Source organism: Idiotropiscis lumnitzeri, chromosome 2 (assembly GCF_059441095.1).
Source record: "Idiotropiscis lumnitzeri isolate Australia: NSW breed Sydney's pygmy pipehorse chromosome 2, RoL_Ilum_1.0, whole genome shotgun sequence".
NCBI lineage: Eukaryota > Metazoa > Chordata > Actinopteri > Syngnathiformes > Syngnathidae > Idiotropiscis > Idiotropiscis lumnitzeri.
In genome coordinates this window covers 19,904,909-20,128,191 of record NC_142392.1, presented here as the reverse complement: position 1 = coordinate 20,128,191, position 223,283 = coordinate 19,904,909, and the positions used below count along the sequence as shown (strand labels likewise).

Genomic DNA, 223,283 nt, shown 5'->3' with positions numbered 1-223,283 from the left:
AAACTGCACTCGGGCGAGCACAGTCGAAAAATGCGCGCCATCTTTCATCCCAGCTTCAGTTTTTATAGGAGTTTTTTATGTCAAGCGTAATGTAGGTTGAATCAGTCGTCCTCGCTCCCTCCCACGGCACGGGTCCACGTCCAAGGGAAGGTCCTCCCCAGGTTAGTCATCGTCTGGATAAGTTGATTCCCGTCTGGTTCCTAAGACTGGCACGCCAAGGCTGGCCTTCCCTGGCGGGCAGTCTCTCCGTCGCTCGCCTCGCTGGAATTCCTCTGGAATCTTGTCGGAGTGCATGTGTGTGCAGGTATACGTGTATGTGCAAGTGTGTATGTGCGTGTGCTCCGATCTCCAATTGTTCTGTCTTTCGGAATGTGTTTTTTTTATAGCGTCTGTGTGAGTCCTCCAGTGCCCAATTTGGTATGTTTGCATTTCTACAGCCAATGTAGAGAATGTGCTTCATCGTATTTGTCCATGAAGTGCTGTGAATGTGAGGGCAGCTCATGGAAATGCAATGTGCGCAAATCGCAAAATTCCGAACGAACTGGCGAGGCTGCCCGGCTCACCGTGGCTGGTCATCGGGGCCGGGAGGCGGCGCAGGCGACGCAGAGAGAGGAAGCAGAAGCGAAGCTGCAGGTCCGGTGTCTTGCAACGACTGCGACGGCAGCCCCATAGGCAGCCACTACCGAGTCTGCACCTCACCAACGCCAGATCCGTGGTCCACAAAATCGACGACCTGGGATTACAAATCCTGGGAAACCGCTATGTGCGCGATAGCAGTGTGATCGTCGTCACGGAAACCTGGCTGCACGCAGACGTCCCCGACGCTAGCACCAGCTGGCCGGGCGCTCGCTACATCGCGCGGATCGGACGAGGGACACCGGTAAGAGGAGGGGCGGGGGGCTCTGTGTTTACGTGCATGAGAACTGGTGCGGCGATAGCACGATCGTCGAGAAGCACTCTTCCCCCGACATCGAGTTCATGTCCGTTAAATACCGGCCTTATTTTCTCCCGAGGGAGCTAACGGTAGTGATTGTCACAGCTGTTTACATCCCTCCCGACGCTAGCACTAGCACGGCGCTCTCGCTACTCGCGTGCGTCATCAATAAACATCAGCGGGCCCACCCTGGTGGCGTTCACGTAGTAGCGGGAGACTTTAATAAGGCCAATTTAAAGACTGTACTTCCAGAGTTTCACCAGCATGTCAAGTGCCCAACGAGGGGAGACAACACTCTCGACCATGTGTACTCGAACATCAAGCACGCATACAGGGCCCTCCCACTCGCCCCTCTCGGCCAGTCAGACCACCTGTCCTTGCAGCTCGCACCTGCGTACACCCCTCTCAGGCGCAGATTCAGGCCTACCACAAAGACTGTGAAAACCTGGCGTGACGACGCCATGAGTGAATTACAGGACTGCTTTCATGACACCAACTGGGACCTCTTTGATCATCAGGACCTTGATGTCTACACGCATTGTGTACTGGACTACATCAAGTTCTGCATGGAAACTGTGTCCCAACATAAGACTATACGGACCTTCCCAAATGCGAAGCCCTGGATGTCCAGCAGGGTTCGCTCTCTCCTCAAGGCCCGTGACGCTGCCTTCAGGTCAGGCGACAAAGCCCAGTACAGGGTGGCTCGTGCTGACCTGAGCAAAGGCATCAAGCTAGCCAAGGCAACCTACAAGGGGAGGCTGGAGGCCCACCTTGCCAGTAACAGACCACGGGAGGTGGGGCAGGGTCTACGGAGCATCACCAACTTCCGTGGCAGCAGCACGACCTCTGTAGACCCGAGTGCATCGCTGGCAGAGGAGCTTAACTGCTTCTTCGCTCGCTTTGACTCGCCCCAACTGTCACACCCCCACACTTCAAGCTCCAACTCCCCCCCACTCATCGTAGAGGAACACGATGTGAGGCGCGCGCTCCTGGCGGTCAACCCCAGGAAAGCTACTGGACCCGACGGAATACCAGGCAAGGTCCTCAGAGCATGTGCCCACCAACTGTCACATGTTTTCTGCAGGATCTTCAACCGCTCCCTGGCTCAGGCAGTCATCCCCTCCTGCTTGAAAACTTCCACCATTATTCCTGTCCCCAAAAAGTCACCAGCCGTCCACCTGAATGACTACCGTCCTGTTGCTCCCACACCAGTCATCATGAAGTGCTTCGAGAGGCTGGTTCTCCAGCACATCAGGGACTGCCTTCCTCCCACTCTGGACCCCTACCAGTTTGCATACCGGGCTAACAGATCCACTGAAGACGCCATCGACACTGCTCTGCATGTTGTACTGGGCCACCTGGAACAACAGCAGAGCTATTCAAGGATGCTCTTTGTGGACTACAGCTCGGCATTCAACACGATCATCCCAGACATCCTCGTCGCCAAACTGGACACTCTCGGCCTCCCTGCCCTCACACGCATCTGGATTAAGGACTTTCTGACCAACAGACCCCAGACTGTGTTGCTCGGCCCCTACACGTCCTCCACCCTCATGCTGAGCACCGGTTCCCCCCAAGGATGCGTGCTGAGCCCTCTCCTGTACGCCCTCTACACCTACGACTGCAGCCCGGCCCACGGCAACAACACCATCGTCAAGTTTGCTGACGACACGACAGTGGTCGGTCTGATCTCGGAAGGTGACGAGACAGCCTACAGAGAGGAGGTAAAGAGACTGACAACTTGGTGCAAGGACAACAGACTGCACCTTAACTCTGCTAAAACAAAGGAGATTGTCGTCGACTTCAGGAGGAACAAGACGCTGCCGCCCCCCCTCTGCATCGAAGGCGTGTGTGTGGAGAGGGTCCACACGTTCAAGTTCCTGGGAGTACAGATCTCCGATGACCTTTCTTGGAGTCACAACACCACAGCAGTGGTAAAGAAGGTCCGCCAACGTCTGCACTTCCTGAGAGTCCTCAGGAAATTCAACCTGGACAGGAAGCTGCTGCTGGCCTTCTACCACTCGTCCATCGAGAGCCTGCTGACGTACTGTGTCTCCACCTGGTACAGCGACTGCACTGAGGCGGACAGAGTGAGGCTCCAGAGGACAGTCAAAACAGCGCAAAGGATTATTGGCTGCCCTCTCCCCTCGCTGTCGGACATCTACACCGCCCGGTGCCTCAGAAGGGCTCTCAACATCGTCAAAGACAATACCCATCCAAACTCACACCTGTTCGACCTGTTGCCCTCTGGCAGGCGCTACAGATGCATCAAATCAAGGACCAATAGACTGAGAAACAGTTTCTTTCCGAGAGCCATCTCCATACTGAACTCTCACACACACACGAGACCACCCTAACCTTGCAAAACAGCCTGAATTCCATTGCACTGTCTTATTTATTTATCTAATTTATATATTTGTCTGTATTATTGTTGTATTGCACTGGAGAGGGGAGCCCTCTAATCTCGTTGCACACTTGAGTACAATGACAATAAAGGGATTTCTATTCTATTCACACATCAGAAGACGGCGCGACAGGACGTCACTTTCGGTGCGACATCTTTTCCTCCGCTTTTATCCACCGGGCGAGTAAACGCAACTATGGTTTCGTGCACCACCACATGCAACACTTGCACCATTCTCATGGAAAGACTCTCCCTGCTAGAGGGACGTGTCTGCCAGCTAGAGCAGAGTAATGTGGTAAGCGTAAACGTGGCGGACACGACTGTTAGCACGGGTTGTAGCCAACCTGCTAGTCTGGTTAGCATTGGCCGTAAACGGCTTGCTAATCGCGGTGAGCCTGTTAAGACACATAGCAGTTCCATTCCACCTCGGTCTCATGGCTCCCGCACCTTAGTGACAGGTGACTCCATTACCCGCAACATTAAGCTTGAAAATCCAGCCACAGTAATGTGTATTCCTGGGGCCAGAGCACCCGACATAGAAGCTAATCTTATGGAGCTAGCGCGCAAGACACCTATACACCAGCGCAGTGCAAACAACGCTAGCTATTCAGATATAGTGATACACGTTGGCTCCAATGACACTAGGATGAAGCAATCAGAGATCACAAAGAAAAACATAGCAAGGACTTGTGATCTCGCCAGAAAGATGAGTCGGCATCGAGTAATTGTCTCTGGCCCCTTGCCTGCGAGAGGCAATGATGAGAGGTTTAGTAGATTATTCTCGCTAAATAAGTGGCTGGCTAGTTTTTGTAGTGAGCAGGGACTGCAGTTTATAGATAACTGGCCTTCTTTCTGGGGCCGACCCGACCTGCTGAGGATGGACGGCCTTCACCCTAACTGGGAAGGCGCCATCACTCTTTCTAGAAACATAGATTATTGTTTGAGCCTTCCATGACTATTCATATTAGAGCAGGTCGGGTTGCAGGCGAATAGTGAGCCTGTAAGGGAGGGTATGGAGTCTGTAAGGCTAGAGCTAACTAGCGCTATGCTAGACTTAGACAACACACATAGCTTTTCTTCTAGATTTGAGCGCTACACACCATACACTGTTACATCTCATACTGATATAATTTCTACTGAGGTGTCAATACATGATGGGTTTAAGCATTCCTCCTCGGTCAGTTTTATCGACAACGAGCCGCTCTCTCAAAATAATACCACTCGAAAGCTGGTAAATAACTACAGTGGAACCTTGGTTCTCGAACGACTCTGAGGTCGAACAAATCGCAGTTCGAACAAAAAAAAAGAGAAATTCTTGCTTCGCAGTTCGAACAAACATCGGAGTTCGAACGCCGGTATGACGCGTGAGTGCGCACGCGAGGGTGGGATGCTGAGCGGCCAATTGACCAGTTGTTGTCGCGTGCGGACGTGCTACGTGCTGCAAAGTGTTTTAGCCCCTAATCATGCCTCCAAAGAAGGTCAGAGCAAGCAACAAAGCTGCTACTAGCAAAAAAGAAAAGTAGTGCGTACAACTATTGCATTTAATTCGGTGTTCGAACAAATCGCTTTTCAAACAGGGTTCTGGAACGGATTATGGTCGAGAACCGAGGTTCCACTGTAGTTCAAAATGCAACAGCTAGACTCTTGACTAGGACGAGAAAGTTTGATCATATTACCCCGATATGAGCCATTTTGCATTGGCTTCCGGTCCACTTGAGATGTGATTTTAAAGTTCTGCTACTTACTTTTAAAATTTTGCACGGCTTAGCACCTTCCTATCTCGTTGACCTCACGGTACCATATATTCCGTCCCGAAACCTTCGCTCACAAAATGCTTGTCTTTTAGTGATCCCGCGAGCCAAAAAGAAGTCCGCAGGTTCTAGAGCGTTCTCTATTCGGGCACCAATGCTTTGGAATGCACTTCCCTCAGATATTAGAGGCGCCACCTCAGTAGAAATGTTCAAAACACTATTAAAGACGCATTTATACTCTTGTGCATTTAGCTGAAATATTTGTTGGCCTGTTTACTGCCGCTTTTTTTTCTTTTGTTTTCTTTTCTGCCCCCTTTTCCCCCGGCTGGGAGATTAGGTGACGGTGACCCACTAGGAAGTTTAAGGCATTGACCAACTGGGCATGCACCTGTTCCAGTGATGTCGTCTTCCTGCAGTGCGACATTTGATCAATTTATTTATATACTTTAGCATCTAATTTAATTATTTGTTGGCCTGTTTACTGCCGCTTCTTTTCTTTTCTGCCCCCTCTTCGCCTGCTTGGGAATGAGGTGATGGGGACAGGCTTTGAAGATTACGGCACTGACGAACCGGGAAGGGACCTGCTCTGCCGAAGTCGTTTTCATGCAGCGCCTTTTCTGATTTCCTTATATTTCAGCACTTCATTGAACTACTTGTTGGCCTGTTTGCTATTTCTGTTCTTTCTTTTCTGTTCCCAATTCCCCGAATTAGGTGATGGCGATTCACTTGGAAGTGGCTGTACTGAATTTACACCAACTGACTGGTACAAGATCGAAGGCTCATCTTCGGATATGCTGCCATGGATATTACGGCCCTGGATGAGGACCCAGTCCACTGAAGTAATCTTCCTGCAGCACTTTATTTGATTGACTCTCACATTATCTCATCTATTATTGCATAGCATCATTTTATGTGTCAAATGTTGCCCAGTTGGCATCCATTGCAGCCTGGTCATCCTGGAAGGGGGATTCCCCCATCTGTGGTCCCTTCTCAAGGTTTCTCACTTTTCCCCTGTTGGAATTTATCTTTAAATCAATGTTAGAATTTAATTTTAAACCAATGTAAACTCAAATTAATAATCTGACTCCAATTTGTGACTTTACCCAACTCTCATTCATCCAACAATATGCGCGCTCGTTCTGCAATAGAAAGGTATCAGGAAGCCGGCATTTTCACACACGAGTGGATTTATTCCTAACACACAAATCTACAACTTGAGTTTGGGTCCCTCTCAATACAGCTCTCTTTGTCTTCGCTGTTCAGCATTAATTTATAGACACAATATGCAAATGACACAGAGACAAAGGCATCCTGGCATGATTCTATTGGCTATGTGTATGCTGCAGTTAACTTTAGCTTGCTTCTCTTGGTCTTTCTTCAAGTGGTGGCCCCTCCTGCTTGTGGCTGAAGGGTCCAGTTTCTTGTGCATCCCTTCCCCCTCGAGGTATCTGTCTGCGCCAGGCACCGACCTAAAACCTCCCAAACCTCACATTCTTTCACTTTCTTTTTCCAACTTCACCAGCCACACACTCAGCATTCCACAGAATAACAGTGACACAAGATGCAGGACATCGAATAAAACTAGCCAGGTTTAAACTCTTCCACTCCTTTATTCCCTCTCATGACCTCAGACAACTGAGGTCATCACTCGAACCCCTTATTTTATTGTTAAACACGAGCTAAAAATCAAACAACGAAAAATTAGTAACAACTATAAATCCATAGAAGGTGAGGTAAAGCTCAATAGAAAATTAGTAAAAATTAAAAATCAATAGAAAATTAGTAAAAATTAAAAATCAATAGAAAATTAGTAAAACTTAAAAATCAATAGAAAATGTCATTCTAGTAGAAAATCCGTAGAAAATTTCATTTCCTCCTCATGGCCTCAGGTCGCTGAGGCCATCTACACATACTCACATCCCGGACTCCCGTAGGGCCACAGCTGTCCCCCCCCCCCCCTCCTGGGGGTCCTTCTGAGGGATCATCATGTACTGGCCACCAGGAGAGAGTGGCCCCAACGTGCGTTCAATTGTCTTAACAGTTAATGATCTGATACATGGAATACAACAACATCCACATAACACCATAATAGCGGCAAACACAGCGATAGAAATCAGTACTTATGCAATCAAGCTTTTATATTTGCCAAAGATGTTTAACCAGTCAGAGTACCAACTGGTGTCCACACCTGAGTGCTCCTTCATTTTGTCACTTAACGTGCGCAGACCCTCCAATGCCTTGGTAAGGCGACCGTCAGGAGATGTATTGTTGGGAATCAGAGTACAACACTGATCCCCAAAAATACTACACACCCCTCCTCTTTCGGCTAACAACATATCTAAGCTTATTCTGTTCTGGAATGCCATACGAGACGTGGCAGCCAATTGCTCATGCACTGCCTGGAGTGCTGAGGTGGTAAAATTCGCCAATCGTTGGACATTATAGTGGACATAATTAATCCGGTCCACATTTTTGTTTACTGTAACGAACAGGAAAAGGCTCTCCCATCCTGCCGCAATTTGATCCACCAATTTATACTCGTCAGGGATCCCTCTTGGAACTCCAATTGCATCTATATACGTGGGATCTCCTGCATTCAACCATTCTTGCATGTCCCTTCTCTTCCTGTTAAGGAAGGGGATTCTTCCCCATTGTCCAACACCTTCCCACTCCATTTTGGCCAGATCTAAGGCTGTCACACTAACTGGCATGATCAGCGTTACCAGGGCGCACTTACCTGAGGCATTGGTGGGAAGCCTATCGTACAGCACTTTCTCTCCACACCACAGCCAAACATCATCACGAGCGAGAGGGATTCCTACTGGCAAAGACACATTTTCATTACACCATGACTCCTGGATATTTCCAATCCCAGGACCCGTCCCATTTAACTTTTAGGCAGGTGAACTTTTGTTTTGCAACTTGGGTGTCAAAAATAGGCTTTCTTTTTTATTCCCACATCATTCCATGGGTGTGTCCAATTAAAATTGTCACCCAAGTGTTCACCTGTGTCGGTTGTTTACATTTCAGATTTAGCAGTAGTTGGTGTGTCTGTGTCAGCGTCTTACCATCATCTCGCTCTGCTCCATACCATACCATTCCATTACATGCTCCTTTCGCTCCATCACTTCTGTCATCCCGCATCCTATGTTCAAACGCCAACATCGTCCACACAAAGCACACGCCAGCAGGTAAAATAGTCAATAAGTTAAACATTTGCATCGTCATTGTCTTTGTTCAGACTCGAAAGTGTCTGACTTTGATCCAATTCATGCCATCTACACATTCCCTCTCTTGACCTGCCCGTCCGGGCGGTCAACCTCTAAGCTCAACCATGGCGGGCACAAATACTGGGGCTGGGCGCAACTGTGAGTTATGGTACCACTTTTGTCCTGTAGTTCCCAATTGGATGGCGTGTCAGGTTCTAGCCAGAACTCTAAACTGTCCTTATCAGCGAGATTGAGTCCACCTCCGGGAAAGCACCCGGAGGTTGATGTACGGAGCGATGTCCGACTCCAGTGATGCTGAGTTCACTGAGTTCAAATATCTAACTGTGTTCCGAGATTACAAATTAAGCCTCGAGCTAACGCTCCAATTTTGACTGTTAATTGACAAATTTTAAAGCAACACAAATGAAATGCTTAAAATAAAAAAAAATCCCAAAACTATAATAACGCAGATACCGAATTAAACCTCTATTTTTCTTTTTTTTTTTTTTTATGGGAAGAAAAGGTGCTCTACAAGACATAGACAGCTCCAAGACCGCTGCAGTCTTCACCTCCTATTGTCTCATGATTGGCTCAATCCACCTACCGGCTGTGCCCACACTGATTCTGTCAACTGGGGGAGGGGGTAGAGACAGTAAAAACAATCGCGGAGCTGTGGAGCCGAGCCCCAAATCAGTCGGGCCCTGGGTCCACAACACCTCTAGCAGAGACACACACAGAACTACCATTTCCGAGCGACCCTTCCCTGGAAATTTTGAAATTTAGTAATGTCCCCAATACCAAAGAATTTGTAGTCGGTGCTGAAATATGATCTCCCGATTGTGCAACAACTATGGGGTCTAGATCTCTAGTATGATGACGCTCATCAATATTCAATGCGATTTGTGGCTCGGCAAAAGTAAACAATTCATACCATTTCCGCTGCTCAGGGACAAGGCACGCGTGCGAGGCAACGCAGGTAGACATAACAAATATATAATTCTAACGCAAGATGCACTCATGACTAAATTTGGATGAGTGCATTTTTGATAAACCAAATCATGTTTGTGATCACATGTACAATGTGATATGTCAATCGGTGAATTGAAAGGGTGGCGGTTGCTAAACCACTCAGACCAGAGCAAGAACAGGGCATACCCACCGCGGGAGGATGGGAACCAGGTTTCAGAGCTGCCCTCAAATGTTTCAGTTCAGTTTAGCCACTGGGAAGGAAGAGAGCACGACATATGCTCCCTCCGACGGATGTGCAGAGTCAAGTTCAGTCCCATCCGGGAATGCCACTCGAATTCCAGTGTTGTTCAGTCAATGGCAGTGACTCAGGCAATCTTGAGAGTCCACATGGCTCAGTGGGGGTTGCGGAAGGAGCTCATAGCTCGCCCCAATATCCAGCACCATCGAAAACTTGTCCATCCACCGTCCCCGGAATGCTAGGACCTGCTAGTCCTCGAACGCTGAAGCTCCGCGGCCCCCTGTCATGGAATGGGGTACGAGCGGGTTTGTGTCAAGTGCGTTGGGAGTGGGTAACGGTGGCGCCCCCTGCGCTGGTGGAGCTCTTTGTGACAGATATGGCACCGGAGGATGGCACATTCCAGAAAGTGGCTCGGCATGGACAGCTCATCACCCAGTGACCCCACACCCCGCAGCCAGAGCACACCCCACTCACAATCCCTGTCCATAACCACCCGTACCTCTGTTACTGCAATCCCAACCTCGTTGACCGGCCTGCTATGGACAGCAGCCAGTCTGCTGTGGCGCTGCGTCACCCGAACCTTGCCCAGAAGCAGCAGAAGTGGAAGGAGCAGCTGCCTCCTTTTTTCTTATCTCTCTTGGCCTTCTAAACCTGCAAGTACAACAATTTTAGTCACGCTCCTTAATCCAATCCCATATTTTCCTTTTCTGATGTCGTGCAAAATTATGTACAAAATGTGTTCTACTTAGCCCGAGTAGCATTTCTCATTGATGGACTATTTCGCCTGATTTCTGCCACTGGGAGGGGCACGCCCTTGTGGACGGCCAACTGGAACAGCTGTGTAATGTCGACATTATTGGATGGGTCACTGCCGGAAGTCTCACTCCATTCACGTCTCGCCCTGGCCACATAGACCAGGCCTGTCTCCCTTTTCCCCACCTGAAAGACACAGCAACATCGACCCCAACGGGCCAGAAATATCTGATGCACGGCACAGCCAATCTCACCTGAGGTGTCCCCATTTAGCTGGTGACCATCATGCTGGTCAGCAGATCTGGCCTCGGCCTCAAGTGAGGATAGTTCCTCTGAAATAAATTTTGTCCCGCTTGTAACTCTGTATAAACCTCTTAGTCTGGTGTCTCCTTTGTAGGAGATTTCAACCAACGTGACCTCTTTACAACGTGTCAAATAAACCAATGTTGACCTTTCTGCTATCTTTACAGCTGTGAGAGCTGTTACTAACCCCTCCTTCCCCCTTGGGTAATTACAAATGTCTTATCTTCAAACTTCTTACAAGCACCCAGTATCCTGGCTTTACTAGATTACTGCCCCTGCTGGGAGACGGAAAGAGCTTTGTCACTCTAAATTTGCGCCTGTCTTTTGTTTTCCTAACATTTTTCACATATGGTCAACTAAAGTTGCTTCAACATCTATTTCCCATTTGTTCTTAAATTTGAGGTATTCTATAAGTTCTTCCAAACAGTGTTTTACAATGTCTTAGTCCTAAATACAATGAACTACGATACAATGGAAAATATCAGAATAACATTCATACATCCAACATGAGACACGTGCTTGAGACCACTTCAGGGTCATTTTTGTCTGAAATATCTCCTCTACAACAACTTACCCTTGCGTTAAGTGAGTAATTTTCCATAAAAACAGTGCCACTAATTCGACATTAACTTCAAGTATCACTGCTGTGGTGCTGTATTATATGGAAAAGTCTGAACAATCCAAGAAAATTTTGCCCTATCCTGGACTGGGTGTGTGTTATCTAGTCGCGCATCCAATGTGAATATATCTTATATCTCCCTCCTTGTTGAGGAGAACCTCTGGGATGGTAGTGGTGAGGCGCTATTTGAAGCATTCTCTGGCCTTCTGGTCACACTGGTCACATGTCACCTCAAACCTGTGGACAGAACTGGACGAGTGGCACTTGCCAATGAGAATGAGAAGGGGTAAATTATCTTCCTTCCAAAACTTTCAGTTTTGCATAAATTTTGTGTAATAACGTCAATCAATCATTCACTTGATGCTTGAATTTAATTACTCCAATCTTTCTCCAAAAACAATTTCAAAATCAATACTCGGGAGTGCAATAGGGATTCAGGTTGATCAGGCCTGTCCACCCATCGCCTCCTAAGTACTGTAAGGGCTTGCCGGTGACCTCAAACAATTTTCTGTCCTGAGGCCCGTCCCTACAACATTCACTCAAACCACATATGCATACAAACACTTTTCTTTCACACTGTCATTCACCAAACGATACTTTCCAATTCCACACAGAGACCCCTCCCTTGGCGCGTCCGCCTTGATTTCACTGAGATTTGTGCTGGCAGATCCATAATTTTGCCTTAATTTAGCCAGCGTATGCCAAAATTTACAACTGTGGGTCTCTGGATTTTCCCATTCACTCCCCGTGAAGTTGTTTCTCCTCTCAAGGACGTAGCTGACGAAACTGCACCTGTGACATCAAACAGCTCATAGATGCGAATGTAAGCAGTCTGGTATTTATGGAATGATGTCATATCCTCTAAAATTGTCATGTCAGCGTTCGCGTCGTACAGTCAAAAAAAACATCTGTCTTCCACCTTTGTCACATTTAATACACATCAGTTAATAAATCATCTACAAAACTATTTAGTCCAACTTTAAATTTGGTAAACCAATCTCCAATGGCTAGATATTCCCCTTTCCAAAGATTTTCTTTCAACATGTTCATAGAATACTTCACTTAAAACTTATCCCAAAACCATAATCCCTTTGCTTAAAATTTAAATTTTAATAAGATTGTCGCCGCCCTGCTGTTCCTCAGGCATCCCCTGCATGTTTCAGTGTTTAACTTGTGTTCTAATTCCCTGCTAATTTGTATTTATTGTTAGGTTGAATACATATATTTTATCCCGTACCTTACTACACTAGCACTGTAAAAAAACTGCTCCACACCTCAATGAGAGGCAGATGCCTGAAGATTAGATCAACGTCTGCAACATTGAGGGGGGTGCCGCGACACACCTCTGAAACAAAAGGACTGTGACCTTCTTACGAGAGCACCAAAAGGCATATCTTCCTTTTCAATCAGTTAACGACTGCCATTGATGCCTGTTTTTCCTCTTGTGTCTGAAATGTTTACATGTTCCTGCTGGTGCTCCCCCCCCCCATTAATGGCGCCGTCGGATCGGGCGGCGGCTCAAACGCATACTGTTGCGAGTCTGGCAACTGTGGATAAATGCCTCTCAGACATTCCGTCTTTTCTTCCACTTTTTCAATCACTTCATCCTCTTTCTCTGACTTCCTCCCCCTACTTTGGAACGAGCATCTAACTTCAAAGAGCTGTTAACTCTTTGTTAGAGCACACTCATGATTTTACGATTACACCTATACTCATTGCCTTCTGTAAAATCTTTCTCACTCTTATTTTTTCCTTCAATTTTCCAAATTCACTGTAGCCTTACCAAAGCCACTCAACCAATCAAGGTATCAAATCACAAACTACAAAGTCAGGAACCACCTATGCTCTTGCAAAGGTTTCTCATGCTCTCAAAAGCTTCATTCAATTATGATTTCATAACACCAATCTTTTTTCTTTGTGTCATTTCCATCTGTGCATTTCATTCCAGTTACTAATTACAGTTACCTTAATAGAAAGACCATCAACTAAAGTATGAAACATAAAATGTTTATTTCTTCAATTCCTCCTTACAGCAGACCCTAATTCTTATCCTTTTCATTTGTTCAAGTCACACCTTCTTCAATACTGCCTGTTTCATCATCCTCCTTTCAATGGAACATTAATTGTTCCTTTCTCTTTTCTACACATTCTGCATCTTTTTCACATTCCTTTTCTTTTCTTATTGAACTTCCAATCGCTACACTGACACAATTTCTTCTCTTTTCTCTAGCTTTCTTTCTTTCTCTTTTCTTATTTCATCCCTACTTCATGTTTTTCTTCTCTTTTTTGTGTTTCATTTTTATGAATTTATCCTCAATCTCCGTGCCACACCCAGGACCCGAGACCACTATAACACTTCCTCTCCTTCAACATCCCGAAATCCACTCGTGCGTGTCCCAACCACTTTTATGCAGAACAATTTTAGCCTTCACATTCACACAGCTTCCACACAGACACGTAAATCCCAGATTTTAAACCGTGTCCCGATACGTAAATCCCAGATTTTATACCGTATCTTAACCACGAATAGTTCCAAACTATTCTAGTAGGTAAATCCCAGATTTTACACTACTATCGTCCACACTTTTACACTTATTTATTTATACATTTTAACGCCGTTCCACTCCGCCTTCCTCTTATAATTTAGCGTTGCCAATATGCAGAATTTGAAAAGGATCTGCTTACCTTATGTCACTGTGGGCCCAAGAGGAAGGCCGGTCGGATGTGCGGCTCCTTCATTCATTATCAGGTCGTCACCTGGTGTGGACGTGGGCCCCAGGCCCGAGTCTCAGACTCTTGTGGTTTTTCCTGAAGCCCCAGGCTTCCTTTGAGCCCCAGGCTCTTGAAGCCCCAGGCTTCTTTTCTTTTCTTAGAGTCCCAGACTCTCTTTGAAGTCCCAGACTTCTATTACCTCTCATGCATCCCGTCGGCGTCACCATAAATTGTTGGAATTTATCTTTATATCAATGTTAGAATTTAACTTTAACCCAATGTAAACTCAAATTAGTAATCTGACTCCAATTTGCGACCTTCCCCAACACTCACTCATCCAACAATATGCGCGCTCGTTCTGCAATAGAAAGGTATCAGGAAGCCGGCATTTTCACACACGAAGTGGATTTATTCCCAATACAGATTTCCTACATGGCACCTAGATCTCGGATCCCTCTCAATACAAGTCTACACCTCTCTTGCCACCAGCGAATGTGTTCCACCTCCGAGTTGCCCAGCACTGATTCATACTATACAACATGCAAATGGCACAGACAAAGGCATCCTGGCATGATTCTATTGGCTATGTGTATTGCAGTTAACTTTAGCTCGCTCTCATTGGTCTTTCTCCTCCCGCCGAATCCCGTGGCGACTCCTCCTGCTTGTGCTATCCCCCGATGGCCTCTCCTTCGTCCACTGGTCCCGGAGTCATCTCGTCTCGCTCAGCACCATCTGCTTCTAAAACATTCCATTCATGCACAACCCCCGCAACCAGTTTCGCGCCACCAGTCACACTCTCAGCATTTTACAATATCACATTTTCATACATTGGATGCACCAACATCTAATGAACTATGTTAAGCTCAAACTCTTATATTCCTTTAATAGTCAAAAGTATGAAATCCTTTAAGTGTAACTGCAGTTTAGACCATGCTAATGACCAGACATTCAGGAGAGGAATGCAGGAAGATTAGATCACAGCTGCACCACAGGAGGTGTGAACGAGACCCCTCTGAAACAATGGACTTCCATGCCAGGATCACAAAAGTGGCTCCGAGCAGTCCAACCTTTGTTCAGTTTTAAATTGACTTCCATTTACATTATCCTTTAATATGCAACAAGGGAAAATTAGATATTCATGTCCTATTTGGGCATTCCCTATAAGAAGGGAATGTCTGAGAGGGGGCTCGCACGTTTATGGGGAGACTTCTTTTGACATCAGCATGTGACGAGAATAAAATCTTTCTCGAACCAGTTCTTTTCCATCACCAATCCAGCCTTGCTCGGCTGCCTCTCCGGAAGGCAGCAAGGACCCACACTTCAAAGACAAAATATACGACATATTGAAAGAAAAACAATACTCAAATATTGAAATAAGTATAGAATTGAATGAATAAACAACAAAGAAATAAATACCACCTGGAAAATATTATTTTCAACATTTGTCAACATTTTTCTTTCTTGCACATTCTTAAACAATCGTAATTTTTTTTTACTTTTTCTTAAGTTACTTCAGTGCATTTCACACCTGTGCCTTCAGGGAATTCCGACTTCGTCCTACTTGAATGAATCCCCATCAAAATACCATGACACCACGACTGGACAAATAATATCCAGAAACACACTTATGCACCACTGAGTGAGTGTTGGATGATATAGCTTGTTGGAATTTAGTTTTATAACAATGTTAGAATTTAATTTTAAACCAATGTAAACTCAAATTAGTAATCTGACTCCAATTTGCGACTTTACCCAACTCTCACTCATCCAACAATATGCGCGCTCGTTCTGCAATAGAAAGGTATCAGGAAGCCGGCATTTTCACACACAAGTGGATTTATTCCTAATATAGATTTACTACATGGCACCTGGGTCTCGGGTCCCTCTCAATACAACTCTACACCTCTCTTGCCACCAGCGAATGTGTTCTCCGAGTTGCCCAGTAATGATTCATACTATACAACATGCAAAATGGCACAGACAAAGGCATCCTGGCATGATTCTATTGGCTATGTGTATCCTGCAGTTAACTTTAGCTTGCTCTCATTGGTCTTTCTCCCCCACCGAATCCCGTGGCTCCTCCTGCGTGTGATCTTTTGATGGCTGCTCCTTCATCCACTGCCCCCCGAGTCATCTTGTCTCTCTCCCTCCTTGCGGCTATCACCATCTGTCCTGAAACATTCCATTCTCGCACCCCACACACCGTTCCGCTCCACCAGTCACACGCTCAGCACTTTACAGTCTCACACTTTCATACACTGGATGCAGCAACATCTGATGAACTATGTTAAGCTCAAACTCTTATATTCCTTTAATAGTCAAATGTATGAAATCCTTTAAGTGTAACCGAAGTTTGGACCATGCTAATGACAAGACCCTCAGGAGATGAATGCAGGAAGATTGGATCAAGGCTGCAACAAAGGAGGTGTAAACAAGACACCTCTGAAACAATGGACTTTCATGCCGGGACAACAAAAGTCATGCTGGTGAGAGATAATAGAATTACGCTTTTTCAAATTTTGATGACGTCATAGCCCCGCCTACAGAATTACGCTTTTGTCTCCTTGTCCCCGCCTACAGAATTACGCTTTTGTCAAAAATGGCCGCTATCCCCGCCCCCTGTGTTCAAACTATCCAATCTCCAGCCACCTATTTAAAAATATTTACATATTCCCTGCCCTTGAAGCGTTAATACCACGCCTACAGAATTACGCTTTTGTCGAAGTGGACCCCGCCTACAGAATTACGTTTCTTTCAAAATCAATGTGTTCCCCACGGGCGTGGGTCTGTGTGTGTGTGTGGGCCAAGCCCCCCTCCCCTGATTGCCCTCAGTAGTAAAAACAATGTGTCCCCTACGTGCGTGTGGGCCAAGCCCCCCTCCCAAACTGTATGCTTCTTATGTTAAAAACAATGTGTTCCCTGCGTGCGTGTGTCCCCAACCCAAACTGTACTTATGTCATTCATATTTTAATACCAGAAGTATATAAAGCATCCAATGAAATGTTCTATTTAAATAAATATAACCAAATGAAATAAGTGAAATAACATGGGTTGAAAAGAGCAGGCGATGTTTTTACCTTTGAATAAGATGTTTATTCGGTGGATATAGGTCATCCATATTTTAATATCTGAAGTATAGAAAGCATCCAATGAAATGAGCTATATCTAATTAAATAATGTAGATGTATAAAATTAAATTAAACGAGTGAAATAATATGAGTTGAGAAGAGCAGGCGTTGTTATTACCTTTGAATAATATGTTTATTCGGTTGATATTTGCCCTTTTTGCAAACATGTCTGGACATATTCCCAGCGACATAAGTTTAAACATGGTATTGTGCAGGCTTGGGGGGTTGTCCGGGCAAGACGCCGGCCATAGACACCCTCCAAGCCTGCAGCAGCCTCAAGGTGTTTCAAAAGATAGTGAGTGGCGACATCCTGTCGATCGGTGGGCAACTGTCGACATCCGGTCGTCAGACCCCTTGCCTTTTTGTAAAATCTGCCTAGTCATGTTTGCATGTCTGGACATGTATTTGTTGGCTACATTTGGACAGTCAAACGCTGTCATTTATCCCGCCCCGGGCGAGAAAAATGAAAGGTGATGTCTCCACCCCTCCCGCCCCTCGCACCCTCCTATTTCCCTGTACGTCAATCCTTCCTACTGCCGGCAGCCCCCATGTTTGTAGTCCTTTTTTGTAGTCCATACGCTGAGTAAAATAGCAACCAGCCAGGTTAAGAAATAGAATACAGCTAGGTTAAGAAAAGAGCACACAGCTAGGCCTCAACGGGATTCTTTAAAATGGTAGATACACAAATTACAATAGTATGATAAGGATCTACCCCTTGAGAATATGGGTTTAAATCTAATTCTTCACACGGATTATTGTCGCATCCCCAATTTGTCGAGTTAATAGTTAACTGAATTCCTATCGCTACGTGTGTTAATGAAAGTTTCTTCCGCAAAGTTTTTGCACATTTTTCAGTCGTCCAGTCAGACCAGTCTTGTCCCGTTTCTGCTACCAGTCCATCCCATCTTCTAGTTCTCACAGTTAAGTACCATGTGTACCGGCGTCCATAACTTTGCGCACTATACGCATGTTGTCCTACTTTGAAAACGGATGCTTCACTCAATTTAACTTCAGACCATGGTATAATAGCAGTTGTCATCTTGTTAGTCGGCAAACAAATCATTGTTGCTGAGTCAGCAATGCTGTTGCTCCTAGCGCATGATGTAAAGTCCATCTTATCAGGTAACCTAAGATTTTTAGTTGAATGTCCATTATTATTATTTATCGGTGTATATGTTGGTGTATACAAAGCTTTCACTGCAACCAAGGCTGCACAACACAAAATCTCAAACTTTATCCACGCGAAAGTCATATCGGCCGAGAGACCCCTAATAGGGTAGGGTGGCTTATAGTTCTTCACTGGCCTAAAATGTTTTCAGATCCTATTGATCTGCCCCCACCTAGTCACCAGGCTTGCCTACCTTCCCCTTGTCGGGTGTCTCGGTTGAGATGACCTTCTTACAATGCGCAAGGTGGATCCAGGTGTTTCGTGCTGCAATTTTTACTGCAGTTGGTGTGGTCAGCAGAACTTGGTGAGGGCCTTCCCACTTCGGAGAGTTCCAGTGTTTCCTTTTTAGGCTCCTGATCAGAACCCAGTCTCCCGGAACGACCTGTTCGTCCTGTTGAAGAGAAGTACACTCGCTTTCTGGCAATATCAATTCATTTCTTTTCTCTAAAGTTTTCCTCATGTAATCGGCTAGGTTGGCCTCATTATCAATTTCCCACTGTGTGGAAAAATAAGGTACCCTATATGGTCTGCCAAAAAGAACTTCATAAGGTGTCAGTCCTGTGGAACTTGTAATATTGATATGCAATTTTACAAGATCTATACATCGAGTCCATGGACGTTTAGTTTCTTCCATACATTTTTTCAGTCTATTTTTTATCGTTCCATTCATTCTTTCCACCAGGCCTGCACTTTGAGGATGGTATGAACAATGGTGTTTTAAATCTATGTGAAACATTTGCCCTATTTTATTTATGATTGTATTCACGAAGTGTGTTCCATTATCACTATAGATTATTTCTGGTATACCATACCTTGGTATTATATCTTTACATAATGATTTTGCAACTGTCAGTGCATCTTGTTGTTTTGCTGGAAAGATTTCTACCCATTTTGAGTATGCATCAATAATAACAAGACAATATTTCTTCCCCTCGCTTTTACTCAATTCAATAAAATCCATATGGATTCGTTGGAAAGGGTATGTTGCTTGAGGAAACTGTCCTCTTTTTGGGCGCATGTTTCCCTGAGAATTGTGTCGAGCACAGATCATACAGGCTCTACAAAATCTTTTTGAGAAAAAATTAAAGCCATATGTTGTATAGAATTGGTTTATCTGTCTTACCATCCCTCCCTTTGATACATGTGATACACCATGTGTCAAAATAGCAGCCCATCGAAAAAGATTTCTTGGAAGAATCGGCTTCTTTTCTGAACTGATATATATACCATTAGCTAAAGTAGCTCCTCTGTCTAACCATAATTTTTGCTCCTGCATAGGACTTTGTTGCTGCATGTCTATAAGGATGTGGTCTCGCAGGACGTTATCTGGCGGCGCACACTCGGCCACACCTATGAGTGGCTTGGTGGCTGCTTTTTTCGCTGCCTTATCTGCGAACGCGTTTCCTAAAGTAATTTCATTAGTACCCACAGTGTGTGCGGAACACTTACATATTGCAATTTGGCTTGGTAATTGAACAGCATATAACAATTTGGATAGGAGTTCAGCATGTGTTACGGGTTTTCCAACGGATGTTATCATTCCTCTATTTTTCCAATATTGCGCAAATACATGACATGTTGAAAAAGCATATTGACTGTCAGTATAAATTGTTACTGCTTTACCAGTCATTAACTTACATGCCTCAGTTAGGGCTACCAACTCAGCAGCTTGGGCTGAATAATGAGAAGGAAGTGGTTCCGATTTTAACACCGTGTCTATTGTGACCACCGCATAACCAGTTTGTGTTTTCCCGAATTCATTTTTCCTAGATGACCCGTCAACGAAAAGAATAATTCCCTTCTGTAAGGGTTGATCTTTTAGATCAGCCCTGCACTTAGTCGTTTGCTCAGCCAGTTCCTGACAATCATGTTGTACACCATCATCAGGGAGTGGCATTAAAGTTGCTGGATTTAAACCTGTGCATCTTTCTAATGTGAGGTGCGGTTGTGATAACAAAACAGCCATACAGGATAAGTGTCGTGCTGGTGATAAGAATACCATGTTTGTCTGCAGTAGCAGTGCAGATACTGCATGTGGGACTTTTAAGGTCAATGGATGAAAAAGCACGACTGCTGAGCTGCTCTCTACAGCTAGTGACGCTGCCACAACAGCTCTTACGCAATGAGGAAGCGCACGTGTCACATTGTCTAACTTTGAAGAATAATACGCCACAGGTCTTAGTTTATCACCATGTTGTTGAGCCAATAATGATGTCATGTAGTCACCCTTGCAATCCACCATCTGGACGAAGGGCTTAGAATAATCTGGCAAGGCCAAGGCCGTACTAGACACCAAGGCCTGCTTGATATCACAGAATGCCCGCTCTGATTCTGTGGTCCACCGCAAAGGTGAAGACACTTTTAAACTATCTTCATATATCAATTTGGAAAGTGGTGCAACTATTTCTGCATAATTTGGAATCCACGTTCTACAATAATTCGTTAGTCCCAAAAATGACATCATCTGTTTTTTAGTTAAAGGTTTAGGAGCGTGCAAGACAGCTATTTTCCTGTCTTCTAAAATTGTTCTTCCTTTTTTACTTAAATTATGACCCAAATATTTAACCTCTTCTTTCCACAACTGTAATTTGTTTTTATTTACCTTGTGTCCTTCCTTCGCTAAATGACACAATAAAGCAACAGTGTCTCTTTTACTATTTTGTATGTTTGTTGAAGCTAATAAAATGTCATCCACATATAACAAGACTTGGCTTCCGCATGGCGGTTCAAATGTAGACATACTAGCTGTCATAATTTGGGAATAAATTGTAGGGCTTTCACAGTACCCTTGTGGTAATCTGGTAAATGTATATTTTTTCCCTTTATGTGTAAACGCAAACCAGTACTGACTATCTTCATGAACAGGGACTGAGAAAAATGCGTTGCTCACGTCGATTACTGTAAAGACCGCTGCGTCTGGTCTTAATGAATTTAATAAAGTATGTGGATCAGGGACACAGGGTGCCATATGTACTACGGCGGAATTTACTGCTTGTAGGTCTTGGACCATTCTCCAGCCTACAGAAGGCGGAGCCTTTTTTACTGGAAAAATAGGTGTATTACATGGAGAATCTGGACACTCAATTATTACTCCTGCACTAATCAATGATTCAATCACTGGTTGTATTCCCGCCAACGCATCTGGTTTTAATGGATATTGTTTAATACAAGGTCGATATTCTGTTTTTGGTTTAATTTGTACGGGTTGCGCGCTTCTAATAAGTCCTACGTCTGACGGTAATGTTGCCCATAGGAAATCTGGTACTTCCTTTAAACTGTCTTCCTCTTCCTTCGTCAAGAGATAAGAACCTCCTTTTTGTCACATTCGGTGAAGGAAACGACTCGCATCGGCCTGCACTTCCCAAAACAATGCTTTTCTTGTCATCCTTTCCATCTCACTATGCTCCACACCTTGCACTTTATTATCTGGTTTCCAATCATCTGCATGTCTACCTCTTTGAACAAACGATCCTAATTCTCTCCATCTTAATTCAAAGGGTTTAAATAAAGATATGTGTGGTGTTATTCCCTTGTATAAATGATTTAAAGTATGAGGCAGTCTAACTCCTGCACCTGCAGTCCCCAGTTTATCAGTATACAAATAATCAATCACTATTTTCTCGGGTGTGTGTTTGTATAATTCAGTCTCATAGTTAAGATCTGGGCCTGGAGTCTGTTTATACCACATTGTTACGTGGAGGGCGTTTTTATCCATTTCATCCTGCGGTTTTTTCATAAAATGTTTAGCTTCTCGAAGTAATTTTTCCCCAGTACGAAATGGCGGTTTGTTCGTCATGTGTAGCAAATAATAAAAATGCGGTTCTCCAAGGCCTTTTATCACATGCAAATCTGATTTTGTTATTTCATATTTTCTTTTTACCACCATATTTCCCCCAACTGTCGGTACTAACGCTAACCCCAATCTACACATCCCATCTCTTCCCAGCAAATTTACTGGACAATTTGGTACTACCAGTATTGGTATTTTACACGATCCCCCTAAAGGGTCTCTTATCCAAACGGGGTGTGTCTCAGAAACTTCAGATAAGTCTCCCTGAGCCGTCCTGACAAACACTTTGTTGTTTGTCATTGAAGCTCCCGGAATTGGTTCTTTACACGCAGTTCTACATGCTCCCGAATCACAAAGAAAAATAATTGGTCTACCATTTACTGTTAGCTGTACCTCCGGCTTGGAATTATCAAATATTAAAATATCTTGTAAATTTAGTTCAACGTCTACCTCAATATTTTGTTCCTCTATCTCATTTTGTGGGATATTTATTTTTCCTAGTCATGATTTATTTTTATTGTGGGAATTGTTGCCAAAAATGATACGAGGGCAGTCGTTCGCGAAATGTCCTATCTCACCGCAACTCCAACAAGTGATATTTCTAGGACTCACATAGCCTCGTCCCTGATCCGCAAGACCTCCTCTAACTCTCCCTCTGGGGCGCGGTTTTAAATCCCACCTTTGAAGCAGCCCCGCTTTTTGATTGAAACCTTTTGCACGGTTTTGGAAATAAAATTGATTTTCCCCGGGCTCAATAACAAAAGTATCTGCTTTTTTCTTTTTAGCTTGCAATATTCGTTCAGCATGTAACGCTTGGTTAATGTATTGTTCCAGCGTGCCTGTTGCTCTATCTACCCAATGTTTTTCAACCCATTGGTGAATGGTGTGGTGCGCATTTGCGTGGAGGGCATTTTTTAACTGCTCCTCAAAAATGCTTCCTTCAGTATGGTCTTCAGGAATGCCGCTATTTGCTTTAAAACACGCCGTTAATCTGGCCCGGTAATCATCAAACGATTCTCCTTCCTTTTGTGTTACTCTTCCTATAGCCGTATAATTAGCTCTCAATTTGAATTTTTCTCTAGTTCGCTCCATTAGTCTTTGGACGCGATGTGTGAGTTCTTGGCTATCATGGGCTAGAACAGCCTGACACTCTTTTGGATCCCAATCTCCTCTAATGTTATGCCAATCACCTTTCAGAGCAGCCATCCAGATTTGCTGGACTTCTATTCCGTTTAAGTGGTAAGACCTCCTGAGGTCTTCCATTTGCTGCAAAAATTCGTTCACATCAACCTTGTGGTACACAATGCCTTCTACCGCCTTTTTAACATCATCCTGTGTCCATGTTCGATGCACTAGAATTACTGGTGACGCATCATCAATATTAGGATTAGCAACTTCTATCATCGGAAAAGAGTCTTGTATTTCTTCTTCCGATGGGGAGCCTTTTAGTGACTCCGGAGAAAAAGTTTTTCCCATTGTTGTTGAAAATCTAACTCCTAAATTTCCCTTACTCCGCGTATGTATAGCTTTATTCCCGGTCGATTCGGGTGAAATAGGAAGTGGCGGATATAAGGATGATTGGAGGGATTTTTTATTTTTTACAACCCCTACGGGACCTGTTTCGTTATCTTCTTTTCTTTGAAACATAATTTCATCCTCTTCCCATTTTCCTTTATCTGCGTTTTCTTTTTTGGTTTTGTTATTCTTATCTATTTTTCGTCTCAGTGCCATTGTCATCCAAAATTCTGTATCTTCATATCCATCTTTATCCATCTTTTTTACATTATTTTTTCGTTTTATTTTTATCTTATCTTGTAAATCGACTATTTTGTGTGTATTAAGCTGACCAGTGAATTCATATTTTGTTATCCATGAGTTTAAATGTTTTACTTTATCCGGACATTGGCTTTCTATAAATTTCCAGTCCTTACACGTTAATTGTTGTTTCGGATCGTTTTTGTTAGCTTTTTTACTGTTTGATTTCCCCATGTTGCAAGACAGTGGTTCACCTAGGGTGACTAACCTGTCCTCCAGTCCCTGAACAGGCTGACAATTGCTCTGTCTTAGGTAATTCCCAAGCTTCTACCACAAGTGGCGGAGAATTCTTGCATCTGCTTCCCAGACAGTTGTCAGTTAATTTTCCTGTTCCAAATTGAGGTTGCAAGCCTCCATGCACACGTTTACATTCACACTATTTTTCCCTTATTTCTCTTTTTTTTCCCTTTCAAACGCGCGTGGAGAATACACCCCTGTTATCATCTATCAGTTTTATAGACTATCTCTGTCTCTTCACGTAACATTGACTAGTATTCTTACGGTTTTACACAGTTTTAAAGACTTACTCTGTCTAGTCCCCACAATATCCCCACGGAATTTAACTACTTACTTGCAGAGGAGTCCGCCCTCCTGTTAACGCAGAATTTAACTACGTACCCCTTCAAATGCCCACATTTATCACACTCATTCATCACATTCGGACTTCACACACTCACCCAAGATGAGCTGAACGTCTCTCTCCGCAGCCGCCCTTCAACTTTCAGCATCCAGTAGCAAAGTCGAGGACCAGGTCCAAAAAAAATAATAAAAAAAGATAAACAAAAAACAAAAAACAAAAAAGAAAAGAAATCCTGGAAAAAAATAAAAAATAAATCCTTGTTGTGGCCACGATTGTCCTCGGTCGTCGGCTTCGCCTCTGGACGCCTCCAGTATGTTGGGTCCACGGCTCTGAAGGACCAATTGTATGTCAGGTTCGCCAATTTGACATATAGTGTTCGTGAGCTAAAAGGAGAGACAAACAGCTCTTTTGGAGACAGAAAGGTTGAACAAAGTTTATTTGACAACTTTATCTCCCCTCCCGTTTCTCGATGCTTTTCACACATTCCCTTTTATAACATCGGGGAATCAGATTACACTCAAGGGTGGTACAGTTCGTCTTCTCAAAAGCTGGTTCAGTCCGGTTTATCATTGGGGTGTCGCCATGGATCGCAGCTGACTTTGACGTCAACATCCTTTATCAGGACCCAGTTGCTTGCTTCAGACTTCGATGCCAACTTATCAGGGCTCTTCTGGATGTTGTTTACTTCTGAAGAAGTGCCACCGCCTCGCCAATTGCAGACAACTCCCTGTATCACCCCGTCACACTGCAAACACTCAGCATAGTTCACTATATTAAACTGCAACATGTTATATGCACTACATATTAAAATAAGCTGCATCACGGCAAATGTATAATAACCTCTTAATATTATTCTAACACCAGGTTAGTCATCGTCTGGATAGTTGATTCCTGTCTGGTCCCGTAGACTGGCACGCCAAGGCTGGCCAGCCGGGGCTGGAAAGCGGTGTTGGTGGATTCTTAAATAGCGGACAAGGGAAAATGAGTTGGTAACAAAGTTTATTGTGACCGACAGTAGGCAATGAACAGGCGACAGGCACAATGGGGGGCTGTCGGGGAAAATAGAGGAACTATATTTACTGGCGTCGGTAGACACGAACGAAAAAACGCCGGGGGAAAGATCTTCCCCCAGGGGAACCAAAACGACTAACAAAAAGAGCTTGCAATGCAAGAAACCCGAAAACGAAAATGTCCTTCCTCAAAAGGGTAAGGTTAAGTCCAAACATCGAAAACAGAAAGCGAGCCGAAACGTAGCTGTAGAACAAACAAGCAATCAAGACAAACACACGGAACAAGGTTGGCAAAACTATAGCAATGGCACAATGGCGAGAGCAAGTTGGGTCAGCAATAATCCGACACGCGGAAGTGCGTGTCGGAGGTTTATATAGTCAGTAATCAATGGGGTGATGAGTTACAGCTGAGCGTCTCGTGAGCTCGCCCCGCTCGTGGCCGTGTCTCCGGGCAACGCGCCGTCGACCACGCCCACACCGCTGCAACAAGGAGCACGGATCGTGACACCGTGCTTCTAGTTTCATTGGATACATATTCAGTAAATATGCTCCTGCTAACTTTAATTATCGACATACTGTCCCGTATGTGTTCAAAATAATGCCAGTAATCGTAATACAATCCTACAATGTAAATTTTGATTTTGAATAAAATATGATATATTGAATTTTGAAAAGCTTTTTTTATTGACATTAAGCCAATGTGATCTGTGCCAGAAGAAGCAATGTGTCTGAGTGATGATGATTTTTTTTGTGTTTACATCAAACATGAAAATAAAATTAATGGCCTTTGTGTGGAACAACATTTGTCCGCGTTATGCTTTTCAGTTGTCTTTTTAATCGTACTTAATGGAAAAGGTGTGAGAAGAAACTGTGCTTATGAAATCGGTGCCTTCCACAATCATTAATAAAATCACTTGTTCCACTTGCTCAACTGGCCTTCATTACGCTGTGAAAAGGTGAAAAACTGAACTAGAAGTTGAACTAGAAAAAGAACCAGAAAGAGAAACACAAATCGCCTCGGTTTCTTTCAAAGGTTTTGGAATGTCAGGAGTTGGCAATCTGATGGCGACTGGAGTCAACGTTTATTTGTCACCACGGAGATGATCCCCATCACGCAGTTCGTTGCTGCGGCTGTCTGAATTGGAAAGGTGAATTGCCGTAGTTTAATGAATACTGAAAGCAATAATGAAATATTTAAGTAATTAAATAAACACTGAAATAATTTTTAACACTCTAACATTTCAATAAAATAGTGAAAAAATTAAAATTCGCAACCATATACAGACCGACTGGTTAGCACGCTTGCCTCACAGTGAGAGACAGCATCGGGCGCGGGTTCGATCCCGGCTCCGGCCATCCTGTGTGGAGTTTGCATGTTCTCCCCGTGCTTGCGTGGGTTTCCTCCGGGTACTCCGGTTTCCTCCCACATTCCAAAAACATGCATGGTAGGCCGATTGAACACTCGAAATTGCCCCTAGGTATGAGTCTGAGCGCGGATGGTTGTTCGTGTCTGTGTGCCCTGCAATTGGCTGGCAACCAGTTCAGGGTGTCCCCCGCCTACTGCCCAAAGATAGCTGGGATAGGCTCCAGCACCCCCGCGACCCGAGTGAGGAGAAGCGGTATAGATAATGGATGGATGGATACAGAGTTAATTAAATTCATAATAAAAATAGAATTATTTACTAAATATTGGACAAATTGAAGGGTCCAAATTTTGAAAGATAAAAAATAATAAATGAATTTTTAAGTATGAATTAATTCAATAAATAATTAAAATAATTCCACACATATTTAAATGGACAAATATTCAAGATTGAAATAAAAAGTATTTAAAAATATTAATAGAATTTTTACATTTTGAAAATTTTTAATACATATTGGAGTAATACATAAGCAAGCTAAAATAATTACATGAAAATCGATTTAAATACTGAAAGAGGTAAAAAAACGTGAAAGAAAAAAAAAACTTAAATATTGAAGTGAGTATACAATTAAATGAATAAACAACAAACAAAAACCTCATCGAAAATATAATTTATCAACATTTGTCAAACCACAATGTGAAATTTTGATCTGAAAGATTTCTTTCTTGCATATTCTTAAAGAATCTTCATTATTGTTTTTCTTTTACTTTTTTAGTGACTTAACAGCTCAATCCATGTGAAATGTCCCCTTGGGAGAAAGAAAACATCACATGCAAAAAATAAAGAGCAACCTATTGTTTTTTCGGACAATCAAGGCACCATAGCACTGTCGAAAAAGCCTGTAAAAAGGCAAAGGTGCAAACTTGACAAAGTATCACTTTATCACATCAACTGTTAATAATGGGAAAATAGATTTGGGATTGTCACTGATGGTGTAGTGGTACATTCGCCTGATTTGTGTGCGGGTATCGTGGGTTCGGTTCTCACTCAGTGACAGTGTCTATGTCTGCCTTGTTCCTGGCTGGCGACCAGTTCAGGGAGTTGTGCGCCCTTCGCCCATAGACAGCTGGGATAGGCTCCCGTGATCCTTTGCAGCAGGGGCGGGAATAATTTTTGATTGGCGGGCCACAATGGGTTCTAAAATTTGACAGACGGGCCGGACCAGGAGCAGATGGATAAAGTGTTTTGGTACCCTCACGTCATCTGAGAAAAAAAAATACATTTAATTTTAAATGAAAGTGGAAAAAAAGCATTAAAACAGTATATGTCTTTGAACAACCACAGTATTTAGAAAATAAAACATGAACAAGGTTTATTCATTTAATTTTTTTAAAGTTCGGCAGGCCGGATTAAAACATTTAACAGGCCGCATGTGGCCCCCGGACCGTGGTTTGCCCACCACTGCTTTCCAGGATAATCGGTAAGAAATACTGTCCAACCGACAACATGGTGGCAGATGTGTTAACAAAATCAGAAATGTTTGTTAATGTTAATAAAGTTTTTTTTTTAAACGTATTCGTAAATATGTATCATGTCACTGATGCTGTAGTGGTACACTCGCCTGAGTTGTGTGCAGGCAACGTGGGTTCAGTTCCCACTCAGTGACGATGTCTAAGTCTGCCCTGAGACTGGCTGGCGACCAGTTCAGGGTTTGGTGCGCCTTTCGCCCGAAGTCAGCTGGGAAAGGCCCCAGCACCCTCCCGCGACCCTGTTCAGGATAAGCAGTGAGGATAATGACATGACGTGACAAATATTTGTCCTCTCATCAATATTTTTACAACAGAGTACTGAGTTTCGAGATCATCACTATAATAGTTCTCAAAATTATATTTGTTATCAATTTAGGTTAGTTCAGAGATATTTTATTGACAATCTAACATCAATATACAAAGACAGAAAAAAATGGTGGTGGGGGGCGCGAATCTTTTTCTTCTTGGGAGGGGCGGGCGTGAAATAATTGAGAGCAACTGCGAGTAGATGCAGACATTATATTCATACAATCTTGCAGCCCGATTGAACCACAGCATTGTTGCAAGTTCGGTCGGAGAAACGTAAACGTCCCACTGCTGGAGCAGCGGCGGCTTCTCGGGACAAAGGCGGAAGTGACGTAGGAGCTGACTCGCCAATGTGGCGTTAATTTAGTTATTTTGTAAGATTTTTTTATCAACCGAATCAAAATATTATATAAAATATATATTAAAATCGAACAGACATGGGTAAAAACAAACACAGAGGCAAAGAAATATATTTGAAAAATACGTGCTTAAAGCATGACGTCATTAGCAAGCGCGCAGCTTCCGAAGGACCTCGACCACATCCACCGACCCGTCCACACCGAAATAAAAACAGCCACCGCTAAATTCTTCTGATTTAGCGTGGAACTGACTGTAATTTTCTCAAAGGATGTCCAGTGCTACTCTAAAGGACTACGACATATTTCATTAAGTCTTTGTGTCCCGATAACCTCATCTTCGCGCGTTGATGCTTTTCGGCGTAGTTAGCTTAGTTTGTTAGCTAGCTAGCCGCTAACGAAAAGAGGCACATGACTCATCGCCAAGCAGAGATCAAGTGTGGATTTTTTGGAATTATCATTTGAAAATGTGTGAAAGAACGACACCCAAGTACAAAGAGGAACTTTGTGGAGTAAAAGAAGAGAACGAGCAACTTTTTCAACTGCTGGACGAAGTTTGCAACCAGCCTCGTGTTGTGCTACACAAAGCAGGTCTGTACACGTTTTACTCTCATTTGCTTTGTAAAGAACGACTTTCTATCGTTAAAAATATGCATCACAACATTGAGTTGTTTGGGGAAATGCGTTCAAGGTTATTGCCGTTTTATTTTTAAATGTTGCCTTTTACTTGCCGATTTGCTGAACATTTGTTGATGCCAAATTGCAGAAAATAAATGCCAAAGAATAACCAGTAGTGGGGGGTGAACTTCATGTTTTTCCCAGTATAAAATTTGAACTGATTATTTAACATTTTACATTTTCTGGTTTTTATATCTTGTTCAAGCGATTCCTTACGGAAATAATTCTGCTTGAATCTAAAATATATGCACACTGCGGCGAAAACATTAATGGCGGTTGATCAATTTTAGTGGATAAAACACAAAATATTATGTATTTTTTTTTAAAAATCAAGTACGTATTGGTCTTATTTATTTATTAACTTTGTGCTGGCTTCGTCGGGTGTAAGTCAAGTTTTGTGCATGTGCGCATAGTTTCACCTCATCCGAACATTTAAAATACATTGAATGCATCCATCCAGGGTTGCACGGATCTCATCAGTGAACAAGCGCATGCTGCAAGGAATGCATCTGCATCTTTGGCTTACTATGGGCTTAAAAAGGGAGAACGTCACAACCCCCTTTTCTGCCAACAAGGCCAGGAACATTTACGCGCTGCCTCTAAGGGCGCAACACCTGTTGAGGGTGCTATTTCTGTCTTTGAAGCACGTACTGGGCCCACCGCCTTACAAGGCGTTAGCTAGGCTGCTGTTAGCACAGCAGAAACTCAGCTGCTCACGCTGACTCAGCCGATGGCAACTCACTTTGCCTCAATACCATCAGCAATTGCCCCATTTCAATGACCGATGCCATGAAACCATTGGGAATCAAGGTCATTAACATTGACTCTAACCAATAATAGGTGTCTTGGCAATAGCCTACAAGACAACGTCAGGGGAGGCACTTCACTGCTCACCAGACTCCTTAGAGTCACGGTTTCAAATCCCCCAAAAAAACCTCAACATACAAGCAAACAATGAAACAAAGAAATAAGATTAACACAAAACATGTATCTCTCATGCCATCTATATACCCAAAATAAATAAAAATAACACAAAAAGATTATAGCAATGGCTTCTTGGGAGGCACTCAGCCTTAGCTAATTACAGCAATGGCTTCTGGGAGCCACTCAGACTCAGCCATATCACATGGCTGTTTAGAGAGATGTGCTGTTGTGATTTGGGCTTTTTGTTTGTTGTCTAAACCTGGGACGTTTCTTGCTTGCAATAACATAAATGATAAGACAGACTACAACATTGTGGACAGCTGCCCTTTTGTCCAGCTTTCTCCTACACCATCACCCAAACAACATAGTCACATAATGTATAAGTCACGGTCAATTAGAAGCATGGATGACTCAGACTTTGTCCAGCAGGGTGTGCTAACATGCACTCCGAACAGCCCAATGAGTAAAAGGGTTGATGGTCGTGAGTGATATTTTGTCCATATAATGGGCGCAGTCGCCTTACAAGGCGCTTTTTTTGTTTAGGGTAAGATGTGGGACTTTAAAGTGCGCCTTATGGCTGCGAAAATACGGTAGTTCCTGGTAATAAAGTTCCTGTGGCCCAGGTGGTTTGCATCTACCCCACAACTCATAGTTCCTGGTAATTTATCCAAATAACAATGACGATGTATCAGTGGGAGGTGTTGTGTTCCTTTGTTACTCATTACTGACACCCTATGGCTGTTATACATCATTGTGGTTACAAAATAATTCAGTGAACTCTTAAAATATTTTGGTGTATCTTAGTCGAATTTGAATACATATTGGATAACTTTAAAATATACAGTCATTATTCAAATATGTCAACATGAAAGTCAGAGTGAAAGTGTTGTTGCTTAATGCTTATGTGTAAGAACTTTTACTCTTCAAACGTAATTTTGTTTTAAAATTTATTTCAAAACAGAAATTTTATAAAAATAAAAAGGGTAATGCCGGAACTTACTCGCAGGATAAATGTCATTTTGGGTAAAAAAAAACCCAAACGTAAATCATACAATAAATAGCGACTCTGATGCCAGGGCTCCTTGAATTCTTTTAGGTATCCAGATTATCATAAAAGCAAAAAGTACCCACGATGAAACTATCCATAAATGCAAAATGAAATACTTGTAAACATATTTCGCTTGAAGGATTACTATTTTATCAATGACATTATGTTGCGATGGCCCCCAGTGGCCCCCAATTATATGTTAGGGTCCCACAACAGGTGTTCCATCAGACGCACACGATAGCCTGTGTGTGCTAACTTCAGCTAGCTTCCAGAAACGTCTGTGACGATGTCAGGAATGAAATCGGGCATCAAAAGGGGGTTTACATCGTAGGACGTAATTTTGTGAAATGCCCCCATGGTCCGGTCCAAATCGGGGTTGCACGCATTGTTCCGTATGCGGCAGGCACAAGTCAAGGTAGCACGGTAGAAAATAAGACAAAGTCGCCACCTGAGGTTTGACTTGACCAAACCAAATTTGTCTTTCTGTGTCCTACAGACGTCAGTGAAAACGATGTCCTTTATGTGAAAGTGGAGCCAGACTTGACTCACATCAAAAAGGAGGAGGAGGAGGAGGAGGAGATCAACAAGTCACCAGTGAACGTTGTCCATATAAAGACTGAAGATGAAAACAAGTATGAGAGTGAGGACAACAGAGGGGCGGAGCCTACAAGCAGCAGCTCAAGTCATCACGTGACAACAGAAGGTGACGAAGACCACTGGGGGCCATCTAAAGCACAAAATGAGGACACATTATCAGGCGCTCGTGACTATAAGGATGATGATAATGAGCAAACTAAAGGTGAAAGGGCATGTCACACTGACTCATTAACTTCAAAGCTGTCTTTAAAACTGCACACAAGAACACACAGTGGAGAAAACCTTTTTTCTTGCTCAGTTTGTGGTAAAAGCTTCTCTCAAAAATCAAGTTTAACACTCCACACAAGAACGCACAGTGGAGAAAAACCTTTTTCCTGCTCAGTTTGTGGTCGACGCTTCTCTGTAAAGTCAAATTTAACTTGTCACACAAGAACACACAGTGGAGAAAAACCTTTTTCCTGCTCAGTTTGTGGTAAAAGCTTCTCTCGAAAATCAAGTTTAACACTCCACACAAGAACACACAGTGGTAAAAAACCCTTTTCATGCTCAGTTTGTGGCAAATGCTTCTCTCGAAAGTCTCATTTAGTAAGACACACAAGAAATCACAGTGGAGAAAAACCTTTTTCTTGCTCAGTTTGTGGCAAAAGCTTCTCTCGAAAGTTTTATTTAAAAATCCACACAAGAACGCACAGTGGAGAAAAACCTTTTTCTTGCTCAGTTTGTGGAAAATGCTTCTCTCAAAAGGGAAATTTAACAGAACACGCAAGAAAACACACTGGAGAACCTCTTTCTTGCTCAGTTTGTGGTAAAAGCTTCTATGGAAAGTCTAATTTAATAAAACACACAACAACACATAGTGGAGAAAAACCTTTTTCCTGCTCAGTTTGTGCCAAGAGTTTCTCTCGAAAGTCACATTTACGAAGCCACACAAGAACGCACAGTGGAGACAAGCCATTCAGTTGCAGCGTTTGTGCTAAAAAATTCTTCACTAAACGTAGTGCTGAGAGACACGATTGTGCTGGTGAGAATTGCAGCAATCCTTGAAGCTTAAAAAAAGACAAAAAAACTGAAGGAACTGACTCTTTCTGGTAAGATGTAAATGGGAATTTGAATAAAATATGAAATATTGAATTCTGCAAAGCTTTTTTATTGACATTAAGCCAATGTGATCCGTGCCAGAAGAACCAACGTGTCTGGGTAATGATTTTTTTGTTTCCATCAAACATGTAAATACAATTCATTGCCTTTGCCTGGAACAACATTTGTTAACTTTATTCTTTTCAGTTGTGTTTTTGATCGTACCTAATGGAAAACGTGTGAGAAGAAACTGTGCTGATGAAATCGCTGCCTTCCACAATCATCAATAAAATCACTTGCTCAACTGGCCTTTTTTCCTGAGCCTTTGTGTTAGTAGAGTCATTTAAAAGTCTAATATAGAAAACAGTGTCAGTGTGAAAAGGTCGGTTTCTAATTGCCAAACTTACATTTATGAATAAAAAAGTTATTATTAGCAAATAAATTATGAAAAAAAACATCTGCAGCATCACACTTCTGAAAGAAACAGAAAACATTTTCCCACTTTAAAGAAAAGTATTTAAAAAGAAATAAACTGACACATTTATTGAAGTCCTTCCAAAATGTCCTTGAGTATGAGCCGATCCAAAACGGGTGTTGAACTGTCTCTGCGTGGGTTCCACAAAAAGAGCAACTCTTCCGGCTTCTCGCTCCTCTTCGGTACAAAACAGTTTTAAGCTTACAATGCAAACTGTTCCACAATTATTAACCAATCAGGAGTCGGACACTAGGGCTGATTCTGATTGGCTGTTTACCGTCCAATCGCATTTTATAACAGTATGACATCCGGGAAGACTCAAGTCTGTGACGTACTGACTGCTGCTGTGAGTAGACTACAAACAAAGCACCCAAATACCCTGCTCCTTATCTCTGGTGACTTCAATCATGCTTCTCCTTCCTCCTCTCTGCCTTCATTCACACAATATGTAACCTGTCACACCAGAGACAATAAAATCTTGGACCTTTTCTATGCCAACACCAAGGAGGTGTACACATCACTATCCCTCCCCCCCGCTGGGCAAAGCTGATCACAACTCGGTGGTTCTCCTTTCCTGTGTACAAACCTCTGGTCTGCAGGCCGCCAGCTGTGACAGGCACAGTTCAGAGATGGTCTTTAGAAGCAAAGGAGGCCCTAAAGGACTGTTTCAACACAACTGTGTGGGAGGTATTCAGCGAAGCTCACGGTGAGGACATTAATGGTCTAACAAACACAATTACAGACTATATTAACTTCTGCATGGAGAACACCATTCCCACCAGGACAGTAAGATGTTTCTCCAACAACACACCATGGATCACAGCAGACATTAAAGCTCTCCTGAAGGAGAAAAAGAGGGCTTTTGTGTCAGGCGACAAGGAAGAGCTGAAGAGAAACGTCAGCTGAGAAGGAGGATCAAAGAGGGGAAAAAGTCCTCCAGGATGTGGATGGAGGAAAAGCTGCAGAGTAATAATGCCAAGGATGTCTGTAGGAGCCTGAAGACCATTTCAGGCTATGGACAACCAAAGCCCCAGAAGAGGGGGACCTTAATAGGGCAAATGAGTTAAACCTATTTTTCAATATGTTTGATCAGATGCATGCCTGTAAGATGGGCTGAGGATAGTTAATCAGTTTGTGTATTTATAATCATGTTTTTATACACTCATGTATGTTTAAACACACACACATAGACACTTACTTGTTATTTTAGCACACACACGCACGCAGACACTGTTTCCTGATGATGTGTATAGTTAAACTGACCTTTACACTGTGAGTTGTGATTCTCTGCCTGCTAGAGTTACTGATGATTAGTTATTGATGTTTTTCTGTCTTCTGCTGATTAGTTTAGTCTAATACAGACCACCATTGTTAAGTAATCTCCTGTCTTCTGGTGATTTAGTTTAGGCTAAACAGACCTCAATTGTCAGTTAATCTTCTGTCTGCTGAGGGATGAGTTTTCTTCTTCTAATAAAAAAGCCAGAGCAGGGTGTGAGAGTCAGAGGTTGCAAAGGCTTGAACAGAGCAAGACGTTCGTTCCAGCCTGACCCCTCTCCCCTTTGCGAACGGTCAAAAAACAAAACTTTATCTGGTGTTTCTCTGGGTCTCTGCAAAGTTAATTCAGTCTATAAAAGGCGTCAGGGCATTTTAAACCTGACATTTATTTGGTGCCGAAACCCGGGAGCCACACCTGGACGGACGCTCGTTGCTGGATATTTTGGACGCCACCGAATCTGACGTCAGCGCTTTCCCATTGAAAGAAAGCGGGCCTCCGAGTTCCGGCTACGGCCGTCTGCCCGGATGTCGGTTCCCTAGCGGACAAGGCTGATCCAGAGGAGACCAGGTATTGTTTTTCAAATTATTTTGTACCACCATTTTAAAATTTTAAGAGTTTAAAATATTAAAACAATTGGAAGGGGGTGATTGAGGTGAGTGAGACAAGCACGCGCAGAGGCCGGGCCTCGACCGTTTAGTCAGTACGGTAATAAAACTGAAAAAAATAATTGGTAGCGAATTAGGCCATAACTCATTGATAGCGAATTGACCATAACTCGTTGAAACTGAGCAAATTTTAGAGATACGGGTAGCACGGTGAACAAATTGAGTAGTGTTTTCTCGGTGTCGAAGGTGGCGAATTGGGCCATAACTCGGTGAGAAATTGAGCAGATTTTAGAGAAAAGACAACAGCCTAAGAGAAGGGAAACAAGGTTCCCGCGAAAATTAGAGGTTCCCTCCGGTGTCGACAATGGAAATGATCGACAATCTGTGGAGAAGGTCTACTCACAATTTCACATTAAAATTTAGGGAATAATAAGGCATTATTTTTGGTGGTTTTTATTTAGATTTTCTTTGATAAGCAGACTGCTTGTTTGATTGAGAGGTGTGTGCGTGAATTTGGTGCTGTACAGCTGTGTGTGTGTGTGGTGAATGAGACTGAGTGAAGAGGAAGGGGGGGGGTGATTGAGTGCGTGTGCGAGTGTGTGTGAGTGGAGACGGCGGACTTCGGACAACAATGGAAAATGGGTCAAAATGTGGCAAAAGAGTTGAACGCAAACCCTGATGTGAAGTTTATGAACGGGTATGACCCGGATTGTTGCCAATTTCTGGAGAAATGGGTGAGGAAATATGACTTTAAGCCACGTCTGAAAGATCCGGCAAATTTTGAAGCAGTGAAAAGTGCGTTAATGGAAAAAGAAAGAGGAAGATAAGAAAGGGGGAAAACACTAAATCAGTGGACAGGCAACTGAGGGCTAACATAAAGTTGGTAGAACAGAGTAAGAAGAGAGTGGAAGATATCGGAACAAAAGAGGAGAAAAAAGTTTATCAGATGAAGAAAAGGAAAGATGACGAGACCGGAGTCAGAGGCAAGAGAGGAAGTGCACTGTTCAATGAGCGAACCCGCACTGCCGCGCAAGCAGGAAGACAGGCGGCCACAGCCCCAGAGACGGAGCCAAGTGACGATGAGATGCCGCCCCTGGAGAGCGAGGAGAAAAATGGCACTCCCCGCTCCTCACACACGGCCCCTCCTGCCTCATTCGATTCCACACAGCGACCCCCCGCGGCTGGAACAAGGGAACAAATGAAAAAGAGAGCTCAAGCACAGCCGATGGAAAAATCACTCAATTACCCTGAAAGAGCACAAGTCTTTCAAGCCACGAACCTCTACCCACCGCTACCCAGTGTAGAGACCTACCCGATGGTGGCCGTTGCCAACCCAGCTTTTGGGACTGATGATGCAAATGGCCACCCACATGAACCTACCATCATGGTCTACAGGCCCTGGACCCAAGATGAATGGAAGGCGGCCTGACAATCAATTCCTCCAATCGAAGCGGATGTGGAGAAATGGATTGAGAGTACGCACGACCTGATGAATAGCTACCACCTGAATGGAAAAGAATTTGAAACATGCATGAGAATGATCCTAGGATATAGATATGGCAGAATCAGAGGTGCCTTCAACCCTTACGATGCCATAGGCCAGCCCCTCCAGCCTGGAGCTCCCGAGCTCGCAAACGCAATCCGCGCCATGTTTGATGAAGCAATAAAAATCTTCAAGAAGCAACCAGATAACACAAAGATCAGACAATGCCGCCAAGAAGACATGGAATCTGCCCGCCGGTATTTGGAAAGGTTATCTGGAGTCTACAGACTCTATTGCGGCCTACAGGAAGACAATGCAGACAACAGCCCATACCAAATCCTCTTGGAGTCGGCCTTCCTAGATGGTATCCACGAATCCACCAGAGACTTCATCTGCAAACACCACGTTGGGTGGCGAACTGCAAACCTTGACACGCTCATCGAATATGCCTCCCATGCCGAGGAAATCCAGAAGAAAAAGGAGGAGCGAAACACATCAACCACTTTGGCTGCCGTGATGGAAGGCCTTTCCACAGCGGCCTCCGCCCCCATCTACTATCAAGGTCAAGGGGACAGAGGACGAGGACGAAAGCGCGGCAGATATTCTGGCGCCAGGGGACAAGGTCGAGGACGGTTTTCTAATAGAGATGACAGCTGCTACAAATGTGGCAAATTAGGACACTTTGCCAGAAATTGCCGTCAAACATTCAGGAAGACCACACCAGAGGAAGACTATACCGGTAACATGTGACTAGTAAGTTACCAGCCACAGGGCGAAGAACAACCTGAGCAGAGGCCGCTCAGCAATAGCAAAGATGAAGAAGAAGTAACCTTAGAATCGCCACTGGTCGTTCTAGATTTATCTGTTTTGTTTGGAATGGCCTCTTCAGTGGACCCACCAATGAGAACACTACAATTAGGCCCAAAGAAAACAACAAAACAATTTATAGTTGACTCTGGAGCAGAAAGTTCAGTAATCAAGGCCCTACCTGCAGGGACCAAACTGTCAAATAAAGCTGTCATGGTGATAGGAGTAGGAGGAAAGGCAGCGCAACGGTTTTATACCAAACCCCTCACAATAGAAGATGAAGATGGAAGTTTATATCGAGGCAAGAGGTTAGTCGTAGTTCCAGAATGTCCATCCAACCTTTTGGGAAGAGACTTAATCAAAACCCTCCAGCTCGTTCTCACTGTAGAAGGAGAAAAAATGACAGTGATGAAACGAGGACAGGAAGTCAAACAAATGATGATCTTGGAAGGAAAAGGAGGCCCTTCCACCTTCTACAGCTTGGACCTAATAACCACAGGACCACAATCGAATACTGAAGACCTCCAAGAAATGCCCAATAAACTACTCCAAGGGAAAGACAAAGAAACAGGAATGAGAAAAAAAATACAGGCTTTTCAAATAAAACTGTGGGGGTTCGGGTTTGGGGGGGGGCCTGGCGAGTTTCTCTCTTTTCAGATTTCCGGCAATCTCCCGCCAGGCACACCTCCGGCTGGAGAGGGCGTCGGCTCCCGCACAGCTGCAGCTTGTCAACAGCAATCACCGCGGGGTTTAAAAGCTCAGCGCTGCCAGGAGCCAGACGCCGGATGATCCAGTGACCTACCGTGGTACCCGGCTCATGTCGTCGTTCGCCTCGCACACGCCTGGTTCTAGTGACATGCTCTCCGAGTTAACCCCTGTCTGTCCTCGTTCTCCCTCCAGCCGCCCAGCGCCTGTCCGAGCCCGACCCTCCGTTGCCAGCCGCCGAGTTCCAGAGCGCCGTTCGCATCTCGGCCGTCCCTACGCCGCCTGCCTGCCATTCTCCGCTTCCGCCTGCTCGCCGCCGTCTTCGCCTCCACGCCGATCTCCTCGCCCGCGCTCCTCCCGCCACAGCGCCGGTCTGCTCTCCGCCCGTCGCACCCGCTGCACCTCCGCCGGCGCGCATCTCTCCACTGCTGCGGGCGCACTTGCACCGCCTCGCCGCTCCGCCACCTGCCCTCCTTCCCTGGCTTCCGAGCCCGCTCCTCTCCCCCTGATCCTATCAATAAACCTACCTCAATCCTCAACGCTTGCCTGTGGGTCCAGTCTTCTTCCCGCTCGGTTCTTAGAACCGCCACAAAAACAACCTAATTTAAATTGGCCAACTTGTAAAATGGAAAAAGCATGAACGTGTTGAGCAAAAGGAAGGAAAAGGAAGAAAAAAGGAGAAAGCAGAAAGTCCTGTTTTAAACATTACTTTTTCAGGACCAGTCGTGGTAGCGACGGAGGATCACGTGACGTAAAAAAAAAACAAAAAAACTTATAAAAGTGTGTGTAGAAGGAGATCTACATCAACGTGCATTTTACTTATTAGGCCGTGATACGCTGACACAATTGGACCTTAATATCAGAGTCAATAAGCAAGGGCGAATTCAAACAGACATCAAAACTTTAAAAGGGCGCATTATTAGTGATAAGCAAAAAGAAAAAAACATTACCAGAGCCTTAAAGCCAATAACAGAGAAGTAAATGATGTTTTTATAGAAGTGTGTAATTCTTTTTGTAGCATGAATTGCAAATTACTCAGAAATCACACGACCATTGCTGGACATCGTTTATGACCAGGCAATGACATTTGCGGAAGAGAAAAATTGTTTGAACACTTAAGGCTGACAAAGCTTTTGAACTTGTCAAGCATGAACTCATTGATTACGATGTATTAGCACTACCAACTTGATATTTAACTGCTAAATTGAGTCATGGAAATTCCGATGTCTCAACAGGAGGGATTGATATCCATACTACAGCTAGGACAACAAACCTTTTTAAAATTTTTGTAGATCATGTTTAGTGTGTAGTAAACATAATTTTCAAGTGAATATGAGACCAAAAAGGAGATTGTATGGACAAAGCATCTTAACGCACGACCAAATTACTATGAGCATTGAGCAAACAGTGACTGCAAAAAAATGGCTTCATGGACATGTGTTGCTGCAGAAACACAGGAAAGTGAATCCATTTGCATATGAGTCACAATAATTTGATCCCGTGGTAAGAGCCACGTCAGAGTGTGTTCAAGCAGTCTTCACTGCTGCTTAAGGAATTAAAAAATTATATTCTTGTCCACCACATTCACATTGCACGGCGACCTCATTGTCACAGGGACACATTACACTGATAAGGTGCGGTGCGTTTCAGCCAAGCGTCATTTTTCCCGCACCAGTAGAAGGCGCCACACGACTGTGGAAGCCGCTCCAAATTATCACCAAACCGTGACTTGACCTTATGGACACTTTTTCTTTTTATTTTTAAGGACATTTTTCTCCCGACTGGAGGAACATTTTTTTGTTTTGGGGATTGCAAATGGAAATTTTGTTTCAAGGGATGCTAAATTCTGTATGTTCAAGACAAGCAGCATGATGTTTTGCACTGATTCAGGCGTGTAAGACACAAAAACCAGGTGCACATTCCAGACTGTTAAGAAAGAAATGAGGTGCACATTCCGGACTGGTGAGGAGTAGAAGCGTTTGAGAACTAAGGTCACAAAACAGATCATTTGTAAGAGAGAAATTGTTAGGATAAGCAGGAAGAGCGTAGCAGGTGTGAGCTAATTAAAATTTAGGGTTTCCCATCTTGTATGGGTTGTATGGTTACAATGTGAACTGACAGTCAAGATAAATGTTCATGTGTTCTGTCGACATTGGGCAGACAAGGGCTTTTAAAACCACAACAGGAAACGAAATGTTGTGCATAAAACATGCCTAAATGGTTATTTGAAAAGCAAAACTTACTTAATAAAATGACCCAATTACAATTGGAAACTGCCTCGCTGACAATGCAGCGAAGGCTGCAGCCCAAAGCATGACCTCAAAGTCGGCACTGCATTACTATAAAGGAAAATGAACACACACACACACACACACACACACACCCCCACAGCAAGTCAACTTGACAATTTGATTTCACGCCAGGAAAAATACACCACTAATTGAATGCACACATTGGGAGAACAAAGGTGCAAACATTGCTGAGGACAGGATCAGCAAATTAGAAGAAGGCAAATCCTGGCTGCCGAATTCATTGATTAGAGGAATAAGATGATTGACACACGAGCAGATAGTCGTGTGTCAACAGGGGGAAGTATGATATGAAATTGTTCCCACATACAGACTTTTCAACAAAAAAACTTTTTTTTAGACAAAGTGTTGTTTGTTTGGGTTGCAATATTGTTTGGTTATAATTGATATGTTGTCAAAATGGATTAAATTGTTTCCAACAAACACATGCTGATGCTAAAACGATTGGAAAAAGTGTTGTGTAATCAAATTATCCTGACATTTGGAATTGCAAGAGTGATTTAAAGTGAAAATGATGCATTTTGTGAATGATGTTGTAACAAAATGGGACAGTTGTTGCAGAATTGGCTCAAAGGACTTGTGGAACGCACTAATGGAACTGTCAAGGCCAGACTTATCAAGGAAAAAAAAGACAATGGCCAGACTGTCTTTCAATCACAGCAATGAGGATAGTGTCAGCCGAAGGAAAGACACTATCCCCTTTTGAAATCCTATATGGCCTCACACATCGACTCTCAGGTTCATCAAAACCACCAGCGACTGGCACATCGGTCGCAGTCCACATGAAAAACATGTTTGACTGACAAAGATGCAAAGACACAATTACTGGTCAGTGTGTTCTGATCCACAGAGAAATCACGTCCGTGTGGGAGACCAACTCCTCTTCAAGGTGTTGAAACGACTCCGTTGGGACAAGTGAATGCTGAGATGGCCCTCGCCAGATGATGGCAGTGACCCCGACGCCGCAAAGGTCGCGGGCCGTGGCAGCTGGATCCACCAGTTGCAGTACAAGCTTCACCGGTTTCCAGCTAAAGGCCTGACAACGCGAATCCCTCGAACAGGAGCTCACCTGAGTCACAATCTCGGACCACACGCACATCAGAACCACACAACCAGCCACAGATACGAATGTTGAAGCCACAGAACAAAAAGATCAGATATTGTTTGGACATTAATGACGTACATAAAGAAATTTCAGCCTTGATTGGAGAACATTACTGCATTTAAATTTTTAGTAAAATGAAACAATTATTGATGTTATGACCACTATGAAAAATTTGAAAGACACAATTTATCGGGATAATCATAGTTTTCATTTTGTTATGTGTAGATTGTTCATGTTGCATTGTTCCTATGACAAAGACTATGGTTAATCGTATGTTTGTTGCCCAAATGTACCATTCCAACCTGATTGATGTTGAGAATGATGAACTCGAACTGGACAATGACGAACTCGAACTGGACACTGAAACCTAAAAAACACATGGACCCTTTTTGCCCCTGCCCAAACATGTGCACACATACACCACACACGAAGATCCGGGAAGCTAGGACGGCTGTGCCATCCTACCACGAGGCAAGGGCCTCCACCAAGTCACCTCAGGGACAAGCTCTGCGTGGAGAAAGTTTTTTTTTTTTTCACTAGGCATATTGAAATGTTTTTTTAATATATATATATATATATATATATATATATGTTTTATTCCCTGATGGTCATCAAATTATGAGGATCTCGTTCCACGCCGGAAGGGAGGAGGGGAATTTTGTCCCTACTGAGGGTTTTCACCCCTCCACTGATAATCACACTGTTGTATGATTTCATTATGATGATCTGTCTTAAAGCCGTAAGGCCATGATTATAAACACCACAAATGGGAGAAATGTAAGATGCGCTGAGGATAGGTAATCAGTTTGAGTATTCTTATCATGTTTTTATACACTCATTAATGTTTAATACACACACATAGACACTTACTTGTTATTTTAACACACACACACACAGTATCCTGAAGATGTGTGTCAGGTTCGCCAATTTGACATATAGGGTTCACAGCTGAAAGAAGAGAGGCACTCAGCTCAAGTGGATACAGAGAGGTTAATAAAGTTTATTTGGCAACTTCATCTCCCTTCTGTTCCTCAATGTTTTTCACACATTCCCTTTTATAACATCGAGGAATCAGATTACACTTTGAGAAATCAGATTACACTCAAGGGTGGTACAGTTCGTCTTCTCAAAAGCTTGTTTAGTCCGGTTTATCATGAGCGTGCCGTCGTGGGTCGCAGCTGACTTTGACATCAACATCTTCTAACAGGACCCAGCACGATGCTGTTTGCGTCAGACTTTGGTGCCAACTTCTTCTATCAGGGCTCATCACGATGTTGTGTTACGGCCCTGGGCTCGGGCCCACCTACAAGGCCACGCCCTTGTTGTATTGCAGTAACTCTTCCACCCTTTCGTTTGTAAAGTCAATGGACTTGTGCCTCAGCGCTGGACTGCTTTCCCGCTCGTTCCCCATTGGTGGACTACTTTCCCGCTCGTTCCCTGTTGGTGGACTGCTTTCCTGCTCTTACTCATGGACGTCCCAACCAACGAGCTCCACCTGGGCAGCTGGGACCAATAAAAGGACCTCGGTTCTGCTGCTCAGGGCGGCTGGGACTTTAGAGTTCAGTTTGCCTCGCTTGCGCTTGTTGTGTCTCTTGTTTGGACTTTTGTGAATTTTGGAGACACTTGCTTTTGTTATTCATACACATTTGTCAACTTGGGTGAATACCTGTTGGTTGAGATCATTTGTTTAAACCATACCTCTCTTCTTTACTAAAAATAAATTGTAAACTCTCTCCACACCATTTAACAGCTCGGTTTATGTTACTTCCCTCCTTCCCTAGCAGAGCCGGTCGTCACAGTTGTTTACTTCATCCTCACTTCTGAAGAAGTGCCGCCGCCCTGCCAATTGCAGACACCTCCCTGCAGTAAAGGTTTCCTCCTGTATCTCCACTCAAACTGTAAACACTCAAGCATAGTCCACTCCACTAATTTGCAACATGTCATGCGCACCATAAATTGAAATAAAGCTGTGTCATGGCAAATGTATAATAACCTCTAAATATTATTCGAAAAATGTGTTTAGTTAAAGTAACCTTTACACCGTGAGTTGTGATTTCCTGCCTGTTGGAGTCTTCTGGTGATTAGTTTAGTCTAAAACAGACTCTAATTGTATTTTAATTTCTTGTCTCCTGGTGATTCTTGAGTCAAGCTAATAAAATCAGAGCAGAGCAGAGCAGGGAGGAAGAGAGAAGAAGGAGTCACGCGGAGCTGCCTGCTCGCTTCTGCTTTGTCCCACTCTTTCCCCCACCGGCCGGTGAAAATGAACGCCATGTCTGGTTCCTCCTGGCCTCTCAGCCATATTTTTATTTCGGCCGTTACCTTTAGTAAGTTATTTCAGTAAGCTCTCCCAAAAGGCGTCAGGGCATTTAAACCTGACAAAAAGACAACTGAAAAGCATAATGTTCACAAATGTTGTTCCAGGCAAAAGCAATTTTATTTATAATGTTTGATGTAAACACAAAAAAACTCATCATCACTCAGACACAATGGTTCTTCTGGCACTGATCACATTGGCTTAGTGTCATTAAAAGAGCTTTGCAAAATTTAATTTATATTTTATTCAAAATCACATTTACATCTTACCACAAAGAGTCAGTTCCTTCAGTTTTTTGTTTTATTTTTTTTAAGCTTCAAGGATCGCTGCTATTCTCACCAGCACAATTGTGTCTCTCAGCACTATGTTTAGTGGAGAATTTTTTAGCACAAATGCTGCAACTGAATGGCTTGTCTCCACTGTGTGTTCTTGTGTGGCTTCGTAAATGCGACTTTTGAGAGAAACTCTTGGCACAAACTGAGCAGGAAAAAGGGTTTTCACCAGTGTGTGCTCTTGAGTGCGCTGTTAATTGTGACTTTCGAGAGAAACTTTTTCCGCAAATTGAGCAGGAAAAAGGTTTTTCACCACTGTGTGTTATTGTGTGGCTTGTTAAATTTGCCTTTAGAGAGAAACTCTTGCCACAAACTGAGCAGGAAAAAGGGTTTTCTCCAGTGTGTGTTCTTGCGTGACTTGTTAAATTTGACTTAAAAAAGAAGCTTTTGCCACAAACTGAGCAGGAAAAAGGTTTTTCACCACTGTGTGTTCTTCTATGTTTTGTTAAAGTTGACTTTTCAAAGAAGCTTCTGCCACAAACTGAGCAGGAAAAAGGTTTTTCACCACTGTGTGTTCTTGCGTGACTTGTTAAATTTGACTTAAAAAAGAAGCTTTTGCCACAAACCGAGCAAGCAAAAGGTTTTTCACCACTGTGTGTTCTGGAGTGCCTTACTAAAGTAGACTTTCGAGAGAAACTTTTTCCGCAAACTGAGCAGGAAAAGGGTTTTTCTCCAGTGTGTGTTCTTGTGTGTTCTGTTAAACGCGCTTTATGAGAGAGACTCTTGCCACAAACTGAGCAGGAAAAAGGGTTTTCTCCAGTGTGTGTTCTTGTGTGCCTTTTTAAATTTGACTTTTTAACGAATTTCATGCCACAAACTGAGCAGGAAAAGGGGTTTTCTCCAGTGTGTGTTCTTGTGTGCCTTTTTAAATTTGACTTTTTATCGAATTTCATGCCACAAACTGAGCAGGAAAAAGGGTTTTCTCCAGCGTGTGTTCTTGTGTGCCTTGTTAAACTTGACTTTACAGAAAAGCTTTTGCCACAAACTGAGCAGGAAAAAAGTTTTTCACCACTGTGTGTTCTTGTGTGTCTTGTTAAACTTGACTTTTGAGAGAAACACTTGCCACAAAATGAGCAAGAAAATGGTTTTTCTCCAGTGTGTGTTCTTATGTGGCTTGTTAAATGCGACTTTTGAGAGAAATTCTTGCCACAAACTGAGCAAGAAAAAGGTTTTTCTCCACGATGTGTCCTTATGTGCAGTTTTAAAGAGAATTTTGAAGTTAATGATTTCCCACAGTGAGAACATATCCATCTGTCAGTGTGACATGCCCTTTCACGTTTGGCTTGCCCATCATCATCATCATCAGGAGAGCGTGATAATGTGTCCTCATTATGTGCCTTTGATGGCGCCCAGTGGTCGCCGTCACCTTCTGTTGTCACGTGATGACTTGAACTGCTGCTTGTAGGCTCCGCCCCTCTTTTGTCCTCACTCTCATCCTTGTTTTCATCTTCAGTCTTTATAGGGACAACGTTCACTGGTGACTTGTTGATCTCCTCCTCCTCCTTTTTGATGTGAGTCCAGTCTGGCTCCTCTTTCACAGAAAGGAGATCGTTTTCACTGACGTCTGCAGGACACAAAGACAAACACACATTTGGTTTGGTCAAGTCAAAGCTCGTGCGTCGACTTTGTCTTATATTGTTTCTACCGTGCTACCTTGGCTTGTGCCTGCCGCATACGAAGCAATGCGTGCAACCCCGATTTGGACCGGACCATGGGGGCATTTCACAAAATTACGTCCTACGATGTAAACCTCCATTTTCTCGCAGCACAACAGTGATAAACGAGCATTTAAAAAGGAAGCACGTTGTGGCTGATGCCCGATTTAATTCCTGACATAGTCACAGACGTTTCTGGAAGCGAGCTGAAGTTAGCACACACAGGCTATTGTGTGCGTCTGATGGAACACCTGTTGTGGGACCCTAACTTATTGATGCAGACCACTGGGGGCCATCGCAACATAATGTCATTGATAGAATAGAAATCCTTCAAGTGAAATATGTTTACAAGTATGTCTTTTTGCATTTAGAGATAGAACTAAATGTTCCTGGGCTTGTTGGTAGAAAAGGGGGTTGTGATGTTCTCGCTTTTTAAGCCCATTGTAAGACAAAGATGCAGATGCATTCCTTGCAGCATGTGCTTGTTCACTGATGAGATCCGAGTAACCCTGGATGGACGCATTAAATGTATTTTAAATGTTTGGCTGGGGTGAAACTACGCACATGAAGACAGAACAGTGCAGATCCACCGGAGGTTCATTGACTCTCACCCGACCGACCAAGACAGAATAAAGTTCTTCAATAAATAAGACCAATACGTACTTGATTTTTTAAAAAACGTAATAATTTGTGTTTTATTCACAAACATTGATCAACCTCCATTGATCTTATTGCTGCAGTGTGCACAGTTTTTAGAGTCAGGTCGAATCATTCCATAAGGAATTGCATGAACAAGATATGTCAGAGAAGTTATTGTCAAAAACGAGACAAGCCTTCATAAATGAATCACCCAGCCAAGATTATCTTTGTCACTTGCGAGGAGCAGTCCGGCAAAGAGAAAAGCGTTCCCGCTCCTGTGCGGCCTTTTATTGAAGCACAGCAAAGCAATTTGAATATGAAAACTCATAAATAATGGAAAAACATGAACACTTTGACTTCATCACACCCGTCCACACTCTTCCTGTTGTTCGAACGGTTTCAGCTTACAACACATGTTTGGGTCACACTTCTGTTCAATGCGAGCTAAACGGTTTCCTGTCAAACACGGTTCAAGACGTGCATCTGTTTTTGTGGCTTCCGGCTCAACTGCCAGCATAGACACAACTCTGTTACCACTGAACTCACGTTTTCCTGTTTAAGAGGTCCATGTTTTTGTGACCTTCTATTAACCCGTAAGCATAGTTTTGAAACATGATGACATGACAAACTTCTTTAACAACATATAAAAACTGGAAAATGTGAAATGTTAAATAATCAGTTAAAATTAAAAAACTAGGAAAAAAACACGGAGTTTACCCCCCACTATTGGTTATTCTTTGGCATCCATGTTCTGCACTGATTTCATTTGGCAAAAACAAATGTTCAGCAGACCTGCAAGTAAAAGGCAATATTTAAAAATAAAACGGCAATAACCTTGAACGATTTCCCCAAACAACTTAATGTTGTGATGCATATTTTTAACGATAGAAAGTCGTTCTTTACAAAGCAAATGAGAGTAAAACGTGTACAAACCTGCTTCGTTCTCTTCTTTTATTCCACAAAGTTCCACTTTGTACTTGGGTGTCATTCCTGCACTCATTTTCAAACGCCAATCTCAACAAATCCGCACTTGATCTGTGCTTGGCGATAACTCGTGTGCTTCTCTTTGTTCGACGAGATGAAAGAAAGATGGCATCGTTTTTCAAAGTCGCACTGAAAGGATTTCCTTCGAGAAAACCGCAGTCTGTTCGGCACTAAAGCGGAAGAGCAGAGGACACACCCCGCTGTGATATGATTGGCTGCTGGCTGTGTGGAGCACTGTCACCAACTCACCGACAGATGTCACCATTTACGATGCAAATCATTATCTTCTCAACATTGGAAAAACGTACGATTTGAACCGTATGCACATGAAGAAACATTTTAGTTCCCAAATATGAACTTGAGAGATGTATTGAATTTTACTTTTGTTGCTGGTTTTGTTTTCACATCTGATGTGGTGTATTGTATTGTTTGGGACTGACGGTGCTGTGCATGAGACAGGTTCATCTGGGCTGCAGCTGATCCTTGATTACGGCCTGCAGCTGATCCTGATTACGGGGATGGTATATATTGGGGAGGCACTGTTGCTTTAGGTTGATGTGTAAGCAGAGACAAATAAAGCCACCGACAAGCCTGCAGTTGTTCCCCCGTCTACTTTGTTCCGTTGAAGAACACGACATCTGACACCATGTTGTTGGTTGGATAGTGTTGGAGCAGTTTTCTTTTGAGTAATGCAGTATGGCAACACCACCACTAGGGCAATTGATGACGTCAGCGCCAGTTGCGCTCATCCATCAATAACGAATGCAGGGAATCTATCTGTATTTTTACTTAATAGTTATATTATTCTTTTCCACTATATTCATGATCGTTTTCTTGTTCAATTGTTCGATTTACTATAATGACTTTTACATTTGTCTAATTGTTGTATTTTCTACAGTTTGCAATAAAGAAAAAATAAAAAATAAAAAAATAAAAATAACGAATGCAGGGGGATGGCTCCCAAGATGGCGGCTTGAAGAGACGGTGAATGTCGAGCTCTCAGCATAAAACGGATTTATAAGACATTCCCGGGTAAAACCAAGGTATACAATAGAGCCAGTCCGACGTCAATTGAACCCGATTTGAATTATTGAACCGCTGAAAATGCCAAAGTCGGGGAGAAGAAGTGAAAAAAGCGGGGAATGTGGAGAACAAGCCTCTGCTAATGCTAGCGACCACGTCTTTAGCAACGTGATGGACGACGCTGTACATTTAACGAATGATGACTTTCCGCTGCTGCCTGTTACTCCAAGTAAGCCTCCGCTTGCCAAGAGACCTATTTTGTCCTACACCCTCGCTCAAGAAAGTGCTCTTACTTCCGACGATGCTGTCCGCACTTTGGCCAACTTGATTAACTCAAGATGTGATGCTATTGAAAAAATGGTGGATACTGTTCGCTCAGAAATGAACTCAAGATGTGATGCTATTGAAAAAATGGTGGACACTGTTCGCTCAGAAATAAAAGAGATGAATGGAAAAATAACCCTCGTTGAAAAACGTCTTGACAAAAATGAGGAGGCTGTCTTGACATACATGACGCGTGTTGTTGACTTGGATAGCTACGGGCGACGTTGGAACTTGAGGCTACACGGACTACCAGAAGCAGAGAAGGAAGATGTACGCGCAGAGGTTATCGCTGTTTGCCAACACGTACTACCATCTGAAAAAGAGAAGTTTCCCGATGTTGTTGATGTGACTCATCGAGCAGGAAGAAAATTTCAAGACAATGCAAAGCCTCGCAATATCATCATCAGGTTCATCTCTCGTCGGATCAAAGAGGAACTCTGGAAAGCGGCAAAGAACAATGCATTTCTTCAGGCAAAGGGACTGCGCTTCACTGAGGACCTGACAAAGGAGGACCGCGATAATAGACAACGACTGTGGCCCAGAATTAAAAAGGCTCGAGAAGAGGGCAAGATGGCCTACTTTGTGGGTGGAAAGGGATACATCAATGGTTCAGAAGTTCGCATATAGAAGGGTTGGGTCATTGTTTCCTCAAAAGAGGAGACCTGGACTCTCTCAGGTGTATTGCAGTACTTTTCTCTTTTTTCTCAATCTTCTTGGGATCAAGTTTGAGTTGAAACCATGCTCCTAACCATTCTTATTTTCTTGAAATACTCTTCTAACTCAGGGTTCATTTAAAAAAAAAAAAAAAATGGACTGTTCTTTTGGTATTATTAAACGGTTACATACTTAGTGTTTATAGCAATGCTATATTTATTTAATATGTAGCTATTATTACCTGGTCTTTATGACATGTTTACAAGTGCTGATCTCGACAATATACTTAATCTATCTTCAGGTTTACTTAAAGGTTTATCTTTAGCTCTAATTGTTTTCAACTGTTTGTTTAATGTTATTGAATCTTTCTTTTCTTTCTCTAAATGCTAGGGGTTTACGAAATTCTACAAAACGCAAAGCCTTGTTTCTTTTTGCCAAACAATTCAAAACAGACCTGGTCTATTTACAGGAAACTCACTCAGTCACAAATGATAAAAAATTCTGGAAATCACAATGGGGCAATAGTATGTGGCTTGCTCATTCTGCTGGAGTTGCTACCTTAAAGAACAGATTTAACGGGGCAGTTTTGCTTACTGAATATGATCCAGCTGGTCACTGTGTTTGCCAAGCTATCCAAGTTAATGATCAAGTATACATAATAAGTAATATATATGGTTATAATAAAAAAACGGAAAATGATAATCTTATTAGGTCAATTGATGATTTATTGATTAACTGGTTAACTAAATTTCCTAATGCTGTGTTACTTATAGGGGGTGATTTTAATGTTATATTAGATAATAACATGGATAAATGGCCGCCTAGCTCGTCTAATCGGACAAACTCTAACTTAATTTCCTTTATGGATAAATTTGACCTTGATGATATATGGAGAGTAAAATATCCCATGAACAAAACATTTACATGGAGTAATAAAACAAGATCGAGCCAATCAAGAATTGACTTTTGGCTAATATCAAAGAGTGTTAATAAAAACAATATTGAGGTGGGCATACATCCTACCCCTCTCACAGATCATAAGGCTATATACATTAAGATTAACTTGTCGACATCTCAACTTGGTAATGCACGCTCGGCATATTGGAAACTTAATAGCTCATTACTCACAGATGATATTGTTAAAAAGGAGGTAAAAAAAATAATTTCTCACTTCATGTCTAAAGCTATAAATGAAAAACAATTCTGCACTAATTGGGAACTTTTGAAATTTGAACTTGGTAAGTTTTTCAGGAAATTTAGTAGTGAGTTGGCTAAATCCAGAAGGGGTGAAGAATCGAATGTGATATCAAGAATCACCTGCTTATCCTCCAAACCCTTTGATAATTTGACAGCGGCAGAAAAAGTGGAACTATCTACTCTGCAAACGAAATTAGATGAACTTTACGTTCAAAAAGCTAAAGGAGCATTTATTAGGTCCAGAACAAGATGGCTGGAGGAAGGGGAACAGAACTCGCATTACTTTTTTAATTTAGAAAAACGTCATGCCACTATTAATAAAATAAATAAATTAAATGTTGATGGAACACTTACAGAAGACCACAATCTTATAGCGAAATACTGTTGCCGTTTTTATACAAATTTATACGGTTCTAAATTTTGTCAGGCGTCAACCGAGGCCCTTTTGAATCCTTTAATTGTTAAAACAATTACGGAAGCTGATATGGTCTTATGTGATAAACCTATTACACCAGAAGAAGTAAAAGAAGCTATTACTCTCCTAAAGAATAACAAATCTCCAGGTAGTGATGGATTAGTTTCAGAACTGTACAAATCCTTTGAATCTGAGCTGACTCCATTCCTTTTTGAAGTTTATGTAGAAAGTCTAAAAAGAGGAACACTTCCTATAACAATGACTCAAGGTTTAACGACATTAATTCCCAAACCAAACAAAGATAATACTCTGATTGATAATTGGCGTCCGATTTCGTTGCTTAATAATGATTACAAAATCTTTGCTCTGATATTTGCCAGAAGACTGAAAAGAATTTTGAACTTTCTTATTGATGAGACTCAGTCAGGATTTATGCCCAAACGACACATAACAAACAACATAAGACTAGTTATTGACATACTAGATTACTCTGATATTTTGGATCTTAATGGCTTTATTTTATTTCTTGACTTTTATAAAGCCTTCGATACAGTTGAACATCAGTTCATAATTCATTCATTAATTAAATTTGGCTTTGGTAATTATTTTTGCTCAGCTATGAAAACTCTCTATGAAAACGGTAATAGCTCCATTAAACTATCAGGTGGCACGTCCCCTCGATTTAAAATCTCTAGAGGTATACGGCAGGGCTGTCCTGCCTCTCCATATCTGTTTTTAATCGTGGCACAAATGATGGCTTATCATATCCAAAGTAGTGCTGTTGAAGGCATTTCTCTCCTCGGCAAAGAATTAATACTGACACAACTAGCAGACGATTCAACACTTTTTTTGAAAAATGAAAACCAAATTCCTATTGCTATCAAAACCATCGGGGAATTCTCAAGGGCCTCCGGTTTATGCCTGAACATTAAAAAATGTGAACTTATTGCTATTAAAAACTGTGATAATTCTGAGCTGTATAACATTCCCATAAGAAATGAAGTGAGATATTTAGGTATCTTGATAACAAAAGATCAAAAAATGAGATGCGCTACAAATTTCTCTCCAATTATTAAAAGTACCCATAACAAATTAAACCAATGGCTTATTCGTGATCTGTCGTTGAGAGGTAGGATCTTGCTTGCCAAGTCAGAAGGACTCTCTCGTCTTATATATGCGGCTATGGCATTACATGTCAATAAGGAGATCCTTAAAGACATTGACAGAATACTATATAACTTTATTTGGAAAAACAGACATCATTATCTAAAAAAGACTGTCGTTATGAATTCTTATGAAACTGGTGGCCTTAACTTTTTGGATTTTCTTACACTGAATAATACTTTTAAGATCAATTGGATCAAGCAAATGTATCAAAACCCCGACTCAATATGGAATCTTATTCCTCTCCATATGTTATCAAAGCTGGGTGGTATTGATTTATTTCTTGTCAGCAATTATAACATTGATAAAATCCCTGTTAAGTTGTCAGCTTTTCACCGCCAGGCATTTCTTTCTTGGTCACTTATCTACAAACACAATTTTTCACCCCATAAATATTTGATCTGGAATAACAAGGATATTCTTTATAAGCATAAGTCACTCTTTCTGGAATACTGGTTCCAAAACAAAATCATCTGGGTCGATCAGCTGTTTAATAATGAAGGACTTCTGTTTACATATGAGGAATTTCTTAGGAAATATCGTATCCCTGTGACACCTGGTGATTTTGCCAAAGTCTTTGGAGCCATCCCCACTGGTGTTTGCATGCTTTTCAAAGGTCAGAAGCGTTTGGATTATTACAAAACCGATTATCTCTCCCCAACTACCATAACCGCGGGGAAGGTGTGTTTACTTAGCGGCTCCATTAATAACAATAGGCTCATAAGGAACATGCTCCAGAAAGACGTTACAACATTACCCAATGTTATTCCACACTGGAATATGTTTGTTAATGATATACCGTGGAAAAAAGTCTGGCTCCAATCAAGCAAATATCTAATCACAAACAAAATTAAAGAAATATCTTTTAAATTGATACATAAATTCTACCCATCCAAAATGTATATAAACAAACTATTTAAGATCGGTATTAACACGGACTGTAGTTTTTGTAACAAGTGCCCTGAATCTGTTACTCACTTATTTTGGTATTGCCCTTATGTTCATTTGTTATGTGATTTTATACATAATAATATTGAAAGTGATATAAGAATTGCTTGGAAAAATGTGTTGTTTGGTTTCTTTGAGGATAACATGGACAAAAGAAATGTATTTTATTTGATAAATCTTTTGATTATAATGGTAAAATACCATATTCACTCCTGTAAATTTCGTGGAAAGAAACCATGCTTTATTGTTTTTTACAACGATTTTCAACAGTACATCCATTCCATCAAATATTCTTTTAAACAAAAGGCTCATAAAACAATAGAGATCTGCAAAAACTTGAAGGTGTTTATATAGTCCTATTTTTTCTGCCCCAAGCAAGTTGTTCCCTAATATCTTTATTTATTCTTTATTTATTTATTTTATTTGTTTCTATTTCTCCGTTAATCTATCTGTATTTTTACTTAATAGTTATTGTTAAAAAGGTCAGGTTGTTTTGTAGTATGCCGTTGTAGCACCCTCTGGTGGCTCGCCTGTTCATACAATTGAATTTTAGATGGGCATGTTTTTTAGCCACCTATTTTAGGACCCACGAAAGGTAACAGACAAGGGATGTACAGTCATTTCTCTCCGAAGCCATCCAACCACAAGGTGTGCGTGCATTAGCATAAACCACACACATACACACATCCATATCGAAACAAATTAAAGTTTACATGGACCAAACTGGTTTGATTATTCCTCATCTGGACAATATTGTGTTCTAACTGGACATACTGCAGCGGTTATCAACTCCTGAAAATCAGTCCTACAATCAAATATTTTACATGGTCCTTCGAGCCGGATTCGATAATTACTGCAGACAACGATGTCCTCTCAGGAAGAAGTACAAACCAGACCTAAACGTTTAACTCACCCCCCACACTACTTAAAAGACTATGATGTTACAACTGAACATCACGAGAATGACTCTGAACATACTCAACTAATGGAATCTGTAAATGAACAAGAATTTTCTGAAGACAGTCCAGCGGAAGAGACCATAATCTCCTGTTCGACATACGATCAGTCGATACAACCACCAAATAATCAAGAAGCAGTACAAATGAGTGGTGAAAACAGTTTTAGAAAAAAGGAGTCATCACGCCAATGTCGTCGTGAGTCTTCAAGTCCACGTCAGCATCGCCGTGAGTCTTCAAGTCCACGTCAGCATCGTCGTGAGTCCACAAGTCCACATCAGCATCGTCGTGAGTCCACAAGTCCACGTCACCATCGTCGTGAGTCTTCAAGTCCACATCAGCATCGCTGTGAGTCCACAAGTCCACGTCAGCATCGTTGTGAGTCTCCAAGTCCACGCCGTCGTGAGTCCTCAAGTCCACGTCAGCATTGCCGTGAGTCTTCAAGTCCACATCAGCATCGTTGTGAGTCTCCAAGTCCACGCCGTCGTGAGTCCTCAAGTCCACGTCAGCATTGCCGTGAGTCTTCAAGTCCACGTCAGCATCGCCGTGAGTCTCCAAGTCCACATCAGCATCGTTGTGAGTCCACAAGTCCACATCAGCATCGTTGTGAGTCCACAAGTCCACGTCAGCATCGTCGTGAGTCTTCAAGTCCACGTCAGCATCGTCGTGAGTCTCCAAGTCCACGTCGTCGTAAGTCTTCAAGCCCACGTCAGCATCGTCGTGAGTCTTCAAGTCCACGTCAGCATCGCCGTGAGTCTCTAAGTCCACATCAGCATCGTTGTGAGTCCACAAGTCCACGTCAGCATCGTCGTGAGTCTTCAAGTCCACGTCAGCATCGTCGTGAGTCTCCAAGTCCACGTCGTCGTAAGTCTTCAAGTCCACGTCAGCATCGTCGTGAGTCTTCAAGTCCACGTCAGCATCGTCGTGAGTCTCCAAGTACACGCCGTCGTGAGTCCTCAAGTCCACGTCAGCATCGCCGTGAGTCTCCAAGTCCACATCAGCATCGTTGTGAGTCCACAAGTCCACGTCAGCATCGTCGTGAGTCTTCAAGTCCACGTCAGCATCGTCGTGAGTCTCCAAGTCCACGTCGTCGTAAGTCTTCAAGTCCACGTCATCGTCCTCATCCACACCGTCGTGAACCTCCAAGTCCACGTCATCTTCATCAGCAACACCGTCGTGAGTCTTCAAGTCCACGCCAACGCCGTCGTGAGTCTTCAAGTCCACGTCATCGTCCTCATCCACATCGTCGTGAACCTCCAAGTCCACGTCATCGTCATCAGCAACACCGCCGTGAGTCTTCAAGTCCACGCCAACGCCGTCGTGAGTCTTCAAGCCCACATCATCATCGTCATCGTGAGTCTTCAAGTGCACAACAGCACCGTCGTGACTCTCCAAGTCCACGCCAACGCCGGTGTATGTCTCCAAGCCCATGTCACCGTGCTCATCAACATCGTCGCGAGTCCCCACGTCCACGTCAGCATCGTCGCGAGTCTCCGTGTCGACGCCGTCGTGAGTCTCCAAGTCCACGCCGTCGTGAGTCTCCGCGTCCACGCCTTCGTGAGTCTCCAAGTCCATGTCGTCGTGAGTCTCCAAGTCCACGCCGTCGTGAGTCTCCAAGTCCACGTCGTCGTCCTAATCAACCTCGTTGTGAGTCTTCAAGTCCACGTCAGCACCGTCGTCCACATCATCGTCGTCGCGAGCCTCCAAGTCCGCGCAGCCACCGTAGTGAAGCTTCAAGTTCGCGTCAACATCTTCGTGAGTCTGCAAGTCCTCACTATCACCGTCGTGAACTTTCAATTTCACACCATTGCCAGCGCGACCATGAGTCTCAGAATCTACGTGAATGCCGTCATGAACTCACCCAGCGGCGTAATAGACAGTATTATTCTCACCACCAGCATCACTATGAGTCAGGCGATCAAAGACGAATCATGTCCACCTACATTGATTCAAGCTACAACCCACAAAGTGATAGTCCAGAGAACAGATATGACCCCCCTAGATACAATACACGCCAACGTACACTTTCACCACCTCGTGGTGAACCAACATATCGAGGGCCAACTCCTACTATTCCCCATTTTGTAAATGAAGACCCACGAGAGTTCACACGTCTTAGGGTCGCACTCGATAATCTCCTGCCACGGGATGCGACAGAACAATTTAAATACCAGATTTTACTAGATCATCTCAGGCTAGAGGAGGCACTACTTATAGCCGATTCGTACTGTAGCAGTCGTTATCCATACAGTGACACTATGGATGCTCTTAATGAACAATACGGTCAGCCCCATCAGTTAGCACTGAAGCGTATCGCCCAGCTTATGGATGAACCGAACATCAAGAGCGGTGACATAAAATCATTCCGAAAGTTTGCTCTAAAGGTTCGGGCCCTAGTAGGAATGCTGGACCAGTTGGGCGACATAGGCCAAACGGAGCTAAAATGTGGATCACATGTCACCCGAGTATTAACTAAGTTGCCGCATCATCTCAGAGCAGACTTCAAGAGACATATTAACCCTCTTAGAACCCCCATCCCTACCTTAGTACACTTATCAGATTGGCTCGAATACGAAGTCAGGGTACAAGACGATAGTATGCAGTCCCCCCAAACCGCCAGCAGAGACCGCCCTTTCACCAAGAAAGAGCAAGCACAAGGGGTTAGGCCTAGAGGTACATTTGCCCTCCTTGGTAGTGATCATAATCAAATAGAAAGCACAACAGTTACATGCGATCCCGAAGAAACTACAATAGAACCAAAGAAATTCTGCCCATTCTGTAACACCACTCAACACTATCTCAACCAGTGTACAAACTTTAAGATTCTCACAAAAGAGCAAATTAATAACTGGATTAAGACATACAAGAGGTGCTGGAGATGTGGGCGTAACCATTTCTCATCACAATGCACTTTAAAGGCAAGATGTAATAAATGCAAAGGGAAACACTTGGAAGTGCTTCATGAGGTAAATGCCGGTGAATTTCCCACTCCCACATCCATCCATCCGATCATGGCCGACAGCCCCCGTGCAATAAATTCTACCGCCGAAACACTCTATGTGGACAGACCAATTGGACACAATAAAGTGCTGCTCAAAATTATTCCTGTCACCCTGAGACATGGAGATGCATCACTCGACACCCATGCTGTGCTCGATGATGGATCGGAGCGTTCCTTTCTACTTCACGAGGCAGCTCAAGCATTAGGTATCCTGGGGAGCCCGGAGGACTTACACCTGCGCACTGTACGGCAAGATGTCTGTATCATTCATGGTGCCTCTGTGTCATTCACCGTGTCCTCAGCGACCAATCCCAATTATAAATACCAAATACAAGATGCCTTTACAGCTAAAGAGCTAGCTCTAGGAAGTCATTCCTACCCAGTAGCCGCCCTCAAGACGAAATATCACCACCTGAGAGAGTTGCCAATCCCTGAAATATATAATGCACAACCACTGCTCCTAATAGGGTCGGACCATCCACACCTCATCCTACCAACAGAGCGTGTCCGGCGCGGACCACTTGACGGTCCAGCTGCAATCAAGACAGCGATGGGCTGGACCCTGCAAGGTCCTTCCAGGTACCTGAAGCATTCGCCCTACTCCGCGCAATGCCATTTCACCTCCACTCAGCCACCCCAAGCCAATCTTCTTACTCATGTCGAACGTTTATGGCAGTTGGACATCTTGCCTTATCGAAGTGAGAGGGTGGTTACCAGGTCCAGGGATGACACTGAAGCACTCGAGACGTTATCCCAAAAACCTGTCAAGGGTGACGTAAATGGTGCCTCCAGATATGCCACACCCTTGTTGTGGAGAAAGAATCTGCCACAGCTGGTCGCACCCAAAGAAGCTGTTCTACCTCATTCACGCAGTATGGAGAAAAGGTTAACAAAGGATAATAGTAAGTTGATAGCTTATAAAAACGAGATCAACAAGCTACCCACCTTGGGATACATCAAGAAAATCACACCTGACGAAGTCGAATCCAGCGAAGGTTGGTACATTCCCCATCACATGGTAACGCACAATGCCAAAAAACGAATAGTGTTTAACTGTTCACTCAAGTATAAAGGACTATCACCGAATGAACATCTGCTGCCCGGCCCCAGACTCACCTCAAGTCTTTTAGGGATCTTGTTGCGGTTCAGAAAGAATATGGTGTCCATTAGCAGCGACATAAAGGGAATGTCCCACCAGATACGTCTCCTTCCCGAAGATCAGTCGTACCTGAGATTTCTCTGGCGAAACACAGTGACTGAACCCCCTGAAGTGTACCAGTGGTTAGTTCTGTTGTTCGGAACCGTCTCAAGCCCTTGCTGTGCTACGTTTGCTTTGCAAATGCATGTGACAAATAACAGTCAACCTAATGAAGATGTGCGTGCGGCAATTGAGCGTTGTTTCTACGTAGACAATTGGCTGAAAAGTTTACCATCAGTCGAGAAAGCTAAGTCACTAGCCAACAAACTACGAGATTTGCTGGCAGAAGGTGGATTTGAACTCAGGCAGTGGGCAACCAGTCACCCAGAAACGCTTGAACACCTTCCCGTTGAGTGCGCATCGGAAAGTACACAACTTTGGGTCACTCAAACCCATCATGACCCATCTGACATCGCAGATCCCGATCCCATTACACCAAATACACTCTTGACGGGGCGGCATGATTCATCTCTGCCACAGGTGGTGTACCCCGAATCCGATCTTCTGAGCAGGAAGCGCTGGAGACATAGTCAAATTCTCGGTGACCAGTTTTGGAAATGCTTCACACAAAATCACCTGCCCGCCTTACAAACTCGTAACAAATGGACAGAGGACAAGGATGACCTCAGGGTCGGAGCTGTGGTGATGTTGGCGGACCCACAGTCTCGGAGAGCCCTTTGGCTTGTCGGAATAGTTAAGACTACTATACAGGGAAGAGCCAATAGGATCCAACCGGCAGAGGTTCGCGTGAATGACAAAATTTTCGTAAGACTGATGTCTCGCCTCATAAAGTTGCCCGCCTTTCCACCAGAAGAAGACAATTAACTGGCTTCAAGTGATACAAATCTGCTTCTCAGATTTGGGGGCGGCTGTTAAAAAGGTCAGGTTGTTTTGTAGTATGCCGTTGTAGCACCCTCTGGTGGCTCGCCTGTTCATACAATTGCATTTTAGATGGGCATGTTTTTAGCCACCTATTTTAGGACCCACGAAAGGTAACAGACAAGGGATGTACAGTCATTCTCTCCGAAGCCATCCAACCACAAGGTGTGCGTGCATTAGCATGTAAGTGACTCAACATAAAATATCATTTTTTGTGGGAAAGCGATTTGTTTGTGGGCATTTCAGCTAATGTTGCTTGTGCTGTTTTGTTGATTTGTTATGGTTATGACTACGGCAATTAATGTTGTGTCGATGAGGCTTTCCATTGTATCCGCTCATGTTTTCTTTTTAATTGCTCCACAGAAACCACACACACATACACACATCCATATCGAAACAAATTAAAGTTTACATGGACCAAACTGGTTTGATTATTCCTCATCTGGACAATATTGTGTTCTAACTGGACATACTGCAGCGGTTATCAACTCCTGAAAATCAGTCCTACAAGCAAATATTTTACACATACAAATGGTAACACGTTAGATTTGGTATTAACCCGAGGCTTAGCATCCTCAAAAATAATTGTATTACCATATAGCAGTGCTTTATCTGACCATTACTTTATCAAATTTGAAGTCTTGGCTCATGGTCATCGTTCTGACCATAATCAAAGCGATAGCAGCCGCAATATTAACTCCTCAACAATCGCTGCGCTCTCTGAGCTACTCCCTTTAGCAACTGCTTCGTTTCCTAATTATATTGGTACGATTGATGATCTCACAAACAACTTTAATGTCGCTTTGTTAAATGCGCTTGACTCCGTCGCGCCTTTAAAAACTAAAACTCGTCCAAAGAGGCTTACTCCGTGGTTTACAGAGGAAACGCGCGTACTGAAACGATCTTGAGCGCAAATGGCGTGCGACCAAACTTGAGGTCTTCCGTCAGGCATGGTGCGATAGTTTACTAATATACAAAGAAGCGCTTAATCTAGCCAAAACTAATTATTATTCTAGATTAATTGTCTTACATAAAAACAACCCTAAATATTTATTTGATACCGTAGCAATGTTAACGCAACAGCAACCAACCTCGGATAGCTCTTCCTATTCAGCTCACGATTTTATGCAATTTTTTACTCAGAAGATAGAATGTATTCGTGATGAGATTAAAGACACTGTTCTTAAAATTCCGTTGAATTCCGCGATAAATGGTGTTAATAGGGACATTAGGGCTGATAACTGTCCGATAACCTTATGTCAATTTAAAAAAATATCTCTTGAGAGCCTAACAAAATTGGTGAGTGCGGCAAAACCGACAACTTGTGTGCTCGATCCGCTTCCTGGCAAACTAATCAAAGAACTGTTTACGACCCTAGGACCGTCTGTTTTAAATATAATTAATCTATCACTTACCACGGGTGTAGTACCAGCAGCTTTTAGGACCGCCGTTATCCGACCGTTACTTAAGCAACCAAACCTCGACCCAGAGAGCCTCATCAACTATAGGCCGGTTTCAAATCTTCCGTTTATTGCAAAAATTCTTGAAAAAGTCGTAGCGCAACAACTTAATGAATATATGACTGCTAATAATCAATTTGAACCTTTCCAATCGGGTTTTAGAGCCGACCACTCTACTGAGACGGCCCTTGCTAAAGTTACTAATGATCTTCTCATAGCTATGGACGCCAACACCTCATCAATATTACTCTTACTCGATCTTAGTGCCGCTTTTGATACCGTTGATCATAACATATTATTAAAACGCCTTGAAACGTGTGTTGGCATTTCAGGTTCAGCGCTTTCTTGGTTTAATTCGTATCTGTCGGAGAGGACGCACCGTGAAATTCATGGCAATACGACTTTGGATCTTTGTAAGATCACATGTGGAGTTCCGCAGGGATCGGTACTTGGACCTCTATTGTTTAGCATCTATATGCTACCGCTTGGTGATATTATACGGAAATATAACATTAGTTTTCATTGTTATGCTGATGATACGCAATTATCCATGCCGTTGGATATAACGAATCCGCGTGATTGCGATAAATTAGAGGAATGTCTTTCCGAAATTAAACAATGGATGTCTCTCAATTTTTTTGCGTCTTAACTCAGATAAAACCGAGATGCTTATCAATGGACCAGCGCGTCATCTGTACCTTTTCAAAGACACCACTCTGAGTATCGATAAATGTAATATTGCCCAAAAGGATTCAACAAAAAATCTTGGTGTTATATTTGACGCAACTATGTCGTTTCAAATGCACAGAAAAAATATTACTCGAACTGTGTTTTTTCATCTGCGTAACATTGCTAAAATTCGCCCAATTCTATCAACTTGTGATGCAGAAATCTTAATCCATGCGTTTGTTACGTCTCGCCTCGACTATTGTAACATTTTGCTCTCGGGTCTCCCCATGTCTAGAAATAGAATAGAATAGAATAGAAATCCCTTTATTGTCATTGTACTCAAGTGTGCCACGAGATTAGAGGGCTCCCCTCTCCAGTGCAATACAACAATAATACAGACAAATATATAAATTAGATAAATAAATAAGACAGTGCACTGGAATTCAGTACTGAATCGGGCATATAGAAACACATCACAATGCTGTTTTGCAAGGTTAGGGTGGTCTCGTGTATTAAAAGACTAGGACGAGAAAGTTTGATCATATTACCCCGATACTAGCCAATTTGCATTGGCTTCCGGTCCACTTGAGAGGTGATTTTAAAGTTCTGCTAAACCTTCGCTCACAAAATGCTGGTCTTTTAGTGATCCCGCGAGCCAAAAAGAAGTCCGCAGGTTCTAGAGCGTTCTCTATTCGGGCACCAATGCTTTGGAAAGCACTACCCTCAGGTATTAGAGGCGCCACCTCAGTAGAAATGTTCAAAACACTATTAAAGACGCATTTATACTCTTGTGCATTTAGCTGAAATATTTGTTGGCCTGTTTACTGCCGCCTTTTTCTCTTTTCTGCCCCCTTTTCCCGCGGCTGGGGGATGAGGTGAAGGTGACCCACTATGAAATTTAAGGCATTGACCAACTGGGCATGCACCTGTTCCAGTGATGTCGTCTTCCTGCAGCACATCATTTGATCAATTTATTTATATACTTTAGCATCTCATTTAATTATTTGTTGGCCTGTTTACTGCCGCTTCTTCTCTTTTCTGCCCCCTCTTCCCCTGCTTGGGAATTAGGTGATGGGGACATGCTTTGAAGATTACGGCACTGACCAACCGGGGAGGGACCTGCTCTGCCGAAGTCGTCTTCATGCAGCGCCTCTTCTGATTTCCTTATATTTCAGCACTTCGTTGAACTACTTGTTGGCCTGTTTACTACTTCTGTTCTTTCTTTATGTTCCCAATTTCCCGACGTGGGAATTAGGTGATGGTGATTCACTTGGAAGTGGCTGTTCTGAATTTACACCAACTGACCAGTACAAAATGGAAGGCTCATCCTTGGATATGCTGCCATGGATATTACGGCCCTGGAAGAGGACGCACTCCACTGAAGTCATCTTCCTGCAGCACTTCTTTTGATTGACTCTCACATTATCTCATCTAACATTGAATAGCATCATTTTATGTGTCAAATGTTGCCCAGTTGGCATCCATTGCAGCCTGGAAGGGGGATTCCCCCATCTGTGGTCCCTTCTCAAGGTTTCTCACCTTTCCCCTAATGGGGTTTTGAGTTTTTCCTTGCCCTTCTGGGGGTTAAGATCGGGGATGTCGATTGTGGTTATGTAAAGCCCTTTGAGACTGTCTGTGATTAAGAGCTATGCAAATAAAATTGACTTGACTTGACTTGTTGCATATGCATTCCCATCACGCTAGTCTTCGGGATTTCCCTCCAAAAGTCCCCCAGAGGGAGAGCAGATGCGTCTCCCCGTTGATACGACCTGTCTACTAGTGACCACCTTAAATTACTCTCATACCCTGGAAGGTCACTGACCTGGCGAGAGAATTGCCCCCACCATAAACAATGCTCAGGCCTATTTTCTCTCAGGGCAGTATCTGGTTACATCGGAACTTCAGAACCAAGACTGGTCACTTCTGTGAGCTCCAGTCCCTTCATAGTTTCATAAAGAGAATTACTTCCCATATCTATATTAGGCCATTTAAAAATACACTACTTTTTAAAAAAATATATTTCAATGTATATTTAAGCTTGCTTATGTAATAATACAATATTTATTAAATTATTTTAATGTGAAATTATATCAATATTAATTTAAACCTTTTTATTTCACACTTGAATATTTCTTAACATATTTGTTCATTTGAATATGTAGGTAATTTAAATTATTCCATCCATCCAGCCATTTTCTGCCGCTCATCCGGGGTCGGGTTATTGAATTAATTTAATACATGAGTATTTTTTATATTTCAATATTTATTTCAAGATTAGGACTCTTCTCAATGAGTTCAATATTTATAAAATGTTTTTATATTTCTTATTAATTGAACTAAGTCTGTGGTTTCCAATTTTAATATTTCCCCATTTCATTATATAACTAATCCAACGTATAAAAAATATAATATAGCATGAAAAAAAAAATTGGGTATATTTGACAAAATTATATTTTCTTTCGAAGTGAGATTCTGCTTAGCAACAAACCCCAAACGCTTGATAGAGCTCAACCTAGAAAGTGTATTTGGGCAGTCAGAAATTTATTCAGAAACCGTAATTATTAAATGTATCTGAGGGGATATTTGAAGAGTTTGAGTTTTGTTCAATGGACCATACATATACGAGCCAGCCAAACACAGCGAGAAAACCAGCGCTGACTCCAGTCGCCATCAGATTGGCAACTCCTGACATTCCAAAACCTTTGAGAGAAACTGAGACTATTTGCGTTTCTCTTTCTTGTTCTTTTTATAGTTCAACTTCTACATCTGTTTTTCACCTTTTCACACAGCATAATGAAGGCCAGTTGAGCAAGTGGAACAAGTGATTTTATTGATGATTGTGGAAGGCAACGATTTCATAAGCACCGTTTCTTCTCACACCTTTTCCATTAAGTACGATTAAAAAGACAACTGAAAAGCATAACGTTAACAAGGCAAAGGCAATTAATTTCATTTATAATGTTTGATGTCAACACAAAAAAAACATCACTCAGACACATTGCTTCTTCTGGCACTGATCACATTGGCTTAGTGTCAATAACAAAGCTTTGCAAAATTCAATACATCATAATTTATTCAAAATCACATTTACATCTTACCACAAAGAGTCAGTTCCTTCAGTTTTTTTTGTCCTTTTTTAAGCTTCAAGGATCGCTGCTATTCTCACCAGCACAATCGTGTCTCTCAGCTCCCTGTTTAGTGAAGAATTTTTTAGCACAAACGCTGCAACTGAATGGCTTGTCTCCATTGTGTGTTCTGGTGTGGCTTTGTAAATGCCACTTTTGAGAGAAACTCTTGGTACAAACTGAGCAGGAAAAAGGTTTTTCTCCATTGTGCGTTCTTGTGTGATATGTTAAACTTGAATTTTGAGAGAAGCTTTTACCACAAACTGAGCAAGAAAAAGGGTTTTCTCCAGTGTGTGTTCTTGTGTGACAAGTTAAATTTGACTTTACAGAGAAGCGTCTACCACAAACTGAACAGGAAAAAGGTTTTTCTTGACTGTGTGTTCTTGTGTGGATCGTTAAATCAAACTTTCGAGAGAAGCTTTTTCCACAAACTGAGCATGAATAAGGTTTTTCTCCACTGTGCGTTCTTGTGTGGATCGTTAAATCAAACTTTCGAGAGAAGCTTTTGTCACAAACCGAGCAAGAAAAACGTTTTTCTCCACTGTGGGTTCTTGTGTGCCTTACTAAATTAGACTTTCGAGAGAAGCATTTGCCACAAACTGAGCATGAAAAGGGTTTCTCTCCACTGTGTGTTCTTGTGTGCCTTACTAAATGAGTCTTTTGAGAGAAGCTTTTGCCACAAACTGAGCAGGAAAAAGGTTTTTCTCCACTGTGCGTTCTTGTGTGATATGTTAAACTTGGCTTTTGAGAGAAACTCTTGTCACAAACTGAGCAGGAAAAAGGTTTTTCTCCACTGTGTGTTCTTGTGTGGATTTGCAAATGTGACTTTTCAGAGAAGCATTTTCCACAAACTGAGCATGAAAAAGGTTTTTCTCCGTGTGTTCTTGTGTGCCGTTTCAAAGACAACTTTGAAGTTGTTGATTTCCCACACTGAGAACATACCCAACTGTCAGTGTGACATGCCCTTTCACCTTTGGCTTGCCCATCATCATCATCATCATCATCATCATCATCATCGTCATGAGCGTCTGATAATGTGTCCTCATTATGTGCTTGTGATGGCCCCCGGTGGTCTTCATCACCTTCTGTTGTCACGTGATGACTTGAGCTGCTGCTTGTAGGCTCCGCCCCTCTTTTGTCCTCATTCTCATCCTTTTTTTCATCTTCAGTCTTTATCGGGAGAATGTTCACTGGTGACTTGTTGATCTCCTCCTCCTCCTTTTTGATGTGAGTCAAGTCTGGCTCCTCTTTCACAGAACGGAGATCGTTTTCACTGACGTCTGTAGGACACAAAAAGACAAATTTGGTTTGGTCAAGTCAAAGCTCAGGCGGCAACTTTGTCTTATATTTCTACCGTGCTATCTTGACTTGTGCCTGCCGCATACGGAGCAATGCGTGCGACCCCAACTTGGACCGGACCATGGGGGCATTTCACAAAATTACGTCCTACGATGTAAACCTCCCTTTCCTCGCAGCACAACAGTGATAAAAGAGCATTTAAAAAGGAAGCACGTTGCGGCTGATGCCGATTTCATTCCTGACATGGCCGCAGACGTTTCTGGAAGCGAGCTGAAGTTAGCACACACAGGCTATTGTGTGCGTCTGATGGAACACCTGTTGTGGGACCCTAACTTATTGATGGGGACCACTGGGGGCCATCGCAACATAATGTCATTGATAGAATAGGAATCCTTCAAGTGAAATATCTTTACAAGTTTTTCATTTTGCATTCAGAGATACAGTGGAACCTCGGTTCTCGAACGACTCTGAGGTCGAACAAATCGGAGTTCGAACAAAAAAAAAGAGAAATTCTTGCTTCGCAGTTCGAACAAACATCGGAGTTCGAACGCCGGTATGACGCGTGAGTGCGCACGCGAGGGTGGGATGCTGAGCGGCGTACGGGTGTAGATCGCTCTCTCTCTCTCTTCGTGACCAACTGTTGTCGCGTGCGGACGTGCTGCGTTTTGCTCTCGCGTTTTATATAGGTGTACGAAGTGTTTTAGCCCCTAATCATGCCTCCAAAGAAAGTCAGTGCAAGCAGCAAAGGAATGGTTTCGGTGTTCGAACAATTCGCTTTTCGAACAGGGTTCTGGAACGGATTATGGTCGAGAACCGAGGTTCCACTGTAGTTTCATCGTGGGTACTTTTTGGTTCCATTATAATCTGGATACCTGAAAGAATTAAAGGGGCCCTGGTAGAACAGGGGGTTGTGACATTCTCCCTTTTTAAACCCATAGTAAGCCAAAGATGCAGATGCATTCCTTACATAATGCGCTTGTTCACTGATGAGATCCGTGCAACCCTGGATGGATGCATTAAATGTATTTTAAATGTTTGGATGAGGTGAAACTATGCACATGTGCACAAAACTGTGCAGGGCCACCCGAGGTTCATTGACCGAGCCAGTAAAATTTTCATAAATAAGACCGACACGTACTTGATTTTTAAAAAAACGTAATCCTTTGTGTTATATCCACGAAAATTCATCAACCGCCATTGATCATTTTGCCCCAGTGTGTACAGTTTTTAGAGTCAGATTGAATCATTCCAGAAGGAATTGCTTGAACAAGATTTGTCAAAGAAGTTTTCAAAAACGAGACACGCCTGCACAAATAAATCACCCAACCAAGATTGTCTTTGTCACTTGCGAGGAGCAGTCCGGCAAAGAGAAAAGCTTTCCCGCTCCTGTGCGGCGTTTTATTGAAGCACAGCAAAGCATTTTGAATATGCAAACTCATAAAGAATGGAAAAACATGAACACTTTGACTTTATCACACCCGTCCACACGCTTCCTGTTGTTCGAACGGTTTCAGCTTACAAGACATGTTTGGGTCACAATTCTGTTAAATGCGAGCTAAACGGTTTCCTGTCAAACACGGTTCAAGACGTGCATCTGTTTTTGTGGCTTCCTGCTAAACTGCCAGCATAGACACAACTCTGTTACCGCTGAACTCACGTTTTCCTGTTTAAGAGGTCCATGTTTTTGTGACCTTCTATTAACCTGTGTGGTATATTTAGTTGTTGATGTGTGGGTCTGGCTCAGCTTCCCTCCCCACAGGTCGCTGGGCATGACAGAATTGGTGATGGTAAGAACCTCTCTGACACAGCCATTTTGGTTCGAAAGAGATTTTATTCTCGTCACATGCTGATGTCAAAAGAAGTCTCCCCAAAAAAGAGAAAAGGGAAAGGGTGTCCCCTCACTTTCCTTCTTATCGGGAATGGCCAAACCGGACATGAATGTCTAACTTTACCTTGTTGCATATGCATTGTCATTGTACTAGTCTTCGATTTTGCCCCAAAGCTCCCTACGGCGAGAGCAGATGTGGTTGCTCTTTGAAGTGGCCTTCCGGTGCCATCTTGACTGCTTCTATCACCTCGAGTGCTCCACACCTAGAGTTGGTCAAGCCTTTTGTCCTCCTGGACACTATCTCATTCACATTGGAATTTCAAAACCAAAACTGGTCACTTCTTTAGTCTCCAATCCCCTCATAGTTAAAGAGAATTACTAAAATGTTCATAAGAGTGAATAAAAAAATACACTACATATTTCCCCCCTCCAGGCAATCTTGTCCTGATAAAGCAAAAACGACACCAGCATGTCACCAAAAATCCCATTCCAACCTTTTATATGAATCCATTGCCTAAAATTTGGGAAACCTAATTGACTAAAACCTAAATCATGCTCAAGGCATGCTACATAAGGGTAGTTTAACTCGGAAAACTAAGTGTAAGGCCAAATTGCTCCCTGGTGTCACTCTAACACCTCCTGCAGGACCACACATAAATCCAGCAATAATTCCAAAAAATCCCAAATCAACCACCTCGGTCACGAAGGAGTTCCCCCCGCAATGTTAGATCTTTAAGCAAACCGGCAGTAACACTTTCCAGTTTAGTCCATATGGAGGCATCAAAGCTTTGCTGAACCTTTCTAGTGAAGCTGCATCCACAAGGCAAGTAGGATGAAGGAACACCGTTACAGAACAGAATAAATCCACAGCGTGATAAAGGCATGATAGGACAAGAAACAAACACACAAAATACAAACACGAGTCAAATGATATGCAAAAACATAGTTGAGGCCACGCTCCAGCGAGAGAATCCGATGACATTGTGTCGCTCGAGAGCTGCCAAGCCCTCGTCACCGAAGAGCTCTTGCAAACACTATTGTTTCAGATGATCACGTCCACATCTTATGACCCTCAAAGGAGTCCTCCTCGTCGCTTGCTCCAAGTGAGATTCCAGTCTGCATCCAACTCCATCTACACTTCACCTGAAATACAACAAGCAGACACACTCCACACAAAAATTGAGCACTAGAGATGCCAATAAAATCCATTTTCCACAGGAAAGAGTCCATTCCAGGATGTGGAGGAAACCAAGAGCGGTGCAGTCCTCATCCCAGCCATTATGGCCGGAATGCCCCCCTTTGCCCCCAAGCTGAGCCGGCATTAACTCTGTCAAATGGGGAAGGCGCAGATATAGCAAAAACAAATTGGAGACGCTGTGGAGCAGAGCACAACGTCAGTGAGACCCCGGGTCCACGACCCCTCTGGCAGAGACGCAAACAGAGCTTTCGCTTCAGAGTGACCAATTCATTGTCTACCACAGTGCTGAGAAATTCGGAAAATGTTCCATAACAGAGGAATTCGTAATGGGTGCTGAAACACCACCCTGGTCTCAGAGCTGCCTAATCTGCTGGAACGGAGGACAACATATGCTTCCCCCGCCGGATGTGCACAGTCAAATTCAGTCCCTTCTGGAAATTCAGTCCCACTCGAATTCCAGTGTTTGTTTCACAGGTGCGGGTTCGGTCCACGGCAGTGACTCGGCCAATCTCAAGAGTCCCACAAGCGTGACAGTTGTTGTTGCTCATTGGGATATGCAGAAGGAACTTGCAAAGCGTGGAATATCTTGTTCCACCATCAAAAACTGTTGTCCATCAATCGTCACCGGAAAGCCAAGACCTGCCGGTCCTTGAATGCTGAGGCTCTGCGGGCACTCCTATCGTGGAATGTGGTCCCAATCGGGTTGAGGCGTCAAGTGTGCGTTTGGAAGCCATAGAAGCGTTGTCGGAGGGGGTAGCGGTGGCGCCCCGTGCTAGTGGAGCTCTTTGTGACAGGCATGGCGCTGGACCACAGGCTGACACATTTCAGGAAGTGGCTCGGTTTGGACCACTCATCACCCAGTAATCCCACAACCCACAGCAAGAGCACGCCCCACTCAAAACCAATGTCTATAACCACCCCTACTTCTGTTACGTAACCTTGTTGACCGGCAGGTGCGGACAACAAACCTGCTGTGGGCACTACGTCACCAGAACCTGGCCCAGGAGCAGCGGAAATGGAAAGAGCAGACGCAATGGGAGCTGCATGCGTCGGCTGCTGGATTAACTGCTTCCCCCGGTTGTCGTGACCCGTGCCGGTCACGCCTGTTTTGTTGTTGTTTTCGTCACCTCCCTGCCATGTGCACTTTTGTTTATGTTTCTCAGCTGAGCAGGGGCGTCTCCTCCGACGACCGACTCCGCCCGCGTCATCACGAGCGGGAGACCAGCCCACCGGCGCCGCACCTGACATCCATCCACTGACTAATTACACACACTATTTAAGCCACCTACACTGACTGCCCGGCGTCGGATAATTTTCCTGCACTGCTCACGTTCATGACCCTGGTATTGTTCTCTTGTTCATGCATTTTTGCTCTTGCGATCTCTTTGTGTTCCACGTTTTGCCAGCTATTGCTCGGTCTCTTTTTGTTCCTCGTTTTCTCCAATTGGTTTTCCCTCTTGCCCTTTTGGCAAGCTATTTATGTTGATCGTTTTTCCTTTTCCTTGCCGGTGCAAGCGCTTTTCGTTCCGTCGTTTATCTCCTTCCTGGTGTTAGCTTTTCTCCGCCAGCGCTTTGTGTTTTCTCCTGATTTATCGACGGATGTAATGCTAAGATAGATATATTTGCCTTAATTGATGATTGGACTTCCACTATTGTGAATCAATAAACACTCTTTGTTAAACTGATTTTCCTGTGTCCGCGTTTGGAGAGTCCTGCCACCTTCTTCCCAGCGTTTCGCTGGCAAGACCCTGACAGAATTATCCGACCAGAACACGAGTAATCATAGGGTACGTATCTGAACAGCGTATCTCTTGCTACGTACCAGCGAAACTGTCGGCTCAGCCCCAGGCCCTCCACACAACGGTACGCCTCGATCCTTACTGTGTTCCATGCCACAAAGTGCCCAATACGATACGTGGAAGCGCGCTTCTCTTCATTATTATCAGCTCATAATTTTCCTGCTAAAATTTACACCCTGGCCAGGGTCTGTGCTCAAACTGAGCTTATTCACAACTATGTTGTTTATAGCTATAATTTTACACTTCTTATTTCTCATCTCTTTAACCACTAGACCTTTCTTTTCTTTATCTTCTGCACATTTCTCCCGCGCTAGTCCCCATTTACATAGTTCCTATCATTATTTTTTTTCATTTATTTATTTTTTTATACATTTCCGTATGTTCTTTCACAGTGCGGTTACTTTGACATCTTTTAATGTCTTAATCATTTATAGAGGCCTCTTGTTAAAACAATAATTGAAACTAACACAGGGACATTTTCCACGACCAATCAGCCAGCAGACCCACGCACAAGCTCTCTTTAACGACCCCAAAAGCCCCGACCGCTTGGACACAGGCGCACAACACCCATTGTGAGTAAAAGCATCTCACCGAAAGTTCAGCCGGCCGGCTGTTGAACGCCTGCGCCCCAGCACCCTGAGACCCTCAATGGAGCAAGAATCCTGTTTGTGACGCCAAAAATGTGGTATATTTTGTTGTTGATGTGTGGGTCTGGCTCAGCTTCCCTCCGGACAGGTCGTGGAGCATGGCAGAATTGGTGATGGAAAAAAATTCTCTGACACAGCCATTTTGGTTGGAAAGAGATTTTATTCTCGTCAAATGCTGATGTCAAAAGAAGTCTCCCCAAAAAGAAAAAAGGGAAGGGTGTCCCCTCTCTCTGGCCTTTCCTTCTTATAGGGAATGGCCACACCTGACATGAATATTGAAGGATTGTATTACGATTGCTGGCATTATTTTAAACACTTACGGGACAGAAGGTCAATTATTTAATTTAGCAGGTTCATATTTACTGAATATGTTCGACATTGATTAAACAAAAATCATTTATCAAATGAATGTAGAAGTACAGTGCATCGATAAGATTGACTGGGATTGTAGTCATGGTGTTTACTGATGCATTCATATGCTAAATTGATATGACTTAGTTTAAATGTAAGACCTCAAAATAGCACACATAGTATTTTCATGACCCACACTCTCATTCAGAACAAACAGATTCAGTCTGCTCAGGTCAAACTGATGACAAACCAGATCACACTTCATGGACAAATACTTCAAAGCACATTCTCCACATAGGCCATAGAAGGTACAAACATATCAAATTGGGCCGGGGAGGACGTCACAGCGATGCTATCAAGAAGACCCAAAAATATAATCTGATCTGGGAAAACATACACCACACAATCTGTACACTGACGAGATTGCAGGGGAATGTGAGCAGGAGAGACGGAGAGACTGCCTTCTGCCTGAGAAGGTCAGCCTTGGACGTGGACCGGGCCGGGGGAAGGAGCAAGGACGACCGATTCAACCTACATGACCCTTGACATAAAAAACCTCCAATAAAATGTGAGGCTGGGCTGAGATCAGCGCGCCATTTTTCGATAGTACTCGTCTTGAGTACAGTTTCTCGTCAGATTAAGAAAAAGCCGCCCAGATATCTGTATTTGTACTATTTCCTGAACGCCGGAAATTGAAGAAACTAAATATTGGAACTCTATTCAGTTGTTGTTAAGTCTTTATTTGACCCTATTCTTCTTGAGTACAAAAAACTAACACGCATTGGAGTAAGTTTGGCTTTTAAGATTCATTTACTAAATGTTTCTCATTTTCTCGGTGGCTCAACTCCAACAGTGGAAATAAAAATACACTCCATCTGTCAGCATAGTTTTGAAACATGATGACATAAACAAACTTAATTTCTTTCACAACATTTAAAAACCGGAATAAGTAAAATGTTAAATAATCAGTTCAAATTTTAAACTGAGAAAAAAAACACGGAGTTTACCCCCCACAAATCGTTATTCTTTGGCATATATTTTCGGCACTGATTTCATTTGGCATAAACAAATGTTCAGCGAACCGGATAGTAAAAGGCAATATTTAAAAATAAAACGGCAATAACCTTGAACGATTTCCCCCAAAAACTTAATGTTTTTATGTATATTTTTAACGATAGAAAGTCGTTCTTTACAAAGCAAATGAGAGTAAGACGTGTACAAACCTGCTTTGTGTAGCACAACACGAGGCTGGTTGCAAACTTCGTCCAGCAGTTGAAGATGTTGCTCGTTCTCTTCTTTTATTCCACATAGTTCCTCTTTGTACTTGGGTGTCGTTCTTTCACACATTTTCAAATGATAATTCCAAAAAATCCGCACTTGATCTCTGCTTGGCGATGTGCCTCTTTTCGTTAGCGGCTAGCAAGCTAACAAGCTAAGCTAACTACGCCGAAAAGCATCAACGCGCGAAGATGAGGTTATCGGGACACAAAGACTTAATGAATTATGTCGTAGTCCTTTAGAGTAGCACTGGACATTCTGTGAGAAATTTACAGTCAGTTCCACACTAAATTAGAAGAATTTAGCGGTGGACTGTATTTGTTCCGGTGTGGATGTGGTCGAGGTCCTTCGGAAGCTGCGCGCTTGCTTATGACGTCATGCTTTAAGCACGTATTTTTCAAATATATTTCTTTGCCTCTGTGTTTGTTTTTACCCATGTCTGTTCTATTTTAATATATATTTTATATAATATTTTAATTCGGTTGATAAAAAAAATCAACAAAATAACTAAAATAACGCCACATTGGCGAGTAAACTCTGACGTCACTTCCGCCTTTGCCCCGAGAAGCCGCTTCTGCAAGAGCAGTGGGACGTTTAAGTTTCTCCTCCCGAATTTGCAACAATGCTGTGTTTCACTCGGGCTGCGAGATTGTATGAATATAATGTCTGCATATACTAGCAATGCCTCTCAATTATTTCACGCCCGCCCCTACCAAGAAGAAAAAAGATTCGCGCCCCCCCCCCACCACCATTTTTTTCTGTCTTTGTATAGTGATGTTAGATTGTCAATAAAATATCCCTTAACTAAGCTAAATTGCTAAGAAATATAATTTTGAGAATTATTATTGTGAGGATCTCGAAACTCAGTACTCTGTTGTGCAAATATTGATGAGATGATAAATATTTACTCATACGTTTTTTGTAAAATCTTTATTCACAAAAGCAAACCAAACACAGTTATTAATCCCAAAATCCATGCGATACATCTAATTTGAAGTACTTAGCACCTGCAATGTCACTCAAGATTTCTTCACGCTTGGGAATCTGATAATGTTCTCTTATATGAAAAAAATCAGTGCCTACCTTCTGCCAGGGAGTTGTGGGAAGGTCAGCTACTAATACGTACATAATATAGAAAACACAAAAAGAAGAGCCAGGGGGATTTTAAACAAAAAATCTTTGTAAATAACATAAAGCAACAGCTTTAGTATGTTTACTATACGTTTTTTTAATGGTTACTGTAATGTTCCGTCTTCTATCTTAAGAAGTCACGCAGGCAACGTGATGCTGCAAGCTTGTGTCTCTTTATTTACTGACTTGCATTCTCGTCTATGTGCAGACACACTTGTTCGTCTGGTAACCAAACACACGTCAGGCAATACTGCCAACTAGTGACCAATGATATAACTGCTGTCATTATATCTCCCTTTCAAACGTTAAACAATGCCTTTGCCTTTTTTTAATAATTATTGTTATTTCATTCTTATTATTATATTTTTGTTTTGTTATCAATTATTTTCACTTCTTATCAATATCTATCCATTTTTTTATGACAACAAGCATCTCTACAACAATTTTAGCAACAATCACACAACATTAAACATTTTCAATCAGCCTGTCCGGTTGTCGTCTAACTCTTGTTGATCTTCGAAGAGGTTCAGTAATCCCAGAAATTGCTGGTGGTTGAGGTCTGTGCTCCTTCGATGTATCCACCTGCTTTGCAGCCTCAGCCGCATCAGAAGATTTCTTACAGTCCTCGGGAACCTTCAGAAGACTCCTCCTGTTCCTCCTCACTCTTTGTCCATGCTTTGTTTCCACAAAGTAAGATCTCGGTCCGGCTTCAATAAGGACAGTCACTTTTCTGTCCCAAAAATGAGGTCCCTCAATCCTTACAGTGTCTTTCTCAGAAAGAGGTTCCAGATGTTTTGTAGCTCTGTCATATGCAATTTTCGGTTTGAGTTTGAGCATTCTCTTATTTTCAAACTAAATGTTGTTGTCCTGTCCTTGTGGTATTTGTGGAAGCGTGGTGCGAAGCTTACGGCACATGAGTAGGTCAGCAGGCGAAGAAGCTCCCCACTCCACAGGTGCAGCTCTGTAACTCAATAGGGCAAGGTAAGGATCAGATGCATCATCCTTGGCCTTCCTTAGCAGTCTCTTGATGATTTGCACTCCCTTCTCAGCCTGGCCATTTCCCTGTGGGTATAAAGGGCTTGAAGTGAATCCATATTGCTTTGCAAACTGTTGAAATTCTCCACAGTCAAATTGCGGACCGTCGTCACTCACAACACACTGCGGAATTCCGTGTCTTGCAAAGAACCCTTTCATGTGAACAATAATGGACTGTGCAGTGGTGCTGGTGAGTTGGGCAATCTCAGGATAGTTAGAGTAATAGTCAATGTTAATAACACAAACTTGTACGTACCCACGATGCTACCAAAGGCAAAAGATGTATGCAGATTGTGCTCGATTGGACTTCATTATCATCACATTTCTCTCTTATTGGTGATCTATTATTATACTTCCTGCTTCCGCGAAATCCGATTTGATGACGTCATTTCCGGGTACGAACTACGCTGCTTCAAAACGAAACTAAAGTTGCGTTGTACAAAAAACATTTAGAAAAATATTTAACGTTACACTTCACAGTAATTTGAATGCAATAACAGGATTTAAATGAACTACAAATTGAAAACAGAACAGCAATACTTTTCTTGCCACTCAAAAGGTAAACAGTTTGCACGCTAGTATTATGCAAAAACATTAACAGTAGGGACCCATATTGCTATTATTAAGGTTATTTCGTTAGAGCAGGGGTGTCAAACTCATTTTTGTGGACGGGCCACATTGTAGTTGTGGTTTCCCTCAGAGGGCCGGTATGACTGTGAACCCATATAAATTGAATGGAAAGCCAGTTTTGAAATCAGAAGCTCCTAAGTAATTGTTCAACAATTTTTCCATTTATTTTAAAAGGGGAGGACTGCTAACAAATAAATGGCAATATCTCATATCTCAGTGTTGTTAAAAGTGAAGAAAATATGATAGAAACAGGAAGTTGATGCAGATGATTTGCCCTTTGCGGGCCACATAAAATGAGGTTGCGGGCCAGATCTGGCCCCCGGGCCTTGAGTTTGACGTATGCGTTTGAGTTAATTGTATGTACCTTGTTGCTTTTCATGTGCAGAATGTCACCGTGAGGGACATCTCTTGACCGCTAGAAACGTTCCAAGTCACCCTCTAAGATTATTGCCACATCTGACGTACTGTCGTCTCTCGAACAGCCGCGCATCAGAGGCTAGGCAAGCCAAACTGACCCGGAAGTACATAAACACGTATTAAAAAAATAAATAAACGAACATTCACTATCTTTGCAAGGGAAAGCAAAGATTTTGCGAGGGAATGCAAAGTTGTTTTTTTTTCTTCCATGTCCCCTAAGGGGCTCCGGAATTTCCGAACGCCGTCAGAGGAAAAGGAGAAATAAAAAAGGAAAATCTGGATATCAGTCTGAATCGTGGCCTTTTTGCTGGACCGGTGTGGCTACACTCCTGCCATTCCAAAAACTTTGAGAGAAACTGAGACTATTCGCATTTCTCTTTCTTGTTCTTTTTTTAGTTCAACTTCGAGATCTGTTTTTCACCTTTTCACACAGCGTAATGAAGGCCAGTTGAGCAAGTGGAACAAGTGATTTTATTGATGATTGTGGAAGGCAACAATTTCATAAGCACAGTTTCTTCTCACACCTTTTCCATTAAATACGATTAAAAAGACAACTGAAAAGCATAACGTTAACAAATGTTGTTCTAGGCAAAGGCAATTTATTTTATTTACATGTTTGATGTAAACACCAAAACAAATTATCATCACTCAGACACATTGGTTCTTCTAGCACGGATCACATTGGCTTAATGTCAATAAAAAAGCTTTGCAAAATTCAATTTATCATATTTTATTCAAAATCAAAATGTACATCTTACCACAAAGAGTCGGTTCCTTCAGTTTTTTTGTTTTCTTTTTTTTAAGCTTCAAGGATCGCTGCTTTTCTCACCAGCACAATTGTGACTCTCCGCATGCTGTTTAGTGGAGAATTTTTTAGCACAAACGCTGCAACTGAATGGCTTGTCTCCACTGTGTGTTCTTGTATGGCTTGTTAAATGCGACATTTGAGAGAAACTCTTGTCACAAACTAAGCAGGAAAAAGGTTTTTCTCCACTGTGTGTTCTTCTGTTTTGTTAAAGTTGATTTTAGAGAGAATCCTTTGGCACAAACTGAGCAGGCGAAGGTTTTTTCTCCACAGTGCGGTCTTATATGTTCTGTTAAACTTGACTTTTGAGAGAAACTCTTGCCACAAACTGAGCATGAAAAATGTTTTTCTCCAGTGTGTATTTTTGTGTGACTTGTTAAATTTGACTTTACAGAAAAGCTTTTGCCACAAACTGAGCAGGAAAAGTTTTTTTTCTCCAGTGTGTGTTTTTATGTGACTTGTTAAATTTGACTTTCCAGAAAAGCTTTTGCCACAAACTGAGCAGGAAAAAGGTTTTTCGCCACTGTGTGTTCTTGTGTGTGCTATTAAACTTGTCTTTTGAGAGAAGCATTTTCCACAAACTGAGCATGAAAAAGGTTTTTCTCCAGTGTGTAATCGTGTATGTGTTTTTAAATTTGACTTTAAAAATGAGCTAGCGTTCACGCCCATGCCATGACGTCAAACGTTTGTGGGTGTTGCTTGATAGAGCAGTACCCACAATTCAGCAAATGAGCTCCCGTTCCGTCGTATACGCGGTCGTATATCTCTCAAGGTAAATTCTATTAGATGTTATATTGACAGTACGATAGTATAGTGTGTTCTGCGATCGCTTAAAGACTTGTAATTCCGTGATTTATGTTCACGCCCATGCCATTCCGTCAAATGTAAGTAAGGCGTACATCGCTCTAGTTCGTGACTGTTGCTTGATAGAGCAGTATTAGCAGCGAACGGCTACATTTAGCCTCCGTGTTTTCTATTCGTGCGTCACGTTTTAAACATTTTTCGCGCATTATTTCGCTCGCCACAAGTCACCCAATCATGACAACCGTCACCCTAGCCACGGTTTGATTTTATTGTCGTCTTTTTGGCGTATCAGCAGGCATCAGTGGTTTTAGTCGAGCCCTCGTCGGAGAAGTGTACAAACACTCACTAATCACCACAAGAGGAGACAAGTACGTCTCTGACATTCACTGTAAGTACATTGTCTAAAGTTACTTTTATTTCACGACAACAATTTGTTGTGTTTACTGCCGTGCTTGTCGTAAATTGCTTAATAACTCGCTTCTGGGCTATGTTGGGTTGCTAAATATGGCTGTATAATGAAACTGTGAAACGATGGAAACAATCATGCATTCTTATCTATTCATTTTGTCAGGGTGACATGACATTTTTGTAAACGTGCAGAATCATATTTTCAAAGTACAATAATGTAGTTTTACTTTGCATCTTGTCTCTTTAATTGCCTTGAGACGATGTGTAATGCAGCAGTAGTGCCATTTTACTCCTCTGTTTCAGAAGATGGACTCGAATTTTCTAAAATTTCTCCAAGACCAGCGAAAGTTAGATGATAAAGTCATTGCCACCTTTATCGAGGAGAAGGTATGTACAACAGGCAATAACATGTCATTTAACCAATGTGGGTGTTTAAGGAAAAATGCTTCGGGCATATTATATGTTGTGAGACATGGTTGATCATAAAAAGAAAATTGTAATGATTCAAATTTTTCTATTCTTAATATCAATCTCAATAATCAAGTTTAATCCACCCAAATGGATTTGCATTTCTTTGGGGCAGGTTGTAATTCTAGTAGAAGCATTTAAGTGTAAATGAAGTACACACACATTGACAAAAGTGTTGTCTGTTCATGGAAAGAGGGAAACGACATATATAACAATCATAATACATAAAAATAAAAAGGAAAAATAACCATTCATAATCGGACATTGATTTTTTTTATTGTGGTTCATTGGAATTGTTAAAAAAAATCAAAAATTTTGAAACAGGCCTTGACAAAAATTATGGTAGAAAACACATTTTGTTGCAGAACCTTTTGAGGAAATCACGACAATCAGATTATTTATGTAATGAAATTTCAATGAGATGTGTGCAGCTCTCATTTTGTCCCTGTCTCCATATGCAAACCACGCCAGTTGTTTTACGTTTATATATATATACAGTTCGAAATGGAGTAGGAAGAAGTATAAACTGTGTTCCTACCCCTTTACACCATTTCTAATTCATATTTATGAATGATGTTTAGCGTAGTTAGTACACTATTGGAGGTTCAGCCAATCATTTTTCTACGTTGCTGTTCAAAATGCGTCTTACTTTCCATGTTTTAAAATGATTGCTGGTCATGTACTTTGTGTATTTTTAAAACTTGTTTCATTACCAATGTTCTATTTTTCCTCAGATTGATTGCTATGCTGTCAATGCGATGACAGACCAGCAGCTCACAGAATATGTTCCCAAAGCTGGAGACCGAATTGCAATACGCCAATACTGCAGAAGAGAAGTAGCTGCGCTTGAAGGAACCAACACAACAATATCCAAAGCAACTGAGTCTTTGATTTAAAAAATTCAACAAAGGCGGGGTTTTGACAATGGCCGCACAGATGAGCGGGTGAAAAAAATGTCTGGCAACACTAATGCTATGAAAGAACACCGCAACTACCAAATGGGCCTATTTGAAGAGACTCAGGACCGAATTGTGCAAGTTAGAGAGAGAAGAGGAGGAGGCACAAGACATTTAAAGGCCCTGAAGAATGCAACAATGTCAGAATTAATGGAAACAGGCAAAGCACTCTTTTTTTCCAAATGGAAAATCAAAACTAGGGAGGGAAAGCGATTTTGAATTTCTAATACGGGACTTCACTGAAGAGATCATTTCACCACAAACAACATTAAATGAGCAGTATGAAAAGAGAAAGGTGAAAACATTACGGCTTTATTTGTCATGCAAAAGAGTTGGTGCTGATGCCCCTGCAAAAGTGCTTGATGAGCCACATGACACCGCTTCTGTGCATTTTACTGCATTGGAGGAAACAGCCAAGGTGCCTCCATTGGACAGTGAAATGGTGGGAGCAGTAGGTGGACTGTTAGAAAATGTTATTGCTGATGAAGAAATAGTCTTCAGACATTCATTTGCTGATTATGCCACTTATGATGTCGATGACACCCTCGACGACACCATCCCCATGGAGCTGTTGGTTGAAAATCCATCCCCAGGGCAAGAATCTCATCCACTTAAAGCAAGAAAACTTCAACTGCACAGGGGAAATGTTTTCCATGAATTAAATGCAGCCTTTCAAAACGGCACTGTAACTACTGATGAGCTGCTGGTGGAGATCGAGATGTTCCAACCCAATGGAGCAATGGAAAAGGGAGAAGATAATGGTGGTGTGTTAAGTGAATACTGGGAAACATTCTTCAGTAAATGCACTCATGGAAGCACAATGAAGATACCAATGACACGACACGACATGAAAGACGAATGGGTTAACATTGCCAAAGTTATGGTCCTTGGATACAACATTGTGCAATATTTTCCCATAGCATTAGCCAAGCCCTTTATTTTGTATTGTCTCGGCGTTGACCTGATGGAGAATGACCTGCTTTCGGCATTTTTAGACACAATTCCCTCTGAAGAAAAACAAGTGGCTGAACAAGCGATGATTGATTTTTTGTCTATCGCTGGATCTGAGGAGTGGATGGATTTCCTCGAAACTCACGAGGTTAAAGTTATTGTCAATAAGGGGAACGTGAAGAAGACTTTAATTGAGGTGGCACATAAGGAACTGGTTCAAGATCCCGCCTATATTGCTGAGTGCTGGTCCAGTATATTGAAGGAACTGAAATTACCACTGGGAGGCCTGGATGAAGTATATGGTAGCCTTACCCCAACACCAAGAAGAGTAATCGCCATGTTGCAGCATGAGGGCCTCAACATGAGAGAAATGCAGAGTTTTGAATTTCTGAAAAAATTCATCAGGAGTTGCAACGAACATCGGCTCAAGAAATTTCTTCGATTTTGTACTGGTAATCTTTCACATCTTTACGATTAATCCTAATTCTGTCATTTGTTTTCACTTGTCAAATTTGATATATATATATATATATATATATGTATATGTATACATATGTATATATACATGTGTATATATATGGATATATATATGTATATGTGTGTGTGTGTATATATGCCAAAAGAAATGTGCCCTCAGCTGACTTTGAAACACGGGGGGCAAAATTTTTGATTTGTGGGCCACAATGGGTTCTCTTGACAGAGGGGCCGGACCAGCAACACTTGGATGGAGTGTTTTGGTAACCTCACTTTATCTGAGAAAGAAAATACATATCGTATATAGAGAAAATATATGCTCTAATTTTCAATGAAAATGAACGAAAACATTGCAACAAAATATCTGTCTTAGGGTGTGTCTCCTAGTGGGGACACTTATCAGAATTACGGGGAAAATAAAACATGAACAAGGTTTATTTATTTAATTTTTTCAACTTCGGCGGGCCTGATGTAAACGTTTAATAAATACACAGCTATTGAAGGCAATGATTAGAGAGCCTTCATTTGAGGTGACAGACACGAGTGTTCTAGCATAGAGTTGGTGGTGGTATGTGGTTCTAAACTAATATTTTATTTTTGTTTTCCAAAGGTGCAGATCTTTTAGTGGCTGAGAAGATCAATGTGCGATTCTTTGAGGCTGAGAACCTATTTACACGAAGACCAATGTCCCATACATGTGGCTGTGTTCTGGAGGTGGCCAACAACTATGGGTCGTACCCTGAGTTGTCTGAGGAATTTGGGAATGTACTTGATGCCAACATGTGGGTGATGGACATAATTTAGTGTCTGTTCTGCAAAATCTATTCCCATATACTCTTAGAGGGTTTGGCGGCTGTTTTGTCTGGAATTTGTTCATAATGGTATTTTATAATGTAGTTGCATGGTCTGATTCATGGGGGCCAGATTTACTGTTTTATGCCGGTATTTCATACTCTTGGACTGCAAGTCGAGTTGTTTATATTTACTGACTATTGAGTGAGTCATTGTTTGCATAGTTGATTCTTTGCAAAATTAGGAAGCAATTTTGTTGTGGTAAGACACAATTTTGTTGACTATGGTTGTTATGCAACAGCTTTAAGACGTGTGTTTTTTTTTTTTGGTTTTTATAAAATTGCTCCACTGCTTGTATTGCAAGCAGATAGTTGTGTCGCTGGGGTCGACTACGATGTCTTTTACACAAATTTTATAAAAATTAAATGTGCAACTGCTCCTATCTGAATTATTTTCTCAGTTAAGACAGTGACATTCACTCAGCTCTCAGACAGACTGTATGTAGGAGACATTATTTGCTGAATTGAGTACCCAAATCTCAAGTCTACAGTTATCAAGTTGTCACCTTGTTGCTGTCTGATTTGACAGTGTGCATTTGTGTGAATTTGACCACTTCGCTTCACATAAATAGTTTCTACAAATACATTTAAGGATTGAATAGCAGTTTCAACTCAAGATACTTTGGCTACCTGAAAATGTAGAAGACAATCAATTTTACTTTTAGAATTTATTTGAATCACACACATGTATTTTAGCGAGCTTGAATGTGGCTTTTTAAATACCAATCAAAGATCTTTACATGTTGGCTCAATGCATGTCAATATGCGGAGGAGTTTGCAGCAATTTATTTATTTTACAAAACCATAAATCAGCAACAGTTAATTTGGGTAGAACCATCAAGCAAATTACAAAATATATGTACAGTATATATCAAATGAATTTCAACAATTCTCTGTACATTTCCCATGTATGTACAAGAATGGGTGCACACACAGTCACAATAAGTGTACAAAAAAAAATTCTAAGTAAAATTACACATGTTGTAAAACACTTGATAAAATCCATAATGAGCAGAATGCTTCAAACTTAAAACAATTTGTCATTTAGTTATGTGAGGGCTCCATATAAACAGCAGTTGAGGTGTGGCGAGGGGGCACACACACCATTAGGGGGTAAGACAGGGCACATTGATTAATGGTGTGATACGTTATGGATTGTAAAAGGACTTTGAAGCCTTTTACACCTGGACTGCATCCATTAAAGACCTAAGAGTGTTATTAGCTCCTCTCTCAAGTTGAGGTAGTTGGCCGTGGCGATATATCCATCCACTGGGACTTGGAGGTTGTTCTGTGACATTATGTGTGTACACAGAGTGAACACATCAGCATCACAAGCAACATCATTGCGGTGGATGCAGTCACCTTCACACCTCAAAAAATCCTCCTCAGTCACTTGGCACAAAAAGTCCTCTGTGCCATACAGCTCCGGGACCAAGAACATGACATCAGGCCGACCATGAGGGACACGCTCATTCTTGGATGGACGAATCAGATGGCTGTTCCACACCTCCTTGACTGCATCCAACTCATCCTGCAGGTGATACAAAAACAATTTACATAAATGTTTTAAGAAACATATTAACTGAAAATATAAACTTTTTCGAAGACTAATCTCAGCTCATTGTGCAAACACAGATGCATTCACGTGGAAGTCACCAAAATATGAAAGTGGCATGGAGAAAGTGAAGGAAAATACTGGCATTAAGTAGTTCAAATATTATCTGATCATCCATCCATTCACTGAGGTCAAATTTATCTGTAGCGTACTTCTGTGTCTGTGTCTATATGGAGGTAGAATTAAAACAAAGTATGGTAACCATAACTGAAAAAATGCATGTTACAGTAAGGTTTGGTATGTTTGCAGTTACCACTGACCATTGGGTCCTCAACTTTTTACCAAGGTAGGCAAAACGAATGCACTGCAGTGTGAAAGCAAGGTGGACATAAATCATCTACAATGTCACGGAAAATGTCTGGATTTTTTTTTTTTTTTTTTTTTTGTAAGGTTCTGAAAACTTTAAAAGCAAAGTTGTATTCATGAGAAGAAAATATAAAAATGCATTGATAACTTGACCATGATATGGCAAAAATTATTCAATAAAGTGCTTGTGAAGTGTTACTACTTGCCTGTATTAAACCAAGAAAGCAAAATAACATGAGGTTCTTGTCCAAGAAGTCACCATCAAAATGTCCTTCATCTTTAAGTCTGTGGAAGAGGTCCAGCCAGAATTCCACACACTCTCGACGGAGAAAGCCCCACCAACTCTCTATTCTTTGATTTGATGTGCTTCTTCCAACAACAAAGCTTTTGCCACCAGCATGCACATCAGTGTGGGTCCGACGAAGTAATCGCTGCATATCACGGATGGAACTGTTTTCTGTCCCCATGTCTGTTCTCACGATGCGCGCACATCCACCTAATTCATTAATAGTTTCAAGAAAGTAGCCACTGATGACTTTTGGATTACTGCTTGTGTGGTAAGCATTCAGCCACAGAATTCGCCTTGAAAATCCATCGATGGCTCCATTGATGCAAATGCCAAATGGCTTTAATTTGTCGTATGAGTCGACATGCCATACAAAATTTGGACCCTTGGCAAAGTATGCTCGCCTGTGCAGTCTTCTTCTCCTTCTAAATGTCATGCCCTCCGGGTCCATTGCGGAAAGGAGCAGCCGTACATCTTCCTTTCGTACATGCAGTCCTCTGTCTTTACATTTGGTGTACATCCACCGGTAGCCATGCAACGCTCCAGAGCCCTGTAGCTCCTCTCTGATGAATTCCACAACTGTCTCTGGGTGGTCATAATGGATTCGGCGGAACAATCCATGCTTCTTAAGAATTCGTTTGAGGGACCTCAAACTCAGAACAATCCTGTGTTTGGAGCCCAGCACACATAGTATGTGTTTGTAGCTCAGGCCCAAATGAAAATAGAACTCTATGAGCTGAAGTTGGTCCATGATCTCATGCGTGCATTCTGTAGGTGGAGCAAAATAGAATTATGTTTTGATTTCTGATTACATCGTGGAATAGATAGAATATGTGATCAAATTATTAATTAAAATATTAATTACATTTAAATATGTTTACATACGTTAAAAACAATAGTTGTAATATCATATTAACATAAACCTCATGGCGTGGCAGCTATTAAAGCAATACTTTTAGCTAGGAAAAACACGGGAGAAAACGGCAGTAACCACAAACTATTATCATTACACAAAAATAACCGCAGAAAAGGTACTTACAGTGTTTGAAACCCCAAAGACGTAATTGTATCCTCTTGTAATGCGACCGAGTGAGTGTCTCCTTCTCCAGCGAGGACTGGATGATCACTTGCGCCGGGCGATTGCTTAAAAACGCAGCGAATGTTCAAAACATGACGCAATATCATTATTTTCAACATTTGTCAACATTTTTCTTTCTTGCACATTCTTAAACAATCGTAATTTTTTTTTTTTTACTTTTACTTTTTAAGTTACTTCACTGCATTTCACACCTGTGCCTTCAGTGAAGTCCTACTTTGTTCTACTAGAATAAATCCCCATCAAAATACCATCATTTATGACACCACGGCTGGACAAATAATATCCAGAAACACACTTACGCACCACTGAGTGAGTGTTGGACGATATAGCTTCTCTTGAAAGGTCCGACTTGAAAATGTCCTTGCAAGTGTGTCTGCAATTAAATCCATGCTTTTCCCCCTCCTTCGGCCATTGTGGTTCAAAAAAAGCAAGAATATATTTTAGATTTTCGAACGGCCGCCAATTACGACTGTGTTACGAGTGTGTTGATTCGGCATCGCGCTGCCCCCTCACGAGTGAGTATCCAATCACAAAACGCGTTCCTCACCCTCAGCATAAGGCCAGCGAAAAGGCTCACTGTAACCAACTCGTGATCTTATTGGCTGTCGCAACCGTCTAACAAGGCCGTGAAATTGAAAACCTACAACAATCAGCCAATAAAAACAAAGGGATGTTGTAGGCTAAAAGTGACAGCAAAGGGAAGACAACACAAATTAACGTTCACAATTGTGCCAAGTGGACTGGAGTCAATCCTTGGAGACAAGACATCTGAAGATCTTGGATTGGTAAAAGGAATTTACCAAATCAACAGCAAGGATGTCAATAAGAACAACAAAGTGTTGCAGAGTGAAGGTAGTAAGAGTATAGTGAACAAATACTTTTCTGTCTTCAAAGGACAAGGTACGCTACCTTGTCCTTACAAAATACAGCTCAAGGAAGATGCTAAACCTGTAGTACATGCCCCGAGAAGAGTTCCAGCCCCTCTCAAAGATAGATTAAAAAAGGAACTGAGCAGAATGACACCAATAGGAGTCAGAGAGAAAGTGGAAGAACCCACCGACTGGGTAAATTCCATCACGTGTGTTAAAAAGAGGAACTCCCCAGAGTTACGTGTTTGCCTCGACCCTAAAGATCTGAATAAAAACATTAAAAGAGAACATTATCAGATTCCCAAGCGTGAAGAAATCCTGAGTGACATGGCAGGTGCTAAGTACTTTAGCAAATTAGATGCATCGCATAGATTTTGGCAGCTGAAGCTGGACACCGAAAGCAGCAGGTACACCACCTTCAACACACCATTTGGGCGTTTCTGTTTTCTGAGACTGCCATTTGGCATAAAGTCTGTGCCTGAGATCTTTCACAGAGCTATGGAGTCAATCATAGAAGGTCTGGAAGGAACCCGTGTGTTCATTGATGATTTGGTTGTTTGGGGAAACACGGAACAAGAACACAATGAAAGACTTGAGGAACTGCTACAAAGAGTTCAAATGAATGGACTTAAACTAAAACGAGAGAAATGTCTGTTTGGAGTTACAGAATTGACACAGCAGATGGAGTGGTGCCAGACAGAACCAAAGTGCAAGCAATACTGGACATGCCAGCTCCAACCGAAAAAAAAGTGACTTCTGCGAGCAATGGGGATGATAAACTTCCGGAGCAAGTTCATTCCAAACCTCTCTTCAAGAACAAAGTCCCTAAGTTTGCTGCTGCATCACAACGTAGTCTTTGAGTGGACAACAAAACATGACAAAAAATGGCAAGATCTAAAGAGAACTGTGACAGCTGAGCCAGTCCTTGCCTCCTTTGATCCATCAAAACCAACCAAAATTTCCACTGAAGCGTCGAAAGATGGGCTAGGTGCCGTACGGCTGCAAAAGGCGAGAGACACATGGCAACCTGTAGCCGATGCATCCAGGTCAATGTCAGAGACTGAAAAATGCTATGCTCAGATCGAAAAGGAGTCACTGGGTCTAGTGTTTGGATTTGGCAAATTTCACACGTATGTTTATGGACTGCCCACGTTCATAGCAGAGACTGATCATAAGCCACTGATTTCAATTAGGAAGAAAAATCGCAATGACATGACGCCCAGAATTCAACGCATGATGATGACATTGCAGCGCTATGATTTTGAGCTAATATACACGCCTGGAAAATACATAGTGCTTGCTGATGCGTTATCCCGAGCGCCGCACCCTAACAGTGACATCAAGGACTGCGTTACGGCGGAGGAGGCTGAGGCTCACATTATCATGGTCACAGACGCGCTTCCTGCTACTGACGTTATGCTGTCAGTCTTGAACAAAGTGTCACAATGTATGAACAATGGATGGTCAAAAGGGAACTGCCCTCAGTTTTACCCTATGAGGGCGGAGTTGTGCATGGCGGACGGCCTCCTGCTGAGGTTGGACAGGATTGTAGTTCCACAAGCTATGCACAAGGACATGCTTCAGCGTCTTCACAAAGGACACCTGGGAGTGGAGAAATGTAAGAGAAGAGCACGAGAAGCCATCTACTGGCCGGGCATTAACAAAGACATAGAAGAAATTATTTAAAAATGCTAAGTTTGCCAAAAACATCAACACAAACAAGTCAAAGAGCCAATGCTGGTAGCTGACCTTCCCACAACTCCCTGGCAGAAGGTAGGCACTGATTTGTTTCATATAAGAGAACATTATCAGATTCCCAAGCGTGAAAAAATCCTGAGTGACATGGCAGGTGCTAAGTACTTCAAATTAGATGCATCGCATGGATTTTGGTATTCATAAATGTGTTTGGTTTGCTTTTGTGAGTAAAGATTTTACAAAAAACTTATGAGTAAATATTTATCATCTCATCAATATTTGCACAACAGAGTACTGAGTTTCGAGATCCTCACAATAATAATTCTCAAAATTATATTTCTTATCAATTTAGCTTAGTTAAGGGATATTTTATTGACAATCTAACATCACGATACAAAGACAGAAAAAAAATTGGTGGTGGGGGGGGCGCATCTTTTTCTTCTTGGTAGAGGCCTGCGTGAAATAATTGAGAAGCACTGCTAGTATATGCAGACATTATATTCATACAATCTTGCAGCCCGAGTGAACCGCAGCATCGGTCAGAGAATCGTAAACGTCCCACTGCTGGAGCAGCAAAGGCTTCTCGGGGCATAGGCGGAAGTGACGCGAGAGGTGACTCACCAATGTGGCGTGAATTTAGTTATTTTGTTAAATTTTTTTTCAACCGAATTAAAATATTACATAGAATATATATTAAAATAGAACAGCCAGGGGTAAAAACAAACACAGAGGCAAAGAAAGATATTTGAAAAATACGTGCTTAAAGCATGACGTCATTAGCAAGCGCGCAGCTTCCGAAGGACCTCGACCACATCCACACCGGAACAAAAAATCCCACCGCTAAATTCTTCTGATTTAGTGTGGAACTGACTGTAATTTTCTCAAAGGATGTCCAGTGCTACTCTAAAGGACTACGACATAATTCATTAAGTCTTTGTGTCCCGATAACCTCATCTTCGCGCGTTGATGCTTTTCGGCGTAGTTAGCTTAGCTTGTTAGCTAGCTAGCCGCTAACAAAAAGAGGCACATGACTCATCGCCAAGCAGAGATCAAGTGCGGATTTTTGGGAATTATCATTTGAAAATGTGTGCAAGAACGACACCCAAGTACAAAGAGGAACTTTGTGGAATAAAAGAAGAGAACGCGCAACATCTTCAACTGCTGGGCGAAGTTTTCAACCAGCCTCGTGTTGTGCCACTCAAAGCAGGTTTACACGTTTTACTCTCATTTGCTTTGTAAAGAACGACTTTCAATCGTTAAAAATATGAATAACAACATTAAGTTTTTTGGGGGAAATCGTTCAAGGTTATTGCCGTTTTATTTTTAAATGTTGCCTTTTACTATCCGGTTCGCTGAACATTTGTTTATGGCAAATGAAATCAGTGCAGAAAATAAATGCCAATAACCATTAGCTGGGGGTAAACTCCGTGTTTTTTTTCTCAGTTTAAAATTTGAACTGATTATTTAACATTTTACTTATTCCGGTATTTATATGTTGCTAAAGAAATTAAGTTTGTCATGTCATTATGTTTCAAAACTATGCTGACAGATGTAGTGTATATTTATATCCACTGTTGGAGTTGAGCCACTGAGAAAATGAGAAACATTTAGGAAATGAATCTGCAAAGCCAAACTTACTCCAATGCGTGTTCGTTTTTTGTACTCAAGAAGAAAAGGGCCAAATAAAGACTCAACAACAGCTGATTAGGGTTGCGATATTTTAGTTTCTTCGATTTCTGGAGTTCAGGGAATCGTACAAATACAGATATCTGGGCGTCTTTTTCTTAATCTGACGAGAAACTGTACTCAGACGAGTACAATCGAAAAATGTCGCGATGATCTCAGCCCAGCCTCACATTTTCTAGGTTTCCTATGTCAAGGGTCATGTAGGTTGAATCGGTCGTCCTTGCTCCCTCCCCCGGCCCGGCCCACGTTCCACGTCCAAGGCTGACCTTCTCAGGCAGGCGTCAGTCTGTCCGTCTCTCCTGCTCACATTCCCCTGTAATCTCGTCAGTGTACAGATTGTGTGGTGTATGTTTTCACAGATCAAATTATGTATTTTTGGTGTTCCTGATCGCGTCCCTGTGACGTCCTCCCCGGCCCAACTTGATATGTTTGTATCTTCTATGGCCTATGTGGAAAATGTGTTTTGTCGTATTTGTCCATGAAGTGCTATCTGGTTTGTCATCAGTTTGACCTGAGCAGACTGAATCTGTTTGTTCTGAATGAGAGTGTGGGTCATAAAATTCAATGTGTGCAAGTTTGAGGTCTTACATTTAAACTAAGTCATAAATTTAGCATATGAATGCATCAGTAAACACCATGACGACGATCCCAGTCAATCTTATCGATGCACTGTACTTCTACTTTCATTTGATAAATGCTTTTTGTTTCATCAATGTTTAACATATTCAGTAAATATGAACCTGCTAAATTAAATAATTGACCTTCTGTCCCGTAAGTGTTTAAAAGAATGCCAACAATCGTAATACAAACCTTCAATATTCATGTCTGGTGTGGCCATTCCCTATAAGAAGGGAAGTCCGGAGAAAGGGTACACCTTTCCCCTTTTTCTTTTTGGGGAGACTTCTTTTGACATCAGCATGTGACGAGAATAAAATCTCTTTCTAACCAAAATGACTGTGTCAGAGAATCTTTTTCCATCACCAATTCTGCCATGCTCGGCGACCTGTCCGGAGGGAAGCTGAGACAGACCCACACATCAACAACAAAATCTACCACATTTCTGGCATTTTGCTCCATTGAGGGTCTCAGGGTGCTGGGGCGCAGGCGTTCAACAGCCGGCCGGCTGAACTTTAGGTGAGATGCTTTTACTCACAATGGGTGTTGTGCGCCTGTGTCCAAGCGGTCGGGGCTTTTGGGGTCGTTAAAGAGAGCTTGTGCGTGTGGGTCTGCTGGCTGATTGGTCATGGAAAATGTCCCTGTGTTAGTTTCAATTATTGTTTAAACAAGAGGCCTCTATATTTGATTAAAAAAATTATGATGGGAACTAAGTAAATGGGACTAGTGCGGGAGAAATGTGCAGAAGATAAAGAAAAGAAAGGTCTTGTGGTTAAAGAGATGAGAACTAAGAAGTGTAAAACTATAGCGATAGGCAACATGGTCGTGAATAAGCTCAGTTTGAGCACAGACCCTGGCCAGGGTGTAAATTTTGGCAGGAAAATTATGAGCTGGAGATAGAAATAATGAAGAGAAGCGCGCTTCCACGTATCGTATTGAGCACTTTGTGGCATGGAACACAGTAAGGATCGAGGCGTACCGTTGTGTGGAGCCCCTGGAGCTGAGCCGACGGTTTCGCTGGTACGTAGCTATCGTAATGCATTAAGTCTGGGCCGGTTCGACTCCGCTGTTCAGATATGTACCCTGTGATTACTCGTGTTCTGGTCAAGGCCACGCAAAATCAAAAACCTGGCTACCATCTACTGTGGGACCAGGAACTCAGGCAGCCCCCACGCAGGAGATAAGGGGTGATAGTTATCAACCAGTGCCAGTCCCTCCTTTGTAGAAAAGAATTGCCCCTTCTAAAACCCATATGTGATTGCATTAATATTCCGTTTTATCAGTTCAACTAACGCGTGTGCGTCCTAGTGTGCATTGAAAGATGCAGCATAAAAAATGTTTAAAAATTTGGATAATAACTAAAGCAAAATTAGAACGAGAAAGATAATTGGCTACATAATCATTGGGGTGAAATTAATCTTCACTGCAAGAAGCGGTGATTTAAATAGAGAAATCTAAGATCATAAAAGGATGAATGCATGTTCCATGGAATCTGATTTGTCAACACGGAAAAGCCCTGAGTGATGAAAACGTTAACATATTGTTCAGGAACAGGTCTCTTTGACGGCAAAAGTCTGACTATGGTAAACGATTGATAATTAGACCTCAATGAAGTGATTGTGCAGTTGAAAAAGTTCATATCTTGACTGTGAAAAGCTAAAGTGAGAAACTAGGATTAACTATTTGGCACACACTAGAACATATTCAGTCTCGAGGAAGACTGAATGCAGTAAAATTGCAATAAGAAGAACAATAAACCAGCCCAGAGTGTTACAATGTCCTGCAAACAAAAGTTTGGGATTGCCCCTGAGGGTGAAATTCCTCTCTGAACTCCTCCTTTGTGCCCCCGGCAGCAACTCATGAAACAGGGATACTGATAAGAGATACAATTTTGTTGAAAAAGAACATGCAAGGTTAAAGGTCATGCAAAACAAAAAAAAAGAAAAACATCTAATGTTCCATACTTCAGTTTGGCGACGGATGTACTACGGTAATTCAATTAATGGAACGACATTTTGAGATGGAAATGACAGGAATGTCATGAATTATCATGTTATGAGGGGACTTTTGATATACAGTAAATTGATAAATTAAATTAGAAATTTTTAGTCTGCGGATAATCCACTTCAAATTATACTGACTCATGGGTTGAGGAAAACGGGGTTATATTAGTCAGTTAAAAAAGAATAGCTAAATTATAATTGACGTGTTCATGGGGATTGAATATGAATCATAAACAGAAGACAAAACCAATTGGCATTGGCATTTGTAAAATATGATGAGGGATTAAGTTGGTGAGCTCTTATGGGAGACGAGGCGAGACGCGAATGGATTGAAGCTTCCGCCAGTGACCCATCCAATAGTGTCACCACCACTCAGCTGTGCCGGGTGGCCGTCCTCGAGGGCGTGCGCCTCCCAGTTACTGACATCATGCGAAACAGTCCGTCAATGAGAAACTGCTAATCAGTATGAGTAGAATCCCCGTTTCTGCATCGATGAAAGAAAATATTGTATTGGATGGAGAAAAAGAATTGTTACACTTGCGGGTGCAGGGGGCCAAGAGTGCTAATTCACCAGGAAAGGAAAAAAGAATATGGGGGGAAAAAAAATAAAATAAAACCCGGGAAGCAGCTAATGCAGCAGCCGACGCAAGCAGCTCCCATTGCATCTGCTCTTTCCTGGGCCAGGTTCTGGTGACGCAGTGCCATAGCAGGCTTGTTGTCCGCACCGGCCAGTCAACAAGGTCACGTAACAGAAGTAGGGGTGGTTATAGACATGGGTTGTGAGTGGGATGTGCTTTTGCTGTGGGGTCACTGGGTGATGAGCGGTCCAAACCGAGCCACTTCCTGAAATGTGTCAGCCTGTGGACCAGCGCCATGCCTGACACAAAGAGCTCCTCTAGCACGGGGGCGCCATCGCTACCCCCTCCTCCGACAACGCTTCGATGGCTTCCAAATGCACAGTTGACGCCTCAACCCGATTGGGAACCCATTCCACGATAGGGGTGCCCGCGGAGCCTCAGCATTCAAGGACCGGCAGGTCCTGGCATTCCGGTGACGATTGATGGACAACAGTTTTTGATGGTGGAACAAGATATTCCACGCTTTGCAAGCTCCTTCTGCATATCCCAATGAGCAACAACACTGTCACGTTTGTGGGACTCTTGAGATTGGCCGAGTCACTGCCATGGACCGAACCCACACCTGTGAAACAAACACTGGAATTCGAGTGGGACTGAATTTCCAGAAGGAACTGAAATTGACTGCGCGCATCCGCTGGGGGAAGCATATGTTGTCCTCCGTTCCAGTCGACTGGGCAGCTCTGAAACCAGGGTCTCCATCCTCCCGCGGGTGGTACGTCCTGTTCCTGCTCTGGTCTGCGTGGTGTAGCCGCCTCCACCCCTTCAAACCACCAATCGGTCCTTTGCATTGAACACTGAGTTATGAGGATTTGGTTTGTCAGGATGCATTCACCCAATTTCGAGGGTCAGAAGTGCGTCTTGCATTAGGATTATGTATTTGTGATGTCTACCGGTGCTGCCACGCATGTGTGCCTTGCCCCAGAGCAAAGGAAACGCTATGAATTGTCTCTGTTCGCTGAGCCACAAATCACATTAACTATCGGTGCGCATCATCATACTAAAGATTTAGGCCCATTGGTGAAGACGGTTGGCAGAGTTAATTTAAGATGTAGAATACTCCATGTCACTAGCAGGGTGTGGTGTTTCAGCACCCATTCCGAATTCTTCTGTTATGAAACATTTTCCGAATTTCTCGACAGTATGATGGACAGTGAATGGGTCACTCTGAAGCGAAAGCTCTGTTTGCGTCTCTGCCAGAGGGGTTGTGGACCCGGGGTCTGACTGATGTTGTGCTCTGCTCCACAGCTTCTGCAATTTGTTTTTGCTATATCTGCAAATGTTTTTATATTATTGTGAAAGAAATTAAGTTTGTCATGTCATCATGTTTCAAAACTATGCTTACAGGTTAATAGAAGGTCACAAAAACATGGACCTCTTAAACAGGAAAACGTGAGTTCAGTGGTAAAAGAGTTGTGTCTATGCTGGCAGTTTAGCAGGAAGCCACAAAAAACAGATGCACGTCTTGAACTGTGTTTGACAGGAAACCGTTTAGCTCGCATTTAACAGAAGTGTGACCCAAACATGTCTTGTAAGCTGAAACCGTTCGAACAACAGGAAGTGTGTGGACGGGTGTGATAAAGTCAAAGTGTTCATGTTTTTCCATTCTTTATGAGTTTGCATATACAAATTACTTTGCTGTGCTTCAATAAAACGCGGCACAGGAGCGGGAAAGCTTTTCTCTTTGGCGGACTGCTCCTTGCAAGTGACAAAGACAATCTTGGCTGGGTGATTCATTTATGAAGGCTTGTCTCGTTTTTTACAATAACTTCTCTGACATATCTTGTTCAAGCAATTCCTTATGGAATGATTCAACCTGACTCTAAAAACTTTGCACACTGCGGCAATAAGATCAATGGAGGTTGATCAATGTTCGTGAATAAAACACAAATGATTACGTTTTTTTAAGAAATCAAGTACGTATTGGTCTTATTTATGAAATTTTTACTGGCTCGGTCAATGAACCTCCGGTGGCTCTGCACTGTTTTGTGCACGTGTGCATAGTTTCACCTCATCCAAACATTTAAAATACATTTAATGCATCCATCCAGGGTTGCACGGATCTCATCAGTGAACAAGCGCATGCTGCAAGGAATGCATCTGCATTTTTGGCTTACTATGGGCTTAAAAAGGGAGAAAGTCACAACCCCCCTTTCTACCAACAAGTCCAGGAACATTTAGTTCCTGGTCATAAAGTTCCTGTGTCCCAGGTGGTTTGCATCTCCCTCACAACTCATAGTTCCTGGTAATTTTTGCAAATGACTGATGACGGAACAGTGGGAGGTCTTGTGTTACTTTGTTACTCATTACTGACACCCTCTGGCTGTTATACATCATTGCGGTTACAAAATAATTCAGTGAACTCTCATATTATTATAGTGTATCTTAGTCTAATTTGAATACATATTGGATAACTTTAAAATATACAGTCATTATTCAAATATGTCAACACGAAAGTCAGAGTGAAAGTGTTTTTGCTTCATGCTTATGTGTAAGAACTTTTACTCTTCAAACGTAATCTTGTTTTAAAATTTATTTAGAAACAGAAATTTTATGAATATAAAAAGGGGAATGTCGGAACGTACGAGCAGGATAAATGTCATTTTGGGTAAAAAAAACAAAACAAACGTAAATCATGCAATAAATAGCCACTCTGATTCCAGGGCCCCTTTAATTCTTTTAGGGATCCAGATTATAATGGAAGCAAAAAGTACCCACGATGAAATTATCTATAAATGCAAAATGAAATACTTGAAAACATATTTCGCTTGAAGGATTCCTATTTTATCAATGACATTATGTTGCGATGGGCCCCAGTGGTCTGCATCAATATGTTAGGGTCCCACAACAGGTGTTCCATCAGACGCACACAATAGCCTGTGTGTGCTAACTTCGCTTAGCTTCCAGAAACGTCTGTGACTATGTCAGGAATGTAATCGGCATTAGCCGCAACGTGCTTCCTTTTTAAATGCTCGTTTATCACAGCTGTGCTGCTAAGAAAGGGAGGTTGACATCATCGGACGTAATTTTGTGAAATACCCCCATGGTCCGGTCCAAGTTGGGGTCGCACGCATTGCTCCGTGTGCGGCGGGCACAAGTCAAGGTAGCATGGTAGAAACAATATAAGACAAAGTCGCCGCCTGACCTTTGACTTGGCCAAACCAAATTAGTCCTTTTGTGTCCTGCAGACGTCAGACAACATGATCTCTGTTCTGTGAAAGAGGAGCCAGACTGGACTCGCATCAAAAAGGAGGAGGAGGAGGAGGAGGAGGAGGAGATCAACAAGTCACCAGTGAACGTTCTCCCGATAAAGAGTGAAGATGAAAACAAGGATGAGAGTGAGGACAACAGAGGGGCGGAGCCTCCAAGCAGCAGCTCAAGACATCACGTGACAACAGAAGGTGATGAAGACCACTGGGGGCCATCACAAGCACAAAATGAGGACACATTATCAGACACTCATGACGCTGATGATGATGAAGATGATGGGCAAGCCAAAACTGAAAGGGCATGTCACACTGACTCATTAACCTCAAAGTTGCCTTTAAAACGACACACAAGAAACCACGGTCAAGAAAAACCTCTTTTTTGCTCAATTTGTGGCAAAATTTTCTCTCGAAAGTTTGATTTGACAATTCACACAAGAACACACAGTGGAGAAAAACCTTTTTCATGCTCAGTTTGTGGCAAGAGTTACTCTGACAAGTCTAATTTAACAAGCCACACAAGAACACACAGTGGTGAAGCATCTTTTTGCTGCTCAGTTTGTGGCAAAAGCTTTTCTTTAAAGTCAAATTTAAAAACACATACACGATTACACACTGGAGAAAAACCTTTTTCATGCTCAGTTTGTGGAAAATGCTTCTCTCAAAAGGCAAGTTTAACAGAACACACAAGAACACACAGTGGCGAAAAACCTTTCTCCTGCTCAGTTTGTGGCAAAAGCTTTTCTGGAAAGTCAAATGTTACAAGTCACATAAAAACACAGTGGAGAAAAAAACTTTTCCTGCTCAGTTTGTGGCAAAAGCTTTTCTTTAAAGTCAAATTTAACAAGTCACATAAAAACACACACTGGAGAAAAAAACGTTTCCTGCTCAGTTTGTGGCAAAAGATTTTCTTTAAAGTCAAATTTAACAAGTCACATAAAAACACACACTGGAGAAAAACCTTTTTCATGCTCAGTTTGTGGCAAGAGTTTCTCTCAAAAGTCAAGTTTAAAAGAACATATAAGAACGCACTGTGGAGAAAAAACCTTCGCCTGCTCAGTTTGTGGCAAAGGATTCTCTCTAAAATCAACTTTAACAAAACATAGAAGAATACACAGTGGAGAAAAACCTTTTTCCTGCTCAGTTTGTGGAAAATGCTTCTCTGTAAAGTCAACGTTAACAAGCCACACAAGAACTCACAGTGGAGAAAAACCTTTTTCCTGCTCAGTTTGTGGTAAAAGCTTCTCTCAAAACTCAACGTTAACAAGCCACACAAGAACACACAGTGGAGAAAAACCTTTTTCCTGCTCAGTTTGTGGAAAATGCTTCTCTGTCAAGTCAACGTTAACAAGCCACACAAAAACACACAGTGGAGAAAAACCCTTTTCGTGCTCAGTTTGTGGCAAAAGTTTCTCTGATAAGTCAAGTTTAACAAAACACACAACAACACATACTGGAGAAAAACCCTTTTCCTGCTTGGTTTGTGGTGAAAGCTTTTCTATAAAGGCAAGTATAATAAGCCACACAAGAAAGCACACTGGAGAAAAACCTTCTTCCTGCTCAGTTTGTGGTAGACGCTTCTCTGTAAAGTCACATTTACAAATGCACACAAGAACACACAGTGGAGAAAAACCTTTTTCCTGCTCAGTTTGTGGCAAGAGTTTCTCTCAAAAGTCGAATTTAACAAGCCATACAAGAACACACAGTCGAGACAAGCCATTCAGTTGCAGCGTTTGTGCTAAAACATTCTCCACTAAACATAGTGCTGAGAGACACAATTGTGTTGGTGACAAAAGCAGCGATGCTTGAAGCTTAAAAACTGAAGGAACCGACTCTTTGTGGTAAGATGTGAATGTGATTTTCAATAAAATATGATGAAATTGAATTTTGCAAAGATCTTTTATTGACACAAAGCCAATGTGATCAGTGCCAGAAGAACCATTGTGTCTGAGTGAGGATGAGTTTTTTTGTGCGTTAACATCAAACATTATAAATGAAATTAATTGCCTTTGCCTAGAACAACATTTGTTAACGTTATGCTTTTCAGTTGTCTTTTTAATCGTACTTAATGGAAAAGGTGTGAGAAGAAACGGTGCTTATGAAATCGGTGCCTTCCACAATCATCAATAAAATCACTTGTTCCACTTGCTCAACTGGCCTTCATTACGCTGTGAAAAGGTGAAAAACCGAACTCGAAAAAGAACCAGAAAGAGAAATGCAAGCAGTCTCAGTTTCTCTCAAAGGTTTTGGTATGTCAGGAGTTGGCAACTTGATGGCGACTGGAGTCAGCGCTGGTTTTCTCGCTGTGTTTAGCTGGCTCGTATATGTATGGTCCATTGAACAAAACTCAAACTCTTCGAATATCCCCTCACATACATTTAATATTTCACTTTCTGAATAAATTTCTGACTTGCTAGAAACACTTTCTAGGTTGAGCTCTATCAAGTGTTTGGGGTTTGTTGCTAAGCAGAATCTCACTTTGGAAAAACTATCATTTTGTCAAATACAGTAATACCCCGCTACTTCGCGGTTCACCTTTCACGAGTTCAGTGCTTCGCGGGTCTAAAAATAATTCGGGGGCATTGTAGTTTCGCCGAGCGGCACGAGGGGGCGCTGGAGCGGTTAGACGGCCGGCGTGCGCCGAAGAGGAGAGTGGACGAAGAAGAAAATGGACGAAGAAGAGAGTGGACGAAGAAGAGCACGTTCCCCCGGGCACGATTTGGGGCGACGTTTCGCGCGGTTCGGACCGTACCAGAGCTCCGGCCGGCGTGCGTGGCAGTTAAGCCGTAGAGGAGCACCTTCCCCGAGCACGGGCGGTGCCAACCGGCCCCTAAGTTTAACCGAATGGAAGCTCCGGGGGAGGAGGGCATGCTCGCGTCACAGTTAAGCCGTAGAGGAGCACCTTCCCCGAGCACAGGCGGTGCCAAGCGGGCCCTAAGTATAACCGAATGGAAGCTCCGGAGGAGGAGGGCGGGCATGCGTCACAGTTAAGCCGAATAGGAGCACCTTCCGCCCGGGCACGAGCGGGGCGACATTTCGCTCCGTTCGGGGCCGTACGAGAGCTCCGGAGGAGGCCGGCCGGCGTGCGTGGCAATTACGCCGAAGAGGAGCACCTTCCGCCCGGGGCACGAGCGGGGCGAAATGAAACAGAGTTCAACCGAACGGAGACACGCTTCGGGGGAGCAGGTCCGGCATGCGTGACAATTAAGCCGAAGAGGAGCACCTCTTCCGCCCGGGCACGAGCGGAGCGCGAGGTGTTGTAGTACGGTAATTTGTCAATGGGTGGTGCTGTTGCTTAATGCTGTGACTTTGTGTATCGCGAAGAAGACTCTGTTTACTTCCGGTTTCTCTGCGCTGCTGTTATGTTGCTGGCTGTTGCGCACTTCAATAAAGAACGGCTCACGCCACAAATTCAACAAAGGGTAATGTAGGTTGAATCGGTCGTCCTCGCTCCCTCCCACGGCCCGGGTCCACGTCCGAGGGAAGGTCCTCCCCAGGTTCGTCATCGTCTGGATAGTTGATTCCCGTCTGGTCCCCAAGACTGGCACGCCAAGGCTGGCCTTCTCCGGCGGGCCGTCCCTTCGTTTCTCTCCGCTGGCATTCTTCTGTAATCTTGTCGGTGTGTGCGTGTATGTACATGTGTAAATGCAAGTGTATGTGCAGGTGTAATTATATGTCTGTGTGTGCGCGTGTGTATGTGTACGTGTATGAGCAAGTGTATGTGTGTGTCTGTGTGTGTGCATGCGTATGTGCATGTGCTCTAATCTCCAATTGTTCCGTCTTTCGGAATGTGTTTTTTTTATAGCGTCTGTGTGAGTCCTGCAGTGCCCAATTTGGTATGTTTGCATCTCGACAGCCAATGTGGAGAATGTGCTTCGTCGTATTTGACCATGAAGTGCTGTGAATGTGAATGCAAGTCATGGAAATGCTATGTGCGCAAAGTTGTTCCCACTACTGAGAATTTCAATAAAGTTCACACACTAAGTAGAATAAATTTAGCATATGAGAATAATATAAGAAATCAGTAAACATCAGGCCTAAAATCCCAGTCTTTCTTGTGACCAGTGCTTCTAGTTTCATTTGATAAATGCTTCTTGTTTCATCCATGTTAAAAATATTCAGTAAATATGAACCTGCTAACTTTAATAATCGACATTCTGTCCCGTATGTGTTCAAAATAATATCAGTAACTGTAATACAATCCTTCACCTTTTACTTGTCGGTTTGCTGAACATTTGTTTATGCCAAATGATATCAGTGCAGAAAATAAACGCCAAAGAAAAACCAATAGTGGGGGTGAACTCCATGTTTTTTCCCTAGTATAAAATTGGAACTGATTATTTAACATTTTACATTTTCTGGTTTTTATATCTTGTTCAAGCAATTCCTTACAGATACTTTTTCTGCGTTGAGCCTACTTATCAGTCAAGGTCGTGTTCTTTTGGCTTCACAAAGAATCCTCGAGTACAAGAAGCGAAAGTCACTTTCTTCAAAAGCAAGTGGCCACAATAAATAAAAACCTTACTTGCTCAATATTTTTCCATAACATTAAGATTGAACCCGCCAGGACATCGTGGACATTGGATATCGATGCGAAATAACCATCACAGAGGAATGTTGCTATGATCGCAAAATTCCGGACGAACTGGCGAGGCCGCCCGGCTCACTGTGGCTTGTCATCGGGACCGGGAGGCGGCGCAGGCGACGCAGGGAGAGGAAGCAGAAGCGGGGCTGCAGGTTCGGTGTCTTGCTACGGCTGCAACGGCAGCCCCACAGGCAACCACTGCCGAGTCTCTACCAACGCCCCTCACTGTCGGACATCTACACCGCCCGGTACCTCAGAAGGGCTCTCAACATCGTTGTGCCGTTATAGCGAGGAACACCTTTCTTATATCAATGACTCTGCAGACATGGCTGTTGTCAAAGCAGGTTTACTGATACTCTAAAGGGTAAAACTGTGAAATCAGAAATGAAATACAATTACAAAATGTATAAACAAATTGTACATCACATTATGCTGTATATAAGCATCCTAGACACCATCTTAAGCACTCTCATGTTCGTGAGTAGCAAGCTACAAACAACACTGCTACGGGCCATTTGAAATTTACAGCCGGCAAATATACATCAAACCAAACAATTCCGCTTTTAAACACAAATGAATTATACGCACCGGCGATGCAACCTCGAAATAAAGACATGTGCGATCTCTCAGGACCGCAGAGAAACGTGAGTCGTCGTGCGTCGTTGTCGTCTATTTGCAATACGGCACGTCACTTCCGCATTGTAAAAAAAAAGGCACACTAGTTGTAGTTACCCGTAATTTCCTCTAGAGAGCACCAAAGGCATTTGAATATTTTCAAACAGTCTCAGAACACCGACACACAGAAACAAACACAACTTTTACTGCGTAACAGAACATTAATATTTCCCGATTTCATTATATAAGCAATCCAAAGTATAAAAAATATAATATAGCATGAAAAAAAATATTTGGTATATTTGACAAAATTATAGTTTTTTCCGAAGTGAGATTCTGCTTAGCAACACATCCCAAACACTTGATAGAGCTCAACCTAGAAAGAGGTTTTAGCTCGTCAGAAATTTATTCAGAAAGCGAAATATTAAATGTATCTGAGGGGATATTTGAAGAGTTTGAGTTTTGTTCAATGGACCATACATATACGAGTCAGCCAAACACAGCGAGAAAACCAGCACTGACTCCAGTCGCCATCAAGTTGCCAACTCCTGACATTCCAAAACCTTTGAGAGAAACTGAGACTATTTGCGTTTCTCTTTCTTGTTCTATTTATAGTTCAACTTCTACATCTGTTTTTCACCTTTTCACGCAGTGTAATGAAGGCCAGTTGAGCAAGTGGAACAAGTGATTTTATTGATGATTGTGGAACGCACCGATTTCATAAGCACCGTTTCTTCTTACACTTTTTCCATGAAGTACGATTAAAAAGACAACTGAAAAGCATAATGTTAACAAATGTTATTCCAGGCAAAGGCAATTAATTTTTTTATTTACATGTTGGATGTAAACACCAAAACAAATCATCACTCAGACACAATGGTTCTTCTGGCACTGATCACATTGGCTTTGTGTCAATAAAAGAGCTTTGCAAAATTCAATTTCATCATATTTTATTGAAAATCACATTTACATCTTACCACAAAGAGTCGGTTCTTTCAATTTTTTTCCTTTTTTTAATCTTCAAGGATCGCTGCAATTCTCGCCAGCACAATTGTGTCTCTCAGCTCCCTGTTTAGTGAAGAATTTTTTAGAACAAACGCTGCAACTGAATGGTTTGTCTCCACTGTGTGTTCTTGTGTGGTTTCGTAAATGTGACTTTTGAGAGAAACTCTTGGCACAAACTGAGCAGGAAAAAGGTTTTTCTCCAGTGTGTGTTCTTGTGTGATCTTTTAAAATTGACTTTACATTAAAGCTTTTGCCACAAACTGAGCAGGAAAAAGGTTTTTCACCACTGTGTGTTCTTGTGTGTTCTGTTAAATATGTCTTTTTCGAGAAGCATTTTCCACAAACTGAGCAGGAAAAAGATTTTTCACCACTGTGTGTTGTTGTGTGGCTTGTTAAATGCGACTTACGCAGGAAGCTTTTGCCACAAACCGAGCAAGAAAAAGGTTTTTCACCACTGTGTGTTCTTGTGTGGCTTGTTAAATTAGACTTGTCAGAGAAACTCTTGCCACAAACTGAGCATGAAAAAGGTTTTTCTCCACTGTGCTTTCTTGTGTGATATGTTAAACCTGTCTTTTGAGAGAAGCATTTTCCACAAACAGAGCAAGAAAAAGTTTTTTCACCACTGTGTATTCTTGTGTGGCTTGTTAAATTACACTTGTCAGAGAAACTCTTGCCACAAACTGAGCATGAAAAAGGTTTTTCTCCACTGTGTGTTCTTGTATGTTGTGTTAAATTTTCCTTTCGAGAGAAGCATTTTCCACAAACAGAGCAGGAAAAAGATTTTTCACCACTGTGTGTTCTTGTGTGAATTATTAAATGAGACATTTGAGAGAAACTCTTGCCACAAACTGAGCAGGAAAAAGGTTTTTCTCCACTGTGTATTCTTCTATGTTTTGTTAAAGTTGATTTTAGAGAGAATCCTTTGCCACAAACTGAGCAGGAAAAAGGTTTTTCTCCACTGTGTGTTCTTGTATGTTGTGTTAAATTTGCCTTTCGAGAGAAGCATTTTCCACAAACTGAGCAAGAAAAAGGTTTTTCTCCACTGTGCGTTCTTGTGTGCCTTACTAAATTAGTCTTTCGAGAGAAGCTTTTGCCACAAACCGAGCAGGAAAAAGGTTTTTCACCACTGTGTGTTTTTTTGTGCCCTTTTAAAGACAACTTTGAAGTTATTGAGTCAGTGTGACATGCCCTTTCACCTTTAGCTTGCCCATTATCATCATCATTAGTATCATCATCATCGTCATGAGCATCTGATAATGTGTCCTCATTATGTGCTTGTGATGGCCCCCAGTGGTCTTCATCACCTTCTGTGTTCACGTGATGACTTGAGCTGCTGCTTGTAGGCTCCGCCCCTCTGTTGTCCTCACTCTCATCCTTTTCATCTTCAGTCTTTATAGGGAGAACGTTCACTGGTGACTTGTTGATCTCTTCCTCCTCCTCCTTTTTGATGTGAGTCAAGTCTGGCTCCTCTTTCACAGAACAGAGATCATTTTGTCTGACGTCTGCAGGACACAAAAAGACAAATTTGGTTTGGCCAAGTCAAAGGTCAGGCGGCGACTTTGTCTTATATTGTTTCTACCGTGCTACCTTGACTTGTGCCTGCCGAACACGAATCAATGCGTGCGACCCCGATTTGGACCGGACCATGGGGGCATTTCACAAAATTACGTCCTACGATGTAAACCTCCATTTTCTAGCAGCACAACAGTGATAAACGAGCATTTAAAAAGGAAGCACGTTGCGGCCGATGCCCTATTTCATTCCTGACATAGTCACAGACGTTTATGGAAGCGAGCTGAAGTCAGCACACACAGGCTATTGTGTGCGTCTGATGGAACACCTGTTGTGGGACCCTAACATTGATGGGGGCCATCGCAACATAATGTCATTGATAGAATAGGAATCGTTCAAGTGAAATATGTTTACAAGTATTTGTTTTTGCATTTAGAGATAGTTTGATCGTGGGTACTTTTTGCTTTCATGATAATCTGGATACCTAAAAGAATTCAAGGAGTCGCTATTTATTGTATGATTTACGTTTGTTTTTTTTTTTTACCCCAAATGACATTTATCCTGCGAGTAAGTTCCGACATTACCCTTTTTATTTTTATAAAATTTCTGTTTTGAAATAAATTTTAAAACAAAATTACGTTTGAAGAGTAAAAGTTCTTACACATAAGCATTAAGCAACAACACTTTCACTCTGACTTTCATGTTGACATATTTGAATAATGACTGTATATTTTAAAGTTATCCAATATGTATTCAAATTCGACGAAGATACACCAAAATATTATGAGTTCACTGAATTATTTTGTAACCGTAATGATGTATAACAGCCATAGGGTGTCAGTAATGAGTAACAAAGTAACACAACACCTCCCATTGATACATCATCATTATCATTTGCATAAATTATCAAGAACTTTGAGTTGCGGGGGAGATGCAAACCACCTGGGCCACAGGAACTTTATTACCAGGAACAAAATGTTCCTGGACTTGTTGGTGGAAAAGGGGTTTGTGACGTACTCCCTTTTTAAACCCATTGTAAGCCAAAGATGCAGATGCATTCCTTGCAGCATGCGCTTTTTCACTGATGAGATCCGTGCAACCCTGGATGGATGCATTAAATGTATTTTAAATGTTTGGATGGGGTGAATCTTCGCACATGTGCACAAAACAGTGCAGAGCCACCGGAGGTTCATTGACTCTCACCCGACCAAGACAGTACAAGGTTCATAAATAAAAAAGACAGATACGCACTTCATTTTTAAAAAGAAAAACTTAATATTTTGTGTTTTATCCACTAAAATTGATCAACCGCCATTGATGTTTTCACCGCAGTGTGCACATTTTTTAGAGTCAGGCATAATTCCTTCCCTAAGTCATTGCTTGAACAAGATATAAAAACCAGAAAATTGAAAATGTAAAATAATGAATTCAAATTTTATACTGGGAAAAACATGGAGTTCACCCCCCAATATTGGTTATTCTTTGGCATTTATTTTCTGCACTGATTTCATTTGGCATAAACAAATGTTCAGCAAACCAACAATTAAAAGGAAATATTAAAAAATAAAACGGCAATAACCTTGAACGCATTTACCCAAACAACTTAATGTTGTGATGCATATTTTTAACGATAGAAAGTCGTTCTTTACAAAGCAAATGAGAGTAAGACGTGTACAAACCTGCTTTGTGTAGCACAACACGAGGCTGGTTGCAAACTTCGTCCAGCAGTGGAAGATGTTGATCGTTCTCTTCTTTTATTACACAAAGTTCCTCTTTGTACTTGGGTGTCGTTCTTTCACACATTTTCAAATGATGATTCCAAAAAATCCGCACTTGATCTCTGCTTGGCGAAAACTCGTGTGCCTCTTTTCGTTAGCGGCTAGCTAGCTAACAAGCTAAGCTAACAAGCTAAGCTGACTACACCGAAAAGCATCAACGCGCGAAGATGAGGTTATCGGGACACAAAGACTTAATGAATTATGTCGACGTCCTTTAGAGTAGCACTGGACAGACATCCTGTGTGAAAATTACAGTCGGTTCCACACTAAATCAGAAAAAAATAGCGGTGGTTGTTTTTATTTCGGTGTGGACGGGTCGGTGGATGTGGACGAGGTCGAAGATGCGCGCTTCCTAATGACGTCATGATCTAAACACGTATTTTTCAAATATATTTATTTGCCTTTGTGTTTGTTTTACCCCTGGTTGTTCTGTTTTAATATATATTTTATATAATATTTTAATTCGGTCGATGAAAAAATTAACAAAATAACTAAATTAACGCCTCATTGGCGAGTCAGCTCTTACGTCACTTCCGCCTTTGCCCCGAGAAGCCGCTGCTGCTCCAGCAGTGGGACGTTTACGTTTCTCCTACCGAACTTGCAACAATGCTGTGGTTCACTCGGGCTGCATGAATATAATGTCTGCATATACTAGCAATGACTCTCAATTATTTCACGCCCGCCCCTACCAAGAAGAAAAAGATTCGTGCCCCCCCACCACCAATTTTTTCTGTCTTTGTATATTGATATTAGATTGTCAATAAAATATCCCTTAACGAAGCTAAATTGATAAGAAATACAATTTTGAGAACGATTATCGTAAGCATCTCTAAACTCAGTACTCTGTTGTCCAAATATTGATGAGATGATAAATATTTAAAAATATTTGTTTTTGTGAAAAAAAACTTTATTAACATTAACAAACAGTTATTAATACGTACATAATGTAGAAAAGACAAAAAGAGCCAGGGGGATTTTAAACAAAAATTCTATATGAATAACATAAAGCAACAGCTTTAGCATTGTTGGAGTTGAGTCACCGTGGAAATGAGAACTAGTTAGTAAATCAACCTTTAAAAGCCAAACTCACTCCAATGCGTGTTCATTTTGTACTCAAGAAAAAAAGGGTCAAATAAAGACTCAACAACTGATTAGAGTTCCGATATTTAGTTTCTTCAGATTCTGGAGTTCAGGAAATTGTCAGGAGTCGCCGTTCGGCGAGGAGGAGGTGGACCCAAAATGCGAGGAAGCAGGGCAAAGGGTAAACTAAAGGGAATTTATTAAATTAATCAGCTGAGGGCAAACAACGTGGCGTGGACAAACAAACGTGGCAGGGTGCAAAACAAAGACAAACTTAACTTGACTAAGCAGAACAAAAATGACAAGCAAAGAGGACCGTGACAAACACTAGGGCTAAACTTAACGAGGCTATGAGACGTGATAGTAACAGAGAACATGAGCTGGGGACATGAACGGGAGCGAGAGTCGCAGTGGACTGAAGGATCGCAAACAGCGAGGGCAGTGATGTCGGCAAGGAAGGGCAAGAGCGGGAACTAGTGATGGGTCCAACGACACCGAGGCGTCGATGCGCGCGCCGAGCTTCCAGGGCAAACCCCGTGTCGGTGCGCGTACCGCTTTAAGAAAGTCACGTGACCACTACCAGAATCGTGTCGACACGGCGGTCGCGCGCCAAACCGTGTTCATAGGGACGCGCATCTGTCAACAGGATGGACGCTCAAAACAAGCATCGAGTTATTGGCGCATTACTTTGCGTTAAATATCCACAAGATGGAAGACGTCACTGTTGATGCGCACTCAGAGGTGCAGCGCTATATGTCAGCAGGACACGTTGCACGTACGGAAGACCCGCTCTTATACTGGAAGCCCAGGGAGGCAACGTTTCCTCACCTATTTATAGTAGCCACACAGGCGTTGTGCACACCGGCCTCTTCAGTGCCTTGTGAGAGGATCTTCTCAAAGGCGGGGGAAATTGCCTCAAAAAAAGAAATAGACTGAATAACAAAACGCTGGAGAAACTAATTTTTTAATAAAAATCTTTAATTACAATGAGTCCATTGTCATTCACAACACTTTTACTTGGGCATTCAGACAGATGTTCACTTAATTTATCAACTGCGTCTCAAATATCAAAGATTTTTTTTATGAAATTGCATGTATGTAAAATAATGTGAAAGGAAATGCCTAATCAGAATGAGAAATCCCTTTGTCATTGTGCTCAAGTGTGCAACGAGATTCGAGAGCTCCCCTCTCCAGTGCAATACAACAATAATTCAGTTAAATATATAAATTAGATAAATATGAAAATAAATAGTGCGATGGAATGTAATACGAAATAGGATATATAAAAACACATCACGTCGCTAATCAATGGAATTGGATAAAATTAGTTTGACAGATCAGTGTCAGATGACCCTGTCAAATGTTTCCTGCAAGTCCACCAGGTGTCAGTATTCAGCAACACAGTGTCAACACAGTGTCAATACATTGTGTCACTGTGTCGAAACGATACAGGATGCCTCATCTACCCATCACTACACGCAGGTAACGTGACGCTGCTGGCTTGTGTCTCTTTATTTATTGACTTGCATTCTCGTCTTTGTGCGTACACACTTGTTCGTCTGGTAACCAAAACACACATCAGGCAATACTGCCAACTAGTGGCCAATGATATAACTGCTATCATTACATCTCCCTTTCAAACGTTAAACAATGCCTGTGCCTTTTTTTCATTATTATTATTTATTATTATTATTTTGATAATTTTGTTTTGTTATCAATTATTTTCACTTCTTATCAATATCCACACATTTTTATGCCAACAAGCAGCTCTACAACCGTTTTCGCAACAAAAACACAACATTAAACATTTTCAATCAGCCTGTCCGGTTGTCGTCTAACTCTTGTTGATCTTCGAAGAGGTTCAGTAATCCCAGAAATTGCTGGTGGTTGAGGTCTGTGCTCCTTCGATGTATCCGCCTGCTTTGCAGCCTCAGCCGCATCAGAAGATTTCTTACAGTTCCCGGGAACCTTCAGAAGACTCCTCCTGTTCCTCCTCACTCTTTGTCCATGCTTTGTTTCCACAATGTAAGATCTCGGTCCGGCTTCGATCAGGACAGTCACTTTTCTGTCCCAACAATTAGGTCCATCGATCCTTACAGTGTCTTTCTCAGAAAGAGGTTCCAGATGTTTTGGAGCTCTGTCATATGCAATTTTCTGTTTGAGTTTGAGCATTCTCTTATTTTCAATCCAAATGTTGTTGTCATGTCCTTGTGGTATTTGTGGAAGCGTGGTGCGAAGCTTACGGCACATGAGTAGGTCAGCAGGCGAAGCTCCCCACTCCAGAGGTGCAGCTCTGTAACGCAATAGGGCAAGGTAAAGATCAGATGCATCATCCTTGGCCTTCCTTAGCAGTCTCTTGATGATTTGCACTCCCTTCTCAGCCTGGCCATTTGCCTGTGGGTATAAAGGGCTTGAAGTGAATCCATATTGCTTTGCAAACTGTTGAAATTCTCCACAGTCAAATTGCGGACCTTTGTCACTCACAACACACTGCGGAATTCCGTGTCTTGCAAAGAACCCTTTCATGTGCACAATAATGGACTGTGCAGTGGTGCTGGTGAGTTGGGCAATCTCAGGATAGTTAGAGTAATAGTCAATGTTATTAACACAAACTTGTACGTACCCACGATGCTACCAAAGGCAAAAGATGTATGCAGATTGTGCTCGATTGGACTTCATTATCATCACATTTCTCTCTTATTGGTGATCTATTATTATACTTCTTGCTTCCGCGTCATCCGATTTGATGACGTCATTTCCGGTTACGAACTACGCTGCTTCATAACGAAACTAAAGTTGCGTTGTACAAAAAACATTTAGAAAAATATTTAACGTTACACTTCACAGTAATTTGAATGCAATAACAGGATTTAAATGAACTACAAATTGAAAACAGAAAAGCAATACTTTTCTAGCCACTCAAAAGGTAAACAATTTGCACGCTAGTATTATGCAAAAACATTAACAGTAGGGACCCATATTGCTATTATTAAGGTTATTTCGTTAGAGCAGGGGTGTCAAACTCATTTTTGTGGACGGGCCACATTGTAGTTGTGGTTTCCCTCAGAGGGCCGGTATGACTGTGAACCCATATAAATTGAATGGAAAGCCAGTTTTGAAATCAGAAGCTCGTAAGTAATTGTTCAACAATTTTTCCATTTATTTTAAAAGGGGAGGACTGCTAACAAATAAATGGCAATATCTCATATCTCAGTGTTGTTAAAAGTGAAGAAAATATGATAGAAACAGGAAGTTGATGCAGATGATTTGCCCTTTGCGGGCCACATAAAATGAGGTTGCGGGCCAGATCTGGCCCCCGGGCCTTGAGTTTGACATGTGTGTTCAAGTGAATTGTATGTACCTTGTTGCTTTTCATGTGCAGAATGTCATCGTGAGGGACATCTCTTGACCGCAAGAAACGTTTCCAGTCCCCCTCTAAGATTATTGCCGCATCTGACGTACTGTCGTCTCTCGAGCAGCCGCGCATCAGAGGCTAGGCAAGCCAAACTGACCCGGAAGTACATAAACACGTATTGGAAAAATAAATAAACGAACATTCACTCAAAAAAAAACAACTTTGCATTTGCGAGGGAACGCAATCTTTGCAAGGGAAAGCAAAGATTTGTTGTTGTTGTTTTTTCTTCCATGTCCCCTAAGGGGCTCCGGAATTTCCGAACGCCGTCAGAGGAAAAGGAGAAATAAAAAAGGAAAATCTGGATATTAGTCTGAATCGTGGCCTTTTTGATGGACTACACTCCTGCCATTCCAAAAACCCTCAAGGACGAGAACAGATGTGGACTCCCCTTATGTTGCTCCTCGGCGCCATCTCGTCTAAACCGGGACCCATTCCTGTATATCCATCCCTTGATAAGTCGGGGACCCCTGTCGAAATCCCTGACCTGACATAAACTATGTTGAGGCCCACTGCAGTTCAGAATCGTAACTCATTGTAGTGGCGGCTCAACGCAAGATTATACATTCACCAGAGCAACAGTTGCGCTATGTTAGAAGTAGAAATTAAGAATTATTCCCGTCCATAAATTACAATGTATGGAAATACAAACATAAAATGTTGTTGGGTTTCTCACCTGTTTCACATTCTTCACTTTGCCAGCTTTCTTGTTTGTCACTTTTTCCTGTTTGCTTGTGTTTTGGGTTGCGATTTTTGATTGGCTCTCTTCATCGTTGAGGTCAGCGTCGATCTGGAGGAACTCGTAATGTGTGCAAAAATATACTTTATTTCTAAAGCGCATTTCACGTATATGAGTTTAAACTTGAATTGCTGTCTGTTTTGTTTTTTCAGCGTTGCCCGTTTACATTAAGTACACTAAAGTCCATCAAAGGCTATTAATTACATAAATCCTACAATAAAGCATAACTTTAACTCTATTCATGAAAGTAAAGTTTAATTTAGGCTATTAAGTAACGCAGTGGTGGGCCTTCAATGCCTTCTCTGTTGGCCGAACATAATCAATAAAAAAAAAAAAATCGTAATCGTCGCATTGATGTCATATTATAGCTGAGCGTTGTATTTTTAGGTGAGAGTTTTGAATCCAATCGGAATTCCGCTCGCTCGTCTTGCCGGGCAGGTTTCACAATAGCAGGGGCACGCATTATGCGTTCCGAGGCCTTAAGATGCAATTGTGCGAGCATCTCTTCTGTCAAAGTCAATGAGCTTTCATATTTGTTCGACAGTTGCGAAAGCCAATCAGATCACGAGTTGGTTACAGTGAGCCTTCTCGCTGGCCTTACGCTGAGGGTGATGAACGCGTTTTGTGATTGGATACTCACTCGTGAGGGGGCAGCACGATGCAGAATCCACACACCCAAAAGTCGTAATTGGCGGCCGTTCGAAAATCTAAAATATATTCTTGCTTTTTTTAAACCACAATGGCCGAAGGAGGGAAAAGTGTGATTTTTATTGCAGATCCACTTGCAAGGACATTTTCAAGTCGGACCTTTCAAGAGAAGCTATATCGTCCAACACTTATTCAGTGGTGCGTAAGTGTGTTTCTGGATATTATTTGTCCAGCCGTGGTGTCATAAATGATGGTATTTTGATGTGGATTCATTCAAGTAGGACAAAGAAGGACTTCACTGAAGGCACAGGTGTGAAATGCACAGAAGTAACTTAACAAGTAAAAGTAAAAAAATTATGATTGCTTAAGAATGTGCAAGAAAGAACTCAATGTGATTGAAATGTTGTACTTAGGTATTTATTTCTTTGTTCTTTATTCATTCAATTCTATACTTATTTCAATATTTGAGTATTATTTTTCTTTCAATATGTCGTATATTTTGTCTTTGAAGTGTGGGTCCTTGCTACCTTCCGGAGAGGCAGCCGAGCCAGGCTGGATTGGTGATGGAAAAGAACTGGTTCGAAAAAGATTTTATTCTCGTCACATGCTGATGTCAAAAGAAGTCTCCCCAAAAACGTGTGCGTGTGTGCGCTCCGGCATGTGCAGCCCCCTCTCAGACATTCCCTTCTTCTACGGAATGCCCAAATAGGACATGAATATCTAATTTTCCCTTGTTGCATATGCATTCCCATCCCGCTAGTCTTCGGGATTTCCCTCCAAAAGTCCCCCAGAGGGAGAGCAGATGCGTCTCCCCGTTGATACGACCAGTCTACTAGTGACCAACTTAAATTACTCTCATACCCTGGAAGGTCACTGACCGGGCGAGAGAATTCCCCCCACCATAAACAATGCTCAGGCCTATTTTCTCTCAGGGCAGTATCTGGTTACATCGGAACTTCAGAACCAAGACTGGTCACTTCTGTGAGCTCCAGTCCCTTCATAGTTTCATAAAGAGAATTACTTCCCATATCTATAGGCCATTTAAAAATATACGACTTTTTTTTAATTCATTTCAATGTATATTTAAGCTTGCTTATGTAATACTACAATATTTATTCAATTATTTTAATGTGAAATTATATAAATATTAATTTAAACCTTTTTATTTCACACTTGAATATTTCTTAACTTATTTGTTCATTTGAATATGTGTGCAATTTAAATCATTCCATCCCTCCAGCCATTTTCTGCTGCTCATCCAGGGTCGGGTTATTGAATTAATTTAATACTGAAGTATTTTTTATATTTCAATATTTATTTCAAGATTAACTCTTCTCAATGTGTTCAATATTTATAAAATGTTTCTATATTTCTTATTAATTGCATTAAGTCTGAATGTCGTTGCTAATTTTACATTTCAATATTTCCAGATTTCATTATATAAGCAATTGTAAAGTATAAAAAATATAATATAGCATGAAAAAAGTATTTTGTATATTTGACAAAATTATTGTTTTTCCGAAGTGAGATTCTGCTTCGCAACAAACCCCAAACGCTTGATAGAGCTCAACCTAGAAAGAGAAACAGAGACTATTTGCGTTTCTCTTTCTGGTTCTTTTTAGAGTTCAACTTCTAGTTCAGTTTTTCACCTTTTCACAGCGTAATGAAAGCCAGTTGAGCAAGTGGAACAAGTGATTTCATTGATGATTGTGGAAGGATTTCATAAGCACGGTTTCTTCTCACACCTTTTCCATTAAGTACGATTAAAAAGACAACTGAAAGGCATAATGTTAACAAATGTTATTCAGGCAAAGGCAATTAATTTTATTTACATGTTTGATGTAAACACCAAAACAAATCATCACTCAGACATGATGCTTATTCTGACACTAATCACATTGACTTTGTGTCAATAAAAGAGCTTTGCAAAATTCAATTTCATCATATTTTATTCAAAATCACATTTACATCTGACCACAAAGAGTCGGTTCTTTCATTTTTTTTTCTTTTTTTAATCTTCAAGGATCGCTGCAATTCTCGCCAGCACAATCGTGTCTCTCAGCACTACGTTTAGTGAAGAATTTTTTAGCACAAACACTGCAACTGAATGGCTTTTCAGCACTGTGTGTTATTGTGTGGCTTGTTAAATTTGCCTTTAGAGAGAAACTCTTGCCGCAAACCGAGCAGGAAAAAGGTTTTTCTCCACTGTGTGTTCTTGTGTGTTCTGTTAAATATGTCTTTTTCGAGAAGCATTTTCCACAAACAGAGCAGGAAAAAGGTTTTTCTCCACTGTGTGTTCTGTTAAATATGTCTTTTTCGAGAAGCATTTTCCACAAACAGAACAGGAAAAAGGTTTTTCTCCACTGTGTGTTCTTGTGTGGATTGTTAAATGCGACTTACGCAGGAAACTTTTGCCACAAACCGAGCAAGAAAAAGGTTTTTCACCACTGTGTGTTCTTGTGTGGCTTGTAAAATTAGACTTGGCAGAGAAACTCTTGCCACAAACTGAGCATGAAAAAGGTTTTTCTCCACTGTGTGTTCTTGTGTCTTGTGTTAAAGCTCCCTTTTCAGAGAATCCTTTGCCACAAACTGAGCAGGAAAAAGGTTTTTCTCCACTGTGTGTTCTTGCGTGCCTTGTGAAATGAGAATTATGGGAGAAGCTTTTACCACAAACTGAGCAAGAAAAAGGTTTTTCTGCAGTGTGTGTTCTTGTATGTTCTGTTAATCGTGACTTTAGAGAAAAGCTTTTCCCACAAACCAAGCAGGAAAATGGTTTTTCTCCAGTGTGTGTTCTTGTGTGGCTTGTTAAACCTTCCTTTTGAGAGAAGCATTTTCCACAAACTGAGCAAGAAAAAGGTTTTTCTCCACTATGTATTGTTGTGTGTTTTATTAAATGTGACTTACCAGAAAATCTCTTGCCACAAACTAAGCAGAAAAAAGGTTTTTCTCCACCGTGTGTTCTTGTGTGCGGTTTTAAAGACAGCTTTGAAGTTAATGAGTCAGTGTGACATGCCCTTTCACCTTTGGCTTGCCCACCATCATCATCATCATCATCATCAGGAGAGTGTGATAATGTGTCCTCATTATGTGCTTGTGATGGCCCCCAGTGGTCTTCATCACCTTCTGTTGTCACGTGATGACTTGAGCTGCTGCTTGGAGGCTCCGCCCCTCTGTTGTCCTCACTCTCATCCTTGTTTTCATCGTCAGTCTTTATAGGGACAACGTTCACTGGTGACTTGTTGATCTCCTCCTCCTCCTCCTCCTCCTTTTTGATGTGAGTCAAGTCTGGCTCCTCTTTCACAGAACAGAGATCGTTTTCACAGACGTCTGCAGGACACAAAAAGACAAACACATTTGGTTTGGTCAAGTCAAAGCTCATGCGGCGACTTTGTCTTATATTGTTTCTACCGTGCTACCTTGACTTGTGCCTGCCGCACACGGAGCAATGCGTGCGACCCCAACTTGGACCGGACCATGGGGGCATTTCACAAAATTACGTCCTACAATGTAAACCTCCCTTTAGCAGCACAACTGTGATAAACGAGCATTTAAAACGGAAGCACGTTGCGGCTGATGCCCAATTTCATTTCTGACATAGTCACAGACGTTTCTGGAAGCGAGCTGAAGTTAGCACACACCGGCTATTGTGTGCGTCTGATGGAACACCTGTTGTGGGACCCTAACTTATTAATGGGGGCCACTGGGGGCCATCGCAACATAATGTCATTGATAGAATAGGAATCCTTCAAGTGAAATATGTTTACAAGTATTTTTTTTTGCATTTAGAGAAAGCTTCATCGTGGGTACTTTTTGCTTTCATGATAACCTGCATCCCTAAAAGAATTAAAGGGGCCCTGGAATCAGAGTCCCTATTTATTGTATGATTTACGTTTGGGGTTTTTTTTTACCCAAAATGACATTTATCCTGCGAGTAAGTTCCGACATTACCCTTTTATTTTTATAAAATTTCTGTTTCTAAATAAATTTTAAAACAAAATTACGTTTGAAGAGTAAAAGTTCTTACACATAAATTAAGCAACAACACTTTCACTCTGACTTTCATGTTGACATATTTGAATAATGACTGTATATTTTAAAGTTATCCAATATGTATTAAAATTAGACACACCATAATATTTTAAGAGTTCACTGAATTATTTTGTACCTGCAATGATGCAAAACAGCCATAGCGTGTCAGTAATGAGTAACAAAGTAACACAACACCTCCCATTGTTCCGTCATCATTGTCATTTGCAAAAATCACCAGGAACTATGAGATGCAGTCGAGATGCAAACCACCTGGGCCACAGGAACTTTATTACCAGGAACTAAATGTTCCTCGGCTTGTAGTTGGAAAAGGGGGTTGTGACGCTCTCCCTTTTTAAGCCCATAGTAAGCCAAAGAGCAGGTCAGTGACTTCCAGCTTGACCGGGATCCATGTTGCGACTCGACCACAAGTCGGATGTGGATGCAAAATGCTTGACATGTCTCCGCTCCCGTCCCGATGTTGTCCATATCGGAAGTGCTGTTTGCGGCAAATATTTTCGTACCTCTTGTCGGCTGCTTTCATGAGGCGTTTAAATCCTGTCCGCTCCATTGTAACTAGAGGAGCTCTATCTTTCGCTATGTGCTCGGCTATCGCGTCCACCTCTGAGACGTTCTCTCGTATGGTGTCGCCTCCGTTATGGGCTGTTGTTACTTGTCCAACCTTGCTCCTCACTTTGAACTTTTAGCACAAGCTCCAAGTCAACAGCATGGTTGTGTTGTGGGTGGTGAAAAAGAAAAGGTTGGACGCGCTGTTTCAGGTGCTTACGATGCACTTTGTAGTTCATGTTTTTTTGCTTAAACATCGTCTTCATGGAACCCAAAACATTTCCAAACGACAGATGTCCACTTTATTTTCGGGACAAGCGCGACAGGAACAATTTCAACTAACGTTACTTCGTCCGCAGCCGTGTCAGCCGCTTCAGGATTTGAATCGCCAGCTACGAACTCGTCTTGTTTACATTCTTGTTCACAAGGGAGGAGTCACGTGACTACACGCGCTGTAGCCGTCTTAAAGGGGCATGAGCATCGCCGCTGACAGAAAAGACTTCTTTTTCTTTTTTTTTTTTAGACACCGAATTTACCGACATGGGCAAAATTATGTCGGTCATTCTAATAAATTTCGGTAACGGTAAATTTTCGGTTTATCGCCCAGCCCTAACACATAGTATTTTCATGACCCACACTCTCATTCAGAACAAACAGATTCAGTCTGCTCAGGTCAAACTGATGACACCCCAGATAGCACTTCATGGACAAATACAATAAAACACATTCTCCACATAGGCCATAGAAGATACAAACATATCAAGTTGGGGGAGGACGTCACAGGGATGCTATCTCTAATCTCGTTGCACACTTGAGTACAATGACAATAAAGGGATTTCTAATTTCTAATCAAGAAGACCCAAAAATATAATCTGATCTGGGAAAACATACACCACACTTTCGGCGCGACAGGACGTCACTTTCGGCGCGACATCTTTTCCTCCGCTTTTATCCACCGGGCGAGTAAACGCAACTATGGTTTCGTGCACCACCACATGCAACACTTGCACCTTTCTCATGGAAAGACTCTCCCTGCTAGAGGGACGTGTCCGCCAGCTAGAGCAGAGTAATGTGGTAAGCGTAAACGTGGCGGACACGACTGTTAGCACGGGTTGTAGCCAACCTGCTAGTCTGGTTAGCATTGGCCGTAAACGGCTTGCTAATCGCGGTGAGCCTGTTAAGACACATAGCAGTTCCATTCCACCTCGGTCTCATGGCTCCCGCACCTTAGTGATAGGTGACTCCATTACCCGCAACATTAAGCTTGAAAATCCAGCCACAGTAATGTGTATTCCTGGGGCCAGAGCACCCGACATAGAAGCTAATCTTATGGAGCTAGCGCGCAAGACACCTATACACCAGCGCTGTGCAAACAACGCTAGCTATTCAGATATAGTGATACACGTTGGCTCCAATGACACTAGGATGAAGCAATCAGAGATCACAAAGAAAAACATAGCAAGGACTTGTGATCTCGCCAGAAAGATGAGTCGGCATCGAGTAATTGTCTCTGGCCCCTTGCCTGCGAGAGGCAATGATGAGAGGTTTAGTAGATTATTCTCGCTAAATAAGTGGCTGGCTAGTTTTTGTAGTGAGCACGGACTGCAGTTTATAGATAACTGGCCTTCTTTCTGGGGCCGACCCGACCTGCTGAGGATGGACGGCCTTCACCCTAACTGGGAAGGCGCCATCACTCTTTCTAGAAACATAGATTATTGTTTGAGCCTTCCATGACTATTCATATTAGAGCAGGTCGGGCTGCAGGCGAATAGTGAGCCTGTAAGGAAGGGTATGGAGTCTGTAAGGCTAGAGCTAACTAGCGCTATGCTAGACTTAGACAACACACATAGCTTTTCTTCTAGATTTGAGCGCTACACACCGCATACGCTGTTACATCTCATACTGATATAATTTCTACTGAGGTGGCAATACATGATGGGTTTAAGCATTCCTCCTCGGTCGGTTTTATTGACGACGAGCCGTTCTCTCAAAATAATAGCACTCGAAAGCTGGTAAATAACTATCGGATTCCGACCGTCAGAATTTCTCGCCGCGTTTATAGTCGCTCGAGGTACAATCCGGGACCTAGGCAAGGCAATCTCCTTAATATTATGACCAGGAGTCCTGTTGCGCGGAATAACTTAGATAGACCTATTTTACTGAAACTCGGTTTTTTAAATATTAGATCGCTTTCATCGAAAGCCTTGTTAGTTAATGACCTTATTAGAGACCATAATCTTAACATGATTGGTCTTTGCGAGACCTGGTTAAAACCGAATCAGTTTTTACCGCTAAATGAGGCTTCGCCTCCAAACTTCGTGAGCTCGCATGTTGCGCGCCCTCAAAAGAAAGGCGGGGGTGTAGCCCTCATTTCCGAATCTAACCTAAAACTTAGTCCTCGTTTTAGCAATTCCTTTAAAACATTTGAAGTTCTCATTATGCGATCCTCAGCCGAGCTGCCGTTTTATCTTGCCGTTCTTTATCGTCCACCTGGCTCTTACTCCGGCTTTTTAGATGAATTTTCTGAATTCGTAGCTGATTTAGTAACTCATGCGGATAATATACTTATCATGGGCGACTTCAACATTCATATGAATCTCCCGTCGGAACCACTTACCGTGGCGTTTCGGACAATCATTGATATGTTTGGTTTCACGCAAATAATAAATGAAGCAACGCATATAAATGGCAATACGCTAGATTTGGTATTAACCCGAGGCTTAGCATCTTCAAAAATAATTGTATTACCATATACCAGTGCTATATCTGACCATTACTTTATCAAATTTGAAGTCTTGGCTCACTGTCATCGTTCTGACCATAATCAAAATTATAGCAGCCGTAACATTAGCTCCTCAACCATCGTTGCGCTCTCTGAGCTACTCCCTTTAGCAACTGCTTCGTTTCCTAATTATATTGGTACGATTGATGATCTCACAAACAACTTTAATGTCGCTTTGTTAAATGCGCTTGACTCCGTCGCGCCTTTAAAAACTAAAACTCGTCCAAAGAGGCTTACTCCGTGGTTTACAGAGGAAACGCGCGTACTGAAACGATCTTGTAGGAAGCTTGAGCGCAAATGGCGTGCGACCAAACTTGAGGTCTTCCGTCAGGCATGGTGCGATAGTTTACTAATATACAAAGAAGCGCTTAATTTAGCCAAAACTAATTATTATTCTAGATTAATTGTCTTACATAAAAACAATCCTAAATATTTATTTGATACCGTAGCAATGCTAACGCAACAGCGACCAACCTCGGATAGCTCTTCCTATTCAGCTCACGATTTTATGCAATTTTTTACTCAGAAGATAGAATGTATTCGTGATGAGATTAAAGACACTGTTCTTAAAATTCCGTCGAATTCCGCGACAAATTGTGTTAATAGGGACATTAGGGCTGATAACTGTCCGATAACCTTATGTCAATTTAAAAAAATATCTCTTGAGAGCCTAACAAAATTGGTTAGTGCGGCAAAACCGACAACTTGTGTGCTCGATCCGCTTCCTGGCAAACTAAAGAACTGTTTACGACCCTAGGACCGTCTGTTTTAAATATAATTAATCTATCACTTACCACGGGTGTAGTACCAGCAGCTTTTAGGACCGCCGTTATCCGACCGTTACTTAAGCAACCAAACCTTGACCCAGAGAGTCTCATCAACTATAGGCCGGTTTCAAATCTTCCGTTTATTGCAAAAATTCTTGAAAAAGTCGTAGCGCAACAACTTAATGAATATATGACTGTTAATAATCAATTTGAACCTTTCCAATCGGGTTTTAGAGCCGACCACTCTACTGAGACGGCCCTTGCTAAAGTTACTAATGATCTTCTCATAGCTATGGACGCCGACACCTCATCAATATTACTCTTACTCGATCTTAGTGCCGCTTTTGATACCGTTGATCATAACATATTATTAAAACGCCTTGAAACGTGTGTTGGCATTTCAGGTTCAGCGCTTTCTTGGTTTAATTCGTATCTGTCGGAGAGGACGCACCGTGTAATTCATGGCAATACGACTTCGGATATTTGTAAGATCATATGTGGAGTTCCGCAGGGATCGGTACTTGGACCTCTATTGTTTAGCATCTATATGCTACCGCTTGGTGATATTATACGGAAATATAACATTAGTTTTCACTGTTACGCTGATGATACGCAATTATACATGCCGTTGGATATAACGAATCCCCGCGACTGCTATAAATTAGAGGCGTGCCTTGCCGAAATTAAACAATGGATGTCTTTCAATTTTTTGCGTCTTAACTCAGATAAAACCGAGATGCTCATCATTGGACCAGCGCGTCATCGGTACCTTTTCAAAGACACCACTCTGAATATCGATAAATGTAATATTATCCAAAAGGATTCAACAAAAAATCTCGGTGTTATATTTGACGCAACTATGTCTTTTCAAATGCACATTAAAAATATTACTCGAACTGCGTTTTTTCATCTGCGTAACATTGCTAAAATTCGCCCAATTCTATCAACGTGTGACGCGGAAATCTTAATCCATGCGTTTGTTACATCTCGCCTCGACTATTGTAACGCTTTGCTCTCGGGTCTCCCCATGTCGAGTATTAAAAGTCTGCAGTTAGTTCAAAATGCAGCAGCTAGACTCTTAACTAAGACGAGAAAGTTTGATCATATTACCCCGATATTAGCCAATTTGCATTGGCTTCCGGTCCACTTGAGATGTGATTTTAAAGTTCTGCTACTTACTTTTAAAATATTGCACGGCTTAGCACCTTCTTATCTCGTTGACCTCGTGGTACCATATGTTCCGTCCCGAAACCTTCGCTCACAAAATGCTGGTCTTTTAGTGATCCCGCGAGCCAAAAAGAAGTCCGCAGGTTCTAGAGCGTTCTCTATTCGGGCACCAATGCTTTGGAATGCACTTCCCTCAGATATTAGAGGCGCCACCTCAGTAGAAATGTTCAAAACACTATTAAAGACGCATTTATACTCTTGTGCATTTAGCTGAAATATTTGTTGGCCTGTTTACTGCCGCTTTTTTTTTCTTTTGTTTTCTTTTCTGCCCCCTTTTCCCCCGGCTGGGGGATTAGGTGACGGTGACCCACTAGGAAGTTTAAGGCATTGACCAACTGGGCATGCACCTGTTCCAGTGATGTCGTCTTCCTGCAGCGCGACATTTGATCAATTTATTTATATACTTTAGCATCTAATTTAATTATTTGTTGGCCTGTTTACTGCCGCTTCTTCTCTTTTCTGCCCCCTCCTTCCCCTGCTTGGGAATTAGGTGATGGGGACATGCTTTGAAGATTACGGCACTGACGAACCGGGAAGGGACCTGCTCTGCCGAAGTCGTCTTCATGCAGCGCCTTTTCTGATTTCCTTATAGTTCAGCACTTCATTGAACTACTTGTTGGCCTGTTTGCTATTTCTGTTCTTTCTTTTCTGTTCCCAATTCCCCGAATTAGGTGATGGCGATTCACTTGGAAGTGGCTGTACTGAATTTACACCAACTGACCGGTACAAGATCGAAGGCTCATCTTCGGATATGCTGCCATGGATATTACGGCCCTGGATGAGGACCCACTCCACTGAAGTCATCTTCCTGCAGCACTTCATTCAATTGACTCTTATATTATCTCATCTATCATTGCATAGCATCATTGTATGTGTCAAATGTTGCCCAGTTGGCATCCATTGCAGCCTGGTCATCCTGGAAGGGGGATTCCCCCATCTGTGGTCCCTTCTCAAGGTTTCTCACTTTTCCCCTAATGAGGTTTTGTGAGTTTTTCCTTGCCCTCCTGGGGGTTAAGATCGGGGATGTCGATTGTGGCTATGTAAAGCCCTTTGAGACTGTCTGTGATTAAGGGCTATACAAATAAAATTGACTTGACTTGACTGTACACTGACGAGATTACAGGGGAATGTGAGCAGGAGAGACGGAGAGACTGCCTGAGAGGGTCAGCCTTGGACGTGGACGGGGGAAGGAGCAAGGAGGACCGATTCAACCTACATGACCCTTGACATAAAAAGCCTCCTATAAAATGTCAGGCTGGGCTGAGATCAGCGCGCCATTTTTCGATAGTACTCGTCTTGAGTACAGTTTCTCGTCAGATTAAGACAAAGCCGCCCAGATATCTGTATTTGTACTATTTCCTGAATGCCAGAAATTGAAGAAACTAAATATTGGAACTCTATTCAGTTGTTGTTGAGTCTTTATTTGACCCTATTCTTCTTGAGTACAAAAAACGATCACGCATTGGAGTAAGTTTGGCTTTGAAGATTCATTTACGAAATGTTTCTCATTTTCTCGGTGGCTCAACTTCAACAGTGGATATAAACATACACTACATCTGTCAGCATAGTTTTGAAACTTGATGACATGACAAACTTAATTTCTTTAACAACATTTAAAAACCTGAATAAGTAAAATGTTAAATAATCAGTTCAAATTTTAAACTGGGAAAAAAAACACGGAGTTGACCCCCCACTAATGGTTATTCTTTGGCATTTATTTTCTGCACTGATTTCATTTGGCAAAAACAAATGTTCAGCAAACCGGCAAGTAAAAGGCAATATTTAAAAATAAAACGGCAATAACCGTGAACGATTTCCCCCAAAAACTTAATGTTGTGATGCATATTTCTAACGATAGAAAGTCGTTCTTTCCAAAGCAAATGAGAGTAAGACGTGTACAAACCTGCTTTGTGTAGCACAACACGAGGCTGGTTGTTAACTTCGCCCAGCAGTTGAAAATGTTGCTCGTTCTCTTCTTTTATTCCACAAAGTTCCACTTTGTACTTGGGTGTCGTTCTAGCACACATTTTCAAATGATAATTCCAAAAAATCCGCACTTGATCTCTGCTTGGCGATGAGTCATGTGCCTCTTTTCGTTAGCGGCTAGCAAGCTAACAAGCTAAGCTAACAAGCTAAGCTAACTACGCCGAAAAGCATCAACGCGCGAAGATGAGTTATCGGGACACAAAGACTTAATGAATTATGTCGTAGTCCTTTAGAGTAGCACTGGACATTCTGTGAGAAATTTACAGTCAGTTCCACACTAAATCAGAAGAATTTAGCGTTGGACTGTTTTTGTTCCGGTGTGGACGGGTCGGTGGATGTGGTCGAGGTCCTTCGGAAGCTGCGCGCTTGCTTATGACGTCATGCTTTAAGCACGTATTTTTCAAATATATTTCTTTGCCTCTGTGTATGTTTTTACCCCTGGCTGTTCTATTTCAATATATATTCTATATAATATTTTAATTCGGTTGATAAAAAAAATAAAATAAAAAATAACTAAAATAACGCCACATTGGCGCGTAAGATCTGACGTCACTTCCGCCTTTGCCTCGAGAAGCCGCTGCTACTCCAGCAGTGGGACTTTAAGTTTCTCCTCCCGAACTTGCAACAATGCTGTGTTTCACTCGGGCTGCGAGATTGTATGAATATAATGTCTGCAAATACTAGCAGTGCTTCTCAATTATTTCACGCCCGCCCCTACCAAGAAGAAAAAGATTCGCGCCCCCCCACCACCAATCTTTTTCTGTCTTTGTAGATTGATGTTAGATTGTCAATAAAATATCCCTTAACTAAGCTAAATTGCTAAGAAATATAATTTGGAGAATTATTATTGTGAGGATCTCGAAACTCAGTACTCTGTTGTGCAAATATTGATGAGATGATAAATATTTACTAATACGTTTTTTTTAAAATCTTTATTCACAGAAGCAAACCAAACACATTTATGAATACCGAAATCCATGCGATGCATCTAATTTGAAGTACTTAGCACCTGCCATGTCACTCAGGATTTTATCACGCTTGGGAATCTGATAATGTTCTCTTATATGAAAAAAATCAGTGCCTACCTTCTGCCAGGGAGTTGTGGGAAGGTCAGCTACTAATACGTACATAATATAGAAAACTCAAAAAGAAGAGCCAGGGGGATTTTAAACAAAAATTCTTTGTAAATAACATAAAGCAACAGCTTTAGTATGTTTACGATACGTTTTTTTAAAATAATTTTATGGTTACTATACGTTTTTTTTAATGGTTACTGTAATGTTCCGTCTTCTATCTTAAGAAGTCACGCAGGCAACGTGATGCTGCAAGCTTGTGTCTCTTTATTTACTGACTTGCATTCTCGTCTATGTGCAGACACACTTGTTCGTCTGGTAACCAAAACACACATCGGGCAATACTGCCAACTAGTGGCCAATGATATAACTGCTATCATTACATCTCCCTTTCAAACGTTAAACAATGCCTTTGCTTTTTTTTCATTATTATTATTTTTTATTAATATTATAATAATTTTGTTTTGTTATCAATTATTTTCACTTCTTATCAATATCCACACATTTTTATGACAACAAGCAGCTCTACAACAATTTTAGCAACAATCACACAACATTAAACATTTTCAATCAGCCTGTCCGGTTGTCGTCTAACTCTTGTTGATCTTCGAAGAGGTTCAGTCATCCCAGAAGTTGCTGGTGGTTGAGGTCTGTGCTCCTTCGATGTATCCACCTGCTTTGCAGCCTCAGCCGCATCAGAAGATTTCTTCCAGTCCTCGGGAACCTTCAGAAGACTCCTCCTGTTCCTCCTCACTCTTTGTCCATGCTTTGTTTCCACAATGTAAGATCTCGGTCCGGCTTCGATAAAGACAGTCACTTTTCTGTCCCAATGAGGTCCCTCGATCCTTACAGTGTCTTTCTCAGAAAGAGGTTCCAGATGTTTTGTAGCTCTGTCATATGCAATTTTCTGTTTGAGTTTGAGCATTCTCTTCTTTTCAAACCAAATGTTGTGGTCATGTTTTTGTGGTATTTGTGGAAGCGTAGTGCGAAGCTTACGGCACATGAGTAGGTCAGCAGGCGAAGCTCCCCACTCCAGAGGCGCAGCTCTGTAACTCAATAGGGCAAGGTAAGGATCAGACTTATCATCCTTGGCCTTCCTTAGCAGTCTCTTGATGATTTGCACTCCCTTCTCAGCCTGGCCATTTGCCTGTCGGTATAAAGGGCTTGAAGTGATGATGTGAGCCTCAGCCTCCTCCGCCGTAACGCAGTCCTTGATGTCACTGTTAGGGTGCGGCGCTCGGGATAACGCATCAGCAAGCACTATGTATTTTCCAGGCGTGTATATTAGCTCAAAATCATAGCGCTGCAATGTCATCATCATGCGTTGAATTCTGGGCGTCATGTCATTGAGATTTTTCTTCCTAATTGAAATCAGTGGCTTATGATCAGTCTCTGCTATGAACGTGGGCAGTCCATAAACATACGTGTGAAATTTGCCACATCCAAACACTAAACCCAGTGACTCCTTTTCTATCTGAGCATAGCGTTTTTCAGTCTCTGACATTGACCTGGATGCATAGGCTACAGGTTGCCATGTGTCTCTCGCCTTTTGCAGCAGTACGGCACCTAGCCCATCTTTCGACGCATCCGTGGAAATTTTGGTTGGTTTTGATGGATCAAAGTAGGCAAGGACTGGCTCAGCTGTCACAGTTCTCTTTAGATCTTGCCATTCTTTGTCATGTTTTGTCGTCCACTCAAAGGCGACGTTGTGATGCAGCAGCTCTCTAAGGGACTTTGTCCTCGACGAGAGGTTTGGAATGAACTTGCCCCGGAAGTTTATCATCCCCATTGCTCGCAGAAGTCCTTTTTTTTCGGTTGGAGCTGGCATGTCCAGTATTGCTTGCACTTTGGTCCCATCAGGCACCACTCCATCTGCTGTGAGCTTGTCTCCCAAGAATGTCAATTCTGTAACTCCAAACAGACATTTCTCTCGTTTTAGTTTAAGTCCATTCATTTTAACTCTTTGTAGCAGTTTCTCCAGTCTCTCATTGTGTTCTTGTTCTGAGTTCCCCCACACAACCAAATCATCAATATACACACGGGTTCTTTCCAGACCTTCTATGATTGACTCCATAGCTCTGTGAAAGATCTCAGGCGCAGACTTTATGCCAAATGGCAGTCTCAGAAAACAGAAACGCCCAAATGGTGTGTTGAAGGTGGTGTACCTGCTGCTTTCGGTGTCCAGCTTCAGCTGCCAAAATCCATGCGATGCATCTAATTTGCTGAAGTACTTAGCACCTGCCATGTCACTCAGGATTTCTTCACGCTTGGGAATCTGATAATGTTCGTTTTTAATGTTTTCATTCAGATCTTTGGGGTCGAGGCAAACACGTAACTCTGGGGAGTTCCTCTTTTTAACACACGTGATGGAATTTTCTTTCACTTTCTCTCTGACTCTTATTGGTGTCATTCTGTTCAGTTCCTTTTTTAATCTCTCTTTGAGAGGGGCTGGAACTCTTCTCGGGGCATGTACTACAAGTTAAGCATCTTCCTTGAGCTGTATTTTATAAGTGTAAGGTAGCGTCCCTTGTCCTTTGAAGACAGAAAAGTATTTGTTCACTTTACTCTTACTACCTTCACTCTGCAACACTTTGTTGTTCATATTGACATCCTTGCTGTTGATTTAGTAAATTATTTTTATCAATCCAAGCTCTTCAGATGTCTTGTCTCCAAGGATTGACTCCAGTCCACTTGACACAATTTTGAACGTTAACTTGTGTTGTCTTCCATTTGCTGTCACTTTTAGCCTTCAACATCCCTTTGTTTTTATTGGCTGATTGTTGTAAGTTTTCAATTTCACGGCCTTGTCTGTGACTCTTTCCGGTTTCTCTTCAAGTGATTTCAAGTCTTTTTCGTTTATTATGTTTGCTTTTGCTCCTGTGTCAATTTTAAAAGTAACTTGAGTCACATTGACAAGCAGTGGTGCAATCCATTTATCTTCTTTTACTGCATTAACAGCTTGCTCTGGGTCTCCTCTAGTTTGTTGCTGCACATCGCTTTCGCCATGTGACACTATTTTGATGAAAAAAGTGTCACTTAGGTCATCACTATCATCTGTGTCTTCCTGCACGGTGTGCACTTTCTTCTTGGTGTTGCACATCTTAGCATAGTGATTTTGCTTTTTACACTTAGCACATGTTCTCCCAAATGCAGGACATCGTTTTGGCTCGTGCATTTCTCCACACTTTTTACAGCTGAATGGAGCTTGATCATTTTCATTGTTTTTGGTCTTTTTCTTGAATCGCAGTTTACCTTTCCTTGTCACTGCCTTCACGGACTCTGTTTTTTTCATAAGATGGCGCTGCTTGGAAAGTTAGCACGTGCTGCTTTGCTAGCTCGTTAGCTTGGCAAGTCTTTATTGCATTTTCCAATGTTAGGTCCGCCTCCCTCAACAGCCTCTCTCTGAGTTTCTTTTCGTTAGTCCCGAACACAATCTGATCCCTTATCATCGAGTTCTTCAGATCACCAAAGTTACAAGACTTGGCTTGAATTTTGAGATCGGTGAGGAAATTGTCAAAGGACCAACCGGGCTGTTAGAGTCTTGAACGAAACACGTATCTCTCACAAGTTCCGTTTTTCTTAGCTAGACAGTGTTCATCAAATTTTTGTAGGACCTTTTCAAACTTGTCTTTATCTTCGGGTTCATTGAATACCTCGATGGCCTCGGCTCCGGCATTGGTTCGCAAAAGGGCTATTTTTCTTTCGTCCGTTCTGTTTCCGACTCCCACGGCAGCAAGGGAGAGCTGGAATTGTTGCTTGAAAGCCGTACATAATTTCAACAGGAGGTGCTACTGTCAGACCCAAAGCGTATCCTCAACCTGAGCTTCATTCTGTCTTAACTGGGGCCGGTCTGTCATCACTACCAGCAGGTGTACAACGTGAAACTATTCCAACAATACAGAGTGACCAAGCTTCACCAACAACCGATAGTACATCTGATCGTTTGCTTACAGCACTGGAGAAGCAAAATGAAATTACATCTTCACTTTTCAAACAACAATCACTTTTGCTGTTACCCAAACGAGATTTGCAAGTTTTTGATGGAGATCCATTACAATACCTAAGTTTCATAAGAGCCTTTGAACACAACATCGAAGAAAGAACTCCTAATCACAAGGACTGTTTGTACTACCTCGAGCAATATACCAGAGGCCAGTCCCTGGATCTGGTCCGAAGCTGTCAGCATCTGCCACCTTCTCGTGGATTCATTAAAGCGAAGGCTTTGCTACAAGAACATTTTGGAGATCCGTTTAAAGTAGCTTCTGCATACATGGACAAGGTACTTTCATGGCCTTTGATAAAGGGAGAAAATCTCAAGGCGAAGCAGGCCTACAGTTTATTGCTTCGTGAATTCTGTAATTCAACGGGAGATTCTGTAGGTGACCTAAACGTGCCCACCAATATGCAAATTATGGTTAAAAAACTGCCTTACGAGCTTAGAGATAAGTGGAGAAGTGTGGTCTGCCATCTGCAAGAAACGTACCATCGCAGAGCCACATTTCATGACATTGTGGAGTTTGTGGAGAAGCAAGTTAAGATTGCAAGTGATCCTCTCTTTGGAGATATACAAGATTTACCTGCAACAGGAAAAGGAGAGTTTAGAGCTGGGACATTTCGGACTGGTACGAAAGCTAAAGGGAGTAGCTTTGCCACTTCATGTGGAAAAGAAAATGGAGCCTGTAAATAAAATGGAGAAGAACTTACCTGTAAAGGCATGCTTGTTTTGTGGAGCTGGACATTCTTTGGATGTTTGCCTTCTATTGGATAAAAAGACGCAAGTTGAAAAGATGTCTTTTTTGAAGGAAAAAGGAATGTGCTTTGGTTGTTTGTGCATTGGGCACAGAAGCAGAGAATGCAAAGGACGTTTGGTGTGTAGAGTATGCAATAAGAAGCACCCTACCTTGTTGCATATTTATTCCCAAACGAAGCAAATAAGTTCAACACTGGCCGATGTTGATTTAGAAAGTGTCAGAGACGGTGCTGTGGTGTCAATTCAGTCCAGTGGCTTGACTGGGACCAGTAAACAGGACTATGTGTTATCAATACTACCTGTCCAGGTGAAATCCAAAAGAGGTAACAAAACTTTGTCTTCTGTTGGGTACAGAGGCGCGCAGAACTGTGTTGAGAGGGCTTTTGTACTAGATCTCCTGTGAGGAATAAATCGGCTCCTGTGTGAAGTTGCCGGCTTCCTGGTCGTCTTTCTCTCAAAACGAGCGCGCATAATTGTTGGATGAATGTCGGTCATGTTTGGTTAATCATTAATGGAATCAGATAATTAATTCGAATAATTTGGTAAAAGTTATTCTACAGTCTTAGAGTTAAATTCCAACGGCACCAAGAGAACAAAAATAATGTACTTGCTTATGAGGAAAGGTGAACAAATTCAAAATCTTTGACTTAAACAAACTTGTGAAACATTAATGTCTATTCAAGACATGAGAGAGGCAATTAACCTTGAACGCATTTCCCCAAACAACTTAATGTTGTGATGCATATTTTTAACGATAGAAAGTCGTTCTTTCCAAAGCAAATGAGAGTAAGACGGGTACAAACCTGCTTCGTGTAGCACAACACGAGGCTGCTTGTAACCTTCGCCCAGCAGTTGAAGATGTTGCTCGTTCTCTTCTTTTATTCCACAAAGTTCCTCTTTGTACTTGGGTGTCGTTCTTGCACACATTTTCAAACGCCAATCTCAACAAATCCGCACTTGATCTCTGCTTGGCGATAACTCGTGAGCTTCTCTTTGTTCGACGAGACGAATGAAAGATGGCGTCGATTTTTAAAGTAGCGCTGAATGGATTTCCTGCGTGAAAACTGCAGTCTGTTCGCACGAAAGCGGAAGAACAGGACACACCCCGCTGTGATATGATTGGCTGCTGGCCATGTGTAGCACTGTCACCAACTCACCGACAGATGTCGCCATTTGCGATGCAAATCATTGTTATCTTCTTCTAAACATTGGAAAAACGTACGATTTGAAAAAAGAAAAAACGAAAGATTTAAACCGTATGCATTTGACCAAACGTTTTAGTTCCCGAATATGAACTTTACAGATGTATTGAATTTTACTTTTGTTGCTGGCTTTGTTTATACATCTGACACCATGTCGTCGGTTGGAGAGTATTCCAAATGTATTTCCCTATTATTAAGAGTTGACATGATAAAGTGATACTTTATGTCAACATGTTTGCACCTTTGCCTTTTTACTGGTTTTTTCGCCAGTGACGTTATTGCGAATTTTAAATTAAAATACGTCACTGTTTTATTATCTAAATATCTAAATATTAGTGTTAAAAATGATTTCAGTGTTGATATAAGCACTTAAATATTTCATTATTCGTCTCAGTATTCATTAAACTACGCCGATTCACTATTATTTCAAGATTCATTCAACTGTTTTAGTAATAATTTAGTATTCAATGTTTAATCGTTTCTTTTTAAATATTCGTGTCAATATTTTGTTCAATCTTAATGTTATGGAAAACTATTTAGCAAGTAAGGTTTTTGTTATTTATTGTGGCCACCTGCTTTTCAGAAAGTGCCTTTCGCTTCTTGTACAACACGACTTTGACTGATAAGTATGCTCAATGCAGAAAAAATATCTCTGTTTTAAGATTCCACTGTCAAATAAATCTTCATCTTCCTGTGTGCATCAGTATCTTCCCAGCACTTCTCCCACTGAGATCACTCTGCAGACTGACCCAAAGGACAATTTATTTTCCAGACTATCTCATTGATCTTCCCTAACTGCTGAAAATTCCACAACAATCTGGGGTCAGACTTGGGATAGCTGAATATCCGCCGGTGAAATTCAGGGACGCTGGCGGGTGACCTCCAGGGTCCAATTCAGACAGCAGCAGCAATGAACTGCGTGATGCGAATCATCTCGTCCGTGGTGACAAATAAATGCTGACTCCAGTCGCCATCAAGTTGCCAACTCGTGACATTCCAAAACCTTTGAGAGAAACGGAGACCACTTGCGTTTCTCTGTCTTGTTCTTTTTCGAGTTCAGTTTTTCACCTTTTCACAGCGTAATGAAGGCCAGTTGAGCAAGTGGAACAAGTGTTTTTATTGATGATTGTGGAAGGCACCGATTTCATAAGCACCGTTTCTTCTCACACCTTTTCCATTAGGTACGATTTAAAAGACAACTGAAAAGCATAACGTTAACAAATGTTGTTCCAGGCAAAGGCAATTAATTTTATTTACATCTTGATGTAAAATCACAAAAAAAATCATCATCACTCAGACACAATGCACTGATCACATTGGCCTTGTGTCAATAAAAAAGCTTTGCAAAATTAAATTTATCATATTTTATTCAAAATCACATTTACATCTTACCACAAAGAGTCGGTTCCTTCAGGTTTTTTTTGTCCTTTTTTTTAAGCTTCAAGGATCGCTGCTATTCTCGTTGGGCTGGACGATAAACCGAAAATTTACTGTTCCTGAAATTTAATACAATCATTTTGCCCATGTCGGTAAATTCGGTGTTTAAAAAAAAAAGAATAGTCTTTTTAGTCACGTGACTCCACCCAGCTGAACTAGAAAGAAAACTGACGACACGGTCATAGCTGGCGATTAAAATCCCGAAGCGGCTGACACGCGAAGTAACGTTAGTTGAAGTTGTTCCTGTTGTGCTTGTCCCGAAAAGAAATTCGACATCTGTCGTTTGGAAATGTTTTGGGTTCCATAAAGACGATGTTTGAGCAAAAGAACATGAACTACAAAGTGCGTCGTAAGCACCCGAAACAGCGCGCCCAACCTTTTCTTTTTCACCACCCACAACACAACCATGCTGTTGACTTGGAGCTTGTGCTAAAAGTTCAAAGTGAGGAGCAAGTTTGGACAAGTGACAACAGCCCATAACGGAGGCGACACCATACGAGAGAACGTCTAAGAGGTGGACGCGATAGCTTAGCACATAGCTAAAGCTATAGCTCCTCTCGTTATAGTGGAGCGCATCGGATTTAAACGCCTCATGAAAGTAGCCGACAAGAGGTACGAAAATATTTGTTGCAAACCGTACTTCCCGATATGGACAACATCGGGACGGGAGCGGAGACATGTCAAGCATTTTGCATCCACATCCGACTTGTGGTCAAGTCGCAACATGGATCCCTGTTTGAGCCTGACCGTGCATGACATAGACGACAAGTGGCGACCGCGCACCAGCGTACTTGAAACAGCATTTTCCTGATGAAGCACATGCGTTTATTTGGCACTGGCATTCCATTGACATTTTTTTCATTTTATTTAGCATTTTGTGTACAGGCGACTAGCTCCTTTGCACATGGCATTATTTATATTGTTTACAAGATACCTTTACACAAATCTAGGCCTTTGCAAATGGCATTACAGCATCTCGGCACAATATATTTGCAGAAAAAGATTTTGTGAGAGGTACCCTTTTTCTCCTGTTCTTTGTGACATTGTTCAAATCATGCAAAGCAAGCAATTTGGAATGTTTATACAAATGGTTTTTGTAATTTTATTTTTCACTGAAAGTAATGTGTACCAGTTGGTCAATAAAAAAACAGTTAATATGCATTTCCTGCATTTATTTTTATTTTGGCCATCAGGGGGAATTTATCGTGCATTTATCGTTATCGAGGTAAAATTGCCCAATTTACAGCGATATTGATTTTATGTTATATCGCCCAGCCCTACCTCACATGCATCTGGATTAAGGACTTTCTGACCAACAGACCCCAGACTGTGTTGCTCGGCCCCTACACGTCCTCCACCCTCATGCTGAGCACCGGTTCCCCCCAAGGATGCGTGCTGAGCCCTCTCCTGTACGCCCTCTACACCTACGACTGCAGCCCGGCCCACGGCAACAACACCATCGTCAAGTTTGCTGACGACACGACAGTGGTCGGTCTGATCTCGGAAGGTGACGAGACAGCCTACAGAGAGGAGGTGAAGAGGCTGACGGCTTGGTACAAGGACAACAGACTGCACCTTAACACTGCAGAAACAAAGGAGATCGTCATCGATTTCAGGAGGAACAAGACGGTGCCGCCCCCCCTCTGCATCGAAGGCGTGTGTGTGGAGAGGGTCCACACGTTCAAGTTCCTGGGAGTACAGATCTCCGACGACCTTTCTTGGACTCACAACACCACAGCAGTGGTAAAGAAGGTCCACCAACGTCTGCACTTCCTGAGAGTCCTCAGGAAATTCAACCTGGACAGGAAGCTGCTGCTAGCCTTCTACCACTCGTCCACCGAGAGCCTGCTGACTGTGTCTCCACCTGGTACAGCGGCTGCACTGAGGCGGACAGAGTGAGGCTCCAGAGGACAGTCAAAACAGCGCAAAGGATTATTGGCTGCCCTCTCCCCTCACTATCGGACATCTACACCGCCCGGTGCCTCAGAAGGGCTCTCAACATCGTCAAAGACAATACCCACCCAAACTCACACCTGTTTGACCTGATGCCCTCTGGCAGGCGCTACAGGTGCATCAAATCAAGGACCAATAGACTGAGAAACAGTTTCTTTCCAAGAGCCATCTCCATTCTAAACTCACACACACACACACACAACCACCCGCACCTTGCAGAACAGCAACGTGATGTGTTTCTATACACCCTATTCGGTATTATTTTCCATTGCTATTCTCACTATTCTCTTATTTATCTAATTTATATATTTATCTGAATTATTGTTGTATTACACTGGAGAGGGGAGCTCTCTAATCTCGTTGCACACTTGAGTACAATGACAATAAAGGGATTTCTGATTTCTGATTCTGAACAAAATAGTGACACGAATATTTAAAAAGTAACGACAGTAACGATTAAACATTGAATACTAAATTATTACGAAAATAGTTCAATGAATCTAGAAATAAATAATCACCGTAGTTTAATGAATACTGAAACGAATAATGAAATATTTAAGTTAGTTAAGTTATAAACACTGAAATCATTTTTAACACTCTAACATTTAGATAATAAAACAGTGAATTTAAAATTCGCAACGACGTCGCTGGCGAAAAACTCTGAAAAAAGGCAAAGGTGCAAATATGTTGACATAAAGTTTCACTTTATCATGTCAACTGTTCATAATAGGGAAATACATTTGGAATACTATCCAACCAACAACATGGTGTCAGATGTAGAAAAAAAACAGCAACAAAAATAAAATTCAATACATGTCTCAAGTTCATATTTGGGAACTAAAATGTTTGTTCATGTGCATCTTAGGTTTTTCTCTGTTTAGAAGAAGATAACAATGATTTGCATCGCAAATGGCGACATCTGTCGGTGAGTTGGTGATAGTGCTCCACACAGCCAGCAGCCAATCATATCACAGAGGGGTGTGTCCTGTTCTTCCGCTTTCGTGACGAACAGACTGCCATTTTCTCGGAGGAAAAAAACGACGCCATCTTTCATTCGTCTCGTCGAACAAAGAGAAGCTCACGAGTTATCACCAAGCAGAGATCAAGTGCGGATTTTTTGGAATTATCATTTGAAAATGTGTGAAATAACGACACCCAAGTTCAAAGAGGAACTTTGTGGAATAAAAGAAGAGAACGAGCAACATCTTCAACTGCTGGGCGAAGTTTGCAACCAGCCTCGTGTTGTGCTACACAAAGCAGGTTTGTACCCGTCTTACTCTTATTTGCTTTGTAAAGAACGACTTTCTATCGTTAAAAATATGCATCACAACATTAAGTTGTTTGGGGAAATGCGTTCAAGATTATTGACGTTTTATTTTTAAATATTGCCTTTTACTTGCCGGTTTGCTGAACATTTGTTTATGCCAAATAAAATCAGTGCAGAAAATAAATGCCAAAGAATAACCAATAGTGGGGGGTAAAATCCGTGTTTTTCCCAGTATAAACTTTGAACTGATGATTTAACATTTTACATGTTCTAATTTTTATATCTTTTTCAAGCAATTCTTTATGGAAGGAATTGAGAAACATTTAGCAAATGAATCTTCAAAGCCAAATTACTCCAATGCCTGTTCGTTTTTGTACTCACGAAGAAAAGGGTCAAATAAAGACTCAACATGATTAGAGTTCCGAAATTTAGTTTCTTTGATTTCTGGACTTCAGGAAATAGTACAAAGACAGATATCTGGGTGGCTTTTTCTTAATCTGACGAGAAACTGTACTCAGACGAGTACAATCGAAAAATGTCGCGCTGATCTCAGCCCAGCCTCACATTTTATTTTCTATGTCAAGGGTCATGTAGGTTGAATCGGTCATCCTTGCTCCTTCCACGTCCAAGGCTGACCTTCTCAGGCAGGTGGCAGTCTCTCGGTCTCTCCTGCTCACATTCCCCTGTAATCTCGTCAGTGTACAGATTGTGTGGTGTATGTTTTCCCAGATCAGATTATGTGTTTTTGGTGTTCCTGATCGCGTCCCCGTGACGTCCTCCCCGGCCCAACTTGATATGTTTGTATCTTCTATGGCCTATGTGGAGAATGTGTTTAGTCGTATTTGTCCATGAAGTGCTATCTGGTTTGTCATCAGTTTGACCTGAGCAGACTGAATCCGTTTGTTCTGAATGAGAGTGTGGGTCGTGAAAATACTATGTGTGCAATTTTGAGGTCTTCCATTTAAACTAAGTCATATAAATTTAGCATATGAATGCATCAGTAAACACCATGACTACAATCCCAGTCAATCTTATCGATGCACTGTACTTCTACTTTCATTTGATAAATGCTTTTTGTTTGATCAATGTTTAACATATTCAGTAAATATGAACCTGCTAAATTAAATAATTGACCTTCTGTCCCGTAAGTGTTTAATATAATGCCAGCAATCGTAATACAATCCTTCAATATTCATGTCCGGTGTGGCCATTCCCTATAAGAAGGGAAGGCCAGAGAGAGGGGACACCTTTCCCTTTTTTCTTTTTGGGGAGACTTCTTTTGACATCAGCATGTGACGAGAATAAAATCTCTTTCCAACCAAAATGGCTGTGTCAGAGAATTTTTTTCCATCACCAATTCTGCCATGCTCTGCGACCTGTCCGGAGGGAAGCTGAGACAGACCCACACATCAACAACAAAATATACCACATTTTTGGCATTTTGCTCCATTGAGGGTCTCAGGGTGCTGGGGCGCAGGCGTTCAACAGCCGGCCGGCTGAACTTTCGGTGAGATGCTTTTACTCACAATGGGTGTTGTGCGCCTGTGTCCAAGCGGTCGGGGCTGTTGGCGTCGTTAAAGAGAGCTTGTGCGTGTGGGTCTGCTCTCTGGTTGGTCATGGAAAATGTGCCTGTGTTAGTTTCAGTTATTGTTTAAACAAGAGGCCTCTATAATGATTGATTAAGACATTAAAATGTGTCAAAGTAACCACACTATGAAAGAACATTAGAAAAAGTATTTAGAAAAAATAAATAAATGAAAAAAATATAATAGGAACTAAGTAAATGGGGACTAGTGCGGGAGAAATGTGCAGAAGATAAAGAAAAGAAAGGTCTAGTGGTTAAAGAGATGAGAAATAAGAAGTGTAAAACTATACCTCTAGACAACATAGTCGTGAATAAGCTCAGTTTGAGCACAGACCCTGGCCAGGGTGTAAATTTTAGCAGGAAAATTATGATCTGAAAATAGAAATAATGAAGAGAAGCGCGCTTCCACGAATCATATTGGACACTTTGTGGCATGGAACACAGTAAGGATCGAGGTGTACCGTTGTGTGGAGCCCCTGGAGCTGAGCCGACGGTTTTGCTGGTACGTAGCAATAGTAATGCATTAAGTCTGGGCCGGTTCGACTCCGCTGTTCAGATACGTACACTGTGATTACTCGTGTTCTGGTAAAGGCCACGCAAAATCAAAAACCTGGCTACCATCTACTGTGGGACCAAGAAGTCAGGCAGCCCCCACGCAGGAGATAAGTGGTTATAGTTATCAACCAGTGCCAGTCCCTCCTTTGTAGGAAGAAATGCCCCTTCTAAAACCCAAATGTTATTGCATTAATATTCCGTTTTATCAGTTCAACTAATGCGTTTTCGTCCTAGTGTGCATTGAAAGATGCAGCATAAAAAATGTTCAAAAATTTGGATAATAACTAAAGCAAAATTAGAATGAGAAAGATAATTGGCTACATAATCATTGGGGTGAAATTATTCTTCACTGCAAGAAGCGGTGATTTAAATAGAGAAATCTAAGATCATAAAAGGATGAATGCATGTTCCGTGGAATGTGATTTGTCAACACGGAAAAGCCCTGAGTGATGAAAACGTTAACATACGATGAAGGAACAGTTCTCTTTGACGGCAAAAGTCTGACTATGGTAAACAATTGATAATTAGACCTCAATGAAGTGATTGTGCAGTTGAAAAAGTTCATATCTTGACTGTGAAAAGCTAAAGTGAGAAACTAGGATGAACTATTTGGCAAACACTAGAACGTATTCAGTCTCGATGAAGACTGAATGCAGTAAAATTGCAAGAAGAAGAACAATAAACCAGCCCAGAGTGTTACAATGTCCTGCAAACAAAAGTTTGGGATTGCCCCTGAGGGTGAAATTCCTCTCTGAACTCCTCCTTTTTGCCCCCGGCAGCAACTCATGAAACAGGGAAACTGATAAGAGATACAATTTTGTTGAAACAGAACATGCAAGGTTAAAGGTCATGCAAAACGAAAAAAAAACATCTAATGTTCCATACTTCAGTTTGGCGACGGATGTACTACGGTAATTCAATTAATGGAACGACATTTTGAGATGGAAATGACAGGAATATGATGAATTATCATGTTATGAGGGGACATTTGAGATACAGTTAATTGATATAAATTAAATTAGACATTTTTAGTCTGCGGATAATCCACTTCAAAGAATACTGACTCATAGGTTGAGGAAAACGGGGTTATATTAGTTAGTTAAAAAAGAATAGCTAAATTATAGTTGACGTGTTCATGGGGATTGAATATGAATCATAAACAGAAGACAAAACCAATTGGCATTGGCATTTGTAAAATATGATGAGGGATTAAGTTGGTGAGCTCTTATGGGAGACGGGGCGAGACGTGAATGGATTGAAGCTTCCGCCAGTGACCCGTCCAATAGTGTCACCACCACACAGCTGTGCCGGGTGGCCGTCCTCGAGGACGTGCGCCTCCCAGTTACTGACATCAAGCGAAACAGTCCGTCAATGAGAAACTGCTGATCTGTATGAGTAGAACCCCCGTTTTTGCACCGATGAAAGAAAATATTGTATTGGATGTAGAAAAAGAATTGTTACACTCGTGGGTTCAGAGGGCCAAGAGTGCTAATTCACCGGGAACGGAAAAAAGAATATGGGGTAAAAAATAAAACAGGGGGGAAGCAGCTAATGCAGCAGCCGACGCATGCAGCTCCCATTGCGTCTGCTCTTTCCGTTTCCGATGCTCCTGGGCCAGGTTCTGGTGACGCAGTGCCACAGCAGGCTTGTTGTCCGCACCGGCCAGTCAACAAGGTCACGTAACAGAAGTAAGGGTGGTTATAGACATGGGTTGTGAGTGGGACGTGCTCTTGCTGTGGGTTGTGGGGTCACTGAGTGGTGAGCGGTCCAAACCGAGCCACTTCCTGAAATGTGCCATCCTGTGGTCCAGCGCCATGCCTGTCACAAAGAGCTCCACTAGCACGAGGGCGCCATCGCTACCCCCTCTTCCGACAAAGCTTCGATGGCTTCCAAACGCACACTTGACGCCTCAACCCGATTGGGACCACATTCCACGATAGGGGTGCCCGCGGAGCCTCAGCATTCAAGGACCGCCAAGTCTTAGCATTCCGATGACGATTGATGGACAACAGTTTTTGATGGTGGAACAAGATATTCCACGTTTTGCAAGCTCCTTCTGCATATCCCAGTGAGCAACAACACTGTCACGCTTGTGGGACTCTTGAGATTGGCCGAGTCACTGCCATGGAACGAACCCGCACCTGTGAAACAAACACTGGAATTCGAGTGGGACTGAATTTGACTGTGCACATCCGCCAGGGGAAGCATATGTTGTCCTCCGTTCCAGTCGACTGGGCAGCTCTGAGACCAGGGTCTCCATCCTCCTGCTGCTGGTACGTCCTGTTCCTGCTCTGGTCTGCGCGGTGTAGCCGCCTCCACCCTTTCAAACCACCAATTGGTACTTTGCATTGAACACTGAGTTCTGATGATTTGGTTTGTCAGGATGCATTCACCCAAAATCGAGGGTCAGAAGTGCATCTTGCATTAGGATTATGTATTTGTGATGTCTACCGGTGCTGCCTCGCATGTGTGCCTTGCCCCAGAGCAAAGGAAACGCTATGAATTGTCTCTGTTCGCTGAGCCACAAATCACATTAACTATCGGTGCGCATCATCATACTAAAGATTTCGGCCCATTGGTGAAGACTTTTGGCAGAGTTAATTTCAGATGTTGAATACTCCATGTCACTAGCAGGGTGTGGTGTTTCAGCACCCATTACGAATTCCTCTGTTATGAAACATTTTCCGAATTTCTCGACACTATGGTAGACAGTGAATGGGTCACTCTGAAGCGAAAGCTCTGTTTGCGTCTCTGCCAGAGGGCTTGTGGACCCGAGGTCTGACTGATGTTGTGCTCTGCTCCACAGCTTCTCCAATTTGTTTTTGCTTTATCTGCGAAAGTTTTTATTTTATTGTGAAAGAAATTAAGTTTGTCATGTCATCATGTTTCAAAACTATGCTTACGGGTTAATAGAAGGTCACAAAAACATGGACCTCTTAAACAGGAAAACGTGAGTTCAGTGGTAACAGAGTTGTGTCTATGCTGGCAGTTTAGCAAGAAGCCACAAAAACAGATGCACGTCTTGTTTGACAGGAAACCGTTTAGCTCGCATTTAACAGAAGTGTTACCCAAATATGTGTTGTAAACTGAAACAGTTCGAACAACAGGAAGAGCGTGGATGGGTGTGGTGAAGTCAAAGTGTTCATGTTTTTCCATTCTTTATGAGTTTGCATATACAAATTGCTTTGCTGTGCTTCAATAAAACGCCGCACAGGAGCGGGAAAGCTTTTCTCTTTGGCGGACTGCTCCTCACAAGTGACAAAGACAATCTTGGCTGGGTGATTCATTTGTGCAGGCTTGTCTAGTTTTTGACAAAAACTCTGACATATCTTGTTCAAGCAATTCCTTATGGAATGATTCAACCTGACTCTAAAAACTGTGCACACTGCGGAAAAAAGATCAATGTCGGTTGATGAATTTTAGTGGATAAAACACAAAGGGTTAAGTTTTTAAAAAAATCAAGTACGTATTGGTCTTATTTATGAACTTTGTACTGGCTTACAATGGGCTTAAAAAGGGAAAACGTCACAACCCCCTTTTCTACCAACAAGCCCAGGAACATTTAGTTCTATCTCGAAATGCAAATTGAAATACTTGTAAACATATTTCACTTGAAGGATTCCTATTTTACCGATGACATAATGTTGCGATGGCCCCAAGTGGTCTGCATCAATATGTTGGGGTCCCACAACAGGTGTTCCAACAATAGCGTGTGTGTGATAACTTCAGCTCGCTTCCAAAAACGTCTGTGACTATGTCCGGAATGAAATCGGGCATCAGCCGCAACGTGCTTCCTTTTTAAATGCTCGTTTATCACTGTTGTGCTGCTAGGAAAGGGAGGTTTACATCGTAGGACGTAATTTTGTGAAAATCAAGTCAAGGTAGCACGGTAGAAACAATATCAGACAAAGTTGCAGCCTGATCTTTGACTTGACCAAACCAAATTTGTCTATTTGTGTCCTGCAGACGTCAGACAAAATGATCTCTGTTCTGTGAAAGAGGAGCCAGACTTGACTCACATCAAAAAGGAGGAGGAGGAGGAGGAGATCAACAAGTCACCACTGAACGTTGTCCCTATAAAGACTGAAGATGAAAACATGGGTGAGCGTGAGGAAAACAGAGGGGCGGAGCCTACAAGCACCAACTCAAGTCATCACGTGACAACAGAAGGTGACGAAGACCACTGGTGGCCATCACAAGCACAAAATGAGGAAACATTATCATGCTCTCCTGATGATGATGATGACGATGATGGGCAAGCCAAAGAGGAAAGGGCATGTCACACTGACTCATTAACTTCAAAGTTGTCTTTAAAACCACACACAAGAACACACACTGGAGAAAAACCTTTTTCCTGCTCAGTTTGTGGCAAAAGCTTCTCGAAAAAGAAATATTTAACAGAACACACAAGAACACACAGTGGTGAAAAACCTTTTTCCTGCTCAGTTTGTGGCAAAAGCTTTTCTTTTAAGTCATATTTAATAAAACACACAAGAACACACAGTGGAGAAAAGCCGTTTTCTTGCGCAGTTTGTGGCAAAATCTTCTCTCAAAACGCAACATTAACAAGTCACACAAGAACACACAGTGGAGAAAAACCTTTTTCATGCTCAGTTTGTGGCAAAGGATTCTCTCAAAATGCACATTTAACAATCCACACAAGAACACACAGTGGAGAAAACCCTTTTTCCTGCTCAGTTTGTGCCAAGAGTTTCTCTCAAAAGTCGCATTTACGAAGCCACACAAGAACACACAGTGGAGACAAGCCATTCAGTTGCAGCATTTGTGCTAAAAAATTCTCCACTAAACATAGTGCTGAGAGACACAATTGTGCTGGTGAGAATTGCAGCGATCCTTGAAGCTTAAAAAAAGAAAACAAAAAACTGAAGGAACTGACTCTTTGTGGTAAGATGTAAATGTGATTTTGAATAAAATATAAATTACATTTTGCAAAGCTCTTTTATTGACACTAAGCCAATGTGATTAGTGCCAGAAGAACCATTGTGTCTGAGTGATGATGAGTTTTTTTGTGTTTACATCAAACATTATAAATAAAATTGCCTTTGCCTGGAACAACATTTGTGAACATTATGCTTTTCAGTTGTCTTTTTGTCAGGTTTAAATGCCCTGACGCCTTTTGGGAGAGCTTACTGAAATAACTGACTAAAGGTAACGGCCGAAATAAAAATATGGCTGAGAGGCCAGGGGGAACCAGACATGGCGTTCATTTTCACCGGCCGGTGGGGGAAAGAGTGGGACAAAGCAGAAGCGAGCAGGCAGCTCCGCGTGACTCCTTCCTCTCTCTTCCTCCCTGCTCTGCTCTGATTTTATTAGCTTGACTCAAGAATCACCAGGAGACAAGAAATTAAAATACAATTAGAGTCTGTTTAGTCTAAACTAATCACCAGAAGACTCCAACAGGCAGGAAATCACAACTCACGGTGTAAAGGTTACTTTAACTCAACACATTGTTCGAATAATATTTAGAGGTTATTATACATTTGCCATGACACAGCTTTATTTCAATTTATGGTGCGCATGACATGTTGCAAATTAGTGGAGTGGACTATGCTTGAGTGTTTACAGTTTGAGTGGAGATACAGGAGGAAACCTTTACTGCAGGGAGGTGTCTGCAATTGGCAGGGCGGCGGCACTTCTTCAGAAGTGAGGATGAAGTAAACAACTGTGACGACCGGCTCTGCTAGGGAAGGAGGGAAGTAACATAAACCGAGCTGTTAAATGGTGTGGAGAGAGTTTACAATTTATTTTTAGTAAAGAAGAGAGGTAGGGTTTAAACAAATGATCTCAACCAACAGGTATCAACCCAAGTTGACAAATGTGTATGAATAACAAAAGCAAGTGTCTCCAAAATTCACAAAAGTCCAAACAAGAGACACAACAAGCGCAAGCGAGGCAAACTGAACTCTCAAGTCCCAGCCGCCCTGAGAAGCAGAACCGAGGTCCTTTTATTGGTCCCAGCTGCCCAGGTGGAGCTCGTTGGTTGGGACGTCCATGAGTAACGAGCAGGAAAGCAGTCCACCAACGGGGAACGAGCGGGAAAGCAGTCCAGCAATGGGGAATGAGCAGGAAAGCAGTCCAGCGCTGAGGCACAAGTCCATTGACTTTACAAACGAAAGGGTGGAAGAGTTACTGCAATACAACAAGGGCGTGGCCTTGTAGGTGGGCCCTAGCCCAGGGCCGTAACACAACATCGTAATGAGCCCTGATAGAAGAAGTTGGCACCAAAGTCTGACGCAAACAGCATCGTGCTGGGTCCTGATAGAAGATGTTGACGTCAAAGTCAGCTGTGACCCACGACGGCACGCTCATGATAAACCGGACTAAACCAGCTTTTGAGAAGACGAACTGTACCACCCTTGAGTGTAATCTGATTCCTCGATGTTATAAAAGGGAATGTGTGAAAAACATCGAGGAACAGAAGGGAGATGAAGTTGCCAAGTAAACATTATTAACCTCTCTGTCTCCACTTGAGCTGAGTGCCTCTCTTCTTTCAGCTATGAACCCTATATGTCAAATTGGCGAACCTGACACACATCTTCAGGATACAGTGTGTGTGTGTGTTAAAATAACAAGTAAGTGTCTATGTGTGTGTATTAAACATTAATGAGTGTATAAAAACATGATTATGAATACACAAACTGATTACCTATCCTCAGCGCATCTTACATTTCCCCCCGTTTGTGGGTTTAAATCATGGCCTTACGGCTTTAAGACAGATCATCATAATGAAATCATACAACAGTGTGATTATCAGTGGAGGGGTGAAAACCCTCAGTAGGGACAAAATTCCCCTCCTCCCTTCCGGCGTGGAACGAGATCCTCATAATTTGATGACCATCAGGGAATAAAACATATATATATATATATATATATATATAGAAAGAAACATTTCTATATGCCTAGTGAAAAATAATAAAACTGTCTCCACGCAGAGCTTGTCCCTGGGGTGACTTGGTGGAGGCCCTTGCCTCGTGGTAGGATGGGACAGCCGTCCTCGCTTCGCGGATCTTTGTGTGTGGTGTATGTGTGCACATGTTTGGGCAGGGACAAAAAGGGTCCATGTGTTTTTTAGGTTTCAGTGTCCAGTTTGAGTTCATCATTCTCAACATCAATTTGATTGGAATGGTACGTTTGGGCAACAAACATACGATTAACCATAGTCTTTGTCATAGGAACAATGCAACATGAACAATCTACACATAACAAAATGAAAACTATGATTATCCCGATAAATTGTGTCTTTCAAATTTTTCATAGTGGTCATAACATCAATAATTGTTTCATTTTACTAAAAATTTAAATGCAGTAATGTTCTCCAATCAAGGCTGAAATTTCTTTATGTACGTCATTAATGTCCAAACAATATCTGATCTTTTTGTTCTGTGGCTTCAACATTCGTATCTGTGGCTGGTTGTGTGGTTCTGATGTGCGTGTGGTCCGAGATTGTGACTCAGGTGAGCTCCTGTTCGAGGGATTCGCGTTGTCAGGCCTTTAGCTGGAAACCGGTGAAGCTTGTACTGCAACTGGTGGATCCAGTCGCCACGCCCCGCGACCTTTGCAGCGTCGGGGTCACTGCCATCATCTGGCGAGGGCCATCTCAGCATTCACTTGTCCCAACGAAGTCGTTTCAACACCTTGAAGAAGATTTGGTCTCCCACACGGACGTGAATTCTCTGTGAATCAGAACACACTGACCAGTAATTGTGTCTTTTGCATCTTTTTCGGTCAAACATGTTTTTCATGTGGACTGCGACCGATGTGCCAGTCGCTGGTGGTTCTGATGAGTCAAGATCTGGGAATCTATAGGGGTGGCCATATAGGATTTGTTTGCACCTTTGTTCCCCCAATGTGTGCATTCAATTAGTGGTGTATTTTTCCTGGCGTGATATCAAATTGTCAAGTTGATTTGCTGCGTGTGTGTGTGTGTGTGGGGGGGGGGGGTGTGCGTGTGTGTGTGTGTGTGTTCATTTTCCCTTATAGTAATGCAGTGCCGACTTTGAGGTCATGCTTTGGGCTGCAGCCTTCGCTGCATTGTCAGCGAGGCAGTTTCCAATTGTAATTGGGTCATTTTATTAAGTAAGTTTTGCTTTTCAAATAACCATTTAGGCATGTTTTATGCACAACATTTCTTTTCCTGTTGTGGTTTTAAAAGCCCTTGTCTGCCCAATGTCGACAGAACACATGAACATTTATCTTGACTGTCAGTTCACATTGTAACCATACAACCCATACAAGATGGGAAACCCTAAATTTTAATTAGCTCACACCTGCTACGCTCTTCCTGCTTATCCTAACAATTTCTCTCTTACAAATGATCTGTTTTGTGACCTTGCTTCTCAAACGCTTCTACTCCTCACCAGTCCGGAATGTGCACCTCATTTCTTTCTTATCAGTCTGGAATGTGCACCTGTTTTTTTTTTTCTTACACGCCTGAATCAGTGCAAAACATCATGCTGCTTGTCTTGAACATACAGAATTTAGCATCCCTTGAAACAAAATTTCCATTTGCAATCCCCAAAACAAAAAATGTTCCTCCAGTCGGGAGAAAAATGTCCTTAAAAAAAAAGAAAAAGTGTCCATAAGGTCAAGTCACGGTTTGGTGATAATTTGGAGCGGCTTCCACAGTCGTGTGGCGCCTTCTAGTGGTGCGAGAAAAAGTGACGCTGGGCTGAAACGCACCGCACCTTATCAGTTTAATGTGTCCCTGTGACAATGAGGTCGCCGTGCAATGTGAATGTGGTGGACAAGAATGTAATTTTTTAATTCCTGAAGCAGCAGTGAAGACTGCTTGAACACACTCTGACGTGGCTCTCACCACGGGATCCAATTATTGTGACTAATATGCAAATGGATTCACTTTCCTGTGTTTCTGCAGCAACACATGTCCATGAAGCCATTTTTTTGCAGTCACTGTTTGCTCAATGCTCATACTAATTTGGTAGTGCGTTAAGATGCTTTGTCCATACAATCTCCTTTTTGGTCTCATATTCACTTGAAAATTATGTTTACTACACACTAAACATGATCTACAAAAATTTTAAAAAGGTTTGTTGTCCTAGCTGTAGTATGGATATCAATCCCTCCTGTTGAGACATCGGAATTTCCATGACTCAATTTAGCAGTTAAATATCAAGTTGGTAGTGCTAACACATCGTAATCAATGAGTTCATGCTTGACAAGTTCAAAAGCTTTGTCAGCCTTAAGTGTTCAAACAATTTTTCTCTTCCGCAAATGTCATTGCCTGGTCATAAATGATGTCCAGCAATGCTTGTGTGATTTCTGAGTAATTTGCAATTCATGCTACAAAAAGAATTACACACTTCTATAAAAACATTTACTCGTCTGTTATTGGCTTTAAGGCTCTGGCAATGTTTTGCTTATCACTGACAATGCGCTCTTTTAAAGTTTTGACATTTGTGTAAATTCGCCCTTGCTTTTTGATTCTGTATTAAAGTCCAATTGTGTCAGTGTATCGCGGACTAATAAGTAAAACGCATGTTGATGTAGAACTCCTTCTACACACACTTTTTATGTTTGTTTTTTACGTCACGTGATCCTCCGTTGCTACCACAACTCGTCCTGAAAAAGTAATGTTTGTAACAAGACTTACTGCTTTCTCCCTTTTTGTCATGATCCGCGTCGGACATGACCGGGGTTTTGTTATTGTTTTCATGTTCATGCGGTTTTGTTATTGTTTTCTTCACCTCCCGGCCATGTGCACTTGTTATTGTTTTGATCTGCTGAGTAGGGGCGTTTCACCTCAGCACCTCGCCCTCACCAGCCACGCACCTGTTCCCCGTCAGCTCACACACCTGATGCCCATCCGCACTCCTAATGACTGGACTATATAAACACCTCATCCCAACAACTCAGTGTCGGAACATTGCCCCTGCTACGCCTGCCCTATGCAATTGCTGCCGCACTTTCCGGACTTCCACGACCACGGTTGTTCCTGTCAAGTTCATGCTCTTGTTCACGTCCTCGTTCCCGTCACGCCCCTCAGCGTTTTGCCCCCGGCTTATGTTCCTCGTCTTCCTTTTCTGTTAGTCACGTTTTGGTTGCGTCCTTGTTATTTTTCATCCTGCCACGTTTGTTTGTCCACGCCCCGTTGTTTGTCCTCGTTAGATTTATTTAATAAACTCCCTTAGTTTACCCTTCTCCTGCTTCCTAGCTCTTTGGGTCCACCCACCTCTTCGCCGAACGGCGAAACCTGACACTTTTTTTTCTTCCTTCTGCTCAACACGTTCATGCTTTTTGTGCATAATTTTCTTTTCCATTTTACAAGTTGGACAACTAAAATGACCGTATTTTCGCAGTCATAAGGCGCACTTTAAAGTCGCAATTTTTTTCCGAAACAAACAAAGCGCCTTGTCAGGCGATACGCTCATTAAATGGACAAAGTATCACTCACGACCATCAGCTCTTGTCATCAACGGGCTGTTGCGAGTGCATGTTAGCACATCCTGCTGGGCAAAGAGTGAGTTGTCCATGCTTACAATTGACCGTGACTAATACACTATATTCTTGATTTTTTTAAACCACAATGGCCGAAGGAGGGAAAAGTGTGGATTTAATTTCAGATCCACTTGCAAGGACATTTTCAAGTCGGACCTTTCAAGAGAAGCTATATCGTCCAACACTCACTCAGTGGTGCGTAAGTGTGTTTCTGGATATTATTTGTCCAGCCGTGGTGTCATAAATGATGATATTTTGATGTGGATTCATTCAAGTAGGACGAAGTAGGAATTCCCTGAAGGCTCAGGTGTGAAATGCACTGAAGTAACTTAAAAAGTAAAAGTAAAAAAATTATGATTGTTTAAGAATGTGCAAGAAAGAACTCAATCTGATCGAAATTTTGTGCTTTGACAAATGTTGAAAATAATGATATTTTCCAGGAGGTATTTATTTCTTTGTTGTTTATTCTTTCAATTCTATACTTATTTCAATATTTGAGTATTATTTTTCTTTCAATATGTAGTATATTTTGTCTTTGAAGTGTGGGTCCTTGCTGCCTTCAGGAGAGGCAGCCGAGCAAGGCTGGATTGGTGATGGAAAAGAACAAAAGAAAGAAGAAAGATTTTATTCTCGTCACATGCTGATGTCAAAAGAAGTCTCCCCAAAAACGTGCGAGCCCCCTCTCAGACATTCCCTTCTTATAGGGAATGTCCAAATAGGACATGAATATCTAATTTTCCCTTGTTGCATATGCATTCCCATCACGCTAATCTTTGGGATTTCCCTCCAAAAGTCCCCCAGAGGGGGAGCAGATGCGTCTCCCCTTTGATACGACCAGTCTACTCGTGACCACCTTAAATTACTCTCATACCCTGGAAGGTCACTGACCTGGCGAGAGAATTGCCCCCACCATAAACAATGCTCAGGCCTATTTTCTCTCAGGGCAGTATCTGGTTACATCGGAACTTCAGAACCAAGACTGGTCACTTCTGTGAGCTCCAGTCCCTTCATAGTTTCATAAAGAGATTTACTTCCCATATCTATATTAGGCCATTTAAAAAAAACATGAATTTTTAAAAAATGTATTTCAATGTATATTTAAGCTTGCTGATGTAATACTACAATATTTATTCAATTATTATAATGTGAAATTATATCAATATTAATTTAAACTTTTTCATTTCACTCTTGAATATTTCTTAACATATTTGTTCATTTGAATATGTATGCAATTTAAATTATTCCATCCATCCAGCCATTTTCTGCCGCTCATCCGGGGTCGGGTTATTGAAATAATTTAATACATAAGTATTTTTTATATTTCAATATTTATTTCAATACTGGGACTCTTCTCAATGAGTTCAATATTTATAAAATGTTTTGATATTTCTTATTAATTGAATTAAGTCTGTATGTGGTTTCCAATTTTAATATTTCCCTATTTAATTATATAACTAATACAAAGTATAAAAAATATAATATAGCATGAAAAAAGTATTTAGTATATTTGACAAAATTATAGTTTTTCCGAAGTGAGATTCTGTTTAGCAACAAACCCCACACACTTAATAGAGCTCAACCTAGAAAGTGATTTTAGCCCGTCAGAAATTTATTCAGAAAGGGAAATATTAAATGTATGTGAGGGGATATTTGAAGAGTTTGAGTTTTGTTCAATGGACCATACATATACGAGCCAGCCAAACACAGCGAGAAAACCAGCGCTGACTCCAGTCGCCATCAAGTTGCCAACTCCTGACATACCAAAACCTTTGAGAGAAACTGAGACGATTTGCGTTTCTCTTTCTGGTTCTTTTTATAGTTCAACTTCGAGTTCAGTTTTTCACCTTTTCACACAGCGTAATGAAGGCCAGTTGAGCAAGTGGAACAAGTGATTTTATTGATGATTGTGGAAGGCACCGATTTCATAAGCACAGTTTCTTCTCACACCTTTCCCATTAAGTACGTTTAAAAAGAAAACTGAAAAGCATAATGTTCACAAATGTTGTTCCAGGCAAAGGCAATTAATTTTATTTACATGTTTGATGTAAACACACAAAAAAATCATCACACAAACACATTGATAATTCTGGCTCTGACCCCATTGGCTTAGTGCCAATAAAAGAGCTTTGCAAAATTAAATTTTTCAGATTTTATTCAAAATCAAAATTTACATCTTACCACAAAGAGTCAGTTCCTTCATTTTTTTGTTGTCTTTTTTTAAGCTTCAAGGATTGCTGCAATTCTCACCAGCACAATCGTGTCTCTCAGCACTACGTTGAGTGAAGAATTTTTTTGCACAAACGCTGCAACTGAATGGCTTGTCTCCACTGTGTGCTCTTGTGTGGCGTCGTAAATGCGACTTTTGAGAGAAACTCTTGCCACAAATTGAGCAGAAAAAAGGTTTTTCACCAGTGTGTGTTCTTGTGTGTTTTGTGAAACTTGCCTTATGAGAGAAGCTTTTGCCACATACTGAGCAAGAAAAAGGGTTTTCTCCAGTGTGTGTTCTTGTGACAAGTTAAATTTGACTTTACAGAGAAGCGTCTACCACAAACTGAGCAGGAAAAAGGTTTTTCTCCACTGTGCTTTCTTGTGTGATATGTTAAATGTCCCTTTTCAGAGAATCCTTTGCCACAAACTGAGCAAGAAAAAGGTTTTTCTCCACTGTGCGTTCCTGTGTGCCTTACTAAATGAGACTTCCGAGAGAAGCTTTTGCCGCAAACTGAGCAAGAAAAAGGTTTTTCTCCACTGTGCATTCTTGTGTGGATTGTTAAATCAAACTTTTGATAGAAGCTTTTGCCACAAACTGAGCAAGAAAAAGGTTTTTCTCCACTGTGCGTTCTTGTGTGCCTTACTAAATGAAACTTTCGAGAGAAGCTTTTGCCACAAACCGAGCAAGAAAAAGGTTTTTCACCACTGTGAGTTTTTCCGTGCCCTTTTAAAGACAGCTTTGAAGTGAATGAGTCAGTGTGACATGCCCTTTCACCTTTGGCTTGCCCATCATCATCATCATCATCATCGTCATGAGCGTCTGATAATGTGTCCTTATTATGTACTTGTGATGGCCCCCAGTGGTCTTCATCACCTTCTGTTATCACGTGATGACTTGAGCTGCTGCTTGTAGGCTCCGCCCCTTTGTTGTCGTCACTCTCATCCTTGTTTTCATCTTCAGTCTTGATAGGGAGAACGTTCACTGGTGACTTGTTGATCTCCTCCTCCTCCTTCTTTTTGATGTGAGTCAAGTCTGGCTCCTCTTTCACAGAAAGGAAATCGTTTTGACTGACGTCTGCAGGACACAGAAAGACAAATTTGGTTTGGTCAAGTCAAACCTCATGCGTCGACTTTGTCTTATATTGTTTCTACCGTGCTACCTTTACTTGTGCCTGCCGCATACGGAGCAATGCGTGGTCCCCAACTTGGACCGGACCATGGGGGCATTTCACAAAATTACGTCCTATGATGTAAACCTCCCTTTCGCAGCACAACTGTGCTCAACGAGCATTTAAAAAGGAAGCACGTTGCAGCTGATGCCCGATTTCATTCCTGACATAGTCACAGACGTTTCTGGAATATGTATTATAATTCAACTAAGATACACCATAATATTTTAAGAGTTCACTGAATTATTTTGGAACTGCAATGATGCTTAACAGCCATAGGGTGTCAGTAATGAGTAATAAAGGAACACAAGACCTCCCACTGATACATCATCATTGACATTTGCATAAATTATCAAGAACTTTGACTTGTGGGGGAGATGCAAACCACCTGGGCCACAGGAACTTTATTACCAGGAAATAAATGTTCCTGGCCTTGTTGGTAGAAAAGGGGGTTGTGGCATACTCCCTTTTTAAGCCCATAGTAAGACAAAGATGCAGATGGATTCCTTGCAGCATGCGCTTGTTCACTGATAAGATCCGTGCAACCTTGGGTGGATGCATTCAATGTATTTTAATTGTTTGGATGAGGTGAAACTATGCACACGTGCACAGAACAGTGCAGGGCCACCCGAGGTTCATTGACCGAGCCAGTAAAAAGTTAATAAATAAATAATACCAATACGTACTTGATTTTTTTTTTTAAAAACTTAATATTTTGTGTTTTATTCACTAAAATTGATCAACCGCCATTTACCTTTTCGCGGCAGTGTGCACATTTTTAGTAAGAAATTGCTTGAACAAAATATAAAAACCAGAAAATGTAAAATGTTAAATAATCAGTTCAAATTTTATACTGGGAAAAACATGGAGTTCACCCCCCACTATTGGTTATTCTTTGGCAAACGTTTTCCGCACTGATTTCATTTGGCATCAACAAATGTTCAGCAACCCGGCAAGTAAAAGGCAATATTTAAAAAAAAAAACGGCAATAACCTTGAACGATTTCCCCAAACAACTTAATGTTGTGATGCATATTTTTAACGATAGAAAGTCGTTCTTTACAAAGCAAATGAGAGTAAAACGTGGACAAACCTGCTTCGTTTTCTTCTTTTATTCCACAAAGTTCCTCTTTGTACTTGGGTGTCGTTCTTTCACACATTTTCAAATGATGATTCCAAAAAATCCGCACTTGATCTCTGCTTGGCGAAAACTCGTGTGCCTCTTTTCGTTAGCGGCTAGCTAGCTAACAAGATAAGCTAAGAAGCTAAGCTAACTACGCCGAAAAGCATCAACGCGCGAAGATGAGGTTATCGGGACACAAAGACTTGATGAATTATATCGTAGTCCTTTAGAGTAGCACTGGACATTCTGTGAGAAATGTACAGTCAGTTCTACACTAAATCAGAAGAATTTAGCGGTGGGTGTTTTTGTTTCGGTGTGGACGGGTCGGTGGATGTGGTCGAGGCCCTTTTTTTTTTTTTTTTTGAACAAACTTTATTGAACATTTTGAATAGACAGTACAACAGTATCACAAGTTCACTTCAGGTATTAAACTAACATATACATTTTCATCCTTAAATAGAATTCACAACGAAGGGTAATGAATGTAGAAAAAAATGTATAATATAAAATAAAATAAAATAAAAATACACAGTAAAACAGGAACAATGTCTCTGGATATATGTAATTAAGGCTTTTAAAGGAAAAAGGCATTCAAAAATGTCAATATCTTGTTGCTTTTCTTGTTGTTAATTAATTTTGTGGTCGAGGCCCTTCGGAAGCTGCGCGCTTGCTAATGACGTCATGCTTCAAGTGCGTATTTTTCAAATATCTTTCTTTGCCTCTGTGTTTGGTTTTACCCATGGATGTTCTATTTTAATATATATTTTATATAATATTTAAATTCGGTTGATACAAAAAATAACAAAATAATTAAATTAACGCCACATTGGCGACTCAGCTCCTACGTCACTTCCGCCTCTGTCCCGAGAAGCCGCCGCTGCAACAGCAGTGGGACGTTTCCGTTTCTCCGACCGAACTTGCAACAATGCTGTGGTTCACTCGGGCTGCTAGATTGTATGAATATAATGTCTGCATATACTAGCAGTGCTTCTCTATTATTTCACGCCCGTCCCTACCAAGAAGAAAAAGATTTGCTCCCCCCCACCACCAATTTTTTTTCTGCCTTTGTAGATTGAGATTAGATTGTCAATAAAATATCCCTTAACTAAGATAAATTGATAAGAAATATAATTTTGAGAACTATTATAGTGAGGATCTCGAAACTCAGTACTCTGTTGTGCAAATATTGATGACAGTATGGCAGTTGAAATGAGTACACACGACTGACTACGAACACGTCTTTTTTCCAAGACTGCCAACAACAACTGAAGGACAATCAGAAATTGGCGCCCACAACATTCACATGAATACGCCCCCACCCGGGATGCCTACTGGGTCAGAGGCATGGTCGTAATGTCCGCCACAATAGGACAAATATTTGTCATGTCATGTCATTATCCACACTGCTTATCCTGTACAGGGTCGCGGGAGGGTGTGTTTGTTTTTTGTACTCAAGAAGAAAAGGGTCAAATAAAGACTCAACAACTGATTAGAGTTCAGATATTTAGTTTCTTCAATTTCTGGAGTTCAGGAAATAGTACAAAGACAGATATCTGGGCGGCTTTTTCTTAATCTCACGAGAAAACTGCACTCGGGCGAGCACAGTCGAAAAATGCGCGCCATCTTTCAGCCCAGCTTCAGTTTTTATAGGAGTTTTTTTATGTCAAGGGTAATGTAGGTTGAATCGGTCGTCCTCGCTCCCTCCCACGGCACGGGTCCACGTCCAAGGGAAGGTCCTCCCCAGGTTAGTCATCGTCTGTATAGTTGATTCCCGTCTGGTCCCCAAGACTGGCACGCCAAGGCTGGCCTTCTCCGGCGGGCAGTCTCTCCGTCTCTCTCCTCTCTGGCATTCCTCTGGAATCTTGTCGGTGTGCATGTGCACGTGTATATGCAGGTGTATGTAAGTGTCTGTGTGTGTCCATGCATATGTGCATGTGCTCTGATCTCCAATTCTTTTTTTCGGAATGTGTTTTTCTTTTGATAGCGTCTATGTGAGTCCTCCAGTGCCCAATTTGGTATGTTTGCATCTCTACAGCCAATGTGGAGAATGTGCTTCGTCGTATTTGTCCATGAAGTGCTGTGAATGCAAGTCATGGAAATGCTATGTGTGCAAATTTGTTCTCACTACCCAAAATTTCAAAAAAGTTCACACATTTAAACTAAGTACTCTAAATTTAGCATGAGAAAAATATAATAAATCAGAAAACAGGACTACAATCCCAGTTATTCTTGTGACCCGTGCTTCTACTTTCATCTGATAAATGCTTTTTGTTTCATCAATGTTTAACATATTCCGTAAATAAGAACCTGCTAAATTAAATAATTGACCTTCTGTCCCGTAAGTGGGCGCGGACAAGGGCATGAACGAGCTCAGAGAGCGATCTTGACAGTCCGTAACGGAGCAATGCACCGCCAATGAGTTGTCGGAGTGAGGTGTTCAAATAGTCCAGTAATTAGGGGAGCAGATGGGCATCAGGTGTGTGAGGGTAACGGGGAACAGGTGCGTGGCTGGTGGGGAACGAGTGCTGGAGGGAACGTCCCACTCAGCTGACTAAATAAACAGAATGAGCACATGGCAGGAAGGTGAAGAAAATAATAACAAAAACACTGACATGACCGACACGGGTTATGACAGCAGTATTTTTTATCATTGCAGCATTTTATTAATTTTCCCTCTGTACCATAGACAGACATTCGGAGTGTTTCCTTACACTTGTAAATGTTGTGGGATGTAAGTGTGTATATACACATGGGGATTTGTGTGTTTACGTATATACTGTGTATATTCGCATAGGTTTGCTTTTTCTGAATGTCTGCTGCTAATGTTATACATTAACGGCTACATTGCACCACCGCCTCTGTGTGATCTATATCTTTGCTGTCGTAACACTGTAAATTTACCCATTGTGGGACTATTGAAGGACATCTTTATCTTTATCTTTAAAAATCTTGTGTTGGTGCTTGCTACATAATTTTCCATAAGATTAAGATTGAACAAAATGGTGAAACAAAAATTTAAAAAGTAAATACTGTAACGATTAAACATTGAATACTCAATTAATCCTAAAGCAGTTCAATGAATCTTGAAATTAATAGTGAATTATTGTAGTTTAATGAATACTGAAACGAATAATGAAATATTAAAGTACTTAAAGAAATACCTAAATCATTTTCGAACACAATAACAGTTAAGTAATAAAAATGTGACATATTTTCACTTAAAATTCGCAACCACATCGCAACCTGTTGAAAAACCCTGCAAAGGTGCAAATATGTTGACATAAAGTATCACTTTATCATGTCAACTGTTAATAATAGGGAAATACATTTGGAATACTATCCAACCGACGACATGGTGGCAGAAGTTTTAACAAAACCAGCAACAAAAGTAAAATTCAATACATCTGTAAAGTTCATATTTGGGAACTAAAATGTTTGGTCAAATGCATACGGTTTAAATCTTTCGTTTTTTCTTTTTTCAAATCGGACGTTTTTCCAATGTTTAGAAGAAGATAACAATGATTTGCATCGCAATTGGCGACATCTGTCGGTGAGTTGGTGACAGTGCTCCACAAAGCCAGCAGCCAATCATATCACAGCGGGGTGTGTCCTGTTTTTCCGCCTTCGTGACGAACAGGAAATCCTTTCAGTGCGACTTTGAAAAACGATGCCATCTTTCTTTCATCTCGTCGAACAAAGAGAAGCACACGAGTTATCGCCAAGCAGAGATCAAGTGCGGATTTGTTGAGATTGGCGTTTGAAAATGAGTGCAGGAATGACACCCAAGTACAAAGTGGAACTTTGTGGAATAAAAGAAGAGAACGAAGCAGGTTTGTACACGTTTTACTCTCATTTGCTTTGTAAAGAACGACTTTCTATCGTTAGAAATATGCATCACAACATTAAGTTGTTTGGGGAAATCGTTCAAGGTTATTGCCGTTTTATTTTTAATTATTGCCTTTTACTTGCCGGGTTGCTGAACATTTGTTTATGCCAAATGAAATCAGTGCAGAAATTAAATGCCAAAGAATAACCATTAGCGGGGGTAAACTCCGTGTTTTTCTCAGTTTAAAATATGAACTGATTATTTAATATTTTACTTATTCCGGTTTTTAAATGTTTTAATATAAATTAAGTTTGTCATGTCATCAGGTTTCAAAACTATGCTGACAGATGAAGTGTATGTTTATATCCACTGTTGGAGTTGAGCCACCGAGAAAATGAGAAACATTTCGTAAATGAATCTTCAAAGCCAAACTTACTCCAATGCGTGTTCGTTTTTTGTACTCAAAAAGAAAAGGGTCAAATAAAGACTCAACAACAACTGATTAGAGTTCCGATATTTTAGTTTCTTTGATTTCTGGAGTTAAGGAAATAGTATCTGGGCGGCTTTTTCTTAATCTGACGAGAAACCGTACTCAGACGAGTCCAATCGAAAAATGGCGCGCTGATCTCAGCCCAGCCTCACATTTTCTAGGTTTTCTATGTCAAGGGTCATGTAGGTTGAATCGGTCGTCCTTGCTCCCTCCCCCGGCCCGTCTACGTTCCAGGTCCAAGGCTGACCTTCTCAGGCAGGCGGCAGTCTCTCCGTCTCTCATTCCCCTGTAATCTCGTCAGTGTACAGATTGTGTGGTGTATGTTTTCCCAGATCAGATTATATTTTTGGGTCTTCTTGATTAGAAATTAGAAATCCCTTTATTGTCATTGTACTCAAGTGTGCAACGAGATTAGAGATAGCATCCCTGTGACGTCCTCCCCCAACTTGATATGTTTGTATCTTCTATGTGGCCTATGTGGAGAATGTGTTTAGTCGTATTTGTCCATGAAGTGCTATCTGGTTTGTCATCAGTTTGACCTGAGCAGACTGAATCTGTTTGTTCTGAATGAGAGTGTGGGTCATGAAAATACTATGTGTGCAATTTTGAGGTCTTCCATTGAAACTAAGTCATATAAATTTAGCATATGAATGCATCAGTAAACACCATGACTACAATCCCAGTCAATCTTATCGATACACTGTACTTCTACTTTCATTTGATAAATGCTTTTTGTTTATCAATGTTGAACATATTCAGTAAATATGAACCTGCTAAATTAAATAATTGACCTTCTGTCCCGTAAGTGTTTAAAATAATGCCAGCAATCGTAATACAAACCTTCGATATTCATGTCCGGTGTGGCCATTCCATCTAAGAAGGGAAGGCCGGAGAGAGGGGACACCTTTCCCTTTTTGCTTTTTGGGGAGACTTCTTTTGACATCAGCATGTGACGAGAATAAAATCTCTTTCTAACCAAAATGACTGTGTCAGAGAATCTTTTTCCATCACCAATTCTGCCATGCTCCGCGACCTGTCCGGAGGGAAGCTGAGCCAGACCCACACATCAACAACAAAATATACCACATTTTTGGCATTTTGCTCCATTAAGGGTCTCAGGGTGCTGGGGCGCAGGCGTTCAACAGCCGGCCGGCTGAACTTTCGGTGAGATGCTTTTACTCACAATGGGTGTTGTGCGCCTGTGTCCAAGCGGTCGGGGCTTTTGGGGTCGTTAAAGAGAGCTTGTGCGTGTGGGTCTGCTGGCTGATTGGTCATGGAAAATGTCCTTGTGTTAGTTTCAATTATTGTTTAAACGAGAGGCCTCTATAATGATTAAGACATTAAAAGATGTCAAAGTAACCGCACTATGAAAGAACATTAGAAAAAGTATTTAAAAAAAATAAATAAATGAAAAAAAATGATGATAGGAACTAAGTAAATAGAATAGAATAGAATAGAATAGAAATCCCTTTATTGTCATTGTACTCAAGTGTGCAACGAGATTAGAGGGCTCCCCTCTCCAGTGCAATACAACAATAATACAGACAAATATATAAATTAGATAAATAAAGAAGACAGTGCAATGGAATTCAGTACTGAATAGGGCATATAGAAACACATCACAATGCTGTTTTGCGAGGTTAGGGTGGTCTCGTGTGTGTGTGAGAGTTCAGAATGGAGATGGCTCTCGGAAAGAAACTGTTTCTCAGTCTATTGGTCCTCGATTTGATGCATCTGTAGCGCCTGCCAGAGGGCATCAGGTCGAACAGGTGTGAGTTTGGGTGGGTATTGTCTTTGACGATGTTGAGAGCCCTTCTGAGGCACCGGGCGGTGTAGATGTCCGACAGTGGGGGGAGAGGGCAGCCAATAATCCTTTGCGCTGTTTTGACTGTCCTCTGGAGCCTCACTCTGTCCGCCTCAGTGCAGGATGAATTTCCTGAGGACTCTCAGGAAGTGCAGACGTTGGCGGACCTTCTTTACCACTGCTGTGGTGTTGTGACTCCAAGAAAGGTCATCGGAGATCTGTACTCCCAGGAACTTGAACGTGTGGACCCTCTCCACACACACGCCTTCGATGCAGAGGGGGGGCGGCAGCGTCTTGTTCCTCCTGAAGTCGACGACAATCTCCTTTGTTTTAGCAGTGTTAAGGTGCAGTCTGTTGTCCTTGCACCAAGTTGTCAGTCTCTTTACCTCCTCTCTGTAGGCTGTCTCGTCACCTTCCGAGATCAGACCGACCACTGTCGTGTCGTCAGCAAACTTGACGATGGTGTTGTTGCCGTGGGCCGGGCTGCAGTCGTAGGTGTAGAGGGCGTACAGGAGAGGGCTCAGCACGCATCCTTGAGGGGAACCGGTGCTCAGCATGCGGGTGGAGGGACTAGTGCGGGAGAAATGTGCAGAAGATAAAGAAAAGAAAGGTCTAGTCAGGGTTCGCGGTTAACTTTAAAAACTGCTTGCCCATAGGGCAAGTGCCACTAAAATTTGCCTTGCCCGAGTGGCCAAATTACTTGCCTGACTTGGGAAAGTGACAATTTTTTTTCTCTAAGAATAAAATGTTTATGGTTGTAAAATGTGCGCCACAAATGTAAATAAACATATAATCTGATAAACATAAATTAATCTTGTTTTCATCATCAACCATGAAACCCTACTCACAACAGCATGTATCATCCTGTGCAGTTATTGAAAATGTTAATTGTAGTTTTAATAATTAACAAATCTGCATGTTAATAATTAACAAATTTGCATGTTAAATTGGGAAAATGATATTACAGCAATCCAGATTATCAATTTTAAATCTAGGGGAGCCTATTAATTGAGGAATCACATGAGTAAATTATGAGTGTGGGAAATTTGTGTATTCCTTTAAGACCAGTGCCTGTGGCGCTGCCTCCATAAATTTCATAGCATAAACAGAACACAGTCACTGACACTATGTCAGGTCACATCATGGAGCTAATGAATTAACAGCCAATAATCAAATATTACTCCCTTCCTTACTCACAACTGAATTGTCTACTTAAAAATATTCGAGCTACTTTAGTCATGTCAGAATCCGAAATGTTCGGATTTGAACGAACTCGTCGCCACTTGTAAACATGCGCAGAAGGTAAGAAAACTTCCGGCTGTCAATTTTCGGCCGAAATATCGTAGGTTTTTGTTGTGTTTTTCAAACTTCAAATGAGGATGCGACTACAGCGAGTTCCAATACTGCGGGATTTATTGACGTCCACTTTAACTCGACATTCACTGAACTAACTGATCCCCGTAGCGCCCGCCCATTGCCCCCGATAAGGCCAATGGACCAAACCATAACATAAGGGGGTGTCTGGGTTAAACCATCACCATACAGTGCACACAAACAGATCACGTCACAGTTTTCGTCGGAATTAAAGATATTTGGCTGCTTTAAAAAATGCTTGCCCGGTCGGGCAAGTTGCCCATAATTTTACCTTGCCCGTGGCCAAATTTCACTTGCCCCGGGCAATCGGGAAGCGATTAACCGCGATCCCTGATGTTAGGGTCCCACAACTGGTGTTCCATCAGACGCACACGATAGCCTGTGTGTGCTAACTTCAGCTCGCTCCTAGAAACGTCTGTGACCATGTCAGGAATGAAATCGGGCATCAAAAGGGAGGTTTACATCGTAGGACGTAATTTTGTGAAATGCCCTCATGGTCCGGTCCAAGTTGGGGTCCACGCATTGCTCCGTGTGCAGCAGGCACAAGTCAAGGTAGCACGGTAGAAACAATATAAGACAAAGTCGCCGCCTGAACTTTGACTTGACCAAACCAAATTTGTCTTTTTGTGTCCCGCAGACGTCAGTGTATACGATCTCCGTTCTGTGAAAGAGGAGCCAGACTTGACTCACATCAAAAAGGAGGAGGAGGAGGAGATCAACAAGTCACCACTAAACGTTGTCCCTATAAAGACTGAAGATGAAAACAAGGATGAGAGTGAGGACAAGAGAGGGGCGGAGCCTCCAAGCAGCAGCTCAAGTCATTACGTGACAACAGAAGGTGATGAAGACCACCGGGGGCCATCACAAGCACAAAATGAGGACACATTATCAAATGCTCATGATGATGATGATGATGATAATGAGCAAACTAAAGGTGAAAGGGCATGTCACACTGACTCATTATCTTCAAAGTTGTCTTTAAAAGGGCACAGAAAAACACACAGTGGTGAAAAACCTTTTTCATGCTCAGTTTGTGGCAAAAGCTTTTCTTTTAAGCAAAATTTAAAAACACATACACGATTACACACTGGAGAAAAACCTTTTTCATGCTCAGTTTGTGGAAAAAGCTTCTCTCAAAAGACACATTTAACAAGCCACGCAACAACACACAGTGGAGAAAAACCTTTTTCCTGCCCAGTTTGTGGCAAGAGTTTCTCTCGAAGGTCTCATTTAATAATTCACTCAAGAACACACAGTGGTGAAAACCCCTTTTCATGCTCAGTTTGTGGAAAATGCTTCTCTCAAAAGGCAAGTTTAACAGAACACACAAGAAAACACACGGGAGAAAAACCTTTTTCCTGCTCAGTTTGTGGCAAGGGTTTCTCTCGAAGGTCTCATTTAACAATCCACTCAGGAACACACAGTGGAGAAAAACCTTTTTCCTGCTCAGTTTGTGGCAAGAGTTTCTCTCGAAGGTCTCATTTAACAAGCCACTCAAGAACACACAGTGGTGAAAACCCTTTTTCATGCTCAGTTTGTGGAAAATGCTTCTCTCAAAAGGCAAGTTTAACAGTACACACAAGAAAACACACTGGAGAAAAACCTTTTTCATGCTCAGTTTGTGGAAAATGCTTCTCTCAAAAGGCAAGTTTAAAAAAACATACACGATTACACACTGGAGAAAAACCTTTTTCATGCTCAGTTTGTGGAAAAAGCTTCTCTCGAAAGACACATTTAACAAGCCACACAAGAAAGCACAGTGGAGAAAAACCATTTTCCTGCTCAGTTTGTAGGAAAGGTTTCACTCAAAAATCAACTTTAACAAATCATACAAGAACACACAGTGCAGAAAAACCCTTTTCCTGCTCAGTTTGTGGAAAGAGTTTCTATCGTAAGTCGCTTTTAACGAGCCACACAAGAACACACGCTGGAGACAAGCCATTCAGTTGCAGCGTTTGTGCTAAAAAATTCTTTTCTAAAATCGGTGCTGAGAGTCACAATTGTGCTGGCGAGAAAAGCAGCGATCCTTGAAGCTTAAAAAAAAGAAAACAAAAAACTGAAGGAACTGACTCTTTGTGGTAAGATGTAAATTTTGATTTTGAATAAAATATGATCTATTGAATTTTGCAAAGCTTTTTTATTGACATAAAGCCAATGTGATCTGTGCCAGAAGAAGCAATGTGTCTGAGTGATGATGATTTGTTTTGGTGTTTACATCAAACATGTCAATAAAATAAATTGCCTTTGCCTGGAATAACATTTTTTAACATTATGCTTTTTAGTTGTCTTTTTCATCGTACTTAATGGAAAAGGTGTGAGAAGAAACTCTGCTTATGAAATCGTTACCTTCCACAATCATCAATAAAATCACTTCTTCCACTTGCTCAACTGGCTTTCATTACGCTGTGAAAAGGTGAAAAACTGAACTAGAAGTTGAACTATAAAAAGAACCAGAAAGACAAACGCAAATCGGCTCAGTTTCTCTCAAAGGTTTTAGGATGTCAGGAGTTGGCAACTTGATGGCGACTGGAGTCAGCGCTGGTTTTCTCGCTGTGTTTGGCTGGCTCGTATATGTATGGTCCATTGAACAAAACTCAAACTCTTCAAATATGCCCTCCCATACATTTAATATTTCACTTTCTGAATAAATTTCTGACTGGCTAAAACCTCTTTCTAGGTTGAGCTCTATCAAGTGTTTGGGGTTTGTTGCTTAGCAGAATCTCACTTTGGAAAAAAACTATCATTTTGTCAAATACAGTGAAACCCCGCTACTTCGCGTTTCACCTTTCGCGGGTTCAGTGCTTCGCGGGTCTAAAAAATAATCGGGGACATTGTAGTTTCGCCGAGCGGCAGAAGCGGGCGCTGAAGCGGTTAGACGGCCGGCGTGCGCCGAAGAGGAGAGTGGACGAAGAAGAGAGTCGACGAAGAAGAGCAGGTTCCCCCGGACACAATTGATGGCGACGTTTCGCGCGGTTCAGACCGTATCAGAGCTCCGGCCGGCGTGCGTGGCAGTTAAGCCGTAGATGAGCACCTTCCCCGGGCACGGGCGGTGCCAAGCGGGCCCTAAGTTTAACCGAATGGAAGCTCCCGAGGAGGAGGGCATGCTCGCGTCACAGTAAGCCGAAGAGGAGCACCTTCCGCCCGGGCACCGGCGGAGCGCGAGGCTGTCAGTTATGAATGAATAAATAAATAAATGAAGAATGCCACCTTTCATTTCACTGTCATGATCTGTGCCTGTCATGCCGCGTGTTTTTGTTTTTTCAGCTGTGTGGGCGTTCCTCCAGCGATCGTCTCGCGCCATGCCGTCAGCTGCTGCGAAACGCGCTGATTACACTGACTATATAGTGATTATAATAAATATCTTTGTATCACCACCTTTTTTCCCGGGTCTGCGTTTGGAGAGTCCTGTTCAATCCTCCAGCTCTGCTGGAGGATCATAACATTCACAGGGCACACCGGACGGCGTACCAGCAGGTAAAAGTCGAAGTAATTAAATAAATACAAAAAGAAGTAATTGAATAAATACAAAAATAATGGCTGGGGAATAAAAAAATAATAAGTTTTAATAATAATTCTTTTTGTTATAACATGAATTTCACTCTCTCTCTCGCTACCAGTGTGTGTATATATATATATATATATATATTTTTTTTTTTTTTAAGCATTTTGGAAGGTGTGCTGCTACTTCGCACCTATATATATTTATATATATATTTATATATAGATATAGAAGTATTTATATACAGTGTTTTTTTTTTTTTGAAGGTGCGACACTACTTCGCGGATTTTCAGTTTTCGCGGGTGGTCTCGGTCCCCATTAACCGCGATAACCGGGGGTTCACTGTGTACAGTCATAATTCAAATATGTCAACATGAAAGTCAGAGTGAAAGTGTTGTTGCTTAATGCTTATGTGTAGGGATTTTGTCTCTTCAAACGTAATTTTGTTTTAAATTGTATTTAGAAAGAGAAATTTTAGTAAAAAGGGGAATGTTGGAACGTACTAGCAGGCTAAAAGTCATTTTGGGGAAAAAAAAACTAAACAAACGTAAATCATGCAATAAATAGTGACTATGATGCCAGGGCCCCTTTAATTCTTTTTGGTATTGTAGTGTATTTTCACAAGGTCTGACATAGACAACTTATTTTATGGCCATGACAACTGTTGCTTTGAACTCCCTCAGGGCTTCCTGACTCCCCCTTTGACACGTAGATTGCCGCCCTGAGAGGCACGAGACTTTAACTTTATTTACGGGGGGTCAGGAAGCAGAACAGGGGTTATCTGCGTCCCAGGGAGGGGGTTTACAAAAGAGGGGTCTGGCGCCGGGAAGTCGCACCTTCGCGGAGTCTGTGCCCCGCAGCCATGGGGGCAGTTTGAGGAGTCAGCTAAGAGACAGCTGGATAAAATGCATATGCAATAAGGGAAAATTAGATATTCATGTCCTTTGTTTGCCTTCCCTATAAGAAGGGAAGGCGCGAGGAGGGGACACCTTTTTTCTTTTGGGAACTTCTGACATCAGCTGAGATCAATAAAATCTTCTTCCAACCACCGGTGTGTGTCAGAAGTTTTTTCCATCACCAAGCCAACCTTGCCTGGCGACCTGTCCGGAGGGGAGCTGAGCCAGACCCGCACATCAACAGCGGAAATTTACCACAGTATCCAGATTATAATGGAAGCAAAAAGTACCCACGATGAAACTATCTCGAAATGCAAAAAGAAATACTTGTAAACATATTTCTCGAAAAGGATTTCTATTCTATTAATGACATGTTGCGATGGCCCCCATCAATATGTTAGGGTCCCACAACAGGTGTTCCATCAGACGCACACAATAGCCTGTGTGTGCTAACTTCAGCTCGCTTCCGGAAACGTCTGTGACCATGTCAGGAATGAAATCGGGCATTAGCCGCAGCGTGCTTCCTTTTTAAATGCTTCTTTTATCACTGTTGTGCTGCTAGGAAAGGGAGGTTTACTGCGTCTGACGTAATTTTGTGAAATGTCCCCATGGTCCGGTCCAAATCGGGGTCGCACGCATTGCTCCGTATGCGGCAGGCACAAGTCAAGGTAGTCCGGTAGAAACAATATAAGACAAAGTTGCCGCCTGAGCTTTGACTTGACCAAACCAAATTTGTCTTTTTGTGTCCTGCAGACGTCAGTGAATACGATCTCCGTTCCGTGAAAGAGGAGCCAGACTTGACTCACATCAAAAAGGAGGAAGAGGAGGAGGAGGAGATCAACAAGTCACCAGTGAACGTTGTCCCTATAAAGACTGAAGATGAAAACAAGGATGAGAGTGAGGACAACAGAGGGCCGGAGCCGACAAGCAGCAGCTCAAGTCATCACGTGACAACAGAAGGTGATGAAGACCACTGGGGGCCATCACAAGCACATAGTGAGGACACATTATCAGATGCTCTTGACGATGATGATGATACTAATGATGATGATGGGCATGGCAAAGGTGAAAGGGCATGTCACACTGACAATTGGGTATGTTCTCAGTGTGGGAAATCATCAACTTCAAAGTTGTCTTTAAAACGGCACACAAGAACACACAGTGGAGAAAAAACTTTTTCATGCTCAATTTGCGGTAAATGCTTCACTCAAAAGTCTCATTTAGTAAGGCACACAAGAACACACAGTGGAGAAAAACCCTTTTCATGCTCAGTTTGTGGCAAAAGCTTCTCTCGAAAGTTTGATCTAACAATCCACACAAGAACACGCAGTGGAGAAAAACCTCTTTCCTGCTCAATTTGCGGTAAATGCTTCACTCAAAAGTCTCTAGTAAGGCACACAAGAACACACAGTGGAGAAAAACCCTTTTCATGCTCAGTTTGTGGCAAATGCTTCTCTCGAAAGTCTCATTTAGTAAGGCACACAAGAACGCACACTGGAGAAAAACCTTTTTCTTGCTCAGTTTGTGGCAAAAGCTTCTCTCGAATGTTTGAGATAACAATCCACACAAGAACGCACAGTGGAGAAAAACCTTTTTCTTGCTCAGTTTGTGGGAAATGCTTCTCTCAAAAGGCACATTTAACAGAACACGCAAGAACCCATAGTGGAGAAAAACCTTTTTCCTGCTCAGTTTGTAGGAAAAGTTTCACTCAAAAATCAACTTTAACAAGGCACGCAAGAACGCACGGTGGCGAAAAACCCTTTTCCTGCTCAGTTTGTGGAAAGAGTTTCTATCGTAAGTCGTATTTAACGAGCCACACAAGAACACACACTGGAGACAAGCCATTCAGTTGCAGGGTTTGTGCTAAAAAATTATTTTCTAAAAATGGTGCTGAGAGTCACAATTGTGCTGGTGAGAATTGCAGCGATCCTTGAAGCTTAAAAAAAGACAACAAAAAACTGAAGGAACTGACTCTTTGTGGTAAGATGTAAATGTGATTTTGAATCAAATATGTTATATTGAATTTTGCAAAGCTTTTTTATTGACATTAAGCCAATGTGATCAGTGTCAGAAGAACCATTGTGTCTGAGTGATGATGAGTTTTTTGTGTGTTTACATCAAACATGTAAAGGAAATTAATTGCCTTTGCCTGGAACAACATTTGTTAACGTTATGCTTTTCAGTTGTCTTTTTAATCATACTTAATGGAAAAGGTGTGAGAAGAAACGGTGCTTATGAAATCGGTGCCTTCCACAATCATCAATAAAATCACTTGTTCCACTTGATCAACTGGCCTTCATTACGCTGTGTGAAAAGGTGAAAAACTGAACTAGAAGTTGAACTATAAAAAGAACCAGAAAGAGAAACGCAAATAGTCTCAGTTTCTCTCAAAGGTTTTGGAATGTCAGGAGTTGGCAACTTGATGGCGACTGGAATCAGTGCTGGTTTTCTCGCTGTGTTTGGCTGGCTCGTATATGTATGGTTCATTGAACATAACTCAAACTCTTCAAATATGCCCTCACATACATTTAATATTTCACTTTCTGAATAAATTTCTGACTTGCTAAAACCACTTTCTAGATTGAGCTCTATCAAGCGTTTGGGGTTTGTTGCTAAGCAGGATCTCACTTCGGAAAAAACGTATAATTTTGTCAAATATACCAAATTTTTTTTTTCATGCTATATTATATTTTTTATACATTGGATTACCTTATTTTCGCAGTCATCAGGCGCACTTTAAAGTCCTGAAACTCGTCCAAGAAAGCCAGGGCGCCTTTTGAGGTGGAGCGCCCATTATGTGGACCAAGTGCAACAAGTGCACTGCTGGGCTGACTGCAAACATTTACTGCATGCACACCGCTTTTATAGAGAGAGAAGGCGGGCGTGGCTAACGACAGCAGGGGGCGTGAGAAGGGAACGATGGGCGTGAACGACAACAGGCGGATATGAGAGGGAGATGGGCGTGAATGACAATGCAAAGGCACCCCCCTAGTGCAAAGCAGCCCCGATGCCTCTATGTATACCAGGTGCAACACGTTGCTCAGGCAATTAATCAGCAAAAATGGCATCAATGAAGAGACACTCTTACGAAGCACAGTTCAAGCTGCAAGCTATCAGCTACGCAAATGTTCATGGGAATCGAGCAGCTGCGAGGGAATTAAAAATCAACGAATCCATGGTTCGCAAGTGGAGGAAGCAGGAAGACAGACTCCGCCAAGTCAAGAAAACTACACTGAGTTTTCGTGGAAGCAAGGCAAGGTGGCCCGTGTTGGAAGACCAGCTCGAGCAATGGATTGCTGCTCACAGAAGAGCTGGGAGAAGCGTATCTACCATCACCATTCGACAGAGGGCAGTAATGCTTGCTGGCGAATTGAACATCGAACATTTCCAAGGAGGGGCGTCTTGGTGTTTTCGTTTTATGAAACGGCGCCATCTATCCATCCGGGCAAAGACGACCGTCGCACAGCAACTCCCAGAGGATTACAAGGAGAAGATGGTCGCCTTCCGCTCTTACTGCAGCAAAAAGATTGCCGACAAACGTATCCAGCCCAGTCACATCACCAACTGACTTTCGACATCCCGGCGAGCCGCACTGTGGAGAAGAAGGGGCTCAGCACGGTAGCAATCCGCACAACGGGGCACGAGAAGTCGGCTTTTACTGTTGTGCTAGCTTGCCATGCTAACGGACAAAAATTGCCACCTATGGTGATTTTTAAGCGGAAGACGCTGCCTAAAGAGAAGTTTCCTGCCGGCGTTATCATCAAGGCCAATCAAAAGGGCTGGATGGACGAGGACAAAATGAGAGAGGGGCTGAGTGAGGTGTACGTAAAGAGACCCGTTGGTTTTTTCCACGCGTCACCGTCGCTGTTGGTCTGTGACTCCATGCGTGCCCATCTGACAGCCGCTGTGAAAAACCAAGTCACGCATATGAACTCAGGGCTTGACAAAGGAACTCCAACCACTCGACATTAGTATAAACAGGGCGTTCAAAGTGAAGTTGCGTGCTGCGTGGGAGCGATGGATGGCGGAGGGCGAACACAGCTTCACAAAGACTGGGAGACAGCGAAGAGCAAGTTATGCCACAATTTGCGAGTGGATTGTAGGTGCTTGGACGAACGTGTCTGCTAGCTCTATTGTAAGAGCTTTCGCGAAAGCCGTCATTACATCCGAGGAGCCGCTCAGCAGCGACACAGAATCGGACAATGACGAGAGGGAACCTGGCGTGTTTGTGGGAGAACTTGCCCAACTGTTTGTATCTGATACGGAAGACGATGATTTTGAAGGATTTGTGGATGACTGATCAATATTAATGTGAGTACCTTGTTAAATAAAATACAACCAAACTCAGTTTTGCTCCTGTTGCCTTTTTAAAAACAGCTAGCCACGCTAGCCGTGCTATCTTCTGTTTTAGTGTGCATGCATGTTAACTAAGGTATTGTATGGTAATCTGGGAGGTGTAATTTTGCTGGGCCTACACTATTATGCTATTCAGTTGATTTGGGGTGATAGTTTTAGTTTTAATGTAACTCCGTGACCGCACATCGTTTGTTGATTAGTGACTTGCTCACGCCGGCATTGTGTCAGCATCCCATCTGAGGGGCTGCGCCGCAGCGAGACGGCGAGGCAGACTGATAATGACTCTCGTGTTTAGTGGAGAACTGTCCCTCTGTTTATCTTTGATAGAGAAGAAATGGACTTGGTGCATTTTTGGATAAGGACAACTTCAGCACGTTGTTAAAAGCTAAAATAAAATACCACTGAACTCCCGCTGCCATTTTAAAAACACGCTAGCGCGACTGAGCAGCTAGCGCGACTGCTCGGTTGCTTGGTTCTGTTTGCGCCCAATGATACGGTGCGTTCTATCTATGTATCAAATACAGAAATAGCACCCTCACCTGGGACTGCGCCCTTTGATACGGCGCGTCTTTTGGCCGCGTCTCTCCAGCCATGACGACATGAACAGGAACAAGCGCTGGAAGGAAACGCCCCCACTCCAGCTGGGCAAACACAAAACAAAAACATGACAGGACAAAAAGGACCATGACGCAAAGGGATTAGGTTTTGGGGATAGGTTTTAATTGAAACATTTTATGATCATGTTTAAAGAAAATCTTTAGAACAGGAGATGTCTAGCAATTGATGAGAGGTTTGCCAAGTATAAAGTTGGATTAAATAGTTCGGCAGCTGATTTATTAACTGATGTGTATCAAATGTAACAAAGGTGGACGACAGATGTTTTATGACTATGCGACACCAGCCCTGACATGACAACTTTTAAGGGACAAGACAGCATTCCAGAAATACCAGAATGCTAACATCCGCATCTATGAGCTGTTTGACGTCACAGGTGCAGGATCATCAGCTACGTCCAGGAGGAACAGGAGAAACGATTTCACGGAGACTGAATGGGAAAATCCACAAACGCACAGTGGTAAACTTTGGCATACGCTGGCTAAATTGAGGCTAAATTAGCGCCGAGGGAGGGGTCTCTGTGTGGAATTGGAAAGTATCTTTTTGGTAAATGAAAGTCTGACAGAAAAAGTGTTTGTATGTCTACGTGGTTTTTGAGTGAATGTTTAAGGGACGGGCCTCAGGAAAGAAACCTGATTGAGGGCACCGGCAAGCCCTAACAGCACGTAGGATGCAATCGGCGGACAGGTCTGATCAACCTGAATCCCTATTGCACTCCCAAGTACTGATTTTCAAATTGTTATTGGAGACAGATTGGACTAATCAAATTCAAGCATCAAGTGAATGATTGATTGACATTATTACACAAAATTTATGCAAAACTGAAATTTTCAGAAGGGAGGTAATTTACCCCTTCTCACTGGCAAGTGCCACTCCTCCAGTTCTCTCCACAGGTTTGAGGTGACATGTGACCTGTGTGACCACAAGGCCGGAGAACGCTTCAAATAGCGTCTCATCACGCCCATCCCGGAGTTTCTCCTCAACAAGGAGGGAGATATAAGATATTCTAAGTTAGGTTCCATGAAAACAGATTAAGATATAGTTGTTGCTTTAGCCTGCTCATGTGCTCCGCAGTTTTAATATTCACATTGGGTGCACGAATAGATAACACACACCTAGTCCAGGATAGAGCAGAATTTTGTTGTATTGTTAAGACTTTTCCATAATATACGGCACCACAGCGGTGATACTTGAGGTTAATTTCAGTTAAGGGGGCGGTGGCGCTGTTTCTATGAAAAATACTCACTTAACGCAAGGGTAGGTTCTTCGTAGAGGAGATTACAGAGTTACATGCGGGACAAAATTTACTTGTCAGGAACTGTCCTTACTTGAGGCCGAGGCCAGACCTACAGACCAGCATGACGGTCACCGGCTGAATGGGGACACCTCAGGTGAGATTGGCCGTGCCGTGCATCAGATATTTCTGGCCCCGTTGGGGCCGATGTTGCTGTATCTTTCAGGTGGGGAGCGGAGGAGACAGGCCTGGTCTATGTGGCCAGGGCGAGACGTGAATGGAGTGAGACTTCCGGCAGTGACCCATCCAATAATGTCGTAATTCCGCAGCTGTTCCAGTTGGCCGTCCTTAGGGCGTGTCCTTCCGGTTACGGACATCATGTGAAACAGTCCATCAATGAAAAAATGCTAATCAGTCTCAGGAGAACACATTTTTTTTACATCATTTTGCACGACATCAGAAAATGAAAATGTGGGATTGGATTAAGGAGCGTTACTGTTAAAAAGGTCAGGTTGTTTTGTAGTATGCCGTTGTAGCACCCTCTGGTGGCTCGCCTGTTCATACAATTGAATTTTAGATGGGCATGTTTTTAGCCACCTATTTTAGGACCCACGAAAGGTAACAGACAAGGGATGTACAGTCATTCTCTCCGAAGCCATCCAACCACAAGGTTTGCGTGCATTAGCATAAACCACACACACATACACACATCCATATCGAAACAAATTAAAGTTTACATGGACCAAACTGGTTTGATTATTCCTCATCTGGACAATATTGTGTTCTAACTGGACATACTGCAGCGGTTATCAACTCCTGAAAATCAGTCCTACAAGCAAATATTTTACATGGTCCTTCGAGCCGGATTCGATAATTACTGCAGACAACGATGTCCTCTCAGGAAGAAGCACAAACCAGACCTAAACGTTTAACTCACCCTCCACACTACTTAAAAGACTATGATGTTACAACTGAACATCACGAGAATGACTCTGAACATACTCAACTAATGGAATCTGTAAATGAACAAGAATTTTCTGAAGACAGTCCAGCGGAAGAGACCATAATCTCCTGTTTGACATACGATCAGTCAATACAACCACCAAAGAATCAAGAAGCAGTACAAATGAGTGGTGAAAACAGTCTTAGAAATAAAGAGTCATCACGCCAATGTCGTCGTGAGTCTTCAAGTCCACGTCAGCATCGTCGTGAGTCTCCAAGTCCACGCCGTCGTGAGTCCTCAAGTCCACGTCAGCAACGTCGTGAACCTCCAAGTCCACGTCATCTTCATCAGCAACACCGTCGTGAGTCTTCAAGTCCACGCCAACGCCGTCGTGAGTCTTCAAGTCCACGTCAGCATCGTCGTGAGTCTTCAAGTCCACGTCAGCATCGTCGTGAGTCTCCAAGTCCACGTCAGCATCGTCGTGAGTCTTCAAGTCCACGTCAGCATCGTCGTGAGTCTCCAAGTCCACGTCAACATCATCGTGAGTCTTCAAGTCCACATCAGCATCGTTGTGAGTCCACAAGTCCACGTCAGCATCGTCGTGAGTCTCCAAGTCCACGTCAGCATCGTCGTGAATCTTCAAGTCCACATCAGCATCGTTGTGAGTCCACAAGTCCACGTCAGCATTGTCGTGAGTCTTCAAGTCCACGTCAGCATCGTCGTGAGTCTTCAAGTCCACGTCAGCATCGTCGTGAGTCTCCAAGTCCACGTCAGCATCGTCGTGAGTCTTCAAGTCCACATCAGCATCGTTGTGAGTCTCCAAGTCCACGTCGTCGTAAGTCTTCAAGTCCACGTCAGCATCGTCGTGAGTCCTCAAGTCCACGTCAGCATCGCCGTGAGTCTCCAAGTCCACATCAGCATCGTTGTGAGTCCACAAGTCCATGTCAGCATCGTCGTGAGTCTTCAAGCCCACGTCAGCATCGTCGTGAGTCTCCAAGTCCACGTCGTCGTAAGTCTTCAAGTCCACGTCATCGTCCTCATCCACACCGTCGTGAACCTCCAAGTCCACGTCATCTTCATCAGCAACACCGCCGTGAGTCTTCAAGTCCACGCCAACGCCGTCGTGAGTCTTCAAGCCCACATCATCATCGTCATCGTGAGTCTTCAAGGGCACAACAGCACCGTCGTGACTCTCCAAGTCCACGCCAACGTCGGTGTAAGTCTCCAAGCCCACGTCACCGTGCTCATCAACATCGTCGCGAGTCCCCACGTCCACGTCAGCAGCGTCGTGAGTCTCCGTGTCGACGCCGCCGTGAGTCTCCGCGTCCACGCCGTCGTGAGTCTCCGCGTCCACGCCTTCGTGAGTCTCCAAGTCCATGTCGTCGTGAGTCTCCAAGTCCACGCCGTCGTGAGTCTCCAAGTCCACGTCGTCGCCCTCATCAACCTCGTTGTGAGTCTTCAAGTCCACGTCAGCACCGTCGTCCACATCATCGTCGTCGCGAGCCTCCAAGTCCGCGCAGCCACCGTAGTGAAGCTTCAAGTTCGCGTCAACATCTTCGTGAGTCTGCAAGTCCTCACTATCACCGTCGTGAACTTTCAATTTCACACCATTGCCAGCGTGACCATGAGTCTCAGAATCTACGTGAATGCCGTCATGAACTCACCCAGCAGCGTAATAGACAGTATTATTCTCACCACCAGCATCACTATGAGTCAGGCGATCAAAGACGAATCATGTCCACCTACATTGATTCAAGCTACAACCCACAAAGTGATAGTCCAGAGAACAGATATGACCCCCCTAGATACAATACACGCCAACGTACATTTTCACCACCTCGTGGTGAACCAACATATCGAGGGCCAACTCCTACTATTCCCCATTTTGTAAATGAAGACCCACGAGAGTTCACACGTCTTAGGGTCGCACTCGATAATCTCCTGTCACGGGATGCGACAGAACAATTTAAATACCAGATTTTACTAGATCATCTCAGGCTAGAGGAGGCACTACTTATAGCCGATTCGTACTGTAGCAGTCGTTATCCATACAGTGACACTATGGATGCTCTTAATGAACAATATGGTCAGCCCCATCAGTTAGCACTGAAGCGTATCGCCCAGCTTATGGATGAACCGAACATCAAGAGCGGTGACATAAAATCATTCAGAAAGTTTGCTCTAAAGGTTCGGGCCCTAGTAGGAATGCTGGACCAGTTGGGTGACATAGGCCAAACGGAGCTAAAATGTGGATCACATGTCACCCGAGTATTAACTAAGTTGCCGCATCATCTCAGAGCAGATTTCAAGAGACATATTAACCCTCTTAGAACCCCCATCCCTACCTTAGTACACTTATCAGATTGGCTCGAATACGAAGTCAGGGTACAAGATGATAGTATGCAGTCCCCCCAAACCGCCAGCAGAGACCGCCCTTTCACCAAGAAAGAGCAAGCACAAGGGGTTAGGCCTAGAGGTACATTTGTTCTCCTTGGTAGTGATCATAATCAAATAGAAAGCACAACAGTTACATGCGAACCCGAAGAAACTACAATAGAACCAAAGAAATTCTGCCCATTCTGTAACACCACTCAACACTATCTCAACCAGTGTACAAACTTTAAGATTCTCACAAAAGAGCAAATTAATAACTGGATTAAGACATACAAGAGGTGCTGGAGATGTGGGCGTAACCATTTCTCATCACAATGCACTTTAAAGGCAAGATGTAATAAATGCAAAGGGAAACACTTGGAAGTGCTTCATGAGGTAAATGCCGGTGAATTTCCCACTACCACATCCATCCATCCGATCATGGCCGACAGCCCCCGTGCAATAAATTCTACCGCCGAAACACTCTATGTGGACAGACCAATTGGACACAATAAAGTGCTGCTCAAAATTATTCCTGTCACCCTGAGACATGGAGATGCATCACTCGACACCCATGCTGTGCTCGATGATGGATCGGAGCGTTCTTTTCTACTTCACGAGGCAGCTCAAGCATTAGGTATCCTGGGGAGCCCGGAGGACTTACACCTGCGCACTGTACGGCAAGATGTCTGTATCATTCATGGTGCCTCTGTGTCATTCACCGTGTCCTCAGCGACCAATCCCAATTATAAATACCAAATACAAGATGCCTTTACAGCTAAAGAGCTAGCTCTAGGAAGTCATTCCTACCCAGTAGCCGCCCTCAAGACGAAATATCACCACCTGAGAGAGTTGCCAATCCCTGAAATATATAATGCACAACCACTGCTCCTAATAGGGTCGGACCATCCACACCTCATCCTACCAACAGAGCGTGTCCGGCGCGGACCACTTGACGGTCCAGCTGCAATCAAGACAGCGATGGGCTGGACCCTGCAAGGTCCTTCCAGGTACCTGAAGCATTCCCCCCACTCCGCGCAATGCCATTTCACCTCCACTCAGCCACCCCAAGCCAATCTTCTTACTCATGTCGAACGTTTATGGCAGTTGGACATCTTGCCTTATCGAAGTGAGAGGGTGGTTACCAGGTCCAGGGATGACACTGAAGCACTCGAGACGTTATCCCAAAAACCCGTCAAGGGTGACGTAAATGGTGCCTCCAGATATACCACACTCTTGTCGTGGAGAAAGAATCTGCCACAGCTGGTCGCACCCAAAGAAGCTGTTCTACCTCATTCACGCAGTATGGAGAAAAGGTTAACAAAGGATAATAGTAAGTTGATAGCTTATAAAAACGAGATCAACAAGCTACCCACCTTGGGATACATCAAGAAAATCACACCTGACGAAGTCGAATCCAGCGAAGGTTGGTACATTCCCCATCACACGGTAACGCACAATGCCAAAAACCGAATAGTGTTTAACTGTTCACTCAAGTATAAAGGACTATCACCGAATGAACATCTGCTGCCCGGCCCCAGACTCACCTCAAGTCCTTTGGGGATCTTGTTGCGGTTCAGAAAGAATATGGTGTCCATTAGCAGCGACATAAAGGGAATGTCCCACCAGATGCGTCTCCTTCCCGAAGATCAGTCGTACCTGAGATTTCTCTGGCGGAACACAGTGACTGAACCCCCTGAAGTGTACCATTGGTTAGTTCTGTTGTTCGGAACCGTCTCAAGCCCTTGCTGTGCTACGTTTGCTTTGCAAACTCATGTGACAAATAACAGTCAACCTAATGAAGATGTGCGTGCGGCAATTGAGCGTTGTCTCTACGTAGACAATTGGCTGAAAAGTTTACCATCAGTCGAGAAAGCTAAGTCACTAGCCAACAAACTACGAGATTTGCTGGCAGAAGGTGGATTTGAACTCAGGCAGTGGGCAACCAGTCACCCAGAAACGCTTGAACACCTTCCCGTTGAGTGCACATCGGAAAGTACAAAACTTTGGGTCACTCAAACCCATCATGACCCATCTGACATCGCAGATCCCGATCCCATTACACCAAATACACTCTTGACGGGGCGGCATGATTCATCTCTGCCACAGGTGGTGTACCCCGAATCCGATCTTCTGAGCAGGAAGCGTTGGAGACATAGTCAAATTCTCGATGACCAGTTTTGGAAATGCTTCACACAAAATCACCTGCCCGCCTTACAAACTCGTAACAAATGGACAGAGGACAAGGATGACCTCAGGGTCGGAGCTGTGATGATGTTGGTGGACCCACAGTCTCCGAGAGCCCTTTGGCTTGTCGGAATAGTTAAGACTACTATACAGGGAAGAGACAATAGGATCCGACCGGCAGAGGTTCGCGTGAATGACAAAATTTTCGTAAGACTGATGTCTCGCCTCATAAAGTTGCCCGCCTTTCCACCAGAAGAAGACAATTAACTGGCTTCAAGGAATACAAATCTGCTTCTCAGATTTGGGGGCGGCTGTTAAAAAGGTCAGGTTGTTTTGTAGTATGCCGTTGTAGCACCCTCTGGTGGCTCGCCTGTTCATACAATTGAATTTTAGATGGGCATGTTTTTAGCCACCTATTTTAGGACCCACGAAAGGTAACAGACAAGGGATGTACAGTCATTCTCTCCGAAGCCATCCAACCACAAGGTTTGCGTGCATTAGCATAAACCACACACACATACACACATCCATATCGAAACAAATTAAAGTTTACATGGACCAAACTGGTTTGATTATTCCTCATCTGGACAATATTGTGTTCTAACTGGACATACTGCAGCGGTTATCAACTCCTGAAAATCAGTCCTACAAGCAAATATTTTACAGTTACTAAAAATTGTTGTACTTGCAGGTTCAGGTGGCCAAGAGGGCTAAAAATGATAAAATAAAAAAAATGAAAAAAAAGGGGTGGGGCAGCTAATGCATGCAGCTCCCTTTGCACCTGCGCCTTCCGCTTCTGCTGCTCCTAGGCAAGGTTCGGTTGACGCGGCACCACAGCAGACTGGCTGTCCGTACCCGGCCGGTCAACGAGGTCAGGATTGCGGTAACAGAGGTAGTGGTGGTTATAGACGGGGGTTGTGAGTGGGGTGTGCTCTTGCTGCGGGGTCACTGGGTGATGAGCTGTCCATACCGAGCCACTTTCTGGAATGTGCCATTCTCTGGTCCGGTGCCATTCCTGTCGCCCAGAGCTCAACCAGCACAGGGGGCGCCACCGTTACCCACTCCCAACGCACTCTTGACACCAACCCGCTGGTACCCCATTCCATGACAGGGGGCCGCGGAGCTCTACTCCATTCCACTGGCTGAACTGAAACATCTGAGGGCAGCTCTGAAACCTGGTTCTCCATCCTCCCGCGGTGGGTATGCCCTGTTCCTGATCCAACCTCCACCCATTCACCAATTGACCCAGTACATTGTACACTGTACATATGATCGCACACATGATTTGGTTTATCAAAATGCATTCATCCAAATTTAGTCAGGAGTTCATCTTGCATTAGGATTATATATGTGTTATGTCTACCGGCGTTGCCTCGCATGCATGCCTTGTCCATGAGCAGCAGAAATGGTATGAATTGTTTACTTTCACTGAGCCACAAATCACATTGACTATTGATGCGCGTCTTCATACTAAAGATCTAGGCCCCATGGTAAAGCGGTGTGTAGAGGCGGTTGGCTGGGTTCAGACGTCTATTACGAATGTTGAATACTCCGCGTCACTAACAGGGTATCATACTTCAGCACCCACTACAAATTCTTCGGTTTTGGGAACGTGACTAAATTTCAAAATTTCACAAGACGGTCACTCGGGAGAGGTAGCTCTGTGTGCGTCTCTGCCGGAGGGGTTGTGGACACGGGGCCCGACTGATTTTGGGCTCTGCTCCACAGCTCCTCCAATTGTTTTACTGTCTCTACACCCTCGCCCAGTTGACAGAATCAGAGTTGGCACAGCCTGGAGGTGGAGGGAGGCATTCGGGAGACAATAGGAGGTGAAGACTGCAGCGGTTCTTGGAGCTGTCTACGTCTTGGAGAGCACCTATTCTTCCCGTAAAAAATGGTTTAATTTGGTATCTGCGTAATTCTAGTTTGGGATTTTTATTTATTTATTTTATCATAAATGGTTACTATTTCATTTGGTTTGCTTTGAAGATTTGCCAAAAAACGGTCAAAATTGGAGCATTAGCTCAGGGCTTAATTTATAATCTCTAAACAGTTAGATATTTGAACTCGGTGAACTACATTTTCTTTAATTCAGGAATAATTTGCCCATCTTGCAAAGCCAAATTCTAACATTGTGCCATATTAGCTGGATATCATTCGGACATTATTGCGAACCAACACTGCTGGATTGTGGTGATTATCGGCACAACGAAATGTATACGTTGGAAAATTGTTTCTCGGGGCAATGCCTGTGAGGATGCCACTGTCTAGATCAGGGGTGCTCATTAAGTCGATCGCGATCTACCGGTCGATCGCGGAGGTGGTACTGGTCGATCGCGGCGTGACATTAAAAAAATATCATCCTAGCATCAATGCCGTCACTTGATTAATATACAAGGCAGCCATTCAGATGACAACTGAATGTTGCCATTCTGTTGACCAATCAAATCAAACAACGGCTCTAAGTGCAGCAGAACTTACGATGTCAGCCTATCATCCATCCCCGTTACTTGATTGACATACAGGACAACCAGTCAGATAACAACTGAATTTTGACCTTTAGGTCACCGCTCATGCGTAAACAACGACGCAAAGTGCTAAGCTAGTCGGCGAATTGTGTCAGATTTTAAGCCCTCGCTAAAGTTTATGGTCACTAAAATGAGTGAAGGAGCTGGACCAAGTAAAAAGGCAAAAACATATCACTTCCATACAGAATGGGAGGTGGACTTTTTTTTCACAATGTCATTTTCGAAGTGCGTTTGCCTCATATGCCATTCTATCATCGCAGTACCAAAGAAGGGAAATGTGGAGCGGCATTTTCGGACTGTTCAAGAAAGATACGAAAACGACTTCCCGCTGAAAAGCGAGCTAAGAAAGAGAAAGGTGAATGAACTAAAATCCCAGTTGACAAGACAGCAGTCATTTTTCACACAACATACTTCAAAAGCGAAGGCGGCCACCGAAGCATCGTTCCGGGTGTGTCACGCCATTGTTAAAAACAAGAAGTCCTTCCAAGACGGAGAGATGGTAAAAGAGGCATTCGTTGAAGCAGCTGACTCATTGTTCCGGGACTTTAAAAATAAGGCAGAGATATTATCTTCAATCAAAGCTCTGCAGTTGTCAAGACATACAGTTACACGTCGCTGTGATGCCATGGCCGAGGATTTAACCCAGCAAATGTGGACGGACATCAGAAATTGTGAATTTTTCTCACTGCAGTTGGACGAATCTACGGATGTGAGTGACACAGCCCAGATGTGCGTTTTCATTCGCATGGTGTTAAGTGATATCACTGCAAAAGAGGAGCTATTAACAGTACTTCCCATGAAAGAACAGACGCGAGGAGAGGACATATTTCAGACGTTTAAAAACTTTATCGAGAAAACTGAGCTCCCAATGTACAAATTGGTGTCTATCACCTCAGATGGAGCACCTGCAATGGTTGGGCGTGTGAATGGATTTATTGCCAAGTGCAGGCAGGATGATGCGTTCCCAGACTTCTTGAATTACCATTGCATTATCCACCAACAAGCGCTATGCGCTAAAATGCTTAACATGAAAGAGATCATGGATGTGGCAACGAAGATCGCATGTTCTATTCGAGCCAGATCTCTTCAAAGACGGTTATTCCGTGCACATCTGGAGAAGGCTGACTGCGACCACTCTGAGTTGTTGCTACATACTGACGTGAGATGGCTTAGTCGTGGGAAATTTCTCAAAAGATTTCGAGAGCTCTGTCCGGAGATTAAGGAGTTTTTCCGTGTATCTGGACATGCAGAATACAAGCAGCTAAATGACGGCCAGTGGCTGTTAGACTTGGCATTTTTAACCGATCTGACAAACTTGTTGAATGACCTTAATCTTGAGCTGCAAGGAAAAGACAAAACAGTGACCAATATGATCAGCTCAGTTCACGCTTTCAAATGAAAGATGCAACATTTCTCCACAAAGCTGCAGCACCATGATTTGGCAAATTTCCAGAACCTGGCGTCAGAGTTGGAGACGCAAGGGAAGGCCTGTGAGCAACTTGACAGTGCACGCTACACGGAGCAGATCACCGGTTGTCTGTCAGAATTTAACAAACGCTTTCAAGACTTTTCTTTGCTCGAGCCAGTTGCTACATTCATGTGCTATCCTTTTCAGGAAGATGTTGAGGTTGATTCACTCGCATCAAACATTGCATCACTGTTTCACATGAACTCTTCTGGAGTGGAAGATGAGATTTTGACTCTACAAACCGACATTGAACTGAAGTCGAGAGCTCATGGACAGTTCTGGAACTTACTCACGGAGGAAAAGTACCCTAACATGAGGAAATGTGCTATCTCTTTGACTGCATTATTCGGCTCCACTTATTTATGTGAGTCAGCCTTTTCTTACATGAAGATCATTAAGTCCAAATACCGTTCCACCATGACTGATGAACATTTGGAAGTGTGTTTGAGGCTGGCTATCAGCAGCTACTGTCCGGACTATGCATCCCTGGCTGATTCAATTCAGTGCAAGTCATCAAAGTAAACTCAGTTAATTTAAAAAATGTTAATAGTTAATTATGTGTGTTTTGCAATATTGGCTCATTTGGTTATGTAAGGTACATCAACATACATTGTACGTACAAATAATCCTTAATACATTTGAAAATAAATAGATGTTTTGCATTTTTGTAGTGGGTAGATCATTTTGACTCGGTCATTTTGAAAGTAGCTCGCATGCTGAAAAAGTGTGAGCACCCCTGGTCTAGATTATATTCAAAGAAAGCTTTTACAACAGTCTGGGAATTGAAATAGATATAGATATAAAATTTGGTGGGTCTACGTTAATTACAATATCTTATTCAAGTGACTGATACAAGCTTCACAAACAAGTTAAAAAAAGGTGATTGAGTGCAATTAATGACGGTAGTGTTGCGATTATTTAGTTAAGAAATTTAATTGCGGGACGGCACTAATTAATTTGTTACTTTTTGTTGGCTCATATAACTTTGATTGGGATCAACCCCACTAGGGGGTGGGGTTGACAGGGGGGGGTCATAGTATATTTCTTGCCGCATGCATTTTTTGTGGCCACAGGTTGCGTTTTCATTTTGATGGTAAAATATTTTTCGGCGGGGATTAAAGGATTGTATTACGATTACTGGCATTATTTTAATCACTTACAGGACAGTAGGTCAATTATTTAATTTAGCAGGTTCATATTTACGGAATATGTTAAACATTGATGAAACAAGAAGCATTTATCAAATGGAACTAGAAGCACGGGTCACAAGAATAACTGGGATTGTAGTCCTGATGTTTTCTGATTTATTATATTTTTCTCATATGCTAAATTTATAGTACTTAGTTTAAATGTGTGAACTTTATTGAAATTCTCAGTAGTGAGAACAAATTTGCACACATAGCATTTCCATGACTTGCATTCACAGCACTTCATGGACAAATACGACGAAGCACATTCTCCACATTGGCTGTAGAGATGCAAACATACCAAATTGGGCACTGGAGGACTCACACAGACATTATCGCAAAAAATACATTCCGAAAGACATAACAATTGGAGATCGGAGCACATGAACACGCATGCATACACACAGGCACGTACTTACACCTGCACATACACGTGCACATACACACGTACACATGCACACCGACAAGATTACAGAGGAATGCCAGCGAGGAGAGCGACGGAGAGACTGCCCGCCGGAGAAGGCCAGCCTTGGCGTGCCAGTCTTGGGGACCAGACGGGAATCAACTATCCAGACGATGACTAACCTGGGGAGGACCTTCCCTTGGACGTGGACCCGTGCCGTGGGAGGGAGCGAGGACGACCGATTCAACCTACATTACCCTTGACATAAAAAACTCCTATAAAAACTGAAGCTGGGCTGAAAGATGGTTCACATTTTTCGACTGTGCTCGCCCGAGTGCAGTTTTCTCGTGAGATTAAGAAAAAGCCGCCCAGATATCTGTCTTTGTACTATTTCCTAAACTCCAGAAATGTAAGAAACTAAATATCGGAACTCTAATCAGTTGTTGAGTCTTCATTTGACCCTTTTTTTTCTTGAGTACAAAAAACGAACATGCATTGGCGTAAGTTTGGCTTTTAAAGGTTGATTTACTAACTACTTCTCATTTCCACGGTGACCCAACCCAACAGTAACTGTAATGATAGCAGTTATATCATTAGTCACTAGTTGGCAGTATTGCCTGATGTGTGTTTAGTTACCAGACGAACTCGTGTGTCTGCACATAGACGAGAATGCAAGTCAGTAAATAAAGAGAAACAAGCTTGCAGCATCACGTTACCTGCGTGACTTCTTAAGATAGAAGCCAGAACATTACATGGTACCAGGTCGCGGGTCAAGAAAAGGACTGACGCGAGATGGACTCCGTAAGGCCACCAGAAGCGCTGAAAATGACGGGAAATGTGGACGCGAGTTGGCGGGCTTTCAAGCAACAATTCCTGCTCTACCTTGCCGCCGTGGGAGTCGGTAACAGAGCAGACGAAAGAAAAATAGCCCTTTTGCGAACCAATGCCGGAATCGAGGCCATCGAGGTATTCAACACCTTTGTTTATGATGAACCCGAAGATAAAGACAAGTTTGAAAAGGTCCTGTGGATTTAATTGCAGATACACTTGCAAGGACATTTTCAAGTCTGACCTTTCAAGAGAAGCTATATCGTCCAACACTCACTCAGTGGTGCGTAAGTGTGTTTCTGGATATTATTTGTCCAGCCGTGGTGTCATAAATGATGGTATTTTGATGGGGATTCATTCAAGTAGGACAAAGTAGGACTTCACTGAAGGCACAGGTGTGAAATGCACTGAAGTAACTTAAAAAGTAAAAGTAAATAAATTATGATTGCTTAAGAATGTGCAAGAAAGAACTCAATCTGATCGAAATGTTGTGCTTTGACAAATGTCGATAAGTAATGATATTTTCCAGGAGGTATTTATTTCTTTGTTGTTTATTAATTCAATTCTATAGTTATTTCAATATTTGAGTATTATTTTTCTTTCAATATGTCGTATATTTTGTCTTCCGGAGAGGTTGGATTGGTGATGGAAAAGAACGAAAGAAAGAAGAAAGATTTTATTCTCGTCACATGCTGATGTCAAAAGAAGTCTCCCCAAAAACATGCGAGCCCCCTCTCAGACATTCCCTTCTTATAGGGAATGCCCAAATAGGACATGAATATCTAATTTTCCCTTGTTGCATATGCATTCCCATCCCGCTAGTCTTCGGGATTTCCCTCCAAAAGTCCCCCAGAGGGAGAGCAGATGCGTCTCCCCGTTGATATGACCAGTCTACTCGTGACCACCTTAAATTACTTCCATACCCTGGAAGGTCACTGACCTGGCGAGAGAATTGCCCCCACCATAAACAATGCTCAGGCCTATTTTCTCTCAGGGCAGTATCTGGTTACATCGGAACTTCAGAACCAAGACTGGTCACTTCTGTGAGCTCAAATCCCTTCATAGTTTCATCAAGAGAATTACTTCCCATATCTAAATTAGGCCATTTAAAAATACACAACTTTTGTTTTTATTTATTTCAATGTATATTTAAGCTTTCTTATGTAATACTACAATATTTATTCAATTATTTTAATGTAAAATTATATCAATATTAATTTAAACCTTTTTATTTCACTCTTGAATATTTCTGAACATATTTGTTCATTTGAATATGTATGCAATTTAAATTATTCCATCCATCCAGCCATTTTCTGCCGCTCATCTGGGGTCGGGTTATTGAAATTAAAACATTAGTCATTTTTATAATTCAATATTTATTTCAAGATTAGGACTCTTCTCATTGAGTTCAATAGTTATAAAATGTTTTATATTTCATATTAATTGAATTAGGTCTGTATGTGGTTGCCAATTTTAATATTTCCCTATTCCATTATAAAAATAATCCAATATATAAAAAATATAATAGAGCATGAACAAAAATATTTAGTATATTTGACAAAATGATACGTTTTTTCCGAAGTAAGATTCTGCTTAGCAACAAGCCCCAAACGCTTGATAGAGCTCAACCTGGAAAGAGGTTTTAGCTAGTCAGAAATTTATTCAGAAAGCGAAATATTAAATGTATGTGAGGGGATATTTGAAGAGTTTGAGTTTTGTTTAATGGACCATACATATACGAGCCAGCCAAACACAGCGAGAAAACCAGCGCTGACTCCAGTCGCCATAAAGTTGCCAACTCCTGACAAATCAAAACCTTTGAGAGAAACCGGGACTATTCGCGTTTCTCTTTCTGGTTCTTTTTCGAGTTCAATTTCGAGTTCAGTTTTTCACCTTTTCACAGCGTAATGAAGGCCAGTTGAGAAAGTGGAACAAGTGATTTTATTGATGATTGTGCAAGGCAGCAATTTCATAAGCACAGTTTCTTCTCACACCTTTTCCATTAAGTACGATTAAAAAGACAACTGAAAAGCATAACGTTAACAAATGTTGTTCTAGGCAAAGGCAATTAATTTTATTTATAATGTTTGATGTGAACACACAAAAAAACTCATCCTCACTCAGACACAATGGTTCTTCTGGCACTGATCACATTGGCTTTGTGTCAATAAAAGATCTTTGCAAAATTCAATTTTATCATATTTTATTCAAAATCACATTTACATCTTACCACTAAGAGTCAGTTCCTTCAGTTTTTTGTTTTCTTTTTTTTAAGCTTCAAGGATCGCTGCTTTTCTCACCAGCACAATTGTGTCTCTCAGCACTACGTTTAGTGAAGAATTCTTTAGCGCAAACGCTGCAACTGAATGGCTTGTCTCCACTGTGTGTTCTTGTGTGGCTTCGTAAATACGACTTTCGAGAGAACCTCTTGGCACAAACTAAGCAGGAAAAAGGTTTTTCTCCACTGTGCGTTCTTGTGTGGATTGTTAAACTTGAATTTTGAGAGAAGCTTTTACCACAAACTGAGCATGAAAAAGGTTTTTCTCCAGTGTGTAATCGTGTATGTGTTTTTAAATTTGTCTTAAAAGAAAAGCTTTTGCCACAAACTGAGCAGGAAAAAGGGTTTTCTCCAGTGTGTGTTCTTGTGTGATTTATTAAATCAGACTTTCGAGAGCAACTCTTGCCACAAACTGAGCAGGAAAAAGGGTTTTCTCCACTGTGTTTTCTTGTGTGTTCTGTTAAACTTGCCTTTTCAGAGAAGCATTTTCCACAAACTGAGCATGAAAAAGGTTTTTCTCCACTGTGTGTTCTTGTGTGCCTTGTTAAATGTGACTTTTGAGAGAAGCATTTTCCACAAACGGAGCATGAAAAAGGTTTTTCTCCACTGTGTGTTCTTGTGTGCCTTGTTAAATGTGACTTTTGAGAGAAGCATTTTCCACAAACGGAGCATGAATAAGGTTTTTCTCCACTGTGTGTTCTTGTGTGTTTTATTAAATTTGACTTTGAAGAAAAGCTTTTCCCACAAACTGAGCAGGAAAAAGGCTTTTCTCCACTGTGTGTTTTTGTGTGACTTGTTAAATGTGACTTTTGAGAGAAGCTTTTTCCACAAACTGAGCATGAAAAAGGTTTTTCTCCAGTGTGTGTTCTTGTGTGTTCTGTTAAACTTCCCTTTTGAGAGAAGCATTTTCCACAAACTGAGCATGAAAAAGATTTTTCTCCACTGTGAATTCTTGTGTGGATTGTTAAATCAAACTTTTGAGAGAAGCTTTTGCCACAAACTGAGCAGGAAAAAGATTTTTCAACACTGTGTGTTTTTTTGTGCCCTTTAAAAGACAACTTTGAAGTTAATGAGTCAGTGTGACATCCCCTTTCACCTTTAGTTTGCTCATTATCATCATCATCGTCGTCATGAGCGTCTGATAATGTGTCCTTATTTTGTGCTTGTGATGGCCCCCAGTGGTCTTCATCACCTTCTGTTGTCACGTGATGACTTGAACTGCTGCTTGTAGGCTCCGCCCCTCTGTTGTCCTCACTCTCATCCTTGTTTTCATCTTCAGACTTTATAGGGAGAACGTTCACTGGTGACTTGTTGATCTCCTCCTCCGCCTCCTCCTTTTTGATGTGAGTCAGTCTGGCTCCTCTTTCACAGAACGGAGATCGTATTCACTGACGTCTGTAGGACACAGAAAGACAAATTTGGTTTGGTAAAGTCAAAGCTCAGGCGGCGACTTTGTCTTATATTATTTCAACTGTGCTACCTTGACTTGTGCCTGCCGCACACGGAGCAATGCGTGCAACCCCAACTTGGACCGGACCATGGGGGCATTTCACAAAATTACGTCCTACGATGTAAACCGCCCTTTCGCAGCACAACGGTGATAAACGAGCATTTAAAAAGGAAGCACGTTGCGGCTGATGCCCGATTTCATTCCTGACATAGTCACAGACGTTTCTGGAAGCAAGCTGAAGTTAGCACACACAGGCTATTGTGTGCGTCTGATGGAACACCTGTTGTGGGACCCGAACATATTGATGCAGACCACTGGGGGTCATCGCAACATAATGTCATTGATAAAATAGGAATCGTTCAAGTGAAATATATTTACAAGTATTTCTTTTTGCATTTAGAGATAGTTTCATCGTGGGTATTTTTGCTTCCATTATAATCTGGATCCCTAAAAGAATTTAAGGGGCCCTGGAATCGGAGTCGCTATTTATTGTATGATTTACGTTTGGGGTTTTTTTTACCCAAAATGACATTTATCCTGCGAGTAAGTTCCGACATTACCCTATTAATTTTTATAAAATTTCTGTTTTGAAATAAATTTTAAAACAAAATTACGTTTGAAGAGTAAAAATTCCTACACTAAAGCATTAAGCAACAACACTTTCACTCTGACTTTCATGTTGACATATTTGAATAATGACTGTATAGTTTAAAGTTAGCCAATATGTATTCAAATTTGACGAAGATACACCAAAATATTTTAAGAGTTCACTGAATTATTTTGGAACTGCAATGATGCTTAACAGCCATAGGGTGTCAGTAATGAGTAACAAAGTAACACAAGACATCCCACTGATACATCATCATTGTGATTTGGATAAATTACCAGGAACTATGAGATGCAAACCACCTGGGCCACAGGAACTTTATTACCAGGAACTAAATGTTCCTGGACTTGTTGGCAGAAAAGGGGGTTGTGACGTTCTCCCTTTTTAAGCCCATAGCAAGCCAAAGATGCAGATGCATTCCTTGCAGCATGCGCTTGTTCACTGATGAGATCCGTGCAACCCTGGATGGATGCATTAAATGTATTTTAAATGTTTGGATGAGGTGAAACTATGCACATGTGCACAAAACAGTGCAGGGCCACCGGAGGTTCATTGACCGAGCCAGTAAAAATGTCATAAATAAGACCAATACGTACTTGATTTTAAAAAAAACGTAATCATTTGTGTTTTATTCACGAACATTGATCAACCTCCATTGATCTTTTTGCCGCAGTGTGCACAGTTTTTAGAGTCCGGTTGAATCATTCCATTAGGAATTGCTTGAACAAGATATGTCAGAGTTTTTGTCAAAAACGAGAAAAGCCTTCATAAATGAATCACCCAGCCAAGATTATCTTTGTCACTTGCGAGGAGCAGTCCGGCAAAGAGAAAAGCGTTCCCGCTCCTGTGCGGCGTTTTATTGAAGCACAGCAAAGCAATTTGAATATGCAAACTCATAAAGAATGGAAAAACATGAACACTTTGACTTTATCACACCCGTCCACACTCTTCCTGTTGTTCGAACGGTTTCAGCTTACAAGACATGTTTGGGTCAAACTTCTGTTCAATGCGAGCTAAACGGTTTCCTGTCAAACACGGCTCAAGACGTGCATCTGTTTTTGTGGCTTCCTGCTAAACTGCCAGCATAGACACAACTCTGTTACCACTGAACTCACGTTTTCCTGTTTAAGAGGTCCATGTTTTTATGACCTTCTATTAACCCGTAAGCATAGTTTTGAAACATGATGACATGACAAACTTAATTTCTTTCACAATAATATAAAAACTTTCGCAGATATCGCAAAAACAAATTGGGGAAGCTGTGGAGCAGAGCACAACATCAGTCAGACCCCGGGTCCACAACCCCTCTGGCAGAGACGCAAACAGAGCTTTCGCTTCAGAGTGACCCATTCACTATCTACCATAGTGTCGAGAAACTCGGAAAATGTTCCATAAGAGAAGAATTCGGAATGGGTGCTGAAACACCACACCCTGCTAGTGACATGGAGTATTCTACATCTGAAATTAACTCTGCCAAAAGTCTTCACCAATGGGCCTAAATCTTTAGTATGATGATGCGCACCGATAGTTAATGTGATTTGTGGCTCCGCGAACAGAGACAATTCATAGCGTTTCCTCTGCTCTGGGGCAAGGCACACATGCGAGGCAGCACCGGTAGACATCACAAATACATAATCCTAATGCAAGACGCACTTTTGACCCTCGAAATTGGGTGAATGCATCCTGACAAACAAAATCATCATAACTCAGTGTTCAATGCAAAGGACCAATTGGTGGTTTGAATGGGTGGAGGCGGCTACACCGCGCAGACCAGAGCAGGAACAAGGACGTACCCCCCGCGGGAGGATGGAGACCCTGGTCTCAGAGCTGCCCAGTCTACTGGAACGGAGGACAATATATGCTTCCCCCGCCGGATGTGCACAGTCAAATTCAGTCCCTTCTGGAAATTCAGTCCCACTCGAATTCCAGTGTTTCACAGGTGTGGGTTCGGACCATGGCAGTGACTCGGCCAATGTCAAGAGTCCCACAAGGGTGACAGTGTTTTTGCTCACTGGGATATGCAGAAGGAACTTGCAAAGCGTGGAATATCTTGTTCCACCATCTAAAACTGTTGTCCATCAATCGTCACCGGAATGCCAAGACCTGCTGGTCCTTAAATGCTGAGGCTCCGCGGGCACCCCTATCGTGGAATGTGGTCCCAATCGGGTTGAGGCGTCAAGTGTGCGTTTGGAAGCCATCGAAGCGTTGTCGGAGGAGGGGGTAGCGGTGGCGCCCCCGTGCTAGTGGACCTCTTTGTGACAGGCATGGCGCTGGTCCACAGGCTGACACATTTCAGGAAGTGGCTCGTTTTGGACCACTCATCACCCAGTGACCCCACAGCAAAAGCACGTCCCACTCACAACCCATGTCTATAACCACCCTACTTCTGTTACGTGACCTTGTTGACCGGCCGGTGCGGACAACAAGTCTGCTGTGGCACTGCGTCACCAGAACCTGGCCCAGGAGCAGCGGAAACGGTAAGAGCAGACGCAATGAGCTGCACGCGTCGGCTGCTGCATTAGCTGCTTCCCCCCGGTTTTATTTTATTTTTTTTCCCCCATATTCATTTTTCCTTTCCCGGTGAATTAGCACTCTTGGCCCCCTGAACCCGCAAGTGTAACAATTCTTTTTCTCCATCCAATCTAATATTTTCTTTCATCGATGCAAAAACGGGGGTTCTACTCATACAGATTAGCAGTTTCTAATTGACGGACTGTTTCGCTTGATGTCAGTAACTGGGAGGCGCACGCCCTCGAGGACGGCCACCCAGCACAGCTGAGTGGTGGTGACACTATTGGACGGGTGACTGGCGGAAGCTTCAATCCATTCGCGTCTCGCCCCGTCTCCCATAAGAGCTCACCAACTTAATATTTTACATATATTTTACAAATGCCAATTGGTTTTGTCTTCTGTTTATGATTCATATTCAATCCCCATGAACACAACTATAATTTAGCTATTCTTTTTTAACTAACTAATACAGTGATTCTCAAATAGTGGGGCGCGCCCCCCTGGGGAGGCGTGGTGCGATGCTCAGGGGGGCGTGTGGGACCCTGGGGAACATGATTTGCATGGTTTTGGAACCAAAAAAGGCGATCTCAGACAACGCGAGTTTGAGCTTGTCAAAGCTGTTTGTGCCCCGAGTTCACGCAGTACTGATTAACAAAAAAAAAAAGCGTCACCCCGTCGCTCGTTGACCCGGAAGTGATTTCTTTCGCCGCTCCCGAAATGCCCCGCGCCAAGCTATCTTGCGCCTCAGCAGAGCGAGCAAGGAGGCGCTAAGCGCGCTAATCGCTAAAATGAATTGCTTCGATGGACGCTCGACTTTGAAAAGAAGTCTGACTCAAACCGCGTTCGGGCGGAGAGCCAGCAGCTATGAACAGAAATGTTGTATTGCAACCATTACGTATCCAAACAAAAGAAGACGATGGCTACGTGAGCAATTTAGCAGACGCTCTCAGGCTGGAACACGGAAATGGCTGACGTCATCAAAACGAAGCGGTTTGACGTCAATCAGATTGTAAACATAAAAAAAAAAAATGTATTGTCAACATATTAAAAATGTTGCTTTATGTTATTTACAAAGAATTTTAGTTTGAAATCCCCCTGGCTCTTTTTGTCTTTTCTATATTATGTATGTATTAATAACTGTTTGGTTTGTTCATGTTAATAAAGTTAAAAAAAACTAAACAAAAACGTATAGTAAATATTTATCATCCCATCAATATTCGCACCACAGAGTGCTGAGTTTCGAGATCCTCACAATAGTCGTTCTCAAAATGATATATTTTTTAATCAATTTATCTTTGTTAAGGGATATTTTATTGACAATCCAACATTAATATACAAAGCACATGTACATGAGTACGAAATGTAAAAATATTGTGGTGGGGGGAGCTAATGTATTTTCTTCTTGGTAGAGGGGGGCGTGACAGGAAATAATTGAGAACCACTGAACTAATATAACCCCGTTATCCTCAACCAATGAGTCAGTATTCTTTGAAGTGGATTATCCACAGACTAAAAATGTGTAATTTAATTCATAATCTAATTTAATCCATCACAACATGATAATTCATCATATTCCTGTCATTTCCATCTCAAAATGTCGTTCCATTAATTGAATTGCCGTAGTACATCTGTCGCCAAACTGAAGTATGGAACATTAGAGGTTTTATTTTTTCATTTTGCATGACCTTTAACCTTGCATGTTCCGTTTCAACAAAATTGTATCTTTTATCAGTTTCCCTGTTTCATGAGTTGCTGCCGGGGGCACAAAGGAGGAGTTCAGAGAGGAATTTCACCCTCAGGGGCAATCCCAAACTTTTGTTTCCAGGACATTGTAACACTCTGGGAAGGTTTATTGTTCTTCTTATTGCAATTTTACTGCATTCAGTCTTCCTCGAGACTGAATACGTTCTAGTGTTTGCCAAATAGTTAATCCTAGTTTCTCACTTTAGCTTTTCACAGTCAATATATGAACTTTTTCAACTGCACAATCACTTCATTGAGGTCTAATTATCAATTGTTTACCATAGTCAGACTTTTGCCGTCAAAGAGACCTGTTCCTTAACCATATGTTCACGTTTTCATCACTCAGGGCTTTTCCGTGTTGACAAATCACATTCCACGGAACATGCATTCATCCTTTTATGATCTTAGATTTCTCTATTTAAATCACCGCTTCTTGCAATGATTAATTTCACCCCAATGATTATGTAGCCAATTATCTTTCTCATTCTAATTTTGCTTTAGTTATTATGCAAATTTTTAAACAGATTTTTTACGCTGCATCTTTCAATGCACACTAGGACGCACACGCATTAGTTGAACTGATAAAACGGAATATCAATGCAATCACATCCGGCTTTTAGAAGGGGCAATTCTTTCTACAAAGGAGGGACTGGCACTGGTTGATAACTATCACCCCTTATCTCCTGCGTGGGGGCTGCCTGACTTCTTGGTCCCACAGTAGATGGTAGCCAGGTTTTTGATTTTGCGTGGCCTTGACCAGAACACGATTAATCACAGGGTACGTATCTGAACAGCGTATCTCTTGCTACGTACCAGCGAAACTGTCGGGCCCTCCACACAATGGTACGCCTCGATCCTTACTGTGTTCCATGCCACAAAGTGCCCAATACGATACGTGGAAGCGCGCTTCTCTTCATTATTTCTATTTTCAGCTCATAATTGTCCTGCTAAAATTTACACCCTGGCCAGGTTCTGTGCTCAAACTGAGCTTATTCACGACTATGTTGTCTATAGCTATAGTTTTACACTTCTTATTTCTCATCTCTTTAACCACTAGACCTTTCTTTTCTTTATCTTCTGCACATTTCTCCCGCACTAGTCCCCATTTACTTAGTTCCTATCATCATTTTTTTTCATTTATCTATTTATTTGTTTTTTTTATACATTTTCTAATGTTCTTGCATAGTGCGGTTACTTTGACATCTTTTAATGTCTTAATCATTATAGAGGCCTCTTGTTTAAACAATAATTGAAACTAACACAGGGACATTTTCCATGACCAACCAGCCAGCAGACCCACACGCACAAGCTTTCTTTAACGACCCCAAAAGCCCCGACCGCTTGGACACAGGCGCACAACACCCATTGTGAGTAAAAGCATCTCACCGAAAGTTCAGCCGGCCGGCTGTTGAACGCCTGCGCCCCAGCACCCTGAGACCCTCAATGGAGCAAAATGCCAAAAATGTGGTATATTTTGTTGTTGATGTGTGGGTCTGGCTCAGCTTCCCTCCGGACAGGTCGCCGAGCATGGCAGAATTGGTGATGGAAAAAAATTCTCTGACACAGTCATTTTGGTTAGAAAGAGATTTTATTCTCGTCACATGCTGATGTCAAAAGAAGTCTCCCCAAAAAGAAAAAAGGGAAAGGTGTACCCTTCTCTCCGACGTTCCCTTCTTATTGGGCAGGGGTCTCAAACTAAATTTACCTGGGGGCCACTAGAGGCAGACTCTGGGTGAGGCTGGGCCGCATCAGGTTTTCCGCAAGAAAAAAATAAAAAAAATCTAATCTTCTCAAATGTCTTGATTTTTATTTTTTAACACAAAATAGGATTTAAAAATAAATAAGCAATTAATAAGAAAATAAATAAGAAATTAATAAGAAAATTAATCCGTAATAAATAATAATAATGAGTCAAATGTCTGTCTTCACAGTTCTTTAATCTTCTTCTGAACATGAATTGTCATGAACATGAGTGGAACATTGAACATGAACTGATCTTCTGAACATGGCTTCTCATGCCTACATCTTGCTGCTAGAGACCTGGCAGCGCTTCCTTTTGCATAGGTGAGCCACGAACAAAAGTAAATAATAAAAACTCAGTTTATATTTCGATAAAGTTTTCAACCAGCCTGCTCACTAAATAAAAACCGGAAGTAATTTTCAGACGCCACAAAATCCGAACATTCATCAATCAAACCCCTACTAAAACATCGAAAAAAAAATTACAATCCTACCCTCGTTTTAAAGCTGAAGATGTGGTAGGTTCGTTCAGCTCCGCACAAAACACTGTAAAGTGCCAGTCATATCAAATTCGCGGGCCGCACGAACATAAACTTTCATAATAAGGCGGGGGCCGCAAACTATCATCGCGCGGGCCGCAAATGGCCCGCGAGTTTGAGACCCCTGTTATAGGGAATGGCCACACCTGACATGAATATTGAAGGATTGTATTATGATTGCTTGCATTATTTTAAACACTTCCGGGACAGAAGGTCAATTATTTAATTTAGCAGGTTCATAGTTACTGAATATGTTCAACATTGATTAAACAAAAAGCATTTATCAAAGGAAAGTAGAAGAACAGTGCATCGATAAGATTGACTGGGATTGTAGTCATGGTGTTTACTGATGCATTCATATGCTAAATTTATGACTTCGTTTAAATGTAAGACCTCAAAATTGCACACAGAGTATTTTCATGACCCACACTCTCATTCAGAATAAACAGATTCAGTCTGCTCGGGTCAAACTGATGACAAACCAGATCGCACTTCATGGACAAATACAATAAAACACATTCTCCACATAGGCCATAGAAGATACAAACATATCAAGTTGGGCAGGGGAGGACGTCACAGGGACACTATCAAGAACACCAAAAACATAACAATTTCATCTGTGAAAACATAGACCACACAATCTGTACACTGACGAGATTACAGGGGAATGAGAGACGGAGAGACTGCCGCCTGCCTGAGAAGGTCAGCCTTGGACGTGGAATGTGGACCGGGCCGGGGGAAGGAGCAAGGACGACCGATTCAACCTACATGACCCTTGACATAGAAAACCTCCTAGAAAATGTGAGGCTGGGCTGAGATCAGCGCGCCATTTTTCGATTGTGGTCGTCCGAGTACAGTTTCTCGTCAGATTGAGAAAAAAACGCCCAGATATCTGTCTTTGTACTATTTCCTGAACTCCAGAAATTGAAGAAACTAAAATATCGCAACTGTAATCAGTTGTTGTTGAGTCTTTATTTGACCCTATTCTTCTTGAGTACAAAAAATGAACACGCATTGGAGTAAGTTTGGCTTTCAAGATTCATTTCCTAAATGTTTCTCATTTTCTCGGTGGCTCAACTCCAACAGTGGATATAAAAATACACTACATCTGTCAGCATAGTTTTGAAACATAATGACATGACAAACTTAATTTCTTTAGCAACATATAAATACCGGAATATGTAAAATGTTAAATAATCAGTTCGAATTTTAAAATGGGGAAAAAAAACACGGAGTTTACCCCCCACAAATGGTTATTCTTTGGCATATATTTTCGGCACTGATTTCATTTGGCATAAACAAATGTTAAGCAGACCTGCAAGTAAACGGCAATATTCAAAAATAAAACGGCAATAACCTTGAACGATTTCCCCAAACAACTTAATGTTGTGATGCATATTTTTAACGATAGAAAGTCGTTCTTTCCAAAGCAAATGAGAGTAAGACGGGTACAAACCTGCTTTGTGTAGCACAACAGGAGGCTGCTTGTTAACTTCGCCCAGCAGTTGAAAATGTTGCTCGTTCTCTTCTTTTATTCCACAAAGTTCCTCTTTGTACTTGGGTGTCGTTCTAGCACACATTTTCAAATGATAATTCCAAAAAATCCGCACTTGATCTCTGCTTGGCGATGAGTCATGTGCCTCTTTTCGTTAGCGGCTAGCAAGCTAACAAGCTAAGCTAACTACGCCGAAAAGCATCAACGCGCGAAGATGAGTTATCGGGACACAAAGACTTAATTAATTATGTCGTAGTCCTTTAGAGTAGCACTGGACATTCTGTGAGAAATTTACAGTCAGTTCCACACTAAATCAGAAGAATTTAGCGGTGGACGGTTTTTGTTCCGGTGTGGACGGGTCGGTGGATGTGGTCGAGGTCCTTCGGAAGCTGCGCGCTTGCTTATGACGTCATGCTTTCAGCACGTATTTTTCAAATATATTTCTTTGCCTCTGTGTATGTTTTTACCCCTGGCTGTTATATTTCAATATATATTCTATATAATATTTTATTTCGGTTGATAAAAAAAAAAAAAAACTAAAATAACGCCACATTGGCGCGTAAAATCTGACGTCACTTCCGCCTTTGCCTCGAGAAGCCGCTGCTGCTCCAGCAGTGAGACGTTTAAGTTTCTCCTCCCGAACTTGCAACAATGCTGTGTTTCACTCGGGCTGCGAGATTGTATGAATATAATGTCTGCAAATACTAGCAGTGCTTCTCAATTATTTCACGCCCGCCCCTCCCAAGAAGAAAAAGATTCGCGCCCCCCCCACCACCAATTTTTTTTCTGTCTTTGTAGATTGATGTTAGATTGTCAATAAAATATCCCTTAACTAAGCTAAATTGCTAAGAAATATAATTTTGAGAATTATTTTTTGTGAGGATCTCGAAACTCAGTACTCTGTTGTGCAAATATTGATGAGATGATAAATATTTACTAATACGTTTTTTTTTTTAAATCTTTATTCACAGAAGCAAACCAAACACATTTATGAATACCGAAATCCATGCGATGCATCTAATTTGAAGTACTGAGCACCTGCCATGTCACTCAGGATTTTTTCACGCTTGGGAATCTGATAATGTTCTCTTATATGAAAAAAATCAGTGCCTACCTTCTGCCAGGGAGTTGTGGGAAGGTCAGCTACTAATACGTACATAATATAGAAAACACAAAAAGAAGAGCCAGGGGGATTTTAAACAAAAATTCTTTGTAAATAACAAAAAGCAACAGCTTTAGTATTTAACGATACGTTTTTTAAAAATAATTTTATGGTTACTATACGTTTTTTTTAAATGATTACTGTAATGTTCCGTCTTCTATCTTCAGAAGTCACGCAGGCAACGTGATGCTGCAAGCTTGTGTCTCTTAATTTACTGACTTGCATTCTCGTCTATGTGCAGACACACTTGTTCGTCTGGTAACCAAAACACACGTCGGGCAATACTGCCAACTAGTGGCCAATGATATAACTGCTATCATTACATCTCCCTTTCAAACGTTAAACAATGCCTAAGCTTTTTTTTCATTCTTATTATTTTTTATTATTATTATAATAATTTTGTTTTGTTATCAATTATTTTCACTTCTTAACAATATCTATCCATTTTTTATGACAACAAGCAGCTCTACAACAATTTTAGGAACAATCACACAACATTAAACATTTTCAATCAGCCTGTCCGGTTGTCGTTTAACTCTTGTTGATCTTCGAAGAGGTTCAGTAATCCCAGAAATTGCTGGTGGTTGAGGTCTGTGCTCCTTCGATGTATCCGCCTGCTTTGCAGCCTCAGCCGCATCAGAAGATTTCTTACAGTCCTCGGGAACCTTCAGAAGACTCCTCCTGTTCCTCCTCACTCTTTGTCCATGCTTTGTTTCCACAATGTAAGATCTCGGTCCGGCTTCGCTGAGGACAGTCGCTTTTCTGTCCCAACAATGAGGTCTCTCGATCCTTAGTGCTCCTCTAAAGGACGCCGACATAATTCATTAAGTCTTTGTGTCCCGATAAACTCATCTTCGCGTGTTGATACTTTTCGGTGCAGTTAGCTTAGCTTGTTAGCTTAGCTTGTAAGCTAGGTAGCCGCTAACGAAAAGAGGCACATGACTCATCGCCAAGCAGAGATCAAGTGCGGATTTTTTGGAATTATCATTTGAAAATGTGTGAAATCACGACACCCAAGTACAAAGAGGAACTTTGTGGAATAAAAGAAGAGAACGAGCAACATCATCAACTGCTGGACGAAGTTTGCAACCAGCCTCGTGTTGTGCCACTCAAAGCAGGTTTGTACACGTCTAACTCTCATTTGCTTTGTCAAGAACGACTTTCTGTCGTTAAAAATATGCATCACAATATTAAGTTGTTTGGGGAAATGCGTTCAAGGTTATTGCCGTTTTATTTTTAATTATTGCCTTTTACTTGTCGGTTTGCTAAACATTTGTTTATGCCAAATAAAATCAGTGCAGAAAATGTATGCCAAAGAATAACCAATAGTGGGGGGTGAACTCCGTGTTTTTTCCCAGTATAAAATTTGAACTGATTATTTAACATTTTACATTTTCTGGTTTTTATATCTTGTTCAAGCAATTCCTTCCGGAAGGAATTCTGCCTGACTCTACAAAATGTGCACACTGTGGGGAAAACATCAATGACGGTCGATCAATTTTGGTGAATAAAACACAAAATATTAAGTTTTTTTTTTTTTTTAAAAAGTCAAGTACGTATTGGTCTTTTTCATTTATGAACTTTGTACTGGCTTGGTCGTATGAGAGTCAATGAACCTCGGGTGGCTCTGCACTGTTTTGTGCACGTGTGCATAGTTTCACTTCATCCAAACATTTAAAATACATTTAATGCATCCATCCAGGGTTGCATGGATCTCATCAGTGAACAAGCGCATGCTGCAAGGAATGCATCTGCATCTTTGGCTTACTATGGGCTTAAAAGGGAGTACGCCACAACCCCCTTTTCTACCAACAAGGCCAGGAACATTTTGTTCCCGGTAATAAAGTTCCTGCGCCCCCTGGTCAGCTCCTTAATGGACCCACTCCAGTTCGCATACCAGCCTGGCATCAGTGTGGATGTTGCCATCATCTACCTGCTCCACACTTCATTCTCCCACCTGGAGAAGGCAGGGGGCACGGTGAGGATCATGTTCTTTGATTTCTCAAGTGCTTTCAACACCATACAGCCCGCCTTATTGGGAGACAAGCTGGAGGAAGGGTCAGAGCAGACTCTTCCTACTCAGGAGGTTGAGGTCCTTTGGCGTTCGGGGAACACTCCTCAGGAACTTCTATGACTCGGTGGTTTCCTCAGTCATCTTCTATGGAGTGGTCTCCTGGGCAGGAGGCATCTCGGGCCGGGACAAAAAGAGACTGGACAAACTAGTGAGGAGGGCCAGCTCTGTCCTGGGCTGCTCCCTGGACTCTGTGGACTCAGTGGGGGGCAGAAGGATGACGGCAAAACTGTCATCAATGCTGGACAAACCAGCCCACCCACTCAATGACACTCTGAGAACACTTTACAGCTCCTTCAGTGACAGACTTTTACACCCTCGCTGTACCAAAGAGAGATTTCGCCGCTCCTTCCTGCCGACTGCTGTCAGACTTTTTAACAAGAACATTGGGTCAGGCCTACAAACGGGCGGGCATTAGTGCAATTGTGCAGTCCTAGGATGCAATATAAACCGCTACTGCACTTTCACCCAAAGGGTACTTAAATATTGACCAATGATGTATTTTGTTTATATTACAGTATTCTTATAACAGTACTTCTATCACTGCAGTATTTCTACCATTGCAGGATGTTCACTATTACAGTACTTTTATCATTGCAGTACTTTTATAATTGCAGTATTCCTATCATTGCGGTACTTTTACTATCACAGTACTTTTATCACTTTTATCATTGCAGTATTTTTCTGTCATTGCAGTACTTTTACTATTACAGTACTTTTACCATTACAGTACTTTTACTATTACAGTACTTTTACCATTACAGTATAATTTATCATTGCAGTACTTTTACCATTACAGTACTTTTACTATTACAGTACTTTTACCATTACAGTATACTTTATCATTGCAGTACTTTTACCATTACAGTACTTTTACTATTACAGTACTTTTACCATTGCAGTACTTTTACCATTACAGTACTTTTATCATTGCAAAATTTTTATCATTGCAGTATTTCCAATCATTCAGTCGTTTTTATCATTACAGTGTTTTCCCCCTCTGTATAATGGACAGACATTAGGAGTGTTTCCTTACACTAGATACGTTTATACTGTGTATATTTGCATGCTTATTATGAATGTCTGCTGCTAATGTTATACATTAACGGCTACATTACGCCGCCGACTCTGTGTGATCTATATCTTTGCTCCTGTAAACACCTCAAATTTCCCCATTGTGGGACTAATAAAGGACAACTTATCTGATCTTATCTTTGTACTTGGGTGTCGTTCTTTCACACATTTTCAAACGCCAATCTCAACAAATCCGCACTTGATCTCTGCTTGGCGATAACTCGTGTGCTTCTTTTTGTTAGACGAGAAGAATGAACGGCGTTGTCGTTTTTTAATGTCGTGCTGAATGGATTTCCTGGGTGAAAACTGCAGTCTGTTCAGCACAAAAGTGGAAAAATAGGACACGCCCCGCTGCGATATGATCAGCTGCTGGCTGTGTGGAGCACTGTCATCAATTCATGCGCCCCCCTTAGCATCGCACCGCGCCCCACTATTTGAGAATCACTGTATTAGTTAGTTAAAAAAAGAATAGCTAAATTATAGTTGACGTGTTCATGGTTGTTCTGAAGGTTCGCATGTTTATAGAATCATCCCTTTGAGTTGTGATTAAGAAGGGGATATTTTCCGAACTAATGTTAATTGTGATGGCTTTATGATATACACAGTTATATGATTAATAATTGTGCATCGTTTGACATTCTGCTGTATTGTTAATACTGTTTGCCTTTGATTGGTGTGGCGCATGTAATGGACAATGTGCTTATTTAGTCGGTCGCGGGATGTCTCGCGCAATCCCGATTGATGACGTGAGAGAGTGTGCACTTGAAGAAGGGGAGTGTGCGAGTCGCGGAAGGAGTCAGTTGGAAGGACAGTAAAAACCCGGTTATCGCGGTTAATGGGGACAGAGACCACCCGCGAAAACTGAAAATCCGCGAAGTAGCGGCACACCTTAAAAAATGCTTAAAGAAATATATATATACAGTGGAACCTCGGTTCTCGAACGACTCTGAGGTCGAACTAATCGGAGTTCGAACAAACATCGGAGTTCGAACGCCGGTATGACGCATGAGTGCGTATGCGAGGGTGGGATGCTGAGCGGCGTGCGGGTGTAGATCACTCTCTTGCTCTCTTTATGACCAACTGTTGTCGCGTGCGGACGTGCTGCGTTTTGCTCTCGCGTTTTATATAGGTGTACGAAGTGTTTTAGCCCCTAATCATGCCTCCAAAGAAAGTCAGTGCAAGCAGCAAAGGAATGTTTCGGTGTTCGAACAATTTGCTTTTCGAACAGGGTTCAGGAACGGATTATGGTTGAGAACCGAGGTTCCACTGTGTATATATATACAGTGGAACCTCGGTTCTCGAACGACTCTGAGGTCGAACTAATTGGAGTTCGAACAAAAAAAATAGAGAAATTGTTGCTTCGCAGTTCGAACAAACATCGGAGTTCGAACGCCGGTATAACGCGTGAGTGCGCACGCGAGGGTGGGATGCTGAGCAGCCAATTGACCAATTGTTGTCGCGTGCGGACGTGCTACGTGCTGGGAAGTGTTTTAGCCCCTAATCATGCCTCCTAAGAAGGTCAGTGCAAGCAACAAAGCTGCTACTAGCGAAAAAAGAAAAGTAGTGCGTACAACTATTGCATTTGATTCGGTGGTCGAACAAATCGGTTCTCGAACAGGGTTCTGGAACAGATTATGGTCGAGAACCGAGGTTCCACTGAATATATATCTCTTTGGCTTACGATGGGCTTAAAAAGGGAGAACGTCACAACCTCCTTTTCTACCAACAAGCCCAGGAATATTTAGTTATATCTCTTAATGCAAAAAGAAATACTTGTAAACATATTTCGCTTGAAGGATTTCTATTCTATCAATGACATTATGTTGCGATGGCCCCCAGTGGTCCCCATCAATAAGTTAGGGTCCCACAACAGGTGTTCCATCAGACGCACACAATAGCCTGTGTGTGCTTACTTCAGCTCGCTTCCAGTAACGTCTGTGACTATGTCAGGAATGAAATCGGGCATCAGCCGCAACGTGCTTCCTTTTTAAATGCTCGTTTATCACAGTTGTGCTGCTAAAGGGAGGTTTACATCGTAGGACGTAATTTTGTGAAATGCCCCCATGGTCCGGTCCAAGTTGGGGTCGCACGCATTGCTCCGTGTGCAGCAGGCACAAGTCAAGGTAGCACGGTAGAAACAATATAAAACAAAGTCGCCGCCTGACCTTTGATTTGACCAAACCAAATTTGTCTTTTTGTGTCCTGCAGACGTCAGTGAAAACGATCTCCGTTCTGTGAAAGAGGAGCCAGACTTGACTCACATCAAAAAGGAGGAGGAGGAGGAGGAGATCTACAAGTCACCAGTGAACATTGTCTCTATAAAGACTGAAGATGAAAACAAGGATGAGAGTGAGGACAAGAGAGGGGCGGAGCCTACAAGCATCAGCTCAAGTCATCATGTGACAACAGAAGGTGATGAAGACCACTGGGGGCCATCACAAGTACATAATGAGGACACATTATCAGACGATCATGACGATGATGATGATGATGATGATGATGGGCAAGCCAAAGGTGAAAGGGCATGTCACACTGACTCATTCACTTCAAAGCTGTCTTTAAAAGGGCACATAAGAACGCACAGTGGAGAAAAACCTTTTTCCTGCTCAGTTTGTGGAAAATGCTTCCCTCAAAATTCAAGTTTAACAATCCACACAAGAACGCACACTGGAGAAAAACCTTTTTCCTGCTCAGTTTGTGGAAAATGCTTCTCTCAAAATTCAAGTTTAACAATCCACACAAGAACGCACACTGGAGAAAAACCTTTTTCCTGCTCAGTTTGTGGCAAAAGTTACTCTCGAAAGTCATATTTAATAATTCACACAAGAACACACACTGGAGAAAAAACATTTTCCTGCTTGGTCTGTGGTAAAAGCTTCTCTCAAAATTCAAGTTTAACAATCCACACAAGAACGCACACTGGAGAAAAACCTCTTTCCTGCTCAGTTTGTGGAAAATGCTTCTCTCAAAATTCAAGTTTAACAATCCACACAAGAACGCACACTGGAGAAAAACCTTTTTCCTGCTCAGTTTGTGGTAAAAGCTTCTCTCAAAATTCAAGTTTAACAATCCACACAAGAACGCACACTGGAGAAAAACCTCTTTCCTGCTCAGTTTGTGGAAAATGCTTCTCTCATAAGGCAAATTTAACAATCCACACAAGAACACACACTGGAGAAAAAACATTTTCCTGCTTGGTTTGTGGTAAAAGCTTCTCTCAAAAGTTTGATTTAACAATCCACACAAGAACACACAGTGGAGAAAAACCTTTTTCCTGCTTAGTTTGTGGCAAAAGTTTCTCTGATAAGTCAAATTTCACAAAACACACAAGAACACATAGTGGAGAAAAACATTTTTCCTGCTCAGTTTGTGCCAAGAGGTTCTCTCAAAAGTCGTATTTACGAAACCACACAAGAACACACACTGGAGACAAGCCATTCAGTTGCAGCGTTTGTGCTAAAAAATTCTCCACTAAACAATATGCGGAGAGTCACAATTGTGCTGGTGAGAAAAGCAGCAATCCTTGAAGCTTAAAAAAAAGAAAACAAATAACTGAAGGAACTGACTCTTTGTGGTAAGATGTAAATTTTGATTTTGAATAAAATATGATATATTGAATTTTGCAAAGCTTTTTTATTGACATTAAGCCAATGTGATCTGTGCCAGAAGAAGCAATGTGTCTGAGTGATCATGATTTGTTTTGTGTGTTTACATCAAACATGTAAAGGAAACTTTGCCTGTAACAACATTTGTTAATATTATACTTTTCAGCTGTCTTTTTAATCGTACCTAATGGAAAAGGTGTGAGAAGAAACTGTGCTTATGAAATCGGTGCCTTCCACAATCATCAATAAAATCACTTGTTCCACTTGCTCAACTGGCCTTCATTACGTTGTGAAAAGGTGAAAAACAGATCTAGAAGTTGAACTATAAAAAGAACAAGAAAGAGAAACGCAAATCGTCTCAGTTTCTTGATGGCGACTGGAGTCAGCGCTGGTTTTCTCGGTGTGTTTGGCTGGCTCGTATATGTATGGTCCATTGAACAAAACTCAAACTCTTCAAATATTCCCTCACATACATTTAATACAGTGAACCCCCGCTACTTCGCGGTTCACCTTTTGCGGGTTCAGTGCTTCGCGGGTCTAAAAAATATTCGGGAACATTGTAGTTTCGCCGAGCGGCACAAGGGGGCGCTGAAGCGGTTAGACGGCCGGCGTGCGCCGAAGAGGAGAGTGGACGAAGAAGAGAGTGGCCGAAGAAGAGCAGGTTCCCCCGGACACGATTGGTGGCGACGTACACGATCGGACACCGTGCTTGAGCTCCGAAGGAGACCGGCCGGCGTGTGTGGCTGTCAAGCCGAAGATAAACAACTTTCGCCCGGGCACTCGCGCGGCGACATTTGGCTTCGTTCGGGACCGTGAGCTCCGAAGGAGACCGGCCGGCGTGCGTGGTAGTTAAGCCGAATAGGAGCACCTTCCGCCCGGGCAACGGCGGAGAGCGAGGCTGTCAGTTATGAATGAATAAATGAATAAATAAATAAATGAAGAATGCCACCTTTCATTTCACTGTCATGATCCGTGCCTGTCATGCTGCGTGTGTTTTTGTTTTTTCAGCTGTGTGGGCGTTCCTCCAGCGATAGTCTCGCGCCATGCCATCAGCTGCTGCGAGACGCGCTGATTACACTGACTATATTGTGATTATAATAAATATTGTAACGTTGTATAATATCAGGCCAATTTGTCCATCAGCGAACGCTTTTATTATTAAGCCAAAAACGGCTGCTGTTGGCCGCAACCACGCCGATCAGAGAGAGAGCAACACAACAACAACAACAACATAACGTTCACTCCCCTGCTGCCTTCACAGCCTCCACAGAAAAGAGGAAAACACAGAACCATTGAACTATTTACAAAGTCGCTACACTATCTTTGTATCACCACCTTTTTTCCGTGTCTGCGTTTGGAGAGTCCTCTTCAACCCTTCAGTTCTGCTGGAGGATCATAACATTCACAGGGCACACCGGATGGCGTACCAGCAGGTAAAAGTCGAAGTAATTGAATAAATACAAAAATAATGGCTGGGGAATAAAAAAATAATAAGTTTTAATATTTGTTTTTTTGTTATAACATGAATTCGCTGGTCAGCTTAATACATATTTTTTAACATTATGCTTTTCAGTTGTCTTTTTAATCGTATTTAATGGAAAAGGTGTGAGAAGAAACTGTGCTTATGAAATCGGTGCCTTCCACAGTCATCAATAAAATCACTTGTTCCACTTGCTCAACTGGCTTTCATTACGCAAGCATAAGTTTAAATGTTTTACTTTTTCCGGACATTGGCTTTCTATAAATTTCTAGTCCTTACACGTCAATTGTTGTTTCGGATCCTTTTTTTCTAGCTTTTTACTGTTTGATTTCCCCATGTTTCCCTTAACTGTTCTCCAATCCCTGAACAGGTTGACAATTACTCTGTTTTAGGTAATTCCCAAGCTTCTGCTTCCCAGACAGTTGTTAGTTAAATTTCCCGTTCCAAAATGAGGTTGCAAGCCTCCATGCACATGTTACACAGCTTGAAATGATGGGCCAACTCATCTGCCGTGCAACGTATTTATTTTTCTCCAATCAGCAGCACTTCTCCCTGTCAGGGCACAATAGTAACATTCAGAAATGTTCTTGAAGCGCAGCTTCTCTTGCGTCCTCACAAATTGACTGTTCTTCTGCTACCGTCACACCAAAACCATTTCTATTACAATTTCTGACAATTCTATGACAATGGTTTTATATCTTAGACCACATAACTTGCTGTATTATGTTAGCGAGGAAAACACAATATGCACGTTTAATAACAAAGACTATAACTCAATGAAATATAATTAAATTAAAGGGTTTTAGCTGTTGCTCTTACAATACTTTTTCACATACTGAACTGGTTTAATCTACTTTACTACAGTTGTCTTAAACATTGAGAACTTCAGGATGAACATTGTATATCTTTGTGATGAAACCTAAGAATTAATAGATTTCTAAAACATTAAATGTGGGCAATGGTTTCCAGCACTGGCTAATGGGTTAGTGCTAATAGAAGCCCACAACATGCACTTTGGAGCTTAGCTTGGCAAAACACTAAGATTAATACTGGCACCTCATGACACAACCTATCCTGTTTCAGATTAACTTTGGCCACAACTTCAACTTCTAAACACCTCGCAACGTCAGTTACCAAATTACACATATCATGCTGTATTGTTTCGTCTCCCGCGATCGCGTCGCACAACTTATCCGCCATTGCAAACGTACGTCGTCACGAATCATATTCAAAAACTAATTTATATACACACATCTTCTATCTAACTAGACATCTACAACACCTGCAACGTTTGTGACCATTATCTACTCCTGCTTATCCTTTTTATCTTATTTACAATAGATTTTACCTGTCAGGGCACAATAGTAACATTCAGAAATGTTCTTGTAGCGCAGCTTCTCTTGCGTCATCACAAATTGACTGTTCTTCTGCTACGGTAGTTAGCGTCGGCTCTGATGAGCAAGGTCCTAGGCACCCTCTGCTGGCGAAGCTAATATTGCACCCTGATAAACATACAGACACTAAACCCTCATGTTCTCATTGGAAAATGACATTCAGCCCAACGACAATAAAATTTCGGGGGGGGGCAACCATTTCTATGTATCCATTTATCGCATAGCGCCACACACACTTATTCATTCACACTATTTTTCCCCCTATTTTTCCTTTATTTTCCCTCTTGACTTTTATTTTTCCCCTTTTTTCTTTTTCCCCTTATCTCTCTCTTTTCCCTTATTTCTCTTCCCCTTATTTTCCCCCTTGAAACGCGCGTGGAGGATACACCCCTGTTATCCTCTATCAGTTTTATAGACTATCTCTGTCTCTTCACGTAACATTGACTAGTATTCTTACGGTTTTACACAGTTTTAAAGACTTACTCTGTCTATTCGTAGTGGAGTCCGCCCTCCAATATCCCCACGGAATTTAACTACGTACCCCTTCAAATGCCCACATTTATCCCATTCGGAAATGACACACTCACCCAAGATGAGCTGAACGTCTCTCTCCGCAGCCTCCCTTCAACTTTCAGCCTTCCAGCAGCAAAGTCGAGGACCAGGTCCAAAAAAAGAAACACAAAAAAACAAAAAGAAAAAGGGGAAAAGAAAAATAAATCCTGGAAAAAAAAAAGAAATCCTCGTCGTGGCCACGATTGTCCCCGGTCGTCGGCTTCGCCCCCGGACGCTTCCAGTATGTTGGGTTCACGGCTCTCGAAGGACCAATTATATGTCAGGTTCGCCAATTTGACATATCGGGTTCATAGCTGGAAGGAGAAAGACGCACAGCCCAAGTGGATACAGAGAGGTTAACAAAGTTTATTTGACAACTTTATCTCCCCCCTGTTCGTCAATGCTTTTCACACATTCCCTCTTATAACATCGGGGAATCAGATTACACTTCAAGAAATCAGATTACACTAAAGGGTGGTACAGTTCCTCTTCTCAAAAACTGGTTTAGTCCGGTTCATCATTGGCGTGTCGCCGTGGGTCGCAGCTGACTGCAGCTGACTTTGACGTCAACATCTTCTATCAGGACCCCGCATGTTGTTGTTTGCGTCAGACTTTGGGGCCAACTTCTTCTTATCAGGGCTCATCACGACGTTGGTTACTTCATCCTCACTTCTGAAGAAGTGCCACCGCCCTGCCAATTCCTAGAAGCCCCTCTCTGCAGTAGAGGGGCCCCCCTGTATCACCCCCCACACTGCAAACACTGCACAGTTCACTCCACTGCAACATGATATGTGCACTATGTATTGAAATAAAGTTGCGTCATGGCAAATGTAGTGTAGCATGCCCTCCGAACCAAGGATGAGACTTTACTGATGATTTTGTGGTTTATTTTTGAGCAAGATGTATCCATAACCGTGTAACCTTAAAACCGAATCACCGTAAGAGCTGAAACACAGTTCAAAACATATGCTTACAATTAGCTGACATATTTCACATTCAACACGTAATATTTACAAACACAAAATACTTATATCCATCGTTTACACACCTTTTGCCTCTTCGGAGGGGGTGCTAGAAAAATAAACGTCCGTTTTCTGAGGCTTCATATGAAACTTTTTGCCGTACTCTTCGTCAATTCACCTTAAGTGTGAACAATACTAAACAGGAAGTTCACATTCAAAATAAAAGCACATAGCTTAAACCGGAAGTAGAACCTTTCGATGCAAATTTCAAATGAAAATAAAATACAATAAACAAAATCACCACTGCTGTCCACAAAATATTAATATGGTTTGTTACATGTAGAATAACATCTGATAAAATCCATGGTCATGTGGCATCATAGGATTATACCTTGATGCCCAGTCGCAGCAGAAGAATAATTCTGATATGTAGACAACTTCTCTCGTTAGCCAACTGGCGTAGTTTATTTCAGCAACACACACGAACTGCTCTTCTCCAGAGCCAAAAGCAGAGAGAGAGAAATAAGGCTTGAACACCTGCCTAACATCGCATCGTCTGTTAGCGACAGCACCCCTTGTGGCAAATAAGCACATTACAGTAACAAGCAGTCATACAATAACGCTCAACACTCCCACTTATGAATGGCTTGTATACTGTACAACTTTCACAAAGACATAAAAAAAATAACATGACATTTGAATGTCAAATATTTACATGCCAAGGAAATGTTTTAATCTGCCTAGATCCTTCATTTTAAACTTGATGGAGAGCATGCTCTTCACTTGTTCTAATCCACTTGTGTTATTGGCTGCAATAATAAGGTCATCCACCCAGATAACAATTATCCCTTTCCCTTCTACTTTCGACTCCTTTGTGTATACACAGTGGTCTGCTGGGTTCTGGATGAATTTGTTCTCGGTTAGGTATTTGTGAAGTAATAAATTCCAATTACGTCCAGATTGCTTTAGGCCGTAAATGGACTTCTCCAGCTTACACACTAGCCCATCTCTTCCTTTCTCATAACCCTCAGGTTGTTCCATGTATATTTCTCTATCAATAGGGGGCGTGCAAATATGCAGTTTTTACGTCCATTTGGTGTAAGATCAAGTTATCCTGGGCAGCCTTTTGCATTACTACCCGTACACTAGTCAGATTTGCTGTCGGTGAGAATGTTTCACCATAGTCTATTCCTGCTCTCTGGCTATATCCCTTAGCCACAAACCTGGCCTTGTACATCTCACGTCCATCACTGTTTTCCTTGATTGAATAGACCCACTTTCCTCCCACTGTCTCCCGGCCTTCTGGCAATTTAGTCAAAGTAAAAGTTTGAATGTCCTCTAAGGACTTCATCTCCTCATCCATTGCTTTCTTCCATCTTTCTGACTCAGTTGATGTCATGGCCTCTTTAAAGTTTTGGGGAATATTACACATTACTCTGTTGCAGTAGTCTGTGCTAACGAGTGTACTGTCATCCTCCTAACTGCTGTCTTGAGTATAATCTTTTAGATAACCCGGTGGTCTTCGTTCTTGAGTAGGATATCTCCCACTGCCTGGGACCTGTGGTGTCCCTTTAGGGTGCTTGTCATCATCATCTTTTGGTTGTTTTGAACCACCAGTTTGTATGTCTGTGCTCATACTTGATTGTGTGGTGTCTTTGACTTCACAACTCACTCTAGGTTCCAGTTCTAACTCATAAGTCTGCGTTTCGTCTTCACATGTTGTCCTGGTGACAAACTTTACCAGTCTGTGGGAACACCTTTCCCTCACTGGATAATAAACTAGAAAGGCTGGACTGCCTTTGTCATGCCCTACAAAGTGTCCTTTTTCGCACTTAAAGTCTAGTTTAATCCTGTCTTGTTGATAGGCATAGCATATTGACCCGAACTTGTGCATCCTTGATAAATGACACATTTTTCCTGTCAGTGCTGTGTATGGTGTGGTGCCTGTATGCTTATTAAAACACAGATTTCTTATATATGCCGCCTCCTGAACAGCATTGTGCCACAGGCTCTTTGGTAAGTTGCAGTCAATAAGCTTACATCTGGCCATATCAAAAAGAGTCGGCCATTCCCTCTCAGCTACCCCATTCTGGTGTGGGGAATAAGGACAGGAGGTTTCATGTCTCATATTGTTCTTTCGTAGCAGTGTCTTAAAGTCTCTGTTTGTGAACTCGGTTCCATTGTCTGACCGTATGCACTTCACAGTGCCATAAGGTGCTACATCAGATAAGAACTTCTTGGTAGCTTGAAGAGCATCACCATCATCCTTGCTTTCAAAAAATAAACAAACACCGCACCTGTATACACATCTGTAAAAGATTGCACATACTTAAAACCATCAATGGATTCGTTGCTAATAGGACCAGCTAAATCTGTGTTCACCAGTTTTAGCAATGTCTTTACCTTGTCAGTTGGATTTCGGTTTCTCGTTTGGGTGAACTTCCCTTTTATGCATACATCACATTCTTTATCAGGCTTGTATTTCGCACCACTAATGTGCATGCCTACTGTTACATTCTGCAATTTCAATATATCCTCATAGTTGCAGTGCCCCATTATCTCGTGCCATGTCTGAATATCATGGCTGACTTTACACACATCGTTTTCATCACACGCTGTTTTCAAGTAGTACATTCTGTTATGCACATAAATGTCAAATGTTGTCCCATCAGGTGCCGTAAGAACGTCTTCACCTTCCTTGAAGAACACTTCGGCACCGTTAGCCGTAGCTGACTTCACAGAAAACAGTTCTTGAGGGAAGGATGGGATGTATAGGGCGTTCTTTAACGCGACTTTACACCGACGCCCCTTACTGTCGATTAAACATACCTGTGCATCTCCCTTGCCTTGTGCCAGCCCAAAAACACGTTTTCCATCTGCTAGTTCCATGCTGTGTTTCTCCGGCCTGAAATGGCTCACAAAGTTCTTAAACCGTCTTTTGTCATTCATAATGTGGGACGATGCACTTGTATCCACAATCAGTACCGTTCGTTGTAATTGCTGTGTTGTCCAGCTGGTATTCTCAGTCTCCATCCTGAAGGAGTAATCCTCACCTCCAGTTGCTCTGCTGGCGTCATCATGTTGCATTTCATGGCTGCCACCGCCGTCATCTTCGCCGCCATCTTGGACGCACGCGTACCGAGCGCTTTGTCCGCGCTTCTTCCGGCATGCTTTGTCCGCGTGTCCCGTGTGTTTACAGAAACTACACCAAACAGTCTTTGAGCAGTCATCTTTACGGTGACCCCTTTCGCCGCATCGCCAACACGCCAGCCCTGTCGGCGGTCCGCTTTTCTTCTTTTGCGCCGCCCGTGCTTTCATCAATCTCTCTTCCGCCTCCTCGGCGAGCGATCCTGTGTCTTCCGCTGCCTCGAAGTTCCGTAATTTGGCCTTGAACTCCCCCAGCGAAACGTCCGTTGAGTCGTGCGTCACCATTAACGTGAAAGGCTTATATTTTTCCGGTAGCCCTCTCATAATCATTGCCATCATCAACCCTTCGCTCGGCGCTTCACCCGCGCGTCTCAGTGCCGTGATAATCTGTTCAGCTCTGATGACATGTTCAGTCACGGTCTCTGTGTCCGCTTTCTTCAGCGCCGTCATCAATGTATAGGGAGACAATGCGGGGCCTACCTTTGCCGATATAGTGTTCTCTCAACACTGAGGGTTTCCGGGCCCTTGTCTTTTGTGTCTCTGAATATGAGTTGTTAGCGCCATTTCACAAATGTTTATATTTTTATGGATAGTGATTGCAAATATTTGTTTTTTGCCATTTGTATGTTTGTGAGAAGAAATTATACATTTCTTTGTCTTTTGTAATTATTTTGATTTGTGGAGTGAAATGTGTCAACGTTAGAGGGCGCAATTCTTTATTTACTGTAATGCACGAAGAAGAAAGTGTTTTTTGGTTGAAGAAGAAATAAAGATGATGGCGAAGGAGCAACACGGTCTTTTTGCCGTGCTTCGACCATCAGTGTTTGTTCACGCGTAAAAAGTTGTTTTTATTCGCCACCAAACGAAGAGGTTGAACAACGAAAATAAGAAGAAACTAATGGAATCTAAAATAACCTCTACAAATAGCATTTCCATGAGCTGCCCTCACATTCACAGCACTTCATGGACAAATACGACGAAGCACATTCTCCACATGGGCTGTAGAGATGCAAACATACCAAATTGGGCACTGGAGGACTCACACAGACGCTATCAAAAGAAAAACACATTCCGAAAGACAGAACGATTGGAGATCGGAGCACATGCACATACGCATACACACACACAGACATATACATACACGCACATACACTTGCACATACACGCGCACACACCGACAAGATTACAAAAGAATGCCAGCGGAGAGAGAGACGGATGGACTGCCCGCCGGAGAAGGCCAGCCTTGGCGTGTCAGTCTTGGGGACCAGACGGGAATCAACTAACCAGACGATGACTAACCTGGGGAGGACCTTCCCTTGGACGTGGACCCGTGCCGTGGGAGGGAGCGAGGACGACCGATTCAACCTACATTACCCTTGACATAAAAAAACTCCTATGAAAACTGAAGCTGGGCTGAAAGATGGCGCGCATTTTTCGACTGTGCTCGCCCGAGTGCAGTTTTCTCGTGAGATTAAGAAAAAGACGCCCAGATACCAGTCTTTATACTATTTCCTGAACTCCAGAATCTGAAGAAACTAAATATCGGAACTCTAATCAGTTGTTGAGTCTTTTTTTTTTACCCTTTTCTTGAGCACAAAAAACGAACACGCATTGGAGTAAGTTTGGCTTTTAAAGGTTGATTTACTAACTACTTCTTATTTCCACGGTGACCCAACTCCAACAATAACATGACAAATATTTGTCATCTCATCAATATTTGCACAACAGAGTACTAAGTTTCGAGATCCTCACTATAATAGTTCTCAAAATTATATTTCTTATCAATTTAGCTTAGTGTAGGGATATTTTATTGACAATCTAACATCAATATACACAGACAGAAAAATTGGTGGTGGGGGGCGCGAATCTTCTTTCTTCTTGGTAGGGGCGGGTGTGAAATAATTGAGAAGCACTACTAGTATATGCAGACATTATATTCATACAATCTTGCAGCCCGAGTGAACCACAGCATTGTTGCTTCGTTCGGTAGGAGAAACGTAAACGTCCCACTGCTGTTGCAGCGGCGGCTTCTCGGGACAGAGGCGGAAGTGACGTAGGAGCTGACTCGCCAATGTGGCGTTAATTTTGTTATTTTGTTAGATTTTTTTTATCAACCGAATTACAATATTACATAGAATATATATTAAAATAGAACAGCCAGGGGTAAAAACAAACACAGAGGCAAAGAAAGATATTTGAAAAATACGTGCTTAAAGCATGACGTCATTAGCAAGCGCGCAGCTTCCGAAGGACTTCGACCACATCCACCGACCCGTCCACACCGGAACAAAAACACCCACCGCTAAATTCTTCTGATTTAGTGTGGAACTGACTGTAATTTTCTCAAAGGATGTCCAGTGCTACTCTAAAGGACTACGACATAATTCATTAAGTCTTTGTGTCCCGAAAACCTCATCTTCGCGCGTTGATGCTTTTCGGCGTAGTTAGCTTAGCTTGTTAGCTTAGCTGCTTGTTAGCTAGCTAGCTGCTAACGAAAAGAGGCACATGACTCATCGCCAAGCAGAGATCAAGTGCGGATTTTTTAGAATTATCATTTGAAAATGTGTGCTAGAACGACACCCAAGTACAAAGAGGAACTTTGTGGAATAAAAGAAGAGAACGAGCAACATCTTCAACTGCTGGGCGAAGGTTGCAAGCAGCCTCGTGTTGTGCTACACAAAGCAGGTTTGTACACATCTTACTCTCATTTGCTTTGTAAAGAACGACTTTCTATCGTTAAAAATATAAATAACAACATTAAGTTTTTGGGGGAAATCGTTCACGGTTATTGCCGTTTAATTTTTAAATATTGCCTTTTACTTGCCGGTTTGCTGAACATTTGTTTATGCCAAATGAAATCAGTGCAGAAAATGGATGCCAAAGAATAACCAATAGTGGGGGGTAAACTCCGTGTTTTTTCCCAGTTTAAAATTTGAACTGATTATTTAACATTTCACATTTTCCAGTTTTTATATGTTGTTAAAGAAATTAAGTTTGTCATGTTTCAAAAATATGCTTACAGGTTAATAAAAGGTCACAAAAACATGGACTTCTTAAACAGGAAAACGTGAGTTCAGTGGTAACAGAGTTGTGTCTATGCTGGCAGTTGAGCAGGAAACCACAAAAAACAGATGCACGCCGTTTAGCTCGCATTTAACAGAAGTGTGACCCAAACATGTCTTGTAAGCTGAAACCGTTTGAACAACAGGAAGAGTGTGGACGGGTGTGATGAAGTCAAAGTGTTCATGTTTTTCCATTCTTTATGAGTTGACATATACAAATTTCTTTGCTGTGCTTCAAGAAAAGGCCGCACAGGAGCGGGAACGCTTTTCTCTTTGCCGGACTGCTCCTCGCAAGTGACAAAGATAATCTTGGCTGGGTGATTCATTTATCAAGGCTTGTCTCGTTTTTGACAAAAACTCTGATATATCTTGTTCAAGCAATTCCTTATGGAATGATTCAACCTGACTCTAAAAACTGTGCACACTGCGGCAATAAGATCAATGGAGGTTGATCAATGTTTGTGAATAAAACACAAATTATTACGTTTTTTAAAAAATCAAGTACGTATTGGTCTTATTTATTGAAGAACTTTGTTCTGTCTTGGTCGGTCGGGTGAGAGTCAAAGAACCTCGGGTGGCCCTGCATTGTTTTGTGCACATGTGCGTAGTTTAACCCCATCCAAACATTTAAAATACATTGAATGCATCCATCCAGGGTTGCACGGATCTCATCAATGAACAAGCGCATGCTGCAAGGAATGCATCTGCATCTTTGGCTTACTATGGGCTTAAAAAGGGAGAACGTCACAACCACCTTTCTACCAACAAGTCCAGAAACATTTAGTTCCTGGTAATAAAGTTCCTGTGGCCCAGGTGGTTTGCATCTCCCCGCAACTTATAGTTCCTGGTAATTTTTGCAAATGACAATGATGACGGAACAATGGGAGGTGTTGTGTTACTTTGTTACTCATTACTGACACCCTATGGCTGTTATACATCATTGCGGTTACAAAATAATTCAGTGAACTCTTAATATTTTGGTGTATCTTCGTCGAATTTGAATACATATTGGATAACTTTCAAATATACAGTCATTATTCAAATATGTCAACATGAAAGTCAGAGTGAAAGTGTTGTTGCTTAATGCTTATGTGTAAGAACTTTTACTCTTCAAACGTAATTTTGTTTTAAAATTTATTTCAAAACAGAAATTTTATAAAAATAAAAAGGGTAATGTCGGAACTTACTCGCAGGATAAATGTCATTTTGGGTAAAAAAAACCCCAAACGTAAATCATACATTAAATAGCGACTCTGATTCCAGGGCCCCTTTAATTCTTTTAGGGATCCAGATTATAATGGAAGCAAAAAGTACCCACGATGAAACTATCTCTAAATGCAAAATGAAATACTTGAAAACATATTTCACTTGAACGATTCCTATTTTATTGATGTCATTATGTTGCGATGGCCCCCAGTGGTCTGCATCAACATGTTAAGGTCCCACAACAGGTGTTCCGTCAGGCGCACACGATAGCCTGTGTGTGCTAACTTCAGCTCGCTTCCAGAAACGTCTGTGACTATGTCCGGAATGAAATCGGGCATCAGCCGCAACGTGCTTCCTTTTTAAATGCTCGTTTATCACAGCTGTGCTGCGAGGAAAGGGAGGTTTACATCGTAGGACGTAATTTTGTGAAATGCCCCCATGGTCCGGTCCAAGTTGGGGTCGCACGCATTGATTCGTGTTCGGCAGGCACAATTCAAGGTAGCACGGTAGAAACAATATAAGACAAAGTTGCCGCCTGAGCTTTGACTTGACCAAACCAAATTTGTGTTTTTGTGTCCTACAGACGTCAGTGAAAACGATCTCCGTTCTGTGAAAGAGGAGCCAGACTTGACTCACATCAAAAAGGAGGAGGAGGAGGAGGAGATCAACAAGTCACCACTGAACGTTGTCCCAATAAAGACTGAAGATGAAAACAAGGATGTGAGTGAGGACAACAGAGGGGCGGAGCCTACAAGCAGCAGCTCAAGACATCACGTGACAACAGAAGGTGATGAAGACCACCGGGGGCCATCACAAGCACATAATGAGGACACATCAGACGCTCATGACAATGATGATGATACTAATGATGATGATGATGATGATGATGATGATGATGATGGGCAAGCCAACGGTGAAAGGGCATGTCACACTGACTCATTCACTTCAAAGCTGTCTTTAAAAGGGCACAGAAAAACACACAGTGGTGAAAAACCTTTTTCCTGCTTGGTTTGTGGCAAAAGCTTCTCTCGAAAGTCTCATTTAGTAAGGCACACAGGAACGCACAGTGGAGAAAAACATTTTTCCTGCTCAGTTTGCGGAAAAGGTTTCTCTCAAAATTCAGGTTTAACATGCCACAAAAGAATACACAGTGGAGAAAAACCTTTTTCCTGCTCAGTTTGTGGCAAGAGTTTCTCTCAAAATTCAGGTTTAACATACCACAAAAGAATACACAGTGGAGAAAAACCTTTTTCCTGCTCCGTTTGTGGCAAGAGTTTCTCTCAAAATTCAGGTTTAACATACCACAAAAGAATACACACTGGAGAAAAACCTTTTTCCTGCTCAGTTTGTGGCAAGAGTTTCTCTCAAAATTCAGGTTTAACATACCACAAAAGTATACACACTGGAGAAAAACCTTTTTCCTGCTCAGTTTGTGGCAAGAGTTTCTTTCAAAATTCAGGTTTAACATACCACACAAGAATGCACAGTGGAGAAAAACCTTTTTCCTGCTCAGTTTGTGGCAAGAGTTTCTCTCAAAGGTCTCATTTAATAATTCACACAAGAACACACAGTGGTGAAAGATCTTTTTCTTGCTCAGTTTGTGGAAAATGCTTCGCTCGTAAGGAAAATTTAACAAGCCACACAAGAACACACACTGGAGAAAAACAATTTTCCTGCTTGGTTTGTGGTAAAAGCTTTTCTCAAAAATCAAATTTAACAAGTCACACAAGAAAGCACAGTGGTGAAAAACCTTTTTCCTGTTCAGTTTGTGGCAAAAGCTTCTCTCAAAAGTTTGTTTTAACAATCCACACAAGAACGCACAATGGAGAAAAACCTTTTTCCTGCTCAGTTTGTGGTAAATGCTTCTCTCAAAAATCTAATTTAACAAGTCACACAAGAACACACAGTGGAGAAAAACCTTTTTCTTGCTCGGTTTGTGGCATAAGCTTCACTCAAAAGTTTGAATTAACGATCCACACAAGAACGCACAGTGGAGAAAAACCTTTTTCATGCTCAGTGTGTGGAAAATGCTTCTCTGTAAAGGCAAGTTTAACAAAACATACAAGAACACACACTGGAGAAAAACCTTTTTCCTGCTCAGTTTGTGGCCAAAGCTTCTCTGTAAAGTCAAGTTTACAAAGCCACACCAGAACACACAATGGAGACAAGCCATTCAGTTGCAGCGTTTGTGCTAAAAAATTCTCCACTAAACGGAGTGCGAAGAGACACGATTGTGCTGGTGAGAATAGCAGCGATCCTTGAAGCTTAAAAAAAAGAAAACAAAAAACTGAAGGAACTGACTCTTTGTGGTAAGATGTAAATTTTGATTTTGAATAAAATATGATATATTGAATTTTGCAAAGCTCTTTTATTGACTTTAAGCCAACGTGAACCATTGTGTCTGAGTGATGATGATTTGTTTTGGTGTTTACATCAAACATGTAAATAAAATTAATTGCCTTTGCTTGGAAAATTTTTTAACATTATGCTTTTCAGTTGTCTTTTTAATCGTACCTAATGGAAAAGGTGTGAGAAGAAATGGTGCTTATGAAATCGGTGCCTTCCACAATCATCAATAAAATCACTTGTTCCACTTGCTCAACTGGCCTTCATTATGCCGTGAAAAGGTGAAAAACTGAACTAGAAGTTGAACTATAAAAAGAACCAGACAGAGAAACGCAAATAGTCTCAGTTTCTCTCAAAGGTTTTGGAATGTCAGGAGTTGGCAACTTGATGGCGACTGGAGTCAGCGCTGGTTTTCTCGGTGTGTTTGGCTGGCTCGTACTTCTACCATTATAGTACTTTTATCATTGCAGTATATTTTATCATTGCAGTACTTTTATCATTGCAGTATTTTCTATCATTGCAGTACTTTCCTGTCATTTCAGTACTCTCACCATTACAGTACTTTTATCAGTGTAATATCTTTATCATTGCAGTATTTTCAATCATTCAGTAGTTTTTATCATTACAGTGTTTCCCCCTCTGTATAATGGACAGGCATTAGGAGTGTTTCCTTACACTTAGATACGTTTATACTGTGTATATTTGCATGCTTTTTATGAATGTCTGCTGCTAATGTTACACATTAACGGCTACATTACGCCGCCGACTCTGTGTGATCTATATCTTTGCTGCTGTAACAACTTCAAATTTCCCCATTGTGGGACTAATAAAGGACATCTTTATCTTTATCTTTATCTTTATATGTATGGTCCATTGAACAAAACTCAAACTCTTCAAATATCCCCTCAGATACATTTAATATTTCACTTTCTGAATAAATTCTTGACTGGCTAAATACACTTTCTAGGTTGAGCTCTATCAATCGTTTGGGGTGTGTTGCTAAGCACAATCTCACTTCGGAAAATATACCAAATATTTTTGTTCATGCTCTATTATATTTTTTATACATTGGATTATTTTTATAATGAAATAGGGAAATATTAAAATTTAAAATTGGCAACCACATCCAGACTTAATTCAATTAATAAGAAATATAGAAACATTTTATAAATCTTGAACTCATTGAGAAGAGTCCTAATATTGAAATATAAAAAATACTTATATATTAAATAAATTCAATTACCCAACCCCGGATGAGCGGCAGAAAATGGCTGGATGGATGGAATAATTTAAATTGCATACATATTCAAATGAACAAATTTGTTCAGAAATATTCAAGAGTCAAATAAAAAGGTTTAAATTAATATTGATATAATTTCACATATTAAAATAATTTAATAAATATTGTAGTATTACATAAGCAAGCTTAAATATACATTGAAATAAATAAAAAAAAAAGTTGTGTATTTTTAAATGGCCTAATTTAGATATGGGAAGTAATTCTCTTTATGAAACTATGAAGGGACTGGAGCTCACAGAAGTGACCAGTCTTGGTTCTGAAGTTCCGATGTAACCAGATACTGCCCTGAGAGAAAATAGGCCTGAGCATTGTTTATGGTGGGGGCAATTCTCTCGCCAGGTCAGTGACCTTGCAGGGTATGAGAGTAATTTAAGGTGGTCACGAGTAGACTGGTCGTATCAACGGGGAGACGCATCTGCTCTCCCTCTGGGGGACTTTTGGAGGGAAATCCCGAAGACTAGCGGGATGGGAATGCATATGCAACAAGGGAAAATGAGAAATTCATGTCCTATTTGGGCATTCCCTATAAGAAGGGAATGTCTGAGAGGGGGCTCGCACGTTTTTGGGGAGACTTCTTTTGACATCAGCATGTGACGAGAATAAAATCTTTTTCGAACCAGTTCTTTTCCATCACCAATCCAGCCTTGCTCGGCTGCCTCTCCGGAAGGCAGCAAGGACCCACACTTCAAAGACAAAATATACGACATATTGAAAGAAAAATAATACTCAAATATTGAAATAAGTATAGAATTGAATGAATAAACAACAAAGAAATAAATACCTCCTGGAAAATATCCTTATTTATCAACATTTCTCAAAGCACAACATTTCGATCAGATTGAGTTCTTGCTTGCACATTCTTAAACAATCGTAAGTTTTTTACTTTTAATTTTTAAGTTAATTCAGTGCATTTCACACCTGTGCCTTCAGTGAAGTCCTACTTTGTCCTACTTGAATAAATCCCCATCAAAATACCATCATTTATGACACCACGGCTGGACAAATAATATCCAGAAACACACTTACGCACCACTGAGTGAGTGTTGGACGATATAGCTTCTCTTGAAAGGTCCGACTTGAAAATGTCCTTTCAAGTGTATCTGCAATTAAATCCACGCTTTTCCCTCCTTCGGCCATTGTGGTTAAAAAAAAGCAAGAATATATTTTAGATTTTCGAACGGCCGCCAATTACGACTGTGTTACGAGTGTGTTGATTCGGCATCGCGCTGCCCCCTCACGAGTGAGTATCCAATCACAAAACGCGTTCATCACCCTCAGCATAAGGCCAGCGAAAAGGCTCACTGTAACCAACTCGTGATCTGATTGGCTGTCGCAACCGTCTAACAAGGCCGTGAAATTGAAAACCGACAACAATCAGCCAATAAAAACAAAGGGATGTTGTAGGCTAAAAGTGACAGCAAAGGGAAGACAACACAAATTAACGTTCACAATTGTGTCAAGTGGACTGGAGTCAACCCTTGGAGACAAGACATCTAAAGAGCTTGGACTGGAAAAAGGAATTTACCAAATCAACAGCAAGGATGTCAATAAGAACAACAAAGTGTTGAAGAGTGAAGGTAGTAAGAGTATAGTGAACAAATACTTTTCTGTCTTCAAAGGACAAGGGACGCTACCTTACACTTATAAAATACAGCTCAAGGAAGATGCTGAACCTGTAGTACATGCCCCGAGAAGAGTTCCAGCCCCTCTCAAAGAGAGATCAAAAAAGGAACTGAGCAGAATGACACAAATAAGAGTCAGAGAAAGTGGAAGAACCCACCGACTGGGTAAATTCCATCACGTGTGTTAAAAAGGGGAACTCCCAAGAGTTACGTGTTTGCCTCGACCCCAAAGATCTGAATAAAAACATTAAAAGAGAACATTATCAGATTCCCAAGCGTGAAGAAATCCTGAGTGACATGGCAGGTGCGAAGTACTTTAGCAAATGAGATGCATCGCATGGATTTTGGCAGCTGAAGCTGGACACCGAAAGCAGCAGGTACACCACCTTCAACACACCATTTGGGCGTTTCTGTTTTCTGAGACTGCCATTTGGCATAAAGTCTGCGCCTGAGTTCTTTCACAGAGCTATGGAGTCAATCATAGAAGGTCTGGAAGGAACCCGTGTGTACATTGATAATTTGGTTGTTTGGGGAAACACGGAACAAGAACACAATGAGAGATTTGAGGAACTGCTACAAAGAGTTCAAATGAATGGACTAAAACTAAAACGAGAGAAATGTCTGGATGTCGTTGTTAATTTTACATTTTAATATTTCCCGATTTCATCATATAAGCAATCCAAAGTATAAAAAATATAATATAGCATGAACAAAAATATTTGGTATATTTGACAAAATTATAGTTTTTCCGAAGTGAGATTCTGCTTCGCAACAAACCCCAAACACTTGATAGAGCTCAACCTAGAAAGTGTATTTAGCTAGTCAGAAATTTATTCAGAAAGCGAAATATTAAATGTATCTGAGGGGATATTTGAAGAGTTTGAGTTTTGTTCAATGGACCATACATATACGAGCCAGCCAAACACAGCGAGAAAACCAGCGCTGACTCCAGTCGCCATCAAGTTGCCAACGCCTGACATACCAAAACCTTTGAGAGAAACTGAGACGATTTGCGTTTCTCTTTCTGGTTCTTTTTCGAGTTCAACTTCTTGTTCAGTTTTTCACCTTTTCACACAGCGTAATGAAGGCCAGTTGAGCAAGTGGAACAAGTGATTTTATTGATGATTGTGGAAGGCACCGATTTCATAAGCACAGTTTCTTCTCACACCTTTTCCATTAAGTACGTTTAAAAAGACAATTGAAAAGCATAATGTTAACAAATGTTCCAGGCAAAGGCAATTAATTTCATTTAAATGTTTGATGTAAACAAAAAAAAAATCATCATCACTCAGACACATTGCTTCTTCTGGCACTGATCACATTGGCTTTGTGTCAATAAAAAAGCTTTGCAAAATTCAATACATCATATTTTATTGAAAATCACATTTACATCTTACCACAAAGAGACGGGTCTTTCATTTTTTTTCTTTTTTTAATCTTCAAGGATTCTCACCAGCACAATTGTGACTCTCCGCATGCTGTTTAGTGGGGAATCTTTTAGCACAAACGCTGCAACTGAATGGCTTGTCTCCACTGTGCGTTCTTGTGTGGATTCGTAAATGTGACTTTCCAGAGAAGCTTTTGCCACAAATTGAGCAGGAAAAAGGCTTTTCTCCACTATGTATTCTTGTGTGACTTGTTAAATTTGCCTTTTGAGAGAAGCTCTTGGCACAAACTGAGCAGGAAAAAGGTTTTTCTCCACTGTGCTTTCTTGTGTGGCTTGTTAAACCTCCCTTTTGAGAGAAGCATTTTCCACAAACTGAGCAGGAAAAAGGTTTTTCTCCAGTGTGTGTTCTTGTGTGAGTTGTTAAATGTAACTTTCGAGAGAAGCTCTTGGCACAAACTGAGCAGGAAAAAGGTTTTTCTCCACCGTGCTTTCTTGTGTGGCTTGTTAAACCTCCCTTTTGAGAGAAGCATTTTCCACAAACTGAGCATGAAAAAGGGTTTTCTCCACTGTGCTTTCTTGTGTGACTTGAAAAATTTGATTTTAGAGAAAAGCTTTTGCCACAAACCGAGCAGGAAAAAGGTTTTTCTCCAGTGTGTGTTCTTGTGAGAGTTGTTAAATGTGACTTTCGAGAGAAGCTCTTGGCACAAACTGAGCAGGAAAAAGGTTTTTCTCCACTGTGCTTTCTTGTGTGGATTGTTAAACCTGCCTTTTGAGAGAAGCATTTTCCACAAACTGAGCAGGAAAAAGGTTTTTCACCACTGTGTGTTTTTCTGTGCCCTTTTAAAGACAACTTTGAAGATAATGAGTCAGTGTGACATGCCTTTTCACATTTGCCTTGCCCATCATCATCATCATCATCATCATGAGCATCTGATAATGTGTCCTCATGATGTGCTTGTGATGGCCCCCAGTGGTCTTCATCACCTTCTGTTGTCACGTGATGACTTGAGCTGCTGCTTGGAGGCTCCGCCCCTCTGTTGTCCTCACTCACATCCTTTTTTTCATCTTCAGTCTTTATAGGGACAACGTTCAGTGGTGACTTGTTGATCTCCTCCTCCTCCTCCTTTTTGATGTGAGTCAAGTCTGGCTCCTCTTTCACAGAACGGAGATTGTTTTCACTGACGTCTGTAGGACACAAAAAGACAAATTTGGTTCAGTCAAGTCAAAGCTCATGCGGCGATTTTGTCTTATATTGTTTCTACTGTGCTAAATTGACTTGTGCCTGCCGAACACGGAGCAATGCGTGGTGCGACCTCGATTTGGACCGGACCATGGGGGCATTTCACAAAATTACGTCCTACGATGTAAACCTCCTTTTAGCAGCACAACAGTGATAAACGAGCATTTAAAAAGGAAGCACGCTGCGGCTGATGCCCGATTTCATTCCTGACATAGTCACAGACGTTTCTGGAAGCAAGCTGAAGTTAGCACACACAGGCTATTGTGTAACATATTGATGCAGACCACTGGGGGCCATCACAACATAATGTCATTGATAAAATAGGAATCCTTCAAGTAAAATATGTTTACAAGTATTTCCTTTTGCATTTAGAGATAGAACAAAATGTTCCTGGGCTTGTTGGTACAGAAGGGGGTTGTGACGTTCTCCCTTTTTAAGCCCATAGTAAGCCAAAGATGCAGATGCATTCCTTGCAGCATGCGCTTGTTCACTGATGAGATCCGTGCAACCTTGGATGGATGCATTCAATGTATTTTAAATGTTTGGATGAGGTGAAACTACGCACGTGCACAAAACAGAGCAGGGCCACCTGTCAGGTTTAAAAAGGTCCTGACGCCTTCATTAGACTGAATTAAATGCAGAGAACCAGAGGAATAACCAGGGAAGGTTTTGTCTTTTCTCCATCGCGATGGGAGGAGAAGCCAGGAAGTGAAGTCGACGTCTTGCCAGTTCACTCTCCCGTACTCTCACTGACTTCTTCGCCCATCCCTCTGGACTTTATTCAGAGAAAAACGAAACCTATGGAAAGTGAAACCCAAACAAGCGTGTGGGTGTGCGCATGTGTGCTGAAGCAATGATGTGCGTCTGTGAGTGTGTGTGTAATTATCATTGATACAAATAGTGTATAAAAAAACCTGATTAAAAATACACAAACTATTTACATACTCTCACATTTCCCCCCTGTTTGTCGGATTTAAATCATGTCCATACGGCTTTAAGATGAGTCATCAGGGAATAAAACATATAAAAATACATTTCAATGTGCCTAGTGAAAAATAACAAAACTGTCTCCACGCAGAGCTTGTCTCTGGGGGACTCGATGCAGGCCCCTTGCCTCGCTGTAGGAGGAGACAGCCGTCTTTACCTCCCGGATCTTCGTGTGTGGGGCTTGGGCAACAAGTCCATATTCATTTTACGTTTCAGTGTCCAGTTCGAGTTCGTCATTGTCCAGTTCGAGTTTGTCATACTCAACATCAATCAGATTGTAATGTTATTTTTGGACAACAAACATGCAATTAATCATCATTTTTGTCATAAAAATAATGCAACAAAAACAGTCTACACATAACAAAAATGAAAACCATAATTATCCCGATATATTGTCTTTCAAATTCTTCATAGTGGTCATAACATCAATAATTGTTTCATTTTTAAAACTTTAAATGCAATTATGTTCTTCAATCA

The 223,283-nt window shown here is 42.0% G+C and overlaps 6 protein-coding genes and 2 pseudogenes across 9 annotated transcripts; 3 read left to right on the top strand and 5 right to left on the bottom strand.

The window, feature by feature from the left end:
* Positions 1-64,648: 64,648 nt before the first annotated feature.
* On the bottom strand, positions 64,649-152,576 carry LOC148341913 (uncharacterized). The gene is made up of 3 exons (XM_088287991.1): positions 152,573-152,576; positions 150,320-150,418; positions 64,649-65,935 (listed from the first exon to the last, which is right to left on the bottom strand). Exons 1-3 carry the CDS (start codon positions 152,574-152,576, stop codon positions 64,983-64,985), a joined length of 1,056 nt encoding a protein of 351 aa, XP_088144117.1. The 3' UTR covers positions 64,649-64,982.
* Positions 78,196-82,597, top strand: LOC148341917 (uncharacterized; annotated as a pseudogene). The gene is made up of 5 exons (XR_015842017.1): positions 78,196-78,266; positions 78,479-78,574; positions 78,898-78,981; positions 79,797-81,421; positions 82,054-82,597. The product of XR_015842017.1 is annotated as an uncharacterized LOC148341917 (transcript).
* On the bottom strand, positions 82,942-85,593 carry LOC148341916 (uncharacterized). Of its 2 annotated transcripts, XM_088288374.1 has the most exons (3): positions 85,541-85,593; positions 84,422-85,269; positions 82,942-83,825 (listed from the first exon to the last, which is right to left on the bottom strand). In XM_088288374.1, the coding sequence occupies exons 2-3, from the start codon at positions 85,250-85,252 to the stop codon at positions 83,493-83,495; spliced, it is 1,164 nt and encodes a 387-aa protein (XP_088144500.1). In that variant the 5' UTR covers positions 85,253-85,269; positions 85,541-85,593; the 3' UTR covers positions 82,942-83,492. The 2 variants fall into 2 exon arrangements, with proteins under 2 accessions (XP_088144500.1, XP_088144499.1); XM_088288373.1 differs by having other exon boundaries at positions 84,422-85,560.
* Positions 102,512-106,113, bottom strand: LOC148341915 (uncharacterized). The gene is made up of 2 exons (XM_088288758.1): positions 105,706-106,113; positions 102,512-104,016 (listed from the first exon to the last, which is right to left on the bottom strand). The coding sequence occupies exons 1-2, from the start codon at positions 105,827-105,829 to the stop codon at positions 102,530-102,532; spliced, it is 1,611 nt and encodes a 536-aa protein (XP_088144884.1). The 5' UTR covers positions 105,830-106,113; the 3' UTR covers positions 102,512-102,529.
* LOC148341914 (uncharacterized) lies at positions 113,696-123,369 on the bottom strand (annotated as a pseudogene). The gene is made up of 2 exons (XR_015842335.1): positions 122,956-123,369; positions 113,696-115,010 (listed from the first exon to the last, which is right to left on the bottom strand). The product of XR_015842335.1 is annotated as an uncharacterized LOC148341914 (transcript).
* Positions 152,577-153,032: 456 nt separating the features above from the next.
* LOC148341911 (uncharacterized) lies at positions 153,033-204,714 on the top strand. Its single transcript, XM_088287989.1, has 6 exons — positions 153,033-153,048; positions 159,967-160,344; positions 160,429-161,282; positions 164,597-165,536; positions 201,082-201,881; positions 204,685-204,714. The coding sequence occupies exons 1-6, from the start codon at positions 153,033-153,035 to the stop codon at positions 204,712-204,714; spliced, it is 3,018 nt and encodes a 1,005-aa protein (XP_088144115.1).
* LOC148341912 (uncharacterized) lies at positions 183,806-185,509 on the bottom strand (the record flags this gene model as incomplete). The annotated part of the gene is made up of 1 exon (XM_088284096.1): positions 183,806-185,509. A coding segment is annotated over one exon (1,386 nt), but the record flags the coding sequence as incomplete, so codon positions are not given.
* Positions 204,715-209,469: 4,755 nt separating the features above from the next.
* On the top strand, positions 209,470-216,186 carry LOC148341910 (uncharacterized). Its single transcript, XM_088287988.1, has 3 exons — positions 209,470-209,477; positions 209,709-209,881; positions 214,889-216,186. Exons 1-3 carry the CDS (start codon positions 209,470-209,472, stop codon positions 216,184-216,186), a joined length of 1,479 nt encoding a protein of 492 aa, XP_088144114.1.
* Positions 216,187-223,283: the final 7,097 nt, after the last annotated feature.

Excerpts from the sequence above, each read along its gene's own strand:
- LOC148341913 (XM_088287991.1), bottom strand. Across the intron at positions 65,936-150,319 it reads TGATGATGGGCAAGCCAAAG|GTGAAAGGGCATGTCACACT; the intron begins GTGAAAGGGCAT and ends GGCAAGCCAAAG.
- LOC148341911 (XM_088287989.1), top strand. Across the intron at positions 165,537-201,081 it reads TCGTAAGTCGTATTTAACGA|GGCACATAAGAACGCACAGT; the intron begins GCCACACAAGAA and ends TGTCTTTAAAAG. Across the intron at positions 201,882-204,684 it reads AAAAACATTTTTCCTGCTCA|ATTAACTTTGGCCACAACTT; the intron begins GTTTGTGCCAAG and ends ATCCTGTTTCAG.
- LOC148341916 (XM_088288374.1), bottom strand. The coding sequence starts at position 85,252 with ATGGACCAACTTCAGCTCATAGAGTTCTATTTTCATTTGGGCCTGAGC. Across the intron at positions 83,826-84,421 it reads GCTTTCTTGGTTTAATACAG|GATGAGTTGGATGCAGTCAA; the intron begins GCAAGTAGTAAC and ends TATCACCTGCAG.
- LOC148341915 (XM_088288758.1), bottom strand. The coding sequence starts at position 105,829 with ATGTGTGAAAGAACGACACCCAAGTACAAAGAGGAACTTTGTGTAATA. Across the intron at positions 104,017-105,705 it reads TGTTGTGCTACACAAAGCAG|ACGTCAGACAAAATGATCTC; the intron begins GTTTGTACACGT and ends TGTGTCCTGCAG.
- LOC148341910 (XM_088287988.1), top strand. Across the intron at positions 209,882-214,888 it reads GTGTCTTCCGCTGCCTCGAA|GGCACAGAAAAACACACAGT; the intron begins GTTCCGTAATTT and ends TGTCTTTAAAAG.